Source organism: Rattus norvegicus, chromosome 2 (genome assembly GCF_036323735.1).
Source record: "Rattus norvegicus strain BN/NHsdMcwi chromosome 2, GRCr8, whole genome shotgun sequence".
NCBI lineage: Eukaryota > Metazoa > Chordata > Mammalia > Rodentia > Muridae > Rattus > Rattus norvegicus.
The window spans coordinates 241,913,438-242,201,795 of NC_086020.1; the positions used below are offsets into that span (position 1 = coordinate 241,913,438).

The 288,358-nt window shown below is 37.6% G+C and overlaps 2 long non-coding RNA genes and 1 pseudogene across 9 annotated transcripts; 2 read left to right on the plus strand and 1 right to left on the minus strand.

Annotated features, from left to right (window-relative positions):
- Nucleotides 1-37,027: 37,027 nt before the first annotated feature.
- Nucleotides 37,028-170,247, minus strand: LOC108350139 (uncharacterized). 8 transcript variants are annotated; one of them, XR_001836959.3, is made up of 5 exons: nucleotides 169,678-170,237; nucleotides 163,600-163,695; nucleotides 129,034-129,065; nucleotides 124,999-125,073; nucleotides 105,311-106,832 (listed from the first exon to the last, which is right to left on the minus strand). It is a non-coding gene; the product is annotated as an uncharacterized LOC108350139 (long non-coding RNA). The 8 variants fall into 8 exon arrangements; XR_010064531.1 differs by lacking the exons at nucleotides 105,311-106,832; nucleotides 124,999-125,073; nucleotides 129,034-129,065 and adding exons at nucleotides 101,230-103,131; nucleotides 115,472-115,562 and having other exon boundaries at nucleotides 169,678-170,247; XR_010064530.1 differs by lacking the exons at nucleotides 124,999-125,073; nucleotides 129,034-129,065 and adding an exon at nucleotides 115,472-115,562 and having other exon boundaries at nucleotides 105,310-106,832; nucleotides 169,678-170,244.
- Nucleotides 169,830-181,729, plus strand: LOC120100970 (uncharacterized). Its single transcript, XR_005501405.2, has 4 exons — nucleotides 169,830-170,164; nucleotides 175,094-175,159; nucleotides 179,145-179,373; nucleotides 181,184-181,729. It is a non-coding gene; the product is annotated as an uncharacterized LOC120100970 (long non-coding RNA).
- A 21,811-nt stretch (nucleotides 181,730-203,540) lies between these two features.
- On the plus strand, nucleotides 203,541-206,128 carry LOC134485771 (protein transport protein Sec61 subunit beta-like; annotated as a pseudogene).
- Nucleotides 206,129-288,358: the final 82,230 nt, after the last annotated feature.

Below are 288,358 nucleotides of genomic sequence, written 5' to 3' on the forward strand. Positions count from 1 at the left end.
TTATGTTTGGTCTTTGAGTATGTTTGCTTCTGTTCTCATATTTTTTCCCTTTGGTATTCTCGCTAATGTTTAAACAATAGAGCACTACTTATTTCACATTCTTTAGAAAGCTGACCGAGAATTGTTCTGGTCTAAAAGAACTGAAGGGACAAAAATGGAGAAGAGACTGAGGGAAAGGAGGTCTAGTGACAGACCAAACTTGGGATCCATCTCAATGGGAGATTCCAAGGCCTCACACTATTACTAATGATATGGTGTGCCTACAGACAGAAGTCTAGCATGGCTGCCCTCTGAAAGACCCAACAAGCAGCTGACTGAGACAGAGGCAGATAGTTATACCCAATCAATGGACTGAAACTGGGGAGCCCTGTGGTTGAATTAGGGAAAAGGTGGAAGAAGCTGAGAAGGAGTGTGACCCCATAGGAAGACCAGCACTCTCAACTCACCTGGACCCCTCTAGATCCATTAGACTCTGAGACACCTACCAGGCAGCATATAGTAGCTGATACAAGGCCTCCAACACATATACAACACAGGACTTCCTGGTCTGACCTCAATCAGAGAAGATATTCCTTACCCTCGAGAGAGGTAAGGCCCCAGAGAGTGGGGAGGCCAGGCTGGATGGTGGGGTGTGTAGGGAAGGGTGGCATCCTATGGAGGCAGGGGGCAGGAAGAATGGAATGGGGAACTGTTGGAGGGCAGACCAAGAGGAAGTAATGAATGGACTGTAAAGATATAAAAGCAATACAAAATAAATGTTTTTTAAATATAAAAAATATTAAGAAAGAAAAGAGAATAGAAACTTCCTTGACCTGTGCATTCACTCTAGGACCCCATGTTCTGTTTTTTTATCCCCTGCAGCACATCCATTTTTATCTATTTCCATGATTTCAGCTATTGATGCTTTGCACTTATAGCTGAAGTTCCAGACGTGACTTCAAAATCCGAACTAATGACACCAAGTGAACTAAAAATAAATACTCTTCAAAAAAACACCATTCCTTTTCTTTCTTTCCTCACAATAACGTATCTGTGAGAGAACAAAAGGCAAATTAACTCTTTGGCCTCTGGATTCATATAGCACAAAGAAGCAAAACGTGTGGTAAGGGAAAAAAATCTTTAAAATTTTCAACCTTCAGCATGGAGACTAAGTGCCAGCTTTGTTCAAGGAAGAGTGGAGAGGTCTACCAGTTGTCTGTAAGGGTTTGCATACAATGAAGCTGGGTAAAGCTTGAAGTCTTTGTTTTACTTTCCTTTATTTTACTTGTAGAAGCAAAGAAACAATGAAATACACTGAGTTCAACAACAAATAAAAAATTGAAACTAACAAAAATCTTGTAATACTGTAATCAGGAGTATTAGTGTGAACTCTAAAATGTGGATTAATACATCTAATACTAATGGTAACTGGAACAGATACTATTTTAATATTCTATTTAGAAAGAGGACAACTGGCAAAATGAATTCTTCATCCATAGTAACCACAAAGCTATTAGAAACGTAGGTCAAAATAGATTACTTTTTCCTTGTCTATATTATGATCATAAGTGGACTTCTCAGAGCCACTACTGAAACTGCTAAGCAAAACCAGAAAGAATCAGACGCTCCTCCTAAAGTGTCTTTCTCTACAGCTTTCAGTCACCAAAATCTATGTGTTATATCTTTTTTTAATTTAATTTTATTTTTTACTTATTCACTTTACATCCTGTCCACTGTTCCCCTCCTAGTCACCCCTCCCACAATCCTTACTTCATAACCTTCTCCCTTATCCTCTGAGTTGTTGGCAGACTCTTGGGTATCTCCCCAACTCAGGCACTTCAAAACTCTGCGAGGGTAGGCACCTCCTCTCCAACTGAGGCCAGGCAAGGCAGCCAAGCTAAAATAATATATCCCACATTCAGGCAACAATTTTTGGCATAGTCCCTACTCCAAATGTCTCGGATGTACATGGTGACCAATCTGCACATCTGCTATATATGTGCCAGGAGACCCAGTCAAGCCCATGTGTGCTTTTTGGTTTGTGGTTCAGACTCTGAGAGCCCCAAGAGTCCAGGTTAGTTGATTCTATTGGTCTTCCTAAATCCCCTCTCTGACCTGAAATCTTCCTCCTATCTTCCATAAGAGTCTCCAAGCTCCTTCCACTGTTAGGCTGTGGGTGACTGTATCTGTCTCAATCAGCTGCCGTGTGGGGCCTCTCAAAGGACACCATGTTCTGTCATAACAGAGTATCATTGATGGTGACAGGGATTGGTGCTTATCCATGGAATAGATCTCAAGTTGGGTCAGTTATTGGTTGGCCATTCCCCCAGTCTCTACTCCTTCCCCAGTCCATGCATTTCTTGAAAATAATAAATGTTGTGTTGAAAGTTTTGTGGGTGGGTGGGTATGTCTATCACTCCACTGGGGTTTTGTGTGCTTTCAGGAGGTGGTCTCTTCTGGTTTCACACATGTTGTGAGTCACAGCTATGGTTACCCCCATTGATTCTTGGACTTCTCCCTTATCCCAGGCTTCTGTCTCATACTGGAGATGCCCACCCCCCATTCCCAATCAGCTGCATATTTCCATTCATTTTCATGGCCTTCTGACCACCTCTTACTACCTTTACCATACCTGATCCTGAACCCAAATCATTCCCCCTTCCCCTCCCTACTCCTTTCCAGCTTCCTCATTCCATCTGCTCCTTATGACTATTTCATTCCCACTTTTAAGATTCAAGCATGTTCACTTGTGCCTTCCTTGTTTAGCTTCTGTGTGCCAGTTGAAAGTAGTATGGTACCTGTATTTTATGGCTAATATCCTCTTCTAAGTGAGTATATGCCATGCATCTTCTTTTAGGACTCGGTTACCTCACTCAGGATGATATTCTTAAGTCCCATCCATTTGCCTGCAAAATTCATGATGTCTTTCTTTTTAATAGCGGAATATTGTGCAGAAGTAAATTTTCTTTATCTATTCCCCAGTGGAGGGACATATATGTTGTCCCAGATAAAGCAGCTATGAACATAGTTCAGCAAATGTCTTTGGAGGATGTTGGAACATCTTTTGGGTATATTCCCAGGGGTAGTATTTCTGGGTTTTGAGATAGAACTATTCCCAGTGTTCTCAGAAAATTCAATGTGAATTTGCAAAGTGGTTATACAATTTTGCACTCCCTCCAGCAATGGAGGAGTGTTCCCCTTGTTCCAACATCTTTGCCAGCATGTGCTATCTGTTGAGTTTTTGATCTTAGCCATTCTGAGGGTGTAAGGTGGAACCTCAGAGTTATTTGATTTGCATTTCCCTAATTACTAAGGACTTTAACATTTCTTTAAGTGCTTCCCAGCCATTTAAGAGTCATCTGTTGAGAATTTTCTGTTTAACTTTGTACCCCACATTTTAAATATTCTTTAATCTTTTTTTTACAGTCCAGACTTTGTCCCATTCCTGGTCCATTCTCCATCCATGTCCACCCTCCAACTATTCCACATCCTACACCTCCCCCCACTCCTATATCTAAGAGGATGTTACCACTTCCCTCATTCCACCATACATCCCTGTTCTTTGGGGCCCCAAGTCTCTTGAGGGTTAGGTGCATCTTCTTTGACTGACTTCAGACCCAGCTTCAGTCCTCTGTTGTATATGTGTTGGGAGTCACATATCAGCTGGTATATACTGCCTGGTTAGTGTCTCGGTGTCTGAGAGCTCCTGGGGTTCCAGGTTAGTTGAGACTGCAGGTCTTCCTGTAGGGTTGCCCTCTTCTTTAGCTTCTTCCAGCTTTTCCTTAATTCAATCACAGGGGTCACCACCTTCTGTCCATTGGTTGGGTATAAATATCTGCATCTGACTCAGCTGCTTATTGAGCCTTTCAAGGGACAGTCGTGATAGTCCCATGTTTGTAAGTACACCATAGCATCAGTACTAGTGTTAGCCCTTGGGGCCTCCCCTTGAACTGGACCCCAATTTGGGTTTGTCACTGGACCTCCTTTTCCTTGGGCTCTTCTCTGTTTTTAACCCTGCAGTTCTTTCAGACAGGAACAATTCTGATTCTGGGTCAGAGTTTTTGGCTGTCAGATGGCAATCCCATCTCTTCTCTTGATGCCCTCTCTTTCTACTGGAGGTGGACCCTACAAATTTCCTTTCCCCACTGTAGGGCCTTTTATCTAAAGTCCCTCACTTTGAGTCCTAAGAGTGTCTCATAATCCAGGCCTTGTTATATCATAGAGGGTTCCCCCACTCACTATATCCCAAGGATGTCTATTTCCATTTTTCTGCTGACCCTCAGGGCTTCCTTCCTAGCCCCCAGTAACCTGATCATGTAGCACTCCTTTATACACGTGATAAATGGGCTGAGAAAGAAATTATATAAAACACCCAAATAATATAAATATTTGAAAATAATATGAAATACCCTGATGTAACTCTACCCAAGCAAGTAAATGATCTGGATGAAAATAACTTCAAGTCCCTGAAAAAAAAGTTGAAGAAGATCTCAGAAGACAGGAAGATCTCCCTTGCTCATTGGTAGGATTAACATAGTGAAATTTGTCATCTTATAAAAGCAATTACAGATTAAATGCAATCGCCATGAAAATTCCATCGCAATCCTTTACAGACCTTGAAAAAGAAATTCTCAACTTTATATGGAAAAACAAAAAACCCAAAAGGTAAAACAACTCTAAACAATAAGAGAATGTCAGAGGAATCACCACCCTGACCTCAGTGTGTACGACAGAACAATTGCAATAAAAACTGCCTGGTATTGGTAGAAAACCAGACACACTGATCAATGGAATCAAAATGAACACCCAGAAATAAACCCACACACCTGTGGACATTTGGTTTTTGATAAAAAAAGCCAAAATAATAGAATGGACAAACAAAAGCATCTTCCTGAAATGGTGCTGAACTGGATGTCTACATGTAGAAGAATGAATATAGATCTATATTTATCATCCTACATAAAACTCATGTCCAAATGGATCAACGATCTCAACAAAAAAAAAACCAGATACATTAAATTTCATAGAAGAAAAATTGGGGAATACCCTTGAATGAATTGGTTGAGGGGACAATTTCCTGAACAAAACACTAATGGATCATGCTCTAAAATCAACAATTGATAAATGTGACCTCATGGAACTGCAAAGCTTCTTTAAGGCAAAGAACACTATCAATAGGACAAGTCAGCAGCCTACAGATTGGGAAAGGAACTTTATTAACCCTTCAAGTGGCAGAGGGCTATGGTCTAAAATGTACAAAGAATTCAGTGTGTTAAATAACTACAACACAAATAACCCAATTCAAAAATCTAGTTCAGAGCTATTTGTTTTAAGTTAAACATACCTGTCTGTTTCTCTAATACAGACACTCTTGCCTATAACTTCACATTTTTTAAACTTTTTTTATTGGATATTTTCTTTATTTACATTTCAAATATTATTCCCTTTCCTGGTTTCCATTCCAGCAATGCCCTCCCCTACCCCCCCTCCTCCTACTTCTATGAGCATGCTCTCCCACTCACCCATTCAATCCCTCCCTCCTCCCCTCCCTGTCATTTCCTTACACAGGAGCATTGAGCCTTCACAGGATCAAGGGTCCCACCTACCACTGATGCCCAACAAAGCCATCCTCTGCTAAATATGCAGCTGGAGCCATTGGTTGCTCTATATGTATTCTTTTGTTGGTGGTTTAGTTCCTGGAAGCTCTGGGAGTTCTAGTTGATTGATATTATTATTGCAAACGCCTTCAGCTCCTTCAGTCCTTTCTTTAACACCTCCACTAGGGAGCCTGTTCTCAATCCAATAGGGGCTGCAAGCATCCGCCTCTGTATTTGTCAGGCTCTGACAGAGCCTCTCAGGAAACAGTTATATCAGGCTCCTGTCAGCATGCACTTCTTGGCATCAGCAACAGTGTCTGGGTTTGGTGACTGTATGTGGGTTAGATCCCCAGGTGGGGCAGTCTCTGGGTGGCCTTTCCTTCAGTCTCTGCTCCACATTTTATCTCCTTATTTCCTCCTGTGAGTATTTGGTTCCCCTTTCTAAGGAAGACTGAAGCATCCACACTTTGGTCTTCCTTCTTTTTGAGCTTCATATGATCTGTGATTTGTATCTTGGGTATTCTGAGCTTTCAGGCTAATATCCTCTTATCAGTGAGTGTATACATGTGTGTTCTTTGTGATTGGGTTACCTAGCTCAGGATGGTACTTTCTAATTCCATCTATTTGCCTTATAATTTCATGAAGTCATTTTTAATAGCTTAGTAGTACTCCATTGTGTAAATGTACATTTTCTGTATCCATTCCTCTTTTAAAGACATCTAGGTTCATTTCAGCTTCTGGCTATTATAAATAAGGCTGCTATGAATGGAGTGGAGAATGTGTCCTTGTTGTATGTAAAAGCATCTTTTGGGTATATGCCCAGGAGTGTTATAGCTCGGCCCTCAGATAAAGCTATATCCAATTATCTGAGGAACCACCAAACAATTTCTACAGTAGGTGTACCTGCTTGCAATCCCACCAACAATGGAGGAGTTTTCCTCTTCCTACACATCCTTGCTAGCATCTGCTCTCACCTGAGTTTTAATCTGAGCCATTCAGACTAGTATGAGGTATAATCTCAGGGATGTTTTCATTTGTATTTCCCTAATGACTAAGGATATTGAATATTTATTTAGGTGCTTTGTGGCCATTGAATATTCCTCAGTTGAGAATTCTTTTTTTATCTCTGTACCCCATTTTAAATAGGGTTATTTGATTCTCTGGAGTCTAACTTCCTTAGTTCTTTGTATATATTAGATATTAGTCCTCTATCAGATGTAGGATTGGTAAAGATCTTTTCCCAATCTGCTGGTTCTCATTTTGTCCTAGTGACAGTGTCCTTTGCCTTATGAGGTCCCATTTGTCAATTCTTGATCTTTGAGCATAAGCCATTGGCATTCTGTTCAGGAAAATTTCCCCTGTGCCCATGTCTTCCAGGCTCTTTCCTGCTTTCTCTTATATTTGATTCAGTGATTTGGGTTTTATGTAGAGGTCCTTATTGCACTTGAACTTGAGCTTTGTACAAGGTGATAAGATTGGATCGATTTGCATTCTTCTACATGAGGACCGATAGTTGAACCAGCACCAGTTGTTGAAAGTACTGTCTTTTTTTCCACTGGATGGGTTAAGCTCCTTTGTCAAGGACCAAGTGACCATAGGTGTGTGTGTTCATTTCTGCATCTTCAGTCCTATTCCACTGATCTAATCGAGTGTCTCTGTACCAATACCATGCAGGTTTTTTTTTTAAATCACTATTGCTCTGTAATACAACTTGAGGTCAGGGATGGTGATTCCCCCAGAAGTTCTTTTATTGTTGAGAATAGTTTTTGCTGACCTGTTTTTTTTAAATTTTTTTATTCCAAATGAATTTGCAAATTTCTCTTTCTAACTCTACGAGGAATTGAGTTGGAATTTTGGTGGGGATTGCATTGAATATGTAGATTGCTTTCAGCAAGATGGCTGTTTTTACTATATTATTCTTGCCAATCCATAAGCATGGGAGATTTTTCCATTTTCTGAATTCTTTTTCAAATTTTTCTTCAGAGACTTGAATTTCTCATCATACAGATCTTTCATTTGCTTGGATAGGGTCACACCAAGGTATTTTATATTGTTTGTGATTATTGTGAAGGGTGGTCATTTTCCTAATTTCTTTCTCATCCTGTTTATCCTTTGAGTAGGGGAAGGTGACTGATTTATTTGAATTAATTTTATACCCAGCCACTTTGCTGAAGTTGTTTATCAGGTTTAGTAGTTCTTTGGTGAGATGTTTGGGGTCACTTAAGAATATTATCATATCATCTGCAAATAATGAAATCCTTACTTCTTCCTTTCCAATTTGTATCCTTTTTCCTCCATTTTGTCTAATTGCTCAGGCTAGGACTTTGAGTACCACACTGAATTGGTAGGGGAAGAGTGGGCAGCCTTGTTTAGTCCCTTGTTTAGATTTGTAGCCTTGTTTAGATTTTAGTGGGATTGCTTCAAGTTTCTCTCCATTTAGGTTGATGTTGGCTACTGGTTTGCTGTATATTGTTTTCACTATGTTTAAGTATGGGGCTTGAATTCCTGATCCTTCCAAGACTTTTACCTTGAAGGGTTGTTGACTTTGTCAAATTCTCAATGCCCCAGTGTAGGGAAACGCCAGGAGAGGAAGGAAGGAGGGGGTAGTTGCATGGGTGGGTGAGCACCCTCATAGAAGCAGGAGGAGGGAGGATGAGATAGAGGGTTTCTGGAGAGGAAACCTGGAAAGGAGATAACATTTAAAATGTAAATAAAGAAAATTCCCAATTAAAAAAAAAGAGAAATTGTGAGATCAAAGGGAAAAGGTGAAAAGTAAAGCATTAAAGTCCATGGTGTGTGTGTGTGTGGGGGGGGTGATATATCAAAACCATCCCTTATCTTTAGCAATTCAGGGATTGTAAATCAAAAAAACTTTGAAGTGTTTCTTTTATTCCTGACCTAGCCACAATGGCAGAGGTTAATGAGCAATGGACACTCGAGTAGATGTGAGTAAGCATGATTCCTCATTTACTAATGGTGGAATTGCAAGGAGATCCCCGGGAATTCGGTGTGTGAAACCCTCCAAAAAGGTAGAACTAGATCTATCATATGACCCAACTATACCACTGCTTGGAATATACCCAAAATACTTGACATCCTAGAATTTTCTCAGGCATGTCCTATATATAATTTTAAAAGAGGCCCTCTTTTGAGTTGGTGGTCAGCATTGTCAAAGAGAATCCCAAATCATTACAGGTTTCTGCTGTTAGCATTGGTTTTCTACCAAAGAAGGAGGTTAAATCTCAGGTGGTGAAGACATCATGTACTTCAGGAGACAATGATATCCCAAATTGGATGTGGGATTAAAACCTATGACTTGAGACTTAGCTTTCATGGTAACAGAAGTTTCCCTGAAAGCTTTTAAAGGAAAGGAACTACCCAGTCCTACCCAGCTATGATGTCTAATAATTACAAGAATTACCAACACGGCACAACAACCCCAAGGGTGCAATAGTGGTATGTATGTCTTGATGTACCAACAGCTTTTAATTGAACTTAAGGCCAGTACAATGGGAATAAAACCATGCCTGATACTGAAATCTAGCCAACTACCCAGGGCTTGTGAAATTATGGATTTTGAAGGACTTACATCTGTCACTTTACAGAACTAGCATAATCTCTAACTAGAGTTTAAATATTTAGTTTTTTTTATGGTCACCAAACAGTGTAGTCCTCACTTCTCATCGAAGCTTTCCTTTTATTGATGAAATATAAGTTCTGTGCGGCATTCTGTGTGACTAAAATTGACTTCAGTAAGTGTGTATCACAAAACATTTTAAGTGTTTGTTGGAAGATGCAGATTTAAATTATGAACTTATAAATCTATACAATGTGCCATGCTGCTTTAATTGCAAATATATAACATTTATTATTTATATGAGTATAAATGTAAACATGTCATTTATATACATTAAAATATGATGGTATATGAAAGCTTATTCAATGTCTGATCACACAATTAGACTTTGTAATTAGTAATATTTTAATTGTTTTATTTGATATTTGAGTGATCTGATTTATTAGATATATCAAGTCTAGGAAATTCCATACTATGCGGGTTGTGTGGAAATATCAGGTACAACTTATATTTAGAAATCATGCTATATATCTAATTTGAGGCTTTATATCAAATTCTAAATATGTTCCTATTCATTACGGCCACTTCAATCACTAATTGGTCCAACATGTGGTGTTAATGGCCTAGATTATGATGACATGGTTGAAGGGCAGGCATATACATGAATATCTATTTTTAGCTATTGTTCTCACACATAGCTCTGTGTTTTTGAGATACATGTATGCTTCTTATCAAGTTGTATGAAACCAGCATGCACGTAGTGAACACAAGCAAGGGTGCTATGTCATGACTGGAACTGCTTTTCTTCTTGTATTTTCTTCTCTCCTTTCTACTTAACATGATGCTAGACATTTGGTTCCAACAGAAGTTTCTCAGAGGTTTAGAAGTTTAGGACTCTACAATCAACACTACATTTTTATGTCCCCATGGGGATGGTTGTTTATTTATTAAAAGGTATAATTGGACTGGTCACTGGACCACCTTTCCTTCAGTCTCTTCTTCATTTTTGACCCTTCGTTTTGGTTTTTTTTTTTTTTGGTTTTTTTTTTTTTGTTTGTTTTTTGACAGGAACAATTATGGGTCAGAATTTTTGACTTTGAGTTGTAACCCCTCCCACTACTTGAGACCCTGTCTATCTACTGGAAGCTGACTAAGCTCCTTCTCCCCACTGTTGGGCATTTTGGCTAAGGTCACCCCTATTGAGTCCTGAGCTTCTCTCACCTTCCCAGTCTCTAATGCTTTCTAGAGGGTCCCTCCAAGTCCCACTCCTAGAGGCTTCCTATTTTTATCCATTCTTTTGGCCTTCTTGGCTTCTCTCCTGTCCCCCACCCCCTATACCTAATCCTGTTCTCCTTTTGCTCTCTGCCCCGTGTCTCCTACCCAGGTCCTTTTCTCCATCTGCCTCCCATGATTATTTTGTTCCCCCTCTAAGTGGGATTGAAGCATCTTCTGTTAGGTCTTCCTCCTTGTTAAACCTTTCATGGTCTGTGTGTTCTATGCTTCGTATTCTGTATGCTTTAGCTAATATCCAATCATCAGTGAGTACATATCATGCATGTCCTTTGGGTCTGAGTGACTTCACTCAGGATGATATTTTCTACTTCCATCCACTTGCCTGCAAAACTCATGATGTTCTTTTTTTTAATAACTGAATAATACTCCATTTTCTGTATCCATACTTTGATTCAGAGACATCTGGAGATTTATCTCATCAGGGCACCAAGACCTGACACTATTACTGATGCTGTGGTGTGCTTACACACAGGCTCCTGGCATGGTTGTCCTCTGAGAGGCCCTACAAACATTTGACTGAGACAGATGCAGATACTTACACCCAACCACTGGAGTGAAGTCGGGGACCCCTGTGGCTGCATTAAGGGAAGGATTGAGGAACCTGAAGGAGAGGACAACCTCATAGGAAGACCAGTAAGCTCAACAAACACAGACCCCTAGAATCTCCCAGAGACTGAGCCACCAAGGCAGCATACACAGGCTGGTCTGAGGCCCCTGGCACACATATAGCAGAGGATTGCCTGGCCTCCTCTTTGTGGGAGAAGAAGTACCTAAGTATCTGAAGCCTTTGGGAAGAGGGATAGCTGAGGGGAGCAAAGAATTTGCTCCTGTCAGAGGCAAAGGGGACAAGGAATTTGATGAGGACTGTGGGAGGGGAGACTGCGAGCAGAGGCAATAGCTAGATTTGGAAGTAAATAAAATAATTTAAAAAAAGAATTGCTTAAAATAAAGAGGTCTAATTGGGTTTTCACTTGACTTGAATTAGGGGACCAGACATATTAAATTGGGACCTTGTGATATTAAGAATCTTTGGAAGAATTTTCTCCCAAGAAGGCCTCATGTAGGTGAGTACATAGAGCTTATGGAGTCCATACAGTATACAAGCTGCCAAGGACACATTTCAATTTGTGACCGCTAAAATTACCGATTCATAAAATTTGTGTACCTAGGATTTAAATATTTTACAACTGAAGAATTGTATTTGAAGCAGAAAAGCTCTGAGCACAAGACACTCAGTAGGTAAGGTATCTTTATATGTGTGAAGAAGGAGGATCTGAAAACAAATGAAAGGAAGAAAGGACATGTGGACATGGCGGCAAGGTCATGACGAAGTGCTGTGGTGCCAGAAGTCCCTAAGAAGTGACATCTGAAGATAACCTCTGTCCTCTAAACACAGAAGCACACATGTCACATCTACCTGCCACCATACTCAAAATGGTTTTAGTGTGTAACAATGCATTCTCATGGGTCAAAACATAAGTCAGCACATAATAGAGAGAAGAAGTGAGGGCTATAAAGAGCCCATAACACTTTAGGGACAGCATGAATGATTATTTATTTAGCACCAAGCAACATTTTTCTATTGTTTGAGGATAAATAGTAAAATAGAATTGGGATGATTACATGTAAAGTTTGGACTCAGTATGCCTGAGAGAGCAAAGAGCAAAAGTGCTTTGAACATGAAAGCCCCTACCTAGTTAACATAGGCTACACCCACTTCCTTTTTCTCCTAGACATTGAATACTATCCTTCAATTTATTGACCTTGTAAAACTTGCTACTCTAGCAAGATAATAGTTCATAAGGGCGTTTTTTTGTAATGCAATTCGATTACTCTGTTCAATGACCAGGACAATTACAGGACATACATGTTAAAAGTAGCCCCTGCTTACAGATAGAAAAAATACCATCTATCCTGTGGTTTTGACTTTATAATCCTTTGAATAATATGACTGGATGCTGTGTCTTAGTTTGGTTTCCTTTGCTGTGAACAGACACCATGACTGACTTGGAACGCATGAAGGAGTCATGGAGAGCAGCAGAGGCTTGGCACTGTGAGAGGCCAGAGAAGGCCATTGGTAAAGGTGCAGACCCAGCTGCAGTTCACTGCCATTCCTCCTAATAGTGTCACATCCTGAGCCAACCATGATCAAACCTCCACACTCCACTCCTAGGCCCCCACAGGCTTGTTCAAACATATGAGTTTATGGGGGCCATACCTGGCCTTAGCATAAGGCCAGATACATTTGTCTAACGTCAAAAGCTCCCATAGTCTATCACAGTCTCGACAATATTAAAAGCTCAAAGTTCAAGGTCTCTTCTGAGATTTAGGCAATTACTTCAATGCAATCCCCTATAAAGACAAGAATCAAACAGCAAATCATATACCTTCAACATCACAGGATATACATTACCATGCCAAAATTCCACAGTGAGGAAATACTGGACCAAAGCAAGACAGGTAACCAGCTGGGCAACTCCAAACTCTGCGACTTCAAGTCCGATGCCAATGCACTCTTCAGATCTCCATCTCCTTTCATCCTTGTTGACTGCAACAAACGTCTTCCTCCTGGGCTGGATCCATTCCCTCCTAGCACCTTTCCTTGGCAGATAACCCACGGCTCGGGCATCTCTGACCTCTTGGAGTCTCCAAGACAACGTTAATATTATAGCTTCCTGTTCCAGTGTCTGGGATCAACACAAGATCTAGGTTCCTCCAAGGTGTGGTGTCCCATTTCCAGCTCTGCCCTCTGTAGCAATCTAGACTCTGAATGATACCACTTCACTGCTGCTGCTGTTCTGGGAAGTCATTGCATGGTACAAGCATCTACAATACGCTGGACCCTCCTGTTGCAACTAGGCTTCACCAATTCCCTCTCATAGGCTCTCTTCATAGCGCCAAGCCTCAGATTCTTTGCATACCCACGTCAGTCATGGGTCCTCAACTAAAGCTGAGGCTGTACCTTCACCAAGGGCTTCCCTGGCCTCTCACAGTGCCAAGCCTCTGCTGCTCTCCATGACCCCTTCATATCTTCAAAACCAGTACCACCTGGGTGATTCTCACACATTACCAAGTACAGCTGAACCACAAGGTACAACCTTGGCTATCTCTGGAACACAGCTTCTTAACTATCAGAAAATACTTCCCAGAAGATTTTACCTCAATGATACTCATTTCTTCTTAATCACTCCTCACTTCTCAGCTCCAGCTCACCAGCATCAAATGTTTCAGTAGTCCCTTCAATTCTTGACGCTAAAGCCAAAGCCATGTGACCAAAGGTACCAGTTTCTGCTTCTTGTTGGGGCAGGAATATGGCTCCCCTCGTTCTATTAGCAGCTTTCTGTTTTACAACTCTGTCACTTGCTCTGTAGATTGACCTTGAACTTGGAGATTTGTAATGCTAAAATGAAAGGTATACATCACTATTCCTGAAGTTTTTCTTCACCTAGAATCTGCTCTTGTCCCAGGCTGGCCTTGAACTCAGAGTTCTGCTTGCCTTTGTCTCCTGGGATTAAATGTGTGCACCACCATGCCCAGGCCTAAGCTTTTCATGGCTACTCTTCCTCAAGATCTGAATCAAAAGCCTGTATCTTTCAGTCTCAAGATCTGGATCACAGGTGTGCCCTCTGTTTCTGGATTGTAGTTCATTCCAGATTAAAAGGCCAAACTATTCCTTGTTCAACTGTAATCACAAACACTAAGCTTAGCTGGGTGGGATCTTGCCCACATCAATCTCCGTGAATCTCTGTATTGCCCTGAACAGAGGATTGAGCCCCACTTCACTTCCTGGTGCTACTTTATTGTTACTAGAGCCATATATTTTGTATTTTTTTCTTTTCAAGATTGCTATGCTTGATCACAGCGCACTTTATGAGCTTAAGCCAGAGAAAAAAGTCCCTGCTGGGCTTTTCTGAGTCTTCTTTTGTCAATGCAATTAATATAAATCTCTCTACCTTAGCTTCAGGTAGATTCATCAGACAAGGGCAGAAAGCAGCCACATTCTTTACCTAAGTACCACAACTGTTTCTAGGCCCCATACTAAATTCTTCTCCACTGAAACCTGCTGGGCTAGGTCTGCAAGGTTCAAATTTCCCTCAGCATCAATGTCTTCCATAACCCTTGGAGGAGCTTCTCAAAACCCATCCCCCGCAGTGACACACTTCTTCCATCAAGACCATAACTGCTCCAACAGGAACACACCTCCTAACAGTGCCGCTCCCTGAGCCAAAGGTATTCAAACCACCACATGCTGTATCTTGGGTGTACACTCAGTGGCAGGCCTGGTACGAGGAGTCTCTGGTAACAGTATTTAATAAAGCTTCTTATTAAGATTTACTTTCGGTCATGAAGAATCTCTGAGTGACCCCAGAGTAAAAGCAGAATAAGGATTGGATGTTAGAGAAATTATGAGGAAAATTAAAAAAAAAAAAACCTTGGACTGAATAGAGAAGAGCTGGTTTACTGAAAGACAGATGCTGTTCATTATGCTTGATTGTTTAGTCTGCAAGGATTAGTGAAATATTATGAAGTGATGTATATGTTTTACTGCCTAGATACATATTTTTCACTAGTTATGGAAATTACAATTGAAAGTGTTCAAAGGAGGTTTGGTTAAATAGCGTGAGCCTTTCTCAGACACAAATAAACAAATCAAAGGACTGAGCATGTACCTTAGGGATAGAGTAGATGCCTAGCATATGCAAGATCCAGGTTTGTTCCTGAACTCTCAAAAATACATAAGATATGTATATATAAGTTATCTTTATATATGCATATATAAATGCAGATAGATAGATAGATAGATAGATAGATAGATAGATAGAACGAAAAGGAGAGAAATAGTATTGTATAATAGACTCTTCCATCAATTACTATACAGAAGTTTACAAGTTGACCGATATTTTATGTAGATTTTAGCCTGCATGGAACTCAAATGAAAAAATACACGGAGCCTGGCATTGCTGTGAAACATTTGCTGCTATTTGCATGTCCTTGAGCCTATAATTTAATAAGCTTTGAACCAGTAAAGCGTCTTCTGTTTCCTGGTCAAGACAGAATCACAAAGTCAACCAACCAGAGCCTCCAGGGATGAAACCACTATAGACTAAAGACTATACATGGACTGACCCAGGGCTCCAACTGCATATGTAGCAGAGAATACCCTTGTTGGGGCACCAGTGGAAGGGTAAGCCTTTGGTCTGCCAAGGTTAGACCCCCAGTGCAGGGGAATATTGGGGGTCAGTAAGGGGGATGGATGAGGGGAATATCCATATGGGGGAGGGGTGGGGATGGGGGCTTATGGACAGGAAACCTGGAAGGGGAATAACATTTAAAATGTAAGTAAAGAAATGTATCCAATAAAAAATTAAAAAAAAAAAGACAGAATCACAGACTGTCTGGTCAGGCAACTCACTTCTCTGTTTTCCTTCATGATTTTGTTTACTTTCTCATATTAAGTCTTAAGCAAACTCCTTACAATTAAATGTTTTATGGCTTCTCTAAAGATAACACAGAAACTATCGCTATGACTTTTGTTGCGAAGAAAATGAATGTCATATAGTTCATTTCAATCTCCGTATGAATTATACTTAAAGGAAATTTCTTGTTGTTTTTTTTTAATATAAATGATCAAACTTCTTGTTTTTAAATATCTCAACAGGTCCTTCCCTTCAGAGCTCTGGAAAACCCTGGAGAAGCATGGTAGGGAAGATTGTAGGAGTCAGGGCAGAGGGAGGAGTACAGAAGAATGTGGCCCACTGAGTTAAGTGAGCTCATATGGTCCCCCAAAGACTGAAGCAGCAAGCATGAGTCTGCATGGTCTACACTACTTCCTCTCTCCGTATGTGTCATGGCTGTTTGCTTGGTGGTTTGGGGGACGTATAATCATGGGAGGAGATGTTTCCCTGACTCTTTTGCCTGCTCTTAGGACTCTTTTCCTCCTACTGGGTTCCCTTGTCCAGCCTCTACATGAGGGTTTTCCCCTTGTCCTATTTTATCTTCATATTTTGTTCTGTTTGATTATTGTCTCTTGGAGGACCGCTCTTTTCTGAAAATAGACAGGGGGAGTGGATCTGTGGGAGAGTAAATTGTTGGGGAAGCAAGTAGGGCTGGGGGGTAAACTGTGGTTGGGATGTGTTATGAGAGAAGAATCTATTTTCAATTAAAAGCAAATATCTGTAGAAAAAAAACATGGCCAATAATATTTTGAGTAATAATCAGAGAACTGGAACCTTAAAGGGAAACAGAAAGTGATTGTAATTGTTTGGCAAAGGAGTAAAATGGCCTGGAAGGAGCATGGTCGTAGGATGGGATTGGATTTTAAACAGTTCATGACAGCACAGGCAGGGACCTATGAGAGAGGAGCGCTGGTGAGGGCGAACTCTTGCTGTGTTACTGTGCTTGTCATCTGCCTCAGAGAACAGCAGGAGCCCAGGTGGAGACTGGAAAGGTCTTGATACATTTCAATGTCAATGCAGGCCTTATTTTATTTTATTTTTAATTGGTTGTTTTATTCATTTACATTTCAAATATTATCCCCCTTCCAAGTTTCCCCTCCGCAAATACCCTATCTTATCTCCCTTGCCCCCTGCTTCTACGAGGTTGCCCCCCACTCCCCGGTCCACTCCTGTTCTGCTATGCTGGGGCATCCAGCCTTCACAGGGCCAAGGGCCTCCCCTCCCATTGGAATGAACATTTTGATTTGGGATTAAGTTTTTCTCATTGGAATATAAGTGCTGGTTTAAATTATCACTTTAAACATGTTTAATTGGAGCAATAATACTGGGAAAATAGAAGTAAAAACAGATACAGAATATGCATTTTGAAAGCTTGCTTTGGAAAAAGGTCAAGTGTTCTTTTTTTTAAAGGTAAAATTTTGGGTTCTGAGAAAAACAAGCTTCCTGTTTGACATTTTCTGCACTCAGTCTTCATCTTCCATTTCATAATCTAATTCAATAATTCTGATGATTACTTCCACAGCCTGGCTAGAAATTTTAATACCTAATGACTGTTGTCTGTGAGAAAATCTTTTGTAATTTTAGGCATGCTTTAATTTTTGCCCATACATGTTTGAACATATTCTCTAGACATTTTTTCTTCCTTTAGTCAATAGCTGTTTATACATAGTATAAAGCTTGATATTTTCTCAGGCCTGCATATATAATTTTTAAATAAGTATTTCAAAAATGTTTCTATTCTATCTGAAATTAGGTAATGGAATGTATAACAAAATGTAAGGAGTGCATACTTCTCTGTCAGCTTTTATCTCAAGACAATAAAACTGATGTATTTAGTTTCTCTTTGACCAATACCAAGGACAAAAGACAGTAATTTGTGTCAATAATACACTCAGGTTAAAGAAAAAAATCATAATTTCCCTATTGAGTATGTTAAATTTTCTGTTGTAATGGTTGGATAGGATTATCCAAACATCCGGTTTGTCATTGAACTCAAATATGGTTACTTTTCTTTAAATATATATAGAAAATTATAGTTAAAATATATTATAGTGTTTTTTAATTTATTCAGTACCATATAGCCCTGCATATAATTTCACTGTGTCATTAATTTTGAATGCAAATGAAGACAATTTATTTTTTTAGAAGTATGTTTTACTGATAATTAGGATTTAAGAATCAATTTCGACCTAATAAAATTCTAAGTGTGCCCATTAAGAAGTTCAATTGTTCATGACATAATCTATCTGATCAAAGATACCTATAATTATTTTAACATAGACTATTTGTTTTATCCTTAATAATTTTTGAGTAGTGGGTTTTATTTTATTGAAATAACCTTATTTTCCAAACATCAAATGATAAGTCATAGATCCCTGGGTCAAGCAAAATACATCCCGTGTTTATTTTCATTCAGGCATATTGGAATGCTCTTTCTTCTAGCAGTCATTCTGGAAGGATATTTCAGGATGCATTTAAGTTTGGCAGCAACGATTTATGGGTTTGCAAGTGAGCCACTTCTTAACTTCATTTAGCAATAAAACTAAGTTAAATCAGACATCAGAAAAGGCTGCTAAAGTATAAAAATTATCATGAAACAGCTTTATCCACAGATTTCATGAGAAAGATGGCAAAGTTTATTATTTTGCAGACATATTTATTAGTTCCGCATTTCACTGAAGATTAGCATCACTAAGAATTCACAGCATTCTGTTACACCTTGCCGCGTCGCCTTACCTCTTTCGGTGTTTTCTTCCAGCCACATTTGTCTTCGCCATCTGTGTCTCTTACCTACCTGCACCATGTCTATTTGTAACGTGGGTTATCGACGGAACGCCACTTCTTCCGGTATTTACATACCAACACACATAAGGTTTGTCTGATAGGGAAACGGATGCGCCTCCAGAATAAACAGTAAGCACCTGTAGGAAAGAGAGAGAGAAAGGTCAAGGACAAGACTTGGCTCCAAGACTTCGGCAATGCAGCATGAATCCAAGACTTCTACAATTCAGCACGCTCGGACAGAGGGGTTCCTTCATTTTGTCAGATTCAGTATCCACAAAAATGTGGAGAAAAGAAGTGAGAAACGGCAGTGAGAAGCAAAACGTATATCCTTTGTGGTTTTATAATACTTCTAATCATGTTTCCTGTCAGGGAAAAACAAAGTTTACTTCCAATCATCAAAAACATTTGCAAAGGAGATGTGTGCCCATGACTGCGATAGTCTGTGGGGCACTACTTTCCCCATAGGATGAGTGTAAGTAGGCCACTTGGGGACATGGGCAATGAACATTATTCTTTTGAGTGTATTTACAGAGACCAGTATGACCACTCGGCACAGAATCAGAAGTTCCCACTTATAGTATTTAACTTCAATACGTGCGTGTGTGTGCGTGTGTGTGCGTGCGTGTGAGTGTATGCATGCGTGTGCGCGGGGTGGTGTTTAGTCATTCAAGAGGGTTAACATATGAAGCTGGGTTACAAAGACACAAATGTGTAAATTAGTCTATTTTTTTACATTATACATAAGCATATCCTTCCTTATTTCATTAGCTGTATGCATGAGATAAGTGTTGTGGTGTGAATGAAAATCCAGATGCAATCACAACAGATCTATGAGGCTAGCAGACAGGAATGTAAAACTATTATATAGTCATTTCACGATCACAGGTTGGTTTGTATAACTGCCTTACAGGCAGCTTATCTTCAGCTGACTGCTATTAAATGTTATTTTATTTTAATATTTAGTAAAGATGCATACAACACTCTCAATTTAAGAAACTATCTGTGTAATGTTCTGTTGTACATGATTATAACGGATTTTTCAATTTCACCATTTTCTGTCCTAGGAGATCTTATTGATTTAAAATAAAATGTCATTAGACATGAAACAAAAGAAGCTGAAATTAATTTACATCAGTCATTGGGGAGAAAAGTTCCTTTATTTCAATGGCTTGGGAGCTTGACAAAATGATTTTTTTCTAAGGTCACTGTGTGACATTATTTAACATATTACTGTAAAAAAGCTAAAACTGAAAAATCGTTTTATGATTGGGAAATAAGTAGCATTGGTAACAAGTGAATTTTTCTTTGTTTATTATGAAACTAGCAGAATGTGCTTTGTACAGAGTCAGCAAGTGCACAGTGTTTGCCTGTCACCCAACAGATCTATTTAATTTGCATTTCATGCCAAATATATCTGTGAACATTAAAATTAATTAGCTAGTCAGGATGGTCCTTGCCAATGGAGCTTAAAAAATGGGAACAAGGGTTTCTAGAAACAGAACCTTGTACCGTTATGTCATTGTGGACAGGTGCTGTTGATCTCTCTTCAGATGGAGTCAGGACGTTAACAAGACAGAAAAATGGAAAAGGAAAAATGTGAGGGAGAAGGAGAATGCAATAGAAATGGGGAAGAAAGATAGGAATCAAGAGTAACATCTGGATTTAAAATCCAGTGGCAAGGAAAATGTGGAAACATCTCTGTGAATCATGGAAAACATACTCTCCTTTTAAATTTTAGAATTCTTCAAAGAAGAGAAATCTGCCAAGACAGGTTGGGTCAGAAAAGGTATTCACAGGTAAGGCCATGCACAACTGATCTTGAATGTGGACCAGAGTGTAATGGATAATTGAATGCTAGAAGTGCGCTCTCTCTCTCTCTCTCTCTCTATCTCTCTCTCTCTCTGTCTAGTTTTCTCCTCTCACATAATATATCCTGATTAGTGTTTCCCAGTTCCTTCTCACATCCCCTCCCATAAGAATCTACTCACTTTCGGTGTATCATTAGAAAACAAACAGGTTTATAAGATATAAAAACAATATGTAATATTGCTGTCAAGGTTCCACTTTCCCAGCCGTAGTAATCACCAGCAAGCACAATGTGTGGATCCTGAGAGGGCAAGCAGGGAGGCATGGCCAGCAGTGAAAGAAACTTTAGGTGTTACAGAATAGACAGACTCTGTAGAAGCAGCTTCAGTGAAACAGGAAATCTTGATGGTGGGAAGAAAACCTACCTTTGGGGTCTAAAAAGAGGCTCTATGGGTGGGTATACTTCACTGGCCAGGACCAGGTGGCTGGGAATGCCTTATTAGCTTAAGGAGGAATTTTAGATGCTTCTGGACAAGACTTCATGATGGCAGAGGAAATTTAACTGACTAAAATGCTACAGCGACCTTCTCCAGTGGAGCAAAGTGTGGGGCATAAGGAGGTGTGCACAGGGACCCTGGAGTCTAGGGCAATTGTGGGAAGAGATTCTACTTCTGACAATCTCATAATATGTGTCCACTCATCTCTTGCTCTGGGCCTGCCCAGACCTCTCATGGTTCCTCATCCATCCCTGCATACTATCATATAATATCATACCATATCATAGCATAAAACAATAACCATCAAATTGGAATTGGAAACAACACACAGAAGGAAATAAGCCCAAGAGAAGAAGTCCTAAGAAATGGAGACTGAATCATTCCCACACTGAGGAGTGATGTAAAGAACTAGACTGGAAGCCATGATATATACACAAAGGAGCTGATGCACCTCAGTCAGGCCCTCTTATGCATAGGGCTCTACGCAGAAGAAAATGGCTGTCGATAATAAGTGGAACAGGAACTAGAATGGTGAATTAAGAAATCATAGATGTAGGACAACAGCGCTGGGCAAAGGGGAAGGGAAGAGTGGAGCGCCACACAGCTCAGAACAAAGGCCAAGGGACAACAGTGATATCAGTTGTCCATTATTAGAGTTGTCCGTTATTAGAGTTGTCCATTATTAGTTGGGAGTCGTGGATGACCCGATGTGATTGCATGAGGAGAATCCAAAACCAATGGACTGGGAAGAATTCTGCCCATCATCCCATACACTTTATGAGAAAGCAGAGAGTGTAAAAATATGAAATGTTTGAGACAACCTAGTCTTACTCAACGAGAGCAGTGCTGATGCCAAAGCTATACCAGATTAATGTGAGGATAACGGACTGTTAAATTAAAAACGTAAGGATGCCCTTAGTTATAATTGCTAAATAGAATACAAGATGATGTCTGTATCTTAATCAATCCGCAGGATTGTAGGCTTCCCTATCACCATTCTCGGGACCTCTTTCTAAAGCTGAGAGAGAACTCAGTCAGTTTTTATATTGCTAATATCTTTGTTTGTTTGCTTTACCATTTCCTTTTGTGAAGTCCCAAGGCATCTTTCCAGTAGGGCAGCTGCCACCCCCTTTCTTTCAGCACCTCACCTTGTTTTGCTCCTCTTTGTTGGTCAGTTCACCCCTGAAGCCAACTTGTACCTCTCTCCTGTAGTTAAATCAGCAGTTTTGCTGTGACAGTTCTGGAGTTTCGGAATAGATAGTAAAGACATAAGCTTCTTATATCAATATAACATTTATACCACATGAGCCCTAAAGGACTGAAGAAACTATGCAGCATGAGAGATCAGGAAAAGTGGTTCTGGTTTTAAAATGTTTTGCGATAGTAGTTTGAAATAATAAACATATGAGGGCAACCTCTTTCCTGGGATGGATTCTGAGGAACATTAGCCTTTAAAGATAGATTTTATCTTTCTAGGAATAATGCATGTTGGTTCCATCAAGACCAAACATTTGCTTAGGTCTCAGAGTCCTTGCCAAGGAAAGGAAAAAGTGGAAGTATAGTCAAAGCTGCTCAAATGGAGAGCCTGGCTCACAATCAGCAGAGGAGTCTCGGAGCAAACACAGGTGATGCCTTTTCCAAAGACACAGAGTTCTATACTTTCGTTAATAAAACTCAACTTTTAAAACTCTGTGGAGAATTTATAGCTGGATATGAAGTGTTCAACAACATCTCTACATTGTATTTTTGGAAGAACTAATGCTTTGCAAATATTGACAAATAGAACACGGAATTTTCATGTGTCTGCTAAAAACCAAGAAATATAATCCTAACACACTTCTGAGTCCTACTGGGAGCACTTCTGCCTTACTTACTGCTTCCAGTGCAAATATCAATATGGTATGTGGGTAGCAATATTATTGCGTAAAAGTAAACTATTTAATGAGGCACTTCTTCGTACAAAAACCATTATTTGGGGATATTTAATTTCTATCTCTGTTTCTGACTAAATATCAAAGTGAAAGCTAGCACAGTTGACTGTATGAAATAGTACAGTGAGCCCTTTCTGTCATGATTGATGAATTCGGTTATGGTGCTTCACGGAGCGTGCTCCGGTTGTTACATATGATGCCTGCTCCACAGCCGTTATCACAATATCGATTGTCTTTGAAGGAGGCCATTCATAGAGCATGGAGATGAAACAAAAGTCCGATCAGATCGCAGATCACAAGTTTGTATTTTGTATTAAATGTAAATGATGAATACACCACACACACACACACACACACACACACACACACACACACACGACCAGATATTGCTCCTCAGAATCAACAGTAAAGTTCTTGATCAATGTTTTCTAATAGGCTAAATGATAGATAGGTCTTCCGTGTGAGAGACAGATTAGCAGCCAGAATGTCAAAGGTTCAGTAGTCAACATCAGCAGCTTCCCTTATGAGCTAACAGAAATTGCTAGTGCAAGAAGAAAAACCCCCAAACAAAAGAAAATTCAAACTGTTCCTCATATATATGGATTTAAATATGGCAGTGGCGAAACAGTCTTTCCTTCATCATTAAAATTTTTGGTGTGGAGGGAAACAGAAGTAGAGAGGGTAAATAAGTCCTCCCTCCAATGTCTCTGGACTGCTAAGGGTTGAGGCACCCGGAAAGGCACAGGTTACAATAGATTCCTCGGCAAAACTAGGGCATCTGGTTCACTATTCCTGGAACAAGCCTGGGAATTTGTATTTCTATTTCCCAGACAATGTTCATGTGCTTCTACAAAAAACATAATTTATGAATTACATTCTGGGATGAAGAGGTGGCTCAATCTGTCAGGTGCTTCCTGGACAAATGTGAGTATCTGGATTCGGATTGCAGAACCTACATAAATCCAGGCTCAGTGTTGTGAAGTCAGCCATATTCACTATCTTCATGTAACACAGTTGGAAGTGGAAATAGAATCAACCCTGAAGCTTACTTACCAGGTAACCTGGCCAAGACATTTGCATATAGCAAGACACCTGTCTCAGATGATACAAAAGCCAAGCACCTATGTTATAGGATTCCCTCTAACTTTGCATGTGGACATCACATACAGGACACACACACACACACACACACACACACAAAGGCAAACACACACACACATACACACAAAGGCAAACACACACACACACAGGCAAGCACACACACCCACACAGGCAAACATACACACTCACACACTCACACAGATATAAACACAGGTGCACAAACACACACACACAAACACACACACACAAACACACAAACACAAACACACACAAACACGCACACACTCACACTCACAAACATACCTTTCATACTAAAGGCAGAAACCAGAAACTTGTTAATCAACTATTAAGTAACATCTTTCTCTTAAAAGTTAGGAATGTTTTCCCTTTTCTGATTGTTTTATGTTTTCCTTAACAGTAGATACTACACATGTAAAAACGAAAAACAAAAACAAGCAAACAAAACCACCAAAAGTAAGAAAGAAAGGAGAGAAAGAAAGAAATGATAGGGAGGTAGGTAGGTAGGCAGGCAGGCAGGCAGGTAGATAGATGATGATGATAGATAGATAGATAGATAGATAGATAGATAGATAGATAGATAGATAGATAGATAGATAGGCAGATAAGGGAGGGAGGGAGGATGGGAGAGAGCGAGGAGAGAAAGAGAGAGAGAGAAGGGGGGATCTGGTAAAGTAAGGCAAGTCGGATTATGGAGATGGGTTTATATGGGTTTATTGCTTCTATGTGGCTGTCAAGAATAGAGTAAGACTATATGTAGTTAAGGAGTATCTGAGTTTGTGACTTCGTTGCTATGGTTACCTTTAGGATACTCCATGCTTCATGTAACAATGGGGATTTTTGGGCTTGGTTGGAGGCTCCACCTTTTCTCTTTCTTTTCATTTTTGTTTATTTGTCCCTCAATGCTCCTGTTTTCTGCATCTGCTGCTTGTCATGGCCTTGCTGGACACAAAGGAGCTAACTGCCCATGGCTTTTCCTGCCTTAGTTATCAGCAGTTTACTTCTTAGGCCTTCACATCCTCCCAGCAGGAGCCGGGGAGGTGAACATTATGATTTGATTGTGAGCACCAACCTGAGAATTCATAGCTTAAACTCTTGGTTCCCAGCTGATGAGGCGCTCCCTTCATCACTCGGATAATCCATTGGTGCTTTCAAAGTATTCTCTTGATATTTACTCATTTCTTTTAAGTACATGTCTGTAAATGTACTGTGAGGACATATGTGTTTGGTATAGATAGGCACATGAGTATTCAAGGGTGTATATGCCCATGCCTACAGATGAACACTAAAGGAAGATGTGGGGTGTCCTGATTGATTACTCTGCTCTCTATACCTTCATGGCAGGGTATCTCGTTGACCTTAGAGCTTCTTTGGCAAACAGAAAGCCTCTATAATTCGATTATCTCTGCCACCCTTACTCTTGCTACAAAGCACCAGAGTTGCAGGCGTGCACAGAGCCACACTGATTTTTTCCACCTATGTAGCTAGAATTTGAACTCAAGTCCTTATACTTGTAAAGCAAGTGCTCTTATACACTGAGACATCTGACAGCCTCAGTGTTTACATAATTGATGACATTATTTTCCCCCTAATGAAACTGGGAGTCAGGGCCCAGTGAAACAAGTAGGTAAAAAAAGGTGTGACGAGGTCATATCACATTTCTAGCCCCTTCAACTCTCTGTCACCTTCTAGGCTGTCTGATATAAGGTGAGCAGAGTTCATGTCATGCCAGCTCACCATAGAATGTGGGCTTTTCCTCAGGATAATAACAATAAAACAAGGAGACAAGGAGAAGACCATGAGCCAAAATGGCCTCCATTCAAGTTGCTTTCTTGGATTTATCATTTAAACCATGAAAAAGTGACTTACACATTATAGCTCTCTGTCTTCAAGGAAACCACAACTTGGAGCTCTCCCTGTATTCATAACAAAAATACATTTGCTTTGCATATCTCTCTAAATGGACTACCAGTTTCTCTGTATTACTAAAAGTGTCTATTGTTTTTAATCAAATAATGGTGTTAAATCCTAAAACCACAACACTAGTTAAGTAAATTCATTCTCATAATTCTGTATCTTTAGAGTCACTTCAGATAGCAAAATCTGTGTTATGATTTAATACTAGAAATACAAATCCAGAGTATTGATATATAATTATGAGAGGTATACATTACTTTGACTTATGTAATTAGGGGTCAACTGTCTCACAATGATTATTAGGAAGTTGGACAGATGGGAGTCTCAGTATCTACTGCTATCAAAAAACTAGAAGCCTAATTTAAGAAAAGGTCACCTTTGAAGATCCAGTCTAAGATTTGACATCTGGAACCCCCCAGGAGAGTTGTTAGTGAGCCCAAATGTAAGAAGCAAAGTGGGTGGAGCTTAAATTCTCCCACTGATGGCAACAGCAAGGATAGAAGCTGTGCAAAAGCTCCAGATTCTGCTTCCAGTTACATCTGGCCCCTCAGTTTATTGATGGTGCTGCCCACATATAGGAAAGCCTTCCCTGATTCAGTTCCCTGACTATAGTGCACATTGTCCCTGGAAAGACCCTCCAGCACACACTACTCCAGTGATTTTCAGGTCCTGGGTGAGTCAAAATAGTCTAGGTGGCAACCGAGGCAAAGTCCTACAGTATTGGTATGTAATTTGAGACCAACATTATTTCCCTTCTGTCTTTACAGTTCTCTCTCTCCCTCTCTCTCTCCTTCTCTCCCTCCCTCTATTCCTCCCCCTTCTCTGTGTGTCTGTCTGTCTGTGTGACTGTGTGTTAGAGAAACAGAGATAGACAGACACATAGACAGAAACAGACAGAAAGACAGAAACTCAGAAAGGCAGACAAAAACAAAACCAGAGGAATGCATAGTTACCTCATAATCCATTCTTAGAAATAGAATTATCTTTTTGATAATATTTTATTACTTTTCCTAAAATATACATTTCTTTTCAATATTAGATAGATATTTTTATATCACCAGGTACCTAAGAGGATGAATGATATCGGCTCCATTATTTAGAATGTTTATTATTCCAAAAAGAAAACTAAAATAGATAAACAAATAAATAAAATGTAAGTGTCACATTACAAGCATTCATTTTACGCTACATCCAAGTAGGAAAAAAAGATATAATTCTGAAAATTTGAAAAGTGATTCAAAAATTATTTTATCACTTGCTTTAAAACTCCAGAGTGAGGAGAAATGCAGATTGTAACCTGCCAGAGCTTGTTTCCACACTGACTACAAAGACAAAAAACAGTGGTTTTTGAAACCCATAGAGATTTCAACTTAAGAAAATTCTTAAAGTTGTATGGCATTGAGAGATGCTGCCTCTTTAGCATGGGAGAGGATGGATGTCCAAGCATTTCTAAAGAAGCAAATCTTTGTGTGCATGGCATTTTTCAATTTAAGGATACAGGAGTTTATTTTGCTTCAATTACTAAGGACTAATGCTTTTATTCTTAATTTACTATGACTTTTCTGTTCAGAATCATACACCTCATTTTCTTTCTTGTATATACCAGCATTATGTTATAAAAGTACTAACATCAAGAAGGAAAATATAGGTGTTATTCCTTATTTTCTGATTTTGTTTAAATATCTTCTTGCCTTAGAGTGTTTCTGGATATTTTTATGGTAAGGTCTTCCTTCTTCAGTGGTTAATGTATGGCCAACCACTATTGATATTAATACTTCACTGAAAAAACAAACAAACAAAGAAAATAAACTAATCTAAACCAACAACAGAATTTAAGTGGAAAACTAAGACAAAAGAGAAAATTACTTGATGAAAACAAAGTGTCCCACATGTCATTGACTCATAGTGAATCATGCCTGGATTGAGCTTAGAAAGTCTACACAAAAAAAAAAAATAGGCAGCATCATAGAAGAAGAAAATCTAATTTATGAAATTATCTACATATTTAATGCTAAAGGAAAAGGAAGACATATACAGCTGAATTACACTGGAAAAAATCTCTGTATGAAAATAATAACCTTGTGGGGAAAAAGGAAGCCCACACAAGTACAGCCTCTAGGAGCAACCAGTTACTCTGGGAGTCTATGAGAAGTTTGTGCTTTGTGCCAAGCTCTACAAGTTATTACATGCTCTAGAAAGAAACAAATATGAAGCCTAATATATTTATTCCTTTCAAGATACAATAGTTGTGGGTTTAAGAAAAAAGTTCTATTGTTCCAGTACTGTATGTAGACATAGTATACTTTGAACATGTATACATATTTGCTTCTTATTTAAAATATCCCAGTCATGATAATGAACAAGACAGACAAGTTGCCCTTGGCGTTACAATCCATATAGTCTCCCTAGGATATGATAGAGATGTTACTTATAGTGGACAAAAAGGATGATTACCAAACTGATTAAAATTATACATAAATATTGTTATTTACATAATTTGGGTTAGGTAGTAGGATAAAACTATCCTGCATTGATCCTTGTTTACATAGTGTACTACTAACCCCAATGTTCTCTATCTTGGGCACAACAACAAGCCACATCTAGCACCAATCATATCTTAATATAGACTATAGGAGCCATGAATGAGGAATATGATGAGGAGCAATGACAATGCAAAAAGGCTTAACCATGGTCCATTCTGGGACATGTACAATTTTATGTAATATCTCTTTCATGAAGTTGGCAAGGGTCAGAATCGGACTAAAGGTGTCTTTGAATTGCTGCTTGGAGCACAGTCAATACCCCATACACACATATATCCCATGCATCGTGTAAAACTGAACAGTGATGTGGCTGGGGAAAAAGACTTCTTAGTGATTTTATAAAGTAGTTTGGAGTTCTTTATTATGGTAAATGTAAATACCATTGTAAATGAATGACCAAAAAATACATGGAAGTGAGTATGTGAGACCACATTTATAATGGAGAGTCAGAAGTAACAATATCCAGGAGTCACTTCAATTTGCACATGAAGGGCTCTAGCATGCTTGAGCACAGCAAACGCAGACCAGAAGATCGCAAACATGTCACCCACAAGTTTCACCTTTTACCTGTCTTCCCCTCCCTCTCTCTGTACAGTTAGATCACCCCCCTATGCCTGGTCACGTAGGTCCTCATTTGGCCACTGACTCATTCCTGAGCTAATCACAAAGGTTCAGCCATGAAAGCATCAAGGGTCAGCAATCAAAATTCATCATTTTGCCTAAAATAACTAAAATACCCAATGAAAACTTATCAGCATGGCCTATCTCATTCTAACACAGACCTCCCAGTTTTCTGTCTTAAAATTAACATTTGGAAAGCCATTTGCTTCTAGGTCTGCCTGCCCTAGATTCAGCAAGCTTGTCTCTTTTCCACACTTAGCGAAGGAGCTCTTTGCACTCGCTTGGAAATTGCTCTCTGAGTGTGGTCTGTGCCGAATCTGTGCTGCAGTGGGCGCATCTTCAGGAGAAGGCAGCACCAATGCTCGGGAAGCAGCAGTCGGGATGAAGACAAGTTAAGTGGCTACTGTGTACCAGATATGCTCCAGGAAGTAGGCCTTGGTATCTGTGCCAGTTTCCCCTCACAGGCCATGCAAGGCAAATCAGAGAAAAGATGCATGGGGTTTCCTGGAAAAGGTAAAGTATGTGGTGTTGTGCCCTGAGGCAATGGATGACATTTACGAGAAAATATATTACACACAAGTGGAGTCAGTTCCCATTAATGGAAAATTTAGGTTATGTTGATAGGAAAAAAATAAGAAAGTGGTAGCTAGTGACAGAGTGGGGACCACAAGTTATTTTTCTTTGTAACATGGATATTCAAGGCAGACAGGCAAACCAAATAGGGTGGTTTGAAGAAGTCGGAGGAACGGTTCTAGAGAGTGTAATATCATCTGAGTCAGTAATAGAGAAGCAAGATGGTTGTCTTCAGACTGAGAATGAAGAATTCAATCTTCCTATAGTCAGAAGTGGAAGGATCATGTGTGCAAATGATGGCTCTACATCAGAATGTTTTTTACATTTCCTAACACCTATATTAGCTTCTGGATTTTCTTTTACAAAGTCTACTTCTTCAATACTTACTTCTTCTGATGCTACAAATCATCCTGTCGATAAATCCCTTTGCACTAGTACATTTTTCTTTGGCCTAATACAGAAATGTATAAGCAATTAAATATGATAAGAAGACATTAATATTCATGGAAGTCTGAAAAATATCCAACATAAATATCCTTGTATCTTAAAATCTCTTTCCAATCTTTCTAATGCAGAAATTGGATTTCATGTGGCAGAATATGTTTACCATGATTTTAAAACTATAGTTTCCCATTGGCAGCAGAGGGCTCATGGTTGGCACACAGAATAAAAGAAAGTCAGGGTCATGTAGACAGAAACGAAGCAATGAATTTTTATTTCTTCTACCTCAACCCTAAGTGATAAGACTTGGATGCCGAAATCTACTAGAAATCTGTTTGCAAGGATAAACATTACCTCAATACACATGCATGTTTTACTATTTTAGTTGATGTTTCGATACTATTGTCAGGGAACTGTGGAGGGAATGGATGTCTCCTATGAGCTTAATTGGTGTAGATTCCATGGATGTAAACATGAAAATTAAACTATATAAACTGAACTTCTTTGTAGAATTTCTAGGATTAATTAAAAATTAGTGTTAATGAAACTAAGCTAACTTAGAGTCTTCCCTAATTTCAGGCATCATTCCCTAAAATCTATGTCTGTACTGTAAATGAAATTTGGAACATTTTTCAAAAATCCATGAATATTAATATCCCAACTATACACTGACCTATTTCAATGGTTAGAGTTTTATGTGCTAATCCAAGACAATTACTCTAGTTGGCTACAGTATAGGGGATATATTAATAGAATGTAGAACAAATTGTAAAGTCAAAGAACACTCTGCAAAATGATGCTTTATGCAGGAATGAACCAGAGAAGCTTGTCAACCTAGGCGAAAAGTGTTTTATGACTCTAAGTTTGGTAATTTAAAAGGAGATATTTTATATAAGTGTTACTGTAAGTCCCTTGATGATTTCTACCTGGAAAACACAATAGTATATGTTTAATGGGTAGTGCCATGGGTTGTATAATATTGGGTACACCTGAATTATTTGAAAATCTGTCCATAGTCTCAAATTAAATGGTACTCTTCAACCAAACCCAAGGATCATTACATGCAGTCACATATGATAATTTATCTTTATTTTGTTGTAGTTCTCTTCCACATTATGCTGAGTGTCAGTTCAAAATATAGGCTGGTGATTGAACAATGATAGTTTGCCCGTCTATGATGAGTCAGTTGATTCAAGGAGAGGAATTGGCCTTTCCCCTTTCAGTATCCAGCACATGTACTTCGAACTGTGCACGCCATTAAAGAGTTAGTTTCTCAGAAGAGAAGAGTGTGTATCGGCCCAGAGCACATGGCATCTAACCTTTCACTTTTTCCTGTAATTCCTCAATGAATGCATTTGAACCCTGAAAGAAACCATTAAGGGAGCATAGATCGTTTTTACATAGTTATCGTTCGAAAGGACTGGAAGTCAGGGGGGTTAAGATTCATACTCTTAAGAAACTAATTAGCTATGGCATTTATTTTAAAAAGAGCTAAATCAGCATGCCCAATCTTATACACAAATCCATTCATCAGAGGACAGATGGTCCCCTAAAAGTGAAACTAAACAGTTCTTCAAACATGACAATCCATTTATCTTAATGTGAACATCCTCTAGCAGATATCAAAAAACAACCCAGGCGGGTTTATAACTTTTCGAGTATCATCTGCAAGCTATTGGCACCCAAAAGAGGAAGTTTATATTTAATAATACTATTCATACTTGTAAATGGCACAGGAAAGTGCATATAGTAAAGCGGCTCAAACATCTTGATTTTGTTCACGGCTATATTAGTAGAAAGAGCATTTATCATCGATATTTTTATGGTTTTCATTCTGTTACATGATAGAACTATCCATAATGCTCTCCCAAACATCTCTGTCTGCCTAGATGTTTGCAATCTGGATATGTTTGCTAGGCTACATGCTCTCATATTAAGTTGAATCAAAATTGTGTACATATTCTATTTTATATTTTTAATTCACTCATTTTTATTTATTCAGGAAACATTTATTGGATGTCTGCTCTGAGAGTTGCCAGCAAATGGAAATAAAGACATAAATCAATGATCTCTCTTTCTACCCTTAAGCATCTCTCGTTGTTAGAGAAAGAGACATGCTTTTGTGCAATTATTATACTGTGAAGTGAGAGTATGAAAAGGTACTGAGTAAATAATTGCTGGAAATATTGATTTATGCTTCCCTCCCTTCAATCCAAAATTCCTCCTTAGTCCTGTTTTCCAATCCTTGCCAACCCTTCCCTCATTCTACTAACGAGCTTCTTTTCTGATTCTGAGATCAAAGACAATATCTTCTAAATAGAAGGTAAAAAGAGCACTCGTTTTTCAAAAGATGGAAAAACAAATATAGCAAGGAAGGGTAGAGCCCAGCCAGAAAAGGACTGTCTATATCAAAGAATAGAAGGCAGTAGATAGAGACAAACATTTATCAAAATTAAGAAAAATATTAGCTTAAATAATGGCTTAAGAAGAGAATAAAGCATAACTTGAAAGAATCACAAGAATCACAAAAAGTTCTCTAGCTAAGGGTTAGATGAGATTTCATTGTTTGGGGGAAAATTATCTTAAGAATAAAAACCAACCTGAGGTTAACCTTTTTTATACTTTTTAAGAATACTTATTTATTTTATTTTTGCTTATGTGAATGTGTGTGGTTTTGGATGAATATATGTTACATCTGTTTTATCCTCTCAATGAGGCCAAAAGAAGGCATGAGCCCCTAGCGCTATAGTCAGAGACTGCTGTGTACATCCTAATCTTGGTGCTGGGACACGAACTCAGGGCTTCTGGAGGAGAAGTACCCTCTTTCCCTACTTGCTAAGCCATCTCTCTAGCCCTGTTTGCTCCTTTTCGACTATCTACTTAGTTGAGAAATGTCTGAAGCCCAGAATAAAATTTTCAGCCAAGTAACTGGTTTTCCAAAAGTTGAGGCCACATACAAAATAATCACTCATTGCAAATCACTTAGCCTTTGTCTCCCAAACTGAGAGAACTCGGGCTACATGGAAACTGATTGAACATACATTTCTACCACAAGCATGAATACATATTATCATTCTTGGCTCATTTTCAAAATATTATGTCCCCCATATGGCTGAATAAAATACATCAGAAGTCTCTTTACAGCTATCAACGTCTTTTATTTGTAATTATGAAGAACCATAAGTGAGATGACTGCTTGTTACAATATGAGCATTCAAGGAATTGTGTATTTATGTATAAACTCATGAACTAATGCTTTTAGATCTTTCTTTACATTGTTAATTACTACAGGAGAACTCTTATGTTCAATAGCCCCTTCTCATATAACTGAATATTAAGGGGAATACAATCAGTGAAAAAAAAAGAAAAAGAGAAAGGTATAAATATAGACTTTCTAGCTTGCTTTATTACACATTTAATCCTAGTACCAAAATTTATGCATACAAAGAATGTGTCAGAGAATTGGGAAAGGGCCTATTAGGGTCTATTGCAGTGGGTGTCAGAAATGTTCAGTCTCTGTAAGCAAAAAGAAATTATATCTTAAAGTAGCTAAATAGTATAGTATTTCTAATAAATTTTTAGCAGTTATGTGCTGAAGGGAGGCAGTTATGTGAGGTTGTCAAATGAGTGACTGAAGATATTCAATATTAACAACTTTAAGTCTTCATAAGAGTGTTGTATTCTAAGTGTGAGTTCAGCTCAGATTTGAGCAGTTGCTCCCGTGCCAGTGGAACTATTTGAGAAGTCCTCACAAGCATTGGGAGGTAGAGCCTCCCTGGAAGAAGTGAGGCACTGGTGGTGACACCTGACGCTTTGTAGCTGGGATCCAATTCTTGATCCCTTTCTGCTCTCTGAATGTGGGAGCCATATAACCATCCAGTGTCCTGCCTATACCACCATGCCTTTCCTGCTGGATTCGACCTTTTCACTAGAAAAGGTGGAATTAGAATCTTTATAACCTTCTAAAATTAATTCCAGAAGAATTCCAGAGAAGAATTTGGGTAAAATTTGGGTAAAGTCTTCACCATTAATCTCATTTTGAAGGAAGAAGTAAGCATTATTTTCTCAAGGAAGGGTAGCAAGCATGCGTGACCATCCTTTCTAAGAGATGCCAGATGAAATGTCCAAATATTAATAGGCCACTTTCACAGATTTCATCCATCTTTCCATCTTCTAAGCCTATGTCACCGCCTGGCATCAATTTATTTGATGGAGTAAAGGGAATGAATGTGATTTAGGTAGAGAAGGCTGATTGTCTTTGTAGATTTAAATACCATTCTCTAATAGACAAGGATCACCCTCTGACAGTATGGAGTCTAATACTGGGGCTTTTCAGAAGTGAATTATTACTAGCATTAGTAGATATCATGAGGTGATCTATAAGTCATAGACAGAATAATGTCATCCTCCCCAAATCTTATCTATATACTGGGCTACTCATATATGCCCAAGTAATTTCAAAATAATTAACTATTTGTTACTTGTGTTACTATATCTGTTGTTTTTAAACAATGATTGCATCCCAACGGAAACAACAAAGTGAATTGTAAATGTAGATAAATGTGACAAAAAAGCAATTTTGAATTAGGCATTAGTTCTTTCTGAGAAAGAGGGGGGGATTCTTTTACAGTTTAAATCAGGAGACAGTGTCTCACCATGTAGATCTAGATGACCTTGAACTCAACTCAAGAGTAACTGCCTACTTCTGCTTCCCACGTGCTGGGAATAAAATGTGGACTTCAATAGTGGGCTCGTCTTCCTTTTTTTTTTTAAATCTTCCTTCTTGAATAAAATGAATACCATGAATACCCAAATTATCTGTGTTACAAAATCTAATTAGTACTGGTGAGACTGCTCAGTGGGTAAGGGCACTTTCTGCCAAGCCTGAAGACTCTTTTGATCCCTGGAAATCACACTGTGGAGGTAGAAGACACACTGTTACAAGTCATCCTGCGACCTACATACATACTGTGTAGCATGAACAAATACATATGTTCACACATAGAAACAGAAAAAGAAAACTGATAAGTAAGTAACAACGAAATCTACTCGGTCTGACTCCAAGGAGAAAACCAGGATTTATTTCAGAGTATTGACAACCATCCTCACTTTGGACGAAATAGAAATTTCACCTTGTGCACCATCAAAACACAGCTTTCTTATCAGTGACTGAGGGACTCTGGAGGTGGGAAGACTGAGGTTACACCTCACCAATCCTGCAGGCACCAGATAAGGAAGTAGTGTGTCCATCACAGTCAGCACAGACTGTCCAACGCAGTGTTTCTAGAAAGCTCCATGATGCTTCATAACATTGGGTTTCATTTCATACTTGTGGCTCTTGCATGACAAAATCTTATTCTGTATTCAGATTCTAGGACATATCAGGAAACTTGACTAAGGGAGAGTCATTTATAGGGCTCATTAGCACACTGAGTTTTAGTTCAAATCTCTTATTTTACATGCTTTCCAAATAGGTTTGCTGTTTTCATGACTTTTAAAAGAACACATAGGCGGCCAGAAGGTTCAGAGAGTAAAGTGACTGTGATGCATGCATTAGGACTTCGGCATGAGTTTCCTGATCCCACATAAAAGCCAGATTGTGGACTGGCTGTGAAGAGATGGGAAGGGAAGCCAGAAGAAACACTGGAACGTCATGGGCCAGGTAGCCGGGGACACACAGTACATTAAAGACGAGACCATATTTTTAAAAAGGCAGAAGACAGGAGCCAACACTGAACATAGACCTTTGACCTCCATACGTATGGCACGACACTCCTGTCTACATGCACGCAGAAGCTTATACATGAGTGTACACATGCACATAAAAATTAACAAGACCTCCTACTTACTCTTTCGATAGTATTTCCATGTATTAAAAATATCTTACTTGATTTTATACATGACTACTCAAAAATACATTGGCCTTTTTTTTTAATGAAAGGTAGCATGTCCTACAAAATAATAATTCCAACATAAGAATGAAACAGCAACTATCATGTTTGCATACCAACAAATCTCCAGACTTAATTCAAACCCCACAGTTCTTCCAGATGTGCACGTCATTGTAAGTAGACGCAACTCTCAACCATCTTGTTAACATATCATTTGTTTGTCATCTTTCAGCTAGCAAGAGTTGCTTGTCTTCCCTCAAATTTGTAGGCCTGGGTACCTCCCAAGCACCTACTGTTATGGGTTTGTCTGAAGTTTTCTGATATTCTCTTAGCTGAGGGTGAACAGCAGAGGTCATACAAGAAGGAGTGGTATGTTTCTCTGTGTATATTATTTCACGAGAAATATTTCAGGAGCACAATGTACTGCTAGCAAATAGATTTTTTTATTACTTTTTTTTTTACTCCAACTTCTTTTTTCTTGTAAAAACTAAATATTTGCAAGGCATCCATTAATGCCTCAGTTAGGGTTTTTATGCCTATTAGAAAACATTATAACAAAAAGAAATTTGGGAATGGAATGGCTTATTTCCTCTTTAAACTCTCTGGTCACACTGTCACTGCAGGAGTCAGGATAGGAACTAAAACAGGAACTTAGAGGCATGATCTGAAGAAAAGACTGTCAGGGTACTCTGCTCACTGGCTTCTTCTTTATGTCTTTTTCAGTTTCCATTCTTAAATACCCACAAACACCAGCTCAGGGATAGCTCCTGCCACAGTGGGATGGGCCCTTGAAAATAATCACTTATCAAGAGAATGCCTTAAAAACTTGTTTTCAGACAACTTTATGAAAGCATTTTCTGACTGAAAGTCCCTCTTCTTAAAGATGTCTGCATGTGTGTTAGCTTGAGAAGAAGCAACCAGTAACGATGGTGCCCAAGCTGCCATGGTACGGAGAACTGGGCATAGGCCTGGGGGATTTAACAGAAGACACAGACTCGGGTCATTCATGCTACGAGAATGCCAAAGCTTTACTGAGGTTCACAGTATATATACACCAAGTCCACCAGGTGGAAAAAACCCCTGGAAGCACAATGGAAAAACACGTTTATGTTCTCAGGATAAAATCAGGAACTGACCCAAGGGTGCTGCTGCCCATCAGCCAAACATCAAAGGCCAAGATGTTCTTTCTTAAAAACAAAAGTTTCCACATGCCTCAGCAAGGCTCAGGAGGGGTCAAACACTGAGGGAGCTCAGGAGGGTCCCACACAGTAGAATTGGTAATATATAATTACATTGCTACTTAACTTTCGTTCCTTAAGTCCTAGAATTCATGTATAATTCCTGTCTAGTAATATTTTATTATCCTGGCTTTCTTTGAACAAGTCGTAAGTAATTTGACACATTTATTTATTAATCCAAATAATACTTTTCAATCTGAATGAACTTTAAAAGACATTTTATCCTTAAGGTAAACAGCCTCTAGCATTAAGGGAACATGTATTTTTTTAAATCAATTAATTTATCTATTAATTAATAACTTTTAATTCAATTTACAAACCAATTACAAGCCCCTTCCCTCCTCTTTTCCAGGTCCCAACCTTACAAATCCCTCCCACACTGACCCCGCCTCTCCTCAAGGGGAACATCCGTATGGGTACCACCCCACCTTGGGGCATCTAGTCCCAGTAGGACTAGGCAAATTTTCTCCTACTGAGCTCCAATCTGGCCGTCTAGGTGGTGTGGAACAGATCCAATGGCAGGGAACAGAGACTGAAACAGCCCCCGATCCTCTTGTTAGGGGCCCCACATGAATACCAAGCTGCACATTTGCTGGGTTCTAGGGTTCTAGGTTCAGCTACTGCATGCTCCCTAGTTAGTAGACACAATCTATGAGCTGCTGTGGTCTCTGGTTAGCTGACTCTGTGGTCCTCTTCTGGTATCCTTGATCCCTTGGATTTGCTCCTTTTTATCCTCTACACTTCAACAAGAGTCCCTGTACTCCAAATAGTATTTGGCTGCGGGTCTCTGCATCTGCCTCCATCTTCTGCTGGATGAAGCCTCTCAGGAGACAGTTATGCTAGGTTCCTGTCTGTAAGCAAAACGGAGTATCATTAATAGTGCTACTGGTTGCTCTCTCACACAGGATGGGTCTCAAGGGAACATGCATTTTATTATAAGAAATATACTTGGTATTAAATTCCATGGAGGTTAATGTTTGGAATGGAGAAAGTGGAAGCACAAACCCAATTTAATTTTTTTTTGTAATTTATTTTTCCTGGAAGGTCAGGAAAGGTGATCAGTCAGAGATTCTACGTAAACCCAAGAAGCTGGGATACTAAAACAGAACTAAGTAGAAATCTCTGGAGAAGTGCACAGATGCTTTTTTTATGAACCTAATTCATGTACACAGCCTTATCTGTGATTCACAGTCATAGACAATGGGCCGTAACAAAATCCAGAACAAGTATCTCTTATGAGTCTTGAAGAGGGCTGCTCAGTTCCATTTCAACTCTATTGGTGAAGGCTGATATAAAATATTTAAGAATGGAAAAATTACAGTATTGAGAAGTGTGAAGGAACCACAACGTTAAGAGATTAATAGTATCACCATCTCATAGTAATTAATTGAGACAAAAATCTAATGAAAATGGCTTCAATTGTAATGTTCGACTCACATTTCCTCAGTAATGTGATATTGTTACTCCCCTCCCCCAAACAAACAAACAAACAAACAAACAAACAAACAAAAAACCATACAACCTAATTGCTCTCTCTCTCAGACTTCGAGCTGATTTTGGCTCGACCCAGTTACAGGATAATGAGGAACAATTTCTAAGTTTTGATCAAATGTAACCTTGAAGGTGCTGCACTGGTCTAGCATTTTTCTCTACAGATGCTAGCTTTGGATACCCACAGCCAAGCCATCACATGAAGAGTCTGTGACTAATGTTGGCAGCTAAACAAAGATGTCTGATCATCCTAGACAAGGTCATATAAAGAACAATTTTGGGAATGCTGTTTTATTGCTTAGCAGTCCAAACCCCACTAACACACTTCACTGAACGATCCTTCACCTTACCAGTTGAATCTTCCAAACTGTGACACCAATATCCTCAGGGAGTAATGGGCCATTTCCACCATGTGACCGTTTTAGCTCCTAATCTTCAGAACTTTGTAGGATCACAAAAAAATGCTAAGTTGTCTCAAGGTGTCTTCTTATGGTGCCAATGTATTTGAAGTAACTGGTTATGAGACAAGTTTTCCAGTTAAGTTTATATTCTATCTTCACTGAATTAATATCCAGGAAGACAAAAAGAAAGTCTTCTCTGAGAGGTGTTTATAAGTTAAAACTATTTCTGTGATAAAGCCAGACTGTTGGGAACTTGTCTTCCTTGAGAGAGTATTATTTAGTTCTCATCTTTCTTGGCTATGGAAGAGTATATGCCAATGTGTTACTCTTTGAGTCCAACCACTTATTTATTTGGTCAGTAAGTTCTAGTGAATTAAAGTGAACAAAACGGTGTGAAAAGACTCTGTGTGTCTTTCCCATGCATTCTGTCTCCTTGGGTGCCGAGCCTGGAAGCAGGTAGAATTACTGAGTAACAGTGGCCCTGCAGAAGCATTCAACATATGGAGGACTTGTTATAAACAAGAAATTAACAATTATGCATCGAGCAACAGGGTTTGGGGGATGTTTGTCACCATAAATTAGTCTTTTTTTTTGTGACTTGTCATACAGGGAATGCAGGGGGGACTTGGTTTCCAAAGCAAGTGGGTTAGAATCATATTTCTTGTTTTGCTTTCTTTTAATTGCATGGAAATTGGCTCCTAGGTGAGCCCACTGATGAATTCCCTCACAATTGTTTTGCTCAGTTTTTCCTTTATAAAATCCCTGACAATATTTATTTAAAAGCCTTTATGCTGTAAAAATATATATTAGAAGCATTCTGTAGATGATATTGAATATGAAGCAAATAGAGATTTTTATATAAAAATAAACATGATATTTCTTCTGAAAACACATGAAACTCCACTGGGATCCATATCTGAATACTATTGCAATACTATCAATATTAAATGATAGTGATGAAGTACAATGCCATCTTTGTGAAGGAAATTTGGATGCTCTAGGAATGTGACGATGTAAAGAGAAGAGGTACTAAAAGAGGTACTAAATCAAGCACAGGACAAATGGGTCACCTTTGGCCTTGAACGGTTCTTCAATGCTAAGTTAGTGTGTGTCCATAGCAATTGTGAAAATGGGTAGCAGACGAGTGTTTGGTTGGACTATGACTCAAGGCACAGAACCTAGAGTTGGAAGATCATTAGTTTCTGCTCTCCTCGAGACAACAGAACATGTGACAAAATTCGCTTCCAAAAGAATAGATTCTTTGTAAGTCTCCACCTGTTATGAAGAGTTTTCTTGATGAGATGTTGGGATTGCACTTAACCCGTGGGTATGAGGACAAATGTTTAGAGTGGAGTTAGTGTTATACTGGTTTAGGAAAGTGATGGCTGAAAGTTCTCTTTTAAGTTCTGGAACCTTACTATCCCTGGGAAGTTGGCTAGGTTTCCAGTATTGGCGATGGTTTCTTTCTTGCTTAACAGGTCTTAATCCCAATTACAGACTTCATCTAAACCAAAAGAAAACAGAAGTTCATTTTGTTTCAAGGTTTGAGGGCACAGCCCATAATGGGTAGGTGGTTATGGCAACAGGATCCCAAGGCAACAGCTCACATTACATAACAGTCAGAAAGCAGAGAGAGAGGAGTGTTAATGCTTGGATCGCTTCCCTATTGTATTTAGTAATGCAGTGTAGCTTATGAAAAGTATAATCGAAACTCAGGACAGGACTTAACACTTTACTGATCTCACCTAGATATCTTTTTCAGAAAAATACCCAGAGGTATTTTCTTCTACATAATTCCATAACCTGTCAAGCTGCAATCAATAACAACAATCCCATAAGGTCAGAAATTTTGTTTGGGTATCAATTTACAGAAAAATTAAAGGCTGGCAGTATTAAATTGAATTGAATTTTTTTTCAGAAGTGGGTCAAGTTATAGATCTATTTGAACAAGAGAAATACCTTAACAGGTGTTGTATTTGAGGATGGAGACAGGGAAAAGCGAACCATTACCATTTTAGCACATGTCAGAGGAGCAAGCACTTGAGTTTTGAAGAAAGCAGAACTTAAAACTAAGAAAAAAGAGACACAGACAAACGTTTTAAGTTACTATTGAAACCGTTATAACTATCTGCATTTGCAAGATTTTTGTCAGTGTGGGAAAACACATGGGAAAGCCTAAGGGAAGGTTCAGTTTGAGTCACATGTGCAGAGGTTTCTCCTAAGGTTATGGGACTCTGTTAAGCTCTGTGCTGAAGAAATACTGCAGTAGAGTGTTACCCCTCAGGGTATAAAGGATGAGAATGAGAGAATGAGAAAACGCCAGGGAGGAGCCATGCCTTTCTAGGGTCCGTGAGACTTACTTGCTCCAGTTAGGCCTCATTGCTTCCAGCTCCCTCCTAATAATTCTGTCATATTATGAATCAATGGGAATGAATCATTTAATTTGTTGATCAGATCAGAGCTCTCAAGATTTGTTAACTTCCCCAAGGCCCATTGGCTACCACGCAAGTCTTTAACACACGATCCATGAGATATGAAAGCACACAGTATCCTCTCCCTAGGGGATTCTTAAAAATAATAAACTCTTTATTTCCTGATTACTCCCTTCTTTACATTGATTTAGCATCTAGGTTTGTTGTAGTAGTAGTAGTAGTAGTTGTTGTTGTTGTTGCTGTTGTGGGTTTCCCTGCCATTCTGTATTAGATGAGGCTCTCCATAGAGACAAAATCTATAGACTAAGAAATGAGACTTATGAATGAGGATTTATAAGGAGAACCGGTTCAGGCAGTTAATGATTTTAGTTCTCTAAAAGCTAGAGAAGCTCAGATAATGACAGCTTGATTACATCAACATCTAAAAGACCAAGAACATAGAAATCCAAGGGAGTTTTTCTCTTACATTGAGAAACCTTAAGGCCAGAAACCTTAATTCTCAGTGGGTGAGGGTGCAAGACTCAAAACGCAGAAGATATATATTTAGGTCCTACAGTTCTGAAGTCCAGAATCAAGTGAAGGATAAAACTTGGTCAGCATGATTGGTGAAGAGATAGCCTTCCCGTCTTCAGAGGGTACACACTGGAATATTTTCGGATACTATACACCCAAGAAGTTGTGCACATTTAAACAATGATTGTTCATATTCCCAACATTCAGAGTACATGGTTTTATCAAATATTATGTTTTAATAAATTGCTTAGCAATTTTTAATGATGGGTATATAGCTTAGTACATTTTGACCTGAATCTCTTATTTCTTGCCACCCAATGAGGATGTGCTGAAGAGAAGGAGGCAGAAGGTTCCCATTAGCTCTGCTGAACATTTTCTGCGTCCAAAAGATATGGTTATTGCTACTAAGAGTTGGGTTGGTGTTGGCCGAAAGACCATGGGGTCTTCTTTTTTCTTGTCTTAGAATGCGTTCTTCTGGGGGAAATGGCATATTTCATTTTCAGCTCACAAACTTGTTAATGTAGAATAGCACCAGCAACCACCATGTGACTGTGTGTCCACCATACTGAAGACTGGAAATGTAGTCATCAATAAAGGAAATTCACACTTAACATGAGAGACTGAAGGCCATTGCCGAAATGTTTCTGTTTTAAAATAATGTCAATTATTTATTTAAAATTTGTTTTTCTTGGAAGATAAATCTTGTTGAGAACTTCTGTTCTGAAATATTCAAAATGAAATATAAAGTCTGTCTTTTCATAGGCTGCATCCTGGAATCATGAAAGAAGTCTAAAAGACAGTTATGTTATACTCCATTTATAATCATCAGATTTATTAATTCTGCATATATGATACATATTTAAAATTTATAGCATTAGTTTTTACTCTAAACAGTAGAAAATAAAAATTGGTAACTGATGAACGAAATAAATTAACTTCCTTTCATGTATCTTTTAAATATGAGAAACACAACAAAGCATGAAAACTATTGTGGAGGCAAGCCTCATCTCTGTTAGGGATTTATTGTTATAATTAAATAAAGATAAATAAATTCTAAAATTAGATACATATGAAGACTAATACATTTATTTCAGTTCAAGCATTTTAACAGTGAGTCAGCAAATTTTTCATTGTATTAATAGACAGTAGAGATGTTTTAATGGCACAAAGATCACACAACTCTTCCATGAGAAATGTTATCAAAAGAGCATGCTATCTCTGAAGCCATGCCAAGTGACATTTATTTAGTTCAGATTTTTTAAAAAACATTAATACATTTATGTATATTTTTTAAATTGAAAATTTTATTAATGAGAAACTTGCTAATCACACTGTATTTGTTTGTAGTTTTGCTTATATCATGGCAATGAAAAATGTAGCCTTCAACATTAGACATTGCATTTTTAAAATAATAGATACTATGTATTCCTAAATATGTAATACAAAGGATTATACTATATATATTATGTATAAAAATACAAAATATGTAATATATTGTGCATTGTATATATATTGTATATTATAGACAAATATGTAATACAATTAAATATATACATAAAAGCAGCTCAGTTCCTATAATGATATTTGTTTGTATATTTAAGGTATTACCACTTACAATTAGATATCAAATTGTGTTGGGGAGTACTTCTTGGGATAAACTATTCATCCCATACTTAGTATTGCTTCGTTGTTTATAGCTCGCAGTGTAGAATTGCAGCCTCTGACCTATCAACTTTTCATGTTAGCATATCTACAGATATCCTTGCTGTTCAGGTCTTGTTTACGAAGCCATGCTAATGTGAACCCATGGTTGTACCTTCTCTGATATTTCTAGGAAATTAAATCTCACAGGTTGCTTCTTATTCTTCTTGCTCTTATGATCTTCCCATTCCCTCTCCATGATATTCTCTGAATATTACATGCAAAAATAGTGTCATGGTTGTATTAATTGTTTGCACACCATCACCTGTTCTTTGAATTTTGATCATCTGTAGCTTTCTGAAATTGTCTGTCTGTTGCAAAGAGAACATTTCTTGATAGAGGATGAAAATTCCATTTACCTGGTGGTATAAAGATAAATATTTAAAATATAGTGAGGGATTATGCTAGTTAGTAGAGTGATGGTTATAGTTTCTCCTCCAAAATCCATAACTTTTTTAGCCTCATGCTTATGTATCTAGTACCAGGCAAGATTTCCCACTTGCTGTTCAGACTTAAGTCCAATTAGACAGTTGTTGGTTACCACCAAGGTATGCGTGCCACTATTACACACATAGGGGTACTACGCCACAATGGTCATTGTTGTGTTTAATAAGTATTCTAGCTGGGTAGGAGTCTTGTTTGCTTCCTTTCCTTAGATTCTTGCACGACAACTTCTGGTACAAAAAATGTGAGTCCTTGGGGACGTAGCTTTCAGATATTATCTAAATCAAGTCTTCCATGTCTTGTCTGAAGTGAATAGTGTCTCCAAATCAGGGACTTAATCTTCACCTATGAGAGGCAATCAATATTTTAGGAATCTCTTAAACAACCCTGTACAACTCCCAGAAGGAAGTTTTATCATCTCTACTGCTGGGATCTTTGTTATGACCATTTCTAGGGATATTGTCATCCCTGGTGAGAGAATTTCACTGAAACCACTATGTAAATGCATATACTGGCTCTAATGTCATTTTAGGCTAATTGAAAATAGTATGATTTCTCATGACTTCTCTTTACTCTTTACTCTTAGTATTTGCATTTTTCCTGTTTCTTCTACATTGATAGTCTTTCTCCTACCTAATTAGAGGCCTCTGTTTACCTCATTCACCTGTTCAAGTCACTAGTTCTTTCTGGATTTTTTAAGTGTTACATAATAGTTGTGATGAGTTTTCAAATAAATTTGTAATGGCCCATCAATGATATTCTGACTCATTCTGACACATTCTTGAGGGAGAAAATAATCACAAAGATCGATTATATCTGATAAATACACTATGTAAGTTCTCCTTGGTGACCAGTCACATTCTGCTACATGACAGGATGCTTTCAATAAATAGAAATTAAAAATAGTATATTCTAAAGAAAAAAACATATTGCGATGGTTACAATGTTCAGGTGTTCTTAGGCAGTCAATGTCGTTCATGTAGTATGGGGCCTTTATTCTTTCAAAGGAAATATATGTAGGAAGGTTTGGTGACTATGCATGTAATTTCTGCTTGTTCAGGCTCAGAAACTGCATTTTAATAATGAATTACTAAGTGAAAAAATCCATGCATAGCATGTGCTTCAGTTTGGAGCTTATACATACTTGAATGTGCTCAGAATGTGTAATTTGCAGGATCTCTGGGATTAACAATCAGAATATTTCACAGCTGCATTCTACCAGATTGCTAATAGATAGGTTCTGAAACCAGTGGCCTCCAAGCACACTGGCTATCATTTAATATAAAAATGATGTTTATGTGTTAGCAATAATCCTACTGCCCAAACAAAGATCTCAACCTGTAGAAACTTTAGGGGAAAGTATCCTGAGTGGTATGGATCTTAATCCTCATTTGGTAAACTAGATATAGGCTTCACATTAATTTCTGAATAATTTACTTTCCTAGCCCATGGGTAAGCACCAGTTTTTACATGAAGGATGTTCATTACGCTTGTTTATGTTTTAATAAACAAGAGTGAATTAAAATAGTCAATGCTGTTACAGGTTTTAAACAGCTAAAGACTTCTTGCGTGGAAGCTAGTAAAACATAATTCAGTAAATATCAGATGTATGGAACTGCCTAATGAACAATTTTATCCTTTTGTAGTTAGAAGTACATATCCCGTGCTTGGTAAGAACCTCTCTAAAAAACAAGTGATAACAAATTAACAATTGTAAGTACATTTCTTAATCATTATGCACTAAAGAAACAGAACAATTATGCTCACCTTGAAGTTATAGTCCACCCTTTTTTTCCTCAAGTTTTGGAAGAAAATAATTTTAAGGAAAAGCATGTCAAATAAGCCTGTGAGGGTACATTCAGACTTCTACGATTTATGAATGATTTTATTTTACACATACTGTCATATATATAACATGACGAAAAGTACTCAGATGTCATAAAAGAAATCTTACTAACCTGTGAAGGTTTTTCTCCATCTACTGAAATGAAAAGGACAAAACGTGGGAGTATTTAGTGACTGTAAAATTTTATTTCAGCTACTGAAGACATTTTTAACTAGCAAGATTCCATTGATGTACTATAAAGCTTTGTCAACTAAAGCTTTTTTCTTCAAATTGATTCTCCATTTTCTCTTCTCATTTTCTCAACAATGCACAGCAGGAATCACTGTCTACAGACAGAAAACAGGATCTAGCTGCAGGCATATGTATAAAACAAAGAAGCCCTGATTAAAGGGGGGAGAAAGACTGCTGCTCCTATTTGAACTTAAAATTATTGATCTTGTCAATCAGTTACAAACACAGAACTCCATTTAATTCTGTAATGAGCAGTAATGGTACAAGAGCATGGCTGACCATTTTAAAAGTCAAAGGAATCTACAAGATAATATATATTGCTAATTATTCTACAGCCTAATGCCTATTAGGGTGTGTTCCATTCCACAGACATGAGGTCAATCCAGAGTCCTTTCTAATTGGCAACTTGCTGGGTCAGTGTAGAGGTCAGACCACGTGCGTTAAGTGGGGGGGGGGGAGACTTCAATATGGATCTTTCAAGTCTACTCTGTTTCCTTTAAGAAAAGAAGAAGAATACTTAAGTTAAATAAAACAGAAAATAATAATAAAAGATACTAAATGGCTGAGCTGTAAGACAAATTTTAGTAGACTGCTCAAAGTAGACAGGTCACAGAAATGAAGAATATGAGGGTGTCACGGTCGCTATTACTTGACCTGTAGAACAGGCACAGAAGCTTTTGGGTGCACATAATTCCATGCACCCATCGCCCACCTTCACTTACATCCATGATCTGGAACTCCTCAAAACATGAGATTCTGCCCAGCCTTTCCTTCACTTCCTGGAAGCATTTTTTCTTTCCTTTTCTAGCAGGCTAACAATATTTGGAATGTACTTTTATTTTAATCACAGAGGGATATGGGCTGATTTAAAATGATATGCACCGTCCCTGAAAAGCAGGGCAAACATGAAGTCCTGAGTGAGAATCATCCTATTCTTTCCCATAAAGCCCAAATGAGAAGTCCTGAGCCTGGTTAACCTCAGGAAGTGAGTGTTCATCATTAGCAATGCTACATCAGACATTTGAGATGCTCCATTCATAGCACAATAGTTCGTGCCTCAGCAGTTTTTCCTGGACTGCTCACCTCTCCATGATGTCACTCATAAATCTTAATTTTAGTTAATGTAATGTAGAGATAATGCATGCCAATGAAAGACATTTAGAAAGTGGATATAGTCCATCAGGACATAGTTACTTCTATATTTTGTTAGTAGAAAGTATGATATTGTAAAACTTTCTAGTATCATCAGCATAGTTTGTATTCAATATAACTTAAAAGCTCAAATTCAAGGATGCATTCCTAGAAAACAACCTCTTAAATATATTTGCTTGTTTTCCCAGAGTGTCTATTCAAAGCTAATTTATGTTGATGTCTAGCTTTGTAAATGAAGATAAAATGCAAAATCAGTTCCTTGTGGAAGCCACTTATAATTATACATCAGTAAGTGTAAACAATGTAGTGTGTTAAGCAGTAAGTCAAATTAAATGAACATTTTTAACATTAAAATACTATAAATTGAAGGGACAATCATCTAAAAAGACTAGGGACCTTGGTTTCATAGCATTAAGTAGAAGAAAATTTCATGAATAATTTGGACTTACTAGTCTCTCCAACCTCTCCAAGGAATTATGTGGAAAAGTTAGGAACAAAGAAATGTTTTTACTGAGATTACTTCAAATACAAATGAACAAATGAATCCAACTTACTTGTATTCGTTCAATTATTATTATATTTCATTTTGGATAATAGAACAAAGTTTCTGTTTTACTGGAGAAAATATCGGGATTGTATTATATGTGAGAAAATTTACAGGTCTTAGGAAACCTCAGAATAAACAAACAAATTGCCCAATAGAAAAGCAGATAGTTTCTTCTCTTTCACTTTTAATTCTAAGTGTCAGTCGTGCTCTTCCTTGTAATCCAAAATGCCTTCTCACTAGTTTAGTGGCACCTCTAAGGACAGTCATTGTCCTTGTTAATTTTAATACCTTTTAGTTTTTTAGTCAGAGGACACACACACACACACACACACACACACACAATTTCTTTAGAGATCTAAAATAAGGAGCATGTTTTAATGCTGTTGAAGGGAAAGTGTCCATACTAAAGTCTACATGCATGATGTTGAACTGTCAGCTATTTATATAAGGATGGTAGAAACATGCAATATAAGGAAGAAGTATGACCAAGGAGGAAAAAAATGCTAGTCTAGAAAGATATAGCTATCTGAAGATGGACACAGAAGTTCGACAATGAAAGCACGGGAGTCATTAGAAAGGAGAGAACTACATAAAACTCAGAGCACTAAAATAAAAAAAAATTAAATCAGTAAAATAGGAAAACAAAGTACAAAACTAGAGATGAAAAAATGTTAAATTGAAAAGGGAATAATAACTTGAATATAGAAGATGTGGCTTTCACTATATCCATAATTTGCATTGACTCTTGGCAGTTTTCAGTAGAGCGTTGTGTATTTTACCAGTGAAGGTTCTGATGGCATATGGACAAATCCTCTGGACTGTGGAAGAGGAGAGACAACATTCCAAGGGCAAAGTGAAAGAGTAGCAGGAACCTGTAACAGGAGCATCGTGATGGTGAAGCCACAGGATGAGACGAGTCATTTAGAAAGCACTAAGGACAATTTAAATATAATTTCAAAGAGAGACGTCGCAGGAGATAGGCTTCTTCCTGGGCCAGATGGTGTAACATTAGCAGATGACATTGGAAGGACTGGGCTACTATTTTGCTTCTGTTTTCTCAATCAGGATAAAAATGATATTCAAACTGGAACGGCAGGACCAACAAGGGAATCCAACACTGACAAGCAAGAGATAATAAGAAAGCACTTAGCTGCTCAGTGAGGTCACATGACCAGACAGAGATGCATTACCTCCCCCAGGACTGACACACTGTGTCACTGGCTGTCAGTGTCCACCACACTTAGGGAATGTGTCTGTCCTCCCCTGTGGCTGCTGTCACTCTCCAGGTCAAGCCCTCATCGTTTCTCTGTAGAAATGTGTTAAAGTTCTTCCTCGGTCTGGCTCTACCCTCTCTCCTAAGATCAGCCTCCATATAGCTTCTGCAATGAACTTTCCCAAAAGACCAAGAGCGTGGCCATCTACCTCCTGTAGATCTTTATTTCTGGAGAACATCATTCTTGGGATGTCTTAAGTGGGCTTTCTCATTGCAACCTCAGTGAGGCCCTTTTGACAGCTCCTCTTAGTATCTGACCTTTCCTATCGCAGAGCACAGAGCCTGGCTGAGTGGCTCTGCTCAGTGGTCCTGCTCGTCCCAGCATGCTGCCTTCGCTGGCTTGCCCGAGCTTTAGTTCAGTCACCTTGTCCATGACAACTCTACTTAACACTTGTTCTTTGTAGACTATGAATCCTCCTTTTTTATTCCTCAAAGTAACTGAGTATGATTTATACATATTTGAATCCTGTGAGCCAAATGATCTGCTGGCATAATTTTAATTGCTATTAAATAACTCAACATTGATGCTTATTTTTTGAAAACATAACACAGGTTTACGGAGTAAGGATTATCTTCTTTTTTCACCACTGTGTCTCTTGTATTCTAGTCCCTATAATTGGAGTGAATCCGCTCTGTACATGTTTTACTTATCTGTGTGTATGCATGCTTATCTATACATATCTATATCTGCATATGTGTTTTAGTCTACATGTCAGCTCATGCAATTTACCTCATTCTTTTGAAAGTGACAAAATACTTCTTAGGAGCGATCGCATCATAATATAAGGAAAGAATGAAAATGGCGAAGAAAAGATTGTCACCTACACAGGGACTCTCATCGTGCTGTGCCTAATTTATCACGAGGCTTGTGTGTGAGCAAGAGAAAGCTGAGGGCTACTTAAATCCATTTTGTTTCTTAGCGCATTTTGGTTTTCCTAAAGCTTTCACAATGTAAGTTCCTGTCTTTGCCGATAGTGACTCTAGCGTTTTAGGGACTATCAAAAGTGTTTCCCACAAACTCTAGAACTAAGTGTTATGAAGCATAGAAGTCGAATATGCAAGAATTTCTGAAGAGAAAGCATTCTCTTCTGTCAACCCATGACAGCATTTGCACTCAGACTTCTCTAAGAGGAAGTGCTTGAACTTTCATCCTGACCCAAAAAATGACAGGGTGCAAACTTAATTGATGTGGTCATGTATTTTTATTAACGAGCGGGTATCCATCAATAAATGTGTCTCTAAATATGCATTGGTCTTCATAGCTCTTAGGGCAAAAATAAATACTTACTGAGCAGCTATTTAACAAATGCATGTGGTGCTGAGGCCAATAGTCTTGAAAGAATTGTAGTTTGAAATTATTCTGGTAAGGCATAATAATAAAACCAACAAGGACAGAAATCAGGGATCATAGGCAACTCAGGAGGGCTGTGTTTAGGAATGCTGGCAGGTGACTTTCTGCCCAGTCATCAGCATGTGATCCACTGTAGATTACAGTGATATTGGTGTCTGGCCCATGAGTGCTCTGCCCAGTCATCAGCAAGCGATCCGCCATAGATTACGTTGAATTTAGTGTCTAGCCGTGATTGGTACTGATTTCATACCGCTCAGAAAGCAGACTCCAGTGGAAGGCAGCCTCTCACCTCACATGCTCTGTTTGAACAGGACCATTTACACACTGAAACATGTTTTGTGAATGACAAGTAATGAGAAGGACCCCACGAGTATGTCTGAAGAGAAATAGCAAAAGTTAATAGGTATGCATCTCCTTAAAGGGAAGAGAAAAGGCACAAATAAACCACAGCTCTAAATGTTTGAAAATCTGTCTTTAATGCAAAATATTATATTGTCTATGGTGGTCTGAATTAGTGGAAGGAAACTGTTACGAGTAAGGACACCACACAGAATATTAGCTCATAAAAATTATTAAAATTAAAAAACAAAACAAAAGAAATTTACAAATTAAAGTAACTGGGAAAAACAGAGTTGTCAGGTTATAAGAGGAAACCACTTCCTCCATAGAGGTTATCCATTTTCTGTTGATGTTACTGAAACAGCTCTGAGTTCATCTCTGAGAGTTTCTCCAGAGATTAACTGAGGAGAGAGAATACATCTGGAATTGAATGCCACCATCCCATCAGTTGGTTTTCTAGAGTGATCTTCTTAAAAATAGGAAGGATTCCCGAATTCATCTCTTCCTCTAATTCCCCTATGCTGACAGCACATGGTGAGAGCACTGTAACCCTTCTGTCATGATACAGGCCTTCTTACCATAGCAGTGTCTCACAGGAATCCTCACGTGTTAGCTAAAATAAACCCTCCCTTCTCTTGCTTTTTCATGTTTTCAGTTACTGCACTGAGTAAAGTAACACACATATGTTATATCCAGTCTTTTGTTGACTGTTAGTCGATCTAAGTGACTTTCAATTGCCTCCTTCAAGATTTTTTTTTTATAAACCTAACGGCATTAAAACACTCAATGAGCACAGTTTATAATGTGCTTTTCATGTACTCGCTAAGTCTCTGATATCAAGTATTTTATTTAATCATAGCAATACCTTTGTCTGCTGGGTAAGATTATTATTATTCCTAATACTTAGAAGCATCTCATAGTTTTTCTCTAATTCTGCTTTAAGTCATTATAACTCAGGCCACTCTCTTCTGTTCTCCTCCTTGTAGAGTCCATGTATCTGGAACATACATTTTATTTTAGAACACATCACCTCTGAACAGATTGAAAGCCACGACTGCCAGTGAGTGCACCTTGTCCTTTAATGAGTGCCGTTGCTATATTGGGTGGCTGTTTATTAAACGTCTGCACATCATCGAATGTTCTAAGAATAACAGCTGCAGGTGCTCCTGAGTTAGAGACCACAACTGTTTCTGTGACCCTTAGAGTCTGTATCCAAAAAGCTATTTCCCATGTTAACCAAATTCTTTCTCTTTCTGGTTTGCCACACGGCAGAGGTTTAGCAGTAAATTCCAGAAGGAACGCCTGCTACAAAGAGGTGATGGTTTCAAATTATTCTCTGTCAATTATAAGCTGCATCGCCTTTGGGCTAGATCTCAATCTATCTAGGTATAATTTCCTTCACCTAGAGAAATATGAGGAGAGTGTGAATATTCGGCACCGTAGCATAACTGAAAGAGTGCAGAGCTGCCGTGACATTCCCATAAGGAATCACGCGGGAGGTTCTTAGGGCAGGAAGTGACACATGGTAAATGCTAGATAAACGTTAGCCGTTCTTGTGATGATAGAGGGTATGACACCTGCCAGTGTGAGGTTCTAGATACACAGAAGGCAGCAAACGTATGTCCTTCCACCCGTGCACAGCCCAAATCATCGCAAGGAACATCTCTGTGCTTACGTCTCTGCAGTGTAGCGAATGGAATTTTTAGTACTGCAATCATTTCCTAAAAGTATTGTGACCAGAACGTGTAGTTCTCAGTTTTTTGAGTGCTATTCTATGAATCTCTAAAAATTTTCATCCCCAGCGAATCATTCAGTGACACCCAGAGCTGCTCAGCGGTCGTTCACCGGCTTGGCAACTTGAAGGTCGAGAGTGCAGTGTCTTTAGGTTCTGGGCACTTCAGCATTTAAGCCCTCATGCAGTCAATTTAAGACTCTCCTTAGAGACAAGGCACAGCAGGCTCTTATCAAGCAGTTATCCCCAGGGAAGAAAACTTCCTCCAGGACAAGCTAGCCAACCACATCAAAAAAAAGGGCAAGCGAGGGACAGTCCCCTATGTCTTTGTGTGAACACCTAGAGTTATGAAAAGGCCTTCAGAGTGTCATGATAAATAGTGGAAAATAACACAAAAGAGGGTGTGTGGGATGATTTAGCAGACAGCTGGGCCACTGTGGTTGGCCGTCAGAATCTTGAGTGGTTTCTTAAACCTTATGGCCAGAGCAGCAAAGAATGTTGAGGAAAAGACAATGGCCTTGGGAAGGTCATCCTCTCAGATATATACTTGCACTGTCAAGAATTTCAGACATGGAACTTCAGTAATCTATTTGTATGCAAGGAAGAAACAAAGACAAAAGCCCTGGCCTCCTTTCCTTACACAAATGCTTGAGACATTTAAGGAAAAATGGCAGAAGTTTCAGCATTTAAGTCATTATTCTGCTTTTGTGTGACTTTTTGAATTTCTTTATTAGCATCTCAAATCACTTTTTTAATGGCCCGTTTTATATGGGCTTATACAAGACCAGAATAATTTAAATAAAATAATTCTGACATTTGTTTGAACTATGCTTTTCAATCTCTTAATTAAAAGTGAACCACAAATACAGTGTAAGAAGATATGAGACTAGGTTTTGTATACTTTTGAGAGGACTTCTTCAAAGCATGTGTTTAGAAGACAGAGGTAGGAAACACCTGGAAATAAAGATGTGTTTATACCTCATGTTAAAATGTTTGCCTGTAGAACAAAAACAAAGGGGAATATATTAAATAGCATGAGCATAATTATCTCATAATCTCAAACAATTTATATGTGCTAATTTTATTGCTACATATAGATCTATTACAGAGGTTAAAATGTCCAGAAAATATCAGGCACACGAGGGCGTTAGATGGAAAGCTTAAGAAGTGAGTTCAGCTTTCTTTTACAGATCATTAAAATAAAAAATAAAAAATACCTACAACATTGGAAAGTGGAAGGGGTAATCTTAATCAAATTCATTGGCATTGAGCAAATTGTGAAACACTGAATACTTTTCTACTACCTTATTTAAAAAAATTTAGCCCTCACTTTTGGGCACAGTCCAGCCACTGTATGGATATATAACAAGAGAAGACCATGAGCTCCACTTTAAGTTCTACAAACACTTACTGTCTTCTATCTACCACATGTTGACACCTCTGCTACTTGGTGTGTGGTGGCCAGGGCATTTCTTGTGTTCCAGAATAGAGCATATGTTCTCCGAGGGGTATTTGATGAGACTTCAAATAACTGCCAGAAGCAACACAAGCAGATGAAGAGAAGTAGGAGAGCCCAAAGGAAATGACAGCATCAGTCAATTGAATCTGCCTCCTCTATAGACCGGGAGATAGGGTTAAGAGCAAATACTTAGGTTAAGGTCATGCTGCATATTAGAACACATGAAGACTGGGAGTTCAGTCCTTTAGGATGAGTCGAAGCGCTCTTTTGGGTTTAAATTGCATTCCCCCTATTTGAGAGCTTAAATAACATTGCTGTTGGACATCAGCTGCCTGATGAAAGAATATAAAACATACCAAAGTTCTTCTGAGAAGCGAAGAATACAGAGAATGTGTTCAACTTTTTGGCAAGTAAATATCTTTTCACACTTTCTAACTCCATATTTTTGACTTCATATATTTAACAAAGGACTATAAAATTCAACATTGTCACTTGAGCAAACTAACGATCTCCCAAGACAAGGAGACTATTTCTATTGTGTACAAGATATCGGAAATAATGCTTGAACTCATGAGAACAGTGGCTGGTAATCTCTTGAAAACTTTGCCAACCTGCACACAAGTGTCTTTTCACTGCCTGAGTATGGACTAGGGAAAAATCTAAAATAGCAATGTTCTGTAATCAACTTGGTATCCTCTTCAAAATATAACTCATCTGCAAGATGAAAATGGTAAAGGTATCATGTGTCCTTGCATGCATTCTACAAGGCACATTCTGCATGAAGGCAATCTTAACCTTATTAATTTATTACTCATTAATTCATTCTTTAAAGAAGTCTGATCTCATTGCAGCTATTAGACAGGATTGGCTAATAAAGCATCCTTCTGGAAGCTATTTTATGGTATATACATCTCCACTTATGTCTGAATATTCCTTCAAATGGTCTGTGCTGTCACCAGCCTTAGATTGTGTTATGAAATAAAACACTAAGTGACAACATGACTTTTTTTTTTCAGGTTCACCTTTATTCTGAGTTTATTCTTTTTTTATTGGATATGTTATTTATTTACATTTTAAGTATTATCCCCTTTCATGGTTCCCCCCTCCCATATCCTTCCCCCTGCTTCTATAAGGATACTCTACCTTCCACCCACCCACTCCCACTTCAAAAACCTGATATTCCCCTACACTGGAGAAATGAGCCTTCACAGGACCAAGGGCTTCTCCTCCTATTTGATGTCATACAATGTCATGCTACATGTGTGGCTGGAGCCATGGGTCTGTCCACGTGTACTCTTTGATTGGTGATTTCGTCCCTTGGAGCTCTGGAGGGGAGGGTGGTTGGTTGATTTCGTTCTTCCTATGGGGTTCCAACCCCCTTCAGTTCCTTCTGTCTTTCTCTAACTCCTCCATTGGTGTCTGTGTGCTCAGTCTGATGGTTAGCTACAAGCATCCTCCTATATATCAGTAAGGCTCTGGCAGACTTCCATATCAGGCTCCTGTCAGTAAGCGCTTCTTGGCATCAGCAATAGTGACTGGGTATGGGTCTGTATACGGGATGGATCACCATGTGGGGCAGTCTCTGGATGGCCTTTCCTTGAGTCTCTGCTCCACACTTGGTCTCTTTATTTCTTCCCAGGAGTATTTTGTTCCCCCTTCTAAGAAGGACTGAAGCATCCATATTTGTTAGTCTTCTCATCAGTTACTATATTTTGCCTGCATGCTATGAAGAAGGTAGCAGGGGTTACCTGCATCAAGAATCCTACCCATGGCACAGAGAGAACACTAATGACCTCTATTGGGGCTTGCAGGTCTTGTAAATGAGTTTTGAATTGGTTGGTTGGTTCCGAGGCAAAGGACAGAGCTTGACATGCCACAGACATGAAAATTGGTGTCTAATACACATTGGTTGAACCTGGAGTTGGATCACTTTAAAGTCAGGAAATTGTAATTCTACTATGTGACCTCCTGGGGAACAGTCCTTTTTAAGGTTTGGCATCAAACATATCTCAAGTTACCTCAGGCCTAAATTCCTAGGAACATTTATATAATTCCTTTTAGTAGACCAGTGACCATTACAAAGGGAGCTAAATTGAGGCCAAAAGATTGATAAGTCACTCCACAATTGTGTGTTTTATTTTCCTCTTTCCTATGTGTGAAGTTTTGTTCTTTTGGAAAAAATAGCAAGCACAGAGAATCATGCCAGTGTTCATCCCTGTACACAAAAAAATCACAAGAGCCATGTGTCTTCCTTTTGTTTTTCATAAGAATTTTATTCTATAACTAGGGTATAAATTTTCAATACTCAAACTGTCTTGCAAATGCCCATTTGCTTTTTCATCAAATCATTTCTGATCAGATGTCTGAACATGGACAACACTGTCCTCTCTCTTATGCTAGTGGGGCTGACATCAGCTCTTTGCTATCACACAAGTGCCACATCCAAGTAGGAGGTGGATCCTCTGCATTTTCTTTGACTGTAACAGATGATGGCTGCCCTCTAGTGACAAGACATCCCTGTTCTTTTTACAATAATTGAAATAGGGAATGTGTAAAACAGATGCCCTATTTTCTAGTCACACAGTAAGACATTAAAAAACCATAATTAAGAAAGTGGTATAAAGGTATTTAAATATACATTTAATTATGATGACTGTTGTGCTCTGAAAAGTACATAGATACAATAAAATACATATATGTACATATGTATATATGCATACATTCTTTTAGTCACAGCATATTACCAGTGAATATACATTTCTCCGAAAGTCAACCTCGATCTAATTTAACTGTTAGTTAAATAACCCATTCCAATATTATAGAGCAAACACTAGAATATTTAATGCTCAAAGGCTAATACATAGCCACTCTGCTTACTGAATCTTTCTTCTATCTCCTGAAGAATTCTCCATCATACTTTTCCTGTCAGAGAACACACTTTGTTCATTTGACAAGCAATTTGTATTTCTAACTAGCTTCAGAACAATTACTTTTCCCCTAATTGCTGAAATGTCTGGGGCTGTATTTAGATGGCCACACATGCCTGAGTGCACCGGGCCACATTTAAAATTCAACCAGCAAGATTGTCACTGCCCCAATCAATAGTAGGAAAGCACAAAAATTCAGACCACCAGGCAAGTTAGCCTTCTCATTTCCCATCAGCTACAAGGTGCAGCTTGGCAATGTTTGATTTAATTAATTTCAAATTAAAGAAAGGGAAACAAAGGAAGAAAAGACACAGTGCGCTTTGGCCTGTAGCTGATAGAGCTGAATCAGAAGAAAGCTCATTGCAAATCTGCCTGGAATGAACTCGCTCCTATGATGGTTGAAAGGAAAGCAAATTATTCACCATTGCACACTTCATTTTCACCTATCCAAAACTAAAGAATTTTCTTCAATGGGCAAGTAATTTTTTTTAATATAAAATATTTAAAATGACAACAAATCCAGGCAGTGCTTTCAAGAAAGAGCAATTTTTACACACGGACAGTAAGAATTCAAATTGATCTAGTCTGTATGGAAATCAACGTGGATGATCTTCTGCAAACTAAAATAGAAATGCCATATGGCTCAGCAACAATTCTCCTGGTGTTTATTTGAAAAAAAAAAACATACATGTCAGCAGAGTACAAAGCATCAGCACTCACGTGATTATTTCTGCACTAATCAGGATCGGGGAGATAGGGGTCAGCCTAGAGGTCCATCAGTGAATGGGTAGATAAAGAAAATGTATTCATAAAGGAGTTTTATTTAGCTTTGAATAATAATGAAATTATGTCACTTGCTGGATAATAGATCCTACCGAATTACAATGAAACATACATAAGAGAGAGGGGAAGAGATAATTAGAGATAACACAGATCGCTGAGTGGATTAAAACTAAACACATTATTAGAGGAAAGAAACAAGTGGAGAACTGACAGCACGACAGAATAGAAAGTGTATTGCAGATGCACAGATGAGCCCCAATGGCTGAGAACAGAAGGGTATGCTCTCTGTGAGTATCTGGGAGTCTCTCTCTGTCTCTGTCTCTGTCTCTGTCTCTGTCTCTGTCTCTCTCTCTCTCTCTCTCTCTCTCACACACACACACACACACACACACACACACACACAATGGGAAACTAAGAATGATTTCATGACAACATTACGAAAGTAAGAAGATCTGGCACAGATAGGAAAGGGTCCATGCGGATGTCTTGTCCACATCACACAGCTAACACTTTAGAGCTCAGAAGGCAGGGCAGAAGGCCAAGTTCATACAAGCCACTCAGATTAAGTAAAATTTCTGTGTGGCAGACCTGAACACATAACCTACTTCTTTTAACTGCTTTCAAGGGGCTTCAATACTTTCTCTCTCCACTTCTCTTTCTCTCTTTCTCTCTCTGTCTTTCTTTCTTTCTCCTCTCTCTAATACTTGAACAGTTCCAAAAAAAAAAAAAAACCACTTTCTTCATACATGTATTCTTCAGAACTAGGTAAATAAACACTAAGGAACAAAGTCACTTCCTCTGATTACTCCACATGAAAGTTCAAAGATCAAAGAACCTCATCACCAGAGGACAACCTGATTTTAACCGGAGAGCAGCAGGAAATGAGATCATTGATACCTGAACACTGTCCGCTCAGCTCCACATACTTACCATGGCACATCATGTCTACACTTGCACACACACACACACACACACACACAAAGACACGCCTCACCCACACTTATTTCTGCCTTATACACTCACATGCACTTCTCTCTCTCTCTTTCTCTCTCTCTCTTATTCATAGTAATTAACAATAATATAATAAAACTATTGGGGCTGGGGATTTAGCTCAGTGGTAGAGCGCTTATCTAGGAAGCGCAGGGCCCTGGGTTTGGTCCCCAGCTCTGAAAAAAAGAACCAAAAAAAAAATAAATAAAACTATTGCTTATTCTTAGAAAACAAATATATATGAAAAGAACTGAGTGCTGCACTAGCTTGTAAAAGCTAAGTTCACACCAAAGAACTTCTTTAGGGCTTTGGGATGAAGAAAAACAATTATTTTCTGATATTAAATGAAATGCTAAATATAGGAGAACTCTTTGAGAAACAAAACAATGGGCATCTCAGTTTGCTTTTCATTTGGTAGAAGCAATGATCACCTCATTCCAACACAGGGAAAATTGGTTTATTCTTTGGGGATGGTGATATAATTTAGACAGTTTGCTTTTGGGTTCCCTTGGAATTTAAAATAAAGTGTGGTGCCAGGATTTGAGTATAAACTCAAATCACTGTCAGGATTTGAGTATAAACAGTCACAGCACACAGATGGCTAAGAGGTGGCTGTCCGTAGAAGACGTGCATGGGTCTCGAGCTGAGGAACTTCCAAAGCACTATCTTCACAGGTTTCCCTTAGTGAAGCTAAGACTTAACAAGATTAACAAAATGAGTTTTCAGTCTGTCTTTTCTGGGTGACAGTACATATAACTAAACATATGGGAGATACAGTAGTTGGTCCAGTTCATAGAATGGAGTCATTATGCATATTTACATATTAGGTTAAACATATTGTTATTCTTTGGTAATATATAATCATATATATGTATGTAATGTCAAATATATATAATGTAAAATATAAGAAATGAGGAACAGACAAAATAAACCCAGTTAGTTACTGAAAATGGAAATGGGAGGTCCTCTGATGAGACCTTCCTTTAACTTCATTTACTAGATTTATGAATGACAGACAGACTAAAATGTCAGTTGAGAGGAAAAGCAAGGTCCACAGTAAAATGTAAAAGTGTAAATGTCTTATGTTTACAACCTTTTCTAGTTCATGCTATTTTGTTGTTGAAGCTACACTAAGACAATCATTTGGATCTTAGGGAATTTCACAGTAAAAGATTTAAGCCTTTACTATTTCCACTAAGCTCTCTGATGTTCTTCTTTCATGAGCTGACACATTCCAAAGATGCTTCTTCTATTTCTGTGGGACATTTTCCTGGGATTCTCCACATGGAGTTTTGCAAATCACCTGTGGACTTCATTTGCACTCATGTCCTACGCTGGCCATGCTCACTGTCATGGAATCCTTCCCATGAGGCCTTGCAATCCTCTACGTGGGCCATTTGTCATTTGTACTCATGTCCTGGGATGACCATGTTTCTCTGCTCTCAGACCCTCCTCTCATTTTTGCTCGGGTGTCACAGGGATTCGTTCACTTTTTTATGTAGGAAGAATTTCAGTATGTCTTTCCTTTTAAATATGCCAGTAAGAAGGAATTCCATTGCTATTTCATCTCTGTAATATATCAGATCTGAAGGAAAGCGAGAACAATGATGGGGCCGCCTTATCTTTAGATCATTCTCCAAAGTGTGCTCGTTAGATAAGGTAACTCCCTTTTCAGGTACAATATTTGAGGAGACAGCGGTGAGTCTAGACATGTTAATGTACCCCTCCTCTTCTTTATAGGGTGCTAGGTGAATGAAAACTCTTACCAAACAAGTCAGAAAATAAAGAAAATAGTAAAGAGCAATTTCTGGAAATGTAAATATTAGTGACACCATCAAAAAAATGAATGGGAATACCAAGTTCTCCACGTCCATATTTATCACACACAGGCTTCAAATTAGACAATTCAAAACACAGTAAATAGAAACAATGACACGATTTGAGGAGTAAGTAGAGAAAGATTAGGGAAATGGCTTCCGTGTTATTGATAATGGTAGGCCTGGCTGCATGTAAAATCATCAGGGCACCATAGCTCTGGGATGTGACAGTTAGGTGTTTACAGGAACATTAAACTATGGTGGGAAGATCCAGCTTAAGTGTATGCGGTGACACTACACGGGGAGATCCTGAGCTAAACCCAAAGGAAAATTGTTCAGAGCATCAACTTTTTATGCCTGATTCCTGACCACAGATGCAATGTTAGCAGCCACACCTCACTCTTGCCAACATGTCTTAGCATCGCAGACCATATCCTGTTCCTCTTGAGGCCTTATAACCTTTCCATCCTTAAATTACTTTTGCCACATATTTTGGTACAAGAATAATAAAAGTGACTAAAGCAGTTACAAAAAGTCAACACTTCTTAATAAGATGAAAACATAAACATCATACAAAATAATAAGATAAACAAATATGGAGCACTTCACAGGGTAAAAACAAATTGGGTACTATGGCATGAAAAATGCCAGTTTTGTTTCTTAAGCACAGAAAATGCCAACACTAAAACATCAGTGGAAGGATGTGAACTTGTGTACTTCTTCCTGTACTGTACTAAACCAGTCCTAGTTCATGCTGGTGGCTGAACACATATTGAAGAAACAAGGTAGTCTAACCAAATCAGTGAATCAAACAAACACTCAAAAAACCCTAAGGAGGAACTGAGACAGGAAGCAGATACTCTGAGTCTTGAGCTTGAAACACTTCAATGGTTTTGGAAAGCCCCGATGGCATACTTGAAGAAGGAAACTTCAAAGACTCTTTAACGTACACCATGTTAAAGACTAGGTACAAAGAACACCACAGAAACACTAACTGGGAATGAGGAAACCTCTATCAAGTGATTAATGACAGACAGCATACAAAAGGAGAAAACCTAAGTTGTTTTGTTTCCCAAGGCGTTCCCTTCAGTAGGATATTATAATACAGGGGATTGCAATGAATGTGTTTTGCCTGGGAGAAAGTCAGACATTTTGCCCTCAATGAGGGGATCCTACCAGCACAAGTGGTAGAATTGGTCAGAGGTCAGGCTCATCTAGCTTGGGGAAGGCACCGGCACACCTCTCCAGTTCACAAGAACCCTAGCATGGCTGCAATGAAGGAGAGCCATGGGCTTTGCCATCTGATGTGCCTGAAGGCCAACACTATTCCATTATTCTTAGAAAGCAAAAACAATATAAAATTATATCTGGCTTTAAATTTTACTGTTTTGTAGTGTGTTCCATTTTAGATTATTTGCGACTCATAACCTCTTTCTTACTTTAACGCCATCCCTATTCTGTGTGTGTGTGTGTGTGTGTGTGTGTGTGTGTGTGTGATGGTATGTGTGTGAGGGAAATGGTGTGTATATGTATATGTGTGTGATGATGTGTGTGTAATGGTGTGTGTGCACTGTGTGCATGTTTATGTGTATATTTGAGTATGTGTGTTTGTGTTTGTGTGTGTGTTTATGTATACATGGGTGTTTGTATGTGTGTGTGTGATGCTGTGTATCTGATGGTGTGTGTGAGGGAAGCAGCATGTGTGTGTGTGTGTGTGTGTGTGTGCATTTGTGTGTGTGTGTGTGTGTGTGTGTGCGCGCACGCGCGCACCACAGAATGATGTTAGGTGTCTTCCTCTATTTTTTCCACCTTGTGTCATTTCAGACTGTGTCTCTTTGTCCTTGAACACTATATGCTCCCAGTTGGCTAAAGATCTCAGATCTTCCTGTCCCCTGTCTCTACACTCTGTATAATCTCCTGGAGACCTGGACACTCTCCTGGAGAACTTTTCCAGTTATCTCTCATGCCCCACCACTGTGGTTATAGAAACAGAACCACACTCTATTTTGGTGTGAGTGCTTAAATCTGAATTGAGTTTGTCATCTATCCTTGGTAGACACTTTACCAACTGAGATGCTTCCTAATTCATATTTCTTTAAAAGTCAATATTCTGATGTTGGACTGTTTATCCAAAGGGTCTCTCACTATTGTATTGTGCAAGCACATATTTTATTTCATAGCTTCAAATCTAGCAATTATTTTGCCTTGGAACAAATTGTGCCCTAGAATGCACCTACATATTTAGATCATATTTGGATGAGATTATAGACTTTGGCTTTTCTGTTGTTGTTTTTCTGTTTATTTGTTTTACTATCTGCTAGAATGTGATGAAAACTTCAGGGGTATTGGATTGTAGTGAATATGTTTTGCCTGGGAGAAAGTCATATGTTCGGGCCTCAGATGTTGACTAATATGTTCAGAATATATACCCATTTTAAGATCATGTGCTGAAACAAAATTCACAAAGGAACTCTCCAATAGTGATGGGACCTGAGGGAGACAAGTAGGTCACTAGGACCTATTTATGAATGGGATGGCTACCATACAAAAAAAGTCAGAGGAAATTTTATCACCTTCCTAATGTATCACAGTGAATCAAGCAAGGAGGTATAACCTTTAGTAACAACTAGTCCCTAATATACACTGAACTATACACTTTACAACCCTTAGAATAGGGAATAGTAATTTTTGTTGTTTATAAATTACTCCCTCAGGTATTTTGTTATACAAATAGGAACTGATTGGGAATCAGAATGGATTATATGATGAACGAAATCTGTACTTTTTGGTATTATCTTTTATGTAGTTTTGATGCTAATAGCCATTGAATAAATTCAGGTACTTATTATCTGAATACCATAATAAACCAACAAATAAATAAATAAAATAACTAAGATACGAGGAGAAATGTAAGAATCTAATACAAATAAGGCAAGCAAAGAGAGTAGAAACTATTTAGCTCACACAAGGGTTCAGGGATTGAGAAACCTACAATTCTTTCCAAAACAGTATTTGAATAGACTATGGACAGTAATTACTTCTGGAAGGTTTATAAATAAGCTTCAGCCATCACTCTTGTGTGTTATATTTGAAGCCATGCCTATTGGAGAGCACCACTTACATTCATTTTGCTGACCCATACATGAATTCTTTCTAAAATACACTTAAAGTTATAACCAGAACTGTGAGCTACTAACTTTTCCAGGCATTGCTTGATCTAATCAAGTTGACAACCAAGATAACCATCATGTTAATATATGTAAGTCTTATATTTTTTGCTGTTGCTGTTAAGATACCATGAGATCCTGGAGACACAATGTTATATTGGCCATAAACACTCAGTGCCAAACACCTCCTCAATAAGTTGCCTCTGTGTTCCTTGGATTAAAATGATGAATTTTGGGGAAGTGACAGACCAGCAAAACAAAACAAAACAAAAGCTCCCAACTATACTAATACATCGGTGACCAAAATTAAGAAAAGTTTAAGCAACAAAAGCAATAGTCGTAACAAGGTATTATAAACTATAAAAATAACAAGTGTCTTAGAGTCCACCGCAATATTAAAAAATATATATTGAAAACACAATTAAATAATTAATAGACAGCTCTCCTTTTCAGAAAATTATTATCACCTAATTATGGTAAGTATTTTTAGAACAATGAGAAATTGAATATCTATTTCAGTGAGATTTATGGATGAATATTATGACTGGAGGTTGAAAATAAGAGAAAATACTGAGTTTTACTATAATCTCAAATAATCTCAAATGACCTCCCCCAAATATCAACAGTACAAAGAAATGTGTGTAACACAGAAGAACCAGAATTCCCTCACATGTTGTCTTCAGAAAGCCATTGTGTGCGTGTTTGAACCGTGGGAAATGAAAATCCCTGACCCTGAGCACAAATAGAGGAGATTCAATGAAAGAGATGATAGTTTGTCCAAAATGCAAAACCACAGACTATTCCTAGGAAGCTTGCAGCTTTGAAATACACATTAAAAGTAGTTGGCCAGCACTGTTCCATAGTTTTAAGTTTGTGAAAAATAAAGAAGTCCTAGAAATAAAGTAAAATAGCAAAGAAAAACTGTCACAGACAAGAAGAAAAGTGAGGGGACACACAAAAAATCAAATTATAATCCTGGTCTTAACTGTGGGAATGGAAAATGATTTAAGAAGAAATCAGTGAAATTCAAGTAAGTTCTACAATCTTGTACCAATGTCTGGATGACTCTTCTGACAACTCCATTGTCATTGTAAATGTTAACCTCGGTACTGGGGACTAGTCAGAACATTTGACCCCTGTTCTTCAATGTGTAAAACTTCTCAATTTGACAGTAAAACAATTTTAAAACAATATAGGAAGGATATGTTACAAATATAAAGCAAAATAAATTGCCTTGGTTTCAAGCAATTAGTGAAGTGTAGAAAATAGATTTTAACAGTCCCCCTTGCATAGCACAGGGCTTGAGGCATTAGAAATTTAGACTCTAATGCATTCATATTGAGACGTTTGCCCCTGCAATGAATAGTAATCACACAATTGTAATAATGTGAATGAAATTTATGCAGTTTGAGCATTTGGACCACCTATGGGCAGAGTGTGGAAGCTTGATTATGGGTATAAATGATAATGTGGATATTTATATTTTCTACAGTACAAAATTATACATGAACCTTGAAGAATTTTGTGTGTAGAAACAGGGAGAAGTGAAAACAAATGTGGAGTGTTGTCAATACCATGATATACTGTGTAAAATATAAAGTACCTATAAAAGATTGGTGGTGGCTTAAGACAGAGGAATCAGAATATGTTTTCCCTTAGTTCATTAAGATAAATAGAGTAATATCTATCATTAAATTAGCTTTTTGTATTAATGTATTGTATATGATATTTAAAAATATCCAAAAGGCTATAGCAATCATAACTTGCAATACTGTTATTGTGCTTTAACTTGTATGATTATTATTGTACTTTTTAGTATCAAAATTATATTTATCCTCCAGAGCTCTGCCTGAGTGAAATGGATAACATAAACTTATACATCTTATACATGGTATCAAATCAAAGTACATATATAAAATGTCCTTTTATTTCTATTAAATTTTTTACTGATCTTTATATACCTATAAAAACTTGTTTGTAATCTTAGATAAGCTTAACCATTTTATTCTCTATATTTAAAGACTATTTTGTAATTCAGTTAAGTAGTAGTTGTTATAAGAACCTCTGCACTCAAGCTTATAGACCTTCTTTTCTCTCATCTCCTCTCCTCTCTTCTTCTCTCCTTGACTTTCCCCACTTTTCCATCTCTGTATCTTCCCACCCTTCTCTTTTTACCATTCTGCCCTTCTCTGAAGTAGTCATATCCTGAACTTCCTTTTCTCTTATAACCTGTACTTTAATCTTTATTAAAGATATTCCAGAATAAAATTCAATATACTTCTTAATATACCACAGTGGAAATAGCTTAAGATGATTCTTACTCTTATTTTTATGATATAAATATGTAGAATTATTACAGTATTGCTGTTTCTCTACAACTGCAGGGATGTGGTTACCAGGACCTACACTGCACAATTCCCTAAGGGCATCCAGGACTTGGATAATTATATCTGTTATAGAATGTGGTGTGTTTATTCCTAACATGTATATCCTCCTGTATATTTTCAGTCACATCTAGATTAATGCCAGTCCTGTCTAGAATAGAAATTCTATACAAAGTTTTGTATTGCTTAGGAAATAGAGCCAAAATAATCTTATTATATATGTACATATAATATATAACAAATAATAAATATATATTAAAAAGTTAAGTGACCTACAATACTTCTCAAGTATTATAAATATATAAAATACATGCGGCACATACACATTTGTCTTAATTTTTCATATACAAAGCATTTGAATAACATATGTAAATCTACACTTTATGCATAGACAGATATAATTTAAATTTAGAAAAATTTGTGTTATATTTATTATGTCCTTTCTATGCTCTTAGATATTAAGCGAGATCAATATGTATATTTCATAGAATTATAATTAAAACAAAATTCCTATCCTAAGAATTACAGGTCAAAATTTTACTCTCTTATCTCAAAGAAATAGCTAAAGGTAGTAAGTGTTAAAATAAAAATTAGGAGGGTTTTTGATTGTTCATTTGTTTTATGTAACACTTGTGTAGTAAGTAGTACCAGAAATGGATGTAATTCTGTGTCTGGCTTCTGTTCTATTTCATTTTTCTACACATGAGACCTTTCATATGCTGTTCTTATGCCCCTCTATGCATCTTGAAGTGGTCTAATATACAGATTCTCTTGTCAAGTACAGACTATTTTAAGTAAAGTTGAAATCATACAGACTCAATTTAAAATACTCTGAGAACACACCTTGCTATCTTCATATGGGCCACTTGGTCACTGTAGGGCCCAGAACTAATAACACGGATTTTTAAGAATAAGACGAAACACATTTGTGAAAGACAGTTCTAAAGTAGGTCAACTTCAGTCATCTACTGTCCATAATTCGTTAAGATCTTAATTGTATTTTCTAATTAACATCCCAATTTATTAAAAAGATGACACAGAGAAAATGCTACCTTGTGTCCTCTTTGGACGTCTAGAGTAGTGTCATAGATTGAATTTTGTTTATAACGTACAGTGCTGAACTTAGTAACTGTGAATGTCACATTACTACAAATGAGTCTTTGAGGAAAGTAATTACAACACATTCTGAATAATATGAGTGTGTTCTAATATGAAGAACAACTTTGAATAGCAAAACATGTAGACCCATAATGTAAAAACTGAAAATATGAAGGCAGAGATTGGGTGATGCTTTTATAAGACAAGGGAAGAAGACGATTGCCAGGCAAATGCTCTGAGCAAAGGAAAAGTATTGAGTAGATTGAATACAATTGTTCTTTCTATTTAGAAACCTATTGTCATGATCATATTAATTTTTGTCTAGCTTTCACAAACTCACATATAATAAATTACCAAGGTTAGAGTCACAGAATTCCAACTAATTTATGATATCACTTTGTAAGGGTAGTTCCAATGTTCAGGTCCTGTTCCCCTGCTGGTTCTTGATCTGTCAGTAAAGAAGCCATTGGCCAATTGCTGAGCAGAATGAATAGGTGGGATTTACGAGGCCCTAGAAACAAGGAGACAGGTAGATGATGGGTGAGGAGAGACAGAATTTTGCCATGGTTCTGATGGAGAAGGGTTTATGAGTCACGCGAGACTATGAAAAGGAGTGGCCACATAGGCTACTCCTGAAGGTAGGTGCTCAGGGGCACTTAGCAGGGGCTAAATGTGACTGAGAAGCTAAAGTATAGGGCAAAAGGGAGGTGCATAGTTAGGAATATTGATAAGGGAAGGTTGGCCACAGGAGTTTAATAATGCCCAGCAATTATGCCAAGAAGGCAAGTTGAAAAATTAACAATGGTGTGTGTATTTTATCCAATATTCAAGGAAATTAGGGTAGGAGCTGTTAGCATGGCCCATTCCCAGAGGTTAGATGGGGTAGCAAAAGCTACACACAGCATTAGTTTTAGGAAGCACACACATATACCCAATACTCATATAAAAATACACGCACACAAACTCTACTATAAAAAAAAAGGCCTTACCTTTTTCACATAGATTCATTAACTTGCAAAATGTCAAAGAGACTCATTTGACCTCAACAACGAATACATACGAGGTTTTGTTTTACACTGTTTTTTGTACTGCCTTGGCATATACCAGAGGATAAAAAAATAGTATTTTGCAAATTTTAGTAGACAGACTAATTGATTGTAACAAATAATAAATTCTGGGTGTCAAACTTTAATTTCAAAGTTCTTCTGTCATTTTAAGTCAACAGTAGAACAATTTTCTCCTAGGAAATGCTATAGTTTTCCATGGTGAGGTGGGTGGACCTCAACCTGGACAACTATAGGTAACAATAACTGAACTTGTGGGTAAGAATAAGAGGAAGAGGAAGAAGAAAAAGAAGATGAAGAAGAAGAAGAAGAAGAGGAAGAAGAAGAAGAAGAAGAAGAAGAAGAAGAAGAAGAAGAAGAAGAAGAAGAAGAAGAAGAAGAAGAAGAAGAAGAAGAAGAAGAAGAAGTTCAAAAACAAGAATTGGAAGAGAGGAAGGAAGGAAGAAAAGATTGATGAAAGAAGGAAAGAAAGAAAGAAAGAAAGAAAGAAAGAAAGAAAGAAAGAAAGAAAGAAAGGAAGGAAGGAAGAAAGGGAGAAAGAAAGAAAGAAAAGAAGGGAGGAAGGGAGGGAGGGAGGGAGGAAGAAGTGGTTCCTGTTGGGGTAGATATGGTAATATTTCATTGCATACATAAATACAATTTCAAAAATTAAAAAATAAAGTAAAATTATCTATGTTCTCAGTAAGTTTTACTTAGAAACAACTGTGTAGCTCCACCCACGGCAATCATGAGAGGGAGAGATATAGGGAGGAGTAGGGAGAGTTGAAAACAGATCTACTCTATGTCTCTGAATTCACAAAGTAAATTATCACTGAGGTTCCTTATATGTTGGGCAATTAGGCTCTTTTTTCCTCAAATGTTCCACCGGTCCTAGAGTGAGAACATGTATGTTAAAAACAAAATTCCTGGGGTTGGGGATTTAGCTCAGTGGTAGAGCGCTTGCCTAGGAAGCGCAAGGCCCTGGGTTCGGTCCCCAGCTCCGAAAAAAAAACAAAAAAACAAAAAACAAAACAAAAAAAAAAAACAAAATTCCTCCTATAAGTTTTGGCCATCCATACTTACCATCAGGAGATCATATCCTATTTAGATACTATAAAATGCTGTACTGAGTGGGGCCAGTGATGACTTTACCTTTAATGTGTCTTGTCATGTGATTTTGTCAGTGAATTGTACATCTAATAGGAAATTTCATAATCGGCCTTTTCCTAGTATTTCTCATGTTTCTATTAATCTCCCAGCATTTTTACTCTAATATGATCTAAAAAAAATTCTGCAACATTTGTATTCATGCAACTCTCTGGTTAAAAATCTTAGATTTTATTGTTCAAAATACCTTGCATTGTGTCATCCTATGATCAATGGTAATGCATTTATCTTTGTTATATTTTAAAGCATTTGATAAATATCTCTAATTAACTTCTGTGGTGTTAAGCATTGCAGTCAATCCTGAAAATGTAGAGCAGAACACGCACAGAGCTATATTTCATCAGCTGGCAATAGAATAATCAAGACGCATACACCACATTCTCATTAATTGAGGATGCTATATTCTGTAGAGTTAGGATGAACAACACATTAGCAAATTATGAATCCCTGGAACAAAACAGACCTCTAAAAGACAGAGAGTTATTTAATATAAAGAGAAACAACCAGGCATGTATATATCAACTAGCAAAACACACATTGCATAACATCATCATCGTCATTGTCGTCGTCATCATCATCATTAATTTTTGTTATCCTGTGCATATCTGCAGATAACCCACGCAAATACCATAACTAATGGGATTAGAGTTGGACCTGCATCTGAATTAAGAGTTCCAGCAAGGATGAAAATAGCTGTGTAAATGGATGAGAAAAACATACTATATCATTTATGACTGAGTATCTTGTGAGGGTAGAACAGCAAAGACACAAGAGAACCATATTTGTGGGATTTGAAGAACATTCTATGGTGAAAATTATGAATAGGACAATATTCTGTTAATGTCAAAACATGCTTCCAGTCTTAAAGAAAATCAGATTTTAGTGGCAGTAACCATGAAGCAGAAAGATGCAGTTAATGTATAGGTGTTAAGAGCTTGGTGAATCTGGAACATGAACTGAAAAGTGAAGAAGGTGTGAGCAGACAGAAGATGAAGGACTCTGCACGTTCATCTTCTTGAAGGGTTTAGAAGCCATGAATATTTAAAAGAAGGGTGTAGCATGAAGAAATTCTGTACTACAGACTACAAAGATGATATTAAAGATATTAACTGATACTTTCTATATTTATTTTTGTCTTCATTATTTTATCCATTTTCTTCTTACTTTATGGAATAATTGGTCAATTTACAAGTTTCTGGTGGAATATTTTTTTCTGCTTTGGAAAATGATGTCGACTCAAACTCATACATTGAATGTCGTTTCAGTAGTACTTTAGAGTCTGACTGAATTTGTTAAGCAGTCCATTTAATCAAGTAATTGGCTTAAAAAGAAGATAATAGTGTGCTTCTAACCAAATCTTTCTGATTTTCTTCTTTACAGAAGAAATTAAATTGAGAAAGACTCCAGCTTGTGCCCTCTAAGGAAGAACAAGTGACAGTCCAGTGAAAATATGAACATTTTAAGTCAAGGACGGATGACTCGGAAGAAACTGAGGCTTGCCAGCAGCACTGTCATTTGGGGGCCTCTTGACCTATAAAACATTCAATTTTGTTTTTAAGGAATTCAGTCTGCAGTATTTCATTTTTCTAGGCCTTGCTAAATAAGACAACCTCTGTCAATACATTTTGACTTTTTATGGTTCATGTTGTTTAGTATTTACAAATCTTTAAAAACACAACTTTTGGCTTCAAATATTTAATCATTTTTTAACAATTTCATCTTTGTAACTTAACTATAAATTCAAACTTTATGTTCTCAAATCTCTTTGGCTTTCTATATCAGTTTCCGAAATGTTCTGTGAGAACTTTTAAATATTTAAGGACTAACCAGGTCCATAAAATATTGTCTGTGACTTATTCCAGTTATATAATACAAACAAAATATATAATGTTTTACTTTTCATGAAAGGAGTGGATTTTAAAGAAGGCATCATTTTGATATAAGACACAAATAGTTCCTTAGAAAAATTATGATGCCCATGTTTAAATTAATAAATTCAGAAAAGTTACCATCAATTTTTTATAGGAAATTAGATAATGATTGAAAGAAAAGCCATTTTTTCCTTTCAAAAGAAAATATCTGGCCTTCTCCCATACCCCTAGCACTTGTGAGAGGACTTTTAAACAGGACTCACTGGACAGAAATGCCGAAGATTTCTGCCTTTCTCTCTCTCTCTCTCTCTCTCTCTCTCTCTCTCTTCTTTCTTCCTTCCTTCCTTCCTTCCTTTTTCCAAACTTATTCCAGATATCTTTCAATTTTCAATTTCTTTTTCTAATTAATTTTTTATTTATTTACATTTCAAATGCTGTTCCCTTTCCTGGTTTCTGTCCAGAACCCCCTACCCCATCTCCATTCCCCTTCTTCCATGAGGGTGTACACAACCACCCACCCCTTCCTGCCTCCCCACCCTGACTTTCCCCTATACTTGGGAGTTCATCCTTGGCAGGACCAAAGGCTTCTCCTCCCATTGAATCCTCACAAGATTATCATCTGCTGGAGCCATGGGTCTGTCTATGTGTACACTTTGGATGGTGGTTTAGTCCCTGGGAGCTCTGGTTGGTTGGTATTGTTGTTCTTATGGGATTGAAAACCCCTTCAGCTTGTTCAATCCTTTCTCTCTCATAGAAACCTTCACATATCCACATGCCGTCTTTCAGTAAGCTGTCTTTGATCTACCTCAGTTCATACTTCACTGTTTCCTGGGAGGAAACTACACCCAACTACCATGCTGTACAAGTTCTAGGATGGGTCTGCTACTCTGTAGGTTTTGAGAAAATATGTATTACTAAATGAAATTCACAGTGCCAGAAATGGGATAACTGCATTTCAGTTATTGCTCAGGGAGTCCCCAGAAGCACATAGAACAACACTGGGTGTCACAGGTCTTGGCTGCTTGCCGTATTTGGTAGCAAAACCCCATTGCTAAAGATGTTACTCATTTTGGATCCAGATGATACAGAAATCAACTTTAGAGGACAAGGAAAAAGTGGTTATGTTGGCTAGCTTTTATAGTATCAGACAGTGCTTTACAGGCTGCTGCGGAGAGAAGACTACATCAATGGATTAACTGCTGGAAATAGCATGCTAAAAGAACAGTAATGACGTAACAGTTATTGGAATATCCAACCCCTTTTTGATCAAGAAAAGATAGTTTATGAAATCATGTTCAACCCCGTGACTGCAGTTGTCATAGGTACTAGGATGAATCTCCTCGTATTGTTTGGTTAAATAATCATCAAACTTCCTTCCAAATGATATTGGTTGTACACTTGTGTTGCTTTCAATATTTTACAGTGGGTAGTGTTTAATGAAAAGACTCATATATGATCAAAGTAACAAACACAAGTAACTGAGTATCCAAGTGTAAATGAATCACCTATATAAACTCTTTCTCATATAAGACTGAGGAAATATCACAACAGAGACCAAAAAATGTAGGGGATGACCTATGGAATATAGATCTATGGATGATACATCACTGCTACTATACATATCACGTCATAGGACCTGTTGTTTCCTGCACAAGACAAATATAAGTTCAAGCCAGTTAAAATTCCAGCAAAATTGGGGAATGATGTGAGAGGCCCAGTCTTGGTAGGTGAGCTAATAGCAGTTGATGGTTTGTGAGGAAGGAAGAGCATCTCACTGAGGGAAGTTTAGATGTTGGTAAGCTACCAATGCTTACACCCTACACACATATATACATAAGCGTTAATTTGACTCAAGAGGTAATAAAAAAATAAACCACAGAAAATAACAGACACAAAGGTGGAAAGGTAGTGAGATAGGCTGAAGAGTAGGATAAGTTGGCAAAAATTACTGGTGGGTGGAAAAGCCAGAATACATGTTTTAAATTTCTCAAGAGTAGGGTCCTGAGAGACAGCACAGTGGATTAGAGCAACAGTTACTCCTGCAAAGCTCCTGAGCTGGTTCTGAGCACTCGTGTGGTACATGTACAACTGTTTGCACCTCTATTTATAGGGAATTCAGTGCTGCTTTCTGATATCCAGAGACCTGGTACACATATATGCACTCAGTACACATATATGTGCAGACAGAACACATATGCATGAAATAAAGTGATAAAATTATTGAAATTAGTAATTTTAAGAATAAATATTCTATGTGCAATGTCTTAAATGGTATTAATCTTTTAGATATTTATATTTATAACCATAGATTATTGCTGATGTTGGCCTTGGTCATAGAAGCTTCTGTTTGTGGTAGTGAATGATTTATGGGGAGATACCTACCTCCATGATAAAAGTGTTGAGAGTAAATGTGAGTGTCTAGCCTGAGACGGGGCATCTTTATCATCCCTCCACAGCTGCAGAATGTTATAAAATAGGGGACGGAATAATGCAATAGCCAGAAAATGGGGAAGAGTTCCATGAAACTCTGTCGTGTTGGCATGACATAGATGCTGTGTTTAGGAACCCGTTAGAGCTGTGTTCATTTGCACAAGATGTGTCCCGTCAAAAATAATGGTTTTGGGAAATGGAGATTATGAAGTCACAGACTTCCTGGAGAAACTATGTTGGCAATTAATAATTTCTCAAGGAGAAGGAATTATCTATTTCAGTGAAATATACAGCAGGGAGTTTCCTATGACACAAAGAATTTCCCTATCGATGTTCCTATAAAATTCAGTGACTCATAAATAGAAAAAATGAAAAGAAAAGATGAAAAATGGTGTGGGGCTTTGTGAGTCAAATTGCTCACTGGTTATGGGAAGGAGAGCATAGGTTGTGTCTGCAATGACTGAGATACACATGTGCATACATGAAACTATCAGCGGATAAAGGTAAGAACACGTCCAGCCCAGTGCCTTTGTCTGTGGCGTCTATATGGGAAGGAGCAGCCCATCATTCCAATTTTCACCTCTATCCACATTCTGCACCTACTTCAACACTTCGTATCATTTGGGTAAGATGTCTGTTGATTTTTGAGCCATTTGTTTTAAGGTGCTCTCATCTGCAAATGTTAAATGAATACTGTGAGAAAAGTTTTCAAAAAGTCACACAGACGGCCCTCATAATAGAAGCAAGTATTGTGTTCAAGGAAAATGTTATCTTACAGGCTTCTTGAAGAAATCTCTTCAGAATGTTCTGCAAGTGATCTAGCCAGAATTATTTACTTGATACATGTGGGTTTGAGCATTTCTGTGATGTGACCTTCTTCAATTGAGGAAGTCACCCTACAGAGAAACTTATCATCACAACTGTCTGGCTTTCTTCTTGGCCAGGGATTTAAAGCCTCACCACAAACACAACCCAGGAATCCCACTGTGGGTTCTGTCCTGCGCTTTCTGCTGTGCTCCTCTGAATTCTGAGCAAGATCAATCAATCAATTTCTTCCACCAGGAACTGAGTTGCCATGACATCACCGTCAAGTGTAGCCCTGTTCTAGAAAACCAACTGAGCTTGACCAAAATGAGAAGCAATTTATTTTCAACCAGGGATACTCAGTCTCTGTAGAGTTTTAAATATCAGAGTCTTCTGCTGATATGAGTCCAGGACGATCTATGCAGGGCTAAGAAGGGAGGAAGAGTCCAAGCTATGTGCTTGCATTCAGTAAATCACGCTGGGAGTCCACTGGAATTCTCCGCTGCATGTGAAAGGCTCTAGCCAGGTTACTGCTTATATTTTCAAATTAAAAGGAAACATATGTTTTTTTCATTAAGGTTACAAAAGACTGACTGATGATAAATTGATAGACAAAATATAATTAATATGAGAGCAAGACAATTTTGTGAACTTTTAGCCAGTGCAGTATTTCTGTGGACTCCATGTTTCTTTCTTCTTCTGGAGGTTCTGGGGAACATACTTAGAAAGTATGAGATTTCTTTTTTGTTGTTGATGGTGGTTTTTTTTCTTTCTTTTGTGTGTATGTGGGTTTGTGTGTGTGTGTGTGGTGTGTTTGTGTGTGTGTGGTGTGTTTGTGTGTGTGTTTGTGTGTGTGTGTGTTTGTGTGTGTCCATTTGTCTATCTGTCTCTATCGACGTGGTGTGTGTGTGCATGTGGAGACCAGAGATTAAGGTCAGGCGCCTTACACTATCACTCTCTACACTATCCTATTTTTCTGACAGATTCTTTTACTGAACAAATATCTTGTCAACTTGCTAGACTGACCGATCACCGAGTTCTGGGGTTCCAACTAGCTCAGCCCTAACCAGCAGTCGGGTTAGGAAGGTGTGTGGCCATGCCTGCTCTTTACTTTAGGGCTGCAATCCAGGTCTCTGTCTCACATAACAGGCACCTTACCCACTGAGTCTTCTCCACTGCCTAGAATGCACATGTCTGATGCAGAATCCACTCACAGTTTTACAATTATCACTTCCTTTAGAAATGGACTGCTTTGTGGTGTGCTTATGAAGGAATTTGTCTTTTTTGAGATTTATCTACACAGTCTCTCTATCTGCAGCACCCATATGAAATAAAGACATCTTTCCACACTATGTTTTTATATGTATATGAAATTGGAGTCTCTCTTAGCATTTGCAGTTATATTACCTGGCCTTAATAACCTCCTCAGGCAAAATAATGTGTATGAATATTACATTTTCTAGGAAAAATTGGAATAGGCACAGTACTAATTATGATGTTTTACAGTTCCCATTTCTATATTTTTCATTAGCACAATATCTATAAAACAATTCCTCTGTGCCTACACAAAAGAAAATGCTACAAGAATAGTAGATCGCAGAGGTGTGTATGGCAAGCTGAACTTATTTACCTGTGATCTCTTTATTATAACTTGAACATACATTTATTTAAAATAAGGTATTTGGTTTCAGCTATGTGCTTCTCTTAGTCACTTGAACTGAATCTAAACTATATCCAAAATAATTAAGGGAAATAAGATAGCAGTTACATCATAGCAACTTCTTGAAGCAAGGTTATTATCATTGAGTGAAATGGTTAGGAAAGTTCATAAGACAGAAACGTGGCTTTGAAGGACATCTCTTAGTGTTGGCACAGAACACCAGCAGTGAATTCCGTGGAGTGGTAAGGTGTGAGCAAAGACGCATTCAGTAGGCATGCTTGTAAAACCTCAGAGTCAGTGTTCCTCAAAGACAGCTACACCTGTCATCTGGTATGACCATCAAGGAAAAGATTGTGGATTTTAGCCTGAAGTTCTTTGGAAGAGGATCCTCTTCTCTTGATTATCACGTATAAAACACCGTGAAATCTTCTGTTAGCATGTCACAATTACTGCTCATTTTAAACATGATCACTGCTTGGTGAGAGATAAACACGGATTCCATCTTGTCTTCTCTGGAAGCCTGAGGCCAAGTTGCTTCTGATCTTCAAGCTCTGCTCTTTTTTTTAAAATTCTATCCCATCAAAGAGCTGGAGATGAGGACAAGTTTAGAAGATAGCATTCTCAGCAACTAACTTGACAATAATAAATTCCAATTGCAATAAATTAATGATGATAGCATCTAATATAAATTAAATAAAGAACACCAATCTTCATGTAAAAAAATTCTAAATAATGTAATTAGGAGTTCGATTAAAGACGTAGTCAGCTCTTCACACCATAAGTGGACATATAGAATTTCTGTCTCAAATTTATGTTCTGGGAATATTAAATTATCTGTGATAAATTAAATTAAAAATACCCACCATCAAGTATGTTCCTGCTTCATGGAAAGAACGCAAATGAGGGGGAAGTCCTATAGCACATATGCTATGTTATGAAATGCAAACAGTCAGACAATCAGATGTGGGGCTCACACAGAATCAGAAAAGACTGAAAACTAGATGACTCTATACTGGGTTTGCTTGGCTGGCTATAGCAAATTAAAATAGCATGGATTTATACAAAAGAAACTTATTCCTCTGTTGAGGAGATAAGAAGTGCAAAATTAAGTTTGAAGGAGTGCTATGTTGCCTGTGAATATCTGAAGGAGGAAAAAAAATGTCTTCCCTTTCTTTGCTATACGTCTGTTGCTTCCCAGTAATTCTTTGCATTTCTTAGTTTATGGCAGTTTTGATTCAATCTTTTTCTCAAGGCTCTTTTTAACCCTCTGTAAATATGAGCATGTCGATAAGCTACGGATTTAGCCTACACTCCTGGTCGGGTAAGATTGGTTGTAATTAACTGCTAAAGGATTACTATTCCTCAGTTATTTAGCTGGAGCACTGCAGAAGGCAGCTTATCTCAACGAAAGTCTTTAAGCTCAAGTGAAGGGGGATCTGACAAAGAAAGTTTGGCTGAGTGACATATCCTAGGAGATATGAACCCACACCACAGTATGGGGGCCAGCATCAGACCAAAGAAATGATTCTATTTACGGCAACTCTGACGAACTTCACAGTAATTGTGACTGCTCTCAGGATTATGGCTGAGGGGTTTCTAAGAAGAATATGAGTGATTCAAAGGTGGCCACATCGCGGAACACCTCACCTCAGCAGTTTGGGGACTCACAAAACTCTGTGCCCACACAACAGGGAAGCAGTTGTGCCAAAGAGCTTCATTCCTCTCATCCAGCAACCGTCCATGCATGACCCATGTGCTTTGGGGAGTAGCATTGCAACTCTTGCATATTTAGAGTCCTGTAAGTTTCTTGGTGTTCCTAAGGTAATGTGTGTGTTCTTTTTGTTTCCAATTCTGAAATGTCAAGATTAATGTCAGCTTTATCTGTTACTCTTACAGTAGTATTAATAAGAAAGTAATTTTAAGAAAGTCTAGTAAATAATAATCAAAAGAATTAAAGCATACCCATAGAAAAAGATAGAATCTCATGTGCTTCACAATTTTTTGCCTTAATTCTCCTTGAACTCTTTCTTTTTTTCTAATGTTGAATTTTTTTATTAAAAAAGGCATTATGGTTATAGAGGGTATCTACATATGTACTTTTATACAGTTAGAATTTATAATATAACTTTAAAAATTAAATTTAGATGCAATCTATTTTTTTTATTTGAAAAAGTGTTAGTTGGCTAAACTGCCTTTTTCCCCCATCTTTATTAAATTGAGTATTTCTTATTTACATTTCAATGGTTACTCCCTTTCCCGGTTTCCAGGCCAATACCCCCCTAATCCCTACCCCTCCCCTTCTCTATGGGTAGAAGAAAGTTTTATTTCTTCTCCAGATCTAACTGCATCATGCACCAACCCTCCCAGATAGATGCTGCCATCTACTGAAAAGCCCTGGTGCTTATTGGAAGTTGAATCTGAAATAGCTGGGTTTTCAACTTCCTTCAATTGTTAATCACATGAGAAACTGCTGGCATGTTTCTAAAAAAATCAATATTTGAATTTCCATTGCATGTAGTTTGAAAGCTAATGACATTTTTGTGTGGAAGAAAAAAAACCAAAAGAAACAAAAAAAAAATACCCCAACAAACCAACCAACCACCAAACAAACAAAACAAATCAAAAACTGCCTGTTATGCCTTGGTCTCTGGTCCCACTGGGAAGATATACAGGGAAAGCATGGAGAAATACAGGGAGACGTGTGTAATTCTAACACCTTTGACAGACAGCAGGCACTTTCTCTACAGAAAGCACTGTTCATTACTTTCTTGAATGATTTACAAACCCTCGTCCAACACGTATCATCATCATTTCAATTTTCCCTACTTGTCCTATTCCTGGCTTTTCACTAGACAAGGACTCGCCAAGAAGGAAAAAAAACCAAAGAAGTACACTGTCTGCTTTTGGGAGCCCTGGCAGGCAAGCAGTAAATGTTAGCTAGTTTATCTGAATATAAAGCAGGATTAAATCAACCAAGTTGGTAAAGCAGAATTTTAAGTGGAACATTGCTCAAGTGATATACGAAGATTGGTTCCAAAAAAATTCCCTCCATTTCTTTATCTCTAAATTAATATTATCAAATTCTCATTTTATATACATTTCATGTCAGGCCTGTCTTAAACATTAGAAGCTACTTTAATTACTTATATAGGCATTTGATAAGACTCCTTGTGTAAAAATATTGATTACATCTTTGTGGAAAATTATTATATCTTAAGTATAACTACATTAAATCCTCTGAATCAGTAACTGGAACAAAGAAAGATGGTGTTTTTAAAGGAAATGAAAATATTCTCATTTAGTTTAAAGGGTTATTATTAGCTAATTAGTTATTTAATACAGTGGCAGGGTTTCATGAAGTCCTAGTACATCTCAACTGGACTCTTAGATAAAAATGCTCTTGACCCTCTGACCTTTGCTTTTTTACCTCATAGCTGTGGGACTCTGGATTCTGTCTTATTACCTGAACATGGACTCACATTGGCCTCTCAGATTTGCGAAGATAATTAAGTAACATGATAAATAAACAAATATATTATTGACCTTAACGTGATATAAATTTTAGTTCATCATTTATTAGGTTTCCTTCATAGCCTTCTGCTCTCTGACCACACAAGGTTTGGCAAGATTCTATAACTGAACATTTCATTTAGGTCTGCAGCCTCGCTTCAAGGGAATTGCATTAGGTCACCTTTCTGAAAGTGAGTTATAGTGAATATTAACTATTGTTGCTTCATATAGCTAAGGTTCATGTGTTTTCAGTTTTGCCCAAAACAGATAAGCTATTGCTTAAAAGAGGGAACGCAGATACCAAAACACCAGAAAAAGTTGAACATCCCTGACATGTTTCATGGTTTCCTGGAAGCTAATGTACACTTTCCAAACTCAATATCAAGTTATTACAGTTTCAGTCAGAACTCTCCTCCCTTCTGTTTTTAAAGCAGCAGGGCTAGGTCAAGGCTCTTCCCTGAATCACAGTGCAGTGTTGGAACAAAAAGGGAAGGGCTGACAAGATTCTCTCCATCCTCACCTTTATAAAAACTTGACTCACGGGCCTGCTGAACCGCCACTGCCCCGTGATCTGTTAAAGGGATCTTATACTTAATGATTTAACTCCTGGCGTGATTAATAATCTGGTAAATTCCAGTGAAGATCGATTGGTGTTCATCAGGCAGCCCTCCCTAGGGACTGTACCTTTGCCCTCTGTGTTCACGTCCTGTATGTGACATGCCTAAATCTCAGTCACCACTGCTCCCTGACCACTCTCCAGCCACGTGCTCTCATGAACCTGTACAGATCTCTGTTAGGGAATGAAGCAAGGGCGAATGAATATATCCGAGTCAGTAATCTGTCACAGGTAGGCTGCCTTGGCACCACAATGTGCTGGTTTAGAAGTGCTGCTGTCCGTACATTGTCAGAAGATAATATTACAGAATAATTCAGAGTCTTTCTGGACTGAACCAAGCATTCTGTTGAACATAGTGGTTTTATTCCGTGAACTGAGGCAAGATGAGACTTTTAGGAAACGAGATATATTAATTATCACACTCAGTTGTATTTCACTCTGTAGCTAGCAATAATTTAAAAATCTCAGCCTTAAGGTGAGTGTGTTTATCATTTCAGTGGGACTGCACAAGTTTGGGTTTTTTTTTATTTAATTATGTAAGTTATCTAGTTCAGTGTTTTCTATAGCTCAAACATTTACAAAGGAAAATTAGGGCTGGAGAGACGGCTCAGGCAGTGAGAACACTTGCTACTTAATGAGAGGGGATGTGAATTTCACATGTAACAGTCAGGTGCAGCTGTGAGCACGTGCGATTTTCATGGTAAGGAGAGATGAATCCTGTGGGCCTCACAAACCAAACTAGCGAAAAATGGAAGCTTCGAGTGCATTGAGAAAACTATCTTTAACAAGAAGGCGGAGAGTGATAAAGTAAGTTATCACTTGTCTTCCACCTGCCTGAGTAGTGCGGGCATAGACAAGACCACACATACCAAGAGAGCAAGTGTGTGCAAGCACAAATCCACATACTCACCCCTCGCAACACACAGACACACACACACGTGCACAGACACACACACACAGCCACACACACACACGTGCACACACACACGTGCACACACACACACAGCCACACACACACGTGCACAGACACACACACACACGTGCACACACACACACACACACACACACACACACACACAGCCACACAGGCACAGAAAGGGAAGGTTGGAGTGAAGAAGACAGAGAGAAACAGTAAAAATGGGTGCAGAAAATGTCCTTTTCTTCCTGCAGAGAAAAATTTAAATATTAAATGTAAGGCTTCAGGTTCATATAAGATATCTATTCCGTAGGTATTGATTGATTGACATATATTTGTAGATAATATTTTAAATAATACTTTAAAAAGATTAAAAATTAAATTTTCACAAGTTAATTTTTATGTGTATTTTGTTTGCTTGTATTGTCCAGAGAGTGTTTCTTAGATCCTTGGCTTCAGATTATAGTCCTATTAGACAAACACGAGTTCCAGCTAGTGGTCCAAAGGACTCAGCCTAAGTTACAGAGAGACCACATTAGTGTCTGACACTGACAGAATGTCGGATTTACCCGGATTTTATAGTTTGTTTTACATGATGTGTGGCAGGTTTATTCATGGTCCTTAGTTAAGAAGGACAATTGCATCTGCGGTGGTCAATAGATGATTAAGATAATTATTCCCACAAGATTCTAGTACAGTGACAAAAAAGACACCCAGGGAAGCCATAGCCGAAAAGGAAATTCAGCAAGTTTGTCTGTATTGCACTCCTAAATGTTGAGCAAACACTGTGTAATGTACTTCTGAATACTGTCTTTCTGAAACTCAGAAACAAAACGAAGGTCATCCATTCTTCCTGGCTTAACCCTGCATCAGACATGACTAAGATTCAAAATACATGGGGTTCATCCTGACCCAGATGTCGGGTATTTTTTTTTGTTTGTTTGTTTTGTTTTTTTGTTTTTTTGTTTTTTTTTTTTTGAGTGCAATTGTGTGGACATTTGGAAAGCACATCATGTCACTAGCTTTAACTGCAGCTTTTCAATCCAAAGCACGCACTTACTCAGTTGACAGGTGGCAGTGGTTGCCACGTGCTGCCCTTGGGTGCCACTCTGAATGTCAGTGCACATGTTCTGTACCATTTAGGGTTTCCCTGACCTTCGGTACGTGACCTTTCTCTTTCATTGCTGGGTCACATGGTGATTTTGTGCTGTGCAATTGCAGGATGCTTTCTAAAGTAAATATAATATTTTGGTTCTCAGGAGTGGTATATAACTTTGTCAATACTTCCACACCATTGGGAACACCTATTTGTCATGCAGCTGTTGATAATTGTTACCTCTTTGAAGTTTTTTTTTGTGTATGTGCAAATATAGTAAATCATTAGTGATATTAACATTTTTCACATTTTGACCCTTTGTATAGGTCTTTGGGAATGTGCTATTTCATTTTCTCATGGGTTATCTTTATATTTAAATTACTGAAGCATGTGTGTTCAGTAATTTCTGTGTGTTCAGTATAAAACTTCTGTAACAGAAGTTGAATTTATAAATATTATCGTTCACTTAATAGTTTTGTATTTTTAATTTATACTACCCTGTTCAGGATAAAGTGCCAAACAGGATAGAAAAGAAACTATTTGACAAGTCCATTTTCGTTCTTCACTTTCTTTTAAAAAAAGTTGCCTAATACATAATTATGAAGCTTTAGTCTTTTATTTTGCAAATATTTGCCCTGATATTTTCAACAACAATCCATTTAATAACCTTGACTTATTGAATAATTTTGATCTGTGGTATGGACAAAAGGAGTAATCTCTCTCTCTCTCTCTCTCTCTCTCTCTCTCTCTCTCTCACACACACACACACACACACACACACACACACACCTCTCTATCTCTCCCTCTCAGCTTACAATTAATAATGAGCAATTCTCCAGCCGGCACAGAGTTTTTCTTATTACAGCTCAATAATGACCACATTTTCCACCTGGAATGAGTTCTACAGATGTGCCTGCTTGCTTCAGATAGATATCACACATACAGTACATTTTTAACTCTAATTTAACCAGTTTGGTAATAGTCAAAGCACTCTAGGAAATGCTTAATTACACCTACCACCTTACTATACTATAACTATAATAAGAAGGATAGATCAATCCATGGATGAAGAAGTAGATAAGGGGTGGTAAGCAGGGTACTGTGTTGGGAGAATCTCTCACTATGGTTTGGGCTTGCTCTCTTCCTACCGTGTGGATGTGAAGGTGGTTTAGAAGACTTGGTAGGTCCGATCCCAAACCGCAAAGTCTGAGGCTTTATCATAGGCATGACTGATTTTGCGAATTCAATCTTAGTTTTCTCTTCTCTGGAGAATGTACAGTAGTACAGAAAGGAACATGATTCATCCCCACATGGTCTTTCCAGTTACCAACTCATCCGGAAGCATACCCCAACTGCAAGGGTTATCTCACTGGAAGAAGACCTGTCTGATTTCCCAGGAAGCTACAAAGTTCTTAAGTTCTCTGAGTATAGATCAGATTCAAGGAAGAATCCCTTAGCTCTTAATCTTTGGCCACTAGTAGGGTTCTACTGTTCCCAACAAAGACCCCGTCATCATGCACAGAGGCATAGTACCAACTGGATGTGGTGGTTTGAATAGGTATGGTCCTATAGATTTATGCTTTTTAAATGCTTAGCCATGGGCAGTGGCACTACTAGGAGATGTCGTCCTACTGCACGAGGTGTGACCTTGTTAGAGAAAGTGTGTCACTGTGAAGGCAGGGCCCAGAAGTCTTAAATGTTCAAGCTATGCCCAGTGTAAAACATCTGGTCTCCTTGATGCCTTCAGATCAAGATTCAGAACTCTGAGCTTCTTCAGCAGCACCATGTCTGCTTGAATTCTGCTACGCCTTCCCCCACAGAGATAAGAAACTAAACCTCTGAAACTGTAAGCCAGCCTGAACTAAATGTTTTCTTTCATAAGAGCTTCCTTGCTCATAGTGTCTCCTCATAAGAAGAAACCCCCTCTAAGACACTGTATTTAGGCTTTAAAAGCCAACAAGGACATGGATTTGGGAGGAGGTCTAGGAACAATTGAGGAAGACGTGAGATGAATAGTGAGGTATTTTCTTGTATAAATTAATGAAATTCTCAATGTTAATGAAAAATTAAAATGAACTATTGCTATAATTAGCAATGCCACTAATGTGACTGATACGTATGACATTCATGCCACCATTCCTTCTTGTTATTACTAAGATATGAGTGATATAGTGATTTCCAAAATTTTGTTACTGATACTAATAATCTAAAAATTTTAGTGTTTTCTATATATCTTATGTTTTTGTAATTATATTTCCAGTTAAAGTAGCTAAAATCTTCATTGTATCAAATTTTCAAAATTCTTTTTTTTCTCTATTTTATAACACTTTACACTCTAATCAATTGTATTTCATTATGATTGCATTGAGGTGCGTTTCACATTTTTGAGGTTTCTTGTGATAAATTGTAACACAGTTATACGTGAGTGTTTTGCTTTAGTAATACAAATATTTTCAGTGGCAGGCTTTCCTGTGAAAACTGTTTGAACTGCAGACTGTTGATTTGAATATTCTGTGTTTCGACGTTCTCTTATTTGAAATATTTTTATTTCATTCTAGGGTTTCCTTGAGCCCTTCCTGTTTAGGAATCTGTTGTTTAATTTTTAAATATTTACAAATTGTTAGTCCTTGACTGAGTTTCAAGTGGACAGAATGCTCATTTTATATTAATTATTCTTGCATGAATTAAGCAAGACTTCCGGCCAGCAGTATGATGCGTTCTTTCTAGCAGGTTCACCTTCTCTAGAGTGGAATGGATTAGCAATTGCTCTTGTTGGCTGCAACAGATGTCTGTTGGGTCTAGCGGGTTTCTCCCTTTAATCAAAGATTTCCTTTGATTTTGTTTTGTTCTTATGTATCTGTGTATGTTTCTTTGTATGTATATGCATGTGCGTGGGTGTCTACAGAGGAAATCAAATACCCTGGAGCAGATGTGAGCTGCTTCTGTGAGTCCTAGGGACCGAGCTGGGTTTTCTTGCAAGAGCAGTGAGTGCGTTCAATTACTGAGTCTCCCTCCAGCTCAGAGCAAGAATTTCTTATCAAAAATTTTATTTTCTATCAATTAGTGAAAGTGCAGTGTTATTTATAGTAACTGTTGTCTATGTCTTTTCAAAATAATTTCCAGGTGTTTTGAGCTTTTATAATCATAGAATCCTTTATAAATGTTGTGGCTACTAACAGAAAACATAGCTTTTTAAAATGTCCCCTTTTCTCTGTAAATTGCTCTCTTAGCTTGCAGTACTCCTTAACTGTAGTGTAACATTTTCTGTCTCCTTTTGTCTCTTTGTTGCTGTTTGCATTTTATGATTTGGTTTATCCTTCTACCTCCTACCTAGTTGTGTATTTATTTCTACTGTGTGTATTAGCTGTCTGATACACAGGATGAGTAACTTTAACATTTGAGTTATCTGATAATATCTGTATCTTGATTAAATATTTCATCTACTCACATTTAATATTATTATCTTGAATTTTAGTTTAATATATTTGAAAATTCTATAAATAGTCAGAAATCATGGACTTCCCACCTTCTCCCTTTCATTTATTATTTTTTTCTTAGTATGGATTTAAATTACTGTATAAAATCACAGGATAGAAGCCTTAGAACCTTTGATTTAGATTTCTTGCAAGAGGGTCCTTTTACCTACGTCTAGATTTTTCAAGTACATTATTTTATCATGAGTTTGAATAATAGTCGATGGATATATATTAGATCCCGGCTCGTCTATCTCTGTCTCTCCCTTCATTCTTCTCTCCATCCATATAACTCGTCACTCTGATGTCTTGGTACGTTCCACTGTTCCACAGTCAGAGAGCCAGCTATTAGATTCCAAAACTTTCAAGCTGATTAATCAACATTTTTCTAATAATGACATAAGGTCTAAAATCTTTCGTATTCTGAAGCAATATGAACCTTGGCAGGGATAATGTTTTATTCTTTAAGGTGATTCTGACACTTGAGGACCATTTAGAGTATCTCTCTCATTCTACTCTGAGACTCTCTGGTCCATTATCGGATTATTAACGTGAGTTTCATGTTGCTTATGGCCTCCTCACGACCAACATCTGGATAATTTTCATCAATACACATAGGGATGAACATACCCTCACTCTGCACCAAAAAGACACATTCTCTTAGGATGAACTGTGAAGAACTCTTTCCTCTGAGTAATTCATATGTTCTCCCATGATGCCACAGCTGCCAGCCTCTCAGAGTTTCATTTCTACTCTACAACAAGGTCTCAGAGTGAAGACCAAACCTTTCTTTCAAGCAGTAAGATCCCTGTGGTACAGTGTCACTGAGCTTAGAATTAACTCTTGCTTTATAGCTACTCAGGTTGTTTCTGCCTGTTAAGGTAGAGTGAGGGGGATTTGCACACTGCATAATTTCTTGTACTTGCTGAGATAGAGTAGAACTTTATAAATAAGTACACTTGCACTGTATATGTAAGCGTAATTTCTTAAGACTTTAAATAGTGATGTATGTGTATGGAGGTATGTTTTATAAAGCAAATTTAATTCAATGGAAAATTACTTTACTGGGCAAGAATCCTACAGTACGGCTCATATAAAATTCTATTTCTCTAGATTTTTCTTTGTAAAACTTTGAAATTAAACTCTATAATTATGCATAAGAATATTTCAAATATCAGCAATGAATAGAACATGACTGTGTTGATAAAATATTTCCTTATTTTCATGAACCATAGCATTCAGGACATGCTACATAATACATTGAATTAGATTACCTAATGTCATTGATCTTCAAATAATGACAACAACGTTAGAGAAAACCCTTAGTCAAACACATAAATAGAACAATATGAATTTGCTAAAGTTTTAAAAAAAAGCATTGTTACACTACCATAAATTTTTATTTTTTAATTTTTCAAAATTATACAGGATTATTTTATCAGTATTTTTAAATCAAATGTTGTTTTTTCCTGTTATTATTATGCTATGGTTTGGATATGGGTTGAATTTATTTTCCAAAGATCAAGGGTTGGAATTCTGGCCTCCTACACAGTGAGTAGTGGGAAATTCAAAAGGTAAAGAAAAGGGAAAGACTATTTGGCCACTGGAATTATACCCAGTTCTGCAGAGAAACAAGTTAACTCACATGATGGTGTTTGAGAAGAAGCAAACATGATCTCTCTGGCTTTCAGTCTCAAACTGTGATTTCTTCCACATGTGCTCCTAAGGGGACCACAGCATGGTGATGCTATCCATTAAAGCCTATCATCACCGCTGAGCAGAGACTAGGACTGGGCTCTTAGATCTCAAGACTTTGAGCTAAACAGAGATCTTTTCCTTATAAGCAGTCCCTAGTAGTCATGTGTGTGTGTGTTTGTGTGTGTGGGGTGCTTGTATGTTTTGTGTGTATATTTTTCAATATTGTCTTAGCGTGTCCATTGCTCTGAAGAGACACTGTGACCAAGGCAACTCATTTAAGGACAACATTTAATTGGGACTGGCTTACAGGTTCAGAGGTTCAGTCCATGATCATCATGGCAGCCTGCAGGTAAATATGGTGCTGGAGAAAGAACTGAGCATTCCCCATGCTGATCTGAAGGCAGCCAGAAGGAGGCTCTCTTCTCTACTGGGCTGAGCTTTGATTGTATAACTCAAAACCCACCTCAACAGTGACACAAATCCTCTATTAAGGTCAGATCTCCTCCATTAAGGCCACATTCTGATATTGCCACTTTCTGTGTGCCAAACATATTCAAACAACCAAACTATGAATATATATGGTGGGTAGGTCATGGAGTGGTCAGATCTGGAGATAGTTTGGGGAATGAATGAATGAAATAAAAAACAAAACATTTACCAAACTCCCAAAAAGTATCTACATATATAAGAGTGGAAATAGATAAAAGCATAGAAAGGCACTAATGGGATTGAGAGGGGGAAATATGGGATGAGTAATAGAGACGTGGTGGACTCAGCATACAATATATAATCATAGGAAAATGTTCATATGACACAGTATCATGTACAAAAAATATATACAAAAAACAGCCTGAATTTTGCAGCATGTGGTGGCAAATACCTCTACTTACAAAATTTGAAAGGCAGAGACAAAGATCAAAAGTTCAAAATTATGCTTGGCATTCTTTTCCAGAGTGAGGCAAGCCCAGGATGCACCAGACTCTCTCCTATGTTCCTCGCTCCTCACAAAGGTTCCTGCTATTTGTTGCCTGCAGACTTAATCAATCTAAGAACATATTCTCAGCACGAGGAATGACTGAATTGTTCAAGGCCACAGTATGGCTCACGGATACATGTGAAAGTATTATCATACAGTGAGTAGTGGGAGGTGGGGGTCAGTGGATAATTAATCTAACCATTCTGAATCTCACTCAGTGATTGGACTTGACATGAGATCTAGTTCTTTTTGAGGTAACAAAAAGAACTTGCTTCCTAAGCCCCAATGGAGCTACCCACTCACCAGACTTTTCCACTGGCATTGCCCTCTTTTTTTATTTATTTTTGACCACTGGTTCTCCCCCTGCCCCCAACTTCTACAAGTAGTTCACTATTCACCTAAAATCCATTCTCTCTCTCTCCCTTTGTTCCTCTCCCCCATCTCCTTCTCCCCTTCCCCTTCCTCTCCCTCTCTTCCCCCCTCCGAGATCTTTGTAGAAAGTAAGCAAGAAAAGAAAAAACCAGAAAAACAAACAAACAACAAACACATAAACCAGGACCAGGATAGGGCAAAGCAAACAAAAGAACCAAAGAAAAGGCACAGAAACACACACACAGACATAGAAACACACATTCATTCACATAGAGTTCTCATAAAAACACAAAACTAGAAACCATAATATATAAGCAAAACTATAAAGGTTTTTAACAGTGCAGACAAATCATTAGGATACAAAACCAGCTTAACTTAATCTATGATTAAGGTTTTTTCGTGTTGGCCGTCTACTGCTGTGGATGTGGCTTTCCCTCAAGTGTAGTTTTCATCTCTGTTTAGAGTGATATTATATAGGCTTCTTGATCCATACTCATTTTCTCTAAAATAACTATGGCATATTCCATATAACATGTCAGTCTTCCTTCATCTGTTGCCAACATTTTATTCCATTTTCATGGTAAACTGTGTGTTCAACATCTATATTAGTCTACATAAAATTAATTTTATAGGCCATGGATTTGAAAGAGAGCAAGGAGTGGTAACAGTGAAGGGTTGAAGGAATAAGAGAAAAGGGAAATGATGTAATTATTCTATAATCTCAATAAAAAGTCATGTTGATTATCCATGTTTGGAAGTCAGCAAGAACTCCCACGTTTTTCTTGAAGCATGTAACATTTTTCTTCTGCCCAAAAATATTTTTTGCTGGAAGATGTATTTATATACTGTCCTTTCGGATTAATTGGTAGATCGAGAGTTCTCACCACCAGGAAGAAACAAAACAAACTGGAGGGTTCTGGTTCCTTGAGCAGTCCTACTATCTTACAGAGAAAATGCAGAAAGAACTGAAGATTTGTGAGATTCTGCATGTTGTAATGACTATTTAATCCTAGGGTATATGGAAACCTGGGTAAGGTGCAAGGAGTTTAAATAAAAACAACTGAGAAGAAACAGTCTCAGAAATAGGTAGTTCAGGAGAAAGTAGCTTCTGGACACTGGCATTGTAAAGCATGTGTAGCATAAGCTAACACCCAGAGCTTGAAAAAAAAATTGTCCGATATCAGACAAAGCAGTTAATTTGAGATGTCAAATGAAATTTTCCTTTAGATTGGAAGAAACCCTTAAACATGTACAATAGAACATCTTTGTTTCTGAGCTCTGTTACAAACATGGTGACCACGGAGGTGACAGATACGTAAGAGCTCAGGGAATCAAGATGATGGCTGAGGGTCTGCTGTGAACTTGGATATCCAGAAGGGGCTTCCCCAAGCAAATGAACTGACTAATGTTACTTTCTGAATGTGTCTGTGAATGGTATTTCTCAAGATACCTTGGCAGGGATTGGTATAGAGAATACAGGCATGAGAAAGCTAAATGAGACCAGGTCTCATATGTAAGACAATCACTCAGACATAAAATATGTGCAGAAACCCCAAACAAATATGCAGAGAGAGTCATTCCTTTTAGACCTTTGTTACGACTGAACACAGACGGAAGGTTTTCCTCTCGTAAAGCCAGTTGGAAGCACATTGTTCTTCTTATAAGGGGATCACAACCTGCAAATGCTAATGCTAATCCATCTTTCTTCATATGTAACAGAAAACTTGCATGAAAATAAAAGTAAAAAAGCATATGTCGGAACAAAAGCCCCTCTTAGGTCTCAGTAATATTCCCCCAGGCTCAGTTCCCCACAGCACCATGGGATAGGATGGCACTTTCACGGTTTGAATGACAATATCATATTATATTCAGAAAAAAAGAAAAAACCTGTCAGCGAAATGTAGACTATTCACTTTGTGAATTTAAGGTTCTTGATTTGAATGAACGTTTCGCAAAATGCTGGAGAGAGAGAAGCAGAGGCGATGGCAGTGCCGTCGTGGTGAGTTACACAGGAAAGAAGAATTACAATTCCAACGTTAACTGAGGAAAGCCAGGGAAGTGGATATGGTCTAGAGAAGAACGTGGCAGGTTCTCTTGGAGACTGAATGGCAAATACTTCAAGCTGGCTCCATGCAGCCCCTTCTCTGGGTTTCACATAAATTACAGTAAAACCTGCCATCTAAGCTTTACCTGCACAGCCAAGTGCCTGGGTTCTCCCTCTACTTCCAGTGATCCATTTGCAAATACAGATGCAGTAGTGGATTTGCAGGAAAGATGTTAAAACACAGACTCGACGAAAAGAAAATAAGGAGATGGATATTTAAGCGACTAAATGACTGAAAGCAAGAACAACACTAATAGCTCTACAGTTCGTTTGCCAGAAGCATTTCAGTTGGGAATTAAAACATCTGTAAATGGAACACATGTGTCATAGAACTTAAGCGGACCTAATAGGGTCATATAGATATGGCTCCATAAATGATACATTTCACTCCCGATATTACTGAATAAACTTTTCCATTTCTTTTTAAAAATATTCTATTGTGACATATATATATATATATATATATAAGATATTTTGCATATATCTACCCCACTGTCCTCCATTTTCCCCCTTCCAGCTCCTACTAATTTCTCCCTTCCAAATGTTCCCCCTACTAGCGATGTAACTTTTTCTTTCTTAATGGTTTAAGAACAGGTCTCTAGAGACCAGTAACAGAGTAAAGTACATTTTTACTTTACAAATATTTCTCAAAATTTCTCCATACAAAGTTGTCTGTATTGTGCTTAGTGATAGGGCATAATTCTGAGGTATTACACTTAGACAAACATTTCTTCCGTCCTCATAGGTGATAAATCTTCAAACTTGTACAATTTTGTTTATCCCATTTGTTGGATAAAATTACAGGGACAGAAATGATCAGTATATGAAACTGTCAATTTCTTAAAACTTTAAGTTTAGATTGAATATATTGTGCTAAGACCCATGAAAATTAATTTCTGTGGAGTTCCTTTCAAACCAAAGTAATTTAATGAAGTGGCTTTAGTCACCAATTTAACCAATGGTTTTTTTATTTTTTCCTTTTTACCACTTACAAAATTGCAAAAGTAAGTTAATAAAAACATCTATTACTGTTTCTAGTCTATTGTCCTTAAATATAGCAAAGAATAAAATGCTATCATAATAAAAGTAGTATATGGGCAATATACTTTAGACTCAATTTGTTTACAAATGAGGACGCATAGCTAACTAGAAAAAGGCATGTGTATCTGGAAGTAAAAGATCGAGTGAAAGAGGTACATATAATCAAAACATATGTATGACATTTTCAAAGAAATAACAAAATACTTATTAAAATTGAGAACCATTTAGGAATGAAGGGAAGAAGTTATTAATATATTCAGAAGAATATTCAGACATCATATCTTGGACAAATATTTAGGATTGCAAAGATTCCAAACATGATCCATAATCATAGACAATCTACTTTGTGAGATTATATCCATATGCTTCAGGAGCACTAGAGGAGAAAATGACAAATGAGCCAAAAGGACAACAGGTACAGTAAGAAGACTAATTGAAGTGGAAGATCAGTGACATAAGTGGGAGGGAGGGCGAACATTGTCAGGAAAAGATCAGATAACACACAGACAGACATTAAGTTTATGCTTTGAAGGAAAAAAGTGCTATAGCCGCGTAGATAAATGGTTGAGTATAGTTAAATCACAGACTTCAAGTTCTCCTCTTTTGCTGTGTCTTCCTTGATGGCACCCTCAAAGATTGAAACAACGTTTCTCAGATTTCATTGTATATACATTTCAAGACATAAACCAACCCTTGACCCCATAGATACTACTTGAATTTTACTTGGAATGTGGACCTTGTAGAGACTTTTCTTTTGTCCTAATCAGTTCTATCTGGCCCAGATTGGACAGATGCGTGTGTGTGTGTGTGTGTGTGTGTGTGTGTGTGTGTGTGTGTGTGTGTGTGTGCGCGCATATTTGCATACTATAGCCCTATTGCAGATCTTAGTTAAGTATATTATTGATCCTCCTAGCTTCAGTCTTGAGACATATAAAACATGGCTTCAATGTAGTGTCTATTTAAATAAAAAATATTATTTCACACAGGAAAAACCTGACCTTTTAGAAATTTCAGAAATAAGTATGCTTTCTAGGATGTCTTGCTAGAGAGCCAAGGACATTAGTCGCTAGAGCCTTTATCTACGTATCAATCTCTAGATCTACATCACTTTCTCTCTTTATGTGTACATACATTTTTATCTGTACACCAGTCTATCATTCACTGAATAGTTATAAATGCATTATACTGTGTTGCTGCACCCATGTTATATATAAGCTACTATTCAATACTGAAATTTTCACATTGATGAAAATATGAATATTGTTTAAATATGAAAACTTCATCATTTTATTTCATGTATATTCTTGGCAATAATATTGTAGCATGCATCTTTTTATTTTTGGCAAAGGGTTACTGTGGTCACGTATAATATTTATAACCATTGCCTCTTCATTGTTTAAATTTATTTAAAATAAATAATACCATCATCTATGTGAGAACCTCTGTGAACTCTTGGTAATTTCATCTATTCTTTTATACTCAAACCTGTAGGGTAGCATTTCCTTCCCTATTTTGTCCAGAAGACCAATTATAGAGCAAATATAGTTCATTTACACAAACTATGAAAAACGAGGCATGATTTGTCTTTTACAAAACAAAGAGAAAGATGGTTGCTATGCAAGGTGTCATTTGAACCAAGCTCTGTCATCAGTAGTGCAAACAGAATCCATAAATTGCGTGACAATCTGCCAAGATGTGTGCAGACAGACATATTGCCACACTGCTATAGAGCACTGCTGTTTAGTTCTTTTGGGAATCCAGCTGGGGCATACCTTCTTGTACGGTCCCCTGGTATTTCAGTGTGAGCTTCAAATGCACTGTGTAAATAGTCCACTGAGCCCTAGTATGAGAAGAATGCTAGCTACATGGAGATTGCAGTAAATGGTACCACAATCCCCCATGTGTATCAGCCCAGTCTGTGAAACATACTGATGATGGCCATTACCAGTACTGAATCTCCTCTGAAGTCCTCGAGATCCCACAGAGGGCAGAGTACAAACCCCATCCAGCAAATTGGGAACAAAGCCAATATGTGCACAACTGTAGACTAAGTATTTGAATGTGACTGACTGTCCTTTGATAATGCAAAGAAAGCCTTTTGTACCTGTTATTGTGACATATTGAAGAAGGCTGAAAAGACACTTGGTGTTGGAGTTAGGGCCCAAGAATCTAAGAATTATCACTTTTATTCTTGTTGAACAATGTTTCTCCAGGAAAAATATTTGACCATTGTTTCATCTTCCTCTTCCTTCTATTATTATAATTATGTATTATTATCATTATTATCATTATCATATCTATCTTTTTGCTTGGTTTTCAAGAAGACAGAAGGGTCTTGTGTAGAGCAGGGATAGGATGGAGAAGTGGTCCGCACTGAGGGATGTGAAAAAATGCATGTAACCAAAGCATCACAATTTCTTGAGCATTCTTGACTACCATGTTCATAATCTGGCTGGTTAGGGAGTGATTTATACCTAACTCCATTCCTATGCCTACAACATTTATTCTTTGTAAATATAACTGAACCTAATTTGACCTAATTTGTCTCCTCATCATTGTCTCTTCTGAACACAGTCCATTCTCACAAACCCTTGTAGAATCCTTGATTTTGTGACATTAGTCTGATAATCAGTATTAAAATCAGAAATATCATCCATACCACTTGAAAATGTTAATGCTACTTGTAAATGCTCCTCAACTGGGCTGTAAAGAGGGTGGTTAATTGTATTTGTATGTCTTCATGTACAGTTTCATCACATGTAGTAAAATTAATAAAATAATATGAACACAGAAAGTCTCCTTCTCCCTTCTACCAAAGGTTGTCGGATAAAAACAGATGCATTCATTATCACTTTCATAACAAATTTTTACTCCACCACCACACTGTGTAGAAAATAATATTCCCAAGGACTCCAGTCATATATCTATACACTACTATCCTTCCTATGCATTTATTTTTGTTCTGGATAATTATCAGTTATCAGTCATACAGTCTAATATTTGCTCTTAAAAATATGCATTTGACTGTTCTTAGAGCAAAAGTCCGGCACTTGGCCTGGAGGCTGTGATGGGTAGGTTTAGAGCAGAAGTCGTTCCATGACTCCACAGATATGAACAAAGCCCCGGAGTTGGCCTATGTGGTGCTGTAATTTTGTTTTCTCAAACATGAGGTAATTATTTACTTACTTTTGTGTTCACATGAGCCGTGAAAGAATTGCTGTGGAACACATGAAAACACATTGCGAGTGTACATTGTGAAACCTCCTCTTGCTAAGTATTTTTTTAAGGAAATTATCTTTTTTCTTAATCTGTGCCCCCTCCTGGTGAACAAAGATTGCAGTGTCCACCTCTTTAAACTCTAGTTGTGATGCCTTGCTCAGCAGAGTGCTTAGCAACATCTCATATCTCAATGAGTAGCAAGTTCTGACAAGGAGTTCTAAGAGAAGGGGAGTCTGGGAGCAGTGGAATTAACAAGTTGAAGTCAAGTAGTAGGCACAAGCTGGCAGCCTAGGTTCTGCTGAGATGACTTTGTAGTCTGTGTTTTCTCTCTCTCTCTCTCTCTCTCTCTCTCTCTCTCTCTCTCTCTCTCTCTTTCTTCTATGATAGTATAAGTTCTAAAAGTTATGTGGATAGATCATAGGTTTTCTGAACAAAGTCAGAAAAAAATTCATGAAGGTCAGTTTTTGCTCTCCAGAGATCTCCAGACAGCTCTGCTCTCATTGGAGAAAATTCTAAAGAACTCCTATTTTTCTCTGCTAGCTCATCCCATGTTATCATTCAATTATTTATTCCAGGTTCCCTTTTGATTATCCTATGAATCAGCATCCCATGACCTTAGCCCTTTGATTCTTGGGAGATAGCAAGCCTACATTTTCTGGTAATATTGTAGAAGATTTCAGAGATCTGCCTGCTTCTGTTACACACAGATGCTAAGCAAACTAGGTAGGACTTTGTCCTGAAATTACCTTCCTTGCTGTGACCCCAGGTTGACCTTGAACTCAAGATTCTGACTGTCTTTGTACCAGCCTGCTTTTGTATCTTTCTGACAAGCTAGCTCATTAATGCAGCTGCCTTTGTTCCTTTAGATTGTGAAGCCCCTCAAAATTCATAATGCATCCTTTTTTCATAGTTGTGAGATTATATATTTTTGGATTTTTCCATTTAGCGCTCTTTCCCATAGCCTAGAGTTGTTTTGAAAGTCCCAGTGTTTACCATTTTGCCCAGACTTTAGCCACACCTTTGCCTCAGTGACTTGTGCTATTTCTAATTCTAATGGAGTCATTAACTCCTCAGAGGAATATGAAATACATACATTATTATACAAACAAGCCTTACACCCACAGCAGCCATCAGCACTCCTGGAGGCTCAAACCCCGGCTCTGTTTCAGGGGCAAGAACTATGGCAAAACCTGCTCCCCCTCCCACACCCCTGCTCCCAAGATCATGCCAGGCTTGGCAACTCCTGGAGGCTCACACCTGGGGACAAGAAACACCACACCTTTCTGTCCCCACCAGGGCCATGCAGGGACTAACAGGTAGGCAGGACTGAAAGAGTTAGTAAAGAGTTAGCTGTTTTGAAGCTTCGAAGGAATGCATTTTCAATAAGCTTCAGCAGGGTGACTTAAATAAGAGCAGGGAAAAAATGTTCTTCAAGACTCAGTGATGCCACAGGTAGCAAAGGCGTTTGAAATTCAATGTTCTCAGGTGAAATTCCTTTACAAAGCCATTCTTGATGTCACGACTGTGTTTAGGAAACAAAATCCATGGCTTTTCAGATACAAACAGAGTATTTTTTAGGATTTTATTTAATTTTTAATTACCTACAATGGTGGGGTGGAGGATGGGCTCTGTGCACATCAATGCTGTGCCCACAGGTACAGAAGATAACAATAAATTCCTGTGAGCCACTGGCCTGACATAGATGCTGGAAGCTGAACTCAAGTCCAGTGTAAGAGCAGTATATGCCTTTATCAACCCAGGGGTCTCTCTAGGCCATTTTTTTCAGAGTAAGTGGGACTGAATTCATTAACTGTGCATCATGAACACTTTGAAGGATGTATCTGGAAGGGTCCCCACCATTTCATTGGTATACTTTGGGGATAGGAAATTAAATCTACCTGGACTTGGTTCAGAATGACATAAGACAATAGGAGCTATTAATAGTAAAAACAACAATGAAATCCCATTATAAGTTCCTTAAAATCACTAAGTATTGTCTTTAGTCTAAGGATAATTACTTAGCAAATAGAATTTTGCTTTTTGACAATGTTCAGTGATTGCTATAAATTACTGCACTTAGTTTCATAAGTTCTGAATTTCCTTTGGTAGAGTTTATTTGATCTTTAAGATAAACTCATTTCTTTGGTAAAAATGCTGTCTGGATTTTTGTATTAACTGTAATATTTGATAGTAACATAAAAGATTTAAGAAATGAGTTAATGAGTAAAATATATTATTTATTTTATACTTTTCTAATCCACACACATGTGAGTTTTTAATTTGTTGCACTGACCAATGTAGTATATTTTCAACTCATTGTTGCAACTTGACTTACAAGAGGAACTTCATAGAATATTTTAAAGTCCTATTACTGTGAAAATTTATGCAAACTCCTATGGAAATGTATACACCACATTCCCTTCATCTGTAATGATTCATATTTTCTTGTGAAATTCTGGCTGGACCTCATCGTCAGTATATATTGCCTCTCTAGGGTATTCATTTTATAAAATACTTTGATGACATTTCATAAAACAAATCCTGGTGTTAATTTAACGCTTCAAATGACTTAGGAATTTTAAATAGTACATTTAGGTCTAGAAATGAAATCTTCCTGCTTAGTCCATGAGAGCGAAGGAGAGAAGGTAGAGAGTTTTTCAAGAGTTCTGAATTAAAGCAGAATTAAACAAATATCTAAGTTTGTTTAAATTTGACTCAATTTAAAGACATACCAATGAGAGGTTCAATACAAGGTTTCAAGTTCTAAATAAAAAATATACATACTTATTAGTATACATGGAATATTAATTTTCCACTCTAAATTACAATTATGGCTTTGAACACAGGAGATGAAATAGTCAACTAACTACAAAATGAAAACTCATTTGTCCTGAATATTTTTCCCCAGTGAATTTTGGAACAGTCTATGCAGTAGATTTTTTTTTCCTTTCCCTCAACTGGGGAAGAAAAAACTCTGAAGATTATCATATTAAAACACATATGGCATAAGACCTCCTTTTACTTACCAAAAATATTTTTGACAGGAGAGGGAAAAGGCTGGAATTTGAGAGGGCAATTTGACACATCGCTATTACATTGATTGATTTCATAAAACCAGTGAACTCTTTAAACATTACAGTCTATTCACTTATCTCCTTGTAGACTTCACCAGATGGCACCCAGCAAAAGAGGCAAGCCATCAATCATTCTGTGTCTTGCCCAGTACTCTCCTGTCCCACTTTCGTGTGTGTGTGTGTGTGTGTGTGTGTGTGTGTGTGTGTGTGTGCGTGCATGATTCTCAGTGCCATTTGCCACTGTGGCAGCTCCACAAATCCATTTGCTAAAACAGACAGCTTCAGTTGCTTGACAGTTGGCCCAAGTTTCAGTCTCTCATGAGAATAATAAAGTACATAGACTTTTGTCCACATGTTCATGTGAAGAATTGCATGTTTTACCAAGGGAGCACGTCAAAGCATTTATGTGTTTCCATTTGGTGTGGGTCTGTTGCAACTCTATCTACAGGTATAATCTGTGCGCATCTGGTCTTGATGTAACTTCATCAAGCACCCTGGATGAATAAAGTCTTGCATTCAGAAACATCTCTAAGATTCTGACAATATGCATGAATGAAGTTCAAATATATCATGACGTGGCCTTTCTGACACTATCTGGTCAGCCACTTGATCACAAGCCACTTCACTTGTCTGAATTACAAGTCTTCAAGTGTGACCTGTCCCCCAAAGGATTCTTCCAAAGGACAATTTTAGGTACATATTAGAGGAGAGGAAACAAAATGCAAATGAGACATAAAAGCTACTTTCATTAAGTTAATATAAGTCTAAACTCTTGGCTAATATTGGTTTGTTCTTAAAAGCTTCTACTAGTCTGAGAAGATGGTATCTAAAATGGTAGTATGCGGAAATAGAGAAAGCATAAAGATCAACAGAATGCTAGCCACTTGGAATTGATGGTAAACTTACTTCAACCTGAAGGCAACATAAGACTATTGGGAGCTGTAGTGAGATTCTTGTGTAACCTCGTTACTTAGCCCCTCTGGGTGTGTGGATTGCGGTATGATAAAACTTTACCTAGCAGGTACTATCTACACATAATTGAATATATACCATATTTGTCTTTCTATTTCCGTGTTACTTTATACTAGATGATTTTTTTTTGTCCAGTAATATCCATTTGCTTGCACATTTCATGATGTCATTTTTTTAACGGCTGAGTGATGCTCCATTGTGTAAATATACCACATTTCCTTTATCCATTCTTCAGTTAAGGGACATCTAGGTTGTTTCCAGCTTCCGAGTATTATGAATAAAGGCTTTATAAACATACTAACCTTTGTGATAGGATATAACATACTTTTCAAATGCTAAATAAAATAAATTATAAATACCAGTGAGTATTAATGTTTAGAGGAACATATTATATTGTTTTTAAATGGAACTTCCTTGTGTCTTTAGAATAATATAAAACATTAATAAAAATAAAGTGTACTAAAATATATTTGGATTCCTATAAGGACAGACCAACATTTTGCTGAAAATATATAACACTTACATCCATTTGTATGTATATTTAAAATCAAATAAACTTGATGGTTCCACAGTTTTACAGAAAATGTAATGACATTCTTGGAACATTCCTATATGGTAGAATTTTAGATGACAACCAGGCAGTTTAGAAAATGGTGTATTTCAGACCAAGCACACAAAGGCAGACTGATTTCATGGACTCCCTTGTGTTCCCATGTAACGGGGAACTGTTAGAAGTTGTTCTCTCAGTACCATAACAGCTACTCATCTATTGTGAGCTTCCCAGGGAGCTGACAATTCTACTGAGAAAATCATATCTTTTGTAGCTGGAGCAATATCTTCTCAGATTTCATCAATGTTAATAAAGTATGTGAAAGGAGAAAAAATCAACACGCCTTAAAGTTGAACCTGAGAACCAAAACCAGACAGAGTTACAAGGAAATAATCTAGATCATTATCGGTGGACATTTGTATTTGTGTAGTAGGTGTTCACCCTGATGTTTTTCTGAATAGCATATTTTAATCATGCATGCATGCATTAGTGCTGGGAAAGAAATCTCCAGAATTGCTATGTCTCAGTTACATCAGCTTGCAGTGCACACTCAGGCCCTGAGTGGATTCCCGAGATCCTGACTATAACCTCAGATGACCAATTAACATATAACGAACAGTTAACGCATTGACAATGTTTTTTCTTTTGTGTTTTTCCCCCTTCCTGCTAAAAGAGGAGGCTTTTAGTGCTGATGACATAATGTCCAGATGGCTATGTTTAGAAGAATTGGTAGAAAATAGGAAGTCTCTTCCAACTAGAACCCTTGCAAGGCCGACTCATTATTTCAGTCCCTGGAGGGAAAAAGTGATCGTTTGCATCATTGCTAAAGTGTGAAATGAGAGCTATGTCTTTAGCACTGTTTAGATTTCTAACCACTTGAAGGATAGCAAGTGTTCTTTTTCTAATGTCAAATGAAGACTTAGCGTCACATCCTGAGAATGACTAAAGAACAGCATTTTCCTTCGGGTGCGGGACATTTACTTATTTATTATTCATTTGTTCATTGTTCATTTTTGTTTTAAAAAAAAAACCAAACAAAAAAGCCCAAAACAACGAACACAAATATATTCCCCTGTACATCCCAAGCCTTCGAACCAACTGGGGTAAACCGCAGTGGGAGGACCATAGCGGATGCTCTGCTTCACGGGAGCATCGAAGCTGCAGCGGAGTGATGGGCCACACAGAAGGACTGAGTGTGGCTCACTCCTCCCAACATCCGAGCAGAACCGCCATCTCAGTGGGCGTATAGAATGACTCCTCTCAGTACTCAAGCAGCAATCTCCTGTTTTCCTAGGTAAAAGGTAATCTTATAGAAAAGTCAAAATACACATTTACACCAACACCATTTTGTTTCTTTGAATTCCGTGCCCCCTTTTAGAGTGGTGACAATTATGACTGAAGAGATGGCTCAGTACGTAGGAGCACTGGGCACTCGTAGGAATTCTGGTGTCCTCATCTCACCGCTCTGCAACTCTACTTCTAGGTCCTCTGTCACCCTTCTCTGATTTCTAAGGCACATGGCATACACGTGGCACACAGACAGACTTCCAAAGAAAACACCTACACGAGTCAAATACTAACACTTGTCATTATAACATGAGTGAATTTTGATATAAAAGGGAGCAGCCTTCTGACATTTCTAGGGGACAATCTCACAGCAAAGTCTCCCTTCACCTGGCTCTTACAAACTTTTTGAATAGCCAGCCCTGAAAACTATATTACAATGGTAACATTATAATGTCTGAGCAGGTCTTATTTATATATTAGGTGTATTTAGGAGCACACACACATGCGTATACACATTCACACACACACACACACACACACACACACACACACTTGTAATAATAACTAAAAATGAGAGAAAAAAAGAAGCGATGAGGTTGAAAGAGAGCCAGACGTGAGGAGGTACATGGGAAAGTTTAGAGGGAGGAAATAAGAGGGAGAAGTGATTTAATCATAATCTCAAAAAAAATAACTAAAAAGAAACCACAGAGAAAACTTGAGGGTCTCAAGCCAATGTGATCTAAGCTGAGTACGAAGGCAGCAGACACTCCTGACAAATGTCTCCTATGTAAACAACCTTTCTCATTTGTACAAATGGCCTTTAGGTGCTTGATTTCCATGAACCCAATGTTGTTTATTCTTCTGCAGAGAAATACTTCAAGTCCTAGAAATATTTTTAATAGCCATCATTTACTTAGAAAACGTATACTGCCTCCAACATTGTATTCCTGCCCTTGGTAAACTAATGGTGATAGGGAGAAGCACAGTTCCAGCATTAGATATTATCATGCATATAACCTTTATTTCCATGAATACAGTAAGAGAGTTTGCTAATAGAAGATGCTGCTTCATTTTCACTTTCAAAGAATGTTCTTGACTGTACAAATGTAGCCAGTTGGAGGAAGAGTCCCAAGTGCAGGAACAAAACTCAGAGACTTACTTGCTCCCACTGTAAGGTATCCCTGAAAATTAGCAAGCTAACAGCCATAATGCACGCACAGAGGACATTGTGAAGACATATGCAGTCCTCCTGTTTGCTGCCTCAGTCTCTGTGAGCCCCTGGGAGTCCTGCTCAGTTGAATCAGTGGGACATGTTCCCCTAATATCCCTACAGTCCTTTTTCCCATTCTTTCACTGGGTTCCCAGAGCTGAGAGAGAGAGAGAGAGAGAGAGAGAGAGAGAGAGAGAGAGAGAGAGAGAGTGTGTGTGTGTGTGTGTGTGTGTGTGTGTTTGTGTAGGGGAGAGCAATGGAGACCTACATTTTAGACTTTCACTCTGAAGAAAGACATAATTTCTCATATGGCTCTGTCCCTGCTCCTATGTGATAACAAATGAAGCCTTTCTGATGATGACTAGACAAGGTACTCATCTATGAATATAACAGATACCTTCAGGATTATTTTATTGAGTGTGTGTGTGTGTGTGTGTGTGTGTGTGTGTGTGTGTGTTCACATGCACACGTGTGATGTTTTCTTATATTCAGGTTTCTGTGCTATCCAGCCCCCTGTTCCAGGCTATTTGGGCAGTTTACTGCCTGGGACCCCTCTTGTGCATCATGTCAAACATTAGTTGGTCACTCCCACAAGCACCACCATTGCCCCAGAATATATGACCAGTGGACTGATTGTAGGTCAAGAGTTTGATAACAGAATTGGTAATGAGGTTTCTCTTTCTGTAGCCAGCAAGATACCCCTGTGAACAAAGGAACATTCTTAGAATTTCTTTCCAACTATGTAAGAAATAGATTCTCTATCCTTATAAATATATGTTAGTTCTATCTTTGTAAATGAGTAATCAATTTATCTTTCCTTCCCTTAAAAAATTCAATGTTATAGTAAATCTACAAATGAACCTTCACTTTACAAATTGTCATAAGCATCTTCTTACCCAGTAATGAGTACTAAACCTTTTCATTTATTTATTTGTTGTTTTTCCCACGGGCTTTTGACAAAGGCAGTTCCTTGGGAGCACCTACCCTTTTCTGGATAATATCTCTTCATTATTTCCATGTTTAAACTCCATTCTATCTTTCTTCTAAGATAAAATTTCAATTCACAGTTCTTGCATTATTGCATTATGCACATGTTAAAAAAAATCTTGCTTTTTCTGACCTAACATTATAACATATCTGTAATTTACTTCCTTGGGACATTTACCACTCTCATCATAGTGTAATAGTTCTTTTCAAAAACACAGAGCATGTTTATATGCCTTATTTCTCTCTTGAAGAGGCTCATGTCACAGTTTGTCACTGTGTCACTGTATTTAACATGGCAATATATATGTACATATACATACATATATATATATATATATATAAAACAGTAAACATAAGGAGACACTCAAGAATGAATCCTCTGCATTTCCAAAAGTCACACAATGATATGAACAGAAAATATAAAGTAGAAATGTAATTTCATTAAATACAATCATTTTAAACTAGTCTCTAAATAGAGTAATGAGTATTTATTGTAGAACAAATTATTTTTGTAAAGAACAACTGTATGTCCCCTTATCCTTATCCCCAATTTGATTTCCATAAAGAGTTCACATTCGTATTATTTGAGCAGTTAAATATTTTAAAAGGGAACCATCAATATTTTGTATTTTGATGTTCTTTTCATTTAGGGATTTATTAACTTGTTTCAAATTCTTAAAAATATATAATACTAAGGTATTGGTAGTATATTTGACTAAACTACAAAATCTTGGACAGCTTTGGAAATCCTTAATTTTGAAAAGTGCTATGACCAATCTCAGTTGCATATCTCACTGCTATGGCTTTCCTGAGAAAGGGAACTCAGTGGTTCCATATAGCCAGAATCTCACGAAATGATTTACACCCACAAAACTAGCCCTACAGAGACGAGAATGAAAGGAAGAATGAGTGTATCTAAGAGATTATGTAAATAAAACAAAGGGCACCAAGTTATTGAAAAACAGAATAGACAAAGAAGAACACAGAGAACACAGAAAACAATCAGCAAAATGGCAGCAAGCAACACACACCTTTCAATACATTGAGCATTAGTGCCTTCTACTAACACCCCGGACATTACTGGTTAAAATTTGTATAAATATACTTTGTTACTGGGTTAAACATGATGACATTTTTTAAGGAGCTTTTGATTTAAATAAGAATTAAACAACTATTGTGAAATCAAATCATTCTTGTGTTAATTCCTTAATATTTCCTCAATATATCTTAAAATTATTTGAACCCTAAGATAAGAAGCCATTGTTGTTTTTTCCTATAAACTTTGATAAAAATAAATCTATACTAGCATTGGAGTAATGACACCACAGGAGAGACTTCCACACATTGTGATTTGTTTCTGCCATAGAGCTTCACAGGGGGAGATTGTGCTTTGAACAGCTATTGACCTTCTCAGACCAGCCTTTCCAAACAACGTTGCATACTCAGTGTAGATTCTGTCCTTTCTCCACATTGTTTCTTTTGCTGGAAAATTAGAAGACATTTTCAAATCATGTGTAGATTATCTCTCTTTCTGTTAGAACACTTTACCTCACATATCTTTCCGACTAGGAATTATTCCCTATTGCAGGTTTGTTTTATGGGGCAAGGTGATTTAATTATTAGAAGGTGAACTAGCTAGGGTCCCTTTGCATAACCTGGAATGTATCAGTATAGGAGGAAGAAGTAGACTAAGAAATTAGCAAAGGGCAGGGACATAGAGAAAAGTATAAGAGGAAGAAATTATATATATATATATATGTACATATATATATATATATATATATATTCTCTTAAAAAGAAAAGGCTGTAGCTGTCTTTTTGGGAGACTGAGTGTTGAAAAATTTCTTACTTGTTTCCCCGCTCCCACTGTGCTACACAAAACCGTGGAAATGGGAAGAAGTGTGCTTAAGCATTATGAATCTGCTATCAGAATTTCATGGTTTTCCATGGTGAGATTTCATGGATTTTAATAACATGAACTTCATTTTTATCAAATTTGAAGTGTTATAAATGTATCCATGGTAATCTGATACTCTCATTGGCAGAGATTAATAAAATGTTATTAATAAAAGCGAGATATATTTTTCCCTCTGACATTTGAGATGATGGAGTCTTTGAGAATTTAGTGGATTGTGCCAAGGTTATGAGGCAGAGAGATCTTCCAGGATTATTTGAAGCCATATTTATATTATGCAGAGATAACTCTCCTTCTACTATACTAGGCTGCCGGTTAGGAGAAACTATATATTACTGCTTGGCGAAACAATAAAAGGATGGAGGGGAATATCTCATTACTGAATATTCTTTTATTATTCAGTGACTGTTCTTTTATTGCATAGTTAATTTTTAATATATATTCATGTGTAAACAAGGTTTTTTAAGAAGATAACCTCACCAAGAATAAATTTTGCATTTTAAAGCATTTGAAAGGCTCTAAAATAGACCATAAGATAAACAATAATTTTTAGTGTGTACAACAATGATAAATCTTATCTACTGAGCAATATGAAGCCTCCTTGAAAACTGAGAAAAGGAACTAGATGTGCTTCCTAAGATCCATTTTTCCTCAGAAATTGGGCTGTTATTACTGGCCAAGATGTTGTATATATCTTTAAGGACTCATTATTTCTTTGGAAAATAGATAGTTTGATAGGTTGACCCAACAGAGCAGAATTCGATACAGTTTAAGAGTCTGCTGGATGCCATTCTCATGCTAAACACAGAAGACAAAGTTGAAGACAGTATGTAATGACATATTCACCAAATTCTTATGTTGTGGCCAAGATCAAGAGAAAGATAGACAAGTCTGAAGCTCCTATGCGTGGGATGGCTCTGTAGACTGAAAGTGTGGCTTGTCCAGACTGCATGTTTTAAAAAATTTGAACTCTGTTGTTGGCCCCAAAAAGTGTAAGCTTCAAGAGGTTTAGGCCTGTGATATCTTTGCTTGGAGCTAATGAATGACACTGCTACAGCGGTCCAGAAAAGTACAGATATTCCTCCAATGAAAGAAGTCGCAAGTTCAATTTGGATGTAAATTTTTCTTTTCCTGTGCTGCTCAAGAAAGACATATTACCGCTTTACACAACTGTGTGCATGTGCAGTCATATTCTAGCTTCTGCGATGACCAACATCATTCTTTATAATATTTTTGGTTATTAACGGTTACAACTTAAAAATTCTTGTTCCAGAGACTTTTTTTTATAACGTTACTCATATTTATGTTTTCTGGGCTGGCCATTCGATATTAGATAACCAATTTGGTGTGTTTTTCCCTCCAGAATATTACTTCTCCCACTCTCAACATTCTTTACATGGATGTAGGCCTTTGTAGGGTTGAGGTCTCATTTTAAGACCAGTAAACTCTTCAAGCCAGACGTACTTTCACAATGTATTTAAATGGGGGTAGTCACAGACCCTAAGTAGAAGAACAGAGAAAAATTACACTATTGAAATGATTGCACACTACTGATAGCACAGTGTATATAACATTACAAAAGATGGGGAATAAATCTTTAAATGGAAAATACTATTTATTATTTAAGAACCCTCAACATGTCATGGAATGCATTAGAAGGATCCATAAACGTTTTTACCTAGGTGCTGAAGCTACATCTTTTTCCTCATAGAGATACGGGAGAAAGAGGACAGGCGAGAAAGAAAAGTTCTGTAGCTATTCTAGATCAAAACCATCTGTCTTTGGCCTCAAATTTCCATCTGCCAAGTGAGACAAGATATTATTTCTTATGAATCTAGTCATGTAACCGGCTACTCCCCCAAGGCTTCCTCTTGTCCTTTTGTTTGATCTTGTATCACGTGTAAGTCCAGCAGGTAACCATTCTGTGGGTCTTCCTGCATTTAAGCTTATGTTCCAGAATATATAAAAACTCATGCATTATCCTTGATTCATTCTTAAAACAGGGAAGTGCTCAATAAAGACTTTTCTGCCATCTATCTCCCGAACAGAAATTTATTTTCAGTCATTTCTTTTCTATCAAAACTGCAAATTCCTAGGATTCTAAAGTTCCTAGATAAGTCGCAAAACATTTATATGAGAGCCGGGAAAACTTTGGTAACTCTCAACAGATTCTAAGCATAAGCAAACAGTGATCAGTTATTCAAAATCAAATGTGTAGTAATTCTGAGGTCTTTGTGGCAGTACTCACTGGTATTCTGTGCTGTGAAATCACGGCTGCCTGGATTTGAACTTTGCACACTTTTGCATAAAACACTTGATGACAAAAACTATGCTGGAACACCTTGGCTTAGACTTGAGACTCATGAATATGAGTCTTAGTTTTATCAAACAAGTTTATCCGTGAATATTTTTTGTGTTTAAAAAAAAAACGATTGAAACTTACTAGCTAATACCATTATACTTGTTCTCACAAATGTGTGTGTGTGTGTGTGTGTGTGTGTGTGTATGAAATATCACTTCTTTAGCAATCACCTCAAGAGTACATGTGTACTTAGCATCACATTACACATCTTAAGTACATGCTTTTGGTGGAACAAGACGTTAAACGCAGAGCCTGCAAGGCAAGCGCTTCACCACTGAACTAGATCCACAGGTCCCTTTTGTTTTGAGATAGAGGCTCACTGTACTGCAAAGCTGCGTGCATTCGTCCTCTCTCATCTTCCAGACTAGGTAGAGTCATGATCATGTTCCATAATGCCCAAGGAACAAACATTTCTACACACCAGTTAGAAATAATAAAGCTAAAAGAAAGGCCAGTCTTTGCTTTATAGTAAATGTTCATAATTCTAGAACTCAAGAGCAGAAGGAGGAGAACTGAGAGCTTTGGCTCGCTCTGGTGTCTCAGGGAGGGAGGGAGGCCGTGGGGTTTGAGTGTAGCTCAGTGGTACAGTACTTTTCTGGTACACATTCCTTGGCTTCCCCAATACTGAAAACTCACAGTTAATTCTTTGATAAGAAATAAAATATACTACTCAATGTCTTAATCTTTTTAACGGTACTGTTTATTTTAAAGTATTAAATCAATTTTGGCTTGGGATTAGGACAGAATCTCTAATGATTTCTATTTTAGCTGCGTGCATGTATTTTCCCCCTCTGGAGATTTATGCAAATTGGAGGCATGATGACAAATAAAGACAATTTTCAATCAAGTCTTAAGATCTTGGACGGTTCCCTGTGTCCCGAAGTGGGAAATGTTGACACAGTTCAACTCTTCATGTAAAAGTAATGAACATGCAAGCTTAGTTTTCACCTTTAATAAAGGAAAATATCTATAACAAACACTAGCTTTTAAATGACTTTGACGATTTATTATCTCTAAATTTTTGCCTTATTTATCTATTTTATGTGCCTGTAAACATGTCTTGAATGTAAAAAGCGTTCACGAGTGGGAGTCAGTGTTCTCTTCTAATCCATTTCAAAAGCCTCTGTAGCATTTACTCAATGCCCTTTGTAATCGAAGAATAGTTGTATTTGAATATGAACGTGATAACTACAGAAAGATAAAGAGATTTTGTTATGTTCTGCCTCATCTGAGAACTGGAATTTCTACATGAGTAGACACACATACTAGGGGCAGAGAGTCAGACCTTGTAGCCACTCAGATATCTCCTCACTGTCTGACAAACAAAAGAAAATGTCCCTTATAAACACCATTCCTCATCTCAAACAAGCTGTAGCATTTTGTCTTCACAACATCAGGAAGGCAGAGCTTGTATAGGTTACAGTAATCAATCACAGTCCCTGTTAAAAAGTTATCTCTATTTTAACTACTCTAGAAATTCTCATTTGGGGGATTCAATTCACTGAGCCAGATCAATCCATACTAATGCAGCCATAGTGACCTTTATCTTTATTTTCCTCTTTCAAAAGACGCAATAATAACATAAATAAAACAGAAAACCAACTCCCATAAAGTGAACTGTCTTCCTTCTTTTCTTTCTTGTCACTGTTGATTGTGTGTTTGTGTGTGCACAGGCTTGCGTGTGCACACAACGCAACTAGCAGCACTAGATTAAAACTCTGTAAAATCAATTTCTGTCTTTAGTTGCTGTTGTGTCACAATGTTTTTACCTTGGGAGACACAACATATGTATACACAACCCATATAAGAAGCCCACAATGGACCAAGGTATAAACACCAACAGTGTCCCACGGATAAACCAATGAGGTTTTGGGGACTTTACTTACAGGAATATGAGTGAGTGGTTACTTAAAGGAACAGAAATGACACAGTCAGTTGCGTCACCAAAGAACACTGCAGCTCACAAAGCTGGGAGCCTGGAGCACACTGCACAGCTCGACAGGTCGGAATCTCGGCAGCTTGGGAGTCACTGAGGGTGACTCTCAAGAGTCTTCATTATTTGCTCTTGAGAGGGAGGAGCATACTGAGCCTGTTTAGTTTTAGGGACTTCCTGAAAACATTTTTAATTAGTTCCCTTCTATCTTAAAAGTAGTTCCAATCTCAGAGAAAGCTGGTGATGAACACTTGTATAGCAGACCCTGGAGAATTAAGACCTGATCCTCCTGACAGGACTGAAGTTTACAGATCAGACTGTGTCTGGCAGAGAAACAAGGTGGAAGTTGTAGAATCTGTTTCCTAAGAATTGACCCAAAGCACCTCACCATGGCTATATCATTTTATAAATCCAGAGATTATCTATGCAGAGGTCTACTTGACCTGCATGTTAGAATAATCTGGAGGGCCATGCCTGCTTTGAGGTTGAGAACTTTGTAGCCTTTATATCAGCATTAATGGCTCCTGTATTCTGTTTTTGTACGTCACTGGATTTACGTTAATTATGAGAGGATGAGTGTCTTCATAAACCTGGACAACTGACCTAATCTGAATATCATGAACCAACACTTGGGAGAGTCTTTGAAAATAATGACCTTTTCCCTTTTATCTCTTATGTCAGCTGTCACTTATTGCTTCTCATAGGGACCAAGATAGAAGAAATTTTAAGAACTGGAGAAAAACAAACAAACAAACATCATTGGATTTTTGTAAACACTTGATCTATCAGGGAACTCTTTTGTAGGGTTCTTTGTTTGCTTACTGAATTTAGAAATATGTTTGGCTTCATGGCCTCTCTATGGCATTCCAACTCAAGTGTGACCTGTACAGTCCACTAAAATGCAGACAAAATGATCTGTGCTGTTTGCCTTAAAGGTAATAAATGATTCTTTTTATGACTACATGACTAATCCCCTATTTTGAAAAAACAACTTTTCTCCCTCCCTTCATGTTTACCACAATTGCTGGTTTATAATCTAACAAGAAGTATAACTATGCCATTCCTTCATCTTATGTCATTTCCTATCACTCATGGAAGTCACCTGTCAAGCCGTATGTATGCTTCATGGGGGAATTGCTACATGTATAGCTTTAGCTCTCTAATCATGAAGACACCATTATGGATTTCAATATAGAGATCCTTAAAAATTGTTTCTAATTGTCATTTTCACATAATTTTGTTGGAGTTGCAACCTAAGGCATTTATCACGCTATGCAGAATTCCAAAGCCTAGAGTACATCTTCAACTGGATAAACTTCATGGTTCACTAGAAACCTTGACTCAATGAAGTCGATCCTAGAAAACTGCTATAAAAAGTAAGTAGTTTGCTGAATTTCATTGGTCAGAAAGGAAGTCAGGTGAGTGTTATCACCATTTCATCTTCAAAAGCAGTTTGTATCATAAAGAATAACCACTGTTATTATTATTGTTATTGTTTCATAAACATGACCTTAGAAATTGACATTTGTCTTGATGTTTAAGTGGGTAACAATAATCATAGATGTGAATATAAATTCATAGAATTAATTAAGTTAAATTGATTCATAAAAATGTTTTGAATGGCAACACGACTTTATATGAAATAAATATATATGCAATTATAGGACACTTTTTTATGTAAGCAAATGTGGAAATGCATATGCTTTTAAGCACAAGTATCTATATAACATTTTACTGTGTAGCAAACATGTCATCAGGAAATTATGTCTTGGATTATATTATTTTTTCAATTCAGGAAGTATTTACTGAGTATCTGAATTTCTGATAGCAAAATAGTTGGGACACAATCTTGTCATCTAAAAACTTGAATTATGGTTTAGATAAAACTTGGTTGACTAAGTTTTAATTGAAAAGCCAACAAAAATCTTATTTTCTATGTGGAAATTTTGGAAGTCTGTATTTTATGTTTTAGGCACCAACGAATACTGAGTTGCACCAAAAAAAAAAGAAATCAATGAAAGTTTTCACATTTCAACTAATGTATTAAACTTCTTTGTTGAAATAAGAAACAGTGCATATATCAGAAGTTCATTCAGGGAGTTAACTTATTAATTCTAAATGTTTTTGTTTCATCCTTACGGAACACTGTTCAAGGAGAAAAGCAATAACAGTACACTAAACAAACTGACAAACAAATCAAACCAGGAAAACCTTTACCTTCTGCTTTGTTCACACAGCCATGGCCACACAGCCTTTAATTTCCTTAATTGACTATTTTGAATGGTAACACTAATATGTTTAAATTTTTCACTTAGATCACTTTGGACCTATGTGTAGATGACTGACATCATTACTACAATCTATGCCGCCACACACCCAAGAGTAATATTGTGTTCTTTCCCCTCTCATGCATCCTTACTGTTCCTAAACTTTTGGGTTCCTCCCCCTTCTTCCCTTCCCTTCCCTTCCCTTCCCTTCCCTTCCCTTCCCTTCCCTTCCCTTCCCTTCCCTTCCCTTCCCTTCCCTTCCCTCCCTTCCCTTCCCTTCCCTTCCCTTCCTTTCCCTCCCCTCCCTTCCCCTCCCCTCCCCTCCCTTCCTTTTTGTTTCCTCCTCTCTCCTGAGCTCTCCTCTCCTCTCCTCCCCTTCCCTCCCCATCCCTTCCTTTCCCTCTACTTTCCCTTTCCTCCCATCTCCTTTTCTCTTCCCTCTTTACCTCTACCATCTTCTTATCTTCACTCCCCTCTGTGCCCCCTCTTGTATTCTCTCTATCTACCTCTCTCTACATCCTTCATCTCTGTTCCTCACTTCTCCTCTTCCTCCTTCGTCTTTCCTACACTCTCCTCTTCAGTCTTCAAGTTTCAGTCTTCCTCTCATCCTACCCTCTCGCCTCTTTCTCTCAAGCCCTCCCTCCCTTCTTTCCCCTTGTCTACACTCTCTTCCTGTCTCCATGGCTCCTCCCTTTCCCATCTTTTTTTTGTATTGAAATAACATATCATCCAGAACTCATACCATTGCATTGTTGACCATAAAGATTACATGAGATAGCAGGTCTATAGTTCTCATAATTGAAACTTTATATTCCTTAGGAAATGATCTTCATTTCTCTCATCCAAATCTCCTGGAAGTTCTGGTCAGTTTGACTGAGGTAAACACCTTGCAAAGTGGAACCAGGCAGCATTGGTCTTGGTTAGGCTTGCTTGTTTTACATTATGTAAGGTTATCCAGATTGATTCATGTAGTCACAGCTGGAAGGCTTTCATTCACCTTACTAATTAATATTCCATTGTGGACGTATATTACAACAGAGATCCAAACATTAATAATCCTTATGTCTCAATTATTGTAAACAATGTTTCCAGCCATAGTGTCATTCTAAAGTTGGTTTAAAACAGTGATTCCAAATTTTTATAAATAGTAATTCAAAAGTAAAATGATGACTTGTATACTAGTCTTATTTTTAACAATTTTAGAAATCTCTGTGATGCTTTTCCTAACATATTCACCACTTTACATTCACAAATAACTGAATTCTGTCATTAATGTTTCCACCTTTTTGTCAGTTCTAATCTGTTGTTATTTTTAATAGTTATTATGGCAAGTAAAAAGTGATGTTTTTTTATTTATTGTATCTATTAAAATGGTATCTCATTATGTGGCTAAGAATTTAGCCACATCTGCCTTATATTCACAAGCATGAACTGTGCAAGCCGTAATGCTATACCTCACTGTATTTATATTCCCCCATGAATTGCTAGAAAAATTTGCGTATTTACCTTTTGGTCTTCTGGGAGAAATGTTAATCTAAGTTTTTATGCATATTTGTTGAGTTTAGGTTTCTGCTTATGAGATGTAAGAGTTTGTCACATACTTTAGAAATAGCCTCTTCTCAGATACTGGATTTGAACTTTGTGCACACAGCCATGGCCGCAGAGCATTTAATTCCTTAATTGACTATTTTGAATGGTAACAATAATATATTAAAATTTTTCACTTTGATCACTTTGGACCTATGTAAAGATAACCGTGGCATCATCACTACAATCTATGAAGCCACATACCCAATGATATATCATTTTATTAAGATTTTCTATCTGCAGACACTGTTGAGTTTGACCTTTTCTTATCCTGTCTTTAGCAGCAGGAGCATTGGTGAATAAATTTCTGCATCATATTGATTGACTATACTTCATTGATTAAATAAGGGCATTTATCTATAAAACTTTATTCATTCTAAATGTCTAAAATTTCCATACACAGAATATCAATGGCAATTTGCTAATCCATTTCCCTTTCTACAAATAATTAGTAGAAAAAAATAAGAATCTTTGTTTGTCGTGACTGCATTAAGACTACAAAATAGAAGAGGTATAAACATTGTCCTTTTCCAGCTGTCTGTCCTATGCTTTCTGTAAATAATTATGTAAGAATTACATGTACTTTTTTGATCACAGCTGTTACATTTCTGGGGGAAAATGCTACCAAGGAGTTTGAATTCAAACGATCTTTATTATAACAACATAAAACGTATCATTCTAAAACTGTATCCTAGGTTTTAGCTAATGTTTATTTTTAATAAGTAAGAATGTATCACTATTTCTTTTGTAAATATCTGAAAATAAGTCCAAATGTAAAATTTTGCCTCATAAATCAGGTTTTCAAATTCAGTCTGAATTAAGGAAAACTGTACAAAGTAGACTCATTGCACATGAGGGTAAACACATTTATATGGTTGACATGCTTAACTACCAACATTATTTTTTTAATCTGATTGATGAAATTCTTGTTTCAAAGTACCTTTTAAACCATGATTTCAAACTGCTCTAAGATATCGTCTTCCTAAATACCTCTAACTGCAGTTGGAATATTAATTTGAATTTGAACTCTATGGCTTGATTGTCAGGCATGCCAAGTGTAGATAAAATGATAATCATTCAACCATTTATTTCACTTTATTACCATGTTAATTCAATTCATTCAACATTTGTTGAGTGTCCATTATAGGGCTGTCATTATGCCAAGCACTTATAACAAAATTTGTGCTAGCTATCAATGTTTTAAATTTGTTTAACAAGCAACAATAATCATATTTCAATTTTATGCAGCCCATTATTTTTATAGCTCTAATCTATCATTTTTAAAAAGGAAACATTTCCAAGAGTGGTTGTTGTCACCTATATATAATATATGGTGTTGAAATAACGATAATGATGACTGGGTTTCTGTCAGACTTCTATTCTGAGATTTCTAGGGATGACTTATTTATACTGCCCTTTGATTTTTATGTCTAACAAATTTTGAATGGGTAGAATGTGATGCTAAAAATCTAATATTATAAAAGTACTTTACATATGTTCTTGAGAAAAAAATCACAAATCGGACATATTTGCAACCCTTACATAGAGGATATATACACACACACAGACACACACACACAGAGAGAGAGAGAGAGAGAGAGAGAGAGAGAGAGAGAGAGAGAGAGAGAGAGACTCCAATGCTACAGGAAGGTGATGAATATTAAAACAACATATATATATATATATATATATATATATATATATATAACATGGGGATCACCAAACAAATCACTAATGTTCTTTCAAAGGATTTATCACTACTCTTAGGAAGCAATGTTATATTATAAAACTACCTGCAGTGCTGGAGTGTTACCAAGAAAGAGATAAACTTTTAGGTCATATTCACGGAAATTTCATTTTACTTTTGGGACTGTTGGGAATTATGAGAGCCATAGCAGTAATGAATGTGTTCAAAGCATAAGCTTCAGGCAAACTTTAGATTCTATCTTAGAGGTTGGGGGTTAGCTCAACAGATAAATTTCTGTCTTACATCACAAGAATCCTCAGAAGCCATGTAAAGATCCAGAAGCATGGAGCCCATGTTTAATTGTAGTGCTGGTAGGATTGGGGAATTACTCTGGCTGGAAAGCAAGACCAAAATAATTGGTGGGTTCTGAGACATTGAGAGACTTATCTGAAACAGATAAACACATACCTTTGGTTTCTGTTTAAATTTCAAATGTTTGTTATTGGAATATAACTGTATCACTTTCCCTGCTTTTACCCTCTTCTACCCATTCCATACCCACCACTCTCAAGCTTATACAAAATATATAGATCAACATCTTGAAGATCCCTGCCCCAGAGGAGATAGCTACAGCACAACTCTTGCATCTATGTCTCAGGTAACATTGGATCAGGGGTGGGAGAGCAGAAAGATTTTAAGAGTCAGAATACAAAGAAGTCTGAGGTAAAGCAGTCAGGTCTTCCTAGAAATGACTCTATAAACAAGGCGGAGATGTTAATGATATCAATGGACATATAAACATGGAAGGTGGATTTTGAATGGGTCTCATCCATAGGCAAAGGTAAGAAGTATTTCCAAAAATGACATTTGAAGTTATTCTCAGTCTCTACATATGTGCACATGAGCTCCTTCCCACATTTAGTCTCATAGTCATAAACACATATGTTGTTGTAAAAATATAAGAATAAAAAAGAGTATTGGTGTCTTTTACCCTGCTAGGTCCTCACCGCGGTGTCCCAAGATATCTGCTAGATATCTTGGCGGAAACACATCATTCGGCGGCCCAGACCAGTCGCCCCACACTCCATTACATTACTTAAACCTACACATTAAAGAACACACAACACAATAATTTTAGATCCAATTGGTAAGATATAATTGCCCACTTAAACATACAAAGCCCGGTACTATCCATCCCTTGAGAACATTAATAACAACCTGTAAATACACAGAGCAGAATCTTAACATGACCTGCCATCTTGTCCTGCCACGGCTTCTCCGCCTCTCTCTCCCTCCTGTCTCTTCCTCTCTCCTTGTCTCCTCCTCTTCCTTCAAACTTCTCTCCCGCCCATCCTTCCTTCTCCTCCAATGTCAGGCCTCCTTCTATCTTGTAACTCCCCCTCACCTGTACTTTACAAATTCAATGGGGAAAAGGTTCTGATCAAGTCACCTGATTCCTGAGTATGTGACTAGGCAGCTGTCCTTGGGGCAGTGGAATTAGCATCAAAATACAGTTAACTTCAGGGCAAACCACAACACACATACACACACACACACACACACACAACACACACACTCACATACACACACACATTCACATACGCACACACACACATTTACATACATACTTACAAATGTGTGACCATTAAAAATTATATTACTTCACACCAAGCTCAAATTTTCTGTTATTCTATGCTCTTTGCTATGTCTCCATAACTTCTAACCCAACACTCTCCCCTTTGCATTTATATTACACATTGTCCTCTCTATGTAACATGAAAGAAAAAAACAATATTAATAATGCTGGTTTTGTAACCTCCTATGCTAGGTTGTTTCCTGTGGATTAACCCTAAATTACTTCCAAACCTCCTAACTCTCTCCACAGCCACCATGATGACCCAATGGTCTCTGACATCTTTTCTTATGAGCTGAAAACACCAAGCAGAATTTTCTTGTACTTAAGTCAGGCAACCACAATTTTAAGAGTTCAAAGTTGGACTACTCCAACATTTGTCCTCTGTGGGATCAAGGGATGATAATCTTCCTACACTGAAAAACTGTTTCCACGGCAAAGGACTCGTAAGCAATAGGCAGGTTTCCTCTCTCTTTTCTTTTCCATCTCTTTTTTCTTTAGACTTTATTCATGGACAGCTGCCAGAGGTGTGAAGAGTAAGCCAGGCTTTTCCTGAATGGTCTTCAATGTAGACTTTTTAACTAGACATAATATAGTTACCAAGGTGGGAAAACAAAGTGAAATGCATGTTTTTCCTTCAAAATACCCCAATATGCCTGATGCATGCTATTGTTTCCTGAAACTTTCTTTGCCTGAACTGTCTTTCCTATATATTTAAAAAGCAATCATGATTTTTAAAGTCCATAACAATGTCAGTAATAGCTTTATCTTGATCCTATTTATTATCTCTGCCTTGGTTTTTTCCCTTGATTTATCACATTAGTTGGATCAGACAATGTGCATGCTTATGTCTTCATGCCCATACATGAAAAAGGTCCACAGTGAAAGAAGTAGAAAATAAATTAAGGGATTCACAAAAGAAGAAATAGATAACTGAAAAGAGAAAAAGAGAGGAGAGGAGAGAAGGGAAGAGGAGTGAGGAGAGAGGAGGGAAGAATAGGAGAGGAGAGCAGAGAAGAGGAAAACAGGGGAGAGGAGAGCACAGGAAAGGAGAAGAGAGCCAAGGAGAAGAGAGGAGAGGAAAGGAGAGAAGGGCAGGGGAGAGGAAAGGGTAAGAGGAGATGAGGTCGGGAGGGAACCGGAGGAGAACAGAGGAGGAAAGGAGAGAAGAAGAAAGGAGAGGAGGAAGGCGAGTAGAGAGAAAAAGAGAGAGGAGAGGAGGGGAGGGAAGGGGAGAGGAGAGGAGAGGAGAGGAGAGGAGAGGAGAGGAGAGGAGAGGAGAGGAGAGGAGAGGAGAGGAGAGGAGAGGAGAGGAGAGAAGAGAAGAGAAGAGAAGAGAAGAGAAGAGAAGAGAAGAGAAGAGAAGAGAAGAGAAGAGAAGAGAAGAGAAGAGAAGAGAAGAGAAGAGGAGTTGAAGAGAGGCTACCGGGTGAAAGTGTCTAAACACTAATTGACAATGTTATGCTTTCTGTACAGCTCTGTACTAAATATTAATTAGTAAAAATAACATGGAGAGTGTTGGCTGACTCCATGGAGAATTCTTACAGAGATAGCCAGCCCTCAGTGCAGTTATGTAGGCTTGGGTCAGGTGGTTTCCTCTTTCGGCTGTTTTGGTTCCTCCATGGTTCTTGAGTGGTTGCCAACAGTTCCAGGCGTTATAGAGTTGTTGGTTAACTTATAATGGAAAAGCAACAATTTTTCCAGGACTTCTTACACACATCAGGGCTGACTTTGGCTTCTGGAGGTCCTACTTTGACTTACTAGCATGGGTAACATTTTTGTATTCTGAACTTAGAAGTATTATAGTTTTGCAAGTTCATGGTCCTATCTGGAAAGAGGATAAAGGTCTCCATTGCCTACGCCATCACATCAGTCAGAGTTCAGGTCCAGAGAGGAAATGTATGTTGAAGGGCAAACAGCAAAGGATCAGTTAAGCAACGAAATTGTGTTTTGATCCATTATATTCTGATGTGCTTGAGTTCTGGTGTAAGTTGAGCATATCACTTTAGAGGCGAGTGAAAGATCCTGAGGTTGGGGTTAGCTCATCTGCCAAATAGAGAGATGTCTGCCTGTGGTACGTGTCCATGGCAGGCAGGATGTTATATTACATTTTCTGCCAACCAGAGACAACCAGCTTTGTCTATAAAATGCCCCCATTCATAAACCTGCTAACTGACACTCCTACTTTAGATACTGGTGTGGTGTCTTAGAAAAAAATAAGATTTTTTGTTAGTCATCAGTCTCATTGGCAATGACTCGGTGTAAGGACACATGGACTCATGTAGAAAGGAGAAAAATTCAGAAATGTCATTTTCTCCCTGTTGTAATTCTTAGTGTTCTGCTTCTCATTTGATTTTGACTTCAATTTAATTCTATGTTTGTAAGCCTAAGTGTTCTATAAAATTTCTAGGAATGTGTCTTAGGATTTTCATTGAAAAAGTAATCTCTTGCTGCCCTTAGTTTGTGGAAGGCAGTCATGTCTGGTGGCTAACAGAGCGAGCCTAGGAATCAGGAAGGATGATGTCCTCTCCAGGATCTAATCCTTAATTAAGTGCTGCAGGACTCAGTTCCTTGATCTATAAAATTAAGTAAATTCAATGGGTTGTTGTAAAGACCAAATACAGTACATAAACTGCACATAAAGCCAAATAGTTACCACAGGGTAAACGGCCATTATCGTGACTGACAGCATCATTTCTTCTCTACTCGTACATCAGCATATCTTTGGGAAGAAGTTTAGTGTTGGAGCTTGACATCATTTATTTTTGTTAAGAATCTCAAAATACATTGTGAGTGCCAATATTTTTAAATTATACTTTTATGTTATGTGTATGAGTATTTTGCCTGCACGTACACATGTGCACCGTTTGTGTGCCTTCTACTGAAGAGTCAAGAGAAATGAACAGTTGTAAACTTCCATGAGAGCTCTGGTAACTAAATCCAGTTCCTTGGTAAAACCAATCAGTTCTTGTCATGACTGAGCTATCTACACACACACACACACACACACACACACACACACACACACACACACACACGGGGAGAAAGAGATTTTAAAATGTATTGACACAATTCACTTTTGTTTTTCAGCATATACTTGGGGGTTGATTAATTTGTGATTGACCCCGAAGTACATTTTTAGTGGTACTTTTGATTATAATGAATGTGGACTTTTTCTAGTGGTTTAATTTGTTGAAAGGGTACTAGAATCCTATGATATTAACACTGCCTCCAGCTCCAGACACAATGATGCACACATACATCATACATAAATACGTGTGTATGTGTGTGTGTGACCGTATCTACTCTTTGCTGAGTGAGTTGTATCATTACAGCTTATTCTCACTCTTTAGCTATAAGTGCTCTGCCAATTGAATTCGTCCACCTTTTTATTTTTACAATGCCCTTCTCACACTTCTCACCTATTTAAGAGCTTGAAATGTACAACAATGTTGGTGTCTCATTGAGAGTAATTGGGGGAAAAAAACCCATCTTACTAGATCACATGGGATAAATTTTTAAAAGACTGCCTCTATTTTATAACGTATATCTCTACAATGTTAGTTACTCAATAATTTGTAAAAAAAATTAATTTCTGTCCATATGGCCACTGGACTTCTTTAAAACCAGTTTTATAAATATTTCTTGAACCATACTCTTATGTGGACAGTGACAAGACCAGCACTAATCAGTGTGCCTTGGGTATGCTTCATGCTAAGGAGGTCTGGAGCTCACGACCCAGTTTCACTACTGTCAGCTAAAACAGTCCTTTGTATTCTAAGAGAAATAAAGGGCCTTCATCTCCACCAGAAGGTATCTAATTATCTAAAGAAAAGTGATTAACTGATTATGATGAATAAATTAATCTCCGAGGAGATGCACAAATTCAGACACTCCTAATTAGAATAATTTTCCTGGGACATGTACAAAAATTCTCTCTACTTATTAGCAATGATTAACAGAACAATAACTAATTTTTGGCAGCTCCCTACAAAATTATTAGAATCACCCTTAGGACACAGATTAAGCAGTTGTAAATCCATATCAAAGTTGTTTTAAAATGCATGAACAAAAATGCCAGCATGAAGTACAATCTTTATTTCCATTCAGAAGAATTGTCACTTTCACTTGCTACAATGTTGTCATAATCGTCTTCATCTTCATTAATTATTGAGAGTATTCCAGTTGGCTGGGACTGATTGACATATTTTATATGATGAGTTAAATGTTGTTTCTTACAGCAGCCTAGTGAATCCAGTGTTAATGCTAAGTCCAATTTCATGCAGATGCAGTTAAAATTTTATTTTGTTCTCTTTAGTCTATCATTTCCCTGTTATGAAGTCTTATCAATTTTTACCACTAGTGTTTTAGATCATTTTTAGGGTTTTTTATAAATTCTACCACTAGCATCTGATATAATTTTTAAAATTTACTAGTAGTTGACATAAATGCATTTAATATATTGAACTACATTGGACCTGTTACTGCAAAAAAGGTATAAAAATAAAGACAAAATAGTTCTGACAATTCTCAATGTACCATGTATTTAGGAAGAAAAAGAAATTTTATCAAAGTTTAAAAGAAAACATTTTCTGATTCTACTTTGATACATAAGTGGGAATTAGCACGAAGGATGAAGCAATGTAAGAATATATGTTCTGTGCTATCTTAAGAACCCTGTAAAAACATCATCTTCCTAGACAGCAGAAAATTATGAAAGATAGGGCTCATAATAAAATCATTAGACATATAACAAGAAGAGAAGCATGCAGGAGAAAAACATTTAAATTATGATAGCATAGTTAAGTAGAACTCTATATTTTGTTTCTCTATCCACCAGTCACGTATACATCATCTTCTTCATGAATGCAATAGCTTTCTCAATGAGATGATGTCTATGACATTCATGTAGACTTCTAAATAATGAATGTTCATCAGAATAATTGATAGTTTTTCACAAAACTGAGCCCATCAATCAAGCAGACATGTACAAATAGTATTTGTCAGACTATTTAAAGTTTGTTATGAATCCATATGCACATCAAATCTGGAATATAAATGTGGTGGAATAGTCAACAGTCACTCTTTGGAGGCAAATACGTACAGGATCAGATATACAGGTAGGATTCTTCTAGTGGGTTGTGGGCTGTGGAGACCATGAGACAGAAGGTGACCTGAACAAAAGCATCCTGGGACACTCACTGGAGAACCATTTGAAACACTAAGTAAAGGAAAAGAATACAAAGGCTAATGTGTTCTTCAAGAGCCAGCTGTGACCAAGCTTGAACACTTCCTGTGTCTCAAAGTAAGCCCATGGCCCATTCAGTGTCCACTAGGCCATTTTATTGCCGCTGTTCCATGTCTTCTTGTATGGCTCTGGCTGCCCTGGCTTCTGGGCTAACATGATGGCATCCAGGTCAACTCATTCTTCAGGGGAGTCTCTACTTACCTTTTACTACTTCTGGGTTCAATATACCCAAATCATGGGCTTCCTGATATACCTTTCTCACCAGTTGAAGTAACTATTCTAGGTCCCCTCATTTTTATTATTTTGAGAAAGAATCCTTAGAAAGGTAGAGTTAGCTGTGAGATCTGAACACCATCTGCCAGGCCCCATATTCTAATCCAGATTCTGCAAGATGTCATATCATATACTCTGAAACATAGCATATAATATACACCATTAAACACTTCAGGGAATAGAGTAACTTAAAACAGGGAGGATGCAAAATTATTGTCTTCTTTTTTTTTTTGGAAAATACAAACTTTAATATTCAGTGGGTATTTATACTAGTAGTCACAGAAATTTAACTTTTTAAACTCTCTGTGGACTAACCCAACACTTTGATGCTTCTAAATACAATGGATCCAATTAATCCACATGAAATTCTCTCTAACTATTGCAATGCCAAAAAATTAAAATATTTAAATAACCAGTAGTCTGCTTCTTAAGAGCTTTCAGATGGAAATGGCAAAGATAATGTCTCTGTCAGGAAAATCATTGACTGGGACATTTCTGTTACTTATTAAGCAAACAGAGGCACGGGCCACTATTGGTTTCTGTCAATAACATATTGAGGAAAGCAAAATGGCCTTGCACCGTTTCCTCTGTGAAGGAGACTCACAGCAAGTCATTGTGCAAAAGATGTTACATCCTGTAAACCTTAGGAAGTTGTTTAAAATGGTCCCTTGCTTTATTTCTGCCTGTCATTGAATTAATTAAAAATGGCAGATATCTAACAATGAAGAACCCACTAGAAAGTCAATGTGGTATGCCTCAAAGAATATATAAAATACTTTCCGATTAAAATGCCTCTAACTAAGCTCTAGAGATCTGGTATACAGAAAATTAACAACACTTTCCAATCTTTCTTTAGGGTTATGGTCTGAATTTTCAATTCGACTTACCTTACTGGAAAAGGGTGTTAGTTACACAGTTGCCTCATATGCTCTGTGTGGTTTGCACTCCAAGATCTATTGAAGTCACACATACTGCTAAACTTCACATGTCACATACTATAGTGTCACATTTATCTATAGTATTTGATAACTTATAAATAATAATTTATAAATAACCACAAGCAACTAAAACAATCTGTTTAAAAGAGATCATTGGTATATTGTTCCTATTATATGACAAGTTTTCCACCAATTTCCCTCTCTTGTTCATGTGACATGTCCACTTCCTATGAATACATGGCATATATTTCAGTGTAACATTAATCTACTTATCGCAGTTATCAGATTGTGTTTTAGCACAGATTTATGATGGCCAGTGTAGCTAGGACACCTAACTACTGAGGAATACATTACTGCTCTAGAGAGATGGATGGTTAACATCCTGAATAGTCCAGAGTAGGATTACACGGAATCGTTATCAGATTCTTCTTGGTGATGTGTAATATATGCATTAATAATTGTGATTTCTAGAATTGATAGATTTTTCCTTTAGTTCTTTTAAATTCCAGTTAATTGGCAGTAGAAACAGTGGGTTGGCAGTGCAATAAGAGACTTCTGTGTTCATCTCAATGCTAACATCAAGATATAGCAACGACAATTTGTCTAATACACGGACCCTTCTCCCTAAATGATTTGTTGAAAACGTTCATAATTAGATATGTTTGGGATACTACTTTTCATCTTCCTTGTGTCATGAAAGTACCTATTGGTGTTTATGACTATATAGGACTATATTGGAGTACTTATTTAAATATATTATACATAATAGTAAATGTTATAGTCTTAAAATGTCAATGTTTATAATATTAAAAAGTACTGCAAAACCACAAAAGCATATCATTTGTGGCCAAACATCAACATAACTTTTCAAGAAGTCAACTTGTTAATGTTAATGAATACTTAAATGGGATTTTGAAAGATCTATTCAATTGCTCTTTTATCAAAAGATAGGTTTTGTTTTCATTCATGTATGTGCATGCGTGTTTCTGCAAGAGCTTGTACGTATCATGTACATTCAGGTGCACAGAGGGGCTCTTCTAGATTTAAAGAAATTGGAGTTACAGGTGGTGTGAGCTACCTAGGGAACCAAACTCAGTTTCTCTGCGAGAGTAGTGAACACTCTCATCCACGAGACTAAGATTTCCTGCTCATGTGTTATTATTTCCTCAGTCCTGAGACTGCATTCTTAGGGGATTGACTTGTTCTGACTGTGCAGTTTTCATGTGATTTTATCTTCCTCAGTACTGCCACAGTGGCTAGTGAATGGATGCTTGACAGTTGCACTGGGTGTTCCTTCTCGTGATAGGATAGCAATGATTACCACATACCCTGACAGTAAGTAGAAAATCACATTGGTTTATTTGTTCTCTGTTGTAGTGCATTAGTGACAGTCAACTCATTTGATTTAAACATGAGTACGTTAGGAAACATTATTGGAAATCCACTACAATCTAACAATAAATCATGTCCACTATGGGCACATCATCATGAGCTTCCTTCATAGAACATCAAGACCTTCAAAATTATTTCTCTGCTGTGAAGAACATAACAGTAAGGTTACTTTTATATTTTTACTAGGCTTTTTTTTAAAAAAAAGTGAAAACGTTATCAAACTAAGAGATTAAGGTTTAAAGTCTTTCTTAAAGTCTTTCTTAATATTTCTTGTGATGACGACAAAGGACAGAATTATTCAAAAACATCCCCTGTAAGAAAACAAAGAGGGAGACAGCTAACTTACCAATGCCAGACTGTATAAATCGAGAGCTATATGATATTGATGCTGACAAGCCATCATAACCATGATGTTTCCTACCTTGCAAGAGAAAATAGGCATGCACTATATCATACAATTGTTTGTTAAAACTACACAAATCATAACATTAAGCTGATATTATTAATATTTAATGCTGAATTTAAGTGAAATAAATTAGACAAACTGATCTGTGCTTAACACAGTCTGGTGATTTTACAGGGGAATTTCATAAGCTGGCTTACTCCATTCTTATTTCCTTTTACTACAGAATGTGAGATTTCTCCACAGTTGGTTTCGTTTGGCCGGTGGCAGGTCTGACTGGCTTAGGACTGCCATGATCTCTGTCTTCTGTGGGTCTTTTATATGTTTTCATTGTAAGCCAAGGTGCCTTTCCTCACAGTGAACTTACTTCCAAGGCTGTGTTTTTTAACTCTTATTTTTAAAAACCCACCTTGTCTTGTTTCCTCAAATAATTGTGTTTCCCCCCTCTAAATACCTTGTTTAAGGCTCCTTTTTTGTGTCTATCTAAGCAATGTCACTTCTATCAGCAGAAGGGAACTGTGTGTTCAGGCAAAACAAAATGTCCTCTTGAAAACTGACAGACACCCCTGTCTGCTGAGTAGCTTAATTTAGCCCAGCTTGGTTGGCGTTCACTTCCCTGAAGGGGCTTCTGCTGCACTGGCTGCTACTGCTGACATTTTCTTGGATGTTGGTGCCATTGAGTAATTGTTCTGGGGTGCTAGAAAGATGGTTAAGAGAACTGGCTGTTCTTCCAGAGGTTCAGGATTCACTTCCCAATAATCGCATGGTGGCTCCTGACCATCTACAGTGGGATATGATGCTCTCTTTTCTCAAATTCCTTCTTTGGTCATGCAGACATACATGCAAATAGATCAGTTAATTAATTAGTTAACTAATCTTTAAAAACAATCGTTTTTGTCTTTTTGCTACTTTAAGACTAAAATTTAGCAGGCAGATTGTTTTTTTTATTTCAAGTACTAAATGTTCAATGCTATATTTTATTGTAAAGTAACATCAGAAAATCTCCTTGACATTTTTCACTGTGATAGAAGAAGTTACAGGTGGAGCATGGCGTACATGCTCCTTTAATTTCATTTAAAGGAGCTGCTGCATTTAAGAAAATAAAAAGGAGTTTATTTTAAGTCACTGATGAAGGACCTCCACATAAAACCAGATACATTGAAATTAATAGAAGAGAAAGTTGGAAAGAACCTTGAACACATGGGCACAGGGGAGGGAGGGATTTCCTGAAAAGAACACCAAGGTCTTATGCGTTAAGATCAGGAATCAACTAATGGGACCTCATAAAATTGCAAAGCTCCTGTAAGTCAAAGGACACTGTCATTAGGACAGAATGGCAACCACCAGATTGGAAAAAGATCTTTACCAATCCTACATCTGATAAAGGGCTAATATCCAATGTATACAAAGAACTCAAGAAGTTAGACTCCAAAGAACCAAATAACCCTATTAAAAATGGGATACAGAGCTAAACAAATAATTCTCAACTGAGGAATACCAAATGTCTGAGAAGCACCTAAAGACATATTCAACATCCTTAATCATCAGGGAAATGCAAATCAAACCCTGAGATTCTACCTCACACCAGTCAGAATGACTAATATCAAAACCTCAGGTAACAACAGATGCTGGCAAGGATGTGGAGAATGAGGAACACTCCTGCATTGTTGGTGGTATTGCGAAGGTGATACAATATTTGAATTAAAATTTAATTTCTGGCATAATGTCTAAAGCATTTGATCTTTTGGATTTCCAGGATAAAATGTTTTTCTATACCAGAATGATAAAATATATAGAATTCTTAAAACTGTTATAGTGGCTTTGAATAATATTTCTTTATACTTCCTATACTATTAATCATAAAATTTATTTCTATTTGTTGCAAATACCACATTTATGTAATAATGCTTGGCCATCTGGAATCCTTGTTATTTTAGGTGGGAGAATTATATATGCAATTTCTTTGAGGAGTGATACGTCTGAAGTGTTGATGGCTTCGAGTAACAGGAAATGTCAAGTGCTTTCAAAACAGTAAGAGGCACATTCTTGTTCAATAAAAACTTGCGGAATCCCAAGCTATGCAAAGCATCAAGGCTGAGTTTGATCCATTTTCTACCCCTTTTCATTACCTTCTTCATGTCTGTGACACTTTGACATTCTTTCTCTGATCACGGGAATTTATATATTATTCCCCAATCATTCTCCTTTATACTCAATAAAAGAAATATAATGACATAATTCAACATTCTCATAGAAAATAATACCTTGTTTCAATTATATTCAGAGTTGGCTATTATTTTTGGCAGGGTCGTTTTGTTCAAATAAAATATGAGATCCTTGGGAGTATATTTTTAAATCCCTCTTTAAAGATAGTGAAAATTATTTCACATCTTTATTGTAGGTTACCCTAACCAAGAACTTCTTTTTCCAAGTGGGGACAGAATAAGGGACTTTGCTTTCCAGGTTTGGGGTGTACTTGTCCACTGTACAAGGGATGCTCACAGTCTTACGTAGGGAAAGCTTTCACTCAGGCAGCAGTTACATACGAGTTTTAGAAAGTTACTCAATTTTTTTTTTTATATTTTCATGAAAAATCTTCTGCTTCTTACATGTTGCTTTGGTTACAAATAAAATAATGAACTCTGTAACACTAAAATAGCAATCGCATTTATCATTTAAATATTGTTAGTTTTGTTTGCTTAATTTGGGATTTGGGCTTTCTAGATTGTTCCTCCTTCGTATAGTTGAGCAGAGTCATAGAAACCAATAATGTATTTAATTTGAGAACCATTTTCTACCATATTCATGTCACTACAGAATTGACAGGACTGACAATAAATAGAGACTTGTCAAAAATCACTTGTAAAATAATTTTACATATAAAGGAACAGTTGGAATTTGCATGAATAACCTTGAATTTAAGCCGGTCTGCAGGACTGAGAATTCTCCTAGCCCACCGTGGTACTGCTCCATGATGCTCCCATAGGGTTACCAAAGGACAAAAGGTATGTATGAAAACATGACCTAATTTAAAGCGTAGAAAGGAGAAAGGCAATCTGTGTAGGTTTCTAGAGCTGTTAAACATACACAGAGCTAGTTTTTTCCATTATTGGAACAATAGAAATATCTAATTTACCAAGATATTTTGCTAAAAGTTACTGTCCTCTGTTGATTGTCAAAATACAGAAAAGTTTCCTTGAAATTTCCGTAAAGCAGCATCTACAATGGGGATTCCAGCAGCCCATTGATGTGCAAGACAGAATGAAAACCATGGAGACCACTTAGCACTTCAGCTCCATGGCTGTGACCTCACAAGCGTGGCTTCACCCACTGTATCGCCCACCAAGTCCACTGCATGGCTATCCTCACAGACAACCTGATACTTTTCTAACTTGAACTAAATTTGCACAGCTCTCACTTAAATTCAGCACTATTTGCATTTTATTTAAGAAATATCGCCTAGGATAATGTAACAACTGTAGCCTTATTAAATACACCCGCTGAACCAAAAAGGATGTTAAAATCTTACTATTGTGCCATTATACTGCTATAATCAACTAATTTCAGATATTCTAGTTGTTATCACGAGAGATAGTTGAACATTAAAAAATATCTTAAAAACAACATCGATCAAGCAAGTTCTAAATACATCATAATCACTGGTTTTTAAACAAAATACATATAATGATGTTAAGTTAATGTAAGCTAAAACCATCGAATAATAAACCCCAGTGACAGGTAAATTTGACATTTGAGAAAAATCTATGGTCAAAATGCATATTATACAGTGTAAAACTGTTCCTAACATATAAGAAATTGAACTGTACAACTAAAAAGGTTTTTAAATTACTTTTTGGGAGTATTATTGTGTGCTAAAACCCATGTGATTTGTTTCTATCCTTTTTTACTCCCTTTGCCGTTTAAGTTTGTTTTTAATTAATTGTTTTAGAAGTTCATGGTGTACATTTTTTATCATACCTTTTGTTCCTCTATTTCTCCCATTTCTTTATCTAAAAACAGAACAGACAAAGAAACGAAAACAATCCAATTAAAATTACAGGGTCTGATTTGTGCCTTTCAAGTTCTTTCTGAATTCTGCCTGGATGTTTCAATTCCAAAACGTCTCCGAGATTTAATCTGACTTCTCTTGGCTTCTCACTGAATTGCTTTGCTTGTCCTCAAACTAATTCTGGCAATTTGTTCTAATCTCGCAGCTGCTTTTCTTATTCTCTAACTTCAGCTGCTTCTGCTGACCTGCACTGTCTCCCGACTGAGTGACTCTTGTGCCAATCTTCAATGGCTTCTCTTTCCTGTGCTGTTCTCCTGGGGGTTGGGCATGTCCTGTCTCTGATTTGTTCTTTTAACTTTTTTTTTTTTGGATTTATCACTTTGTTTCCTTGATTAAGTATCACTTTCAAACTTGGTTGCTTCCTACTACAAACTAATCTTAACTTAAAGGTGTGAAATAAAGGCATGCCTGTGTCATGTCAGATCAAACAGACCTCACGGTAATATTGCTAGATTAAAATTGCCCTACATCTTCCCTCTTACTATTTAAAAGAAAAATTGTACGGTTCAGCTATTACAACAGACACAATGATCAATACCATAAACCTATCAGTATGAATGTCCTGAAAATTAATGATCTTATGATGATTCATAGGCTAAGATTGGAGGATAATTATCTGATCACCCCTTTGTTGTAGTAGATCTCTTCCCCATAGTTTTATGCCTAAATCTGCCACAAAAGTCTTTAATCTTCCAATTTCACACTCTGGTCACTGTTTTGTTTGAGACCTGAGGACAAAGGACTGAGGCAGATATTGTACATGTAAAACAGAATTGGCCTCCAGGTTCCTCCAGCATTCTTCTGCCCCATCTGTGTACCCTGCCTCCAACCCTAAACTTTGCAGCTCTGGGGCTGGGCTGCCCTTCCCCCGGAGTCTCCTCTCTCTCTAACCTTATATAATCCCTCCCCTACACACATTCCCCATGGTAATTGACCAGGCCTCAATCTTTGGGGCCAGTGAACGCTGCAGAGAGCAGTTTTCCAATATATCTGCTTCTAATATAATCTAAGCTGGTTTGAAATGACTCGTTTGACAGGTGGAGAAATAACCTACCAGTCTCACACATTTATTCTGTTTAATACTTTCTTTTACTTGGAATAATGCTTTCCTTGCTTTAGCAGATATGTAGACACCTTCTGAAGGAGTGTCTTAGTCAAAGTTTCTATTCTTGCACAAACATCATGACTGAGAAGCAAGCTGGGGAGAAAAGGGTTTAGTCAGCTTACATTTCCACTTTGCTGTTCATCACCAAAGGAAGTCAGGACTGGAACTCAAGCAGGAGCTGATGCAGAGGCCATGGAAGGATCTTACTTACTGGCTTGCTTCCCCTGACTTGTTCAGCTTGCTTTCTTATAGAACCCAGGACCACCAGCCCAGGGACAGCACCACCCACAATGGGCTGGGTCCTTCCCCTTTGATCACTAGTTGAGAAAATGCCTTACAGCTGGGTCTCATGGAGGCATTTCCTCATGATAACTCCAGCTTGTGTCAAGTTGACTCACAAAACCAGCCAGTACAAAGGGACCAAAGTTGATTTGAAGATTCTTGTGAGATTACAGTTACTTCATCTGCTGTCTCCAACTAAACTTTCAATTTTAATTTTAACTTTGGCTTCTGGTCATTGATAACAGTTTGCCAATAAATAAATAAAAAATAAAAAATATAAATAAACAAATAAATACAAGCAACAAAACAAAAACCCGTCTTCCGACCTCTAAATCCTCTGATGTGTTTAACTGGGACTGCTTTACCCTTCATAAATGGAAGCAAGAGAAGTTCAGCAATCCAGTCTCCCACTTTAACTACATATTTTTCATTACGTAACCCATAATCTCAGTCACTCATTTGAAGTCTTCATCTATAATTCCTAGACTCACAACGAATCCTTGAGATGTTGGGCTACTTCCTCCTAAAAGCCTTCAAACTGTCTTTGGGTGTACGGGACCATGAATTCCACTGAGAATTCTGTGGTGTTGCATTTTTGGCGACAGTGTGGGATTTTTACTGAAGGCTGAATGGAAGGCACTGCTTCTTCCTATAGCAAGCGTTGGATGGCCAATACCTAGTGTAGTTGCTCTAGTTACTCTGTGGGCTACTGACAGGAAATACCTGACTCACGTTGTTGTTGTTGTTTGTTGTTGTTGTTGTTGTTTCTGTCTGTTGCCAAAATACAAACCAATCTCCTTAGGGGATTCCCTCTGTATGTAGAGGATTATCTTGTAGGGAGTTTCCCATTGGGGAGAGGTTATCTTGTAAACCTCTTGCTGATCTGATTCATTATTTCAGTGCCTATCCTTACTAAACAAATATACCTTCTACCAACACCAGAAGGCAGAGGTCTTCTAGAGAAATATCTACAAATGATTACAATCCCTTTTCAAATAATCCGTCTATAAAACCACAGACATTTTGATATCTAAAATTATTAGCCATTGCTTGTCCAATTACATAATCACCCTTGGGTGCTGATTGAGCTTTTAAAGGTCTAAGAACTTTTTACACTCTGCATCTGCATTTCCAAGAGCTGTCTTGAATCAGGATCTGATGTTGCCTTGTTTATAGAAGATGTTAATCATCTATGTAAGAAGTCAGTAAAAAACCTCTGGAGCTTTTCATAATCTTTGTGAATGACATAGATCCTTTCCCTTGTTCCTACACCTTATCCCAGGCTCTTAAAACTCCTTTTAAAACTACATTGTAACCTTCCAGGGATTAAACCATTACCCAAAGACTGTACATGGACTGACCCTGGGCTCCAGCTGCATAGGTAGCAGTGAATAGCCTTGATGGGGCACCAGTGGAAGGGGAAGCCCTTGGTCCTGCCAAGGTCGGACCCCCAGTGTAGGAGATTGTTGGGGGGGTGGTAATGGGGGGTGGATGGGGAAGGGAACATCCATCTAGAAGGGGAGGGGAAGGGGAAGGGACTGATGGACAGGAAACCAGGAAAGGGAATAACATTTGAAATGTAAATAAGAAAACACCCAATTTAGTAAAAATGGAAGAAAAGAAAGTACATTGTATAATAATGAGTAATCAAATTGCATCTGCTGTTTTAAATCAGAAAAATCACTTTCACCTATCAATGGATTTTTTTTTTGTGATATTAACTCCTTTAGACCTATTACAGTTTTCCATAATTGCAGTTTCTTGTCAACACCATGTCAGTCATTGTAATTGAGAACCAGCTTTCAGTATAGAAGCTGCTAAACCTTTCTAGTCTTCAGGTAAAATCCTCGGTTGTATACCCCATGTATTTAGCATCAGGCTCACTTAGGGTGAGTGTATTTCATAAGTTATGATTGATTCTTTAAAATGTTTAACATAGTGTATTTTAACAGGATTCCAGACTGATTTATCAGCTTTGAATTTACACCACTTTCTGGTATTGTTCCCACATAACTGGAAGTTGGGGTGGTCAACTTTTCTTAATGTCATTAGGAACTGAAAGACCCCCTCCCAGAAAGAGAATTGTACAAGCCCAAGGCCCTCAACTATAGAAGTAAAAAGTAAGTTTTTAGATACACAGACTCAGAACTAAAATAAACCTGGGAAAGTTCAGATGTGTCCAAGCTTTGTGGGACAAGCTGACCCATCATTTAGACGAAACAGACCATAAAAGAAAACAAAATACAGAAACCAGTCTAAATTATTGGTATTGCTTTATGGGCCACCTAACAAGAGATAAGCTCCTAGCCCCTGACATTCCGGACACCCCAACCTGCACATATTCTCTTGCTGTGTGACAACCTCATTTGAATAGCCAATTGGGTGTAACCATACATCCGCGCCTCACTTGAATCCACCAACCATGCATCTGCTTCTGTAAGCCTGCTTCTGCTCCCCAATACCCTATAAAAACCCGTCATTGGTTCTGCTAGGTGCACCAGTCCTCTCGAGCTGACTGGGACACCTGCAGGTACCTGTGTACCCCAAAATAAACCCTCTTGCAGATTGCAGCCTGTGGACTCGGATTGGTCATTGGGCTTGAGGATCTCCCTCCTGAGAGGAAGAGTCTCTCTGAGAGTCTTTCAGAACCATAGGTTCCCAATTAGCCACTTCCTTTGTCTCTCAAGTCTTTGTATTATTATAACTAATTTTTCATTGCATACAGCCATTTTTCCAAATGGAGGAAATATATAAAGTTTGCAATTGAAAGTAGGGAGGGCTTTACTCCGATGTTCACAATTGCAGTAAGTACTGTGTTAGCTTTTGAAATAACATTTTTATCTCCTCAAGTCCTACCATTGAATTCAATGGATCTGAAATGGAGTTTCCAATTTTTTTAATGCAGGAAAAGTCTGTCTATATAATTAAAACTGCCATTTGGCGTGGCTAACCTTGACTCATTGACCTAGGTCTTTGGATTTTATACCATACCAGAACAGCTACACTCATGGATTAAAATCTCTCTACAAGAAACATGCAATGCTTGTCATTCTAGGCCTGAGTTACCTCAATCAGGATGACTGTTGCTCTCTATGTCCAGTTACCTGAGATTTCCTAACCATACATACATTTTCTTAACTGCTGAATAATATTTCATTGTACAAATGTACCATATTTCCATTAACCATTCCTCATGGTAAGTCAAATCAAGAATTATGTAAAAGTACTAGACATTAATATTAATGAAATTGGAAAAGAAATACTTAAAGTTGTATCCTTTTGTCATTACCTATGATATTCAATTTGTAATATTATCATAGAAGTATTAAGTGAATTTTTATTTTTATACTCTACTATATTTCATTCAAATCAGATATATTTTCTTTTACCTTTCTTATAATTTCTTAATTTATAGTGGATATTGAAAATAACATCATGAATGTTATTAAAAGAGAGAAAAATAAAATAAAATAAAAGGTCTTTAATTTTTTATCTCTTTGCCACATACGTAAGGTTAATTTGATCTCCTATGCACAGGTTTCCATGATGTTGATCTCCTAACAGGGATAATTTATTAGTTCTTTATTATCTAATGCATGCTGTCAATTTTAAAGACATAATTTGTACTATAATTTTTCTATTAATTAATATTTTCAATAAAGCAGTTTTGATAACTTAAGTAGATTTGATTGTCCTTATCTTTATGGAATACATATAGTAGGCATTCACAAAATGATGGCTCCTGTTTTCAGAATGTTCCATGATATCTAGGATGATATCTAGACCTTTGAAATTCTGTAGATATATTATACATAATCTTTGCTCTGTGAAATATTTATGGTAGCTATTCAGAAATATTTCCTAATAAACATCTAGTCTCTGATACTGGACCACAAACACTAATTCCATACTGCAGCCAATGGGACAGAGCTCAGTCAATATTTAGAAGGTGTTTCTTCTCCCTTTAGTTATCTTTCACTGTATTCTCACTGTATTCAGGTTTCTTCAGAAGTCTATGAAAATTACACCCTTTATTAAAGTAGAAGGACAAATACTGAGGGTGGAAAGTTGCAAGAAGCCATGGGGAGAAGAGAGACGGAGTAGATGACCCCATGTGAGAGATTAACTGAAAATAATACATATGAAAATACCATGAGAAAACCTAGAAGGGGACAAATAGAGAAGCTCACAACAAGACAATGTGAGAGGGATAGATGTTGGAACCCTCAGCACTAAATGGGTTTTCTCTAAAACTTCCTCTAGTTATGGTTCAGAGAGCTCTAGGAAAAAGAGGTGTAAAGTGTGTAAGATGCCTTTGTTTTCCAACAAGGGAAAGACAGGTGTGGTTGCTGACGGCGGTTGAGGTGGGGAGAATCTGGAAAGTGGAGGAGGAAGAGAAACCATAGTTAGAAGATATTGTATGGAAAATAAGCACCTTCAATACAAGAAGAAATATGTAATATAATAAGCAAATAAGTTATGTTGAATGTTGTATCATTTTTTTCCTAAGTTCAGTAAAAATGAACACGAAGGTAGTACCGAATAAATAGTGTAACTTTGGACATTCTGATATGTAAAGCAAAGGTCAGGGGCTGGTATCGATGTTACAATATTAAAGATTGGCAAGATGGTTAACCTTTTAACCTGGAACCATTGACAATAATACAGTCTGACATTGCATCAAAGGCTATGGTCTTCCAAGCTCCTACTTTCCTGTGAGAGCAAAGTATTTCTAGAACTATCCAAGCAAAGGTTGATTGTTGCCTACCTGGAATTCCATCACTGTCATTGTGGAGGCAAGAGAATTTTAAGTTTGAGGCTAGATAGCTCAGGCGATTAAGAGCACCTTGTCAAATAAATAAATAATTAGACAGACAAACAAATAGGTGATAATTAAAAAATGAAAAGTAAATAGATAAAGCTGTAGTTCCTAACCTGTTGGCTTCTGTCTCTACTTTAAATTCCAGCATAAACCAACTACTGTGGTTCTGTGTTCCCACCATGCTGCTGGGGAGGTGAAATGCAGGGGCACTAGGCTGTTTTTCTTCCTTTACACAGGGGTGCTGGGCTCCTAGGAAGCCAACACACTGCTCAGAGAAGGAGAACCTACAGTCTCAGATTCAGGCCATGTTTCTCCAAGTGAGAAATAGTGGGTGACTAGGACAGAGGCTGTGGTTCTCAAACTCCTGTGTTCCGAGACACCACTGGAGGAGTTGAAAACCGTGGGCTCTATATAATGAAACCCCTCCCCTCCGTGGATGTTCTTGATGAAGGAGACAGTCCTTGTTTGTCCACACTGTTTTTCATGGCAGATGAGGATGCATATGACTTACTTATGCAACAAAAGAACTACCATACCAATTCTGTCTGATGACACAGTCCAGTGCTTCACAAAATACTTGACATAGATGATATATATTAGAGATTTCCCTTTTACCTCTGCATAAAATAATTTAAATTTAATTAAAATAAGTTTTTTCTACAGTTATGGTTTTGCTCTATGTTTCAGAGTAGCTGGCTCATATTAGATCAATTTGTCTTTATTGAAAGAATGAATAACTTACTGTGTCAAACCCAAAGACATCTTATTTTTAATTTATTATAAAAATATGGCTTAAAGGGTTATATTTCTAGTTTGGAAGTAAACTGCTTTTCACATATAATACTTAATGAGATAAGAGAAAGAATACTGCATAAAAACTTGAAGCTAGATTCTTCAAGGAGAACTGAATGTGGTAGATGGGAACTTGAAAATATGAAGTATCCAGTTCTAACTTGAACACTGACGTTTTATTCTGAGGAGAGCATTTATGTCTTTATATGCCAAGGACAAATTTAGCTCTAGATATTGGAACACAAAGAGTCTAATCTGTGATGGCATGCTGTTGTCCTGGAGTCCTTTGAAAAAGTCACCTGGTTTGTATACACTCTTCATGGAAATGCTTATGCAAATTTTTCCATTGCGTCATTTTCTTGCTAATTTCTCCCTTTCTTGTCTGCAGCACACAGGAGATGATGGAACACATTATGTGTTCTGATGCCTTATACATGCATTTATACAAGGAATTCAGACAGTGCAGATGGCACACTCTACAGTTACATTGAAGCTGTGAAGTAGTCGTTCAAAATTTGAATACAAATTTTATTTTACATTCATGCTCTTAACATTGAAGTATCATCATTTTGACCCATTTTTAGGAAAGAACAGCATAGTAAGTGTAGTTGTGAAAACCTGTGGCTAAATTTAATTTGAATATTGGAAATGCAACGAAGTCACTTCTTGTGAGTAAATAGAAATCAAGACATATAATATAAATTCAGCAAATATATTTTACAATTGAACTCATAATAGTAGCTAAGTTAGTGTACTTGTCCCATGGAAATATTTTTTCTTCCCCTCTAGCCTGTGTTTTTGTTTTAAATTCATAGATCTGTAACTGAAGTTCATATATTTCTCCTTTATATTGTGTTTTGCAATTCTGATTTTTTGTTTAATTCCTAAAGTCCTTTCTGTTGTATTATTTTGTTTTCAGATTTTACATAACGCCTGATAATAGTCCACTGTAACCTCTCTTCCTGCAAGGAGGTTGACTTTCTCATTAGAATGAAATTAATTTTGCTTGGTGGGATGTACTAAACAGATTTCCAGTTTTTATTTTATTTTATTTTTGAGGTTGTAATTTAATTACAACACTTTTCTTGTCTTTTCCCTCCCTCCAAATTCTTCCTGATAATACTCTCCACTCTTCTGAAAATCTGTGGCCTCTTCTTTTTATAATAATTATTATTTCTTTATATGCATTTCCATATAACTTTATACTCATAAACATAACCTGCTAAGTCCATATGCTGCTAGCTGTATGCGTATTTCCTGGCCTCACCATTTGACAATTTATAACCAATTGGTGTGTTTTTCCTGGAGACCAGGACTGCTTGTTCTTCCTGCCATCTTTTCTCACTTAACTGTAGTTCGTTGTGTTCACTTGAGACTTGTGGGCTTTTCTCTGACTGATCTGGAATACCAACTGCAGTCATCCTTCTTCATCCTCTCTTGCTTGATTTTTATACTTGAGGATTTCCACCTCCTATGGATAACAACACGATATTGTTTTCTTTCTGTTACTTCTGATTCATGATGTGTTTTCCCTGTATTAAACTTATATTGTGTGCATTGTATTCTTACACTAAACTGCAGTAAAAAACTTCACATTATTGATTTTCCACAGAATGCAGAGTATTTTAAAAGTAGTTTCTTCTTCTACAAAAAATAATAAATAAAATCGTAGGTTTGTGGTGATACCGTTAGATAAAATCTAAACACTAAAGCAGTACTTGCCAATAGTTTATTAATAACTTCTGAGGACATATGTTTTAAGGAAGATTTCACTTTTGATAAGAAAAATGGTTAAACTATATGTAACTATAATTATAAATATAGAAAAGATAACAGAAATAATCTAGAGAATAGCAACTTATTTGAGCAAGAGAGGAAAAGAGAGAGAGAGAACATAATAAAACAAGATTCCAAAATAAAGAACAAAGGAATGAAAAGACCACAGATGCAGATGTTTCTGCATAAAAGGTCTCCATGATATAAAGATATGAATATGCCCCAAGGAAATTAATTAGTTTGATTTTAATAGAAAGATGAAATATTGTTTTAGATAATTTGCAGAACTATTCTAAAATATACTAGAATGAAATCAAAATAAACAAAATCTAATTCAATGTTAATAATAAGAAATATTTATTATGGAACCAGACTAGTGTGCTCTGGATACAGGAACACGGGAGCAGTCAGCTGTAGGACACTTCCAGCTTCTGCCTGAACCTAAAGCCAAAAGCCAGTCTCCAGGAGCTTCGACACACCTGAGAGCAGAGGTAAGACCAACTGTTTTGTTCCAAACAACCCACATGATAACCTCAGGACACACAAAGGCAGAAGTCATCTGGGACAGGACAATACCAGTTTCTGCCTGCAACCAGAGCTGAAATGCTCCCACAGCTCTCTGTACCCAAATCCTATGGGGAAGAGAGCTGGACTCTCAGATGTGTGGACAATCCTGAGAGCTCAGGGGAGAACACCACTTCTGCTCACAATCCTGGCCCAAAAGGAATCAGCCTAGTGCCTGCTGAATACAGGAACCTAGGAGTAGTCAGCAGCAGGAAACTTCTGGTATCTGCCTGTGCCTGTTGCTGAAAGCCAGTCGCCTGGAGCTCTGACACACCTGAAAACAGAGGTAAGACCAACATTTCTGCTCCAATCGACCCGCCTGGAGGCTTCAGGTCACACAAACCCAGGAGTAGTTCTCACTTCCAAGACCCAGCTGAAAGAAAACAGGAGTGCTGACACCCAGGCCTCCAGGAGGGTTAAGCAACTGTTAGAGACAGCAAGACAAGCTAACATCAGAGACAACATGATGACAAGAGGCAAGCATAGGAAACTAGGCAACAGAAACCAAGACTACTTGGCATCATCCAAGCAAATACTGGATATCCAAACACACTGGAAAAGTAAGATTTGGATTTAAAAATCACATCACATGATGATGATAGAGAACTTTAATAAGGACACAAATAACTCCTTTAAAGAAATACAGGACAACACAGGTAACCAAATAGAAGGTTTTAAAGAGAAAACACAAAATTCCCTTAAAGAATTACAGGAAAACACAACCAAACAGCTGAAGGAATTAAACAAAACCATTAGGATGTAAAAATGGAAATAGAAACAATAATAGACAAGCCTGGAGATAGAGGACCTAGGAAAAAGATCAGGAGCCATAGACACAAGAATCACCAACAGAATACAAGGGATAGAAGAGAGAATCTCAGGGGCAGAAGATACCATAGAAACCATCAATACAGCCATCAAAGATAATGTAGAATGCAAAAAAGCTTCTAACTCAAAAATTCTAGGAAATCCAGGACTCAATGAGAAGATCGAACCTAAGGATATTCCATATAGAACACAGCAAAGACTCCCAACTTAAAGGGCCAGTAAATATCTTTAACAAGATAATAGAAGAAAATAAATAAAATAAAATAAATAAAATAAATAGAAGAAAACTTCCCACACCTAAACAAAAGATGCCCATAAATATACAAGAAGCCTACAGAACTCAAAATAGATTGGACCAGAAAAGAAATTCTTCCTGTCACATAATAGTAAAAAATAAAAGAAGCACAAAAAAGAAAGAATATTAAAAGCAGTAAGTGAAAAGTGTCAAGTAACATATAAAGGCAGACCTATCAGAATTGCACCAGACTTCTCATCAGAGACTATGAAAGCCAGAAGATCGTGGGCAGATGTAGAGGGCCGCAATAACATTCGCCACCACTAGATGGCGCTGGCTTCCACTGCGCCCCACGTGGAAGGCCAGGATAGCCTCTGCCATTACAAAATGGCAGGAAGTTATCTGTGTGCGCATGTGCAAGAGTGCCTTCGTGCCAGGTCTTTGCCCACTCCGGGGCGTGCCTTATGAGATCATGGGTAAACAACCAATCAGGTGTGGATGCGCCGTGCTAGGGTGTATATAAGTGCACCATGTTGGCGCGCCGAGGCTTCTCCTTAAGATTAAAATAAAAGTTTGGTCACAACAAGGATTTCTATGTACCCGCGTGTTTCTTGCCAGCGAGAGGTCGCGCGTGGAACAGGCAGATGCTATACAGGTGCTAAGAGACCACAAATGTCAGTCCAGGCTACTATATCCAGCAAAACTCTCAATTGCCCTAGATGGAGAAAATAAGATATTCCATGACAAAACCAAATTTGCACAATACCTTTCTACAAATACAGCCCTACAAAGGATAATAGATGGAAAACTCCAACACAAGGAGGGAAACAACCTCCTAGAAAAAGCAAGAAAGTAATTTCCTTACAACAAATACAAAAGAAAAGAGACACACAGGCATAATTCTACCTCTAACAATAGAAATAACAGGAAATAACAATAACTATTCTTTAATATCTCATAACAACAATGGACTCAAGTCCCCCAATAAAAAGACATAGACTAACAGACTGGATATATAAAGAGGACCCAGCACTTTGATGCATACAGGAATTACACGTCGATGAAAAAGACAGACACTACCTCAGAGTAAAAGACACGAAAACAGTTTTCCAAACAAATGGTCTGAAGAACAATCTGGAGTAGTGATACTAATATCAAATAAAATTGATTTTCAACCAAAAGTTATTAAAAAAGATAAGGAAGAACATTTCATATTCATCAAAGGAAAAAAATCCACCAATGTGCACTCTCAATCTTGAATATCGTTGCTCCAAATGCAAGGGCACCTACGTTTATAAAACAAACAAAACAAAACAAAACCACTACAACAACAACAACAAAAAAAAACCCACCTTACTTAAGCTCAAAGCACACACTGTACCTCACACAATAATAGTGGGAGATTTCAACAGTCCACTCTCATCAATGGACAGATCATGGAAACAGAAGCTAAACAGAGACATAGAGAAACTGACAGAAGTTATGAACTAAATGGATTTAACAGATATTTATAGAACATGTCATTCTAAAACAAAAGAATGTACCTTATGCTCAGCACCTCATGCTACCTTCTTCAGAATTGACCATATAATTGGTCAAAAAACAGGCCTCAACAGATACAAGAAGATTGAAATAATCCCATGCAACCTGTCGGTTAATCGTGGTCTAAGACTGGTCTTCAGTAACAGTAGTAACAATGAAAATCCCACATATACATGGAAATTGAACAACACTCTACCCAATGATAACTTGGTCAAGGAAGAAATAAAGGAAAAATTAAAGAGTTTTTAGAATTTAATAAAAGTGAAGGTACAACATACCAAAACCTGTGGGACAAAATGAAAATAGTACTAAGAGGAAAACTCACAGCTCTGTGTGCCTCCGAAAAGAAATTTGAAAGAGCATGCATTAGCAGCTTGACAGCACACCTAAAAGTTCTACAACAAAAAGAAACAAATGCACCCAAGAGGAGGAGGCAGGAAATAATGAAATTCGGGGCTGAAATCAACCAAGCAGAAACAAAAAAGAACTATACAAAAAATCAACAAAACTAGGAGCTGGTTCTTTGAGATAATCAACAAGATAGATAAACCCTTAGCCAGACTAACCAGAGGCCACAGAGTATGCAAATTAACAAAATCAGAAATGAAAAGGGAGAAAAAACAACAGAATCTGAGGATCCTACTACAAAAGTATATACTCAACAAAACTGGCAAATACAGATGAAATGGATAAGTTTCTATACAGATACCAGGTACCAAAGTTAAATCAGGATCAGATAAACCATCTAGAGAGTCCCACAACTCCTAAAGAGATAGAAGCAGTGGGTTAGGGATTTAGGGCACGCACAAGGCCCTGGGTTCGGTCCTTAGCTCAAAAAAGAGAGAGAGAGAGAGAGAGAGAGAGAGAGAGAGAGAGAGAGAGAGAGAGAGAGAGAGAGAGAAAGAAAGAAAGGAAGAAAGAAATAGAAGTAGTTATGGAAATTTTCCCAACCAAAAAAAGTCGAGGACCAGATGTGTTCAGTGCAGAATGCTATCAGACATTCATAGAAGAGCTTATACTAATACTGTCCAAACTACTCCACAAAATAGAAACAGAAGGAGCACTACCCAATTCCTTCTATGAAGCCACAATTACTCTTATACCTAAACCTCACAAAGACCCAACAAAGAAAGAGAACTTCAGACCAATTTCCCTTATGAATATCGATGCAAAAATATTCAATAAAATCCTCGCAAACCTAATCTATCATCAAAGCAATCATTCATCATGATCAAGTAGGTTTCATCCCAGGGATGCAGGGGATGGTTCAATATATGAAAATCCATCAGCTTAATCCACTATGTAAACAAACTAAAAGAAAAAAAAACACATGATCATCTCATTAGATGCTGAGAAAGCATTTGACAAAATTCAACACCCCTTCATGATAAAAGTCTTGGAAAGATCAGGAATTCAAGGTCCATACCTAAACACACTAAAAGCAATATAAAGAAAACCAGTAGCCAGTATCAAACTAAATGGAGAGAAACTTGAAGCAATCCCACTAAAAGCAGGTACTAGACAAGGATGCCCACACTCTCCCCAATTATTCAATATAGTACTCGAAGTCCTAGCCAGAGCAATCACAAAACAAAAGGAGGTCAAGGGATGCAAATGGGAAAGGAAGAAGTCAAAATATCACTATTAGCAAATGATATGATAGTATACTTAAGAGACCACAAAAGTTACACCAGAGAAATACTAAGCTTACTAAACAACTTCAGCAAAATAGCTGGGTATAATATTAACTCAGACAAAGCAGTAGCCTTCCTCTACTCAAAGGACAAACAGACTAAGAAAGAAATTATGAAATGACACCCTTCACAATAGTCACAAATAACAGAAAATACCTCAGTGTGACTGTAAGCAAACGAGTGAAAGATCTCTAAGAAAAGAATTTCAAGTCTCTGAAGAAAGAAATAGAAGGAGATCTCAGAAGATGGAAAGACCTCCCATGCTCATGGTTTATCAGGATTAATATATTAAAAATGGCCACTATTCCAAAGGCAATCTAAAGATTCAATGCAATCCCCATCAAAATTCCAACTCCGTTCTTCATAGAAAAAGCAACTTGCAAATTCATTTGGAATAACAAAAAACACAAGATAGTGAGAACTATCCAGTATAATAAAAGAACTTCTGGGGGAATCACCATCTCTGACCTCAAGTAGTATTACAGGGCAATAGAGATAAATCTGTATGGTTTTGGTATAGAGACAGGCAGGTAGATTAATGGAATAGAACTGAAGACCCAGAAATGAATCCACACACCTATGGTCACTTAATCTTTGACAAAAGAGCTAAAACCATCCAATGAAAAAAGAGCATTTTCAACAAATGGTGCTGGTTCAATTGGAGGTAAGCATATAGAGGAATGCAAATTAACCCATTCTTATCACCCTGTACAAAGCTTAATTACAAGTGAATCAAGGACCTCCACATAAAACCAGATACACTCAAGCTAATAGAAGATAAAGTGGGAAAGAACCTCAAACACATGGGCACAGGGGAAAATTTCCTCAACAAAATACCAATGGCTTATGCTCTAAGAACAAGAATCCACAAATGGGTCCTCATAAAAGTGCAAAACTTCTGTAAGGCAAAGGACACTGTCAATAGGACAAAATGGCAACCACCAGATTGGAAAAAGATCTTTATCAATCCTTCATCCAAAAGAGGGCTAATATCCAATACATATAAAGAACTCAAGAAATTAGACTCCAGAGAGCCAGATACCACTATTAAAAATGGGGTACAGAGCTAAACAAAACATTCTCAGCTGTGGAGTATTGAATGGCTGAGAAGTACTTAAAGAAATGTTCAACATCCTTACTCATCAGGGAAATGCAAATCAAAACAACCCTGAGATTCTACCTCACACCAGTCAGAAAGGATAAGATCAAAAACTCAGGTGACAGAAGATGCTGGTGAGGATGTGGAGAAAGAGGAACACTCCTCCATTGCTGGTGGGATTGCAAGCTGGTTCAATCACTCTGGAATTCAGTCTGGAGGTTCCTCAGAAAATTGGACATAGTACTACCTGAGGACCCAGCTATACCACTCCTGGGCCCAAATAATACTCCAACTTACAACAAAGACACATCTCCACTGTGTTCATAACAGCCTAATTTATAATAGCCAGAAGCTGAAAAGGATCCAGATGCCTTTTAACCAAGGAATGGATATAGAAAATATGGTATATTTACACAATGGAGTACTACTCAGCTATTAAAAACAATGACTTCATAAAATTCATAGGCAAATGGATGGAACTAGCAAATATCATCCTGAATGTGGTAACCTAATCACAAAGAAATCATACATGGTATGCATTCACTGATAAGTGGATATTAGCCCAAGAGCATGGATTACACAAGATACAATTCACAGACCACATGAAACTCAAGAAGAAGGATGGGCAAAGTGTGAGTACTTCAGTCCTTCTTAGAGAGGGGACACAAATATTCATAGAAGAAAATATGGAGACAAAGTTTGGAGCAGAGACTGAAGGAAAGGTCATCTAGATACTGTCCCACGTGGGGATCCAGCCCATATACATACAGCCACCAATTCCACACAATATCACTGATGTCAAGAAGTACATGGTGACAGGAGCCTGATACAGCTGTCTCCCAAGAGGCTCTGCCAGAGCATGACAGATACAGAGGCAGATGTTTGTAGCCAACCATTGATCTGAGAACGAGATCCCCTTTGGAGAAGCTAGAGAAAGGGTTAAAGGAGCTGAAGTGGTTTGCTTCCCCATAGGAACAACTATACCAACCAACCTGAGCTCCCAGGGACTAAACCACCATCGAAAGAATACACATGAACAGACCCATTTCTCCAACCTCATATGTAGTAGAGGATGGCCTTGTTGGGCACCAATGGGAGGAGAATTCATTGGTCCTGCCAAGGCTAGACCCTCCAGTGTAGGGGAATGTCAAGATGGGGACTCAGAAAGGAGGGTGGTTGGGGAGGGGGAACACCCTTATAAAAGGAAGGGATGGGGAGGGCATAGGGGGCTCATTGACAGGAAACCAAGAAAGGGAATAACATTTAAATGTAAATTTAAAAATATCCAATTAAAAAAAGATATATTACTATTACAAACAATGCTGTTATAAATTACAATCTATTATAAGAAATTGTTGATAATTTTGTTTCTTTCTCTCATTTTTCTTTATTGCTACACTGCTATAAAATTTTTATGAGGTTTTTTAAAAAAAATAATATCATGTTGAACTTTTTTCTTTTGTTCCAGATAGTAATGGCAAACTAAAAATTATTTTATATGTTCCTTTTAATATATTTATTCTTCCTAATTTCATATGAGAAAAATATTGTTAGATCATATCCAGTCCTTCTCCCTGAATCCTTCCAGATTGCTGGAAGGATTAAGCATCTTAATTATTCCTCCACGGTGAAGAATTTGTAATATTCTAAAGTTTGTTTCTTCATAGTACATTAATTTATCTATTTTTGATATTAAACTCTTTAATATATTGAAATATAGCTTCTTACTAATTAATTTTTAATGGTGTTTTTTAAAAGAAATCATATAGCATTTTGCTTAAAAATGTAAATATATTCATAAGAGATAATACAATACTAAATGACTTACCCACATTTTTGACCTGACATCCATCTCACGGAATTTCATGTATACGAAATTTCATATATGCTGTCAGTATCTGGAATTCATATCCTTTCCATGTGTGTGCAGTTGTCTTATGTCTTTAAGAATACCATTTTCCAAAATTTTATTTTTCAGGATTGAATTACTTTTTTTTCCTTGATACTTAACAAATAATGCTTGCGTCAAAAAACAAAAAAAAAAAAACAAAAACAAACAAACAAAAAAAAAAAACAATCCTCTGGTTCCTTCTAAATTTTACCCAGTGTGCTGGCCTGCTTGTGGTGCTGCAAACAATGTAAATACTCTTCTATTAACGAGTACCACCCGCTGTCACTGTGGATAACATGCACTCATTCTAAGAGTTTCTTTGCTGTTATGAACCAGAATTGCTAACTTTCTTTGTTCTGGTTTTTAAAATTAGGACATGTCTTCACATTTGAAAGGACATTTTTCTTGAAGCTCAGTGAATTGTCTAGCTAACATCTCCACCTATCTTATCGTTTCAAAGTGAATTATGATTTTGTAAATTTTCACATTACAAAATTGGGGAATTAATTACTAAATAAATGATTACAAAGAACCTGGTTGTGTGGCTAAATTATTTCTTAAGACTAAAATAAATAATATTTATCATAATGCATAGTTTATGAGCATCTCTAGAATTTAACAAATAAAATAAGCATTAGATGTAAATTTTTACAGAGAGAATAACGTAATGGCCAGACTGCTGTTGCCTTACTGAAATAATGTCTTTTAATACTGGAGGCTGAATAGACCCAGGGAAAACCAGAAAATGCTCAAAATCAGCTAAAAGACAAGGATAAATACTAAAAACCAGAGAATGATGAGGAAGATTTCTAATTTAATATTAACAAAGGATAGGCATGCTTATTCCTCTCTGGGAAAATTAAAAAAAATTTTTGAATGACATATCTTAAACAGAACAATTACCAAAATTAGGTTTACAGTTTAAATAAGTGATTTAAATATTAAGAGAATATTTGTGATGACACAACAGGTATGAGAAATAATGCCCTGAAGCCAAATAGAATCAATGAAATAGAAATATCAAGCTGAAGTTCAAGATTGGTTTACATATGCATTTGCTTATGCATTATTATTATCAATTATTACCCATTAGATTTACACCTATGCGCTTAGAATATTAGAAGTATAAATAAAACAACTCAACCAAGCGTGATGTATTGTTGAAATGAATGCTATAAGACAGAGTTTTTTATGAAATAAGAACTAAGAAAGTTCCAAATAAGAAATTAATGAAATAATTTTATCCTCAGGAGAAGCTAAGCTATTGGAAGTGGTTGATACTATCTAATCATTTTAGTTATGATAAAGAACAACAGGAAATAAAATTCACATGAAGCAATGTCTTCAGAAGGTGAATTTTTCCTTACCCTTTGCAACTGCACACAACAGAGTGGGGTATATTTCAAATTATACATACTTTTTAGTATCTGCTTATATGATTGCATGCTTACTGACTATTCAGAATTGAATGAAAGAATTAGACAAATTGAAATAATGTCAAAATATTTCTACTAGATTTTTGAAATGAGTAATAAAAAGTATATTAGCCTATTGCCATCCTTGTTCAGGTTGTTTGGGCCGTCATGTTGGTGAGACAATGGAGGGAGGCTCTGACATTCTGAAGAGACAGCATACTATACTCCCTGTGCCTTTGGCTCTAACAAGACTTGCACTAATTTCTCAATGTTTTCAAAGCCTTCGGTTTAGTGATGAGCTGTAGATGAAGCCATTGGGACTGTGCTCTCTAGAACTCTGCATTTTGATTAGTTGTGGTTTTGTTTAATTGTCTGTTGGAAAAACCAGTCTATTGATCAGAGAGTAGGAGTACACTTAGCAGTGTAGGAGCAAGTACTTAGAAGTATTTAAGGATGGTGGTGGCTTAGAAAAGTTGAGTTAGGGAGAAATAGTCTTTGCCACTTAAGAGCAATTCAATTGATTCTTCCATTCCAAATGCTTAGCTCTAGAAACATATATAAGTAACATTAAACAAACTGAGCAGGTTGTACTTGGGTGTGTGTAATAACAAATTAGAAACGAGGCTATGAAATGAAAGAGAACAAGGAGTGGTATGTAGGAGGGCGTAGAGGGTGAAAGGGGAAATCATATCATACTTATAATCTCAATGAAAGTGAAGTAATTTAAAAATTAAATGTACCATGTGCCTGTAAAATTGCTTAGTAAAATTTATTTACATTATTCATAATACAGTTTCTGTCGTGTGAAATATAAAATATGAATCCCACACTATCACCAGCAGGACACCAGCAGACAGACCAGCCTGTTCTTATCCCAAAAGACTGTTCTCAGCCCAGCAAAATGGCTGACCGGTTCTCATCCCAGCCGACTTTCTGACTGGATGCTCTAAAGTCTTTCCTCCTGACTCTCTAAGTTCCCATAGCGGGTCGCTACCTTGTCAGCCCCACACTTCCAAATTTCCACTGCTATTTGATTTGTGCTTCTCTCAAATTCATGCTTTGCTACCATTCCTTTCTCAATGGAACCCAGTTGAGTTGCTGTGTAAAGTAAAACACCATGAAGAATTTAGTTTGATACAAATTTAAGGTTTTCATTGGTATGAATTTCTTACTGACATAAAATTAGGAGTTATAGTGTTACTCTCAGATAGGCATTGTGCCTATAGAACACATTTAAGAAAACAACGCTTAAACCCAGTCCATCTGATCTGAGATGACTAAGCATATGAGTCAAGGGTCAGATATCAAATTCTTGGCTCGGAGTTAATTGCTAGGGTATTTGCAAGATATTTTATTTAGAAATAGATGAGAGTAGTTAACGCACAATGGTCCAGATTACATAGATAGTTTTCAAAGATGTCTGAAATAGACAGAATGCGGTATTTAATGTTATTTACTCACTTGTTGTTAAGACACATCTGCTCCTAACAGCTCCCCATTTGTGGATTCAAAAACACAGCTGAGCATCTCTACCACCAGGTGAGGTTATACATTGTAGCAAGGTGGCCACTGGGCAGAAATTGCTTATTTCTCTTAAATACCTGTATTGTTTTTAAAAGGACACCAACTATAGGTTAGGACAGTTTAGTTCTGCTGAGACAGAATAAAATAGTCTTTAATATTTCGTGTTTTACTAAGGTCTGTCAGATGATCCTGGGCCAGAAGGCTAAAGACTGATGCTCCAATTTTTTGACACACTGGTGCTGTAGAGATCTGCAGCTGTCTCAACAATTTGTCTCAGTTCTGGAAGCTGTGTTAGGTTTCCTGTATTTTCAGATAATATTGGTAGTTCTCAGATTTCTGATGAAATTGAAAACTAGTTATAGTCTCATAGCCAACCTAGGCTATTTAGCATTGAGAGATTATAGCTGAGAGGATAGTTTTCTGTTCATATCCAAGCTAAACCAGGACATAACAGATATGAAATTATAAGTTCTTTTAAATTAGAAGGGGTGGTAGAGAGCTTATGTATTTGACAAAAATGATGGCCTGGATCTTAGGTGTATATTGTACTTTATAAATTACAGAAATAGCTACATTTAGTTTATATTTGAGAGAAAAGTTTTCCTTTTGTTAGACAGAAAAGGTGAGAGCAGGTCCTCCTGACTGCTGGGCTGACAACAGGCTCGCCTGCTCACTGGTGCCTTGCAGGCTGCAGCGTGGGAGTCATAATTAATTTTACACAACATTGTCTGTCAATAAAATTAAAGATATATCCTTTTAAAGTTCTTTTGTATACCTAGTTATATAAATATGAAAAGGCAATATTCATACAAAACCTGAGAGTAAAAAAACAGGAAAATTGTCCCTTTTTTGTAGCCGTTTTTATGGTGTGGACTATAATCCCAAAATATTTGTGCACAAAGATGTAAATGAATGCACCAAGCATAGAAATTGTTTCAATTGCTCATTAAATAATATGAGGAAAGATTTGTAATGAAATTATTACATGTGCATGGTGAGCTACATATAATTAGCTAGACAACTTAACAAGGCATATAAAAGAAAATCACATGGCTGGCACGCATTTGCCAACTCTCATTTCACCTACTCCATTGTTAAATCTAATCTTTAATCTTAGAGCCCACCTGACTGTAGCGTTCGTAGCATCTGAAGGTTGACTGGGCTCTGCAATGGCCCTGTGCTGATCCTGCTCTCACTGCTTTTCTGCTCCTATTCACCACAGGACATTAGACTTCTGTTAAACAGTTCCCCCAGAATAGTTCCTCTGCAATGCTTCCTATACATCTCCTATATTCAATCTTTTTGACATTGACCCCAGTAATAATGTATAGCACAAGGTCACATGGGGTTGCTCAAAGCATATTCATAGCGGCTTTATTCACAATAGCCAAAAACTGGAAACAAACAAAGATGTCCCCCAACTGAAGACTGGATAAAGAAAATGTGATACATTTACACAGTGGAGCATCACTCAGCTGTTACAAGCATGACATCATGAAATTTACAGGCAAATGGATGAACCTAGGACATACACTGAGGGCACTAAGTCAGACCCAGGAATAAAACACGTGGTTGACATTCACTCATAAGTGGATATTTAGCTGTAGACTAAAAATTTAAAATTAACCCGGCCCACAGCAGCTCTCTACTCCCAGACCCCGTGGGAGAGAGACCTCACCGCCTGGTCAGGTGGGCACTCCTGAGGCTGAAGAGCGGAAGAGACCACAAACACTGCCCACCCCTGCCCACATCCCTGGCCCAAGAGGAAACTGTATAAGGCCTCTGGGTTCCCGTGGGGGAGGGCCCAGGAGCGGCAGGACCCCTGCGCCTGAGACACCGCCATAATCTGAAGGAACAGACCGGATAAACAGTTCTCTGTACCCAAATCCCGTGGGAGGGAGAGCTAAACCTTCAGAGAGGCAGACACGCCCGGGAAACCAGAAGAGACTGCACTCTGCACACATTACTGATTCCAGAGGAAAACACCAAACGCCATCTGGAACCCTGGTGCACTGAAGCTCCCGGAAATGGCGACACAAATCTTCCTGGTTGCTGCTGCCTCAGAGAGCTCGTGGGCAGCACCCCACGGGCAAACTTGAGCCTCGGGACCACAGGTAAGACCAACTTTTCTGCTGCAAGTGACCTGCCTGGTGAACTCAAGACACAGGCCCACAGGAACAGCTGAAGACCTGTAGAGAGGTAAAACTACACGCCCGAAAGCAGAACACTCTGTCCCCATAACAGGCTGAAAGAAAACAGGAAAACAGGTCTACAGCACTCCTGACACACAGGCTTATAGGGCAGTCTAGCCACTGTCAGAAATAGCAGAACAAAGTAACACTAGAGATAATCTGATGGTGAGAGGCAAGCGCAGGAACCCAAGCAACAGAAACCAAGACTACATGGCACCATCAGAGCCCAATTCTCCCATCAAAAAAAACATGGAATATCCAAACACACCAGAAAAGCAAGATCTAGTTTTTTTTTTTTTTTTTTTTTTTTTTTTTTTTTTTTTTGGTTCTTTTTTTTCGGAGCTGGGGACCGAACCCAGGGCCTTGCGCTTCCTAGGTAAGCGCTCTACCACTGAGCTAAATCCCCAGCCCCAAGATCTAGTTTCAAAATCATATTTGATCATGATGCTGGAGGACTTCAAGAAAGACGTGAAGAACTCCCTTAGAGAAACACAGGAAACATTAATAAACAAGTAGAAGCCTACAGAGAGGAATCGAAAAAAATGCCTGAAAGAATTCCAGGAAAACATAAATAAACGAGTAGAAGCCCATGGAGAGGAGACAAAAAATCCCTGAAAGAATTACAGGAAAAGACAATCAAACAGTTGAAGGAATTAAAAATGGAAATAGAAGCAATCAAGAAAGAACACATGGAAACAACCCTGGATATAGAAAACCAAAAGAAGAGACAAGGAGCTGTAGATACAAGCTTCACCAACAGAATACAAGAGATGGAAGAGAGAATCACAGGAGCAGAAGATACCATAGAAATCACTGACTCAACTGTCAAAGATAATGTAAAGCGGAAAAAGCTACTGGTACAAAACATACAGGAAATCCAGGACTCAATGAGAAGATCAAACCTAAGGATAATATGTATAGAAGAGAGTGAAGACTCCCAGCTCAAAGGACCAGTAAATATCTTCAACAAAATCATAGAAGAAAACTTCCCTAACCTAAAAAAAGAGATACCCATTGGCATACAAGAAGCCTACAGAACTCCAAATAGACTGGACCAGAAAAGAAACACCTCCTGTCACATAATAGTCAAAACACCAAATGCACAAAATAAAGAAAGAATATTAAAAGCAGTAAGGGAAAAAGGTCAAGTAACATATAAAGGCAGACCTATCAGAATTCACACCAGACTTTTCGCCAGAAATTATGAAGGCCAGAAGATCCTGGACTGATGTCATACAGACCCTAATAGAACAAAAATGCCAGCCCAGGTTACTGTATCCTGCAAAACTCTCAATTAACATAGATGGAGAAACCAAGATATTGCATGACAAAACCAAATTTACACAATATCTTTCTACAAATCCAGCACTACAAAGGATAATAAATGGTAAAGCCCAACATAAGGAGGCAAGCTATTTCTAGAAGAATCAAGAAACTAATCGTCTTGGCAACAAAACAAAGAGAAGAAAAGCACACAAACATAACCTCACATCGAAATATGAATATAACAGGAAGCAATAATCACTATTCCTTAATATCTCTCAACATCAATGGCCTCAACTCCCCAATAAAAAGGCATAGATTAACAAACTGGATACGCAACGAGGACCCTGCATTCTGCTGCCTACAGGAAACACAACTCAGAGACAAAGACAGACACTACCTCAGAGTGAAAGGCTGGAAAACAACTTTCCAAGCAAATGGTCGGAAGAAGCAAGCTGGAGTAGCCATTCTAATATCAAATAAAATCAATTTTCAACTAAAAGTCATCAAAAAAGATAAGGAAGGACACTTCATATTCATCAAAGGAAAAATCCACCAAGATGAACTCTCAATCCTAAATATCTATGCCCCAAATGCAAGGGCACCTACATACGTAAAAGAAACCTTACTAAAGCTCAAAACACACATTGCACCTCACACAATAATAGTAGGAGATTTCAACACCCCACTCTCATCAATGGACAGATCATGGAAACAGAAATTAAACAGAGATGTAGACAGACTAAGAGAAGTCATGAGCCAAATGGACTTAACAGATTTTATAGAACATTCTATCCTAAAGCAAAAGGATATACCTTCTTCTCAGCTCCTCATGGTACTTTCTCCTAAATTGACCATATAATTGGTCAAAAAACGGGCCTCAACAGGTACAGAAAGATAGAAATAATCCGATGCGTGCTATCGGACCACCACGGCATAAAACTGGTCTTCAATAACACTAAGGGAAGAATGCCCACATATACGTGGAAATTGAACAATGCTCTACTCAATGATAACCTGGTCAAGGAAGAAATAAAGAAAGAATTTAAAAACTTTTTAGAATTCAATGAAAATGAAGGTACAAGATACCCAAACTATGGGACACAATGAAAGCTGTGGTAAGAGAAAACTCATAGCGCTGAGTGCCTGCAGAAAGAAACAGGAAAGAGCATATGTCAGCAGCTTGACAGCACACCTAAAAGCTCTAGAACAAAAAGAAGCAAATACACCCAGGAGGAGTAGAAGGCAGGAAATAATCAAACTCAGAGCTGAAATCAACCAAGTAGAAACAAAAAGGACCATAGAAAGAATCAACAGAACCAAAAGTTGGTTCTTTGAGAAAATCAACAAGATAGATAAACCCTTAGCCAGACTAACGAGAGGACACAGAGAGTGTGTCCAAATTAAGAAAATCAGAAATGAAAAGGGAGACATAACTACAGATTCAGAAGAAATTCAAAAAATCATCAGATCTTACTATAAAAGCCTATATTCAACAAAACTTGAAAATCTTCAGGAAATGGACAATTTCCTAGACAGATACCAGGTACCGAAGTTAAATCAGGAACAGATAAACCAGTTAAACAACCCCATAACTCCTAAGGAAATAGAAGCAGTCATTAAAGGGCTCCCAACCAAAAAGAGCCCAGGTCAAGATGGGTTTAGTGCAGAATTCTATCAGACCTTCATAGAAGACCTCATACCAATATTATCCAAACTATTCCACAAAATTGAAACAGATGGAGCACTACTGAATTCCTTCTACGAAGCCACAATTACTCTTATACCTAAACCACACAAAGACCCAACAAAGAAAGAGAACTTCAGACCAATTTCCCTTATGAATATCGATGCAAAAATAATAAAATTCTGGCAAACCGAATCCAAGAACACATCAAAACAATCATCCACCATGATCAAGTAGGCTTCATCCCAGGCATGCAGGGATGGTTTAATATACGGAAAACCATCAACGTGATCCATTATATAAACAAACTGAAAGAACAGAACCACATGATCATTTCATTAGATGCTGAGAAAGCATTTGACAAAATTCAACACCCCTTCATGATAAAAGTCCTGGAAAGAATAGGAATTCAAGGCCCATACCTAAACATAGTAAAAGCCATATACAGCAAACCAGTTGCTAACATTAAACTAAATGGAGAGAAACTTGAAGCAATCCCACTAAAATCAGGCACTAGACAAGGCTGCCCACTCTCTCCCTACTTATTCAATATAGTTCTTGAAGTTCTAGCCAGAGCAATCAGACAACAAAAGGAGGTCAAGGGGATACAGATTGGAAAAGAAGAAGTCAAAATATCACTATTTGCAGATGATATGATAGTTTATTTAAGTGATCCCAAAAGTTTCACCAAAGAACTACTAACGCTGATAAACAACTTCAGCAAAGTGGCTGTGTATAAAATTAACTCAAATAAATCAGTAGCCTTCCTCTACACAAAAGAGAAACAAGCCGAGAAAGAAATTAGGGAAACAACACCCTTCATAATAGACCCAAATAATATAAAGTACCTCGGTGTGACTTTAACCAAGCAAGTAAAAGATTTGTACAATAAGAACTTCAAGACACTGAAGAAAGAAATTGAAGAAGACCTCAGAAGATGGAAACATCTCCTATGCTCATGGATTGGCAGGATTAATATAGTAAAAATGGCCATTTTACCAAAAGCAATCTACAGATTCAATGGAACCCCCATCAAAATACCAATCCAATTCTTCAAAGAGTTAGACAGAACAATTTGCAAATTCATCTGGAATAACAAAAAACCCAGGATAGCTAAAACTATCCTCAACAATAAAAGGACTTCAGGGGGAATCACTATCCCTGAACTCAAGCAGTATTACAGAGCAATAGTGATAAAAACTGCATGGTATTGGTACAGAGACAGACAGATAGACCAATGGAATAGAATTGAAGACCCAGAAATGAACCCACACACCTATGGTCACTTGATTTTTGACAAAGGAGCCAAAACCATCCAATGGAAAAAAGATAGCATTTTCAGCAAATGGTGCTGGTTCAACTGGAGGGCAACATGTAGAAGAATGCAGATCGATCCATGCTTATCACCCTGTACAAAGCTTAAGTCCAAGTGAATCAAGGACCTCCACATCAAACCAGACACACTCAAACTAATAGAAGAAAAGCTAGGGAAGCATCTGGAACACATGGGCACTGGAAAAAATTTCCTGAACAAAACACCAATGGCTTATGCTCTAAGATCAAGAATCAACAAATGGGATCTCATAAAACTGCAAAGCTTCTGTAAGGCAAAGGACACTGTGGTTAGGACAAAACGGCAACCAACAGATTGGGAAAAGATCTTTACCAATCCTACAACACATAGAGGCATTATATCCAAAATATACAAAGAACTCAAGAAGTTAGACTGCAGGGAGACAAATAACCCTATTAAAAATGGGGTTCAGAGCTAAACAAAGAATTCACAGCTGAGGAATGCCGAATGGCTGAGAAACAACTAAAGAAATGTTCAACATCTTTAGTCATAAGTGAAATGCAAATCAAAACAACCCTGAGATTTCACCTCACACCAGTGAGAATGGCTAAGATCAAAAACTCAGGTGACAGCAGATGCTGGCGAGGATGCGGAGAAAGAGGAACACTCCTCCATTGTTGGTGGGATTGCAGACAGGTAAAACCATTCTGTAAATCAGTCTGGAGGTTCCTCAGAAAATTGGACATTGAACTGCCTGAGGATCCAGCTATACCTCTCTTGGGCATACACCCAAAAGATGCCCCAACATATAAAAAAGACACGTGCTCCACTATGTTCATCGCAGCCTTATTTTTAATAGCCAGAAGCTGGAAAGAACCCAGATGCTCTTCAACAGAGGAATGGATACAGAAAATGTGGTACATCTACACAATGGAATATTACTCAGCTATCAAAAACAATGACTTTATGAAATTCGTAGGCAAATGGTTGGAACTGGAAAATATCATCATGAGTGAGGTAACCCAATCACAGAAAGACATACATGGTATGCACTCATTGATAAGTGGCTATTAGCCCAAATGCTTGAATTACCCTAGATGCCTAGAACAAATGAAACTCAAGACAGATGATCAAAATGTGAATGCTTCACTCCTTCTTTAAAAGGGGAACAAGAATACCCTTGGCAGGGAAGGGAGAGGCAAAGATTAAAACAGAGACTGAAGGAACACCCATTCAGAGCCTGCCCCACATGTGGCCCATACATATACAGCCACCCAATTAGACAAGATGGATGAAGCAAAGAAGTGCAGACCGACAGGAGCTGGATGTAGATCGCTCCTGAGAGACACAGCCAGAATACAGCAAATACAGAGGCGAATGCCAGCAGCAAACCACTGAACTGAGAATAGGACCCCCGTTGAAGGAATCAGAGAAAGAACTGGAAGAGCTTGAAGGGGCTCGAGACCCCATATGTACAACAATGCCAAGCAACCAGAGCTTCCAGGGACTAAGCCACTACCTAAAGACTATACATGGACTGACCCTGGACTCTGACCTCATAGGTAGCAATGAATATCCTAGTAAGAGCACCAGTGAAAGGGGAAGCCCTGGGTCCTGCTAAGACTGAACCCCCAGTGAACTAGATTGTTGGGGGGAGGGCGGCAATGGGGGGAGGGTGGGGAGGGGAACACCCATAAGGAAGGGGATGGGGGAGGGGGATGTTTGCCCGGAACCCAGGAAAGGGAATAACACTCGAAATGTATGTAAGAAATACTCAAGTTAATTAAAAAAAAGAAAAAAAAAGAAAAAAAAATTTAAAATTAAAACATAAAATCCTTTTATTGTCCACAGATCAGTAGAGGGTAAATAACAAGGAAGGCTTAAGGGGGAAGGGTACAAAACTCCTCCCAGAAAGAGGAAATAGAGCACACTTCACTGGTGGACTAGCAATAGGTGGGAAGGGAACAGAAGGAATCGGGAGATAAGGAGGGAGAAAATACTAGGAGAAAGGACTGGAATCTGGGGCCATTTTAGAGGCAAAGTGGAAACTAAGTGCAATGGAAGCTCCATGGAATCTGTAAGAGTAACTCTAGAAGAGATTTCTTGGAATGAGAGACATAGTCCTGAAATGGTCATCTCTATAACCAGGCAAGACCTCAAGTAGAGGGATTTGGGCAACAATGTAGCCACAAGATCACCAACCTACAGTTTGTCCTGTCCTCAGAGTGTGAGACTGGAGGCTATCAAAGTCCTGATCAAAGCATGATTCCCATTTCTTCATCTGTAATACCGTCCTAGTGCCTGATATCAAGCAAAGACCCTAAATAATGCTTTGCAATTCAAGGTTATTCCTGTGGTAGCCTTTGCAATGAATGAAATGCCAGAAATGAAATGATTTATCCAGGAGTAAATCAGGCAACAGGAGAGAAATTTTGACCATTGTAAAAAAAAAAAAAAAAAGAAGAAAAAACTAAAGCAAAAGAATAGAGATCACTAAATTAACTCACCAATTATCAAATATGTTGAAACGTTTATTTACTCATGTTTTATGCACGTGGAGGTACACATGTCTACATTGGGGCTTGTGCACATTTGTTAATGCCAGAGGACAAACTCTCACATCTTCTTCGTCAATACTGACCTTGTGTTTTGAGACAGGATCTCTCATTGGTCTGACTTTGACCAATGAGGTTAGACTGATTAGATAGCACGGCCCAGGGACCTGTGTGTTTCAGCTTCGCCTGGACTGGGATGCAGGTCTATATAAGTCAGCAGCCCAGACCTTCTAACCAGCCTATTAAAGATTTATTAATGTGTTTGGGGCATTGTAAAGGGTGGAGAAGTCAAGAGCTGATGTTTTCTTTCCAAAAGATACCTTATTGAGAATAAACGTTCACAGAAAGTGTAACTATAAATAAATGGGGGTGGTCTCATATTGTATTTTCAATGTGTACATTTTATCCATATATATGTCTAGTTTGAAGTAAGATTCTGGCCTTGAACTTCAATGCGCCATTTAAAATTATTTCTATCCTGCATAAATAAGTGTAGATAAATTTTAAGCCAGGTTTTATGAGGATTGGTCTCTCCATGGGCATAATAGGCTCTTAGCTGATAATGGAGTTTCCTCTGCAATATATTAAGTCTTTATGTATTATATAAAACTCTTTAATGAAGCATCTAAAATATAGTTATTGTAAGCAGAGTCTGGATAAATGTTTTCTTTGTTATAATTGGTCTAATTTTATACCATCATTATTAATGATTTCTTAAGCGTCCAATTCTTTCTCACACTTGATCTGAGAAATGAGCAATTTTTCTGGGCTATAAACATTTCTGTTGAATTATAACTGCACACATTATCTTAAGAGTGAACTTATCCTTAGGGTATAATCGCTCTTTGCAATTATAAATAATAGTAATTTTACCTTGGTTATTATAAACTGCAGGAAGTCCTGCATAATTATTGTGCCTCTTGACCTATAAACGTTGTCCAACTTGCTGTCCATTGTTGCCCATTTATTAGCAACGGCTTCCGTTTCCTTACTCCAGGCTTATTTATAATACACACTTATAGAGATAGGATTTAAAATAAAACATGTATGTTGTCCCATAATATAGAGACTTAATACTATAGTTTTAAAGGACTAAAAAGATGTCTATCAATGATGAATAAAACACTGAATCCTTAAAGAATAAATCTTTAGATATTCTAGGAAAATAAGTTTACTAAACTATATGGCTTATGATTATTTTGAAATCCGTTCACACAGAATGCATAGAAGACCCAGAAAGGAAATATTACTCTAATTCTATCTCTTCATAATAATTTGAAATTAAAATATAACTGCATCATTTTCCAAGTTCACTGAGGTTAGTGAGGTAATGCTTCTAAGATGGGAACCCACGTGTGACACTTTACTAGACGAATGTAACTTTTACTACATCTTAAATACTTATTATAACCACAGATAAGTGTAGCTCTCATTTTTTATCAAAGAAGCTTTCCTTTGCAGCAGACTTAAATTTTCATAGAAAATAATGACGGATCAAAATGCAAAGAACAAATTTTAGTTGGATGCCCAGCATCTCCTGATATTTCAATCTCTTCTTACTTAGCTAAGAATAGCTTAGAAAGATTTTATATTTTGAAAATAGCCCTTATTATTCTAAATAATGGCACTAGGACAGAAAACATTACACATGAATAATTTACTGGGAAATGTGTGAAAAGATGGCAAGGCATTTTTGGTTGAAGGTTGGTTGGTTGTTTGGTTGTTTGGTTGTTTGGTTGTTTGGTTGTTTTGTTTTGTTTTTGTTTGGTTTTGGTTTTGTGCAAGGAGATGACTCAGCATATTACTTACTGCCCTTCAAGTAGACCCAGGTTTGGTTCCCAGAATGATGAAAACCATCAGTACTCCATTTACACGGTATCCCACAATTCCCTCCTGTGTCTGATCTAAATGGCCTCATCCATGTGTGTGGTGGCACGTATGCACACACATTCATGTGCATATGCATAAATTAGTTAAACTCTTTAAAATATCTAAATTTCACTTTCAAGTATTTTATTTAAAAAAATAGAACAGTCGTTGCCAACGAGAATTGGAAGGTAACTCGTTTTACATTAACTGTCTAATGACATCAACAAGAAGGCTAAGCAAAACGCTAACCATCTCTATGCGAAACCAACAGTATTCTGTCAATCTTCTCGGGACAGGAGGTGTTATCATTCTGAGGAAAAGAACATCCTAAAATCTGGATATTAATTCTCTTTCTGTTTCTGTGAGAGACTTGCCAACTCAAAGGTGAGGCTACAAAAATTTCAGGATCTAGGGAAAGCATGTCCTGAGCTTTGCTAATCTTTCAAAACTCCTCAGAGTAAAATGAGAGCTGAGATCCCAAAGAAGACCGAACACCACAGACTTTCTCCGAGGACCCTCAGGGACACACGCTGGCTGGAATGGGGCACTTTGGATACAGCACGGGCAACGAGGAAAGTCCTGCTAGGAACCAATATGTCCTCCTATGTAAAAGTAAAGGGAGTCTCCAACACAGAGGAGCTTCCCAGCTTGCATAGCAACATCACTGTGTCTTCTTTTCAGAAGACGGTGGCTATTACAAAATATAAAGCATGAGGCAGAAACGAACTGCCAGAAAAATAAAATTGAGAGATGCTAGAGAAATAAGATAAGCTGTACGTGTGTAGTTATACAAAATGGATTGTCCACTGAACAAGAGAGATCTGCATAGGTGACTATAACTTTAAAAGTAGTGAATTGAGTAGAGGTCGGGGCATGAAATTCGAGACCCAAGTCAACTCTCTAAAGCCTATCCGCGTACATAAAACCCACTGCTATTAAATAACGCATGCTTTCTTGGGTCTAAGTTAGTAACCCTTCCTAACGCATTATATGTTGGGTTCCAAGGAAATTTAAGTTTCTAAATGTAGCAATGAAAACGAGATCCTTTGATTATATAGAATAAAACTGAAATTAACAAGTTTGTTCTTCGTGGTAGCTATACAAATTCAGTTATCTAAATAATGTCTCAGCAAAAGGATGAAAATAAATCACAATTGTACAGTCTCAAAGTCTGATTTGTAAAAATAGAACATAAATAATGTATATATAATAGTAGCCATGTACTTTTAAAATGGACTTTAATAAAGCCCACATTTCTTAATTAAGATACTCTACACTAAATTAGTGTATAAAATGAATTTAAAATATTTAGCACACAGATGTGTTTCGAAGAGTGCTGAAATCTATGTTGAATTAGATACCAATACATACTCTGTTATTACATCAAAGAAGAAAACATACTTGTTATTGCTGCATATGTTTAAAATGTCTTGAAAAGCATCTAATAATATTGACTTTACAACTATGACAGTGAGGTTGACTCGCCTTTATAAAACGTATGTTTGTATTTTTATTGGTTCATATATGTGCCCTTATATGGACAAAATGTGTATATAGTCTGACATATGCTCATCATATGTCTCTCTATATCATATGCTTATGGATATATATATACAGATGTATGTGTATATATGTATACACACATATGTATGTATATATATGTGTGTGTATATGTGTATACATATAGAGAGACAGACAGGCAGGCAGACAGACAGACAGACAGGCAGGCAGGCAGGCAGGCAGGCAGGCAGGCAGAGCGACTGCTCAACAGCAGGAAAGATCTTACTGCCTATGTGCTGTGCAAACATGAGGACCTGAGTCTGACCCAGCACCCACGTAAAAACCAGGTGCAGAGCCCTGTGCTGGGAGTTGTAGCACTGGAAAAATGAGTTCTGGGTTCCAGTGAAAGGCTCAGTTTAAAAACTTAATAAACAATCCACAATATTGGAAACAAGTTATTGTGATTCTGGGGTTGTCTCTCTATCTCTCTGTCTCTCTGTCTCCATGTCTCTCTGTCTCCCTGTCTCTCTGTCTCCCTGTCTCCCTGTCTTCCTTTCTCCCTCTCTGTATCCCTTTCTTTCTCTCTCCCTCTCTCCCTCTCTCCCTCTCTTCCTCTCCCTCCTTCCCCTCCTCTCTCCTTTCTCTCTCTCTCTCTCTCTCTCTCTCTCTCTCTCTCTTTCTCTCTCTCTCTCTCTCTCTCTCTCCCCCCTCCTCTCTCTCTTTCTCTTTGGTGTGTGTGTGTGTGTGCGTGTGTGTGTGCGTGTGTGCATGCACATGCACATCTTTGTTTTGCTTTGATATTTTTGTGGCATCTTGTTGGTTGGTTTCTATGTTTTGTTTCTATTTTTAGAATGTAGACAGGCACACACACACACACACACACAGAGAGAGAGAGAGAGAGAGAGAGAGAGAGAGAGAGAGAGAGAGGACATGAATTTAAATAGATAGTTGGAGAGGACCTAGAAGGAGGAATTTTCAAATATATAGTATATGGATGAAAATATAATGTATGAAAAATTAATCAATTATACATAAATAATCTCTGGAGACTGTAAAAAATACCTGAATTTGGCTTTCATTCCTCATGTACAATTGGCAAGCATCCTCATGCAAATTCTTTATCCACACACCTGATCACCAAACATTTTTTAACATAACACCAGAGCATGAAAACAAAGCATGATTCTTTACATCTTTTCTTTAAAAGAATAATAAATTAATCACTTTTTCTCTGAAATTATCGCACTAGAAAGAAACGCATATTTCTTCACCAATCTAAATGGTAGTCAGTACCCATTTGGTTTGAACCCAGGACTAGGGACCCAGGTGCATATTTTACTTATGAAAGCAGACCTGGCCTCCAAGTTCTCCCATCCTCCCTCAGTCCCTACCAGGAGTACCCTACCCACAACCCTGCCCAGGGGATGGGCTGCCCTTCCCCACAAGGTTGCTCTGTACATAATCCAGACATTGTGCTGTCTTTCTCCTTCCCTCCATCTGTCCCTCCTTCCCTCTCCCCTCCCTTTTCCTTTCCTCCTCTGCTCTCCGTTTCCTTTCCTCCTCTCTTGACTCCCCTGGCCTCAATCCTTGGAGCCAGTAGACTCAACAGAGAGTAGCTTCCCAAAAAACTTGCCCTTAATATAATCCAATCTGGCTTCAATTGGCTCACTTCACTGACAGAGAAATGAGCTATCCATTATGACACACTAACTGCCTGCAGTAAGATTTGAATTACCACAATTATCCAACAGAGTGCCTAGAAGAGTATAAACGCAGCCAAGTGTGAATCTAGTCCTGCCCTCTTCTCCACCTATGGGCAAAACATGAAGATGCTCTTCTCTAATATACCACGTCTTCCTGTCTCGAGTTTCACAGATAACTGAACCCCAGTCCTATGCAAACATTCTGGAAAAATAAATGGCAAATTTCCCATAGTAGGAAGAAGCACGCTGCAACATATTTTAGGTTGGTATAACTCTAATCTAAATTCATACAACCTAATTTATCCATTTTCCAGAAAATCCAAATAAGTATTTTATACATTACATTAGTAAAGATAGTATGGAAATTTTATGTTTATATTTCATACATTTAATTGAAATAGAATCACATCACTTTTATCCCTTTCTTTCCCTCCTTTCTTGGAACCCACCACACTCATTATGATAATCCCTTTTGCATTTATATAACACAATACATATTTTACACATAGTGTGCATGATACAGATGTGTGACATGTGTTTATAATTTATATGTGTGTGTACATAAACATATCCTGCCAAGTCAATTTTTGTTGCCCATATGCAGGTGCTTTCAAAGGAAATAATGGTACTGTGTACTGGACAAGTATAAAGAAGGCTCATCCCTTGGCCACATTAACTCTCTTCACCCCCAGTAATCCTTCATTCTCAGTAGTTCCATTTCTTATTTTTTAAGAACTTCATACATGGCTATAGTATTTATATAATTTTTCTGGTCCTCTTACAACTCCTATGAACCTTCACTCAAGTTTGGTTTAGAATTGTTAATAAACAAATCTGACTTACCAGAATCATGGGTGTTTTAACATTGGCTTCCATTAGGCCTTTTCCTTAACCAGCTAGTTGAAGGTTGGAGGTTTATGGAATATCTTCAACCTGCCACTAAAAAATATCAGAAACACCCATATAAACATTAACTTAACCAAATATTTGACACGCAAATTTGGTTTGCTTCATTTATATTTTGAACGGCTAGTCTGACTTCTCACTGATTTAAAAATCCTCATTTCTGTGGAGCCGTTGTAGACATCGGAAAATACAGGTTGACACATTTATGAACTTATTTTAACATAAAAATTAGAATTTTATCACAATCGCCTCTTTGTTCTGTAATACCCAACATTGGTTCAGACTAATGAAATAGATAAATTCCATCAGTTATGTCATAAAACTTGAAACTCTTTAAAAAATAGTTGGATGCCATAGTTTCTGTACAGAATAATATCCATCTGTCCACGTGTTTGTCATTTTTAACTCTACCCTTTAGTAAATCATCTTGATAGGATTCTTCTCAGTAAGTTCCAGAAACATACAATCTGCTTTATGTTACATTTTCTATGAATCTCCCTTCGTACAAGCTACCTTACATGATCTTCAAGGGAGAAAACAATCCTCACCGAAAATAAATAAGAGGAAAGAGGTAAATAAGAGGTATCACCGTTTCGACATCTTCAAAATGCCTACCCAAAAATATACAAGTTGTGAACAAATTTGATCAAATTATCAAATAATAAACTCTTTTTTTGGTTCTTTTTTTTCGGAGCTGGGGACCGAACCCAGGGCCTTGCGCTTCCTAGGTAAGCGCTCTACCACTGAGCTAAATCCCCAGCCCCAATAATAAACTCTTAACTACTTTTCTAAACCCCTCAGGTTATCTTCAAATTCCACAAATGTCTTCAAAATTTTGTCCTAACTAAATGGCCCTGGGACTCCAGACGCCCAAGAGCAGAGAGATTTAAGTAGACACAAGAGATTAATTGGAAATATTTCTAACTCGTAAAAGCCTTAATATCACAGCTTAATATCATAACACTTAGTGATCAGATCTACTCAGTATTCAATGATGAACCAATCACCAAGGAGCTACGCTTATTATGCGCATTTTATTTTATAAAACCTACCAAAAGGATAATATTTTCTCCTAGTTAATCAGAGGTTTTGGATCCAATCTGTTGTTTCTTGTAATTATCTATCTTGTATTATGAAATGATATTTTCTTCCCCAAAACTTAGTTTCTTCACCATAAATAGTAATATAAAACTTTGTTGTCAGATATTGTCAGTATTTATGACAAATTTTATTATTTGCTACACTAAAATCTTTTCTGTGTTTTAAACAATTGGGAATTCATTAGTTTGAGGTTGTCAAAATATTATGTTTATGTTTATTTCACTAATAAAACCTTCATTGAATTATGATAGAAAATAAATTCTTAATTGTGGCATTTGGGAGAGTACAACATATTCAATGATAATAAATTTTTATTATTATAAATGTAGTGAGCCAAATGCAGCTAACATTTTTACATAAATTAAAAAAATTTTTTTTCAGATTTATTTTCAACCAACAAAACACGGCCAAAAATGAAATTGTAATACACACTATTTTAGAATTTAAGCTGTTGTCAATTTAATGCCAGTTCATTTTTTATAATTCCTTTCCAACATGTTCAATAGACAATATAAAAATAACCAGGAAAAACATGTGGTTGATTTTCAGAAAACCAAAGTAAAATTTATGTTAAATAATTATTAGAATAATTGGCATCGGGTCTGGTAAAAAAATCTTAGAGATGATTAAATTGAATATTATATTGTATATTTTTACTCAACAATAATTATATATCTGATGAAATGCATTTGTAGGAATGCTGTTGTAATACAACCCAGTAGAATGCTGATATAATCATTTTGAAAGTTTAGTGTGCTCTTAAATTAATCATATGCTTCGCTTTATTTTTTGAACAAATCTTGTACATATATACTCTTGTAAATATATATTCAGGGCACAATTTTTAGTTTCATGCTTATATACTAATACCTCATTAAAGTTGAATACCCTTCCCATTTTAATTTTCTTTAGTCTAGAACCCCCCTTTTCCAGCCAAAGTATGTGTCTGAGTAGGAAATGCTGGCTGTGCAGTTCATGATATTTAGTTATAAAATATGATTTATCATATAGGAAGTGAAAATAACGTCAAGGAAATTCAGTGCCTGAACACAAAAATATGAATAGCTTACTACAAAATAACCTTGAATTTAACCCTTTTATAAACCATATTTATAAAAGTAATGATCTGTAGAGGAAAAAGTTGCAAATGTTCTAGGATGACGGAAGTTGATTTCCAGGAACATTCTTTAATTGGGCAACAAGAGCAAGGTATATACGAGAAAAGAGAAGAAAGGACAAGAGAGAAGGGAGATCTTTTCTGATTTCAGCTTGGCATGGACTGGGGAGTAGCCAGAGATAGTCAATCTTTTACCTAGTTCCCCTTTTGGACTCTGGGCAAGATTCTACCATAAAACTGGCAAGTTTATTTAGAGTTTCCAGAGACTTTAGCAAAGAATGAGATGAGGTAGTAGGGCTTCCTGGATCTTTTTGAAGCTTGTGTTTTGAGGATTATTAGTTATAAGTAGTGCTTCGCTGTGGAGAATTAGAGTCCAGTGAACACCAAATAGGTAGAAACTACAATGAGAAAGAAGACATCTTGGACAAAGGAAGAAAACAAAGAATGGGTGCGGGGGATGGACTCTAGAAGCTTTTGCTCTGGAGCAAAGGGAAAAATCCACTCACAACATGACTTTAGACTTCTAGTTCCCAGAAATTTGAAACAAATACACATCTGCTGTATGAGTTACACGAACCTTGTTATTAACTTAAAGAATCCCTAGGCAAATAGAATACATGTGTCATGAGAAAAAAATTGAATAGTGGAAAGTACACACTAGCAGAGAGTCTGATGAATCCAAGGACAGGGAAGGCACACAGAAGCTAATTCCAAAATGCGAGGAAAGGACACTTGAGTGTTGCTGTGTGAGGCATTAATTTAAGAAGATGCACATTGCCTTTTCAACAGAGGAATGGATACAGAAAATGTGGTACCTCTACACAATGGAATATTACTCAGCTATCAAAAACAATGACTTTATGAAATTCGTAGGCAAATGGTTGGAACTGGAAAATATCATCCTGAGTGAGGTAACCCAATCACAGAAAAACACACATGGTATGCACTCATTGATAAGTGGCTATTAGCCCAAATGCTTGAATTACCCTAGATGCCTAGAACAAATGAAACTCAAGACGGATGATCAAAATGTGAATGCTTCACTTCTTCTTTAAAAGGGGAAAAAGAATACCCTTGGCAGGGAATAGAGAGGCAAAGATTAAAACAGACACAGAAGGAACACCCATTCAGAGCCTGCCCCACATGTGGCCCATACATATACAGCCATCCAATTAGACGAGATGGATGAAGCAAAGAAGTGCAGGCCGACAGGAGCCGGATGTAGATCGCTCCTGAGAGACACAGGCAGAATACAGCAAATACAGAGGCAAATGCCAGCAGCAAACCACTGAACTGAGAACGGGACCCCCGTTGAAGAAATCAGAGAAAGAACTGGAAGAGCTTGAAGGGGCTCGAGACCCCATATGTACAACAATGCCAAGAACCAGGGCTTCCAGGGACTAAGCCACTACCTAAAGACTATACATGGACTGACCCTGGACTCTGACCTCATAGGTAGCAATGAATATCCTAGTAAGAGCACCAGTGGAAGGGGAAGCCCTGGGTCCTGCTAAGACTGTGAACTAGATTGTTGGGGGGAGGGTGGTAATGGGGGGAGGGGAACACCCATAAAAAAGGGGGGGAGGGATTAGGGGGATGTTTGTCTGGAAACCGGGAAAGGGAATAACACTCGAAATGTATATAAGAAATACTCAAGTTAATAAAATTAAAAAAAAATTGACCATCAGAATCCTGAAATATCCAGACAAAGTACCTTTATCCTTCCCATGCTAAGCTGTGGTCTGTGGAGGTGAAATGTGGGCAGCATTGTACATGAGAAATGGGACATCACATGCTCTGGGGACAATAAAATGGAAATATAAGAAGCCAAACAACTTTAGAAGAAATTCTATTATTATTATTATTATTATTATTATTATTATTATTATTATATTTAATCTATTTTTACATTCCAGTCATTATCCCTTTCCAGTTCTGCCATCCAACAGTTCCTCATCCATTCCTCCTCCCCCATCTGTAAGATGTCCCCATACCTCCACACTCCCCCATAACCCCTCCCCTACACCCCACTAGACCTACCTACTCCCTGAGGCCTCAAGTCTCTCTAGGGTTAAGTGCATCTTTTCTCACTGAGGCCAGACCATGCAGTCCTCTGCTATATATGTGTCAGGAGCCTTACCAGCTAGTATGTGCTTCCTGGTTGGTGACTCACTGTCTGAAAGATCTTGGGTGTCCAGGTTAGTTAAGACTGCTGGTCTTCCTATGGGATCACCCTCCTCCTCAATTCCTTACAGCCTTTCCCTAATTCAAACACAGGGGTCTCTGAATTCACTCCACTGGTTGAGTGTTAGTAGCTACCTCTGTATCAGTCAGCTGTCTCTTGGGCCTCTTCAGAAGGCAGCCATGCTAGGCTGCTGTTTGTCAGCACACCGTAGCATCAACAATAGTGCCAGGCCTTAGACCCTCCCCTAAGAAGGATACCAATTCAGGCTGTTCACTGGACCTTCTTTCCCTCAGTCTCTTCTCCATTTTTGTCCCTGCAGTTCTTTTAGACAAGAACAATTCTGGGTTGGGGTTTTTGACTGTGAGGTAGAAACCCCCTCCCTCCACTTGATGCCCTGTCTTTCTACTGGAGGTGGATTTGACAAGTTCCCTCTTCCCACTGTAGGGCATTTCATCCAAGGTCCACCCCCCTGTGTCCTGAGCATCTCTCACCTCCCAGGTCTCTGGTACAATCTAGAGGTTCCCCTTACCTCCCACCTCCTGAGGTTGCATATTTCCATTCATTCTGCTGGTCCTTGGGGCTTCACTCCTGTTCCCTCCTGTCTTAGGGTTTTACTGCTGGGAAACGACACCATGACCAAGGCAACTCTTATAAAGACAACATTTAATTGGACCTGGCTTACAGGTTCAGAGTTTCAGTCCATTATCATCAAGGCAGGAGCATGGCAACATCCAGGCAGGCATGGTGCAGGAGGAGCTGAGAGTTCTACATCTTCATATGAAGGCTGCTAGCAGAATACTGACTTCCAGGTAGCTAGGAGGAGGGTCTTAAAGCCCACACCCATAATGATACACCTACTCCAACAGGGCCCCACCTCCTAATAGTGGCAATCCCAGGGCTGAGCATACATAAACCATCACGCCTCCCTCATACATGATCATGTTTCTCTTTTCCCCTCCTACTCTCCCTTCCTACCCAGGCCCTCCCTCTGCCCTTGGCTTTCTTCTCCCTCCCTAGTGGAATTGAAGCATCCTCACTTGAGCCCTTTTGGAAAGAATTCTTTGGAGAAGTTCATTAACGATTTTTAAATCTAATGTCCTATATGACAGGAAAGGCAAATGCTCTAATGTAGAAGACTCAGACTGTTCTCCCCGCCCACAGGGTCCATAATCATTTGTTCAATGTGTGTCACTTTGACCGTTTGCTATTTCTAAACTGCACAATGAACTGAAGTATTTTCTGTGGAATGTAGACACTGTGTCCAGTGGCTCCAATCACTCGACTTTACTGGTTTGTTTTGTTTGTTTGTTGGGCTTTTTCATTGCCCCTATTTTGTTTTCTGTTTGTTTCTTGTCACTTACTATTTTACCTGACTTCTGAGCAATCTTTGCCTTGTGAATGAGAAGGGGTTGGTTGGTTTGTCTTCTCCAGTGCACATTGTGTTGCCTTATGTCATGTGCTGATAGGTGACACTATCTGTGTCAAGACCCATCCTTCGTCATTACTTTAAGGCACAAGAATAGGTGCAGATTAGTACCTAAGATCCATTCAACGAAATGTCCCACTCCAGAGCACGTAAAACTCACAGGTTTCTCCAGCCCCACTTACCAACCTCAATTAGTGATCTGAGGAGAAGGAGGAATGAGGACGCAATGTTTGTACTCCTAAATTGGTTAAAACAGTTGCAAGTGAAGTTACTTTTCAAATGTTCTATTTGACTGGCTATCGTGAACACCATCAGATACTTCAGTTGACAGGAGCATAACTGTAGCCTGTAAAATTCTAACTGCTAAATCCCTAGAGGAACGGTTGCCCTGAATCCATTTCCTCCGCTGACTCCATGTCTCCAGGCTGTATGGGCATGCCTTTGCCATTATGGCGGTCATATTTCGTAATATGTCTTAAGTGGCATACGACTGTTTGACAGTGGTGGTCACCTCTACCCACAAATCCCTTCTATCATATACACTATCTAAAATACTTCAGTTTCGTTCAATTCTCTCAATTAAGTTAGGTGCAGTTCGTGACTCTCAAACTTCAGCCTTTTGCCAACACATCTTTAAGTTTTTCTTGAACTTCTTCAACCTTAATGATACTGAGTAAGTGTCTCTCCATCGTTTATGATGATACTGAGTAAGTGTCTCTCCATCGTTTATGATGATACTGAGTAAGTGTCTCTCCATTGTTTATGAGGTCACATCAAGCTCACCACTGATGCTACTGTGTAATAAATAATGCCGCTTCCCCGTCATTCCTATGACAGACTTGCTAAAATGTTAGCATAATTAAATATTTAATGTTTGTCTACTTTCGGAATGCTACAGCATGTTTTGCGATAATAAACTGTCTTTCACTGATTAGTTACATCAGTCTTGTTTTATTTGTTTTTGTTCTGTTTTGTTTTCTACCAACTCATGATAGAAAGAAAACACTTCATTTTGGAGTCTAGTGAAAAAAATGTATGTTTACTCTGTTGATAGAAAGGAATTAAAACCGTAATAACAACAACAAAACAAAAATAATGTCAAAATAGAGAATCACAGGCTTTTGAGTCGAGTATGGCAAAGACACAAATCCCTACTTTGCTCCCTACCAGCCAAAGGACATACTGCATGGTTTACTTTCTATGAGACACAAATATTATTTATATATAGTAGGGCTTGGTGTGGGGAAATGGTTCAGCAGGTAAAAATCACATCTGCCAAATATTAGGAATTAAGTTTAATCCTCAGACTCCATATAGGGAGAGGAGGAAAAATATTCGTTCAAGATGTTATCTGAACTTACAAGTCTGATGTTGTAGACATCTACCTGCTCACAATACACACACACACACACACACACACACACACACACACACAAACACACACACACCAACAATAATAATAATTAATAATAACAAAATTAAAACTGTACTAATTATATGTACCTTATAATAATGGTATTATACATTCAGTCTTTAAATATTAAACATTTTTTCATAGTGTAAAAATATTATGCAAATTACTCTAGTTCCCTCGTCCCAATCATATTACCTAGGACGTGTTTGTTAGCATTCCTTCTAGGCTCTGCCTATAAGTTACCTAGCATCACCGGTAGGCCTAGCTTACTATAAAAGGGGCTGTTTGCCCCCACTCTGTCTCACTCTCATTCTCTCCAATAATAATAATAATAATAATAATAATAATAATAATAATAATAATAATTCTTTCTTCTCCTTTTTCTTCCTCTAAGTCTTTGTCTTCTTCTGCTTGTTCTCTCTCGTGTCTTTCTCTGTATCTGTTTCTCTCTCTGTGTTTTTACTCCCTTCTAAACTTCCCTTCTCTGGCCCTTAATAAACTCTATTCTACTCTAAACCCATTGTATGGCTGATACATCAGAGGGAAGAGTACCTCAGAAAGGGCCCAAAGAAGCACCCCTCCTACCTCACCATACCTGACTCTATCAAACATATTCCTGGCTCTTTCTTTTTTATAAAACACAACATTGATACCTTTCTGCATTTACTGATAAGGCATATACCTATTAATGAACATATTCACATTTACATATCTAAAATATTGCCCAATCCAAGTCTGAGAATCTAGAAATTCCTCCTTTCAAAATCCTTGTCAACCATCATGTACTAACAGAAAACCAAACTGCCCTGTTAAAAGCATTATATAAATCAGCATTTGCCATAACCCTCTTGCCACCTCCAAATCAACTATAGCCAACATATATTTCATTTTCTTTCCTTCAGTACTTTCTAGCTAATAACATGTTCTCTTCTCATAACTTCTGATATGCATTAATCGAATAACTAAAATAAATATGAATCATTAATATCCTAGACTTCTTTACCCCCTCTAAAAATTTACATATATTCTTAATCATTTCACCTCATACTAATTCCAGCTATTAATATTACTTGAATATCTTTATGTATGGACTAAGAATTTAACCCAGACATAGAATACAATAGAAAAATGTTCTGATGTTGGCAAGTGACATAATACTGAATGATTTAAAAGCCATTTTTGTCATAACAGTATTTTATTTTGATAATGTACCTCAGTAAACTGTAAGGTCCAGCACTGAACTTGCTCTGCAGCCTAGGCATGTATATTATTGTCATAACTCAGCCCCAACTGGCTGGTATTAAAGGATGTTCAGCAGAAAAGTGAACACAAGGAAAGAGACCCAAAACATAGCTTAGTATAAAAATGGAGGGAGTCGTTTCATCCAGAACACAATGGTTTGGGATTGTTCATTTGCACTCACTTATTTAGTTGATATAATTGCTCACATTGTTGGGCATGTTGGCATCTCTCCATCCTTAAGAAAGGAGTTTGGCAACTTCTGGCTATTATAGATAAGGCTGCTATGAACATGGTGGAGCACGTGTCCTTGTTATATGTTAGAGCGTCTTTTGGATATATGCCCGGGAGATACAGGACTGAGTCCTCAGGTAGTACAATGTTCAATTTTCTAAGGAAACTCTAGACTCATTTCCAGAGAGGTTATACCAGTTTGCAAAAACACTAATAGTGAAGGAGTGTTCCATTTTCTCCACATTCTGGCCAGCATCTGTTGTCACCTGAGTTTTTGATCTTAGCCATTCTGACTGGTGTGAGGTAGAATCTCGTCAGGGTTGTTTGGATTTTTATTTCCCTTATGACTAAAGACGTTGAACATTTCCTTATGTATTTATGTCATTTGATATTCCTCAGCTGCAAATTCACTGTTTAGCTCTGTACCCTAATTTTTAATAGGGTCATTTGGCTATCTGGAGTCCAACTTTTGAGTTCTTTGTATATATTGGATATCAGCCCTCTATTGGATGTAGGATTGGTAAAGATCTTTTCCCAATCTGTTGGTTCCTGTTTTGTCCTGTTGACAGTGCCCTTTGCCTTACAGAAGCTTTGCAATTTTATGAGGTCCCATTTGTTGCTTCTTGATCTTAGAGCATAAGTCATTAGTATTCTGTTTAGGAAATTTCCCCCTGTGCCTATGTGTCCCAGGATCTTCTGCACTTTTCCTTCCATTAGTTTGAATATAGCTGATTTTATGTGGAGGTCCTTGATTCACTTGAACTTAAACTTTTACAAGGGTATAAGAATGGGTCGATTTGTATCCCTCTATATGATGACTGCCAGTTGAACCAGCATCATTTGTTAAAAATGTTCTTTTTTTCACTGGATGATTTTAGCTCTTTTGTCAAAGATCAAGTGACCATAGGTATATGGGTTCATTTCTGGGTCTTCAATTCTATTCCATTGATTTGCTTGCCTGTCTCTGTACCAATACTGTACAGTTTTTATCACTATTTCTCTGTAATATAGCTTGAGGTCAGGGATGGTGATTCCCCCAGAAGTTCTTTTATTGTTGAAGATTGTTTTCTCTATCCTGGTTTCCTGTTGGTTATTTTGTTTTTGTTTTCTGTTTGTTTGTTTGTTGTTGTTTTTGTTGTTGTTATTCCAAGTGAACTTACGAATTGCTCTTTCTAACTCCATGAAGAATTGAATTGAAATTCTGATGGGGATTGCATTAAATCTGAAGATTGCGTTTGGCAAAATGGCCATTTTTACTATATTAATCCTGCCAATCCATGAGCATGGGAGATCTTTCCATCTTCTGAGATCTGCTTCCATTTCTTTCTTCAGAGACTTGAGGTCTTGTCATACAGATTTTTTACTTGCTCGGTTAGAGTCACATCCAGGTATTTTATATTATTTATGACTATAATGAAGGATGTTGTGTCCCTAATTTCTTACTTAGCCTGTTTATCCTTTGAGTAGAGGAAGGTTACTGGTTTGTTTGAGTTAATTTTATACCCAGTTACTTTGCTGAAGTTGTTTATCAGTTTTATGAGTTCTCTGGTGGAATTTTAGGGGTCATTTATGTATACTATCATGTCATCTTCAAATAGTGATATTTTGACTTCTTTCTTCCCAACTTGAATCCATTTGACCTCCTTTTGTTGGCTGATTGTTCTGTCTAGGACTTCAAGTATTATATTGAATAGGTAGGGAGAGAGTAGGCAGCCTTGTCTAGTCCCTGATTTTAGTTGGATTGTTCAAGTTTCTCTCCACTTAGCTTGATGTTGGCTACTAGTTTGCTGTATATTGCTTTTACTATGTTTAGGTATGGGCCTTGAATTCCTGTTCTTTCCAGGACTTTTATCATGAAAGGGTGTTGAATAATGTTAAATGCTTTCTCAGCATCTAATGAGATGATCATGGGGTGTTTTTCTTTAAGTTGTTGATATAGTGTATTACATGGATGAATTTTTATATATTGAACCATCCCTACTTCCCTCAGATGAAGCCTACTTGATCATGATGGATGATCATTTTGATGTGTTCTTGGATTCAGTTTGAAAGAATTACATTGAGTATTTTTGCATCGATATTCATAAGGGAAATTGGTCTGAAGTTCTCTTTCTTTCTTGGGTCTTTGTGTGGTTTAGGCATAAGTAGAATTGTGACTTCATAGAAGGAAATGGATAATGATCCTTTTTTTTCTATTTTGTGAAATGTTTTGAACAGTATTGGGATTAGGTCTTCTATGAACATCTGACAGAATTCTACTCTACACCCATGTAGTCCTGAGCTTTTTATGGTTGGGAGACTTTTAATAACTGCTTCTATGTCTTTAGGGATTCTGGGACTGTTTAGATGGTTTATCTGATCCTGATTTAACTTTGGTACCTGGTATCTGTCTAAAAAATTGTCCATTGCATCTACCAGTTTTGTTGAGTATAGGCTTTCGTAGTAGGATCTGATGATTATTTTGAATTTCCTCAGCTGTGTTTTTATGTCTCCCTTTTCATTTCTGATTTTGTGAATGTGGAGAGACTCTCTGTGCCCTCTGGTTATTCTGGCTAAGAGTTTGTGTATTTTGTTGATTTTCTCAAAGAATAAGCTGTTGGTTTTGTTGATTCTTTGTGTAGTCCTTTTGTTTCTACTTGGTTGATTGCAGCCTGAGTTTGATCATTTCTTGCCTTCTACTCATCGAGCATGTATTTGCTTCCTTTTGTTCTACAGGTTTTACGTGAATCCGTGAATCTGCTAGTGTGTGCGCTCTCCAGTTTCTTTTGGAGGCACTCAGAGGTATGAGTTTTCCTGTTAGCACAGCTTTCATTGTGTCTCATAAGTTTGGGTATGTTGTGCCTTCATTTTCATTACATTTTTACGTCTTTCATTTCTTTCTTTATTTCTTCCTTGACCAGGTTATCATTGTGTAGAGTGTTGCTCAACTTCCACATGAATGTGGGATTTCTGTCATTTTTTTGTTATTGAAGACCAGCCTTAGTCGATGGTGATCTAATAGAATTCATGGGGTTTCTTTTAACCTTCTTGCATCTGTTGAGGCCTGTTTTGTGACTCATTATAAGGTCACTTTTAGAGAAGGTATTATGAAGTCCTGAGAAGAATGTATCTTCTTTTGTTTTAGAATGAAATGTTTTATAAATATCTGTTAAATCCATTTGATTCATAACTCCTGTTAGTTTCTCTGTGTCTCTGTTTAGTTTCTTTTCTATGATCTGTCCATTGCTGAGAGTGCGGTGTTGACGTCTCCCACTTTTATTGTGTGAGGTGCAACGTATGCTTTGAGCTTTAGCAAGCTTTCTTTTATGAATGTAGGCTTCCTTGCATTTAGAGTATAGATATTCAGGACTGAAGCTCATCTTGGTGGATTTTTTCCTTTGATGAATATGAAGTGTTCTTCCTTATGTTTTTGATAACTTTTGGTGAAATTTGATTTTACCCAATATAAGAATGGCTACTCTAGCTTGTTTCTTGGGACCATTTGCTTGGAAAATGTTTTCCCACCCTTTAACTCTAAGGTAATGTCTGTACTTGTCGCTGAGGTGTGTTTCCTGTATGCAGCAAATGCTTGTTTCTCTTTACCTATCCAGTCTGGTAGTCTATGTCATTTTTATTGGAGAATTGAGTCCATTGATATTGAGAGATATTAAGGTATAATGATTGTTGTTTCCTGTTATTTCTGCTGTTCAAGATTGAACTATGTTTGGGTGGCTGTCTTCTTTTGAGTTAGTTGAAATTTGATTACTCTCTTGCTTTTTCTAGGGTGTAATTTTCTTCCTGGTGTTAGAGTTTTCCACCTATCATCATTTGTGGGGCGGAATTTGTGGAAAGATATTATGTAAATTTGGTTTTTCATGGACTATCTTGTTTTCTCTATGGTATTTATGTAAATTTGGTTTTTCATGGACTATCTTGTTTTCTCTATGGTATTTGTGTTCTCTTAGAGTCTTATGACATCTGTTCAGGATCTTCTGGCTTTCATAGTCTCTGGTGAGAAGTTTGGTGTAATTTTGATAGGTCTGTCTTTATACGCTACTTGACCTTTTTCTCTTACTGCCTTTAATATTCTTTCCTTTTTTGTGCATTTGATATTTCAGCTATTACATGATGGGAGGAATTTCTTTTTTGGTCCAATCTATTTGGAGTTCTGTAGGCTTCTTGTATGTTTATGGACATCTCTTTATTTAGGTTATGGAAACTTTCTTCTATAATTTTGTTGATGATATTTACTAACCCTTTAAGTTGGGAATTTTTGCTTTCTTCTATACCTACTATCCTTAGTTTTGACCTTCCCAATTTGTGTCCTGGATTTCCTGGATGTTTTGGGTTAGGAGTGTTTTGCATTTTACATTATCTTTGATGGCTGTGTCAATATTTTCTATGGTATCTTCTGCCCCTGATATTCTCTCTTCTATCTCTTGTATTCTATTGGTAGTACTTGCTTTTATGACTCCTGATCTGTTTCCTAGATTTTCTATTCCCAGTTTTCTCTCCCTTTGTGATTTCTTTATAGTTTCTATTTCCATTTTTAGATCCTCAATTGTTTTGTTCAGTTCCTTCACCTGTTTGGTTGTGTTTTCCTATAAATCTTTAAAGGATTTTTGTGTTTCCTCGTTAAGGGCTTCGACTTGTTTACCTGTGCTGTCTTGCCTTTCTTTAAGGGTATTATTCATGTCTGTCTTAAAGTCCTCTAACATCATCATGAGTTGTGATTTTAACTCAAAATCTTGCGTTCCTGGTGTGCTGGGTTATCTAGGACTTGCTGTGGTAGGGGAACTGGGATTTGATGATGCCAAGTGTCCTTTCTGTTGTTTTGGTTCTTGCCCTTGCCTCCTGCCATCTACCTACCTCAGCTGGTCTTGCTGTCTCTGACAGTGGTTTGATTCCCCTGTAAGCCTGTGTGTCATCACTCTTATAGACAGGCTTTCTTCTGGCAGGATCTGGGTACAGAAAGCTGTGTCATAGGTTCAGCTCTGGGTGCAGGCAGAAACTTGAAGGAGCCTGTCCCAAACTACTCCTTAGTTCCTGTGTCTATAGGTCTCCAGGTGGGTTTCTGTTAGGCCAGGTATGTGAGCATAAGTGATGGTCTTACCTATTCTTTCAGGATTGTCCTTGTTTCTGAGAATCTATCTATCTCCTCAGGGGATCTGTGTATAGAGTGATGTGTCACAGTGTCAGCTCCTGTCAACAGAGGAATGAATACAGTAAATGTTATATATTTATACAATGGAGTCCTCAGCTATTAAAAACAATGACTTCATGAAATTCATAGATAAATGGATGGAACTAGAAAATATGATCCTGAATGAGGTAATTCAATCACAAAAAAACAGACATGATATGCACTCACTGATAAGTGGATATTAGCCCAAAATCTCAGATTACTCAAGATACAATCCACAGAACACATGAAGCTCAAGAAGAAGGATGAGTAAAGTGTGGGTGCTTCAGTCCTTCTTAGAAGGGGGGACACAAATATCGATAGGAAGAAATATGGAGACAAAGTTTGGAGCAGAGACTGAAGGAAAGGTCATCTAATTACTGTCCCACCTGGGGATCCAGCCCATATACATAGAGCCACCAATCCCATAGAATATCACTGATTTCAAGATGTACATGGTGACAGGAGCCTGATACAGCTGTCTCCCAAGAGGCTCTGCCAGAGCATGACAAATACAGAGGCAGAAGCTCGCAGGCAACCATTGAACTGAGAATGTGGTCCTTATTGGAGGAGTTAGAGAAAGGATTGAAGGAACTGAAGGAGTTTGCAACCCCATAAGAGTAACAATGCCAACCAACCAGAGCTCCCAGGAACTAAACTACCACCCAAATAGTACACATGGACAGACCCATAGCTCCAGCTGCTTATTTAGCAGAGAATGGTCTTGTTGGTCACCAATGGGAGGAGAATCCTTTGGTGCTGCCAAGGCTCTGGCCCCCTATCCCCACCTGGAGGAGTAGTGGAATGTCAGGGCAGGGAGGTGGGAAAGGGCATGTGGATGGGTGTGGGAACACCCTATAGATTAAGGGACTGGAAAATGTGAAAAGGGGTTTAAAGACAGGAAACCAAGAAAGGGGATCACATTTGAAATGTAAATGAATAAAAATATCCCATAAACTAAAAGAAAAAAAAAGAAAGCCATTCTCTAGATTTTCAATATATGCTGCTTAAGGTGGAATAGATGAACACATCTTATCACTAGTTTTCAGATGAAGAAATTTGCTTATAAACATTAAATTGATGACCCAATGTAATAAATTTAGTAAATGATTTCACACTGTAGATAACTGTCTTCTCCACAATAAAAACTCCTAAGTACTTCCCTGATGGGCTCATGTCTGTCATGAACTTACAGAAAATTTAAAATTATAAACATATTTTGGTATCAAATGAATTATTTAGGAGTTTTGAGCAGTAAAAAACAAACACATGCATTTAGTCCCTAAAACTGTAAATTTGTAGACTGAAATAAAACCATGACATATTTTTGTCTGTTTTATTGCCTAGATTGGTTGTGATTGTGCTTCATTAACAATATCCATGAGTGTTATAGTCCATATTTCTTAGAGAACTTAATTTCTGAGAATTTTTTTAAAAAAAAAGCAAAACAGCTCCATATTTTATATAATTTTTAGGTCAAGAAGAAAGGATAGCTTGTTGGTTTTGAAATTTCAGGAATATACTGTTAATTTTTAAATCAGAAATAACTAATGATTTATTGAACAAGATGTACACGGCACTTTTTCAATATCTTGTTCATGAAAGGTTGAAGTGTCCTCATTTAGAGTAAAATAAAAACCAGCAGATAAAATAGTCATGTATGGATTATGCGGTGTGGAAAAATGAATTTGGAAGAAGACGAGATTATTGAAAAGAAGCATAAAATATGAGGAGGGAGGATTCTGCTTATGGATACAACTCTATCAAAGTGGACAAGAAAAGAGTTGAAAAACAGAAGATGTTTGATTAAAGTAAGAAGTGATGTATAAATTATGTAAGTATTTTGGTGAAAGAATGGTTTGAGAGTTTGAAATAGTAAACCCAGGATAGTGTCAGTGAACTGAAAGAGAAGATGTGTAGTGCGAGAAGGCAAAGAGAAGGGTCAGAAAACAGGTGAATGAAGACACTGGAGAGAAGATGTGCTGAGCCTTCTCTTCCAGGATGAGTTGTTTGACACTAGCTTGAGTGAAGAAAGAACAGGGTATTCTTCTTAGGAAGCCATCCACCACATGTTCTGTGCCTCTTTGATGGGAGTATAAAAGCAAGCACAGTGTGGAGGGGTCTGAAAGAGACTGAGTTGACAGTGATGAGATTAGGTAAATTGAAAGATGTATCTAATTCTTCAATGAAAATGGGAGCTGCTGTAGAGAATGTTCTGAATATTCGAAGGAAGTAAGAATGAATGTCATTAATGTTGGAAATTAAAGTCTGAAAGAAAGGAAGGAATTGAAGGTGTTCCAAAACAATCTTGACTCTAGCATTGCTAATATGTGAGATCAGCTAGACAGTTTTATCCAAGAACTAAAGTATGCTTTTGGGCAGGTGAGGTTGAGCCATGAAAAGCAGACGTGATGACATAGGGGACCCAGCTGTCTGAAGCTGCGGAGTGTGCTACCCTCCTTCAGGTACACAGAGAGATTTTTGTGACCCTGCAACTTGTTCATAGAATTTAAGGTCACAACTCATTTGCACTGTATTACACAATTGCAAAAGAATCATGGTTCTTTTCCAAATAACCAGGCTAGTATTTCATTTCACTCATGGGTACACATCACATGTATGTCTCACATGCTTTACTGTATGCAAGGCTGTTCATTACGACACTTCTTATCCAGGCTGAAAAACCCTCCCATGCCCATTCTAGCTAGAAGTGGTTACTACTTCTAGTAGAATTCTCTACTAGATTGCCACATTGGGATTTGAATGTAAGGACGGATTCTGGTTGTCACCTTCATACACCTGTGTAGAGGAAATGTCAACTAAGAAAATTTCCCTATCAGTTTGACCTGTGGGTTTGTCTTTGGGGGAAGTTGCCTGATTGTTATGTGATGTTAGAGAGCCCAGGCCACCATAAACATTGGCATTCCTAGACAGGTGTGCCTGGACTGTATAAGTAAGATGGCTCTGCGAGCCAGTAAGAAGCTTTCCTGCATGGACCCTGCCTCTGCTCCTTCTTGAGTCCTTGCCTTGATTTCCTTCAGTAATTGATAGACTGTTCCCTTGAAGCTGAAGATGAGGAAACCCTTCCCATCCAGTTTGACTGAGTCATGTTTATGACAACAGAGACTCAAAGAAGACAACTCTACAGTAATTAGAATAAAGCAAACATATGCACCCACAATGAACGTGTGCACGAGTAACATGAGTGAATCATAACACTTATTGTTGAATTAAAGAATGATTCAAGATTATATATCCTTCTTTTCTATTTATGCAGAAAAGGGGAAATAATAGAGTAAAATCAGTTGTTACACTATTACTGGATGAAGTGTTGAAGAAGTATTTCATAGATTTATTTAATGACCAGCCTCATTGTTACTCTTAAACTCAGTCTTGGCTTATCATGTCATTTTGCAACATCTCATAATAATCTTTAATCATTGTTAATTTAAAATCATTTAAATCAATCTTTAATTTAAAAATGTGTGCTCTTTTATGTTCCATATGCTATATTTGGATAAAATGCTTACATAATTGTGCCTTTTTTGATTCTGATCTTCAACTATTAGTGTTAAAATCTACCAAGGAGATATATACATATATATATATATATGGAAATAATGCTAAAATGTTTCCTTATATAGATGAGAGGAGATAGACAAGATGGTTTTTGCAACGACAGAAGCAAGATCCTATCATTTATGGATCTAGAGATGGAATGTGTGAGTTTCTGGACACTTGATAGCCTCAGTGAAAGCTATCCAATTGCTGATGGAGTATCTTCAAAGAAAAGCAGAATCAGATTAAAGTGCATGTGTTAGGGTGGGGTAAGTGTTAGAAGACAAAGGAGAGGGAAATCAACTAACACTTTCTTCAGTAGGAGGCAACACATGAAGAAATATATCCAGACTGTTGACCCTCACCATGACTACAGAATTTAACATATAGAACATACATTGCTCTGTCTCTATGTCTATATACATATACGTCTATCTATGATTCTCAAGCATCATTAGCCAAAATACTTGAGTAAAAGCAGAAAGCTGACTTTTCTACAAATGTTCTTTACTCGATTAGTTACAAAGAACATGAGAAGAGTAAAACTAAAAGACCACAAACTTAGTGATTGACCATGAAATTCCGTGCATTTGAACCAGAATGTCAAGCATAAACAAGTTACAGACATTAGGAAGTAGGTATTTAAATATATATTTAACGATAAATGGGCAGTTAGTGCTTCAGAACACTGCACTAACCCTTACCAATGAACATTTATTTCTCCTCCTCCCTGCTTTTTCCCTCCCTCCTCCCCTCTTTCCCTCTCTCTTCCTCCCCTCCTATCTTCCACCCTTACTTGCCTCCCCCCCTCATCCCTTCCTCCCATTCTTCTCCTAACTTACTCTAATAATGTCCTGTTGATATGTAAAGTAAGAATGTGACTTCACCCAAACAGAAGGATATACAAATTTCTCTGGCCATGAGTCATATGCTAAGTCTCAAAGTAAAACTGACACAGAGGCTAGATCCTTTCCTTATAGAGTCTGGAATAGCACTAAATCGTTAATTGCAAAAAATGCAACTGTGTCATTCAGATTTGTCATATACAATTGTCTCACTGGCATGAGACTTTTGTACCCAACAAAAGATTGGAACCCAACAGTGAATTACCTCTATTACATTTCCAGCATGCTCATTTACTGATAAAAGTTGATATTTATCAGAGTTGTGGCTTCTCAGGCTTAAGAAAATCTAAAAGTTTTAAGAAGATTAGTTAGTATCCGTGAAGAGAACATTCAAATATTAAAAACAAGTTCCTTTAGCAAGTATTATTCAAGAACATCAAAATATACTAAAATGAAAATAGTATTTAATTAACCTTTTCCCTAGGAACAGCAAGGAGCAGTAACTAACACCAGCACTCAGTGTGTGCGTCTCGGCTCTGTGACCTGACCAAGAAGAATGGGTAACTCGGGATCTTTTAAACATTTGCAAGTTTGAGCGCATGTTTGACTTTGAAGAGTTAGTTTTGTGAATTTTGTGGGCTAATTAAATTTGTAGATTTAGTTACTTCATTTCATCTACATATCCTTTTAAATATACATGTTCAAACAGTTTTCCACCATTGTTACGTGTTTTACCGAGATGTGCATATTTATATAGAATGTAGACGCCCCAGGAGAATATTGAAATGTAGTTTCTTATTCCCAAGGATTTTTCATAAGAAACAATAAAAGATTGCTGTGCAAGTTTAATGAGTTTAAAATTACTTTAACTTCTGTAAAGTTCATTAAATTCCCTTTCTCTTTGTACCATTGATGGAAAAGTTATTTCTCGCATCTCTAGAATTCTGTGGAGACTCCTTCAGAATGCTGCTTGCTGGTGAAGGGCAAAATAGGCCATTAAGATTCTGTTCTTGTCCTTCAGCCTACGCATCCCCTCTCTGATCTATTTCATCATATTAGTAATCTGCTGAATGTACTGTTTCGAACAAACATTTCATCAGATGAAAGGAATAAACTTTTAAAAAGCGATAATGAAAACACCTGCTATCAAGACAGATAATGAACTGCCTTCCTTTTCACAGTCACCTTCCATTGTTTGTAATTAATTTGTATTTGATATTTTATTTCATGTCTCTCTTCATTGTGTTGTACACTCAGGAAGATCCAATTTTATCTGCTTTTTAAATTTTAACTTAGCCTACAAAACAACAGGTCTTATTAGTACAGAGCTTTATGCATATATAACGTTGCTTACACAAAGTCTGCTTTTAGAAAGAAGGTTGTCATAGTAACTTCAGATTTATTTAATGCTCCATAAATATTTGTGAAATATATCTAGAGACAGGGCAGAGTTATGCAATTGTTAACCCTTCAATGATTCTATTTTTCACACATACACACACACACACACACACACACACACACACACACACACACAAACACACACACACACAGATGTAGAAAAATAATGTTTATATCACTCATGGAGATTGGGTAAAATACAATCCATAGAAACACTTTAGAAACAAATCTTTTTTAAAGGGCATCATTCTTAACTTCAGACTATCATATTTCAGAAAAATTGGGGAGGATTTTAAATTATCTCAACTGTTGCTACAGGCATGTGTGACCCATCACTGGAAGGCAGGGAGCCTAGTGGAAGGTGTCCTTCAGGGTGGAATGTGTGCCTGTCTTGGCTGCCTCCCCTCTGCTGCCAGCACCTGTGGAAGGACTGAGGGATGCACTCGCTCACTTAGCTGGAACCACAGTGCTAAGCGTCTGCGTTATTTTTCTCATTGAGATCCCAAAACAACCTTGTGCAGACTGACCCACACGTAGCTTTGGAGGTTTGAGATTCTATTTCTCTCACCTCAATGTCTCAACAACGTCTTTCTTCCATATTAGAAAAGAGGACCCACGTTTTGATAAAAAGTGAGAGAAAATAATTTGGAAAAAGGGAATGCAAAATACTACAATGATATTATCTTTATGTAAGATAATACATTCAAAATAAAACCAGAAATAAGCTAGGTAAAATCCATTAGATATATGTACTAGGCAAAGAAGATCACGTTGAGTCAGATACTAAAAATATACATCACTATATAGTTTCCATAGACAATGGTCACATTTATGCCATGTTTTTTGTTTAAACTACTCATTTTAAATCATAAATATAACCAATAATGTAGACTAGGGGTAGCAGAGCTAGAGTGAAATTATCCTTCGAAAAAGAATATGGAAAAAAGAAAAAGGAAAAGGAAAAAAGAAAAAAAGAAAAAGGAAAAACTCAAAAACCAACAAGGAAAATAATTGAATGTCTAAAATATTTTATAGCAGAACTAAAGGATGAGACAAGCTAGGCTTTCAAAAACATAGACGTCAAGATAATGCATGAGGTCAAACATACTTAAGTTAGTACTAACTGCAAAAGAACTGACATCAAAACATCCTTTCTTTGCAGTTTAGGGGCAGTGCCCACCATGGGCAACAGAGAGTTAAGTCAACCAGAGGGTGGAAACCCAGCCTGACTGAGTCCAGAGGATCAGACCCTGGAGCACAAGATACCTATGTGAAGGGAAGAGTTGGCTTTGTCATCATAGAGGAAGTTTTAAGTCTAAATCCCCAAAGTTTCCAATATTCTTTGTCCTTGGTTGTAAAAAAATGCTAAAAATGGTATGAATCATTCAACTATAAACAATATGAACAAGGCAATCCAGGCTCTATGCAAGGATGAATGTAATGTTCCAAAAAAGAAGTCAGATTTTCAATAGCTGACAGAAAATGCAGGCACAGAACTGACTAGCTGGTAATAATGCCTTTGTTGATGATACATAAAATGACCAGCTAACCAGGCAAAATATAACATTAGTTAGAAAATTCAACCCACTCTTCATGAAATGTGGTCACAGCTCTTACTCTTTTTTTCTTGGAGTCTGTCATGTGGACCCTGATAATTTTTTTTTCTGAATAGGAGTTAGAAAAATAGACACAGATTTCTGGAAAGAGCTGAGATCTGTGTCTTCTGAGTAAGGCAGCTCACTCAGTACACTTCACACAATGATTTCCTGGACTTGGAGAAAGACAGCCTCGTGTTTAGATGGCAATCATTTACATGATTATTGGCTATTCTCTCTCAAAGCTTCCCCGTGGAGGCTTCGCAGATAAGAGAGGCCTCGGTAATAGAAGCATAGGTTGGTAAACAGTCCAGTTAAATGCTGTTATAGGCGTCTTTCACTTTATCTATTCAAACACTGTGAGCCTGTTTTGGACTGTAGGTTCAAACAATCTTTAGACTATTTCTAAGAAGTCATTTTCTTTAAGTAACCATCTAAGTTAAAAATAAACTTTTGTCAGCAGAAAAATCATTTAGCTAAGTGCTTGCAATTCTCAACTGTGGTAGGGCAGAGGAATCAAACTCCATCAATTGGAAGATAAATAGCCCAAGCTGTGGAACGTTTCGGCTGAGGAGGGGCAGGTGAGAAAAGCACAGTGGCGGAGTTTTACCCCTTAAAGAACAGCCATGGGATTTGGATTGGAAGTAAGACCGCATTTATTACGTTTGGAAAAAAAATCGTTCCTAGTTTAGCTTCACTTTGATTCTGGCAGTGAATAAATTCCAAAATAAATTCCAAATAAATTCTTGAATCCACATGGGTGTAAATAGCTGAATCCCAGAAAGCTCAGTTCAGCCTCTCAGCTGATTGAATCACTAGGACCTGCCTTTTTTTCTTCTTCTTCTGAAGCCCAGGTCTCCTATTGACTGCCCACAGCCAAGAGAACCCCCTGAGCTAAATCTGAGCTGAAACATTTTGGGGAAAAGGAAAGGGAAGACACTAAAGTGGTCAGTGGTACACATGAACCCAGACACGATTATTTTTCTTTATTGCTTAGAATAACACAGTCTATGTAATTTTAAAGATCAGTTGTACGCATGCATGTGAACAACTTTAAAAACTATAGTTTTGACAATTAGTCTCAAGCTTTTAAAATATTATCTCAGTAGATTTGATTGACTAAAGTTTTAACATATTTTCTGGACTACTTATGTATACACTATGTGAAAAGATTCCGTGGAACTTTCTTCAGTCATATTAACCTTCTAGAATCTACATGCAAATGGGTTTAAATAAACATGGCCGTATTTACTTTCTCTTTCTTGGTATTTTTAATCATATATTCAGTCCTACTTGTGTTAGACTAATTTACTGTTCACAATTTTGTATTTTCTTCAAATTTTCAAATTTATTTTCCAAGATATTTATTACATTATGATCTCTTTAAGTTCACTGGCCCTTTAATTTACGGATTCTGATTTTCTACTAACACATGCTACAATTTCTTTTTCTTCATTTCCTTTGCCGTGATCAAAGGACCTTTTTGGGTCATCACTGAAATTTACATTAAGCCCCTTGAAAATAAGGACTGGACAGAAGTTCTAGGGTTTGTTTGATTTTTTTATATTTTTTTGCTTTCAACTATGTAAGTACATGCATGTCTGTATATGGGTTTATGCCCATGAATGCAATGCTACCAAGGGCTAGAAATAAGCATGGAATCATTTGGAGTTGCCATAGCAAGTAGTTGTGAACCACATGACATGGTCCAGGACAACAAGCTGGGACCTGTACAAAGGCAGTGCGCACAGTTGGTTACTGTTGGGGATCTCTCCTGCCTCTTTGTAGAATTTTTAAGCATGCTTGGCCTCCCCCACTGAACTTGCCCAATTACTTCCAATATGTCTTTTCAATCCCACCTATATTTCTAATGACAGAAAGCACATGTTTATTGGTGCTAACAGAAGACACCATCTCAATCTCCGTGTGAACCTTAACCTCAAAGTCTGTCATATGTTCTTAACTCATGACATATTGAGTTCTTTCTGTTAAACATGGGACTGAACATTTCAGGGTGCCTAGACTGTGCTATTTTTCTTCAAAGATTATCCATGTTTGCTCTATGAGAATTTCTTAAGTAAAATTAGGGTAGGTGGATTTTTTCAATGTTCATATGTTTTCTTTTTTGTAGAATTTCATGTCATATCTTTAATCAAAGACAGTGTGTTTAATGCATGTTATAGCATTTTGGAAACTCAACCACAAGGGGAGGCCAGCCCAGTCCAACACTTGCTGGAGGCCAAGAAAAACCATCATCTCTGAAAGTGTCCTCAGACAGAATCCTTAGATGACTACCATGTTTTCCTGCTCTTATTTTTGCATAAGCATCAAGTTGTGCAATTAGGCTTCATGAGAAAATATTTCACACATTCTACATATTTTTATGTAATTCTTAGAAAGGTATATTTGATATCATGCCAAGTACTCTTATCAAATTCTGTAATATTTCCGAATCTTAACTTCTAAAATCTTTGAATCCCTCTGACTAAGGAGCACAGCCTTTCTCTTTGCTTTAGGAAATACCTTTGTTTTTTGATCTCCAGCTGCTCAGAATATTAGCTGACACATTCTTCCTTCATCAGCTTTACACTCAATCTGTCAGCAAATTGACGTTGTCTACCTTAAGACAGATTCATAATCTCCCTCTTCCACTGGAATTACAATCGCTTCTGGACTGCATTATTCTGCCTTAACCTTGGGATGGTCACTATTTCCTACACAGTCTTTTCATGCCTATTGGAAGAAGAGGATGTTGGTGAGGAAATCCCTCCCTTTGTTTCATTTTAGAACAAACAGCGTAATTTGAAGTCCTCTGTGTCACCCACACTCATGCAGGATCCTACTCATACTGTCTTTTGTTTGCTCACACTTTTTTGTTCATTTCAACAATGTAATCCTCATAGGACTTTCATTAGACAATGTGTATAACTTTCCCACAATGTCTGCCTAAGATGTTTATTTAACAGTATGTGTTTTCTTCAGATACACATATGAGCTCAGCTTAAATATCACGTTTGAATGATACCATCTTGCACTCCTCAACCAAGGTGCCACTTAGCCCAACCCTATCTGTGTCATTCTCAGCAACAGAGCATCACTATTTCTCTTCCTTAAACAGTTCAGGCTAACAAGACAAATTCAGAATAACAAGACAATTTAGTTGAGCACATATTTATAAGGTCTCTTCATTAGTATACCATTTGCTTTTCCTGCAAAAATTGCACTTTTATTTTGTGAGAACAAGCTCTACGTATTAGACATGTGGGTGGTGGAATATGTCCCAGTGTTAAGGCTAGTTAATAGTTACTGCCTTTTAATTAGTGCATTACTGAATCTGCTGCAAGCTATCATTCTCTTAATTTTTATGAATTATATTATGCCCTTAATTTTAATCACCTGAACATGTGTGAATTGACCAGCATCCATTCTTACAGAGGTATTTACTACCTTTGCTTCGGGAAATGACTCTTGTCTAGTCCAAATGGGAGCTCATGTCTTATTTTGATAACAATCAAGCATTTGAAATATATGTAAATGTTAACAGTATGGGAAAGCAGAGAAGCATTAAGTTACTAATCCATCGCTCAGACTGGCACGGTACTCTCTCACTTGGTGTCTTGGTCTGAGTTCCCTTTGTTATGAAGAGGCATAATAACCAAGGCAACTCTTATATGTAAAATATTTAACTGGGGCTGGATTACAGTTTCCAAAGTTCAGACCACTATCATCATGATGGGAAGCATGGCAAGGCAGTGTCCAGGCAGTCATGGTGCTGGAGAAGGAGCTGAGAGTTCTATATCTTGATATGAAAACTGCAAGGAGAAGAGTGGAGCCTCAAAGCCCACTCACACAATTACCATTTCCTCCAACCAGGTCACATATCCTGCAATAATGCCACACCCCATTATAATGACACTTCCAATGAGCCAAGCATATTAAATCCACCACATGTAGAAAGTTGAGAAAGGAGAAATAGGAGTTCAAGAGCAGTCTGAGAAGCATAGTAACAATTTGTGCTTTTTTTTAAATTGTTGAGTTAAAATGTTGATGCATCTTGTTATAAATTATTTGAACATTATAGCTTGTAAGCTTTCTTTTGTGTTTTTGGTTCCATGTATATTTTTTCAAGGTTAATTCCAGACAGTAGTTATGATGTAGCACCAGTTTGACCTGATAAAATTACATTGTATTTTCCTTAAAAAGAGTGGTGACAATTGTTTAAGGAAAAAGGCCTAGATTCAACGTTTTAGTGTATATTTGTACATGGCATGCCCTAGATTTAAAATAAAAAAAATAGCTGTCCAAAAAGCATATTAGTTTCTGGCAGTACATAAAATAATATATAAAAGTCGATCTAGTCTAGTTTTTGAAAGTAGAACATAACACAAAAACAAAAAAAAAAATTATTAGTTCTATCTGTTGTCAGAGATACATGAGGCAAATGGAACATTTAGTCATTTCATATGTTAAAGATAAAATAACAGATGGAAATACTAATAAAGTTAACATATCCCCCTTGAGTAGTATCATTTAAGAGTGATAGGTCCCTGGTGGATCCTCAAACAGAATTCCATTCTTTTAGAAAAGATGCACAGATTGATTTCATTTGTTAAAAACAAAACAAAACAAAAACAAACAAACAAATAATCAGAACCGCTTTAATTTAGCTGTGGTTTTGAATAACAGACATTACATTATTATTATTATTATTATTATTATTATTATTATTATTATTATTATTGCTAAAATAAAATGTGTCAAATAAAACATCATTTATATATTTTCTACCTGGTGGCTTGATGTAGTGACAAAGGAAGATCTTGGAGCCTGATCATTTTTTATACCCTATTGATGATTTCTTTATATCAATTTTGCTTTATTAGAGATTCTGAACTTTGTGAGAGTTTGTTGTTTCAGCTGTCTGTCCTTGTCCTTGTGCCTTATATTTTACTATTAGCTTGACACTTTAAGATTAGACACACACACACACACACACACACACACACACACACACATATCTTGCACAATGTAAATTACACAAGGAGCACAGGATTCTATTGAAGTAATTTGCATTTTTCTTTCTTATAACTTTATAGTAAATTGACGGTTCAATTCACAATATCCACACAAAAAATTAAAACCATTGACAATATTAAGTCTTCCCCTTGATTTTATAGTTTAGATGTAAAAGGTGCTCTCCAAAAATCATGTGCCAAAGGTTTGATTCCTAATGCAATCTTCAGAGGTACAGTTTTAGAGGAAGAATTGGCTCCTGGGGGACTACGGATTAATCAATGTATTGATCTATTGGCAAGTTCTTACTTAACTGGACAATAGCAAGTCGTAACGTAACCAGTTATTTACTAGGGACTGTCATGTACTTGAAGGCCACACCTCACCTCTGACCATTTGTTAGGCTCTCTTTCTTGCGGCTGCCATGCAATGAGCAGCTCCGACTTGCCATGCTCTTTTGTCATGCTCTGGTTCAGTGCAATCTCACAGTGATGTGCCAACAGCTGTGGACTCAAGCTGCCAAAACCAGAGCCAAACGAATCTTTCCTAAGGTGTTTTTCTCAGATGTGTTTCCATAGTGATGGAAACCAGCTAGTAGATATTTTAATATTGCATGTGATAAGGTGTGATGCCCCACAAACCACTGCGAATTATTTTAGAACCTGATGCTTTCCAATGTGAATTGCATTTGAGAGATGCTCGTGCACGGTGAATTCAAGTAGCTGTTGTTTCTCATGAAACACTACTTTGTCTACGGAAGAGTCCACTATAGCTTGTTTTTAAAAAATTAAACAAGATTTGTGTCACTTGAGGGAAAATGAATGATAACCTTCATTGTAATGGAAAGGTTTTTAAAGCAAAGTTTTGGAATTGGGTGAATTTGCATCAGTTACTGTGAGCTCCACTGTCCTGATCATTTCTGATAATGTCATTCTATGCAACGAGAAGTGGAATTTTGAATATCATATGATTAAAGCATGTAAATGTTGGAAGATGTAAATAAATGATCAAGCTGACAACCTTTAACAGCACTGCATTATGTCACAAAGCCACTACTCAGGGGTAATGCCGCATGCTCTCGGGGTAACTATTGGAAAGGATGCCCACACTCATTTATGCCAATCAACAGAGCCCCGGGTCTCTGTGAACCCTGTTTAAGATAATGTAGCATCTTTCTGCCTGTTCCAATCTTCTCAGCCTGTGTTATTATCTAGTTTCAAAATGCTGTCCTGATATTAGGTACAGATATTTACTTTGTAAACATCTCAGTATATACTAGCTGTCTATTGCAAATGACAAATAATGACAAATTGTGCTACTTAAACAGCTCCTATCATTTGGCAGTTTGGCATTGCCTACTGGTGAATGGATATACTGCCTCAAGGTATCTCGCAAAGTCCTGATTATGGAGTATTAGAAATGTCCAGTGGGTCACAATCATTCCTCTGCGGAAGCGATCCATCTGAATCTTTACCTAGTTTATGATAGAGCTGTAGTTCCTACAAGCTATTGGATGGGTGTTGTCCTCTTGATTGTATAGTTTAGATGTAAAAGACAGTCTTTCTATCAATGTCCCTTCCAGACATTGCCACAGGTCACCTTCATTGTCTTCCCATGTGAGTCTTTCATTGAGCCACTGCTGTTTGCTGAGTGGAAATGAGCACACTGAGAAGACAGCGTCTAGTCTCTACCAGGACAGAAGCACCCATCTTAGAAGCCTAAGCATCAGCGCACATGGCATCACCTTGGTAACATTGTATTCTGTGATAAGGCGGTCACATGTTTGTTCCCTCAGTAATATGTAACAATAAGACACAAGAATGAAACATAGAGTCTGGAAATGTCCTGGGAATAGGCTCATGTGAGCTTAACACAGATCTGTATTTTTGTTCTGCTGTGGTTTTTTTAAGTCTTTGTGTGCTTCTTTTCTGTTGAAGCCTTGGTTGCTATAATTATTTACATTTGAAAATTAAATAAGATATATATGTGTGTGTCTGTCTGTCTGTCTGTCTCTCTCTCTCTCTCTCTATATATATATATATATACATATATATATATTTCATTAGCTGTGAACATTTAGAAAGATTTTGCCATCAAGATTAATGAAAATAAGAGACTGCTGCTGACAAACGGTTGAGGTTAATCGTGTAATGAGACTCCACATTTACAACTAGATCATCATTCTTCTTTATCTACTTTAAAACATAATTTGTGAGCAATATCTGAAAATTGTAAAGAATCTTTAAATACATAAAAATTGTTTTAACATTTTCTTTGCATGTATAATACATGGCTTTGCATGTAGGTGGTATTTTATTGTCATCCTTTTTGAAAATGTCCTTTGGATGACCATAAGAAGGGTTTAAACAATGGACTCATGACTTAGAGGTCTGTTTGAATTTTTTCTTCCGAGTCTTCATTCTTTCACACATCAAATAGTCCAAGGAATAAAAGGTCAGCTTGTGTATTAATCCTGAAAAATATCTAATATCAAACCTGATATAAGCTATCTAAACAGAAATGTCCCGAGCAACCCATATAGCATAAAAGGCACCAAGAGACCTAACTACCAAAAGCAATTTGTCCCTAGGTGACAGGAAAAGAAAACCTGTTGTTGACCATTTTATGCACAAATTGGAAATTTATAAGCCACTGAATCACAATTATTTCAGCAGGGTGAGTTGTCTGGTGAACTGCTCTTTCTTTCTACGATGACCTCTCACTGTTGAATCCTCAAGAGGAATGGCTCATCGTATCCTCTCATATGGTGTAAAGCAACCAGGCAGGAGAACTGAATATTGTGAGGAGACTGACCTGTCACAGTGTACGTGAGTTGATGAGACCACAAGCTTGATGAGAGAGTCACCCCTTAGGGTCTTACCTCTTATTTTCAGCTGACAATACTTGTGTTCAAAATGTCATGTTGTAATGATATTATTAAGGAAAACTAATAAAATTTCAAGCATCATCATTTTATTAGTGATTTAGTTATGGCAAAGTTAGCAGACTCAAATAGATGATAATCATCAGGCTTGGTAGCTGTGCTTAAGTAGGAACTGCCTACATTGTGCTTTCTATAAACAGAATGTTTTATAAAATAAAAATGACTGCACAAAATAGAAAGGCCAGAATTATCTTGGTTCTTTCACAGGACTATTTCAAGCCATTTTACATAACAGTTCTGATGTGGCCACTTTCTAAGCTGGCCTTTGAGGAATGCCCAGAATTGTTTCCTGTAGAATTTCCAACACTCTGAATTCTTAAGACAATTACACATTCACCTTGAAAAGGAGAGGAACACAAAGTAAAGGCTTCTTACTGTATTTTTATCATGAAATTCAGATCACACAGTTAGCAATCTAATTTTTCATTAATATTTTAATAATTTATGAAAGTATATTCTAGCTTATTATTGTAATGCTAGGCATAATGTTGAAGAAATATGCATTTTTATTCATAGTCAAAAGAAATCAACTTTTTTATTGCAAAATATTCCCAGAAGGACACATGACTTTCTATGTATAAGCTATCTGTAATTCACCTTCAGATCTCAGGAGAAATGTGAAACAAAAAGTTCTTAGGAGTGACTCTCTGTTTATCTGCTATAGAGCAGAACATGGGACAGAAGAGAGGCAGACTAGCATGAGACAAGGACAAAGCAAACATAAAGGAGAACATGCAGTTGATATTGCCCCTGAAATACTCCCTGGTTTGTACTGTAAGAACATGTCAAGGTCGAGGGTTAAGGAAAGAAAGGTCACTGTCATAGAAGGCCCTTTATAACACAGTGTCATGATGATAGGAAGTGATATGAAGACATGTGTGTCTTGTATTTGCTTAAAAATGGTATAATCACCATGACTGTTAGGATTTATTTCTATTTTAGGAACATATGAACCATGATTAACAATAGTGTTAAAACTGAGTAAGTGGATGTCCTTGGTTCATAGTGTGTCCTCTCAAGGTTTACCAAGAAGCCTCTAACAAAGAATCATGCCTGGTCACAGACACATAATTATTCAGAAAGGCCAAAGAATTAATATTTGCTATTTATAGTACCAACACTGTAGTCCCATTCCTTATAATTGTGTGCAAATTTGTGTGCAAAAATGAATTCTACTTGTTAGAAGAGTCTTTAGGAGTCCATGACTACTATTGTGACTATTAAAGCAAATTCTTCTGATCCCTTGGATTGCTCCATGTCACCATAACAAAATATCCAAGTTGGAGCTCTTACAAAGAACAAAATTTTGTGATTCCAGAAGCCAGGACATTTTCTGAAGCCTTTTTTTTTATTAATTATTGTATTCATTTACATTTCAAATGTTGTCCCCCTTCCCAGTTTTCCCTTCACAGATTCCCCATCCAATCCCCCTTCTCTCCCTTCCCTTTGCCCCTATGAGGGTGCTGCTCCTCCACACACTCATCCACTCCCTCTAGCATTCCCATATGCTAGAGCATCAAACCTGCACAGAACCAAGGGTATCCCCTCCCTTTGATGCCAGATAAGGCCATCCTCTGTACCTCCATGTATAATCTTTGGTTGATGGTTTAGCCCCTGGGAGCCCTGGGTGGTCCAGTCAATTGATATTGTTTTTCCTACGGATTGCAATCCTGTTCTGAAACCTTTCTTAATGTACTCAATTGTAGTACTGTAGACAAAGGTTCAGACAAGTACAGGGAAAGTATAAGGTCATCCTTCTAAAATAACCCCACTACCAAGCTAGCTAAGACATTGCTGACCATCACTCCTTAGATTGAGGACTAGAGAATGAAGTTTCCTGCTCACTGACTCTGTTGGGCAGTCCCATCCTCCTGCCTTTCCATGATCCCCATCTTCATTTCTTGTAGGTTCCTATCAGGTGAGCCTGTAGTGTTACTTTTATTTTAGAGACTTTATTTGTATTATTATAAACTATGCATAGTTTTGTTTGTGTGTGTGTGTGTGTGTGTGTGTGTGTGTGTGTGTGTATGTAAGTTGTGTAAGTTCAGTGTCCATAGAAACCAAAGAAATGTGCCACGACTCTTGAGTTTCAGGCGGTTGTCATCTACTAAACATGGCCTGAAGACTTAAAGGAGTTTCTCTATACATCTGTGAGTCTGGGATAAGCATGTTCGACACTCTAACCTGAGCATCTAAGTAGGAAGAGGAGTCTATGAAAAAATACTGCAAATCTCTTAGCATGGGATGCTTAAAAGTCGTTTGTTTCCATTTTGTTGGCATTAGTCATTCTGGTAAGCAAAACTCAAGGTAAGGAGAAGAACCTATAATGTGTTGGAACTGAAAGCACAACACAAGGAAATCTCTAAAAACACCTTTTATATCTTTGAGAAAATGGATATTATAGTTTAGAAATATTCTGATGCAGTCAATATGAAATATTAACTGACATGATACATGAAGATGTCATTTTGGCCATTTTTTCTACATTTTGTAATGTTTGTTTTTTTTCTGAGAAACTTGATTAAAAGTGAACCACCACAGGGACTCCTAAAAATTAAGTTTCTTCATGGGGAAATCAATCAACATACTACACAAAGAAAATTCTGTAAGTAAACATGTATTAATATATGACTTAGACATCAAATATAGAGAGTTCTAGCAAGGATGTATCCTGTCTTTTAACTCAGGGATATCACGCATAAGGAATGAGGAAAGGCACATTAGAAAAGGTTAATGCCAATTATAAATTTACAGCTTATTACACACTGTTCAAATTAATACAAATACAGCACCATTTTAGCATTGGAACTGTGGTTAAAAGAATTAATCTGCTCGGCATGGAACCAGGTTTATTTAATCAATGTTGTGTCTACTAGAAAAGTGGATTAGTTTCCTTCAAGACAGAGTTAAAAGTTTTGCAGTTAATTTATTTTAATAAGCATCCTTATTGATGGCTCAAAAAATGGGTGTGGGTGTTCAAAACAGTAATGAAGCACCAGGAAAGAAAGCATGACTTAATTATTTTTCTAGGGTGGATAATGAATAAATTAGCCACACTGCGGGCTTACCAATTGTATAAAATTTATTACTTTTTCTTTGAGAACCATATCCTGACAAAGCCAATTTTTCTCCTGACTGCAAGCTGACAGATAGAGCTGTGTCTGGTGCCAAGAGATGTCCTTTTTACCATTTTCCTGAGAAAGTTGATACCCTGAAGTGAGTTTGAAGTTTTCCTAAGTTCCTGCACATCCTCTTAATTACAAATTGGAATTGTGTTAATGCTTTTTTTTACAAGACATTTAGTCATGTAAATCTAGAAATGATCACTTTATAAATGACCAAATCTATGTAACCAGCTAGATTAGACATGAAAAGAGACATTGAGTACATGTGATTTGGGAGAGAAAAATCTTAACTTTCTTGGGGGAGGGAATGACAGTAATGTTAGAAATATAATATTTTCACTGGGTCTTGGAGCAAGTGGCCTGGTAGTGAATCATTCCATTATATAGAGAGTGATAAGCCAAGTGTCTAAACTGGAGACAGTAATTCACATGGTTTTAATCTTTACAGCTTTAATCATAGGAATTGAAATAGGAGCTATGTGCTCCTTGTACATATTTTTTGGAATCCATAAAACATTCTCTGTTTTATCTTTAAGAATAAATATATCTGGGCAACAGAAAATGGACTCAATAGAATGGTATGTATGTCTTTGTGTGTGTACATATGTGTACTTGCTCTAAAATCCCATAACTATGCTTTTACAAGAAATTATAACTCCAAGAAGATTGGAGCTTAGAGAATGGTAGCGCTCAAAAAAGTAGTTATACATGTCATAAGACAGCATGAGTGTTTATTAAATTGACTTATTATAATAACCTTGATGCCTGGTTCCTTCAAATTTATAAAGTTCCCTAGGAGTTGGATAGAAAAACCTAATGTATCAGTAACCCAGCATATGAAACATGAATATAGTTGTCGATCCAAACTCAGACTCACAAAATCAGAACCAACTATGATGCGAAGAGTTCAAATGTTGCCACTTGTTGGAAACTGAGGAGGTAAAGACCTATAGACATCTGATCACTGTGTTCAATAAAATATTATGGTTTATAGTAGTGTCTAGACTACAAAATGGGAAAAGACACTAAATATATGTATTCTATAGACTGATCTCTCACATTTTCATACAGAATCAGATATGATTGTGAATCTGACAACTCGATCCTATGTTAAAGCTCTTTGGTAAAGTGTTAGCTGTTATTAAATTTAATAGATCTGATTATTTTATTTCTAAATGGCAGATAAATTCTGAGTATATTTCTTACTTCATGACATTGTTTTTAGAACAATACTTACAAAATAACAATTTTAGGCAAACAAATTTGGAAATGAATGCATATATATATAATACATATATATATAAATACTTAACATATAATTAGTTATCTTGTAATACATTTTCCCCTCACTAAAAAGAGACAAATAATTCAGAAGCATCACAAAGTATAAGTCAATTGCAAAAAACGCATGCCATCATCTACATAAGCAAAGTAACAATATATCACGCGCACAGCAAATTTTCAAAATGTAGTGTGTGAGTTCATTTGCTGACATTTCCATTTTATCTCTTATTGACAGCATCAAAATCAAATGTTCATTTCTTCAGTTAATGTTGTTAATAGCAAGAAGTACATTTTCTGCCTTTTCCTATCTCTAATGAGTCTACAGAACGATTCACCCCTTGCTGTCAATCAAGGCTTGGACATGCAGGGAAAGGATAATGAGAATCAGTGCACCAGACACTCTCAGTTATGGATCTTCAACTGGATCCTAAGTGGGTAATGATGACTTAGGAATGTCTATAGGTTTCAGAGCATGGGCCTTGCTCTTCATAGAAATTTTCTTTCGAAAGATCCATTATATTAACGAATTACAAGGCTCTTCCTTACATGTAGGATTAAAGAATCTTGTGATGTTCCCTGGCTGTGTTCTGCAGTCCCAACGTAAGTTTATCACAAGATCAACATGTAGGAGATTTGGCATTTCCAACTCTAAATTTTTCCTTGGACATCATTTCTTCCTTATATCTAATGATTGCATTCCTGCGGTCACACTTGATATATGTATTCTTAGATTATCTTCTTCTTTCTTAACTTTATTTCCTATGAACCTACTTTCCTTTTCTGAAAAGAGAAAAGTTAGAACAGCTAAGTGAATATCGCAGTCTAAGAATAAGATCGTTTTAAAAAATGTTGTTAGAGTTTTAGAGTGAAAACCCTAACAATTTAATACAGGCACACTATCTATAAGAAAAAAAATAAATGTCTTCACTTGAGTAAGATTTAAACTGTGAAAGAGGGAGCTTGAGACCAGACTCAGTAGGTAAGAGGACTTACATAGACAGGAAGACCTGAGCTCTAATCCCAAGTATCCACTTAAACTTGAGGATGAATGTCAAGAAGTTTCTCTGGTAAAAGATGGGAGCCACACTTACCTATGGGTGTAAATATTAGCACATAGAAGGAAGCTAGAAAATATATTAATGTAGAAAAGTTGTGTATATACTTTCCTCTAATTATAAAAGAAGAGGTCATGTGAATTAAAAAGATTGTGGAAGTGAAAAAGGATGTACACAGGGAGGGGTGGAACTGATGCAAATAAAGGGTATGATGGATGAACTCATGGATGAAGTTCTTTTTTTTTTTTTTTGGTTCTTTTTTTCGGAGCTGGGGACCGAACCCAGGGCCTTGCGCTTCCTAGGTAAGCGCTCTACCACTGAGCTAAATCCCCAGCCCCGGATGAAGTTCTTAAAAGATGCAAATATTAGTTTTTAAAATGTTCTTGTAAAAGAATAAAAGCCTTGGCATGGTTATGTCCACTTGTAATCTCAGTTCTGGAAGAAGGGAGTCACACAAAGAGAGCATCTCTGGAGATCTGCACAATGTAGCCAAACTCTTAGGAATTGGTAGGTTAATGTGAAATCCTATCTTAAGAGATAAAGCAGAGAACTATATGATCACCAGCTGCAGTCACACAGGCACAAACATTAATTCACCACACACACACACACACACACACACACACACACACGTAAGCACACACACACACAAAGACACACACATATCATGCATGCACACTGAAACAAGGGATGATTTATTGCATAAAATATTAAAAGATAGGAAATTGAAGCAGTTATATAATTTATGTAGCATGTGAGCATAAAATTCCAGGCCCCCATTTCCTAACATATGAAGAGGTACAAAACAGTGAGGTAATAGTTTTAATTTAAGCTTGGTTTCTCATCTGATTGTAGACATTGCCTGACCCTGACCCTGACGATAGTCCGGGTGAGAGAGAGAGGAAAAGAGAGTCAGACAGTGTCAGAGAAAGAGACGGACAAACAGAAAGCCTATGTATTTAGCCTCATGAATTTCTGTATTTTGTACTTTGATTAGTTAGGCAAAAGCGTATGCATATAAATGAGCTACATGGCAGGGACCAAGAACAGGCAGCAATAGCGAGGTAGATTTCCTCTTCCAGTTCTTCCATGGAGCCGACCTTTCCCTCAGCACCTTCGCTGGACCCCTTCCACTGGGTCTCTCGCTGAGCTAATTCTGAATTCTTTTTCTTTTCTTTCATGGAATGCCTGCCTGTCCTCATCGTTTCTTCTTCTCACATGGAGAGACTCTCTGGCTTCTGGAATGAACACCAAAAATATAAATATAACTTTGGCTATCTGTAGGAAAATGAGACACTCTTTTGAGGGCTTAAATGAGAAAGTTATGCTTTTTATGTATTGAGACTGCTTGCAAAAATTGATTACTTTTAATCAGCTTTAGGGATTGGCACTATAAAATATAAGTGCATTCTGTTTTACTGCTTTAGTAAAAGTAAAGGTAATGTTTTAGTTTGTTTTGGGAAATATGTTTATCAATGTGCTACCCTCTTAGAAGAAAACTTATGAAAAATAATAGCCACAATAAAGAACGGAATTGTTTTCTAAACTCCGAGAAAATGTAATAAATGTTACAGTGTTGTTGTGTGAGTATTTTCATTATTAAACTGAATCTTTTTTCCTCTTAAAATATTGTGTTGTTCTGCTCACGTTTAGGTTGTATGATATATAAAAATATCTGTTTTAAAAGAACTTTATTTTGTAAGCTGCAACACTATAACCATGAAAATATGTCATTGCCAGACACTTAGCTTCTTAAGACTCAATTCAATCTTAAGAAAAACCAGAATACATTTCATGTTCCTTTGTGTGACCTTTTTAATTGGAGCATTTGAATTTAAAGATATTTTCTGTGTAACATAACAATTTGTCAAAAAATGATATAGAAAGAAAATGGCTTGGATGCTTAACCTCATTTTCTTAAAAATATTCATAATGGGCTACTTTAAGAAAAATTTTGTTGTATTATAATTTCAGTTCAAGTGTTGTCAAGAAAACTTTGTAAAGCTCCTGTAAACTTCAGAGTTTTACGGACTACTCCTTGTGTGGTGATCAGACTTTTGAGATGTTTTCATGGACTTTTAAAATGGTTTTTAACCTTCGAGATTATAATACACTTTTCTCCCTTCCCACCCTCCAAAACCTCCCATGTAACCCTCCCCGTTCTCCTTCAAAAAAGTGCACACCCTCCTTTTCACTAATCATTATTGCACTGAATGCACATATGTTTCTAAATATCGCCTGTTGAGCACATATAGTATTACTTATTATGTATGTTCTCAGAGCTGGACATTCGACAATGGACAACCAATTGGTAAGCTCTTCTCTGGACACAACCAACTCTCTGACTCCCAGCTTTCCGCCAGTGACTATAGTTCCTTTTCTTGGGTTGAGTCACCGTGGGCTTTTCTCCACCCACTTTGGCATGTCCTTCAGTGTTGTCCTTGTTCAGGTCACTTCTGGACTGTCATATTGGAGAGACTTTACAAGTGTAGCCTGCTTAACAAACGTGAAACCATGCCTGGTACAGAAGAGCACGCTAACCACCCGGTGCTAGTGAAGTCACGCTTATTGGAGAAGAGTGTACAACCAGTAATTTATCAAACTAGCATCAGCGCTAACATGTTTGATCCTTATCAATACACTTATCTACAGATAAGTGTAGTCTTTACCTTTCATGAAGGAGAATTCTCTTTTCAACAGATGGAGACTACTACAGAAAAAGCACAGCCAATCAAAATGTGAAATGTTGGTGCCTAGACCTATTTGATACATCTACAAAAGATGGCACCTAAGGCTTAGGAAACCCAAGGACAGCAGGAAGATTGTAAGAGCCAGAGAACCAAGAGAATTGCAATGAGAGTGTTTCTAAGTAATGCCCCAGTTATAAAATTTAACAGCAGTTAGGTGCAGCTCTATAGACTTATAATCCATCTTCAGATATTGAGAATTATTCTAATAAACTGCATTTCCCTTATTTTCTATGTGTGCATATGCATGTGTACATGTGTATGGGTGTGTGTGTGTGTGAGGGGGGTTCAATCGGGGCAATGGTCAAACCAAGGTGTCACTCTCAGGAGCTGGCAATATTCCTTGGGACAGAGCTTCTCACTGGAACCTGTTGCTAATGGAATAGGCTAGATGACCTGGCTGGTGAGCTCCAGGGATGTGCCAGTCTCTACTTCTTCAGGGCATGGATGACAGTGAGCCCATGTATGAGATTTTCTATGGGTTATGAGAATTGACCTCAGGCAACCACTTTGTAAGGCAAGGCTCTTTTCACTGACCAAGCTATCTTGCTATTCCCATTTTTATACACGGTTTTATTAGTTTATTACCCCAATCAGGACGTTTCCATCCCCTTTGCAATTTTTTTAAAACATTACACAATTTTTTCTTTATTTATCTTGACCTCAGTGTTTGAATTTGGTACAAATTCTTTGTGTGAGAGTGCCTTCATTGGGGGTCTGTGTATCCCAAATTGTGGAATATTGGGATGTCCATCTCAGGCACATAGATGGAAGGTCTGTGTGAAATCTGAGTACATAAGCAAGCAGCTGCATCCCAATGACTAATCTGATTCACATCCGTGATTGGGATGATGGTTTTGATACACTGATTTAATACAGAGAAGCCTGAATTTCCTGTGAATGTAACAGTTTTCTCTCTGTAATAAGTAAATTAACATATTTAAATGGTTAAGTAATCTGTTATTTGTTAACACTCAGAAAATTTATTATATTGTTTAGGTTTATGTGAAAGAAATGAGTTAATTAAATTCATAATGATGGGTCATTCTAGAAACTCAGAAAACTGACCTGACTTTTTTCCCAAAGGACACAGTTTTCACACAAACGGAACCTCCTAAGTTCCGTGAGAAAAGCCCATCTGTTCGCCACTTTAGCTTATCTTTAAGTTCGTGCAACTCATTACCTTTTAATCCAGAAAAGACATTGTATAGAAAATTAAGAGGATAAATATAGGCAATGTAGTTGGTTTTTAAAATCAAATACTTTAGTATAAAGATTTATCAGAAATTTATCTTTTCCAATCATCGACCCAATGGTTAGATTGCTGCACTGAATAGAGAAAAATCTTCATCGTTTCATAAATGGATAGTATATGACATTTTTCAATCATTGCAAATCATGCTGTGCAAGACAGTCTTTTATATCTAACCTAGAAAAAAGTTTCAAATAAAAGTTTAACTGCTTGATTTGCTGAATAACTGCATTAAAAGTTTTTCATTTTGTGCCCATTGAAAACATTGATTTCTCACTTTTTGATCAAGAAATATACTTATATCCATTTTAAATATTCTGATGTTTAAATTGACCTGGATTTGATACACTCCTAGGATTGGCTCTGTATTGATAACCTTAATACAATAGTTAAAGACGAAATTCAATTCTAATTACATTAATATACTTTCATCTGGATGACCCTATATTACAGAACTTTTTTGGAAAAAGTCCTTCCTTGTAGTTGAAGACAATTCTTATGACATACTGTTTTGTATGCACACATATGCATCTTTAATTTAAAACCACTTCTCATAAAACTGCCTTACACAGCTAAGTGTCTTCTTTCTCCTCATTGACTACTTCCTGGGGGTGATTGACAGGTGCAAGTTCTAGTGACACCTGCTTGCATTTCCCCAGGCAGGCTTGAGGGACTTTCAAGTGCCTCTGGGAGACACAAAATAAGCTTGAGGATCCCCAAATCCCTCTACTTCTACCCACCCTGCTATCACGGCTCTGTCAGAATGTGAGGTTGAGAAAATGACCATATGTCTTACTTGACATGGAATCTACTGACTTACTTAGTTGAAGTCCTAGGAAAGATGGTTGCCAGCGAGAGGATGGGATTGTCAAGTGATTCCTGTGTAAGGAGGCTTAGGATGCTTTCCCTTCTCTCATGCTTGGACTAATTCAGCAACAATTTAGGACCCTCACGCTACTGTGCGAAGCTATGTGGTACAGTCTGACTGTCTCACGTTCCTGACTCTTATTATATAGCTTTTCTGACCTTGAGGGAAAAAAAACCTTTAATTTTTTATGAGTCTTTGTTTCCTCTTCATACAGTAAGACTGGTAGTTTTTTATATTAATAGTTTTATGTTGCTTCAAAAGTGAATAGAATTTAAATTTCATTGTTGTCATTGTCTTAAGGAATTTATGATATCTAAATACCAACAAACCAAATTTGTGTAAATTCAGAAGCCCCAAAATATTTCTATCTCTTTTCCTTCATGTTTACAGTTTCTGATAAAGCAAACCCGGGTGAAACACTAGTCTGCATTCTAATACTACATTTTTATTTTATTTAGGGCATTACATACATGGAATGATGTTTTATTTGACCTTTGATGCTGACTTCTTTCCTTCAACATAAAAAACTCACTGTGTGGATCCACACTCCCAGGCCGCTAAAGAGCGACAGTATTCTGTTACACGGAGGAGCCAGCATGTTTAAAGCATTGCCTAACTGGAGGACAGATCATTCATTCTAATGGGTTACAAGTAGAATGTGCTCATCCGCTCTGGAAAATAAGCTACCACCAGAGCCTGTCTCTACTAGTGTTCTGAGTGCTTGGCAACTTCCCGACTACTCTCTTCCTGCCTCCTGTGCCTCCTGTTCTTAGACATCAGCATGCTGGGCCCAACGCCCAGTGGCACCAACGTGCTCTCCTCTGGGTGTTCTCCTAGCAAAGCAGTGGGCACACGGGCTATGGGATCCACTGTCCAGCAGAGGAAAAAATGCCAGCTGTGGAACCCAGAGTGCAGGTTGTACCACCTCTGCAGGGACCTGAGGGATGTGGCGATCCTAAACAGAAGATTCCCCGGGCTCAAAGTTGGTCCTGTCCCAGCACTGGTGATGAGTCTTCTGTTCATCGCTTCTGTATTTATGCTGCACATTTGGGGCAAGTACACGCGTTCGTAGATTTTGGCTGCATCTATCCATCATCTGAAGAAGAAGGAAAAACCCAACATATCTTGGACCACAAGTATAGCGATTTCTGTTGATGTGTATTATTTTACAGAGAATAAGAATTGACGTAGAGAAATCAGTGTTCCTATGGCTAACAAACTTTGGAATTGCTTTATATGGAAAAAAGAAAAGAAGCTTCCATTTCTCCAGTCAGCTCTCAAGAGGTTCCGCGTATGCTTAAGGAACTGCTAATCTGTTCCCTGAGAGGCCACTGTACTGTGCACGCATAGCAGTGTGCTACAAATAGTGCATATTACCTCCTTTCTCTCTACACTCCATTTCTAAGTCATTCAGCTAGGGAGAGTGGATTCAGTGTTTCATTTCTACCTTCATTGTAGCTCTTGATTTTTTCATATTCTTCCATAGAATTTTCCATTGTCCTTATGTTCTATATGCAAGTCTGTTGCTCATTTTAAGTTTGATTCTTTTAGTAACTCTTTAAGTCTATGAGTTGTATTTTTAAAGCAGTTGAGGGTTCTCAGATTCCCACAGCTCTTCTCTTGTAACAAAATTGCACACACAGGTACGTGCATCCTCTCCACTGCATGCTATGTTTCTTAGAATCCCTGAACTTGAACAGACATATTGTTACTCAAACCCTGATGTTTTCATTAGTGCTCCCTCTCCCTGCTGAGGATTCTATGCACTCTGTCCAGTGTATGGGACTGAGTAATCACCATTATCAAAGGGGCTATCAAAGGTTTTACGGGCCTAATACACTTGCATTGTTCCTATTTTTTCACTCATGCCCTAACATCTACTGAGAAGTTTTTAAATGCACTTTATTTTTTCTGCATTCTAGATGGTTATGCACTCAGAATCCTAAACAATGTAACTTTTATGGAATGACTCTCTTATTTAGTAATGTACAACTAGGATTCTTCCATATCATTTCGTGTTTCTACAAGTCAGTTTTTATTATAATTGTGCACAACAACTGAAAAATCCTGGACAACTTTCCACCACTTACCTACTTAACAAAATCTTGCTCATTTTAGGGGTTGGGGATTTAGCTCAGTGGTAGAGCGCTTGCCTAGCAAGCTCAAGGCCCTGGGTTCGGTCCCCAGCTCCGAAAAAAAGAAAAAAGAGAAAAAGAAAAAAAATCTTGCTCATTTTACATTTTAGGCAGTTGTGAATAACAGTTAAAGTATCATGTACTGTGTTTGAGTATAAAATAGTTTTCAATCCATGTGGGTGAATATCACTAAGGGCATTCTGTGGGAGAGCAATAAGCATAGGTTTAAAGCATTTGAGATGGTCAAATTGTTTTTCATCATTTAGAAACAAAAAAGAGTCCACATTGCTGTGATTCCCTGCCAGATTTCCTTGTCAAACATTTGCATTTTGGCCTTTCCATCCTGTCAGTGAGGGCCCTTAACTGTGTCCATGTGCAATTTTCTAATTTTCCTGAATATTTGATATGGTCACCATTCATATGCTTCTCTTGGTGGGATGTGTCCAAGCTTTTCCTGTTCGTAATCACTTTTTATTTTATTTTATTGGTTTCTTATTACTGAGCTTTAAGAGTTCTTGGTAAATTTGAGAACAGTTGTTCATTATATGTGTCTTTCAAGTACAATTTCTTCCAGTTGTACAAGAAAATCTTATTCTCCTGACAGTCCCCTTCGATAAATAGAAGTTATTAATTTCACAAAAACCACTTACCAGCTTTTTGGTTATTTGCCTCAGGATTATTCTCTAAGTGATTTTCTCATTCCTGCCTTCATTAATATTTAATTTATATAAATTGTAAAAATCACATTGGATTTTACTCTTGAACATCAACTTGATGTTTCTAGATAATTTAATGAATATTTTAATATCCAATTTTTTAATTGTTTGTAGTTTATGTGTGTGTTTTCATTTCAAGATAAAATACTGATAGCTTCTATGGTGGGGGTTAGAAGGGCCTCTTTTTGGTGGAAAAACACCTAAACTCCTAAGCCCTTGGCCATTCATCATGCCTACACTGCAGAAAGGAGTGGTGTAGAGGAAGACAAAAATCCAGGAATGAAATAATCAGGGACACAAAGACAGACAGAAATAGGACACAGTGAAAGAGTCAGAAACATGACTTTTTTTCAATTATCTGTATAGGATTAATGGAATTGGTATTACATTTAAAAATTGAGAGAATTCATCAGTAACTATAAACAAATTTGTTCTTGTTCTATTTTGTTACTATTTTTACTTTGGCATCTTCAGCGAGATGACATGAACTTCAATAGTATGAAGAGAGTTGGATTCTCCTTATGTCGTCCACCCAAATCTGTGTTCACTTCTGGCTCTGGAGCTACAACAGGACAAAGCAGAATGATATAAGATTTAGAAAAATGGGAAATACATGCCCCAGTTCATCTGTAACTCAAACCATCATCTTGTTCCTTACTCCTGTTTACTTTCACGAACTTCCACCAACTGGTCCATGGATATTCCCAGAATATATTTAAAGGGACTGACCTACTGGAGGATGGTCACTTCCTCTTACCTGGACCTCAAGTCAAAATCAGATTGTATGAAGGATTAAAGTGATAACACGGGGAAAAAATTTAGAGGTGTTCCTGAAAATGTTTACAATTCAATAGAGCTTTTCTTCAGCGATCATTACCATCATCTGGCCTTTATACTGCTCCTTGATTCAAAGAAGAGAGAAATCAAAAGGCAAACATAAAAGGGCATCAGGTTTTCAAATATTAAGAACAAAAAGTGTCACTCACTGAATGATAGGAATATTCATTCTCAATGAATTCACTTCATGATTTGCCCACATTCACATGGTTTACCAGGCACTGGGGGTCAGGACATGAATTTTGACAACTTAGACAGCTACTTTTTAAACATATTGGTTGACTTTGGATTACTCAACAAGCTACTGAGGAATTGTATTTTATAAAACATTCTAGTATTTTGTTTAACAATTATACCAATGCTGATTTGTAATTAGTAAATTGAATCGATATTACTTTGAAATTTCTGCTGGGCAGCGTGGGATTTTCATCTGGACTCTCTAGCACTTCAGTGGTACCGCGACTCTCATCTTTATGATTCTCTTCTGGATTGCAGCCAGTTGATCAGTATTCAACACGTTGCTATGGAAGTACTGATCTCAGACATGTGAGGAGGAAAGGATCAGCAGAACTCTGAACCAGCTGCTCTGTGGCACCCTGAAAGGCAACACTGTCAGAACACATACAACTTCACTAGCAGATCTACACACAGCATGTAGTTAGCGTCTCTGATGTAAGTGAAAATATCCACAGAGTCCTATGCACACCGCTTTTGAGTCAACATAGAAACATTATAAGAGGCTGAGGAGGAGCACATGCATTTTAGAGTACAAAATGACTAAATGGGGTCTTTCTATGCTATGTGGAGTTATGTATTAGCTTGCTCATCTTGTAGAATATTTCGAAAATTATCAAACCGATTTTTGGGTGGCACATAAGGATCTGATATTTTTGTTTTTTTTATTTTTGTTCTCCAAGGCTCTTAGTATTGAGCCTATGGAAATCCTATGGATTTCCTTATACTTATATTTTATAGAAGAGTAGGTTACCAATGTCAAACGTACTTCCTCAAGGAAGAGAATTGTAGCATGCCGGCAGAGGTATTTGTATAGATCTGAGCCCTTGCACCACTTGCCATGTAGTTTCTTATCAATCATTTAAGGAAGAAATAGTACAACTAACCACAAACATTAATGAGCATTTAGAGCATACTGCATTCACAGTCTTTACAAGGATGAGTGTTACTCCCCATAACATTGCTTGGAATCATGTGAAAACTTTGGGAATTTCTTAGAATGTTGCCTGGAAAGTAGGTTATGATTATGATATCAGGTTTGAAGTTTACACCATATAAAAAACAGCCATGCATGTGGAAAAACAGATGTGTCTGCTGATTATCTGTCTTCACTCATTGCAAGTTACACAGCACTCCTGATCAGATCTGCCTGCACGGCAGACTAAATGATGATGTCACAGAAAAGGAACTGTTGGGGTAAAGTTGAAAAATACTTCTCATCCAATCTGGAGGTCTAGTTTGCAGTTTATACAATTGCAATAGAAAAAGCTAAATACATTTATTGTTATGAGAACATGTATGTCTGTAGATCAAAGACGGCAAGTGGGATTCTAAATATATCTCACTGGAAACGTGTGTTTGCATTGAACTGCCTCCGTCATAGACACAGCAGATACAGATGAACTGTGATGTCTTCACTAAGTACTTCCCGTCCTGTCACTTTTTTGAATTGGATATTTTATTTATTTACATTCCAAATGTTATCCCCTTTTCCAGTTTCCCCTCCATAAACCTGCTATCCATCTGCTCTCTCCCTGCTTCTGTGAGGGTGCTCCCCCCACCAATACACCCACTCCCCCCTCATTACCCTTGCATTCCTCTATGCTGGGCTATTAAGCCTCTACAGGACCAAGGGCCTCTCCTCCCATTGATGCCAGACAACACCATCCTCTGCTACACATACAGCTGGCATTTCCTTCAGTCTCTGTTCCACACTTTGTCCCTGTATATCCTTTAGACAGGAGCAATTATGGGTTAAAAATTTGGAGATGAAGATCTAGCCCCATCCTTTAACCAGGGGCCTTGCCTAACCTCTGGTTATGGTCTCCACAGGTTCTTCCTCCCATTTGTTGGGCATTTTAGCTAATCTCACTTTCTTGGGTTCTGGGAACCTATTGCTTTCCTGGTATCTGGGACTTTCTGGTGGCTACCCCTAGTTCCCCATCCCCCATTGCTAAACACCTCTGTTAAATTTTCTGACCTTTTGTATATCATCCCTGTCTCCCCCCATACCAGATCCTGACCCCCATTTCCCCTTACCCCTCCTCTCTTTTTCCCAAGTCCCTCCGACACTCTACCTCCTGTGAATTTTTTGTTTCCCCTTCTAAGAAGGACTGAAGCATCCACACTTTGGTTTTTCTTCTGTTTGGGCTTCATATGGTCTGTTTCATCATATATACTACAAGTTTTTGCCTAATATTCATTTATCCATGAGTACATAACTTGTATGTTCTTTAGTGATTGGGTTACCTCACATAGGATGGTATTTACTAGTTCCATTAATTTGCCAGTGAATTTGATGAAGTCGTTGTTTTTGATAGCTGAGTAATATTCCATTGTGTAGATGTACCACATTTTCTGTATCCTTTCCTCTCTTGAAGGACATCTGGGTTCATTCCAGCTTCCGTCTATTATAAATAAAACTTTTCTGAAGATAGTGGAACATGGGTCCTTGTTATTTGTTGGAGAATGTTTTGGGTATATGTCCACAAGTAGTATAGCTGTGTCCTCAGGTAATACTATGTCCAATTTTCTGAGGAGCCTCCAGACTGATTTCCAGAGTGGTTGAACTAGCTTGCAATCCCACCAGCAAGGGAGGAGTGTTCCTCTTTCTCCACATCCTCACCAGCATCTGTTTTCACCTGAGTTTTTGATCTTAGCTATTCTGACTGGTGTGAGGTGGAATCTCAGGGTTGTTTTGATTTGCATTTCCCTGATGACAAAGAATGTTGAACATTTCTTTAGATTCTTCATGGCCAGTCAATATTCCTCAGTTGAGAATTCTTTGTTTAGCTCTGTACCCAATTTTTAATAGGGTTGTTTGGTTCTCTGGAGTCTAACTTGTTGAGTTCTTTGTATATTTTGGATATTAGCTCTCTATCAGAGGTAGGATTGGGAAAGATTTTTTTCCCAATCTATTGGTTGCTATTTTGTCCTATTGACAGTTGCCTTACAGAAACTTTGAGATTTTATGAGGTCCCATTTGTCAATTCTTGATCTTAGAGAATAAGACATTGGTGTTCTGTTTAGGAACTTTCTCTTCTATTAGTTTCAGTGTATCTGATTTTATGTGGAGGTCCTTGATCTACTTTGACTTGAGCTTTGTACAAGAATGGATCAATTTCCATTCTTCTACATGCTGACCTTTAGTTGAACCAGCATCATTTGTTGAAAATTCTATCTTTTTTCCACTGGATGGTTTTAACTCCTTTGTCAAAGATCAAGTGACCATAGGTGTGGGGGTTCATTTCTGGGTATTCAATTCTTTTCCACTGATCCCCCTGACTGTCTTTGTACCAATACCATACAGCTTTTATCACTATTGCTCAGTAGTACTGCTTGAGGTCAGGGATAGTGATTCCCCCAGAAGTCCTCTTATTGTTGAGAATAGTTTTCACTATCCTGAGAACTGCTCTTTCTATCTTTGTGAAGAATTGTATTGGAATTTTCATGGTATTGCCTTGAATCTATAGATTGCTTTTGGTAACATGACCATTTTTACTATATTAATCCTGCTAATTCATGAGCTTGGGAGATCTTTCCATCTTCTGAGATCTTCAATTTCTTTCCTCAAAGACTTGAAGTTCTTGGTATACAGATCTTTCACTTGCTTGGATAGGGTAACACCAAGGAATTTTATATTATTGGTGACTATTCAGAAGGGTGTTATTTCCTTAATTTCTTTCTCAGTCTGTTTATCCTTTGAGTAGAACAAGACTACTGATTTGTATGATTTAATTTTATATTTAGCCACTTTGCTGAAGTTGTTTATTACTTACAGGAGTTCTCTGGTGGATACCAAGAAATGATTTTGGATTCCCTGGAGCTGAAGTTACCGACAGTTGTAAGCCATCTGAGGTGGATGCTAGAAACTGAAATAGGGTTCTCTGGATAAGAAATGAGTGTTCTTTACTGAACTATCGTCCAAGCTCTGAAAGGAAATATTTTAAAATAACCTTATTTCATTCATAAAGTAGTTGTAAAAGTATTGGAGTTTATTCCACTTATAGAGTTGTTACAAAACTATTGTTATGCATGCTGTATTTTTTTATTTGTGAAAATAGATTCTTCTCTCATGCAACACATTCTCTCCAGTTTCTTCTCACTTCTCTCCTCCCAGCTCCTCTCATCTTCTTTCTCCCTGGCATTCAGGGAGACCTCCAAGAGACAACAACCAAACAAAATACAATAAGATACAGCAAAATACTCACATAGAATATGAACAAGACGATCCAACAGGAGGAACAGTTCCTGGAAGCAGAATAAGAGTCAGAGATGTGCCTGCTACCACTCTTAGGAATCCCACGAGGACACCATGCTACCAGTCACAGCATACACACGGAGGACTGGATACAAACCCATAAGGGCCTTTGCTTGCTGCTTCTGTATCTGTGAACCCTGTTTATTGATTCAGTGGAGCCATGTTCTCCTGTTGTCTCCCATCCCCTCTGACTTCTACAAACTTTCTTCACCCTCCTGAATGGGATTTCTGAGCTCTGAGGAAACAGAACCAATGAAAAGCTGTAATTGGACTTTCTCTCCTCATAATGACTATCTTCAGTCTTTGTACCTGCTCCCATCTGCTGCAGGAGGAAGCCTCTCTGATGATGATCAGACAAGATACTGATCTATGAACATAGTAGATTACCATTAGGAGGCATGTCTTTGTTTGGGGGTTAAATCATGTTTTGTTTGTATCCTAAGACTCTGGGCTCTTCATTCTCTGGTTTCTGGCTACCCAGGCAGTGTCAGACATAGACTCTCTCTTGAGGAGTGTGTTTTGGGTTAAATCAGATACTGGTTGGCCTCTTATCCAGGACTTGGGTCCTCTAGAAAACTAGTACATCTTCTAGCTTCCAAATTCACTTTAAAATTATCTGTCAGTTGTGAAAATCAGTTTCCAGAAAGGAGAGTATTTCTCAGTTTTCTCTGAATTGTCTATAAATTAACAGAGATGATGGTCCAGATGATTTAACAAAATAATCTTTAACTTAGCTTCCTATATTTATTTCAGAATATATCTCTTTCATTCGTTTGTTGGACCTAGAACCACCATTCCCTAGTTACATATGAGCAACTTCAACACAACACGAATAGTTTGCTATAAAAAGCATGGCTCTCCCTGGTTGTCTATAAATACCCTTAATATTACTGTGGTTGCTATGTATGCCCCTGTCATAAGGTAATAATTTTTGCAGAATTTTGTGAAGGAAAATCCAATCAGCTTGGGTAGACACACTGAAATGCTGAAGTCTCCTTACATTAGCAATCTAGTCACTATTATGTCTAATTGTTAATTTAACTTGGATTTTGTATATCAAAATTAGATAATTCAGTTACACACTATAAATGTGTCTCTCTCTGTGTGTGTGTGTGTGTGTGTGTGTGTGTGTGTGTGTATGTGTGTACGTGTGTGTGATGAAAATCTTTTTTTTCCCAGAGCTGAGGACTGAACCCAGGGCCTTGTGCTTGCTAGGCAAGCGCTCTACCACTGAGCTAAATCCCTAACCCCTGAAAATCTTATATAAATATAAGAAAATGAAGATAGCTGGTAATTAATACATGTAGCAATGGAATTGCTCTGAATTTTTGTGTTGGGTTGCAGGTTTTCCATCTCAGAATTCTATGATCATGCCCTCATTATATCTGAGAATTTGGTTACTGTCTATTTACATTGTTCTGTCCTCATTCTTTTCTGATTTTATGAAAGGAATTTATGAATGGCAACAAAGAGAGCTTAATTAATATGACAACAGTTGCTATGATTTATATGAGCCCATGTCTTTGGTTATACATAGAAACATCACTTCTTGGCCTTTTGGCTAAGATCAAGTGTAGAAACATGCACATATTAAATATACATACATCTTTTATAGTATGTATTTAATTATATATATATATATATATAGAGAGAGAGAGAGAGAGAATGTATATTTATTCATAGGGATAGATTTTGTTCAGTATTCTGTAAATCTTTTAAAAACAATATTATATAAAATCACCAAATATACCAACTCTTTGTTGTCAAGGAAACTTAAACAATAGACAAAGAAATAATATTCCTATGTAGCTTGCATTTACAACCAGATATTAACTGATAGATCCTTTGCAAACTGTCCAATTGCTTGTGTTTTACAGAAACACTCAACATCCCATAATAACCCATACAGCAATCTGCTGTTTCATGTATATTTTTGTCAATAACAGGTCAGTCTTCCCTTATGGAGACAGCTGACTCATTCAAAACAGGCTTCTCTCTGACAGAGACACAAGAAAGGCTGGGCTGCATGTAACTCCCATGCTGACAAGTCACCCTCATCACTTTTCTCACTCCTGTGCAGTTCTCCTGAACATACGTGTATATCATGATGCTGTGATGAGCAATCTCAATTTGAAATGACACTAAGAAAGCTATTAGATGGTGCGGTGTTCTTAGGAGTTTTGAGCATTATTGATTCGGTAAGTGATATGTGACACACACACACACACACTTGTGTACATAGACACATGCACAGACACACATAGAGATACATGCACTCACAGATACACACACAATCACACATGCACACACACATACACATGCACACACAGGCACGCACACAAACACACATGCACCCACATACACATGCACACAAGTTAGTTTCTTTTATTCTGACTTACGGTTAGTGGAACACTAAACAGTGTCGTCCCTTACTTAGGAGTGCGGATTTCCTGCGAGCCTTGCCGCTCACATTCATTGAGAAGCAGAGGAGGCAGAGACTGTGGTTATAGTTCACAGACTCACGTCTGTTGCAGTTTTTCTCTTGGAGAGTTGGCGAAAGTTTATACTATAATCACATCTGTTTTCCACTTTTAATCTGCTTCTCTGTAAATCAAGGCCAGAGGCTACTTTTTAATTTAGGTTTCAAGGCTACACCCTTGGCAATTGAGCCCCCATCCCTCTTGGAGCCTAGACAAAAAGAGAAGCAAGATTACACTGTTTCCATCCGTGTTGACAGCACTCGGCATGCACTGCCTGATGTGCAGAGACAATGATAGCCATTTACTGGGATAAAATTAAGAATATTAACCAGTGAAACAATGTCTTCTGGATATTCAGGACGGTTACACTGATGAACTCAGAAGCAACGATTATAGCCTACACAAGACCAGCAAGAGACCAAGACAGTAAACCTTCTGGCATGGAGACAGAATGAGCATGTTCATAACACTGTTTAAGCATCTATGAAATTCTGGAAGAATTAATTTAAAATTTATATTTCAGGTTTTTGAATAATTGTCACTGTGTGCAAACATATTATCTAGGTTATAACGTATGCAACATTTCAAACTAAGAAATAGTAAAGTTGTTGATTCAGGGAATATTATCATTTCACTTTTTTATGATGTTTATCAGTCCACCAGACACCTACTGTCTACTTGCTAAGCTCTCAACTGTGTGATAGATGACTTGACATCGTGTTTTATGAGGTGATATCTGTAAGTCAAAAGGCTCACAGATTAATACATTTATTTATCAAAATAAAATTTATTAAAATAAATAGAAGCGTGGATTGGCATGGAGACATGAGTAATATATTTCAGAGGCGTGAAAGTTGAAGGATGAATGCAGCTAGGAAGTGCCTCAGAATTTACACCTCGAAAATCAACATGTTTTCATCCTGACGTTAACAGTTTGCGTCACTTTATAATGATTGAAGAACATTGGTTTTACCAGAGATTTCAGTTTCCTATTGAAAGTGAAGGCAGGGAGACGGTCTGCTGTGTGCTATCTGTTCACTTCCCATCTACCTTCTACCAGAGACAAAATATATTCATAAAAATCATGAATTTGCTTTTTATCTGCCTCTAAATTTTTAAGCCAGGATCATGTTTCAACTTTTAACCCATCCAGATCAGCTCGTCTGCCCTTCACAGCAGCCTTTTAAAGCAGCCCGCGCCAGTCTACGAATATTTCTCTTTTCTTTAAAGACTTTCCTTTCTTTTTTTATTAATTTTGAGATTATAATATAACATCATCTATCCACTTCTTCCCCTTCTTCAAATCTTTCCTATACTCTTCCACTCTTTCTTTCAAACTCATTACCCCTTTTCTTTTTAAAACCGATATAAAGCCTGTTTTTTTGGATAGTCAATTCTTTTATCATAAAATAATTTCTTTTTAAAATAGTGGTAATACTTTTCTTGCCATCACCTTAAAATATTCATGACTTAAAGATTTATAACTTTAGGATATTTTCATCTCTAATTCGCTGACTTTTTTTTTACTGTAACCATTAATGTAGAGGAATGAAGCCCTTGTGAATACTTTTCTTCCTTGATAAGTATTTCTGCAATAGTTTGCAACCTCACATAAATAGTAATAGTTTTTGTTTATGGAATAAATAATCATATTTACTGGATTACACTAAAATTTTAACACATAATTGTGATGACCCTACAGTGTACCAATCAAAATATAAATGAACAGATTAGTGACTGTGTGGAATAAGGAACCATAGCATTTACCTGTGCAGGAACACATTATTTTTAAATGACATTTTTTCCAGTTTTAATGGTATTTTATTTTGATTGCTATCCTGGCCTATTTAGTGTAGTCAGTATTTTTATTATCCCATTCCTTTGGGCTGTGTTTGACTGTTTCTCCACACTCCGCACATGTGATAATGTGTGTCTGGGTGATTTCCAGAGACCTCTGTTTCGGTAGAGGGCTGTTGACAAAGCAGGTTGGTACCAATGAATAATGATCTATGACCTCTAGAAACTCTATGAGTTATCAAATACTGAATGTGTGGGTGGAAATCTAGTTTATTTCCTTAATTCATACCTTTACAGCAATTTTCTTCCTACTGAACTTTCGCAGGTCATTGAACCTTGAGAAGCATAACTCAATAGAACTCAGAACAAGTGAGTTCCCATCCAAGTCCCCATCAGCCAGACCATGCCCACCTTCATTCCTGTGTTTCTCTGTCCTTATCACACCAAAGACAGGAATAGAAAGACGCATCCTGCTGTTTGTATTTTCTTTGCACTCTCTGCTCCTTTTGATCTACATGGCTTCACTTTTTCTGCTTGTATCTTGACTTCTCAGTCCCTGTATCAACCGGGAGGATTAATGATTTCCATGGAGTCTTTGGGTTCGCTTGTAGAGAACAGTCTTCGCATTAGACACTAAAAATTCCCTGAACATTGAGAACACGAAATTGTAATGAGTATTCCTTTGTCTGTAAATGCCCAATTTTGAAATATCAATGCTAATAGAGAACTTGAATGTAATACACACCTGGTAAAGTTTACTTCATTTCCTCCAGTATATGTTTTGGAAAATAAAATACTTGTAGATCTGAATGTTTTAAATAATAGGATTTAAATTTATGTGTAGGTTAATGATGAGAGATGCACCCATTAATTATAAGAGGCAGTTCTCCTGTCTGCACCGACAAGGTTTATGATATTACCTGGATTCCCCTTTGCTTGCTCAAATATCCTTTTTATGTAGAGAATACAGTGATATTTGTCTCTATGAAAAGGAATAAAATCAAATCTCTAATGTTCATCTATCTGCAGCTGATCATTTAGGGAAAAAGACTAAACAAGGTATTTCTTCTACAGTTTCATGAAAATTCCTGTTAAAATTGGCAAAATTCTCTATGCTAGAAGGATTATGTGCTCTATTTACTCAGTTATGTGAAAACAAGACTTTAAGCTTAAAACGCCTTCAGCATCACTTTCAGAAAGTCCTATATTAAGAAAAAGTTCATTTTTCTTCCAATATTTCCCGGCAAGATACTAGAGATATGAGATGGTCAACTATTTGAATATACAGAGATTGCATAATGATTAGCAGAACTTCAGGCAGAGTGCTTGGAATGACATGGCCTCTTAAAAGTCTTGTGAGTGATGTGTTAAGAAACTTCATTCAGCATGCTTCTCATAAACAACAGCCTTCCTGAGCAATGCAGTGGAAGACGCTTCCTTATTTACTTAACTTTTTGGAGTGCATACATGTTAAATGTAATATTTCTGAACAAATTACTCCTCATGTTTTGTAGGTTCAGAAAAAGTCAAACTGAATCCCTGTCTTCAGCATACTTAAATGGGCTGGGGACGTGGCTGTGCGTTAGATCATTTGATCAGAATACTCAAGACCTTGAGTTCGGTCTCCTGGAGGTCAGGTGTAGTTTGAAATATTACATTGCTCAGAGGGAGCAAAACTTCTTGAGAAAATGTTAACTAGTATAGGAAGAAGGTATGGGGACTAAAGAGACAAAGAAATAGTTCAGTGAGGAATCAGAGAAGTTTCAACGCTGGAGCCAGCAAGTATAGGGATTGGCAATAGGGCCTGAGAACCTGAGGTTGATCTCCAGACCCCACAAAATGACTCTCCTGAGTGCAGATCACAGGCACGCATGCACCTGTGTGCACAATGATCACAGCACACGTGGACATGCATGACACAAAAATGAACACACTTAATTATTAAAGAAAACTGCTTTACTTATCAATAATAATATCTACACATTTTTTTAAAGAATGCAAACATGGCAAGGAAGAATGGGTTTCATTGGGATACCACTGATATTATGAACTCATTGACTAAGTTGTGGACCCACTCAGAGACGTAAAGGCAGAACACAGAGAAGAAGGCAGAGACTGAGAAGAAACTCTAATTTTCAGGAGCAGAGGTCAGATTTGAGAGCAATTCTGAAAAAAAAAGCCTGTTTTATTTTCTGAAGGAAATTAATGGAAGACTCAGTAGATCTTTGAGATGGGATGTCAGTACAGTGTATGTTTTAAGAGTTACATCTACTACGGTTTGGGACAGAAAAAGATGAATATTTTTAGAGTTGATCTTTTGTTACTAAGAAGAGCCAAATAAGAGAAAACCATTTGGTCCTTAGAAGGGACAAATTTTAAATTCTGCTTGTCTTTTCTACAGTAATTGAGAAATGTGTGGAAGATCCTACTTCCTGACAATGTGGCACAAAATCTAAATGGTGCCGTTTGTACTTTTACCTGAGACAATGGAGGCCCTAGAATTTTTAGGAAAATATCCACCTTGAGTAATTGTACAATTGTAAAAATTGTAAGTTAATACAAGAAGATAAAAGCTTAAATACGTAGGAGAAAATCCAGCAATGAAGGGCATGCATGCGTCTTAGAGTTTTTAATGCCTTCAAGAGACACCATAGCTGTGACAAGAGTTACAAAAGAAAACATTTAATTTAATCTGAGGTTTATCCATTACCATCAGGGCCAGAAGCATGGCTGCATGCAGGCACACGGTGCTGGGGAAGGAGCACAGAGGTTTACATGTGGATTGGCAGGCAACAGGAAGAGAGACACTGGCTGTGGCTTGAGCATTTGAGACCCCAAAGCCCACCCCTAAAGAAACACCTCCTCCCACAAGGCAGCACCTACTCCATCCGGGTCACCTCCTAATATTGTCACTCTGTACGAGCCTACAGAAGACATTTTCATTCAAACCACCACATTATAGAGCCTTCGATTAAATGCAGCTATCAATAAATGACACAAAGGTAAAGTCTTTTCTCCTTGCTTTTGACATCCCGTTTATATCCAAAGTTACTTATGCCATTCCCAGACCACAAAAAGCAATAACTGTGTTCACAATTTGTAAATTAAAACTACAGTTGTGGGGAATTGCAGTTTAAGCTCTTATGTCTCCATACCCATGGAATCTGGATTAAGATTTAAAATTATGCATTTTGTTCATGGGACAGTTGCCGAATAAAAATATATAATCTGTGCTAGTGAAATGCATCAGATACATGCACATTTAAATTATGTATAAAATATTTCTCAACCAACATGCTGATTAAGTTTGACCAATTGGTATGACACAATTTTCTAATTTGTCAGAGCATGTTCTGAATTCCATGATTATAAATCTCTTCACTTAAAAAAGAAATAGATGGAACTACAAGAATCCCTTTTGAAACAAAACATTACTTCCCACAAAACTCATCCCCCAGTTGTGAAACTAAAAGCAAATCAACCTTTGAAGTTCTTCTTTTCAGTGGAGTTTTCTGAAAGCCTATGATTAGGTGACATATTATGTCTGAGTCTTAGCATCTCTTCAAGAAAATGGCACTTCTAGAATTAATCTACGTTCATATAAAGAATGAGATCAATGGACAAGGTCAAAAATGATCAGATCTTCATCTGCCATTCTATCTCAGAATAGCAAAATCACATTACCCCATCACGGGAAGACTAATTGTAATCTAATCCCATATCCAGGGCGAGAATTGCCTCAGCAACAGGACTTTGCAAGCTTGGTTGCTATTTCCATTCACACACAAGCACCGTCTCTAGACCTCATTCTGTGGGTCTATTTTTAAAATACTGCTTTAATTTAATTTCAAAGAGACCAATTAATTTATTTTAAAACTTCATATTAATGTGCAGTCATCACTGAGAACTGCTCTTCTTCCCTAATTATTAACCTAGTAGAAGCACAAGATTTCCCAATTTTGGGATCTTTTTTGGCCCTGTTAACACATTTATATTATCATATGAGTTGGGTTCTCATAACTTTGATTAATGGACTCACATTAGCACTTTGTACTTTTTAGGAGACACTTCCCAGTTGTTACTTATTTTATATGCCCCTGAAATTGTAGGTATTGAAGCAGGTCTACTTAAAATAGTGTCACTTTCAATAGTAGCTAACACTGTTGATAGATTTGCTATGGTCTGGGATTGATTTAATCCTAGCCTAGAGGCTTTCTGTGCAACAAATTTAACTGGTTCCTCAGTTCTAGAAGGTGGATGTGATTATCCTTCCCTCCAGTTTAAACATAAGTGTATGAGTATGTGGTGGGTTTTAAAACATGCCTTAAATCACAGGACTAAGGATCTGCTGAAAGAGTGCTTTGACCAAAACATTAACGTTTTTCACCACTACCCACCACTTGCCCGAATGTTCAACTCATATCAGTCAAGTTAGCCAAATTGTACTGTATTTACAGGTCATTTTAATAGTTATAAAAGACTGTTATCCCTTCCCCAATTTTTCAACATGTTGAGATCTCTCTCTCTTTCTCTCTCTCTCTCTCTCTCTCTCTCTCTCTCTCTCTCTCTCTCTCTCTCTCAGGTTTATTTGCCATAGATAGTCTAGACCAACAGCTTACATATTGATCCTGACATTGTGATTACTTGTAAGATATGAAATCGTATCTCATGACCTTTAAGAATGCTCAAAGCCTTAGGTCTTGGAAGTTTCCATCCTTTCCCCACATTAGAATTGTCATTGGAAGCCTTCATTTTTCTCTGGATACAAAGGTCTTGTCTCCCACAGTATACATGCACATTGTTCTGTCTTAACAGGTCTGTTCACGTGCAGAAAGACACACATAGTCTCACAGCACGTGTTTTAAGACTTCTATTTAATTTTAGTCAAACAAAGGTAATTCCAACTACAAGGTCGCTTTCTGGCTTATTTCTGGATCTGCTCTACCTGCTTATATCTGTATGGAAATACTTAAAAGCCTTTCTCCTAATGGTAAAAAGCAATTGATAAAAAATGAACGTGTGCCCTGACCTAAACAATACCTACTTTCTAAGATGACAAGTTGAGTGGTACAGGTTCCCTTCCTTAATGAGCTTATCAAACAACGTTTCCACTGCTCACTCTACTAATCATAAATTTCTGAATGTCTTTCAGTTAACCGTCTTACTCGGTGTCTAGTCAGCCTGCTAGGTTTCCATTGCTATGCACTTCCCAATCAGTTCAAACGACAAGTGCCTTCCCATCTTCCTTCTTCCTTTGTGGTGGTTTCAGTGACAGATGCCAAAAGAGAATCCTTTCTGGCCCTTCTCTTCACAGATAGAAAGGAATCATGTCGTTGATGTATTCCTCTTACAAAAGTCACCCTGCACTGTAATCTGTAGACTTGGGATGCCCATCCAGAACACAACTTCGTCAAGGACTAATGGTAAGCATCACAGTGTTCAGCCTATTCAGAAAATGCACTCTTGTCTGTGATGTCTTGGGAAAGATACCTTCAAACCTCCCTTGAGTTTTCCTATGGTTTGTTTGCAACATTTTGTTGCAAGGAGGAGCACCTTTCTCTGCCTGGGCTTTTGCTTACCTTACTTCTGATTCCCTGTTACACATTTTCTTTCCCTCCTTGCTTGTTTCTCCAGGAATTTGACCTCTGCTACATCCGGGGACTCTTGTCTCAGTACTAGACAGTGAGACTTCCATTCTGCATCCTTGTCTTTTGGAAACCTCATCCAATACTGGGAAATACATTTGCTTCCTTTTTACTGTCGAAGAAACTTTCCTTATTGTTAGCACCAAACTTTCTCTGGAAATCTGAGCAAATGAGGTTAGCTGCGTGGATCAGAATCCCAGGAGACGAGACGTGGCAATTAGGACATTTGAATCAAGTTCAGCCAATGGACTATTTGGAGTTCTGAATAAGATGTGCCAGACTTGAAGAGGAAAAGAAAGAAAGAGGGTAATGGAGCCTGCACAAAGAATCTACAGGAAGATATGCAGGAACTACAATCTTGGCTCACTGAAGGTCATGGTGGATACCGCCCTGGAAAGCTCACAGAGGGAGGGAGGTGACGCTCATTTGAACTTCACTGTTACCGCCAGCTCTTCACTCCTTTGTGTTAGCGACTGTGAATTAGGAAGTAGGAAAGGAGTTGACGTCCCTTTTTGAAACTATCTTTCTGCGGAAGGATACATGTATGGATTAATGTTCTATAAGTGAAAAATGAATTTTCTGTGTAGCACCAGAGGGAAGAGAAAGGAGAAGAAAGGCTGTAGACCAGTCTGCCACTGCATGTTTCTGACACAAACAAGTGAGAACGACTTGTGAGATCCAAGGGATGATAAGCCTGATTTTACATATCCTTAAATGAAATAAAATACCATAAATTTTAAAATTTAAGCCAGATGATCTACTTTAACATTCTTATTACAAAATGGGCACTCTGGTTATTGATTGGAGACTGAGCTCCAGAAAGAGCTGGCATTGCAGTTCAAGGATCAAGGATAAGATTGGCAAGAGTACAATCTAGACAGAATTATGGCCAGTTGTAAGTCATCCAAAGCATGAGCTGGGAATCAAGCATGGACATCTTTAAGGAGAGCATGTGTGGCTCATAGTTTTTTCATCTCTCAGTCACAGATGGGACCTTTGTTTTTTTGTTTTTTTTTTCTTTCATTTGATCTTAGCCAAAGGCAGAAAAGTGATTGTTTTTTATTTTTAATATCTCAGATCAACAGCAAATCATGGCGACTTTCTGAAGCACAACCCATTTCTTCTCATTGTCCTCCAGAATCCCTCCTTTTGTCATGTGCCCATGTAATACTCTATGAAGTAAACGCTTGTCAAACAAGTTGCAGGAGTATAATACTCCTTGGAGTATTATTGAGGAAAAAAAATCCAGGTGGTCAGATGTGTGTTATGTTTAGAATTCGGAGTTTTTGAGGATGCCCATTAGCATCAGGTAGACTCTTGTTTTAGATGAGGAAGCCCGTGGAGATGCCGGTACAGATATCTATCCATGCAAATGCATGAATTGGTCAGAAATCAATTGTAAGGAGAGACAAAATAAGTAATGACTTATAAGTACGGCCACTAAGAAACTATCTCCAATTAGTAGAAGGTAGAATGAATAGTTCATGGGTAAGCAGAAGCTGACAGGTATCTGGGAAGAGGGAAAGAGCTAAACCGAACAATAAATTCTAGTCAATAGAACGCTGATGACCCTAGCTCCAGAACAACCCTGTTTTCCCAAGAAACTCCATAAAATAGTAACACATTTAAATTTAAAGCCTGAAATATGGGAAAACGCAAAAAACATGGCCGCTGGAACATTTCATGAGAGAAAGGGAATTAGAAACAAAACCACCTCAGCGCCTTCATGGACATTGAAGCAAACCCGCAGAGAAACAGATGTTTCCCTTTAGCAAATTTTAAAAGCAGCAGGAGCTCGGTTCGGACAGGAAACTGACAGAGACAGGGCTAGAGCGCCTTCTAAGTGGCTCTGAGAGTTGAGAGAAAGTCCTTAAAGATCTGCACTCTGTTGAAAATGGAGACAGGGGTGTTGGCAGACTGCACTTTGGGCTGCCTGCCAGTGAGGCTGAAAAGTATGTCAGCGAGCAAGCGAGCAAGCGAGCGAGCGAGGCTGCCCAGATAGTTCTTTGGCTGGGCCAGTGGCTGGAAGACGTGATTCTGAAAGAAGTCCACACAGGAATTCCATTTGGCCAGAGTTCGCTTTTTGGCAAGGTTGAGGGAAGTCTTGTTGAATAAGCATCGAAGAGTAAATTATGTATGCCTCAGGATAAAACTATGGGGAGTGTAGAGAAAGAATCAGGCAGGCGATTCTGCAGAGAGAGAAAGTTTTCAGGCTGGACGAGACACTAGAAATTTGAAAAGAGTAAAAATGGCCCAATGCAAAGGAGAGTCTGGGATGTTCTTCAAAGAGTCTACGAGAGAAAAGAAAAGGATAGAAAACTAAATGCCGGTTCAGCTGCTCAGTCAATGTTTTTGGGTGGGAGACGAAACAATGAAGATCGCAGGAGCCCCTCAAAGGAGACTTTGGATTCGTATCCAGAGAAAGTATTTATTGAAAATAACTTTTTAAAATATTTCGAATTCTTTAAAGCAAATTCACAGGAGTACTCGAGCTTCTACTCTGATGCTGTGTTTACAAAATGTGGAACTAACTTTGAGAGTGTGGCCTGCTCTATTCTCTGTGCCTCCAATCATTGGAGAAACCATCTGTCTTTGGGTTGCTACTCTCAAATCTAAGAGAGTGGGGTGCCTATAACAATCTGTGGATACCGGGTGTTTTTAGTCATGCAATGCTCATGTTGCCTAACAATGTTTGCAGGAATTCTTGGCAAGTGACAGGTCTTCAGGGCATCAGCTGACTCTGTTTATGCAGCCTCTCTGTACCAACAGTAGCCCAGGCTTCTGTCCTGAGAAGGTGACAGTGACATTTTATTCTATTTTTCTTTTTATAATATCCAGGTCGTGACTGTTTGAGTCCGTGAGAACACTGTCAGGTCAAACACAGATGGTCAGTCAAGTTTCCATGTCAGGGGCACAGGGGGGCACTTCTCCTTCTGTATATGTTCATGTTAAAGATTGGGCCACAAATTGTAGGAATGGCTTTATGAGTGCAGGAGATCTCTGGATGGGTTTCTTCTGCTATTATGCATATAAACTCGTTTGGATGGGGTCCAAGTCTTAACAAGAAAGTTTATTCTTCATAGAATATTAAAAGTGGAGATCGCATATAACCCTTTCCCTAGTCTGGAAACATTCATTTCTAAAAAATATTGGTTTTGATATGCTTTCCAGCATGGTTGCTGAGAAGAGAACTGCAAAAGAAAGATGCTTACAGGGGACCAGGGGGAGGCAGGAAGAAGAGCAGAGAAGGTCAATGTACATTTTTTTAATTAAGCACTTGAATTTGAATATTCTGCCAATCGCACACCCATGTAACCTTGGCTAATGATGCATTAAATAAAATAAGCTGTGACAATCACTGAGGATGGTGTTTGGCGTGTAATTGGTGTTAAAAAGAAAAAGTGTCCAGTCAATGATTTCACAGTGATAGATTTCAGAAACGAGACTGAAATCAAATCTCCTTGTTCCAAGAGCAAGGTTCAAAATATTAATGCTTTTAACTCGTGTCAGGAAAAAGACATTGATTGGGATGCAATGAAAGAATCAAGGCCCAAAATGTAATTATAATTTAAAAATTAAGCAGACTGATGCTGCTCAGCCTTTCTAGAAAATGCTTAATCAAAAGGCAATTTTTACCCAGTCCCTTGAGGATATTTGACTTCCATGGATAATTGCCCAGTGTAAACCCAGAAGACATAGATTTACAGGTTTGAACAACACTCACGCAGAGACCGAGTCTTTCTTGTGACATCCATCCACTCCAAGGTTAGGGGAGTAGGTACAGACGTTCACTATTTTCAGGATTCTGATGATATTGGTAAGACTATTTGGCCATAGCAAGAAGGTAAAGAAGTTTCTAAAGAACTTATGCAGAATCCCTAAGGAAAGATAACTTAAATGCCTTGTGATTGGCTCAAGGACTGTCTATTAACTGCCATCATTTACTGTGTGCACTTCGACTACTGGAGAAGGAATGACTGAAAGATGCGTGAATGCGCGTCCATTATCAGGGCCTTCGCAGCATACACAACAGAAATATTACAGTAATAGCCAAGGATGATAAGATAAGTGAATGGAAGAAGCTATTAAGAAAGAAAGAGTCCGTGTTCAAAAGGTAACGCAAGAATGTATAACGTGTGACAATTCTGGTGTCAAGCTATGGTTGTCTCAGTATCTTTTACATTTGCCTTGAAGGTTGAAATGCATACATCTTTTCCTAAGGTTCTAAATAGTGAGGCTTTGTTTTATTCTACCCCATCCTTGAAAAAAGTTAACAATGCAAACAGGAATCTAAATGCGTTGCATAATTAAATAAAAAGGTAGATTCCAGAGTGGGTTTGTCCATTTGTATTTGGACATCGGATTCGATAAGTATCAGCTTTTCTCCCAGTTATTTATAACAGCTGAAACATAGCATTAGAAATGAACAATTTAGATTCTTCAGACTTTTCTCACTGTGACAAAATGCCAGAGGTACTCAATTTATCAGGATGAGGGATGCTTTGGCTCACTGTTTCTGTGGTTGAAGTCCATGGGATGTGAGGACATGACAAAGTAACAACTTAGCAGGAAACGTGCATCAAAAACTGTTTCCTTCATGAAGGCTAAGAAAGATGGAGAGACCTGAAGGATCCAATGTCTCCTTCAATGCTTCATCCAAGGTGACCTGAATCCTTCCACTAGGCCCCACTTGCTAAACTTTTCAACATGCCCCACATGGTCATGACCTGGCCTCCAAATCTCCAATGGTCACACAATTGGTACATGGACATCCATAGGACAATCGCCATCCCAAGGAAGACACGCTTACACTTCCTGCATAGTGAAAATATTTTTTCATGAAAGGTAGACGTGGTCCTAGTCAGTGAATGGAGCATATTTACAGTGTAATCGCTTCCAGGACTATAAAACCCTCCTTCACAGGATAAAAGGAGTCCATACACAAAGCACCTAGAGGAAAGCTGTTCCATGCAGACACCTTAAGCACAGTGTCATTGTGAAACTTTTATTATCATGTTAGACAAGCCAATTCCCTTTTCAAAATATGTGGGAAGGAGGATTAATATGCAACAGAGAGAGAGAGAGAGAGAGAGAGAGAGAGAGAGAGAGAGAGAGAGAGAAGTTAGCAAACGGAGATGAATGCCACGTGTTAGAATCACTACTGAGTTTCAGAGTAATTAGTTCATTGATGGCTTTTCCTTGTCTGTTTCAAACTGAATACTTCAGAAAACCAAGGAAAGTGCAATAAATGGAGAAAATTGTGAGCACTTTAAAGGATACGCTGTTAGAACTTCCCAAACATTGTCTTCTCTCATGGCAGGATTTATCTGGGGGCATCAGGTTTATGTCAAACTCCCAGAGTGACTATAAGTTCAAAAAGGGAACACGACGGTAAAGTCAAAATATAATGTCTCTGTATTTCTAAAGAAAATGGGACTAAGGCTCACCGAGGCCAACACCTCTGCACTGTTTTTGTTACCATCCAATACAGAACCTCTTTGTCCTCTGCAGTTGCCAAAATTAAGCAAATGAACACAATGAAAGCTTAAAGACCTCACTCGAAGAAGCAAAACTCTAAGACCTACCTAGAGTATCAATTATTCCAGTTAGCAGTCTAGTGCCCAGAGATCAGGTTTCTTCTATGCCCCCTCCCGTCTTTGTAAGTAAAAGAAGCCTTCACTTAATGTTGGTCCTTTTCGGTTCTCTCTAACTCTCTCATCTAAGAGTCAACTCAAAGACCTTAATGGCACAAAATCAAGGCACATGTTCTTAGAAATCAAGGCTCAGTGAGGGAGCAAACGACATGGGACAGAGTGAGGTCAGTATGCTGACAGTGAGGAAGAAGGGGCAGGCAGTATGCGTGGGTTATCTAATTAGTATAATTCATCAAACGCTAAGTTACATGTGCTACTGGAATTGAGATTCGATATCAGTGGTGGCCAGAAGAGAGGTGGGATCATTAGAAAAAGCAGGGAAAGGCAGGAGACACAAAGCAACGGAGTGGGGATTCAGAGTGAAAAGAAAAACAGCAACTGCTTTACAGTTTTGAAAAGCGCTGTCTGTCTGCTTAATAATAAAAAGCCAGAGAAAAGCAGATTTTCAACAAAAGTGCTTTACGTGGATAAAATCTACTGAGCTGAGGATACTTCAAATCCCCCCCAGCTCAGACTCTCAAAGAGAAAACATTTTAATGCCACCACTTCAAGTATATACAATGCCTTCTTTCACTCAGAAGCCAGACACAATTGTCCTAATTTAGTTCTGTAACCTGCTTCACTTCTTGTGTTATTTTGATGGGATAGTAAGGTGAAAGCTGGGCAGATTGGGTGGGAACATGGGACTGGCTTTATTTTATTTTACTTTTTAAAAAATTTCTACTGCCATGCAGGTGTTTGGACTGTGTTATCTCAGGGACACACTGAGCCAAAAAGTAGGGTTTTGCAGGATTTCCCCCCTTCTTAAAATCTAGGAAAGAGTAGAAGTCTTAAGCTTGTAGAATTATGGTTCTCAGCAGGCTACAGCATTGATTTTTACCAGTCATGCTGTATGACCATGGGTAGTGCAAAAACTTTACAATGAGTTCATACTTGCAAATTCAGAAAAAAAGCCATGTTTTAAATTCATATTCTAACAAATACAAAATGAAAATAAATAAAGTCCTTCCTTAGAAAATATCATTCCACTTATGTCCTTTTTACAGAGCGAACACAAATCAAAAGATGTTAATTGAGGTTTTTGTTGTTGTCGTTCTTGCTGTTGTTGTCCCATGGTGTAGACTTGATAAGGGAAGATCTAAATTCAACTCCATAAGATTCCAAAATCCAGTAGGCAAGTTTTGTTCTGGGACAGAAATTCTGAATGTGAATGCAGAAAGAAAAGTTGGGTTTCGTTTTGACAATAATCTAGAAATTAAAATAGTCCGGTTGTGGGAGAGCTACACCACAAAAGATGCAGTCAACAGTGATGTGACAAACTGTGACTAAAACCCAAGTGGAAGGAAGAAGAGTAAACGTGGCAGGTAACAGACAGCATGGGGTGGGCAGCCACACAGGAACCATGGGGAGGGTTGACGTCCCTCTGGAAGGCAGTTAAGAAAGAAGTGGGTGTCAGGGAGAAGACTCAGTTGGTAACATGTTTGTCACACTAGGTTCAAACCAGTCACCCAGATAAAAAGCTGACATGGCCTATAGCTCCAGTACTGGACTGATGGAAGCAGCAGGATCCCTGGGGCTTGCTGGTCAGCCCTGCATGATGAAAGTGAGCTTTAGTTTTCCTCAAGAAACTCTAAAATAAGGTGGAGAGTTACTGAGGAAGAAATGGAAAATGAACATCACACGTCCAGAGAACACTGTCCATACGAGCAGATAGGTGTACCCCCTACATACTTGTGCACAAACCTACACACACTACACATGCATTTGCTGTTTCTCTGCTCACATTAAGAGATGTGTAGACAATGAAAGAAAGGAAAGGAAAGAAATAACAAAAGGAAGGGAAAGGAAGGAAGGAAGGAGGGAACAAAAGAAAGAGAAAGAAAAGGAAGAAAGAGAAGAAACGAGGAAGGCAGGGACAAAAAGGAGGGGAGAGGCGAAACAGAGCAAAAGTATGAGAGAAACTGAACAGCACAATATGTCACAAGCTCTGAGAAACCCTGGGAAAGCCACATGCTAGAGAGATGATAAACTCAATGGTCATAAGGCAGCCTGCTGGTGGGGAAGTACAGTACCACTCTACAAAACTAAGGTCCAAACCAGGCATGGAAAACTGAATGCTGACCATCATCAGTCGCTCCCCAACCCCAATGATGTAGGACATAATTCTGAAGGATATGATGAGATGTAATAATTTCTCACCATCACTGCTTTCTCTATTCTGATCAGAACATGATTCTCACTTGGATTCATTGTTTCAAAGAACATAGAAAGCTCTGAACTTGTTATTTTAAAGCACTTACTTCCTGCATCTAGATTCCCTTGTCAGCAATAGGACATTTAAAGAATAAATATAATGCTAATTAAGGCATACTTTACTTAGGCCCCAGTCTTCCAGCATGGGAAACAAATTCTGACTGTCTGGCCCCACAGGCCCGACCTTGGGTAGTGAGCTCCTCTGAGTCAGTGTTGGTCCATGGTCATGGATCTCCTTTCTTATTGGGAAAGTCCTAAGGCATAGAACGGCACTGCCATGGTGCTTCCCCTTTGGACTAAGGTTCTCTGATATCTAAATCGGCCATCTCTGCCTTCCAGACACTCATCTCACCACACAATAGAGGATTTCTCCCACAGACTTCCATGCCTTTCTATCACTTTCTGGTCAGCTGGCTGTGCTTTACACAGAATACTCATGTAAGAGATAGTGGGAGTGTCTCTGTCTTGTTTTACTGTATTTTTCTTTCTTCATGTACCAGAAGAAATTTTCTGTGGAAGAGCCAATGTTAGTTTACAATCTATGACAGAACATAAAACTGGGACTAGAACCTTAAAATTAAACAGAATTAAATAAAAAACAAGAAAATAAACAGAGCAAAAGCACAATTTGCAATGGATTGGAAGTTCACAGTGAGAAAACAGGGTATATTATGTATGACTTAAATGTCATCTTTGTAAAAGTGTTTCCACGGAAAATCTGTGGGTCTAGAAGAAAAAAGGAAAAAAGAAGGGAAAACAGGCGGTGAGGTAATAAGGTTAGTAATGTTCTAGTTGTTTGAACTGAGTTTCCTTCAGTTCTTTAGACTGGAGAGGCAGTTTTAACAAAAAGTTACTTAGCAGCGCTTCATATTGAAAGTGTTCTGACATAATTGGTGAAGCACTATTTGTACAACCCCTTTGGCCAAGCACATCTGGTCACCAAGTATTGTAACAATAAATACTTTGGGATATAAAGTTCCAGGATTTCTTAGAAGTATCTGGGATATCAGGCTTGTACTACATAAACTTGCCTACCTCTCTTCCTTACATTGTAACAAAAGAGTTAACTTTACAAAAGGCAATGTAAAAGTTGTAACTGTTACCTAAAGAAGTTTTGCCTGCTTAAAATATAGCAAAGATTAAAAAATAGCTTCTTTACTTAACAGATAGCTTCACAAACCACAAGTGGGGGGAATCCTGAGCTGCTCTCCCTCACAACGATGGCTGGCTGGTGATGACAGTGGGACCACCATCCTCTGCCTCTTTTATTAATCAATCGGTCAATCAATTAATCAAGTGAATATTTATTGGAGGAAGTTTCTGTATCAGTCTTTAGTACAATATTCCTACACTGAAGCCAGCTGTCATAGCATGATGAAGCAGAGATTTCTAAAGAGACCTGGGCATAGTAGAGATCCAGAGACAGCAAGTCAGCCCTTGATAGGAAGTGGGTAGATTCTCAGAGATTTGGTTGTTTAAAACACACACAATTAAAAATTAAAGTAGACTTGTAACTAGTTTGGTGACCTATACTAGAAATACATATAACAAATGCTCAAAACTGTTAATATTTCATTGTTTTGTATTTTGTGATGTCATCTGTATAAATATCTATGGAATATAACGCTCAAAGAGACTCTGTAGGTACCTTGACACCATGCAAGGTTTTATAGTTTACACCGTTAAAATTGTCAGGTGAAGTTTATTATCACCCCCTTTGCACATCGCCAGTAAGCTAGTTGCCAAACTTACACTATTTTTTAATTTATTGTGACACTAGGTAAGTCACTTAATTCCTCTGATAATTTGGTATGAGATTTAGACATAAAAACAAAAACTTCTTTGGTAACCATAGTGATAAAATAAAGCAATATATACTGAACATCCATGTAAGACTCTACTACAAAACAGAGTGACCACAAAGCCCACATGGACTGTGATTTTCCGAATCAGGAGAAAAAATTCACGTCTTCGAGACTCTTCTCTTTGTTAGATATTTACTGTATACCAGATATTGCTGCAATCAACATTCTTATACTGAAAAAAAAGTCCTAAGAATACTTTCAAAGCAATATTCAGCAAAACTAATGTAAGCATTAGTGTTCACATACCGCTTGTTCTCTCAGCCCTCATTTGCATATAATCCGCCTGCACGCACTGCAGTCTAGGGGGCGCTAGAGCATCCAAGAGACGGGAGATTGACTAGGATGGGGACTGCATCCGTATACTTTATCCATGATTAGAGGGGGGCACTTCTCTGTTACGCAGCTTGTAAGGGTCATTGGGCTTTTATCAGTTATCTATATTTTTATAACCCTATGGGCTCAGTGGCTCACTCAGCTGGACTTGTGTGTAACTGCTCTGTCTGTTTGTTTCTATGGTGTGTTGCTTCACGCTCTGTGAGGAATGAATAGTAAACGTTTAAACAAGGTGAGGTCAACAGATGCGGTAAGACAAGAGCTTTGTTACATTAATTCCATATGTGATCTAAATTTATAAACTTTCACAAGGAAATAGAAAGACTGTTGCTAGGAGAGGGGAGCACACCATGCGGAAATGTTGCAATAATGTTCAGTTTCAGCTATGTTGATTAATATCCTGAAATTAAGTGTGTACAAAGGTGAGTTATCACTTAGAAACACTTGTGTTATGTACTTCAATTTGCCAAAAAGTATAGCTATATTCTTTTTTCATCAGGACATAAAGAAGGACTAGGAAAGGCAAAATGAGTTATGTTCTTCTCTTTTTTACTTACGTTCAAAATCATTTGTTTATTTTTATTTTATGTACATTGGTGTTTTTCCTACATGTATGTATGAATGTGTGTGTCAGATCCCTGGATCCGGAGTTATAGATATTTGTTAGCTGCCATTTTGGTCCTCTGGAAGAACAGCCTTTGCTCTGCAAACACTGAGGCACCTTTCTGGCCTCCAGTGACTATTTCTTAATGAATAAGTCTATATATAAAAAAAACTGTACATCTTAAACATACAAGGTTTTCTTTTTCTTTTATTTTTTTCACATCATGCAGGCCTATGATACTCACTTTCCAGTCATCCCAGGTCTGCCTCTCACCCTTGTGACCTCTCTTCCAACAAAGAGAAATAACCACAACGGAAAAAGCAATCTAATTTGTGTCATCCCTATACTCACTGGAATATGGTCAGTGTCAGTCGTCAGTCCCTTAAAGAAAGCCAATTTCTCTCTACCCACACTGCAGAAGCCATCGTTTGTGGAGAGCTACACTTCAACATTGCTTATTTTTCAAGCGTTCTCTTTGATGGTTTTCTGTCTGGGCTTTTTTTGTGGGTGAAGGGGGAGGAAGGGGATAAGGGTTGTCACAGAAACCTTCTCTCTCAACAGTGAGTCTGCAGCCATCAGTACTACTGCAAAAGTAGCTTTCTTGACTTTCATGGTCTGCAGGAGCATGGGTCATGGACTTACACATGATTTCTGAAGGCTGCACAGCATGGACCATGCACACACACATGGTCTCCATTGTTGGCATGTGCCATGACCTCAGTATAATCTCTGGTGCCAGTAGAGATCACAGACATCAACAGAGACCTCCCTGGTGTAGCTCAGGCCACGGATACCATAAAAGCCCTGAGTAGCAACATATGCCCAAATCATCAACATGGCCTCCACAGTGACACAGGCCACAGATAAGAATAGAGTCCCCACTGGTAGCTTGGCCATGGACATCAATGTGGCCTCAGGTGACAATACAGACTCCAGATATACATATGGCCTTCAGTGGTAAGACAGGACATGAGCATAAACATGGTCCCTGGCTATAGCAGGACCGTAGACCAGAACATGATCCTCAGCAACACAGGCATCAATATGTCCTCAGGTGTCGGCATAGGCTACTCACATCAACATGGTCATTGGCATGTGGGCAACACAGCCCGCAGACCTCAACATGGTTTCAGGTGATGGTACAGACCAGGGACATCCACATTCATCAGTGTTAATTAACATTGTTAATTCATCATGTTAATTAACATGGACCATAGACACATTTTAACTAAAATCTATAACTGAAATACATATATACACATACACATGTGGAGAGAGAGAGAGAGAGAGAGAGAGAGAGAGAGAGGTAAAAGAAAAAGAAAACAATGATTCTTAAAGACAAAGAAAAGTCTGAATCTGGGCTCTGTCATCAGCAGAATATGCAGTGAACAGAAAGCATATTTTGAAATATAACAGAAGAGTATTTGTCAAAGTTTGATAGTTTATGTATATAAGTGGAAAGAGCAAGCAATCATATTTTCCCTGAAGTCGAATGCAGAGTTCAGGGAAAGAGTTACTGTAATGCACAAGGTAAGAGGGACGATCATGCACAGTCGTAGCATTCTTATAGTGTATTCTTAGTGTCTTAACCACTTCCTCAGGTTTTACGTCAGCCCGTTTCAGAATATTCGTTCATTTGACAAATGCAATGCCAAAGTACTTTATTTATAATTTTTATATTTTAACACTTGTTTGCTTGTCTGTCTCAACATACATAAAGTGATATATATCCAAGATGATGTTTAGCAAATGTTAATAAATGTTCCTTCTGTATATTAAATCTCTTAGCTATTTTCTGATAAGCTTTTCCTTTGTGTTCAATTTAAAATATATTTTTAATAAAAAAGAAAATATTAAATTTTGTGTATCTATACCTATACCTACCACCCTATACATAACATACACATATACATATATATGGCAGTACACACACACACACACATGGAAAATGATGAATCATTTTATCTAATTGTATTTTAAGGGCAAAGAGCTTTTATTCTGCAGAAATCTAGCATGCACATCGGGATGAAAGGCAGAGATACAAACTTTAGAACCTCAATTTAAAACCTGTTAGGGTAGAAGTGGTGACCTTTATTTTTCTTTCCCTTGTTTGTTCGGCTCTATCTCCAGGGTATGAGTATCTCTGTGATTGGTTAAGGCTCTGGGGAATTTTTGGGACGTCCTGGAACCACTGCTGATTAACTATACTTGGCTCAGGGGAGGTTTTGGGGGGAGCTCCTAATTGGCTGCCCACGAGGGGTGGTTTTTGCTGGAACTGACTTGTTTTGGACTTTGCCAGCTCTAGAAAACATAAACTGAGGCCTAGTCTCCTGAATTGCCAGCTTGGAGCTTGTCATGGAGTCATCATGGGTCTGGCCAATTCAGTCCTCTTAGTGCAAATTGGTACAAGTCTCACTGGGACATAGACAACTTTAAAAACATACTAAAATCTGGTTATTTGATGTTCAAATTCTGCTACAGTACCTGATATGTTTCCAGTTATAAATGTTTACTAGATAAATTTTCTCCCTACCCAAATGACCTCTTAATAATCCATTCTAGAGGAACTGGGAAGCATAGCCAGGATTGCTGAATTATGTATAAGGAGCAGATGCAGTAGCATGAACTACAGAAGGGTGTGCGTTTTGAATGTGCACTTGTAAGACACTTCTGTCTTCAAGGCACCATTCGTAGAACTGGAAGTAAGGAAAAGTGAAAGAACTTTCCGCCATTGCTCCAAACCAATGCAAACAAAATGAAAAGCCGAAACTGCATATTCTCCACAAAGCTTTTGTTTGTGAATTGCTCCCTTCTCTCCAATTAACTAGACAAAAATTTCTTGGTACTTTGTATTACTAATGCAGTGAACTAAACATCTTATTCAGTTTTAGGCATGTGTATCTCATTGCAACTTCCTTTTAAAATTAATCTTATTTTTTACCTTTCTTATGCAGATTGAAGTCATTCTGATCATAGATATTATTTTTTAGAGTAATGGGTGTTTAATCAATCACCTAGGTACAATTTGGTGCCCAGGAGAAGGTGTAGTTGTGAATCAGTTGTGAGCAAGTGTTTCAAGACAGACCTAGCTAAGATTGGTGTGGTGGCCAGTCATTGTTGTTGTCAAATTGACTACATCTGGAATTAAGTAAAACCCAAACGACTGGGCATACCTGTGAGGAACGTTTTATTAATTAAATGATGTGACATGGGAAGACCATTCTTATTTGTATTTTATTTAAAGAGATCTTCACAAGCAACGAGGGAACACAAACACAAATTCTGATGACCACTAACTCTAGTTTGTAGTAGTGAGTTAGTTAAAGTTCTTTGGCTCCCAGTGGGTTGCAAGTGTTCTCTGGATAGGCTAATCAGAGCTACAGGTGACTTTGATACGCCTTGACTACCTCAATGACTGGACATTTCCTGCAGCTCACGTGTATTCTCTCCCCCAGCTTTCCTGAGTCAACTTGCTAAATTAACATTCATCTCTGTTACTTACAGGGCTGGGAGCTTCCTTTCTTGCAGCTATTAAATATGATCCCTCCCTTCCAAGTCATGGGGATTCTCTCTCCTCCCCTGGTTCCTTGCCCTCAAAATCTAAAAGTCCCCTCTTCTCTCATCTTGCCCAACCATTGGTAGTTAACAGCTTTATATTCCAATCACGCCAACAGAGAGCAGGTTTCCTTTAGCTCCTGAATGTGCAGATTTCCATGTGATTTGGGAGCCAAATTAAGACAAAGCCTTAGAATGAATCCACAACACTAGTTGTTAAGATTAGTTGTTGCTCCAACAGTACTACGATCAAGAAACCATTTATTGTATCGGGTTTTATGTGGAGGTCCTTGATCCACTTGGACTTGAGCTTTATAAAAGGCAATAAGAATGGATCGATTTACATTCTTCTACATGATTACTACCAGTTGAAACAGCACCATTTGTTGAAAATGCTGTCTATTTTCCATTGGATGGTTTTAGCTCCTTTGTCAAAGATCAAGTGACCATAGCTATGTGGGTTCATTTCTGGTTCTTCAATTCTATTCCATCTACTTGCCTGTTTCTGTACCAATACCTTACAGTTTTTATCACTATTGCTCTTTAATACAGCTTGAAGTCAGGGATGGTGATTCCCACAAGAAGTTCTTTTATTGTTGAGAATAGTTTTTGCTATCCTTTTGTTATTGCAAATGAATTTGCAAATTATTCTTTCTAACTCTGTGAAGAATTTAGTTCGAATTTTGATGGCAATTGCATTGAAACTGTGATTGCTTTCAACAAGATGGCCATTTTTAGTTTATTAATCCTGCCAATCCATGAGTATGGGAAATCTTTCCATCTTCTAAGATTCTCTGTTTATTTCTTCAGAGACTTGAAGTTCTTGCCATTCAGATCTTTCACTTGCTTGGTTATAGTCACACCAAGTTATTTTATACTATTTGTGACTGTTGTGAAGGGTGGTATTTCCCTAATTTCTTTCTCAGCCTGTTTATCCTTTGAGTAGAGGAAGGCTACTGATTTTTTTGAGTTAATTTTATATCCAGTAACTTTACTGAAGTTGTTTATCAACTATAGTTCTCTAGTTGAATTTTGGGTTCACATAAGTATACTATCTTATCATCTGAAAATAGTGACATTTTGACTTCTTCTTTTCCAATTTTATTCCTTTGACCTCCTTTTGTTGTCTGATTGCTCTGGCTAGGACTTCAAGTGCTACACTGAATAAGTAGGGAGAGAGTGGGCAGCCTTGTCTAGTCCCTGATTTTAGTGGGATTGCTTCAAGTTTCTCTCCATTTAGTTTGATGTTGGCTACTGATGTTTGCTGTATATTGCTTTTACTATGTTTAGGCATGGGCCTTGAATTTCTGTTATTTCCAAGCCTTTTATCATGAGGGGGAGTTGAATTTTGTCAAATGCTTCTTCAGTGTCTAATGAAATGATCATGTGCTTGTTTTCTTTGAGTTTGTTTATATAGTGGATTACATTGATTGATTTCCATATATTGAACCATCTCTGCATCCCTGGGATGAAGCCTACTTGATCATGATGGATGAGAGTTTTGATGTGTTCTTGGATACAGTTTGCAAGCATCTTACTGAGTATTTTGACGTACATATTCATAAGGCAAATTGGTCTGAACTTCTCTTTCTTTGTTGGGTCTTTGTGTGGTTTAAGTATAAGCATGATTGTGGCTTCATAGAACCAATTGGATAGTGTTCCTTCTGTTTCTATTGAAACTAATAGAAGGGTAAGAGGGTTAGAGCCTCGAATACATGGGCACAGAGAAAAATTTCCTGAACAGAACACCAATGGCTTATGCTCTAAGATCAAGAATCTACAAATGGCACCTCACAAAGTTGAAAAGCTTCTGTAAGGCCCAGGACACTGTTATTAGGGCAAAACTGCAACAACAAATTGCAAAAAGGTCTTCACCAATTCTATATCCAATAGAGAGATAATATCCATTATATACAAAGAACTCAAGAAGGTAGACTTCAGAGAATCAAATAACCCTATTAAAAATGGGATGCAGAGCTAGACAAAGAATTCTCAACTGATGAATACTGAATGGCAGAGAAGCACCTAAAGAGATAAGTTTAACATTCTTAGTCATCAGAGAAATGCAAATCAAAATAACCCTAATATTCTACCTCACACCAGTCAAAATGACTAAGATAAAAAACTCAGGTAACAACAGATGCTGGAGAGGATATAGAGAATGAGGAAACACTCCTTCATTGTTGGTGGGTTTAGAAGCTGGTACAGCCACTCTGGAAATCAATGTGGAGGATCCTCAGAAAATTGGACATATTGCTACCTGAGAACCCAGCTATACCACTTCTGGGCATATTCCTGAAAGATGCTCCAACATATAACAAGGACACGTGTTCCACTATGTTCACAGCAGCCTTATTTATAATAACAAGAAGCTGGAAAGAACCCAGATGCCCTTCAACAGAAAAATGGATACCGAAAATGTGGTACATCTACACAATGAAATACTTCTCAGGTATTAAAAACAGTGACTTCATGAAAATCTTAGGCAAATGGATGGAACTAGAAGATATCATCCTGAGTTACTTAACCTAATCACAAAAAACACACAGGCTATGCACTTAGTGATAAGTGGATATTAGCCCCAAAGCTCGGGATACCCAAGATAAAATCCTCAGACCACAGGAAGCTCAAGAAGAGGGAAGACCAAAGAGTGGATGCTTCAGTCCTTCTTAGAAGGTGGAACAAAAATACTCAGAGGAGGAAATATGGAGACAAAGTGTGGAGCAGAGACTGAAGGAAAGGCCATCCAGAGATTGTCCCATTTGGGCAATATCGAGACACCAAATCCAGACAATATTGCGGATGTCAAGAAGTGCATGCTGACAGCTGTCACCTGAGAGGCTCTGCCAGAGCCTGACAAATACAGAGATGAATTCTTACAGCCAAACATTGAACTGATAATGAGGACTGAAGGAGCTGAAGGGGTTTGCAACCCCATAAGAACAACAATATCAACCATCCAGACTCCCCATATCTCACAGTGACTAAACCACCATCCCCATAGTACACAGGGATGGACCTATAATTCCATCACATATATAGCATAGGATGGCCTTCTTAGGTCCTGTGAAGGCTTATGCCCCATTGAAGGGGAATGTCAGGGAGGCGCGGTAGGAGAGAGTGGATGGGTGGGTAAGGGAGTACCTTCATAGAAGCAAGGGGCGGGTTGACTGGTTTAGCATGTTTCTGGAGGGAAAACTGGGAAAGGGGATAATATTTAAAATATAAATAAAAATAATATCCAATAAAAGAAAAATGTTATAGAGAAAAGGAAGCCATTTATTCCAGTTAAATTCTGAGGTCACAGCCATTCATTTATGGAAACTTAGGGTAGGAATTCAAGGAGGAACTTGGAACAGAAGTTGCTTATTTCCTTCTGTTCATACTTAGCTAGTGTTTTAATACATCCCGGGACCATCTACCTAGGGAATGGTGTTGCCCACAGTTGGCCAGGCCCTCCTAATTGATTAAAAATCAAAACTACTCCCCATAGATACATTCACAAGACAATCTGACCTGGGCAATCCCTCAGTTGGTATTCTCTCTATAGTTACATCAAACATACAGTAAAAGCTAACCAGGACACATATTCTTATATTCTTGGATGAGAGATCTTAGGAGATTTCAAATACTGGTACTGTTCTAGTTTACTTGAGTTGTGACTGTGTTATTTGTTATCCTTTTATATTATACAAAGTTTTGTTAAACACAACCTATCCATTAAAATTGCCTACATTATGATAAAAGTAATCAAATTACAATAATTATTCCATTATCAGAAAACATTCTGAGACTGTAACTGATATATATATATATATATATATATATATATATATATATATATATATACATCCACAGCATATTTAACTTTCTGGGGTCTTATCAGGGACTCTTACGTAGAAAATATTAAAACTGTTCATTGAGAACAAGTTTCAAATAAAAATGTTCGTAGAGTGATTGTGAATGAATAATAATACAATTCCCATCATTTCTACAAAGCAAAGTGAAAAAGTTTTGAGCATGCCATAAGGCTAAGCAGGAATTACGTCTTGAGGAAAACTATACTCGACCCACATAATGGGTGTTGTTCCTTTTCTCTTTGAAGAGTGTCCTTGAACATTAGCTACCAATAAACTGTTGAACATATGGAGTGAATTTTAGAGAAAAATCCCTAGCACCTGGGCTGCAGTCACATTCGAAATGTCTTTTGCGAGTCCCCAGCTGGTAGAATATCAGCTCTCAAGGAACATGTGCTTATAAGTTGGAGTGTTTGTTTCCTGATCCAGACCACCCTGTCTCCTTTGCATCCATTTTCATCCCCTTCTTATGCCTCTGCAAGGACAGACCCAAAAAGTGATTTCATGCTGCTACACACCAAGCCAAAGGACTTTCTGTTTGAATTTTCTGCTTCGACTTACTGTATTAAGTATCGGATGTCTGCAGAGTATGTGACCTCATTGTTTCTGTGTGCAATGACACCGACTATTTTATGTAAAATTTAACCGACTAAATCTGCTGCTCTTTCAACGTTCTATCTTCTGGTTGATAAATGCCTTCTCAAATCCAGTGATTACTCAAAGTTTGAAAATTAGGAATTTTCTGAGAACTCTATAAATTCTATGAACATAAATGACCACGTTGATATTTTGTCCATCTGGAATTAATTACATAAGAAGTAAAATAAGCTGGTGGTTTCTGTGGACTCAAACCAAATTAAAGACTCCAAGGCAGTTCTGTTTTTAGGGTCCTCAGGGTGGGTAGCTTCTATTTTAAATGATCTTGAAAGGTGTTCTAAAATTCCATCACTCTCCCTTCCTCCTCTTCTCTTTCTTCTAAAGAACAACAAAAATTATTTTACATTTTGTCGTATTTCCTTTTTTAATTCACATTTGCCCAACTTTCTTACCGCTATCTTTAGAACCCACATCACTAAAAATCTATCACCTTCACTTAGATTTAATAATCACAGTAAGGATATTTGTTTCTGTAATAAAAATATGTCTTCATGATACAACACAGTGATGCACTATCTTCCCATAAGGATACATTAGAAGCAGTTCAGGAAGTAGGAGCTCTGGTTTTACACGGATGCTAAGGCCAGAAGGAACAGTGGGGTGGAAGAGCAGGCCAGGATCCATGTTCTGGTCCTTCTCAAGCCTTTCAATTCAGGATGCTAGCTCTGCAGACCAAGAGTAAATTGTGGAGCCAAGTCATCAATATTCAACTTGCCATGGGCGAGTCTATCCCAACATGTGACACACCTAATGACCATGAGGGCTTTATTGCTCTTTTAATCTGCAGAAATCCTAGAGGCATGGATGATCTTTATCCTACACTCAAACACTACAATCCTAGGTTAAAGTCAAAAGACTGGCCAGGAGGAAATTTTCTTCTCCTTGGGGACAGGATCTCCTTTCTCCTTATAGTTTAAATTATGAAGGGCTTTCCTTTGCTGTCTCTGCCTTTTCCAGATTTTTCTACTTGTCAATCAAAGGTGGATATTTTACATCTCAGAGGAAGCTATATGATACTCAGTGCTTAGGGTTAGGCATAGATCTCCAGAACACATGCGGTTAAATCCGTGGAAATCATCTTCATCAGTTAACATACAAATTATCCAGTAATTGCAAATTTAATGCAGATTTGCTTCAGCCTGTCATCACAGAGCACTCAATTTATTGTGAGAAATACCCACAGACTGCTTTAGAGGGAGAAAAGTCTGTCTTCCATTTGTTGAAAGTGGACAAAGGAAGAGACAAAATAATGCAACAAAACGGAATAGCGTTCTCTTAGTCTCTGCATAAAGAACCCTCTTGGCCCAGGAGGTTCTAACCCTAAAGGTGTTTGCAGGTGACATAAGATCCCCCCAGGCAAGTTCCCTGGCTACCTGTAAGGTTCACTGCCACCTGCAGTAGCACCTGCTGAGAGATTTTACATGTAGATTCCTCCTGAATACAGAATCTATTGCCTAGATTAGTAAAATGAGCCTAATCCTAAAAGCAATTTTCTAAGGTTGTTAAGAAGTTTCCCTAGATAGGAAAGGAATGCACTGATACATTTTCTCTTGTAAGTTTTTTTCTGAGCTAATGGATGCATAAACAATAAATAAATTGTGTATTGGGACATAACTTTCTTCATTAACAGACATTACTGTAATATAATTTCCTAGGTTAGAATTCACCATAGAGTTAGTCATTGGATAAATAGCCAGGCTAAGAAAAAGAGAAAAAGAAAGTAAGAAAGTAATTATCTCTGAAATCGTACCTTTGTTTCCTTCTCTCCTTTCCCCTCCCTTCCTTCTTCCTCCTTTCTCCCCCTCTCCTGTGTGTACATGTTTAAATTTAGTAATTTTATTTGCTCCTTTTGTTTCAAATATGTGATCTCTTACTCCTAAGGCAAGACATAAAACTATATTATTTGTCTTTCCTATGGCCTTCACGGCACTGGGTGTTGTGTTTTGTAAAGAGTGTTATGGTGAGGTGGAGGGGATGACTTGTAGGGCCCATGTTGACCCAAGCTTATTCCTGAGGTACCAGACATACAATAGGTACAGTGTAGAATAGAGTTTATTTAGGACATGGGAGGGGAGTAGAGGAGGGAGTAGAGACAGAGAAAGTCAAAGACAGAGAAAGCGGGTTTGTGAAAGGGAGCGAGAAAGAAGAGAGGGAGAAAGGGATCAGGGAGATAGAGGAGGCAGAGAGAATGGACAGAGAGAGTGGTGAAGGGTTAATCAGCTCCTTTTATACCAAGCCAGGCCTAGCTGGCAATAGACAGGTAACTGTTGGGCAGAACGTAGAAGAGATGCCAACACTGTGGATTTCTAGTCCCCATTCAGCGCTAATGATGACTTCCTATATTTAACAGTTTACAGTGGCCCAGCCTCATCAGCTTCTCCAAAATGTTTGAATGCAATAAGGAATCTTACTCTAAGGCTTTTAAAACTTCTCTCCTGGGTCAAAAAATTCACTGTTGGGCTAACAGAAGGGCTACTTGCTTCTTAAAGTCCCTTTCTAGTGGTGTCGTAGAAAAGCATACTCTAAGTAGTCCATCCAGTGTTTCTCACCCAGAGTCAGTCTTTGTCCTATTGTGGAAGGTTATTGTTCTTATAATTTTTATCAGCAAAATCTTGCAGAATTTTTTGTGTGCTTGTCTCTGTGAGCAGGAATAGAGTCCCAAAGCACAGGCTTGAGATGTTTTGTGAGCATAGTTGGAGTTTTTGGATCTCTAGAGACTCCACATGTCACCTCTGCCAAATAAATGTAAGAGTATGTAATACCTTACATGCGGATAAAGGTGTTAAGAATATTTGCAATGCTATACTCAACGATTATTGGTCAAAGAAGAAATAAAGAAATGGAAGACATTTTAGAATTTAATTAAAACAAAGACACGACATATCCAAACTTACTGGACACAATAAAAGCAGTGATAAGAGGAAAACTCATAGCTATGAGTGCTTCCACAAAGAAACTGGAGAGAGTTTACACTAACAGCTTGATAGCACACCCAGAAGCTCTATAGCAAAAAGAAGCAAATGCACCTAGAGGAGTAGAAGGCAGGAAATAATCAAATTCAGGGCTGAAATCAACCATGTAGAAACAAAAAGAACTATACAGAGAATCAACAAAACCAGGAGTTGTTTCTTTGGCAAAATCAACAAGATAGATAAACCCTTAGCTAAACTAATTAGAGGGCAGAGGGCACAGAGAGAGTATCCAAATTAACAAAATCAGAAATGAAAAAAAGCATAACAAAAGAATCTGAGGAAATTCAAAAAAATCACCAGGTCCTACTATAAAAGCCTATATTCTACAAAACTGGAAAATCTGTAGGGAATGGACAATTTTCTAAACAATTAAGTCAGGATGAGATAAACCATCTAGACAGTCCCATAACTCCTAAAGAAATAGAAGAAGTTATTAAAAGTCTCCAAACAAAAATGAGCCCAGGATCAGATGGGTTTAGTGGAGAATTCTATCAGATCTTCATTGAAGACCTAATAACAATACAATTCAAACTATTGGACAAAATAGAAACAAACAACACTACCGTTTTCCTTCTGTGAATATGCAATTACACTTATACCAAAACCACACAAAGAACCAAAAAGGAAAGAGAACTTCAGACCAATTTCCCTTATGAATATCGACTCAAAAATACTCAATAAAATTCTTGCAAACCGAAACAAAGAAAACATCAAAACTATCATTCACCATGATGAAGTAGGCTTCATCCCAGGGATGCAGGGACAGTTCACTATACAGAAATCCATCAATGTAATCCACTATGTAAACAAACTCAAAATAAAAAAGCACATGATCATCTCATTAGGTGTTGAGAAGGCATTTGACAAAATTCAACACCTCTTCATGATAAAAGTCTTGGAAAGATCAGGAATTCAAGGTCCATACCTAAACAAAGTAAAAGCAATATACAGCAAAGCAGTATACAGCAAAGCAGTAGCCAACATCAAGCTAAATGGAGAGAAATTTGAAGGAATCCCAGGAAAATGAGGGGCTAGACAAGGCTGCCCACTGTCTCCCTACTTATTCAATATAGTACTTGAAGTCTTAGCCAGAACAGACAACAAAGGGAGGTCAAAGGGAAACAAATTGGAAAGGAAGAAGTCCATATATCACTAGTTGCAGATGATATGATAGTATATTTAAGTGATCCCAAAAGTTCCACCAGAGAACTACTAACCCTGATAAACAGCTTCAGCAAAGTGGCTAGGTATAAAATTAACTCAAACAAATCAGTAGCCTTCCTCTACTCAAAGGATAAACAGGCTGAGAAAGAAATTAGGGAAATGATACTCTTCACGATAGTCACAAATAACATAAATTACCTCTGTGACTCTAACCAAGCAAGTGAAAGATCTGTATGGCAAGAACTTCAAATCTCTGAAGAAAGAAATCGAGAATCTTAGAAGATGGAAAGATCTCCCATGATCATGGACTAGCAGGATTAATATCATAAAAATGGCAGCCTTGCCCAAAGCAATCTACAGATTCAATGCAATCATCATCAAAATTGCTACTCAATTCTTCATAGAGTTAGAAACAGCAATTTCCAAATTCATTTGGAATAACAAAAAACCCAGGATATAGAAAACCTTCCTCAACAATAAAAGAACTTCTGGGGAAATCACCATCCCTGACCTCAAGCTGTATTAAAGAACAATAGTGATAAAACCGTAAGTTATTGGTACAGAGACAGGCAAATAGGTGAGTGGAATAGAACTGAAGACCCTGAAATGAGCCCACAAACCTCTGGTCACTTGATCTTTGACAAAGGAGCTAAAACCACCCAGTGGATAAAAGATAGCATTTTCAACAAATAGTGCTGGTTCAACTGGAGGTCTGCATTGATCCGTTCTTATTGCCCTATACAAAGCTCAAGTCCAAGTTGATCAAGGACTTCCACATAAAACCAGATAAACTGAAACTAATAGAAGATAAAGTGGGGAAGAGCCTTGAACACATGAGCACAGGGAAACATTTCCTGAATAGAACACTGACGGCTATTTCTCTTAGATCAAGAATCGACAAATGGGACCTCATAAAATTGCAAAGCTTCTGTAAGGCAAAGGACACTGTCAATAGGACAAACCAGCAACCAACAGATTGGGAAAAGATCTTTACCAATCCTACATTCAATAGAGGGCTAAATATCCATACAAAGAACTCAAGAAGTTAGACTCCAGAGAATTAAATAACACTATTAAAATTGGGGTACAGAACTAAACAAAGAATTCACAGCTGAGGAATGTCGAATGGCTGAGAAGTACCTAAAGAAACGTTCAACATCCTTAGTCATCAGAGAAGTGCAAACCAAAACAAATATGAGATTCCATCTCACACCAATCAGAATGGCTAAGTTCAAAACTCAGGTGACAAAAGATGCTGGCAAGATGTGGAGAAAGAGGAATACTCTTCCATTGTTGGTGGGATTGCAAGCTGGTACAACCACTCTGGAAATCAGCATTGAGGTCCTCAGAAAATTGTATATAGTACCACCTGAGGCCCCAGCTACATCACTCCTGGGTATATACCCAAATGATTCTCCAACATATAACCAGGACACATGTTCCACTATGTTCATAACAGCCATATTTATAATAGCCAGAAGCTGGAAAGAACCCAGATGCCCTTCAACAGAGGAATGGATACAGAAAATATGGTATATCTACACAATGGAATACTACTCAGCTATCCAAACAATGGCTTCATGAAATTCATATGTAAATGAATGGAATTAGAAAATATCATCCTGAGTGAGGTAACCCAATCACAAAAAATACACACATGGTTTGCACTCACTGATAAGTGGGTATTAGCGCAAATGCTCGAATTACTCAAGGTACAATCCGCAGACCACATAAAGCTGAAGAAGGAAGGCCAAAGTGGGAATGCTTCATTCTGTCTTAGAAGGGGGAACAAATATATTCATAGGAGGAGATATGGAGACAAAGGTTGGAATCTGTAGGAATGGTCATTCAGAACCTGCCACACATGGGCATCCAGCATATATATATATATATATATATATATATATATATATATATATATATATATATATATCCAGACCTGCCACACATGGGCATCCAGCATATATGTGTGTATATATATATATATATATATATATATATATATATATATATATATATATCCAGACAATATTGAAAATGTCAAGAAGTGCATGCGGACAGGAACCTGATATAGCTGTCTTTGCCAGAGCATGCAAATACAGAGGTGAATGCTAGCAGCCAACCATTGAACTGAGAATGGGGTCTCCATTAGAGGAGTTAGAGAAAAGATTGAAGGAGCTGAATGGGCTTGTAACCCCATAAGAACAACAATACCAACCAAACAGAGCTCCCAAGGACTAATCCACCCCCCAAAGTATACACATGCATAGATCCATTGCTCCAGCTGCTTATGGGGCAGAGGATGGCCTTGTCGGGCAACAGTGGGAGGAGAAGCCCTTGGTCCTGCCAAGGCTGGACCCCACAGTTTAGCGGCATGTAAGGGCAGGGAGGAGGGAAGGGGTAGGTGGTTAGGTGGGGGAACACCCTCATACAAGAAGGGGGTGGTAGGATGTGATAGGGATTTATGGACGTGGAACCATAATATTTGAAATGTAAATAAAGAGTATCCAATAAAAATTGTGATAAAAATAAGAAAATATATTTGCTTGTTTCTCACAGCCTGATTTGTGATAAGTTATGCTTATTTGGTAAATAAAGTTAATCATTACGTAAAAAATTGATAGTTTTCAGAAATTGTATCAATTTGTAAGGCTAAATTTTTACCTAAGGAATTTGCAGTAATTCTGGTAGAGTGAAAGGGCAGATATTTGCAAAGATGCTTTCTTTTCTGCAGTGGTTATTTACAGCCAGCCTCTATGGACATTTTTATGTAGAAGTTTCTGTTCCCTTTTCTTCAGTTCTGCATATAGTGTGTTTTAAGTATACTCAACCGCATTCTCTATTCCTTCTAGACCAACCCCTAAGATGCACACAACTTATGGTCTCCTGTTTTTGCTTCTTCTCCCTTTAAACTCTACCATGTTCTGTTTTTATTCCTCCAATATTGACAGGCGAATACCTTGAGATGTACTCGCTTCCTTAAGTACCACTGAATGTTTGTCTTTCTTCTTTCAGGGGAGAAGCAGAGTGTGTGTTTTGGGGATGCTTTTCTGTTTCAGTGTTAAGGACACCACTGTTTTCAGTTAAGGGTGGTGTCAGCAAACTTGTTGACTGATCCATAAATTGATTTTATGTCAATAAAACCTTTATCAGTTTATCAAAAATGAATAAGCAGGGATAATCTGAAAAAAATAAATTACAAAGTTCCTTATAAGAGCCACATTTGGACTTCTGATTTAAAGTTAATTTTTCTTTTTTAGATTATTCTGGGGGCTGTTTTGAGCAAAATATTCATTTTATTGTGTGCATTCAGAAAAAAAAATTAACAAGCTTTTCTATTACAATGTTTGTAAGAATGTTATTTGCCAAAACAATGTTGGTAACTTATAATCCTAATAATAATTCTGATTTTCTGAGACTAAATAATTACAATGACAAGAATACCCATGCTATTTGTCTCTGTCTCTCTTTCTTTCTGTCTCTGTCTGCCTTTCTTCCTGTCTGTCTTCCTTTTCTTCTTTCTTGTTGTTGTTCCTGCTCCTGTTCTTGTTCTTGTTCTTCTTGTTCTTCGCCTTCTCCTTCCCCTTGTTCTTGTTCTTCTTCTTTTTGTCCTTCATCTTCCTCTTCCTCTTCCACTTCTTGTTCTTGTTCTTCTTTTTCTTGTTCTTCTTTTTCTTCTTGTTCTTGTTCTTGTTCTTCTTGTTCTTGGTTCTTCTTATTCTTGTTCTTGTTCTTCTTGTTCTTGTTCTTGTTCTTGTTCTTCTTGTTCTTCTTGTTCTTCTTGTTCTTGTTCTTCTTGTTCTTGTTGTTGTTGTTGTTGTTCTTGTTCTTGTTCTTCTTGTTCTTGTTCTTCTTGTTGTTGTTGTTGTTGTTCTTCTTCTTCTTCTTCTTTTCTTCTTGCTCTTTGTTCTTCTTGTTCTTCTTCTTCTTGTTGTTCTTGTTGTTGTTGTTGTTGTTCTTCTTCTTCTTTTCTTCTTGCTCTTGTTGTTGTTGTTGTTCTTTTCTTTTTCTTCTTGTTCTTCTTGTTCTTGTTCTTGTTCTTCTTGTTGTTCTTGTTCTTATTCTTCTTGTTGTTGTTCTTCTTGTTGTTCTTCTTGTTCTTCTTGTTGTTCTTGTTCTTGTTGTTCTTGTTCTTGTTGTTCTTGTTCTTGTTGTTCTTGTTCTTGTTCTTCTTGTTCTTGTTCTTTTTCTTCTCCTCCTCCTCCTCCTCCTCTTCTTCCTCCTCCTCCTTCTTTTTTACTCCTCTCCTTCCCTATTAATCTCTAGTGAATGTCTAAAACTCATGCTCTGTGGTTCATAGATTTTGTTCTTCAAATTTGTAAGACAAGACATGATTGGCTCTGGAAAGATTTGATGGCTATCCAATGTCTTGGGCTGCCTCAACCTACCTGGCTTTGGGGTTGACCTGAATTGGATGAAATAGAAATGAAGAAATAACAGAAACATGGAAAGACAAGTTGGAATTGAGATAGTAGTGTACTCTGGTAGAGTAGCAGCAGTAGCCTGGATGCACAAGACTCAAGCTGACTGAGTAGTAGGTTAGCTGATCTTATCAGGGGATATGTGTAGGGGAAGAGTCTCAAGCTGCAGCTCTGTCAACTGACTGTACTCAGACCAGGGAAAGACCTTTCATCCCTCTGACCCTGGTCCAAGGGAGGCCTTGCTATGCTCTGGTGTCTGCAACACTGCATCCTTGACATGGCAATGCTCACGTCAACTATATCCACTTACTCTCTTAACAGAAACCTAGACCATAAGAATGAATTTGTAGCTTTTAGAGACACCCTCATATTCTTATATTGCTCTTAATCTTTCGATAAAACCCATCATCTTACTATTGCTAGTTGTGTTTCATATTGAATACATTTGGAGTGAAAAATGGTATTATTCTTTCTTAGCTAAAACTAAACCAAAAATTTCATTTCCTATATAAGAATATTATAAGTTATACTGTGTTATAATGTAAATCCCTATTGAGATTCAATTCTTTAAATATTATTCATAAATTCGAGTAAAGAATTAACAAAAGAGGTCACAAAAAGTTTAGAGGATTATATTAGAAAAATCTATTTATAAATCCAATTTGTATGTAAAACAGATGTATATATATTTCAGAATTGCTTTATACTCATCAAAAGATGAATATGTATTTTCACTATTCATAATGTGAAATAATGTGATTTAATTAGTCCCGTTTAGCTCTAAATACTGTAAACAGAATATACAATTTAGTGTGTATTCATTCATTCATGATATTACTGTGTTTATTCATTTTTAGTTACAAAGATGTTATTTCATTAAAAATTATTCTTTAGGGACAAAAAGATTAAACACTGAATACTAGCAAATGAATGTTTTGCCTGAAAGCACAGAACATCAAAACAATAAGCTTACTAGGAGATTAACTATGATTTTTTTCTCACGTAAGAAGATTTTTTCTGTCAATGATGTTAATGTAAGTTTAGTGACTCAAGAATGTTAAGAGCAAAAAGAATATCTGCTATTTTTCTGGCCATCCCTTCATGACAATGAAAAACTAGTAAAACTAAGATAAAGAGCCCATCTTCTCCAGGTCCCCAAGAAATCACTCATGTGCCTCTCTCATGGTGCCATACTTACAGAGAGATGATGAGTTGGAAAATATTTTGTTTTTTCCCCAGTCTCTTAAGTGGTGGGAGCAAATCTGAGTAAGGATGACTTCCTAAGGAATAATTTGTGAGGCGATTCTGGAGTAGGAATTAGATGGTCTCAATGCAGTAGGTGGCGAGAGGTGGGAGTGTGGGGGGATTGCAGCCATCCTTTGCCCATCAGAAGAAACAAGGGCTTGGAGTTCACTCGAAATTTTCCAAGAAGCTGTTAAAGGTTAGGTAAGAGATAGCACTTTATGAACTTTGAAGTGAAAGCTGGTCTTTCTGGCAATGATCTGGTGTATGCATTAGCTGTTAAAAAGACAACTCAGGGGAAGAAAAATCAAGAGTAACAGCAAATACCAAGTAAGACACGATGTAGTGCAGAGGAGGTGATTCAGGGAAAAAGCATTTGTGAGGTCTTGGTTTAGTCCCTGGTGTTGAATGATGATGATGATGAGGGCAGGGTGTTTATCCGTAATAAACTAATCTGAGGTATGTTTGGTAACAGTGTAGTAATGGAAGGAAAACAAATGATTAACAAGTCAACAGAGATACTTTTTATACACTGTTCTGAGTAGCTTAGAAGCCTGCCTGCCTGCCTGCACACTAGTAGATGAGTGGATAAAGAAAATAGAGTACAGATAAAAGGGAATTTTCTGGACCCATAAAGAACAGTAAAGTGAAATTTGTTGGAAAATAGCTACAACAGAAGATTATTATGCCAAACAAAATATCCTTACTAAGTAATATAGAAGCCATGTTTCTTTCTTTTATGCAAACTATAAAATGATATCTATCTTTATCTCTACATTTATCTATATTCATATCCACATCTGTGTCCATATCCTTATTATATTACATGGTCATATCATATAAAATGATTGTTGACACTATACCGTTCACTTCACTAGTGTATGTCCATGAAAGATGAGGGGAGACTTTGAGATATGAAGAAGTTTCAGGGGTGGAGAGAAAACAGATTGTGTGGGACAATGACAGCAAAAAGAGGGCTGGAGAGATGGCTCAGAGGCTAAGAGCACTGACTGTTCTTCCGGAGGTCCTGAGTTCAATTCCCAGCCACCACATGGGGGCTCACAGTCATCTGTAATGGGATCCGGTGCCCTCTTCTGGTGTGTCTGAAGACAGCAACAATGTATACATAAAATAAATAAATCTTTAAAAAAGAAAAGAAAAAGTAAAGAAAGCAAAAGGAGCTATTTTTGACAGCCAGAAGAAGGGAGCCAGCAGATGGATGATGATGGATCTGAAGTAAGAAGAGTTAAGAGTAGCCATGTGAGTTCTGGGAAGCAAGCTACAGTCTTCTGGAAGAGTAATGAATACTCTTAACTGTTGAGAGTCTTAATAGAGCCAAAGTTGTAGGTTTTCAGAAATGAGGTTTAATGTAGCCTTCAAGGACAGCCTCAAATTCAAATTTACTATAGTTTGACTTGTCTTCTGTGCATTCTTCCTACTCCTTCAGGATTCTGGGCAAGTACTACCATGCCCAACTTCTACAAACTTGCTGACTCATTCTTTATTAAGGCAACAATGTACCTGTGATCCACGTGACAAGTCTCTTTCTTTACTATCTGTTTAGTGTTTAAGAATGAAGTCAGGTCTTCGCATATGCCAAGAACATACTCTGTCCAATCCTTTATTCTACCCTCTTTATAATATCGATTGATTATGTGATAGTTTACTTTTTTCATGTATTCAAAGTAGACAGCCTTTGATTACTAAGCACAAGCTATCTGAGGAGACATTGTGCTGTGATAATTTTATATATTTACCCTAGCAAAATCATTAAAGTTACAGAATATGAGATACTCTGAGATTATATTTTGGCTCTACACCTGTGGTATCTACTTCTATGTGTTCTGACTTCTGCATCCCTTTATTACCACAGCGACAGTGGCTAGAGAATATGCCTGCTGTTGCCTTGAAATCTCATGCTAATATTATTTCAAGTGATAAGCAGCAATGATCTTAAAAAGTCTTTTTTCTCTTTATTTTTGTTAAGTATTATTTGCATTTTAATGTGATTATTACAAAATATTTAATGAGTTTTATTTACATTGTAGCTTATGCTCACTCCAGTGTAGAAGCAAAGCATAGTTTGTTTTGAATATCAAAGAATATCATTGCATAATAAACATACCAACTAATGAGTTCATTAAGTGTTAAATTATTAGGTAATTGATATTTTAAATGCTTTATGTTATGGGAAAATCCTTAGAGTGTTGTTTATTGCTCATTTGGAGAGCATATCGACATTTGGAGAAATTAGCTGGAGGTTTTAAAAGGGCCGAGTTTATTATTGTTTATCTGACTTAGTGCAATGTCATGTAGGCTCCCTCTATATGAAATTCACCATGCTGCATGTTTTCAGGCACAGATTAGATTCAGATTATACGCTTGCTTGTATTTTCATGGCTTGATTTGTTTTCCCCCGAATTCCTTCTGTTTCTCTGATTTACATTTACATCTTTGATGTATTGTGGCTTGTCCTAGTATTTGGTAAAATCTCTAGTTTTAAATTGTTCTTTTCTCTAAGTCCATTGGTTTAGGCAGTACATCTTTACATGAGTAACTAGAGAGGACTTCCTCAAAGGTATGTTCACCTTGTCCTTGTGCATCTTCTAAGTATTAATGTTTTCTATGATCTAACCTTCTTATTGTCTACACAATTCTTAGGGAATCATTATCAATCCCATAACTCCAAAATACAAACAAATCTTCACGACAGCTTTCACTCTTCATCATATCTGAATTGCAAGATTGTAACTGTTGGTCTGACTCCCTGACAAAATTGAATATCAGACCCAAAATACTCATAATGCATAACTTAGTCTAATTTGCAATTCATGCATCTTTAAGGCCCAGATCTCTTTGTGTTAGATAATAACAATGCTTTTGTCATTGTCATAATCTATATCTCTATCTATCTATCTATCTATCTATCTATCTATCTATCTATCTTCTATCTATCTATGCCTAGAATAACTAGCAAAATAACTTGATTCTTCCATTCTCATTCCTAACACTCTTAGCCAATCATGCATGGCCTTGGATTTTCTCTCTTTATTATTATGCATCTGCAAGGTGCTTCTATTGAATTAAAGGCTAAAAGAGTTTACCTGTACCTGAGTATCCATGAGCCATTTGTGTGATTCAATCCTTTGCCCCAAAGACTTCTAAAGCATCCAATAAGCAAAGAGTTAATGACTGGCACAGCATGTGTTCCTTTAGCTACCTCTGGAACACTTTTGTTGTTTTGCATGTTTGGCTCCAAAGCCATTCAACCACATAGAGGTCTCAATCCTCTACCAATGCTAATCAAACTTCTACTTTCTCTCCTTTGTGCAGCCATGATCCTGGTACTCTGGTTACTCTGGTTGTACTTGCCAATCCACCATGTTCTACCTATGACTTTTACCCATACAGGAGCTAAGCTATCAAGTAGTAAAGACAACTTAATGTGGAAGAACAGTGGCATTTTATGAGTTAGATACCCTTCTTTAAATATGAATGAAGTGACTACCTATCTGAGGCCAGCATGGCATCGCCCAATGACGAATGAACCAAAAGAAAAGGAAAGCTCAGAGGCAGGATGAGGAGAGAGAGAGAGAGAGAGAGAGAGAGAGAGAGAGAGAGAGAGAGAGAGAGAGAGGTTTCAGTTGTATTGGAAATATGATAGTATACAGGTACACAAAATCTATCTGGTATTTGACATAAGTGTAAATGTCTCAAGCAAGTCATCAAGGACAGATTGAGGGAGAAGCTAAGCAGTATTAAATATGACTGGTCTTAAAATAGATTATAATAGGAGCTATTACATTAAGAGAGACATGGCATAGGCCAGCAAAACACTAAGCTAAGTATTCAATTTGGATTAATGACTGTTAACTAGACTTAAGGAGACAGGCTTTAGTTAGAAAAAAGAATATGAGATGAAGAATGATAAACTTATTTTCAAGTCCGTTGATTTTTCATGAGACTTCCTGGATACATCAAAGTATGGATCATAAAGAGAGACACCAAATATGTACCTGTGTTGCACAAATATAAAGAGAGATAAGGTGAGTGTCTATGTTTGGATGTGTGGTCATCTGACTACTTTGTAACAATACATTAGTGAGTTGAAAACAAAACCTAGGATGATACCAAAATGTAGGTGACAACCTCAATGGCATCTATTTAATGAAAAGTGCTGAGTAAATTCTAAGTAAATCCAGAGATGCATAGCTATTCCAAAAGATCTCCGAAGCCTTGAGATTGTGTATATGTCACTATCAAAGGTCTGGGTCAATTTTCACTTTTCTTTCTTAAGAGTTATGAATATACACAATTTCCCAGACACTTGCTGTGCCTCTCTCCTTGTTCCTTACACATCTCTTCTTTATATGGCTTTCCACTGATGACTTCCTAAGGTGCAGAGAGCAAATATCAGCGAATCTCTTCTGTTTAGGTTAGGAGTCAGAGCAAAATCAGAAGTAGCATGGTCTTTGAAATCTGACAGTCATGAATACTCTCCCTGCTCTTTCTACCTCTGCAAGACCAGCTCACAAGAAGCCTCAAGCTTTGCTTCAATCACAGCTCTGTTGCTTTAATAAATTGTCTTTTCACCAACTTTATTTTATTATTTATTTTCATTCTATTTAAATCACACACACATACACATATATATGCAAAGACACAGACATAGACACACACACACACACACACAGACACACACACACACACACACAGACACACACACACATGCATTTGCTATGGTACTAAGTCAGAGAGTAGATTTTGGGAGTCAGTCATCTCCATTCACCATATGGGGCCATATGTAATGTAGTTTATTACATGTGGCAGTGAGTTCCTTTACCCACTGAGCCATCTCACTAGCCTTCTTGTTTCTTTTTGAGTAAATTTTGTTCATCTGTTCTAATTCTTCTTATTCTTTCTGTCAGGCCTGTTTCTTCTTCTCCTCTTCTTCTTCCTCTTCCTCTTCCTCCTCCTATTCTTCATGTATGTATAGACACATAAAAGGGAGGGTGTGTGTATGTGTGTGTGTGTGTGTGTGTGTGTGTGTGGTGTCATACCCAGACATACTTTATCTTCCTGAAAGTCAACCTTTGAGGCTTGTTTTGAAAATTCAATGCACTAATCATATTAAATTTGATTGTTGTTTGCTACTTGTCTACAAAGGCAAGCATGGTATTGACAGTGGAGTAGTACATTAGGTTAAAGTATAAACTCCAGAACTTTCACGATGCTGACTTAGCACAGGGGAGTGTAAAGCAAGATAAAATTTTAAAAATTAATGCCAAAGAGGCATCAGTGGCTAAATTATTAGATCAGTTCACTTCTCTCATCTAAACTATTGTCTCTGATTCTTATTCATTCAATCCCCTAATGCAACAACTCATCGCCATTTGTCTTGAAATTTTCTGCAAGCCTATTATTTATAATATAAATATAGTTCTCTTCGGAGAATATGATCTGGCACCTGGTACACTGTAGCCTTTTGCCATTACAAGCCTCAAAATGAGAGAAAGGTAATGTCACTGCCATACAAACATATCGTATCCCATATAAGATTTTTCAATGAAAACTAGTGAATACAGTTATGGGAAAGAAAAGCTGATAAGGCAAGGTCCAAAGGGCAGTAGCTGGCCATGACTTGGCAGGGCAGTAAACAGTGTAGGACAAAGATAAGATTCACAAAGGAGAAGAGAAGCTCTTGGTCTTGCCAAGGTCGGATCCCCCAGGGTAGGGGAATGTCAAGGTGGGGAGGGGGACCACCCTTATAGAAGAAGGGGAGAGGGATGGGATGGGGTCTTAAGTTTGGGAAACTGGGAAAGAGAATAACATTTGAAATGTAAATAACAAATATCCAATAAAAAAAGATTCACAAATGAACTGAGGATTTATTTTGTTTCTTTTATTTTTTTAAATTTCCCATGTTTGGGGATATAGTAGGCATGAGAGAAGAACAAGTTTCAACCACCACCGTTAGCAATTCTAGTCCTTTGAGTCTTCATTCACAATGTGTGGAACTGAAACTGGAACCAGAAAGGCAGTGAGCAGGAGGACTGTGTCTAGTCCTTCCATCTAGTACAAGCTGCTTTGACAGATGTTTGAAGCAGTGACCAGCTTTTCCCAAGATTACCCACAGCATCCACTGAGACAGAGTGTTGAATTGGAGTTATGTGACAGTTTTGGTGTACACCTCTAAAACATTTTGGACACAGACTACAGAGAGTTCCAGTGTACATAGGTAGATTCGGAGGTCAAAAACAACTCTGGTACCAGTAGTAAATTCCACTAATTACAGGACCCGTGATACTCTCTGTTGCCTTCCTGAGCTTTCATACCCTCAGCTTTCTAGACTTTAGTTTCACCCCTTAGTCCTCAAAGAACCAATCAAGAACATTGATCTATGTCCAACCTCCCTTGTAAGCAAACCTAAGCCTGAGGAAAGCTTCCCTGGGATGATACTGCTTACTGCACAATTTCCATCTGACCTGTGTTGAAGGGATCTGAGGAGGAAAGGGTAGAAAAGAACTTAGTGCTGATGACAGAGTTGGTCTGATTGATGACAGAAATGCCATGCCTATTTTCATATAACATCAAGAGAAATTCGAATGCAGATAATGGTAAATTTTCATCGTTTTATTTGTACCTTAATCCACCATTCCCTGAAATTCTAGGAAGAGCCTTATGTGACAGTATTTATTTTCAAACTAATAAGTGGCTGGGTTTCTTTTTTGTGACTGATAGATTTTAAACTTGTCCTAGATAAAATCCACATATTCAAAATGTTTTAATTAAAACTTTTATTTTTACTCTGATGTTCAACTTATACCCCTGGTCTCGTGTTTCTGTGTTTTGTAAAATTCTACTACTTGCCATTGTTTCAAAGATATCTCAATTAATTCACCATGAGGACCCTATGTTTGCTTCGCTGGGCCTTGTAGAAACCTTCAGGTGTGGAAACTGACATAGGAAGCAGTCAAGCCTCTAGGGGGACGAAAATGTCTTCACAAACACAGAAAAAGAATGATGCGATAGGAATTGATGACCAGAACTGTTGTGGGGTATTTGATCACACGGTGAACTGGAAGATTGTGTTATTTACTGAGAAAACCTGTTGCCCTGTGGCTCAGCCATAACACACACCTTTAATCCCAGAGCTTTCTGCCTGAATACTGTGAATGAGATTAATAAAGTAAAAGTGGGCGAAGAGCCAAAGCAAGCAACCAGTTAACAGGAAGTCAACATAGGATTATTAAGAAATACAACCAGAGAGAGTAAGGAGGATCATGAAGACAGAGAGAGATGCACAGGACAGAGAGTGGAGGGACATTCAGTTTGCAGTAGGGTTTGAGATGGCATGAGAGAGGGTCACTGTTGGTGGGACTTAGGTGAGGAAGAAGGTCAGCTGGGTGTGTCCTCTGCCTCTGTGAGATAGCAGCTTTCCATCTTAGCATCACTAGTAAAATTGAAAAATTCTTACGAGAAGTTGAGATTTTGGTAAGAAAACAAAACACAGAACAGTAGTGTTGTGAATGATAAACCCACGATGTGAAAAACAGTCTCCGTGATTCCCCTCCCCTGCCTCTCGGTCTGCGTGCTGTCTGGCTACCTTTGAACAATCTGAGAGACAAAATTCAGAACAAAATATTGGAGCACTCCAGCACATACATCCTTGCCCGGCTTGTCGAATTTTACATACTTTCTTTACAATTTATCACAGCTGGTATTCCTGACCTGACTCCAGGCTACAGCATCCAAGAGCAGCATGCCTTTATACCTTAGCATGCTCGCCTATAGAGATATTCTGATAGCGTCTTTGAAGAAGCATATTATAGTCAAAGCAAGGGATCTGGTAGGTTTTAATGCTCAAGTGCTGAAATACAATTTGTTTTCCAGAGTTTTGCTATTTGTATAATTTGTTTTATTCTATGTGTGTTTTTTTCTTTTCATTTCTTTTCTTTTTTCTTTTCTTCTGTCAGTCATGATCTCCTATAGGGTAAAGACTTAGTTTACCCAAGCTAGAAGAGTTCCTCTATCAAGTGCTATTGCAAGCAACTGGGACATGTTTCAAATATTGAAAGTGCTCATATCTGCTGATGACTAAATTCTTTAATCATATATTAACCATTTAACACTAGCTATTACGCTACAGCCTGTACAAGTGACTCTCAACAAGGGCCTTGAGATGTCCAGAATACACTTCAGTTTTCCTTGACAACATCTATGTGTGAGAAACTAGAGTATCAACCGAACCAAGGCTGACATTGATCCTCTCATTTGATGAAGCTTACCCTGTACTTGAGATCCTGAAACATAGGTTGACATTTTAGATTTTAAACATTACTCAACAAACACAAGTGTGGCGCTCAGTGAATGGACATTGGGAGCAAGCCCTAGACTGGAAGGCAGTTATAAGTTTTCTTCCATTTGTTTACTTTGTTCTACTAAATTTTTTGAGAGACTGATATAATGACAAATAAATTCCATTACAATAAGATTTCAAACAGGTTAGAGTGAACACCAAGATCCTGAAGAAGAAATGTTGACGAGCTAAAGATATAATACATGGCAGAAACCACAGATACTCCCTCAAGCCTGGGTTTAAAAAGTTGACTCTTCATCAGCTGTAAAGAAAAATGAAGTCATGAAATTTGCAGGAAAATAGAATTATAAAACATAACATTAAGGAAGAATGCCCAAGGTCAGGAAAGAAACACTCTCACCTTCTCCCTTAGGTATGATCCAAATTAATAGTGTATTGTATATATGTAAACAGGCATAACATGTGAATACAGTGTAACATTTAAAAAGGAAATAAAGAGAGGGCACTAGTAGGTGATGATGGACAGAATACAGACAAAAGTACATGTGAGTCATGGAGGAGGTAAAGCAATTAGTTTTCTAATTTGAATTCTATAATGTAATTTGTTCTTTTGTGGTGAGTAAGTGGGCACGAAGTCACTGACAGAAATAGCAAAGCACCTCTGCCTCACAATGGCAGTTCTAACAGTGTGTAATTTTGCTCAGATGTGCAGAGCTTCCAAATGGACAAGCGTTTGATTGACTTCCTTTATCAAGCTGTGTGCTGTTTTGTTCTTGTATGTTATTTAGAAGAAAGTGTCTTTGGTTATTTTAAAAAGAAATGGCCACAAGGATATTTTTCTTAATCTTTGTGTGTCAGTGTACACATATGTGTGTACATATGTGAGTGAGGGCCCACCACAGTACATGTGAGGAGTCCAGAGAGTGACTGCAGGTGTCTGAATGGCCGTGGCATTCACCTTGTGTGAGAAAGGGCTTCCTGCTGTTTACCTCTTCCCATATCATTTTTGTTCCGTGAATTGTTTTGTCTAAGACTCCCATGTTGCCATAGGACCATTGGGCATATAAACAGATGGTAACACCCACTTTTCTGCAGAGTCTATGACTCAAAGTCATAGTAACATGCTTATGCAGCAATGCTTTATCCGCAATGTCACCTTGTCACCCCATATACTCTGCTTACCCAAAACTGTCATTGAAATGAAATATTTTGATTGAACCTACTGAGTCAATGATTTCTTATATCCTGTCATAGTATTAGCATTATCATGAAAATGTTGAGGCTTAAATCACACAAAATAGACTATCACAAATGGGTAGGAGCGACTGCAGGAGTTGTGTAAATTCCACAGCATTGCATTTGGTCCATCACACAGAAACTCATCCACGCCTAGTTTGCCCATGATCATGTTCAGCTGAGCATTTTGACAGTCGCAGACTCATTCATTTCTGGTCTTTGACTTTCATAGCTCTATCTTCTCAAAGCCTTTCTGACCTATCTCTCTTAGTATCCATGTCACATCTGAACTGTTAGCACATGACGAAGAAAAGATCTGAAAGTGCTTCAGCTCTGTAAAACAAAAAGAAATTATAAATTGTATGATGATAATGACTCTGTTTAAAAAAAGCACATAAAAGTAATTTTCTACCTCTCCATTCTTCTTTAGATGATACAGGCTATTACTTTTCTCCATGGGAATAATGTGTTTTTGCTCTCTTCTTCTCTCTTGTATCTTTACTTCTTCCCTTATACATATAACATTGGCGTTATTGTCCTAAAGAAAAAACACAATTTTAGTTTAATCCATTTTCACTTTTCTCAGAAAGAATCATGAATCTCCATACTGAGTCATGTTCACACAGTATGACTTTGATACAGGCACTAAAGATTCTTCAAACTTCATGTGCCTGAAGAATGTTCTAGTTTGTGTCGGCGGAGGAATCGAAAGTCTATACTCCTATAACAATGGTTACTTTCGTTCTCTTTTTATATCTTTTGCACAAAGATAGATGGTAAGAAGCTGAAAGAGATTTCTGCTTCCTGGTTCCACTGGGGAGCAAGTATGAAGTAAATTTTCTCAAAATTAGAGCTACTTTTTTGCCAGTTAGATTGAAAAATAGGATAACCTGTTACTTGACACCTTATGTAACCTTTCTCTTACTCTAATTTAGCTGTTGTTGTGTAAGATAGTTTTTTCCCCCTCACGATCTACATTGTAGTAGCAAAAAGTTTCTTTGCCAAGCTTGAGTACATTGATTTTTATGGTAACTTAATTAACCTCTCCTCCATGATTTTATTTTGACCTTTATTCAGTAAGTGTGACCCTTTGACTACCTCATTCATAATTAATTTTGTATTTGCTTTCTATGTTGCTATATATTTTTGGTGCCTTTATTAAATTTTGTGTAAAGTACATTTATTTGCACTTGGTGTGTAAGTCTCAGTTCATACTGCACCCTTTCCTAGCATCAAAGGCAGCTAACTTTTCTCCTTCTCATTCTTTCCGTTCTCTTTTAATCTTTCAGTTCCTTTTAATAGCAGTGTGGTTAAAGGTTTTCCTCCATGGACGGTGGCCCTTTTCATCTATTAAACATGAGCCATAGTTATGCACAAAGGAAATGCAATGAATCAAGAGGTTTATAATGACTCAACATCTATGATATTGAGAACTATAAAACTACTTACTTATGGGCTTTGCTTAATTTTCAGAAGGATTCATACTCCATTGTGTATGTCCTCTAAGCTATGCGTTATGACCATGAAATACAGTTTTTTACTTCAATATTGGAATGTTTAATTCAGTCTTTTATCATAGAAAACAATCATTGAGGATATGGGGTTCATTCATCTTTATATCACCAGACCTTAGCAATGAAACTATTTCTAAAACAATATATTTCATTGAGTAGTTAGTATATGCCAGTCATCTAGTAATATATAACTTTGGTATTCTCTGAGGGCATAGGAATTAATTTGAGTAGAATGAAAACCTGTTTTTATCCAAGTTGAGGGACTTAGCTCAGTGGTAAACTGAAGTACGTCATCCTCTGGGTTTCATTCCTAGGAAAATCTGATCTAGAATTCTGTTCAAATGCAAATTTGAACAATAAAATTTAAAGAAGCAGGACAATTTGGATAGAGGAGGCAGCTGTCTGCTTTGCCATATTACGTTTTCAATGACTGGTGCTTTACTAAAGAGTAGGAAGAAGAGTTTTAATTGTTTATTTACAATTGTTTACCACTCCTCAGATAGTTCTCATATATCGCAAATACATACAAATAGTGGAATTAACAGCTACCTCACATAGATGATCTAGACTCAAAGGCATTGTGCCTTGATCCATTAGTTTTCAAGGGTAAAGCCAAGACTAGATTCAAGACATGGTGTCACAGAACCAGCAAAATGAATGTTTCCTTTTCTACACAATGCAAGGTTATGGTGCTCAACCCCATGGTCAGGCTTTACTGCTACTTGATAGAAATCTCTCTCAAAAGAAAAGCAATGAAAGAAAGATGGTTCATTAGTAACCATATGTCATGCAACTGTAATATCAATCTACCTTAGACAACCAATACATTTTATGTCAAGCATTCATCATATAGCTGTGTATTGATTGAGATTGTATATATGACATTGTTTTTTGTCAACATATATATGACAAGACTTATTAGAGAGATACTAAGCTGTCCCTATATAGGGTTTAAAAAAATCTAACAGTTGAGTCAATATTAATCAAATTAGAAGTTTAACAGGTGCTATAGGCTGTTTGTGAATAGCTATGCCTTACTGGGGATCACAGAACAACTGGAGAAAGGATAAATCTTGGCTTCTTTGACCTTGTGTTTCCTTGGTTACACAGTCACACCTTCTTACATCAGTGCACAGGTCTGCTAATCAGTTAAGGCATTTCTTCTAACACCTGTGGCACCCCCTGATTTAATCCAGCTTCAGAGCTGAAGGATCAAGAGAAGGGTCATTGTCCTACTATGCTGTCTCCTCAGGTTCCAAGAAAAGGCAAAACTACTACAACAAACCACATATCCATGGAAGACAGATAACTATGTATGTTAATGCTGCATCTTAAGCAGGAACAATCATCACAAGAGAAACAGTTTGCTCCCTCAAGCAATGAGGGAATTTTCAGATCACACAAATAAACCAAAACTGACATACGGAAATAATGTTCAATCACTGTGCAGCTTGACCAAGACAGTAGAATTAGTTTTCCTTCTCTTTTGTTTTGTTTTTTTTTTCACCCATTTTCCTGTCCTTTAATTTGAGAGTACAGGTCAGTGCTATAAAGACAAACGTGATCACAGGACTGCTTTATCCATTCTTCCAAGTATGCATTGATTAAGGTTTATTCTGCTTTTCCTAATCATTCATCTCTAATTGTCATGCTGGGAATATACCAAGTTTGTTAGGCTTTAGCTCTAACATTTCATTAATATTTTCACAAAGCACTTAATTTTAAATTTAGCAAATCAGGGTAAGGGAAGCTCTGTGACAACTTAGAAATATTTGTTTTGCATCCAGCTAAAATAACTTTGAAAGAGGAAAGTCATTGAGATGAGTTTCCATAGCAAAAGTGAAGAAAAAAATCACTCTGGCATGAGTATTAAACAAAAAAAAAATCAATGGATATGAAGAGGTTAAGGAAGAGCATGAATCAGAGGTAATTGTGTGGAGCTTTGAAGACTGTTGGAGAACTTTCCTTTTATTCTAAAATAGCACATCATCATGGAAAACAAGCAAACAGATAACAGTGAACAAGACACCAAGGAGTTTCAAAGGCCTTTCTACTGCACAGTGACAATGACTATGAATGGTGAGAGACAAGAGATATTTCTGAGACAGGGACAAAGGAACTGATTGCTCATTCACAGCGGAAAAATCTGCAATAGTTCAAGGTTTGCAATAGTGTTTCCATATCCTGTGTGTGTGTGTGTGTGTGTGTGTGTGTGTGTGTGTGTGTGTGTGTGTGTGGGTGTGTGTATTGTATGCAAATGGTGGATGAGCCTATGTGTGCAGTTAAGGAAGGTAGAGTGAGAACTGGGTGTCTTCCTCTGTCATTGTCAATCTTACTCCCTTGAGACAGGGTAACATACTGCAACAGAAGGTCATGGTTGACCCAGCGCTGGCATGTGAGCAAGCTCTTAGGATCTTTCTCTTCCAGCAGTGTTGAAGTTACCAGCACATGCAGTAATGCATGGATTTACACACCTGCTGAGAATTCAAATACAGGTTCATGTCCTTGAAGGGCAAACTCTCCAGTGTACAGAGCTTCGAACCTAAGCCCCCAAAGTACAGTTCTTCTGAGGATTCCCGGTGACAACTGTTTGCTAGTGTGTCCCTTTTCTCCAGGAACCTTATCTTTTATATCAGGCTGAATGCTAGCCTGACCTTCACTCCAGAGGCAGTTACTATTTGTGTTCTACTGTATTTTGTTGATAATGTTGTATCAAGATGGTGTTTAAGTATTAGAAACTAAGCCTCAGAAATGCCTTCTTTTCAATTAATTAATTAATTAATCGATTAATTATTTTACATTATATCCCATCACAGCTTCCCCTCCCTCCTCTCCTCCAAGTTCCTCCTTCTCACCTCTCCTTATCCCACCCACCCCCTTCTTTTCTCCTCAGAGAAAGAGAGGTCTCCAATGAATATCAACCTGCCTTGGAATATGAAGTGGCAGTAGGACTGGGCACATATTCTTCTGTTGAAGCTAGACAAGGTCTTACAGTTAGGGGAAAGGCATCCAAAGACAGTCAACAAACCACAGACAGCCATGCTCCTGCTGTTAGAGGACAGACATGAAGACCACGCTGCATATCTGTTACGTATGTCCTGGTAGCCTAGATCTAGCCCAAACATTCTCTTTTATTGGTGTTCAGTCTCTGTGACCTTGTTGGACACAAGTTAGTTGATTCTGAAGTTATTCTTGTGATGCCTTTGACCTCTCTGGCTCTTTGGATCCTCCCTCCACCTATTTCACAGGATTCCCCAAGCTCTATCTAGTATTTGGCTGTAGGTCTCTGCATCAGTTACTGTGTGAAACCTCTCTGATGACAGTTGTGCTAGGCTCCTGTCTGCATGTATAGCAGGCTATCATTAATAGTGTCAGGGGTGGACTCCCTCTCTTTGCATGGATCTTAATGTCAGCCATTTATTGGTTGGACATTCCCTCAGTTTCTACTTACTCTGTCACTGCGCATCTTGTGGGCAGGGCAAATTGTGGGTCGAAGGTTTTGTGTCTGGGTTGCTATCCTCATCCCTCCATGGAAATCTTGCCTAATTATAGGAGATGGCCATTTCAGTTTCCATATCCTACACTGCTAGGAGTCTTAACTAGGGGCACCCACATAGATTTCTTGGAGTTTCTATTTTCCTAGGTTTCTAGTTCTTTTCACAAATGCACCCCACCACTGATTTCCGTTCTCTCTCCCAGTCTCCTCAAAACTCTCTTCCCTACCTCATCCCTACCCCTGTTCCCCACCCCGCCTCCACTCTCACTCAGGTCCCTTCCTTTACCTACTCCAAATGTCTACTCTCTTTCCCCTCCTCAGTGAGATTCAAGCATCCCCCTTGGGTCCTCCCTGTTACTTAGCTTCTTTGGGTCTGTGGATTACAGCATGGTTGTTCTGTACTTTTTGGTTAATATCCACTTACAAGTGAGTGCATACAATATTTTTCTTTCTGGGTCTGAGCTACCTCACTCAGGATGATCTCTTCTAAGCCTATCCATTTCCCTACAAATTTTTTGATGTCATTATTTTGATAGCTAAGTAATAATCCATTGTATAAATGTACCACATTTGTGTTATACATTCTTCAGTTGAGAGACATCTAAGTTGTTTCCAGTTTCTGGGTGTTACATGTAAAACTGCTATGAACATAGTTTACCAAGTGTCTTTGTGGGATGGTAGAGCATCTTTTGGGTATATGCCAAGAAGTGCAATAGCTGGGCCTTGGGGTAGAACTATTCCCAATTTTCTGATCAACTGCCAATTGATTGCCAAAGTGCTTATACAACTTTGCCCTCCCACCAGCAGTGGAGGAATGAATGTTCCTCTTGTTCCACACCCTCACCAGCATGAACTGTCACATTTTCTCTTAGCTATTCGCATGGGTTTGAGATGGAATCCCACAGTCATTTAGAATTACTTTTTCCATATGATTAAAAATGTTGAACATTTCTTTAGATGCTTCTTAGTCATTAGAGATTCCTCTGCTGAAAATTCTCTATTTGGATCTGTACTATATTTTTACTTGGGTTATTTGATTTGTTGATGTCTAATTTCTTAAGGAATTTTTTCTTTTTTTCTTCTGTCAGATGTTAGGTTGATTAAAACCTTTCCCCTTTCTGTAGTCTACCATTTGTCCTTTGGACAGTCTCCTTTACTTCCAGAAGCTTTAAATCTTCATTTTTCATTTTTGACGAAAAATCACATTTTTTCATTGTTGACGATAGCACTGGAGCTGTTGGTGTTCTGTTCAAGAAGTTGTCTCTTGTGCCGATTCATTCAAGATTATTCTCCAATTTCTCTTCTATCAGATATAGTGCATCCTGACTTATGTTGAGGTCTTTGATCCACCAAGACTTTACGTTTGTGCAAGCTGATGGACATGGATCTATTTGTGATCTACCTGCAGACATCCAGTTAGACCTGAAACATTTATTGAAGTTGATTTTTTTTCTTTTAGTTTTTCCGTTGTTTAGCTTTGGCTTCATTGTCAAAAATCAAGTGGGCCTGGGTGTATGGGTTTACTTCTCCATCTTTGATTCCTTTCTCTTGTTCAGTCTGTCTTTTCACAACAATATCATGTGGATTTTATTAGTATTGATCAATAATACAGCTAGAAATCATCGATGATACCTCCATCCCTTTTGATGAATTTTTTTACTGTACAGGATTGTTTTAGCAACCCTTGGTTTTTTGATTTTTCCATAAGAAGTTGAGTATTATTATTTTAACTTCTGTAAATAACTGTGGTGTTGAACTTTTGATGAGGACTGTGTTGAATCTATATATTGTCCTGGTAAGAAGGTCTTTACTTGTGTTAGTTGTACTGATCCATGAACATGTAAGATCTTTTCCCATCTTCTAATATCATCTTCAATTTCTTTAAAGACTTTAAATTCTTTTATACAGTTCTTTAGCTAGTTTGGTAGGAGTTAACCAAGATACTTTATATTAGTTGTGGTTATTGTGAACCATCATATTTTCCTAATTTTGTTCTCAGTCCCATAATCATTACTTAAATTACCTGTATATTTATTTTAAAATTATTTTTGGGTAATATCATCCACCAATCTCAAAGTTTTTAACCCAGAATTGTCCCTGACTAAAGGAAACATAGGAACAAAAATTGGAGCAGAGACTGAAGGAAAGGTCATCCAGAGACCACTCTACCATGGGATCCCCCTCATCTGCAAAACACCAAACCCTGACACTATGCTGATGCCAAGTACTGCTTGCAGACAGAAGCCCAGTAGGGCTGTTTCCTGAGAGGCTCTGCCAGCACCTAAGACAGATGCAGACACTCACAGCCAGCCATCAAACTGAGCCCAGGGACTCCATTGGAAGATTTAGAGGAAGGACTGAAGGAGCTGAAGGGGCTTGCAACCCCATAGGAAGAACAATAAAATCAACTACGTAAACCCTTCAGAGCTCCCAGGGACTAAACCCCCAATCAAAGAGTATACATGGGTGGGTCAATGGTTCCCATTGCATATGTAGCAGATTTCCTCATCTGACATCAATGGGCGGGGATGCACTTGATTCTGTAAAGGCTCGTTGCCCTAATGAAGGGGGATGCTAGAGACGTGAGGCAGGAGTGGGTGTGTGGGGATTGGGGGAGTAATGCTTTAAACGCAAAGAGGAAGGAGGGGTTGGAGGAGCAATCTGCGGAGGGGAGACTGGGAAGGGGGACAGCATTTGAAATACAAATAAATAAAATAATCAAAAGAGGGAGGCCCCATGCCCAGCAGTAGAATGATAACATAAAATTAAAAAAATATTTCTGCATTCAGCCACTTTGATGAAGATGTTTATCAGCTGTAGAAGTTCTCTGGTAAAAATCCTTATGTATACAAACTGCCATATCATCTGTGAATAGCAATAACTTGACTTATTACTTTCCAATTTGTATCTCCTTGATCTCCTTTAGTTGTCTTGTTCTTATAGCTAAAACTTTAAGTACTATTTTGAACAGATATGGAAATAGTGGGAAGCCTTATCTTCTCACTAATTTTAGTGGAATTGATTTAAGTTTCTTTCCATTTAATTAGACATTGGTTATCCATTTGCTATATATTGTCTTTATTGTGTTTAGGTGTGTTTCTTGTTTCCTTGATCTCTCCTACACTTCTATCGTGAAGGGGTAATGTATTTTTGTCAAAGGCTCTCTTTTTAGTATCTAAGGAGGTAGTCAAAAAATTTTTAATTATTTATATGGTAGATTACATTTATGGATTTTTGTATCACGAACCAGTCCTGCATCCCTGGTATGAAGTCTACTTGATCATGGTAAATGATGCTTTTGATGTGTTCTTGGATTTGGTTTCTGAGTATTTTATTCAGTACTTTTTGCATCAATGTTCATAAGAGTGATTGATCTGAAATTCTCTTTCTTTGCTGAGTTTTTGTGTAGTTTTTATATCAGGGTGACAGGCCTCATAGAAAGAAGGTGGCAATGTTCATTTTGGTTCTATTTTGTGAAACAGACTGTGAAGGACTGGTATTTACTCTTCTTTGAAAGTCTGGTAGAATTTTGTGCTAAAACCACCTGGGCTTGTAATTTTTGGGGTTGGGAGATTTTAATGGCTAATTCTATTTCTTTAAGAGTTATATGTCTGCATAAATTGTTTACCTGATCTTAATTTAACTTTGTGGTATGGATCAAGAAAACCATTCATTTAGCTTAGATTTTCCATTTTATGAAGTACAGGTTTTTAAAGGAAGACCTATCGATTCTGTGGATTTCCTTGGTGACTGTTGTTAGGTCTCCGTTTTCATTTCTGATTCTGTTTGTTTGGATACTGTCTCACTCACTTTCGGTTAGTTTGGTAAGATCATATTGCCCTGGCCCTTGATCATTGTGTTCTTGAGCTGGCTTATAGCCATCTGGATGTCACTGGTGCAGGCAGGCCTCTGGGAATACAGGCAGACCAGGTGCATTTTACAGCGGTTAGATATGCTTTAGCGGGGACCTGGCAGGCAGCTGATGGGGTATGATTTGTTTTCATGGTTGTCCCTGGTGCCAGCAGTCCTTCTGGGAAACAGGCAGAGCCATGGCCTAAAACGGAAGTGGAGGGGACAGGGAACAGCTCACCACTGCTTGGCTTGCCCCGGTTGGACCTGGAAGTCCACATTAAATTTTAACTTGTCTGTTCCTCACAGTATGGGAGGAGATAATAGGGACCTGTTTCCATCTTCCGAGGACCACTAACATATTTGCCAAGAGATTCAAGAAAAAACTGCTAGTGTCTTCACAAGGTATGTGCAAAAGTGAGAAATCCATCAAAGTTTCTCTGCTCTCCATGTCTTTGTGTCATATTCAGTATACAAACACGAGACTGTGTAAAGCAATTGTTTTGCTTTGAGTCTTCTTAGAAATTATGTTCATTCTTTGATTGCTGCTCATAATGAAGCACTATGCTTTTAAACTCTAATCTCCAAAGAGGAGAACTTTCATCAAGAGACTCAAACTATTCATCCATGTTCAAAAGTGTGCGTCTAATAGTACAATCCCCATCCCACCAATGTTCAAGAAGCCGCTACCATTCTTAAACCGAGCACAGATTAATACTGTACAACCTTTATTAAACATGCATTAAAGGCATATTGAATGGAGTATTAGTTTTGTTTTCATAGTCTTTACCTTGAAAACATTTGTGCTATTTAACAGTGGTAGATTCTTTAATGAGAGGAAATTGTAATAGATTTTAAAAACATTAATGACTATTTATCCAACCATATACTTGCCCTAATGCTGCTCTGTGAAAGTGTTTACTATATGAAGCCAGATTCAGAATATATTTTTGCTTCTAAGTTATATATAGCAACCGTATACACAGATACAGATAATTAAGGTACAGATTTAGATGGATAAACACATAATTGAAGATAGATAGATAATTAGATAGATAGATAGTCATAAACACACACACACACACACATATATATATATATATATATATATATATATAGAGAGAGAGAGAGAGAGAGAGAGAGAGAGATAATATACTTACTAGGATCTCAGTCTAGAGTTATTTTTTTCCTGGCCCTTGTGATCTTTGTCTAAAGAAGTCAGAGAATATAAAGAGTAATGAAGAAGAAAACTACTGTTTATTGCAGAGGATAAAAGAGATTATACACAAGATCTATGAACGAACAATGGCCATAATCCATATTTAAATCAGAATTTATAGTAATTCTTCCTTTAAAAATTGATATAATACACATACACATAATATATACATATATACACGTATACACATATAATATACACATGTACACATGTACATATACACACATACACATATATACACACATGCACAATGCACACATACACACATACACACGTACACACATAAATACATGCATATATACGTAGACACATACACATATATACACACATGCACAGATGCACACATGCACACATACACACATATATGCATATATAATATGTTTTTGTGAGTATACTCATGTAGTAGTCAGAGAGAAGTCTTCCATGATGGTGTTTGCTGTACATCTTGCTGTAGGCAGGATCTCTGTTTGTATTGTCCTATTCTGTGTCAATGTTACAATATTTATCCTGTAAACAAGAACCTGAAAAAACTTCAACAGGTGCCCCAAAATGAGGGTCCTTACATATAGACCTGCAAATAACTAACAAGGTACCTAATAGTAGCTTTAGAACATTTAGGCACCTTGAAAGAAAATCTCCTTAAAATTTTAAATTATATTTTTAAAAGTGTAATTTAATTGTATATGTAACTTATTTCACTGTCTGAAATGGTTTGTAGGACAAGGACATGCGTGCTAATAGAAATGAAAATGGAAGATGTAGCACCTGAGAAATCAACTTTTCATTCATTCATTTGACAACAATATGTTATACATGACCGTTAGGTTATATATTCATGTAATTTGAGCAGAAAGGACATTTAAAGGGTGAGAGACACATCACAGAGTAATCTTTACTGTTAGAATGCAAATGTCTGGCGATGTTCTCATATGTTTAAACACACATGAGTGTCTTTATTTCTGGGAGAGCTGAGGTGTTAATTTCAAAATACTTTGAAACATAATTTCATGCAGGTCCTGTCCTTGGTGTCCAGCTCATGGACACATTACCATTCCCAGGAGTGTCTTTATCTTTTGAAATACACTGTCTCTGGTTTCACTAGTAAGAATTTGTCCGAGGTGCAATGTGTTGCCCTAGGACACAAGAATCTGCTCCCTTCAACCTATAACCCACGCCTATGACCATAGCTAAGATTTTTAAGTTAATAAAGAAGTAACATTTAAAGGCAAAAATCTTAGTACAAAATCTTCATATGTATAAATGTATGTAGATTAATATACTTGTCAGTACTTGACATATCTCAAGTTTTTTCTGAGTATCTGACTTGAAAATTATTTTTCACACCTTAAGATTCCTTGGGATGGTGTTGTGAATGCAATATTTTCCAAGATAAATGGAGGGGTGGTTGTTTAAATACTTCAATTTTCCTGTCACCTGGTCTCACTAATTTTAAAATTATAATAGTATTTTGAATTCCTGGATTAGACTATTAATATTATTAATCGAAAAGAACACAAAACAATCAGAGTGGAAAATTTTATTTTAATGAACTTCCACTTTTGTCATTCTACAGGTAAAATCATCTAAGCAGTTCAATTTACATACAGGAGTTTTCTCTTAAAACAAACTTTTTATGTTGGAGGAATATTGGAATCCTTGAGCAAATCCAAAGAAATTCAGAAGTACCTTTTGAGAACACTCACCTAGAATATACCTCCACCCTTCCACCCTTCCACACTCTCTACATCTTCAGCCTCACACAATCTCAGAGAGGAATGGAAAATGAGAGGAGAGAGAAGGGGGGGGGGCGATAGCTTTCTGGACATAAGTTGATGAAATAGACTAGGATGTTGGTGTTAATTTTCATCTATTTTACCCTACTGCATTCTGTCTTAAAACAAAAGGCCCATGTTTAGACCAGTGCTGGGCCATACCCTAACTCCTTGCTATGACGCTTCAACAGCCAACGAAAACACATCATTCTCTGGAAATTTGCAACAATATTCCCAGGAGAAGGCAGTAGGGCAAAAGGTTAGAAATGAAATAATGGGCTGGTATCTCTTGGTGGCAGGGAAGAGTATTGTCCAACTTTTGAGTATGTTTCCTTATTCTTAGAACCAATACTATCCATACTAGTTACTCAAAAAAATCTCCTGAAAAACAAAATTATATGGAAAAAATATGTCTTTTCCAGGTACTCAGCAGTTTCCGAAGGTGTTCATAAATATCTTGAAGGTCATGAGTGATGTAATAGCCAAAAGCTAATGTTACACACTAAACTAAAGTACGAATGGCAATTCAAACTCTGACCTGGAAAAGGAGTGATCATCCTATGATTTGTGTCTCCAGAAGATATATGAAACCAAAGTCAGTCAGTCACCATTACCATTAGTTGGGTTTTAGAAAACACTGTACACTTTATAGCTCATTTCGTAGTTCCACTGCCTTTTTATTTGTTGTTAACAACTGTAAATAGTTACGTGTTCTAAATGATTGAAAGTATATGTTTGGGTCGTTCAAAAACTTGGCCCTTTTTGTATTGTGCTGTACATGAAAATGAAGGGACCCCCTCACCAACCTCATCTCCTAAATTTATCTTTTCATCAGTTTACAGGAGAGGCAGTTGTGTGACACCAAGAAAGGAAAAGGATCAAAATTGTGGGATGAATTTATAAATGCTTTTGAAGAATTATTCCAGTAGTCTCAACTCACCTGGACCCCCAAGATCTCTCAGACACTGGGCCACCAACCAGGCAGTAAACACCACCTGATATGAGGATCCTAACACATATGCCGCAGAGGACTGCTGGGTCTAGATTCAGAGAATATGCACCTAACTCTCAAGAAACTTGATGTCCCAGGGAGTGGGGAGGTCTGGTGCGGTGGTGGTACTTGGGACATTCTCATGGAGAGGAGACAGGGGACTGGGGGAGAAGGAGGATGTATGGGATGTGGATCATTCTGATGGTAAACTGGGAGGGGGATAAAATCTGGACTGTAAAAAAGAGACTAAATAAAATTTAAAAAAATATGCAGAACATTTATGCATAAGAGAAGCATGCTTCATTGTTGTTTTATGAAGTTTATCCTTTATTCTATTCAGAAACAACATTCTGTTTCTGACTCTCTCTTTAACTATGCCCTATTTTCCCCTGGAATGCATCCTTCCATGCATCAGCCTGTGAATAAATGCTGTAATGATCCTGTTTTATAACAGGGAATGTTTCTCTTTCTAGAGAGAATGGCAGGAAGCTGAAGAGTTGCTTTGGGATCACCTTAGGGGAATAAATTCTTCAAAGGAGTCTGTTGGCTTTGGAATCCTGCTCTCTTCTCTCCATGTGTTTGCATGCCTTGGAATAATCTCTTCCCCAAGCTGGCTGCATCCAGGAACTTGCTGCGCCTCTGATAATCACTCATCTTGCTGCGGCTCAACTTCAGAAGGGAAAAAAACCACTGTGAAAAATAACTCCAGTAGGTTGGCAGAAGCAGTAAGCAGCCATTTGCCACAGAGCAGCCCCTCCTGAACTGCAAACTTTCAGCTGGTTTATATAAAGCTTATCATAAAAAGGTAAAAATGAATACTTTGTGTACATAATGCATTTTTCTCCTAAAAATAGTACCCGAGGCCAGTAAACTTTTCCAGGTTGTTGCTGGCCCTGCCCAGTGTGTCACTAGTGTAAGCTGGCCTGCAAGATTCCAGTTGGCACTACCTTTGGGTAGGACAGCTGTTCCTGTTTCCTCCCCTGAAGGGGTCCCATGCTTTTCCTGGCAAAGGATTGAGACTTGGCTGACAAAAACAATTTCCAAATCACCAAACAAAAAAAAAGTGCAAAACAAACAAGAAAACAGAAATGCGGTCAAATTTCTAAAGAATTATGTCCAAATCCACATTAGTACACAAAAGAAACTTGTACAACGGAACAATGAAAGCATATATTTTAAGTGCCATTGAAAGATTTCTACACAAATTTGTAAATTATTCAACAAGAATGAATTAGCAAACATTCTTGACATGTCTCACACTCGATTATTGTGTACATCCAACTGTCACTTCTGAAGCTCCCTAAGAGTATGCTTACTTTTCTGAGCCCCTGGGATTAATAAGGGAAAAGTTTGCAACTAACCCCGTCTTTCACTTTCTTCAGTGCTGACTTCAAATATACTGTATTCCAGACCTCAGATTACTTCAAGTCTTTACAACTGAAAAAGAACATCTCTTGCTCTAAGAAACCTTGTGTAATTAACTCGCATAAGCTGATTGATGGGTGGGCATATCATGTCCTAATTGTGTACCTTTACATAAGAAGTCAAAATTTTATATTGACAGCCTGAAATTGTAGATTATATTTTCATAAGGTGAGCCGAACTCTGGCAACGCGTAAACTGATATTTGTCATCTTTGTTGAATTTAGTATTTAAACATAAATAATTCTTTTGTGTTGGATCCTCATCTGAGGAAGACAGAATGACATTATCCAACATAAATTATCCACATGAATGGGGAATTAATATAGTGCTTCAAAAGTAGAAATTAGATATTTGTAAGCTTTAATTGAGAACATAGTATTCAATGGAAAAGGGGGTTCATGATGCATGAAATAATTGCTCAGTGATTAGCAGCACTTGCTGCTGTTTCAGAGGTTCACAGTCAGATTGGGAAGATCACCGTTGCCTGCAATTCAAGCTTCTAGGGATCCAAAGCCATCTTCAAACACCTGCACACACCATGGTACATAACCTACTTAGATACATACACAAACACACACCCAAAATTAAAAATGAAATAAATGTATAAAATTAATTGATACATATGTATTTATTTTATGCACGCATGTATACTTCATCTAATTTTAGATGCCTGATCAAAATACAAATGTTAACATATTTTTATGTAAAAGCTATGTTGCATATAGCACTCTATGAACTTTAGAACCACAGCTTTGACACAATAAAAAATCCAACACATACACAAAAATTACATAATTATTACTTCAAAGGGGTGTAGTAAATAAACATGTTAACTTTCTTAAAACATACTAGAAATATCATGTGCCTACCTCGTTCAAAGTCTGTTGTTAATAGATTTTTTTCAGAAAGTACTGAGTTTCTCCACTGTAAAACTCAAGTTTCCCCAATAACACAAAGAATTTAAGATGTGGTCAACCCACTTCGCACAAACTCATTATAGTGACTGCATCCAATTTTATTAAATTTTATTAAGTATCTGAATGCTGTTAAAAAACTGTCAGATGATGCTGACAGTTATTTTATCTTTTTTTGTTGCTTGTGTGTTTGTGAAATATTTTTTGGGTCTGGTATCCAGAGAGCCTAGAAGAGGGCACTAATTTCCTGAAGCTGGAGTTACAGATGTGCACGAGCCACTATCTGACTGCTGGGAACTGAACCAAGGTCCAATGGGGATACAACCAGAGTCCTTAACATTTGAATTATCCATTCATCCTCTGGAACAATGCATTTTATTTTCATTCTAGTATTTACATTCTAAACAATGTTGCTTTTGATTACATGTGTGTGACAACAGTTGCTCAAATATATAGAAAAATATATTAGCATTCAAAGAGTTCTGTTCTTTTGCATCTCAGAGTTGCTTAAATTCTCCTTTATCATATGGCTTAATTAGTTTTCTGTTTAGACAAGCTTTCGTTGTTAATTAGTAGAAGAAATGTGCTTATAGGAACTTGTACCTTCTCCCTCACATGATGCCATTTTGATTCTCATGTGTCTGGCAGATTGTACAAGCATGTGTGCCAAACATATCCATTCTTTAGTGCTGACAACTCATTAATATGATTATTTTGTCAAGCGTCTTGACTGACAAGTCAAATATTGCATCCGTGCTCCTGAGCTGTAGGAAAACAACAGTAAAGGGAGGAACCTCGACTTTGGCTTTGAAAAGTAGGTTATCATTTCATTCTTTTCAAGGTAATACATGCTTTTCTGGTCCAACAGAACAAATAATGGGAATGAAGATAGCTCTATGTACAGACACGTTTATTTATTCAGATTAAAAGATAATTGTTTTAATCCAATTATACAAAACTAGAAGTCTACACATTTTATGTCTGGTGTGCGTGTGTGTGTGTGTGTGTGTGCGTGTGTGTGTGTGTGTGTGTGTTTGTGGTGTGTGTTTGTGCATGCATGTGTGTGGTTTATGTGTGTGTGTGTGCATGCATGTGTGTGGTTTATATGTGTGTGTGTGTTTGTGCATGTGCGTGTGCGTGTGTGTGTGTGTGTGTGTGTGTGTGTGTGTGTACATATAGAGATAACTAATTGGGGTAAGGTCAGAGACCAATATCAGCATCAAGTATATTTCTCTATACCTCAGCACCTTAATTTTAGAGAAAGTGTGTCTCCGTGAAGCTTCGGATCACTTTTTCTTGTAGACAGCATATGCCTAGGATCACTCCATCTCTGCTCTTCTGTCACTGTGATTATAGGCAACTCCACAGAAACAGCTTTTCCATGTGTGTTGAGTATCTGAGCTCCAGTCCTCAGACTTGTATCTCACCACTGTACTCACACCATCTCCCCTGTCCTAAGAATATTTGTAGATAATCACAGTTCTGCTATCACTAAGGTGGAAAATGGCAACGTGTTTTCAGTGAAGGTAAGTGAAACCTTAGCTTTGATCCATGACTTAAAAATGTCTCACTTGGAAAGATGGCGTCATGCAGCATCTACGCGAGAGCCATTTTGTGGGAAGCTTTCCTCACTTATGATCAGTAAGAGTGCATGTAGCATATTCCTGTTATATTTATTAACTGTGAGAAAATATGTCACATTTGACTACCATCCGGGTTGGATATAAAATTGGCTAGTGAATAAAATTAGTGGTACAAGTTGCACCCATAATTTTTTATCATATATAAACACATTTAGTTACATAATGTAAGCTCCAAGAAAGTAAGAGTGAAACAATAAAAAATTCAAATATTTGTATATAGACTGTTGTTATTTTATAAAAGGGAAATCGAGGAGGCGGGGATTAAATGATTTGACAATATTACCTAAGAAACCAGGGCAAGAATTCTAGCTGAGTGCCATTTGTCTACTCTCTTTCCACTTAAGTATAAAATTAATAGTTATAAATTATTACACAATTTAAGGTAGTTTGCCTGAAAACATGAATATGAACTGTACAATACAAATAGGCATGCTTAATTTTCTTTTATTAATGACATGCATATTTAAAGAACTTTAGCCTTCTTTGAACATTAATTGTATTCAAACTAGAGGAAACATGGTTGGGGTTTTGTGCAAATGTTTGAAGATAAACTGTGGAGTGGCTCTTCAGGCCTCTCTCACAACTGTGGCAAACATATCTCGGGCATGACACTTCTGAGAAACCAAGTCCTTCGCACTTAAAGCGATGTGCTGATCAGACGTTTCTAGAAAATGGAGGCACTGAACCTTCAGAACCTAGAGCTGATGCTATTCAACTGTGTTTGCCAGTGAAGATTCCTGATTCTTGAGATTTATCATGTCTTCATATATTTAGAGTCAATTAGGATCCTTTTTGTTTAAAATCAAAACTTTCTTTACTAACCCGGTTTAATAAAATCACATTGCTTTTGTAGCAAAAGCCATTCCCTCAGTTCCTATGTCTCTACCTTGGAGTGTGTACAGAAGGAAACTGAGCTCTAAAATACTCATAAGCAAGTATCGCCAATGGCTAGACTTGTATGTGGCCCACATTACGTGATTAATAACATGGTGACTGCTGTATCTAAACATGGCAGAGAGACTTGGTGGTCGAGACCATCAGGGACTAATTTAGCATTTGTTTTCTCCAAGTGCCTTTTAATCTTCCTCTCTCTGAAATCACTTCACAGTCACACTGAGGATCTAGCCAAGGTTATTTCCATTTAGCAGTATGGTGGCCTAACTCTTAACACACTTATTATTAATCTCTATGTATTAAATGCACATGTAGTAAGAGTTAGAAAAGCAATATGGTGTTTCCCGATCTCTATCCCAAGCACAGAAACTTGAAGCAGTTTATGTACAGTTTCCCAAAAGGAAGATGCTGCGCTAAGAAGAAAAGAAGCTGAAATTGTTGTGTCTCATTATTAGTTCATTTCCCTGGAGCGTTGTCTCCTAAGCTGCTTTCTAGAATCATGTGTAGTCTCAGGATGCAGTGAAGGAGCATGGGACCTGAACGCTAAAGGCAGGAAAACCTTTGTCCCCTTTGCTTGTTACTTGTCAGTTTAGAGTTCATTTATTTTCAAAAACAGAACACATGTAACACTCAATTGATGAATTAATGAATGTTTCCATTTTTGTAAAAAAGGTGAGCATAATGTTAGGCAGATAGTTGTTCCAGTGATAATTATTTATGCTAATAAAAATATGTACATATGTTCTAAATGGGTGGACTTGCAAACTGTTTAGAAGATGTTGAAGTAAGAGAGATCATATAGGAAAAACATAAACATACAAATTACATACATGCTACGTCATAAATATTTGAATGTTGGAGCTCTTATACAGGCATCGGGGGCTGGTCCTCTGTGGCGATGACATCGTAGGACAAAGATGGCAGCGCTGCCTGCGCTTCAGTGCATGGTGGAACTTCGTTAATGCGTTGGTTGGATCGACTTACGGCCGAGCGCCACCTGTGACTCTGTCATTAATTTCTTCCTCCAAGTGCAAGGCCAAAGAGAGATTTCCAGTCTCTCGGGGGGAAACAGAAGGAGTTATCTTTTCTGTCAGTGGACTCCTTCTCTCCATTTACATATTATTTCACTTCATGGAACTAGAAAAGAATAAATGAGCAAATGAATTTGAAATTGCTAGTTACATTTTCCTTTCACTTAACCTTCACAGAGTTCCCCAGAACCAATTAATTAACCCAGTTTGTGATTGAAGTCTTCATGCTGAGTGCTCACGGGAGTACATTTTAAGCAGTATTTCTCTCTCACCAGTGGACAAGGCAGTTCCCGGCCTACATCTTAGGAATATAATGGCATAGGAATGAAGGTAAATGTACACTTTATTATATGACTTTAGTTAAGTTCATTTTCTAGCGTGGTCTCCTGTATCCCTGGCTGCATTGCAGCTGAGAATGATTATGAACTTCTCTAATCATCTCTCTTCATCCTTGGAATGTTAGGATGTCAATACCTGTATATATAACACCACTATACCAACCTTTCAGTCCTGGGGATTAAACCTCATTCTATGTCCATGATGACTGGCAGTTATTACAGTGCTTCACCACAATCTCGTATCTCCTCAATAATATATTTAGCCTTCAAAATTAGCATTTAAAAAAGTTTTATACAATTTTTCCTTCTTTATACTTTTCACTTTGAATGTCAGTGTTTTCTTATAGCATAGAGGAATTTTAATCCAGCAAAGCAGGTACTTTGGCAATGGATCCGATTGGAATACAGACATGCCACACACTTGATCCCTCCAGCTGAAATAAAGTACACAACTTTAATACAATGCGATAGCACCTAATTGAGGAGCAGACAAAGTGATGAATCAGAGAAAGATTTGATAGAATGATTCAGAGATAAGATATGCCCAACTCTCACGAAAACAGGAGAGGATTTAATAGAATAGTGCACTCCCACATGCACACAGGCACACGTGTATATATATACACACAGAGAGAGAGAGAGAGACAGAGAGAGAGACAGAGAGACAGAGAGACAGAGACAGAGACAGAGAGACAGAGAGAGACAGAGAGACAGAAACAGAGAGTGAGACACAGAAAGACAGAGAGACAGAGAGATGGAGAGACAGAGAGAAGGGCAATTCAGTTAATTCAGTTGTGTGGAGTTCAGTGCAGCTCATTTGTGCAGTAAATATGTAAAGTGCAGATAGACAGAGGTAGTTTAAGCCAGAGAATGAAAAGCCAGAAGATTAGAACAAACTGCTGGAGTTGGTTTGAGACAAAGCAGACCAATTCAGGGAGCAGTCAGGATAAGACAGTTTGAATCTGTCAGTTTGCAAAGGAGTTTGAGCTGGAATGGCTGAGTTGAATCAACCAGCCAGCAATTCAAAAAGAACTGGAAAAGGTGAGCTTATTCAGTAGTAAGTCTCCAATGTGACAATTCTGTCCCATGAATGAAAGATACTTTTATGTCATAGTCATTTCCATTGTGGTTAGTTTTAAATATTTTTCAATACTTTTCCTTATAAGTTTTAATATTGTGAGTTACCAGCCCATTCTTACTCATCATCTGTAAAGTCCGACTGTAATGGCTATGGAGTTGAATTAATATCTTGTTCTCACTAAATCAGTTGGATGGATAGTTATTTATTTAGATAATGATCTCCTTCTTCGTGGACTTTCCATAAAACATTCCATGTTTCGCTTTGTTGTTTTTTGTTTGTTTCTGTTTACTTGGTGTGTATATTTCTGTAACTCTATAACTACTACAGTATTAGTGAGTAAAAATACACAGCATTTATTCAATGTGTGAATGACTGCACCACTCCTCTGTGTACCTGTGTCTTAAGAATAGAATTCATGGCTTCATTTGTCTGAGACAAACTATTTCTTCTCCACGAGTTCAAATTCTCATGCAGAAAATCTTAAAAGTCAGCCAAAGTGACTGCATAGGTGAATTTTTAAGAGAGTATAGATGTACTTTAATTTACATAATTTACTCTTACCTTATCCATAAGGCAAACATGTAAGATGATTAGTACATAGTTATAACAATAAGATTTTAATAAATAACATGAAATTTTATGGTTTAGTGGTACAGAAACATGAATGAAAGAATGAGGTCATATTAAAAGATCTAAACACCCTGAACATGCACCAACTGTAACTTAGGAATCATACTCTCCAGAAAATAGATAATAAATATGCAGAAATTAAAATAATACCCTAGAGAATAGCAAGAACTGAAAGGAGAGATAAATAACTCTAATTCTCTATGTACAATGTACTGAACAGTTAAAATATCTCATGCAGATTAGATAAAAATTATGTTTAAGTATACATAGAGAGACACACATATGTGCAGAAACATATATGTCTGTATGTCTGTGTAACATTTGAATACATATTAATACATTTCCTGTAATATTACAATAAGTTTATTCAGGGTATATTTGTATGTATGTATTCTCAAAGTCTTTGGATACAATTTAACATAACTGAAATATTTTGTCAAAATGTGTTCAAGAAATACTTTGATATAGTTTAGAGTAAATTAATGTTTTTAGCAAATTGGAAACCTATATATGTTTTTATTCAATCTCTCCATTGAAATAAATATGCTCTACCACAGACAGAAATGTAATTATGGAACAAAAATCAGAAACTATTGCATATGTGATAAAGGGATGACTCAGTAGGTAAAGTGCTCACATTGTAATCGCGATGACAAATTCTGTGTTCATAAATTACATAAAAATAAAATCTAGGAGTGATGATATACATTTATCATCCTAGTGATGAGACAGAGCCAAGCTGTATTTGCAGCAACTCTGCCAGCCTAGTCTTCTTGGTGAGCTCCAGGGCAAAGGGAGCCCTTGTCTCTGAGGAAGACGGTACTTTAGGAAGGACCTCTTTAGTTCTTCTTTGACCTCCACATGCACATAAATGTGTAACTGCACCCAAATGGGCACACACACAGCCACACACTAACAAACACGCACACATGCACTGACTGACACACACACACACATGTACACACAGACACACACAGACACACAGATGACACAGACAGACAACACACACACACGCACACACACACACACACACACATGCATGCACTGGCACACAGACACACATGTATGTGCCCACATATGCAACATATGCACAGCATGATAGATTGCCAGGAATGTATTTCTTTATGCACAACTCTAAAGCTATTTTTCTTCTAATTTGAAGAAATTGTAGAACTAATGGAATCTTTGTAAGGAGGTTGACAACAGGAGTAGGAAAATGCTCAAGTACTTTCAGGGGAATACATGTGAGGTCATAGAGAAGAATCAAGATGAGATCATCTGCTATGGTAGGAAGCAGGAAAGCCCAGTGGAGATTGCCCCAGCAAATCATTTTAAAGGATACTTCACTGTTTGAAAGGACTGTATTTGTTACTTACTTTAGTGTCCGTGATACATTATGATGAAGAAAAGCAACTAACAGAAGAAAGAGCTTGTCTTGGCTACTGCCTCCAGAGGGATAAGAGTCCACGTGGGAAACAAGGAAGAAGAAACAGTCATCACAGGAGCAAAAAACAGTCATAGTGGGAACATGAATTCCGGAACTCACATCTTAAACTGAAAGAACAAATCAATGAGTACAAACTCATTATATATAACTCATGTTATAAACTCTCAAATTCCACATTCAATATTGCATTTCCTCCAGCAAGGACACACATCCTAAATCTCTCCAAACAGTGGCACCAATAGGGGAGCAGATAATTCAAAATATTTGAGCCCTTTGACGAATATTTCCAATTCAAACCAATACTGCACATTTCAGTTGAACTGGATGTTGTAGAGAATGAGAGAGATGTTTAAATTGGCTTTTATATGAACTGGGAATGGCTACTAATCATTTGTTTGGGGAGGAGATATAAAACACCTGTGAGGAATATTTAAAATTATCCACAGCTGTGCTACTGATATAATCCAAAATTGGGGCAAAATGCAAAGTGATTTTATTTAACTTAGATAATTGAAAAACTGAACTCTATATTTGCCTTGGTATAGTACACCCATGATGATCAGATAAGGAGAGACTCACAGATACATTTTTATGGCATGAAATGTTCCAAGGGGATCATTAGCTTGTTGTACAACAACACTGAGTTATTTCCTCAACATGCTGTTAATGTAATAACTAGAGAACAGCAGAGAAGAACCAGCAGACAGTAAGGCCATGCCCAAAGCCCACATTTAGTTCATGCTATAACTTCGCAATTTTATGAAGCAAAAGTGGGTGGACGCAGAAGGAAATAGAAACGATAGCACAAACGTGGTTTGGCATTTTAACAAACTCCTTTAATATCTAACGGAAAAATAAGAGAAAAGAAAGAAGATAATTTCAAAATCACAATGAAGGCAGGTAAGAATACTCAGTGGGTAATGAGCCTGAGGCACAGACATTCAAATTTGAATGTGGATCCTTAGAAATTACATAGTGCTTGTCTACACAGTGTGTGTGTGCACAGACCCAAGTCACCTATGGCAAGAAGGGAAATGGAGACGGGCAAATCCTCAGAAATTTATAGCCCAGCTAGCCTATTATATACCGAGTGTTAATCAAGAGACTGTGTCAAACAAGGTAGACTGCAATGAGTGTTAGTTGATGTCCTCTGACTTCCAAAGGTAGTGTTGTACATGCGTTCACACACACACACACACACACACACACACACACACACACACACACGCAGACACACACACACACAGACACACACACGCACACCATAATAAACCAACTTACATAAATCTTATTTAGTTTACTTGTGTAGGATTGCAAGCCAATAATTAAAAAGTTCGTATTACTGTCAAGTACTCATAGACACTTACTAAAATAAATTTATGTGCTAGAGCTTATAAACTAAAATTAATGTATCATGACAATATCATAGTAACAGTTCCTCGTTTTCATGTATGATCTGTTAGATGTTCATGATTTACACAACTGAAGTCATGATTGTCTATAGATGTCTTATTCTGCGTGACAGTATACACACAAGCTCAAAACTATACAAGAGAAGTCTGAAGATTCCCTTCCTTTCATGGTAGGTCCTGAAGTCTTTTCATCTCTTTCCACCTCTTTCACAGTTTTGAAGAGAGGATGTAATAAACTATTTGAGCTACCACCCGAATAGTACAATTAAAAATGTGTTGATTTATGATTTTAGCTTTTGACGCATGCTGTTGATCTGAAGCTTCACTATATTTTTTAGCAGGAGTAAAACCATCATACATGTGCTAAGTCAGAAAGAAGAAATAACTTGACTGAAAGCAGTGTTGAAGATAGTAACAGTGAGGAAATTGATCAACAGGCAAACGATGAAGCAAGTCTGACAGGAGAAGTGGGTAGTATTGTCGTTGCTTCAGAAGTCGGAAATGGTGAAACTTGCTGCATTGATGATGCCGACGAGTCCCGGTTTTAGAAGTTCCAGCCAGGTTGTGTTACGCCTCTGAGTTGTTTTATTCAACTGAGTGTGATAGAAATGGTCTTTGTCTTTGCATGTTTAAGAATTCTGACAACAAAGGTATCAGCTATCAAGGAAGGGGAGGGAACCAAATAAAGAAAGCCCCAAAATAGTATGTAGGGATGGGGAGGACCTCAAAAGGGCAGGCAAAGAAGAATCAAAAATTGAATTGTCCCAGGCACGAATCAAGGCAGACTTTAGATAACTTCCTGAGAATACCCACAAACCATCAGTAAGATAATCAGCAGATAACCACTCATTGGATCTAACCTACAGCGTAGGATTGTGAGCAAATGAAACAGTCGGTCATTTGAACCACTAAGTTCGGGGGTAGGTAACTGTGCAAGAAGCTATGCTGGGAGAGATACATACAACACTGCACCATTAACTTAGCTTGGAGTTTGATGTTAAGTATTGTAATTAGGCCAAGTGGAAACAAAGTGGGCTCTGAGGTTGTCACACAGTGACTTTTATGTTCACCTCAAGTCAGAGTGATGAAGCATATAATGGATTTGAAGTCGTTTAAAATCCACCCTGCATTTCTATCAAAAGAACTCTTTTTATCTTAATTGGGGTTGAGCAAGTATTATGTTTGTAAAATAGCCACAGGGAGCCCTTCTGACCTAGCTTTTGTATAGAAAAATCAGAGTGTGAATCTCAATTTCATAGGCATTGAAGAACTGGTCTTGCTTGTGTGTTTGAATCCAGAGGTGAACGTATTTAAAATCCTTTCGTAAATCCTTATTATGATGATTTAAAAAGAAACTGAAACAACGTGTATTACATGGAGGGGAATGGCTCCTTCAACTGGTCAGATAACTCAGCAGCAGAAAATGTTACATCACACAAGTAATAAGCAGTAGAGGGTTTCAGTATAAACTAGAGTGCTGAGTCAAGGTCAAATTCTCAATAGATACCCATTCCCTGATTGGTATACAAGTCAACTGTCACTAGAATTTGCCATATCTGGCAATTTATTAGCAGGAGTAAAACCAACATACATGTGCTAAGTCAGAAAGAAGAAATAACTTGACTGAAGGCAGTGTTGAAGATAGTAACAGTGAGGAAATTGATCAACAGGCAAACGATGAGGCAAGTCTGACAGGAGAAGTGGGTAGTATTGTCGTTGCTTTAGAAGTCGGAAATGGTACATACCAGGGAAACAGAGTTTCACACAGCATACCATATGTGTTCAAGAATTCATGAAAGCATGCTTCACTGCTTACAGTCGCTGGTACGAACCTACCCATTAACTTTCCATGTCACAAGGACCACAGAATAGAGAATAATAGACATTTTCCCCTCTGGTTAAATGTATTTTCATATTATTAATTCTAAAGAATTTATTTTTACCCTATTTATTAAACACTGACAACTTCATAACTTCATGCAGTGCATTCTGATCCCTCTCATCTCCATCTTCCTTTATTCCCTTTCTGCCCATATCGACATCGGCTCCATTCATCTTGCTGTCTCTTTTCCTCATGCCTCCTTTTGTTTGTGTTGTTGTATGGTCCATTCAAGTGAACACGTGCTGCTATGACCATTGGAATTGAACTATCCCCCTGAAGCCTAGTGGGATCACCTGTGGGTACACATCTGAAAATCATCTGGTGGCCCAGAGTTTGACAAGGGCTAGTAGGGCTCCATGAGCCTCTACCTCACCAAGGACTGGTTAATAATAGATTCAGTCTTGTACAAGTCCAGAGCACGCAGCTGTACCTTCTGTTAATTCATGATTTCACTGACTTGGCCATAACTGGTAGTACCGTGTTTTTCCTTTTCTAGTCCCTAGCACTTACATTTTTCTTCCCCCTCTGCAGTACTCTGTGTACCTTAGAAGGAGGAGTATTATGGGCTGTTTAGGACAGAGCCCTGGAACTGTCTAGCACCTTTAACAGATAGCACTTTTTTGAAATTATCCATTTATCTCCATTGATTCTCCCGTCCCCCAAAAGCAATTCTCTAAATAGATCTGAGGGTAGCATTCATCTATTGTTATAAATAAATGTTGAAAATGTTATGTAATGGCATGCCAGTTTACCTAAGCAATAGTAGGAAGTTCCCCTAGGGTCGATGACATTCCCAGCCACGAGTTTCTACCAGAATTACACTAGCAATGGTGTGTTTAATTTAGAGTATAGAAGGAGCTAGAGAACTAGAAAGGGGCTGTCGGTGGAAGAAGAGTTAGCATAATCTACGTGACATGAAAGGAAAGACTGAGAACATTCAAGGTGGAAAGGTTTACACAGAGGTGAAAGTGGGAGGGAAGCAGAAAGGGAAGGAAAAGAAGGGGCGGGGTTAGTCAAAATGGCATTGAAAGTCTATATGAAAAACTACTAAAAGCCAATTAAAATATGTAAGTTGAAAAAAAGCTGAGTTACAAGGAAGATGTTCTGTTTGGTTGGCAATGCAGCTCGGAAAATCACAGGGCTAAGTGTAGGGTACTTTTTATTTACTGTTGTTTCCGACCAACGAGGAAATGTTGGTTGAGGAAATGCTTCCATCACACTGATTGGCTTGTGGTGTGTTCTCCTCCTCGTCCCCCTCCTCCTCTTCTTCCTTGTTTTCTCCTCTTCCTTCTCTTGCTCCTCCTCCTTCTCCTCCTCCTCCCCTTCATTCTCTTCCTCCTCCTGCTCCTCTTCCTTCTCCTTTCTCTGATTTATTATTTATTTATTTATATTGATTAAGTAGGCTTTTTGATAATTTCTTACATCTATATAATATAGTCTAATGATTCTCTTCCCACCCTTTCATTTAAAAAAAACTATTGAAAATAGATTTTCTCCCCTAAAATATATCTGGATCATAATTTCTCCTCCCTCCACTCCTCCCAGATCCTCCGTCTCTTCTCGTCTCCCATATATCTAACTACTTCCCCTTCTTTTCCTCTTCAGAAAAGAGTAGGCCTCCAAGAGATCACTGCCACACAGGACAAAATGAAAACAAAACAAAACAAAACAAAACAAAACAAACAAAAAAACAGGCAAAGGAGTCGGAGAAACACTTGCGCGCATTTTTAGGAGTCCTACAAAAACACCAAGCTGACAGATACAACATGCACACAGGACCTTCTGCAGACCAGTACAGGCCCTGTTCCTGCCTCTGTGTCTGTGAGCTCATATGTCCGTTGTTTAGGTGATTCAGGGGGCCAGGTTCTCCTGACTTCCTCCATCTGCCTCCCCGCCTCCCCGGCTCCCACAGTCTTCACTTCCCTTGTGGGAGGAAGGTACTTTTTTGAGAATTCTTGATCAGAGATGCACCAGAAATCCCTCAAACAATACAGACTCTTCTTGCCGATCAGATCTACATGGAAAGACCTGTTGTAGAACATACCAGAGACATCAGACGTAAGATACTAACCAAACAAGCCAGAGCCGAGCAGGGAGCTTCTCTGACTAGCTTCAATAATGCTAGCAGATGCTGAGCAGGAAATACCAAACCACCAGGCAAGGAGTACCCACTGGTGAATTAATGACCCAACTCATATTTTGTGGCAACCAATCACTCGCTGCTTGGCTGCTGGGAGTGAGTTCATCCCCTTTGTTCTGTGTAATTGTCTACTCTGACATAATTGTTAATCGTTCATATTCTAACTCCTCCCACTCATTCCGGAGATGGTACGTACGGGAGGAATCAGGAGGGCGGAATACCCGCAGGGCTAGCTTTGAATTAAAATGCCTGGTTCATTTTATGTCTCTGTCTGCACCATGGTCTCACTCTCACAAAACGTGTTGTGCAGTACAGCGCCTTCCCGGGGGAAAAGGATGTCCCGCTACAACCGTGTCTTGCATTCGGCTCACCCTACATGTTCTTGTTTCTCTAAGAGAACTCCATGCAGGAGCAGAGACTGCTACATTGCACTTTTTTTATATTGGATATTTTATTTATTTACATTTCAAATGTTATCCCCTTTCTTTGTTTCCCCTCAGAAAACCACCCATCGTCCCCCTCTCCCTGCTTCTATGAGGGTGCTCTGCAACCCACCCGCCCACTCCCGCCTCCCTACCTTACAGTTCTCCTGTGTTTCCACATTCTTAAGGAAAAGTTCCGGCAAGAAACTTGTGAAGAGTTATTTACAGTTCGGAGTAATAGTCTAAACTGAGTTGGATAATTTTATACATTTTAAGCAAAGAACATAGTGATCTGTGAAGTCTGCAAAGATCACATATTCATAAGATGCAGGTGATTTTTTAATATCTACTGACAGGTGGCCCCTGTGGATTCTGTGTTAACTACTTCTGTGTAGCTCCCACTGAATTTCCTCATTCCATAGAAGCCTTGTGTTTACCTGGGGGTACATCAATAGTTTATCAGTTTGATTTTAAATAAGAATCTCTGTCTTGGTGAGGTTTCTTTCCTGGTTTTCCAAATGCTATCAGCACCTAAAATCAATATCCATATTCTTTTTAAGGTTTCATTTCGTGTTCACAAAAATTTATACTTTATTAGTCCAGGAGGGAAAATATTTTCATTTTGAAATCTAAAACAGCAATAAGACAGGCTCACAAGCATCTTAAATATGCACAAGGAACAGGTAATGATGAAGAGAGATCATGGCAGCTGCAGATTTTCATGGCATAGCCTCTGACCAGTTTTAACAGTGGAAGTTAAGTATTTCATTGTAAGAATTGAAAAGGAAAAATAG